General features: G+C 43.8%; 1 protein-coding gene across 1 annotated transcript; it reads left to right on the top strand.

Annotated features, from left to right (window-relative positions):
- Positions 1-29575: 29575 nt before the first annotated feature.
- Positions 29576-224047, top strand: LOC126210183 (cytochrome P450 4C1-like). The gene is made up of 7 exons (XM_049939347.1): positions 29576-29706; positions 114917-115166; positions 131171-131372; positions 140493-140720; positions 174839-175069; positions 200022-200222; positions 223451-224047. Exons 2-7 carry the CDS (start codon positions 114952-114954, stop codon positions 223907-223909), a joined length of 1536 nt encoding a protein of 511 aa, XP_049795304.1. The 5' UTR covers positions 29576-29706; positions 114917-114951; the 3' UTR covers positions 223910-224047.
- The last annotated feature ends 35962 nt before the right edge of the window (positions 224048-260009 follow it).

The following is a 260009-nucleotide window of genomic DNA, read 5'->3' as shown; positions in this document are numbered from 1 at the left end:
AAAAAAAGTAATGTAACTGAATAATTTTCACATATTTATTATTTTCAATGTGGATAGTATGCGTTGTTTTATTGTTTGGTTAGTGTTTATAAAGCAGATGTTACGCCATTTCGGAATAGGACAGTCAAATAGAAACGAAACTTTATTTTCGGATTCATTATTGCTTGTCAAAAAGATTTGGACACTTTTGACAGTGTTTCACGAAGTGGTATGTTGTGTTTCAGTACCTGTGCCGAGCCCGAATCTCGTCCGACACAGAGCGGAATGAAACATCACTGTGTCGATACAATTAGTCCGTTCCAAGCACAGGTGGACTGAAACAGCCTTATTTTGAAACAACGATACAGGTTCTGTGTCTGGCTCGAGATCGAATCTGGTCCGGTTATCCGAGACAGGGGCGGAATGAAACACCACTGTTTCGAAACAGTGAACCACAGCCGTTCCGAAACACTGAAACAGTTCCAAGTGTCGATACACTGTATCGAAAAATTGAAACAGTGGCCAAGTCTAATTCCCAGGGTCATATCGCTTGTGAGTGATTATTGTTTGTTTGTGATCGTACAAGTTGTTGCCTCGAATACCTTTTAACATCGCCATGAATCATTACAGGTAAGAATATACTTATGAAACTAGAGCTGTTATTTAGTTGACTCTATTAATATAAGACACTGACAATTGCATTTCGTTTGCTCTAACAATGTTTCGCTTAGTACCATGTTTTCATATCAGTGTGAGCTGAGTAGTATGGGCCATGGAACTCACTTTCTTTTTAATTTTTTTTTTTAATTTTAGGATACTGTACCATCATTTAAGGAAAGACCAGAAGGTGAAGGTCGGAGAGAATGGTCAGAGAATGACATGAAAAATGCTGTTGCCAGTGTACTGGAAAATAAGCTTTCCGAAAGAGCCGCATCTGACTGATACCATGTGCCTAGAAGCCCTCTGCAAAGAAAGTTAAAAGCTATAGCAGATAATGAGCCAACTGATATGAAACCGCAAATGTGGTCTTTTAAGGCAACGTTTGATGAAAGATGTGAAAAACTGCCAGTCATGAATCTAAATCCATCAAATGAGCTACTAATACCCCTGTTCAAAACAGCGTTTTTGAAACTGTCATATGACCTGGCAGAAAAATTAAAATTGAATCACAGGTTCAACAAAAGCACTAAAATGGCTGGAAAAGATTTTTATGCCGGTTTTATGAAGAAGCACCCAAATTTGATGTACAGAAAACCACATCTACTAATCTGATGTGGTGTGTAGGGCTTAATAAGCCACAGGTCGAAAGGTTCTTCAACCAGTTTGAAATTCTTTTAAAAAAGCATTCCTTTTGTCCATCTCGAATTTTAAGTGCTGACGAGAATGGCTTATCGTTTGGGCAAGATAATGACAGTGAAAGGCAAACGTAAAGTGGAGAAAATTACTTCTTGAGAGAGGGGCCTAATGTTTCACTTCTATTTTGCTTGAGTGCAACTGGGCAATTTATTCCTCCGCTTTTTATTTTCCCAAGGAAACGGATGAATCATCGCGTCATGATTGGTGCTCCAACCGTAAGCATTAGTTTTCCGACTTCTAGCGGTTGGATGACAGCTGAGGCTTTTCTTCAGTGGCCTCGACACTTTGTTTTCTTCGCAAAGCCCTGAGCAGTGTTGATTGTAGATGGGCATGCCAGTCTCAACGACTTAGATATCATCATGTCTGATCGGGAAAACCATGTCCATATGTCAATATTTCCCATACACACTTATAATAAGTTGCAGCCCCTGGATAGGACGTTCATGAGACCTTTGAAAAACTGCTACCACACTACTTGCAGTTTGTCTATGAGGGCTAATCCAGGGTCAAGAATAAGAAATAATGACTTTGATGTTGCAAAATTAGTAGCTAATGCCTACAAGCAAGTCTGTCGACTAGATATTACTGAAAATGGATTTAGATGCACTGGCATTTACCCGACAAACCCAGACATATCTAGTGATTTGGACTTTATGGGCAGTGATGTTAGCAACATTGTACATGAACCTCTCCCCGAGATGACGTCTGATTGCGCTGTTGTTGCTACATCTAGGACACCCACATCAATCTCACCAGCAGATGGGTAAACTATGTTTACCCATCACAAACATGCATTTCGAGTGGTAACTATTTGTGTGAAGCACTCCTCCACATTGTTTTTGAGGTCGCTTATTTTTGTTTTGTACATTCTGACCATGGTATCTATAAGGGGCAGTGGAATGGGAACGAGACAGTGGAAAAAAGTAAATAAACTGTTTGTCATTTCAAAAGTCATTGCGATAACTGTTAATATACCTATCCCAAAGTGAGACGAAGTGGTCAATGCTTTCGTGGCAAAATAGGTGCAGTTATCTAAACAACTTCGACTGTATCCATTCGTTCACCTCTTCGTCTGAAACAAATCGACAGCCGTGAATGTCTTCCTCCAGCACTCCAAAAATATGGAAATAGCGTGGGGAGGGATTGGGACTGTATGGAGGATGTGTGATGGCTTCCAAACGAAACTTGTGCAGCCTAGTCGAAAGAACCTTGGCAACATGTGGGCCGACTCAAATGACAAGTTTGTTTCGACCACACTGCAGAAGTTGTGCTGGGGAACCTGTACACATCCTCCGTACAGTCCCGATCTCTGCTCATATTTGCTTCGTATAAAGAAGTGCACGCCTTGGTACAGTCATGGTCCTCTAGGCAACAACAAACTTTTTGTTATTAAGGCATTGACCATCTTGTCTCACAGTCAGGCAAATATATTAAGTTATGGCGATTACTTTAGAAATAATGAACAGTTTACTTACTTTTTTCAACTATCTCGTTTTCATTTGATTGTCCCTAATGTTAAAACTATGTTAGACAGACACAGATAATTATATATAAAATTTAACTACCCAAAATATTGATGATGTTATAAAAAGAGATATGCATAGGTGGTTTTACACTTTAGCTTACCCTAATAGTGTCATTTATAAAATCCCTTTCATCAATGAGTTAATTACAGAATTCGTAGGGAAGTACATTGCATGGTGCTTAGAGCTAAAGATGTGAAAAGTTCATCAGAAAGAGAATCACATGTTGATGATTATTGGGAATGTGTGTTAAATGAAACTGAAGTATCGACTGTGCAATACACGCGGCGCTAAAAACCGCTTTTTCGAAACCCCTTAATTGTCTCCCATTGTGACACGTAAGTTCGGAATTCGGCTCGAAGATGCCACAACATTCCGCTGTAACGGTGGAGAAGCGAGGTGCCCTGCAACGTCACTCCTCAACATCAGCGACACTTGAAAGAGCAAGGTGTCTACACGTGCGAAAAAAAGGCCCCAGCTCAGAAGTTCACGCGAGGTGTAAGGTGAGTTAATGGCCGCAATCCTGCCCAACTCCGTGGTGGGCGTCTCACACGATGGGAAGGTAGTCACCTCTCTCTTACACGCATTTCACCCCTTCTGTTGACGTCTCTGCAGTGGAGGTCAGAACCGTGACACCCAGCGGTGAAATCACACAGTTTTCTTATCGGTGGCGCGGAAAACATTTTAGACACACTGCTGCTGACAATCAAGGACAACCCCTTCTGTTGGGGCGTTGATTCCCTCAAATTTCACAGTCGAAAACGGGAATCCACAGTGTGATGAGCACGAGGTGATGTTCGTGATGACGTTCCACACTACTGACACACTCTGCGCGATTCATCCCCACTCAAAGGATATTGTGGGGCTACTAACCCACTGAACGTCGTCTTACCCGTTTGGAGGGTAGTGGAACCGCAATTTTAGGTCTGATACAGGGGGTGGAACCACTATGGACCAGTCAAGACCATTTGAAGAAATTTGAATGTGATCCGTAGCAGATAATTGTGTTTATGCTATTTCAACCCTCCTGTTCCGCGCCGTCGTGTGGCATGAACACTGGGGGTGTGGGGGGTGGAGGCTGTGACTCCTACATTGACGTGCATAAATAAAACAGCAAAGGGTCCCTCTGAGACACTTCAGTTTAGCAACACCCTCAGTGCCGCCCACGTACCTTTTCCGAGCACTTTAAGAACGTTGCTGTCAAAAACTTCGACTACCATTCAGGTGAGTGGTGCGTTGCTGCTGCTCTAGCGCCCATAGCCAGGCTACCCCTATGGCACCTCTTAAGAGTGGTAGGTAGCCTGCTCTAAGCTGTATACAGTTTCAGTTATAAAGAAATGTAAACCAACACTTTGGCTAAAGACGATAAGCATTTGTACTAGATGATAAAGTGAGCACTGATGCCTGGCTCTCTGCTGTGTGCACAACTGATTTACCAATGTCATAGTGTAACTTGAAAAGCAAGTTACATGTCGTGATAAGCGTTAATGCTCCATAACATTTTTCTGTACAGCGCCGTTCTCATATCATTAAACCACTTTCTATCATGCTGTGTGCACTAGTATGTTATTCAATACAAGTGCCACACGGTTTATGATGTCAGACAGCACAAGCTACGTTTATCAGCACAAGGTGAAAAATGTTCAGTAGTTCCAGATAATGTGAATACCTCAGTTTGGGGTCACTACCACCTTTAAGATAACTGATTTCATTGTGTAGATGTGACAATGTACAAAAACCATTAATTGTCATCTGTAACTGGTTAATTATAAGAAAATCTAACATTATGACTTTCACTGTTTTGTGGTGTGAAAATGTAAAAAGACTATTATTATGATTTATAATTGATTTTAGTGTACGTGTGAAAATAGAAAAATATTAAGTGCGATTTGTGACAGATTCAAGTATACATGCAAAAATATTAAAAAAACGATAAATGCAATGTAACTGATCTTAAGGTATGTGTGAAAATGTAAAAACCTTAAATGTGATTTGTAACTGACTTATGTCTAGTAGCCCGCCCGGCTGGCCGTGCGGTCTAACACACGGCTTTCCGGGCGGGAAGGAGCGCCTGGTCCCCGGCACGAATCCGCCCGGCGGATTTCTGTTGAGGTCCGGTGAGCCGGCCAGTCTGTGGACGGTTTTTAGGCGGTTTTCAATCTGCCACGGCGAATGCGGGCTGGTTCCCCTTATTCCGCCTCAGCTACACTATGTCGGCGATTGCTGCGCAAACAAGTTCTCCACGTACGCGTACACCACCATTGCTCTACCACGCAAACATAGGGGTTACACTCGTCTGGTGTCAGACGTTCCCTGGGGGGTCCACGGGGGCCGAACGGCACAATAACCCTCGGCTCGGTTTGGGGCGGCGGAGGGGTGAAGTGGACTGCAGTGGTCGTCGTGGGGTTGTGGACCACTGCGGCTGCGGCGGGGACGGAGCCCCTCCGTCGTTTCTAGGTCCCCGGTTAACATACAACATAAAACAATATGCCAAAGTAAAAACATTTTACACGTTACGAAGTTCGGTGACAGGAGGAACAAGACTTCTGGTCAGGTGAATACAGGGTTATAAATACAAAATCAAATAGGGGTAATGCAGGAGTAGGTTTAATAATGAATAAAAAATAGGAGTGCGGGTAACCTACTACAAACAGCATAGTGAACGTATTATAAAAAAATGGTTCAAATGGCTCTGAGCACTATGGGACTTAACATCTATGGTCATCAGTCCCCTAGAACTTAGAACTACTTAAACCTAACTAACCTAAGGACAGCACACAACACCCAGTCATCACGAGGCAGAGAAAATCCCTGACCCCGCCGGGAATCGAACCCGGGAGAACGTATTATAGTAGCCAAGATAGACACGAAGCCCATGCCTACTACAGTAGTACAAGTTTATATGCCAACTAGCTCTGCAGATGACGAAGAAATTGAAGAAATGTATGATGAGATAAAAGAAATTATTCAGGTAGTGAAGGGAAACGAAAATTTAATAGTCATGGCCGACTGGAATTCGACAGTAGGAAAAGGGACAGAAGGAAACATAGTAGGTGAATATGGATTGGGGCTAATAAATGAAAGAGGAAACCGTCTGGTTGAATTTTGCACAGAGCATAACTTAATCATAGCTAACACTTGGTTCAAGAATCATAAAAGAAGGTTGTATACATGGAAGAATCCTGGAGATACTAAAAGGTATCAGATAGATTATATAATGGTAAGACAGAGATTTAGGAACCAGGTTTTAAACTGTAGGACATTTCCAGGGGCAGATGTGGACTCTGACCACAATCTATTGGTTATGAACTGTAGATTAAAACTGAAGAAATTGCAAAAAGCTGGGAATTTAAGGAGATGGGACCTGGATAAACTGAAAGAACCAGAGTTTGTACAGAGTTTCAGGGAGAGCATAAGGGAACAAATGACAGGAATGGGGGAAACAAATACAGTAGAAGACGAATGGGTGGCTCTGACGGATGAAGTAGTGAAGGCAGCAGAGGATCAAGTAGGTAAAAAGAGGAGGGCTAGTAGAAACCCTTGGGTAACAGAAGAAATATTGAATTTAATTGATGAAAGGAGAAAATATAAAAATGCAATAAATGAAGCAGGCAAAAAGGAATACAAACGTCTCAAAAATGATATCGACAGGAAGTGCAAAATGGCTAAGCAGGCATGGCTAGAGGACAAATGTAAGGATGTAGAGGCTTATCTCACTAGGGGTAAGATAGATACAGCCTACAGGAAAATTAAAGAGGCCTTTGGAGAAAAGAGAGCCACTTGTATGAATATCAAGAGCTCAGATGGAAACCCAGTTCTAAGCAAAGAAGGGAAGGCAGAAAGGTGGAAGGAGTATATAGAGGGTCTATACAAGGGCGATGTACTTGAGGACAATATTATGGAAATGGAAGAGGATGTAGATGAAGATGAAATGGGAGATACGATACTGCGTGAAGAGTTTGACAGAGCACTGAAAGACCTTAGTCGAAACAAGGCCCCGGGAGTAGACAACATTCCAATAGAACTACTGACGGCCTTGGGAGAGGCAGTCCTGACAAAACTCTACCATCTGGTGAGCAAGATGTTTGAGACAGGCGAAATAACCGCAGACTTCAAGAAGAATATAATAATTCCAATCCCAAAGAAAGCAAGTGTTGACAAGTGTGAAAATTAGCGAACTATCAGTTTAATAAGCCACGGCTGCCAAATACTGTTGTGTCGATTCCCTAAGGTCTCGACACAATGAGTGGCTAGGTGCACGCGAAACTAACGCAGACGGGCGTAAATTCTGAAACAGGAGACTGGATGAAAACTATAAAGAAAAGAAGAGAGATTTTAATATACTTAACTTTAATGTAGTCTTGTTCTTGTTGAAATACATCTCTTGCATAGTAGTAAGCAATTAGCAATGATACACATGGCGCCTTGCTAGGTAGTAGCGATGGACTAGCTGAAGGCTATTTAATCTGTCTCTCGGCAAATGAGAGAAATACTTGATAGGTCTAGTCGCAAGCTATGTCGTCCGTACAACTGGGGCGAGGTCATGTCCGTGTCTTGTGACCTGCCCTGTGGTGGCGCTACGTTTGCGAATACACAGTGGCGACACGCGGGTCCGACATGTACTACAGGACCGCGGCCGATTTAAGTTACCACCTAGCAAGTGTGGTGTCTAGCGGTGACACCACATTCCTCCCCCGCAAATCGGCGAACGGTCGTGAGATAAGGCTTCCGCCCGCCGTGGGGAGGACCCCATGTTGACGTATGCGATGAGGTGGGGAGCCTAACAACAGGCGAGGCTGTGCCACCCGCACCCGGCCATTCGGTCCGAGGGGAGCTAGGAAACGCCTGCAAACCTAGTCCAGGGTGCACGTCAACATGAGGTGGATGCGCACGTAAGGAGACAGAAGGGTCGACCTCCATGTGGTCGGAGCACCCGACGGGCGAAGACGACATCTGGTCCGGAGCGGGCAAGAGGTCCATGGCGGAGGACGGCTGGTCACGGGAAGCAAGCGGCGGCGCGTGACCCAGGGAGGCGCGAGGCGGCTGCAGCGAAGCGTCCACCGCGGGCGGCGCCGGCGGCGGCTGCTGCAGCGCGACGCCATGAGGCAAAATGGAAGGCATCGTCGGTAACACCTGGGGATGAGGCGAGCCAGTAGATGGGTCCCCAGGGCGCTGACCTGACGGCTCCGTCGCTGAAAGCAGACGGGGAGCGGCAGAACCCAGGCGACGACAGAGGCGCAGCTGATGGAGATGCCGACGCACCTCACCAGAGGCCCCCAAAACCAAATACATCGCGCGGCCGAGGCAGCGAAGAATGCGCCCTGCGAGCCAACGCTGTGAACCGCGATAGTTGCGATAATAGACAACGTCGCCCGGAGCAAAAGCAGGAGTCTGCCGCTGCACAGGAACCTGATGTGGCGGATGCAGCAAAGACATCAGAGTTCGAGGAGGACGACCATGGAGCAATTCAGCCGGCGAGCGACCATCGCGGGGCTGAGAGCGATAAGAAGACAAAAAGAGCAACAAAGCGTCCTCCCGAGAATGCGACTCTTTCAATTTCAACATCTGGGACTGGAAAGTCCGGACCAATCGTTCCGCGGCACCGTTTGACTGAGGCGAAAACGGCGCGGACGTCAGATGTTGAATACCATTGGCCTTGCAGAATGACTGAAATTCTGCGGACATGAATTGTGGGCCATTGTCGGAAACAATAGTCTGCGGAAGACCTTCAATGCAAAAGATAGCAGACAAGGCTTGGATTGTGGCAGAAGACGTCGTGGAAGACATCCGGACAACAAAAGGAAAATTACTGAAAGCATCGACCACAACCAACCAGCGAGCATTCCAGAATGGACCAGCAAAATCTATGTGCAAGCGTTGCCAAGGGGAAGTGGCTTTCGGCCATGCAAAGAATTTCCGCGGCGGTGCGGATTGTTGTTCGGCACACGCCACGCAAGAGGAGCACATATTCGTAATCGCAGCATCGATTCCGAACCAAGTACAGTGCTGTCGAGCAAGTTGTTTCGTGCGCACTATACCCCAATGTCCTTGGTGAAGAAGCTTTAAGACAGAGGACTGTAACGAACGTGGGACCACGACTCGGGACTGATCATTATCGGAACGCAACAACAAAACACCACGTCGTACAAAAAGTCTCTCCTTGTGAGCAAAAAAACGGCGAACCAAAGGATCCTCGATCCGTGACTTTGACAAGGGCCATTGCGTAGCAACAAAACGCAAAACAGTAGCAAGGACAGGGTCAGCAGCTGTGGCAGTAGCTACACGACGAAAATCAATCGGAAACGATGCGACCACGTCATCGGTTTCCGAATCAATGAACATGCAAGCAAGTTCGGAAGAATCGAATGCTTTATCCTCAGCAACAGGCAAACGGGACAACGCATCAGCGTTTCCGTGCTTAGCAGTGGACCGATACAAGATATCGTAGCGGTACTGCGAGAGAAAAAGTGACCATCGAATGAATTTCTGCGCTGTACGTGGAGGTACAGGCTTGTTCGGATGAAAAAGCGATGTCAAAGGCTTGTGGTCCGTGATGATGGTAAAGTGACGACCATACAAGAAGTCATGAAACTTGGTAACACCAAACACAAGAGCCAAAGCTTCCTTCTCTATTTGTGAATAATTTCTTTGCGCAGATGAGAGCAATTTGGACGCAAAGGCAATAGGGCGATCATGCGAGCCATCCTTGTGCGCAAGCACAGCACCGATCCCGAAATCCGATGCATCAACCATCAACAAAAGGGGTTTTCGGGGATCGAATGGCGTAAGGCAAGTATTGGAAAGTAACGCCGATTTCAACTGGCGAAAGGCGCGTTCGCATTCCGTCGTCCAGACGAACGGAACACCTGTACGGCGTAAGCGATGAAGCGGAGCTGAAATAGAAGAAGCATTGCGCACAAACCGATGATAATAATTTACCTTACCCAGCACACTCTGTAGCTGTTTTAAGTTCTGCGGTGACGGCAAGTCCTGAATGGCACGAAGGTGCTCTGGACTCGGATGTATACCTTGGGCATTTATGACATGCCCCAGGTACGGTAAGTCACGAGCAAAAAACACACATTTGTCCTTCCTCAAGCGAAGACCATTCTGACGCAAGACCTGAAAGAAGGTCCGGAGATTCTGCAAATGTTCGGCTTCTGTCTTTCCTGAGATCACAATATCGTCCAGATAGTTCGCAGCAGTAGGGACCGACGCACAAATAGTTTGTAAATATTGCTGAAATAAAGCAGGGGCGGATGCACACCCGAATGGCAGTCTTTTGAAGCGATACAAGCCAAGATGCGTGTTTACCACTAAGACGCGCTGGGATTCTTCGTCCACAGGTATTTGCAAGTACGCATCTGCTAGGTCCAATTTTGAAAAATATTTTCCCGGGCACAGTTTGTCAAAAAGATCTTCCGGGCGGGGCAAAGGAAAAGTAGCAGTCACAAGTTGTGGATTCACAGTTGCCTTGAAGTCCACGCAAAGTCTCAATTTTCCGGAAGGTTTTGGCAAAATTACTAAGGGTGAGGCCCAGAGAGAAGCCTGCACACGTTCAATTACACCTTGAGATTCTAATTCGGCTAATGTTTTTGCGACCTCATCACGCAATGCGTGGGGAACATTGCGCGCTCTGAAAAATTTTGGTTGCGCGTTGTCTTTCAGTTCCAAATGCGCTTCATAGTTCTTAGCGCAACCAAGGCCCGGTGCAAAAATGTCTGCAAATTCTTCACAAAGACTAGAAACACTGGCGGAAGGCACAGTCTGATTCACTGATAGGACCTGATTCACTATAGACAAATTAAACAATTGAAACAAATCTAAACCAAACAAGTTCACTGCACTAGAGGAACGAAGAACATAAAATGACACAAGTTTTGTCTGTCCCTTGTATGTTGCAATAAGGCTGCACTGTCCTAACACAGGTATATGCTGTCCTGAGTAACTAGTTAACGTAACATTTGCGGCACGCAATGGCGGGGCGCCCAGTTGTTTGTACGTGTCGTGATTGAGCAATGAAACAGCAGCTCCGGTATCGAGCTGGAATGTTATCACTTGTCCTGCAAAGTCTAAGTCCACAAAAAGTTTATTGTCCTGTTGACGACAAGAGCGACTGTCTCGTGCAATTTGAACTGATACAGGTCCAGAAGCACTTGCAACTTTACGGGATTTCCGGCGACGTCGACGCACACGTTGGGTGGGACGAACACAGTCACTGTTAGCTAAAGTGTCACTGGACGGGTGGGAATGTACTACATGGATGTCCATGGGTGAAGGTCCACGAGCCTGATTGTCCTGGGTTCGATTCCGGCGCGAAGCAAAAGGCCTGGAATTTGTGTGATTGTCTGATCTAAGCTTTTTCTGGCAAACACTTTGTACATGTCCTTTCTTTTGACAGTAAAAGCAAATAGCTTGGCGTGACGGGCAATTTTCACGCGAATGTCTAGTGGCACACCGCGGGCAAGATTTCACTGCATTTGCTTGCTTACGCGGCGCACGTGGTTGCAAGCTAGGCGGCCGCTGTGAAGTCGGGCGCGAGGGCCGCTTAGCGTCCCGTGCAGCGGGCCCGGCGGGCCGATTAATGTGACACACTGCTGGCGAAGTTTCAAATGATTCCTGAGCAAAGTCAAGTGTGTCTTGCCTGTCCAATATGTCTATCACTTGTTGCAGGGAGGGATTAACGAGTTTCAAAATCTGTTCCCGTATGCGAACATCAGAAACGTTCTGTGCAATTGCATCACGCACCATAGTATCTGAATATGGGAGGCCACATTCACAGGCAAACGCGCAGTCTCTAGTAAGTCCTTGCAAAGTTGCTACCCACTCCCTATTAGTCTGACCGGCCGTACGTTTTGTACGAAAAAACGTATACCGTTTGGCAACTACATTTACTGTTTCTTTGAAATAGGCATCCAAAGCAGACAAAATTTCTTCGTAGGACAGAGTTGCTACGTCGCGTCGGGGAAACAATTTCACTATCACACGGTAGGTAGACACACCGACACAAGAAAGCAAAAACGGCTGCCGCTCTTTACCTTGAATTCCATAAGCTGTGAGGTGGAACCGGAACTGATCGGCCCACTCAGTCCAGCTCTCGTTATGGGCCTCAAAGGGCCTAAATGGCGGTGCGACAGCGGTGTGTGGCTGCGGTAGCGATGAAACGGCTGCCGCCGCATCGGTTTGCAGCGCACGTTGACCCTGGACTAGCTGTCCAAGGGCTTCCAATAACGCCTGCGTCTGCTGATTCTGCAAGCGAAAAAATTCGGACAGTACATCTGGAGAATGCGGCGAAGCCATGACACAAGCAAATTAGAGCAAATATAACACAAAGACTGCAACGTGGGCGCGGCACCACTCCTCGGCGCCAAAATATTGTTGTGTCGATTCCCTAAGGTCTCGACACAATGAGTGGCTAGGTGCACGCGAAACTAACGCAGACGGGCGTAAATTCTGAAACAGGAGACTGGATGAAAACTATAAAGAAAAGAAGAGAGATTTTAATATACTTAACTTTAATGTAGTCTTGTTCTTGTTGAAATACATCTCTTGCATAGTAGTAAGCAATTAGCAATGATACACATGGCGCCTTGCTAGGTAGTAGCGATGGACTAGCTGAAGGCTATTTAATCTGTCTCTCGGCAAATGAGAGAAATACTTGATAGGTCTAGTCGCAAGCTATGTCGTCCGTACAACTGGGGCGAGGTCATGTCCGTGTCTTGTGACCTGCCCTGTGGTGGCGCTACGTTTGCGAATACACAGTGGCGACACGCGGGTCCGACATGTACTACAGGACCGCGGCCGATTTAAGTTACCACCTAGCAAGTGTGGTGTCTAGCGGTGACACCACAAATACTAACGCGAATTATTTACAGACGAATGGAAAAACTGGTAGAAGCCGACCTCGGGGAAGATCAGTTTGGATTCCGTAGAAATGTTGGAACACGTGAGGCAATACTGACCCTACAACCTATCTTAGAAGAAAGATTAAGGAAAGGCAAACCTACGTTTCTAGCATTTGTGGACTTAGAGAAAGCTTTTGACAATGTTGACTGGAATACTCTCTTTCAAATTCTAAAGGTGGCAGGGGTAAAATACAGGGAGCGAAAGGCTATTTACAATTTGTACAGAAACCAGATGGCAGTTATAAGAGTCGAGGGGCATGAAAGGGAAGCAGTGGTTGGGAAAGGAGTGAGACAGGGTTGTAGCCTCTCCCCGATGTTATTCAATCTGTATATTGAGCAAGCAGTAAAGGAAACAAAAGAAAAATTCGGAGTAGGTATTAAAATTCATGGAGAAGAAGTAAAAACTTTGAGGTTCGCCGATGACATTGTAATTCTGTCAGAGACAGCAAAGGACTTGGAAGAGCAGTTGAACGGAATGGACAGTGTCTTGAAAGCACGGTATAAGATGAACATCAACAAAAGCAAAACGAGGATAATGGAATGTAGTCGAATTAAGTCGGGTGATGCTGCGGGAATTAGCTTAGGAAATGAGACACTTAAAGTAGTAAAGGAGTTTTGCTATTTGGGGAGCAAAATAATTGATGATGGTCGAAGTAGAGTGGATATAAAATGTAGACTGGCAATGGCAAGGAAAGCGTTTCCGAAGAAGAGAAATTTGTTAACATCGAGTATAGATTTAAGTGTCAGGAAGTCATTTCTGAAAGTATTTGTATGGAGTGTAACCATGTATGGAAGTGAAACATGGACAATAAATAGTTTGTACAAGAAGAGAATAGAAGCTTTCGAAATGTGGTGCTGCAGAAGAATGTTGAAGATTAGGTGGGTAGATCACATAACTAATGAGGAGGTATTGAATAGGATTGGGGAGAAGAGAAGTTTGTGGCACAAATTGTCTAGAAGAAGGGATCGGTTGGTAGGACATGTTCTGAGGCATCAAGGGATCACAAATGTAGCATTGGAGGGCAGCGTGGAGGGTAAAAATCATAGAGGGAGACCAAGAGATGAATACACTAAGCAGATTCAGAAGGATGTAGGTTGCAGTAGGTACTGGGAGATGAAGAAGCTTGCACAGGATAGAGTAGCATGGAGAGCTGCATCAAACCAGTCTCAGGACTGAAGGCCACAACAACAACAACGTTTCTTTTATTTATTTCATCTGAAATTTGCTGTAGTTGAACAGAGTGGGATGGAATTTACTGACCTTACAGTATTTGACGTAAACATTTGCCGTGAGGTTAAAACAGAAAAAAAGATCAACTTCAGTAAGGAGGCGGATGTGTATATGGTGTAAGTTACATCAATTACGTAAGTTTTGATGCTTTGTGCGGTCATGTGAAATGGAAAATAGCGATGAGACAGTAGGACTACATTTTCTCTCTCTCTCTCTCTCTCTCTCTCTCTCTCTCTCTCTCTCTCTCTCTCTCTCTCACACACACACACACACACACACACACACACACACAGGAGAGGGAGAATGAGAGAGAGAGAGAGAGAGAGAGAGAGAGAGTGTGTGTGTGTGTGTGTGGATGGTTATGAATTTCTGATGAATAATTCAAATGAAGTCACTTGTCAGCAATGTACAGCAAGTGCTGGATAGAAGTTGTAGAACGAAATTAACATGCTGTTGCATGAAGACAACAATGCTAAGAATAAGGAATGATGATAGGTAAAGTCTTGAGCAATGAGAACTTAAATTCAATCATACCTCCCAATCTACTTCCTCGAATTACTGGATGAACAGTGAAAATTCTGTTTTGTAGCGTATAAGATGGACGGCAAAGCACAGAGGCATATACATTCGCCAAAAAGTGCAATGTGTATGCTGGATTCAACTCACACAGAGAGCGAAAGCATAATTACAGCTTGTCATGAAACCAGAGTGTTATAAGAGTCGAAGGACATGAAACGGAAGCTGTGGCTGTAAAGGCAGTGTGGCAGGGTTGTAGCCTATCCGTGATGTTATTAAGCTGTACGTTGATCAGGCAGTAAAGGTTCAAAAATGGTTCAAATGGCTCTGAGCACTATTGGACTCAACTTCTGAGGTTATCAGTCCGCTAGAACTTAGAACTACTTAAACCGAACTAACCTAAGGACATCACACACATCCATGCCCGAGGCAGGATTCGAACCTGCGACCGTAGCAGTCGCACGGTTCCAGACTGAAGCGCCTAGACCGCTCGGCCACCCCTGCCGGCGCAGTAAAGGAAACCAAAGAAAAATGTGGAGAAGGCGTTATAATTCAGTCAGAAGAAATTAAAATCTTTAGCTTTGCTGCTGGAATTGTAATTCTCTCTGAGACGCAAAGGACTTCGAAGAGCAGCTGAAATGATGGTATCAACAATGCGGTCTGTCTTTGAGAGAAATGTGGCTGTCGCCAGGGTGACTATGCTGAAAATAAATATGTATACACTAAGAATAAAGATGTAGAATGTTAATAAAGTTTGTTGTATTTGAAAAGATTGAAGAGTCGTCACATAAAAAATTCACAGGCATTACTTTTCAGCAAGCCCTCGTATACTATAAATCCTACCACAATGCATAGTCAAAGGTTGATTTTGTAAAATAATGTTTTAAAATTCTCCTTGAGAAATAAGTTTGAATGCTTCAGCTTCGTTGTTTTTCTCTCATGCTGTACTTTTCTTTTAATGCTCTCAGGCAAAACATCCTGCAGTACTTTCCCCGCCCAGTCTTTGCTCTTACATTTTGCAGTCACTCATTCCCTTAACTCATCTGCCGAATGAAAATCGTGCCTTTTCAACAGAAAGAAACACAGCTTTTCATGAAACTTCCTAGCAGATTAAAACTGTGCGCCGGACCGAGACTCGAACTTGGGACCCGTGGCTTTCACGGCAAGTGTTCTAGTTTTTCATTTACATACTCTTTTCTTAAATGTAACTGACATTTAAAAATTGATTATTAGGTGAATATAACCTTTCAGATAAATTAATATCATTCACTACACGTTTACTTAGTCCTTTCCAGTTAACTTTAAACTGTTTACAAAATTTATTCAAATACAGTGTCGATAATAGAAGATGTTGCACAATGAAACACCAGTCCTATATTTATCAAATTTTGTGGAAGTGTTAATCGTATAATGGGTATTCATTCTAGTCTGAAATCGTCTTCCTCGTAGTTAGTAAGAGGTGTGCTGACCCTTTCACTGGCCTGTATACGCTCCTGTGTTCATTGTGACATGTAGATTGCTGGTTGGATGCAGGTACGAATATCTCTTGCTCTTTAACACTAATCAAATTAGTGCTTTTGCCATACCCGATAGCTCCCTGTATCACGATCCCAGGAATTGGAGGGGTCTGCATCCTAAAAATCGCTGCCAAAAACAGAAGAGAGACCACTGGTAAACACCGAACAATGCTCCTCTATGAGCCATCTGACTCTGGTTTTACACCGCGCCAGAGTCTGTGATGAACAACACCGAACCATATCCTAGGTCAGGCATGGCTCTTTGTTTAAGGCTCTGAGGCAGTGATACCCCATAATATGTAACATATCTTTATCAATAATGGATTCCAGAATATAAATTATCAAGATGCAACTGGAGTATTTCCCATATGAATTTAAATAATGACATTCAACGCTGATGGAACTGTTTATATCGACTGACGTTTTTTGAACAGGTAGTATTTAAGGCTGCGCATTGAAATGCTGATCAAACTCTATATATCAGACGTTTGGGGACGTGTCATCTACAGAACACAATTCATATGGGTTTCACAAAGGCTGACTCATTACAGTCTAGCTGGACTGTGTCACGTCTACGTCACAAACAGAACTAGGGAGACGCCATATAAGATTTCGTTTAGGTCTTACGAACAAAATGCTGTTTCAGAGCAGTAGCACATTGAGGATCTCTTGAAAACACATCGCTACTGGAACAATTCATTCTAGGAAACTGATGGGAACAGTCTTATTTGTGGTTAAAGAATTTTCTTTTTTTCTTATACGAGGTATGGTTATATAAAACAAACGTGTACAAATATAGAAAAAGTAATTATTGTACGAAAATCTGCAACTGTTAAACTACTTTTCTACACATCTTCCGAAATTTTGTAGGCACTTGTCATAGCGTGGCACAAGTTTTTGTATGCCTTTTTCATAGAAGGTTGCCGCCTGTGTATTCAACCATGTGGTAACATGTTCTTTCAGCTCATCATCGCTGAAGTCTTGACCACCAAGGACAGGTTTTAGGTTAGAAGAGATGAAAGTCGCTAGGAGCGAGGTCCGGGCTGTACGGAGGATGATCAATGTGAAATTCCCGTAAGAGTTCTTTGGTCACATTCGCCGTGTGAGGTCGAGCATTATCGTGGGAAAAAAAACAACACCTTTTGACAGTAATCCTCGGCGCTTGTTCTGTATTGCGCGGCGCAATTTCTTAATGGTGTCGCAGTAACCATGTGCATTGATTTTTTGGCATCGTGGTAAGAATGCCTTTTCTGTCCCAAAAAACGGTGCACATGACTTTTCGAGGTGTCATAATTTCCTTATGCTTAACCTTCGTTTGGGATGAAGTGTGCCTCCATTCCACTGACTGCCGTTTTGTTTCAGGGGTGTCGTACGATACCCCAGTTTCATCCCCCGTGACTATCCGAGAAAGAAAACCGTCGCCTCCTTCATTGTAGCGTGCCAAAAAAGAACGGATGGGCAGTGCACTTCAGTTTTTGTGCTGTTCAGTAAGAACTTTGGGTGCCCAACGTGAGCAAAGTTTTCGAAATTTCTCAGTAACAATTTCAGGAATTTGTGATCGTGAGATTTGCGGAACCTTCATAGCAAGGGCACTAAGTGTGAACTTACGGTTGTGCTTAATCTTCTCTTCAATTGTGTGAAGCATTTCATCAGTAACCACAGACGGGCGACCACTTCGTTCTTCACCGTGCACTAGATCACGTCCTTCATTGAACAGACTGACCCATCTTCTAACCATTGAATCACTCACAGCATTTTGTCCGTAAACCTCGCAGATTTGCCGATGAATTTCCTTTGGTTTAACTTTCTTTGCATTTACAAAACGAATCACAGATCTGATTTCACACGCCGTGACATTTTCAGTTACGGCTGGCATTATGAAGAAGCATTACAAAGCACACTTCGGCAACAGCGATCTGAAAATGGCGTACATGTCTTCTCCTTGAGTCAGAGCAACCGCCGCGCATGGTTGGATCTGCGATCGTAGCGCTGCCGCGGATAGAAATAGAAACGGAACTTACTTTGTGGACGACCCTCGTACATTATAACTGGCGTGTTAAATGGCTCAAATGGCTCTGAGCACTATGGGACTTCACATCTGTGGTCATCAGTCCCCTAGAACTTAGAACTACTTAAACCTAACTAACCTAAGGACATCACAGACATCCATGCCCGAGGCAGGATTCGAACCTGCGACCGTAGCGGTCACGCGGTTTCAGACTGAAGCGCCTAGAACCGCACGGTCACACCACCCGGCAACTGGCGTGTTATGAAAGCTTTCAAGGCAATGGGTCATTGAAGATGTATCAATACATGCTGTTCTTGGTAGATTTGTTATAATTAAATATCAGTTAGTGACGTATCAGCGACTAGGACGTGATGCAGTAACGGCCACCGAAGTCTGTTAGATCATGGTAATATAGTGCATACGATTGTGGCCATAGACTGCCGAGTTATGTTCGTGGGTTCGCCTCCAGCTCTCTTCAGATTTTTTACTCACCTTCGCGTTTTTAAAAGATCCTGAGACTTTCGTATAAATCGAATAGATGTATGTTAGGTGTTACGTACGTATAAAAGCTCCCTCCCTCTCTGTCTCTTTCTCTCATTCTCAGAAGGGAGTTTGTTCCAGTTTTTGTACAGAAGATATCACGGAAACATACTCTTCTACCACGCGAACGGCATGGTCTGAACACACGAGACATCAAATGCCTCAGGTTTAGAACTGAAAACACGAAAATATGAAGCCTATAGCGAAGCTAACGTACACAGCACTAAAGACCTCTCCAAAATGCGTTTTTTAAGTAGGCTTTGTTGTGATAAAGTGTCTGGAAACATGTCACTGGCAGCTGCAATGTGCCACCTACACATTCTCTCTTGAAGTTTGCTTTTGTGTTATTTAGTAGTTGACGCGAAACGGAAAGTAGATAAACCACAAGTCGCGGGTTTCCTAGACTGACCTTTTTGTGAGCACCCATTGTCATTTAAGCAGTTTTTCCCGGGGATCTGCAAGGCTTAAACAGCCTTCTCCTAGTGAATTGTGCATTATTCTTAGAGAAATTTACACAAAGGAAAAAAAATCCACCAATTAAGGAACATTTAATGATACGAGTAATTGGAAAGTTCTGTATATGTATATTGCTGCATCAGTAATGCACAATCCGACAGCGATGGCAGTATCTATCATTCCCACAGTTTCTCTGAGTAGCTTCAGTAAGATAATTTTATTATTTGAATATTAAAAAAAGATTTCATTATTATTTTCCTATCACTTGATGTTCAGGCCAATGCATTGTGGGTGGCTCCTGTCATCATTAATTGACTTTTGACCATGAAACTCCAATAACGTTCTTACACAGTGAAAGTGTAAAGAAGGTTCTCTTAACAAAGATAGGTTCTTTCTGTAATGCGAGAATGATTAACGAAAGAGCTAACCAAACGCCCAAATCGTTTCATTATCGAACAACGCAGTGCTGTTGAAGTCGGCCTCCTGTGAAAATATGAGTTTACATTTCTATTGATTAATAACGTAGAAAATGAGTATTTTAAATATTTCTACTAAATAAAACACTGTTAGATAAATTTATACACTAATTATTCAATAAACCATTTCCATACCGAAAAGCTACGTTTTGCTTCCAGCCAACATAACGTCAGATAAGAGAGGGATAGTCTCCATGATGCAAGTGAGTTATTACAACATTTTCTTGTTTAGAAAGATGTGGAAACACAGGTAGACAGCAGCTTAGAATGTAATAAGAAATATCTGGCGGTTAACCTTTTTAATCACTTTGTATACGAGTAGTACAAAATCAGTCGTGGAACCTACTGGCAGATTAAAACTGTGTACTGTACCGAGACCCGAGTTAAAGTCTCGGTCCGGCACACAGTTTTAATCTGCTGGGAAGTTTCATATCAGCGCACACTCCACCGCAGAGTGAAAATTCTCATTCTGGAAAATCAGTCATATACTCTCCAAGTTGAAAGGTTTGTTTTATATTGTGGAGTATGTATGTTGATGCAGAAGTTCACATAGTATACACTAGATTTGTGTCGTCCCTATCACTTAATGTGTTAAGTCTGCTGAAGCAGTGATTTTGGTTCATGCTTTTTAGATGTTTCACTGTACAACTTCTGTGTAATACAGTCTGACAATTTAACAACATTTTGCTCATAAAGTAAGGCCCCATATGAACTCAAATCTGTCTGCTGGATACTGGAAGCGCTGTGGAATATCCTGTTAATGCTGCATGCTCCTAATTAATAACACAGTTTGTAGACTACGCTATACACTGTGTATTGATGCTCAGCATTTGAGACATTATATAACCTAACGTATGTTAATCTAATTTTTAATTTCTATAGTTGCACAGTTATGGCAATTCCTTCTGGCACAGTTTTCTCCACTTTTCTGCAGCACTGTCACCGTTCGCATGGACAAGGAGAAGAGGGGATTGGTTGCCAACGTTTCACAGGCTGCAGGAAAAGATCACAGGATACAATGCACCACCAAGCAGGGAGTAAAAGTGGTACTAGACGTCTGGCGCACAACAGTGCTGGTTGCAAAAAGATGTTTGCACAGTTGCAAAACCTGAAGGAGCACACACACACAAATGTGAAAACTTCTACATTTGCGCAATGTGTGGGTTAAAACATTCTCATCAAGACACAGTTTTAAGAGACTTTCCTTGTCGACACCGGGGACTGGCCATACAGCTGCGGCGCTTGCGACAAGACATTTATAGATAGTGGGAAGCCGGCCTTTGTGGCCGAGCGGTTCTAGGCGCTTCAGTCCGGAACCGCGCGACTGCTACGGTCGCAGGTTCGAATCCTGCCTCGGGCACGGATGTGTGTGATGTCCTTAGGTTAGTTAGGTTTAAGTAGTTCTAAGTTCTAGTGGAGTGACGACCTCAGATGTTAAGTCCCATAGTGCTCAGAGCCATTTGAACCATTTTTTTGATAGTGGGAGCCTCGTGGATCATTCACAGCTGTGCACTGGAGAACGCTGATGTAGTTGTTGCGTTTGCAGCAGGACATTCACACAACGTAGCCCACTGAAGCGGCATTTGCAGTTGCACAGTGATGAACGTCCTTAACAGCTGTGCCATTCGCAGTAAGAGGCTGACTCACGCTGCAAACCCGAAGCAGCATTGCTGGTCACACGCTGGTGTGGGCCCTTAAATGCGTGGCGTTCGGAACAAGACTTTCAGATGTAGCGCTAGACTGAAACGCCATTTGCAGTTGCACACTGGTCAACGCCCATACTAGTGGCCTGTTTATAACAAGACATCCATACAGAGTCCTTGTCTGAAGCAGCATGCAGGGGTGCACGCTAGCAGCCACTTTATCTGCGGCTTTTGCTGCAAGGTAATCGTACAAAACAATTAAAGCTGCTGAACGCCGTTATCTGTGTCATCAGAGATCCAGGTGTGTCAACAACATCGGAAAACACTAGGACCTGCACACTGGTGAAAAACCATATAATTTGCTGCATTTGTCAAAAGAAATTCTTATGTAACAGCACATTGACGAAACACCTATTTTTCACACGACGTACACCCATATACTTGTGTTATGAATCCATAGATACTTGCGACGAGTTACAGTCTGGATGAAGAATTAACTTTTTGCACACAGCACACAACAGAACCACCTGAAAATGCGCTTGTGAGTGCACAGTAGTGACTAGCGCTTGTGATCTGATCGTGCCATGATAAATTAAAGAGTAGAAACTCCTGAAAAATGCACGTTAATTCTCACATTTAGTAAGTTTAAAATGTCTGTTTGTCCTGTAAGCATCGTGAGATGTAGGGACAAAATTTAATTATCACATAAGAAAATCTTACATAGTTTATGCGTCCTTTATTTGCGTATACATTTCTGCAGTCCTGCTACACATTAAAATACTGAAGCCACGGTACAGCAGTATGCCACTAAAGCAGCGAAAACAAAATGGAGCAGCCCATTTCCACTTTATCAATAGGCTGCGCCACTTTGTTTTTGCTCCTTTAGTTGCTTGCTAGAGCAGAGTGGAATGGAGATTTCAATGTCTATTTACCGTGATTGAAAATACACTTGAAAATACACTGCTGGAAAAAAAATTTGTTCACCCTTTTAGAGGTTTGCAACTCACGCAGGATTTATTGTTGCAACATTGCATATGGACCACATCAAATGATTACATTTACAGATCAGTAGTACAAGCGTCTCTGGGCTACCACGTATTTACACCATGTTAGTAGGTGGTGTAGCATCCACGGGCTGAGACTCTGGCGTGCAGTGGATCGCACAGGGCCTGGGACACGTTGTTGGACGCCTCGTCGGCCTGCTCGTGTGACTCTGTGAGAGTCGCCGAGTCACGCGTCACACGAGTCCCTCCCTCCTCGGGCCGTCTATCCCGCACGCGCTCGACTGGGGGTTGTGCTGGTCAGGGATGTTGCTGCACGTCTTGCAGTGGACACTGAATCTCACAGGCAGTGTGTGGCCGAGCATTACTCTATTGCAACCACACCAGCTTCCTGTTGCAAGAACATCACACGAACAGGTCTGCTTGTTCCGAGTGCTGCTTAGCGTCCCCTACAGAAAGACCAAAGGTGGACGAGGGTTGTAGCCTATCGCATCCCAGACCGTGAGACCTGCGGTGGAGACAGTGCATCCCGGATGAGTGCACTATACCAACGACCGTCGCTTCCATGCAGGCTGAACCCGCTCTCATTGCAGAAGGCCGTGTCTGCCTCGTAGGTGATCCTCTGACGGCGCTGTTGCGTGGAGTGCAATAATTCGTGTGGAGACGCCTGGGCTCACAAGCCCTCTTACCTGTGCTGTGGTAGCTGTACGGCGTGCCACTGCTGCCCTCACAATACGGCGATTCTGGCGGACGTTTGTGCTGCGTGCATGTCCAGAACTTCTTCTTCGGGTGTGAGAATGTTCGTGTGACCACTGATATCACCATCGCTGCACAACTGCCGCAACACGTCCAACTTGTGTGGCAAATCTCCTAGAGGACCAACTCGCCTCTCAAATGGTTCAAATGGCTCTGAGCACTAGTACTTAAACGTAAATAACCTAAGGACATCACACACATCCATGCTCGAGGCAGGATTCGAACCGGCGACCGTAGCGGTCGCGCGGTTCGAGATTGAAGCGCCTAGAACCGCTCGGCCACACCGGCCGGCCTCGCCACTCAGAATGCCACAACTGGACCCCTTTCAAGCTCGCTCAGCTGGCGGTAGAAAGGACAAGCGTGCTTCCGTGTCAGGGTTGCCTGCTTGCTTGACACGTCTGCACCACGTGGAGTCTTCTGACTGTTGGCGTTGCCTGTTAAGGGTAGGCACGCATAGCGCACTGCCAGCTATGCCACTACACTATCTATTGGTGGATGACGTTGAAACCATTATCAGTATATCTACTATCCTCTGGGTGGCACATGCCGTCATCGGAACAAAATCGACTGCGTCTTTCCACGTGTACCGCAGAAAACACGGCAAACACCAAGCAAACATCAATTAATATAAGTTAAGACGTCAATAAACAACAATATAAAGGAAGAACCAATAAATGCTTTCAATAGAAGTGACAAGTTTTGCCGGCCGGAGTGGCCGTCCGGATCTAGGCGCTACAGTCTGGGGCCGAGCGACCGCTACGGTCGCAGGTTCGAATCCTACCTCGGGCACGGATGTGTGTGATGTCCTTAGGTTAGTTAGGTTTAATTAGTTCTAAGTTCTAGGCGACTGATGACCTCAGAAGTTAAGTCGCATAGTGCTCAGAACCATTTGAACCATTTGACAAGTTTTACAGCAGTATCAATGCTGTAAAACATTTAAACTGAGAACTGTACACAAATTCAATGCTGAAAATATAGAATCAGACTTTTACACGCTCATAGATTGCCATACAATATTTCCACACATGATTAAGGCCGACGATGTGTACAAAGATGAAATGGAAAATATTTCAAGATAATATCACGTTACTCAAATGCACAACTTCACAAGGATACCATGTTTTCTGCACTTTAATGTCGTTGCATAATTCTGCAATGTAGCTGCCAATTGTGTAAGCTTCGTATGCAGAAATTTACAACAAGACTATGACCTAATATCTTCAATAGCTTACGGTTACTACCTCATTTGGGAACACTGATTTTTTAAAAGCAAGTAGTGACTGCTGTTCTCCATGGGGTCACACACCTTGCCGGCTGCTCTCACTTCAGCAACACGTACATTAGGGCAACCAACCAACAAGTACACTCGCTGCAACGCAAATCGTTCAGCGAAACGAAGGCAGCAAAATCGCTTACACCTTTGATGGAGAGCGGTCTCCGAGAAAACAGGCACCGAGGCAGCGCCCGGGGTGCGCCACGCCTTGCGAGGTAGGCCGGCCGCGCCGCCGCTGGCCGAGCCCGCGCGCGCCTTTCCCTCCTCCGTCCCCGCGAGCACGGCCCCCCGCCTCGTGGCGAGTCCAACACAAGCGGCCACGACGGCAAAACAGCCCCCAGATCACAACAGGGCCACAGGTCGTAGTACAGCCGGGTAATAGGCAGTGACGTGCCCAACAGCTGGTGTGCCAGAAAAGGCACACTCTTTTACATTCTGAAGGTGGTAGCGGCGGAAAACAGGGAACGAAAGACTATACAAAGGGCGTTCAATAAGTAATAAAACACATTTTCTTTCTTTCTGTGGGCCAGTCTCGGTTAAGAAAATGTGGAATTTGCTGTCAGACATCATGCAGTATTCCTGCTTCAGCACCTATAATTTCATGAAGTTCCGATTCGTGGACGCACTATACGTACACTATGTGATCAAAAGTATCCGGACACCTGGCTGAAAACGACTTACAAATTCGTGGCGCCCTCCATTAGTAATACTGGAATTCAATATGCTGTTGGCCCACCCTAAGCCTTGATGACAGTTTCCGCTCTCGCAGGCATATGTTCAATCGGGTACTGCAAGGTTTCTTAGGGAATGGCAGCCCATTCCTCACGGAGTGCTGCATTGACGAGAGGTATCGGTGTCGGTCGGTGAGGCCTGGCACGAAGTCGGCGTTCCAAAACACCCCAGAGGTGTTCTATAGGATTCAGGTCAGGACTCTGTGCAGGCCAGTCCATTACAGGGATGTTATTGTCATGTAACCACTCCGCCACGGGCCGTGCATTATGAATAGGTACTCGATAGTGTTGAAAGATCCAATCGCCATACCCGAATTGCCCTTCAACAGTGGGAAGCAAGAAGGTACTTAAATGTAGGGCTGTGCTGTGATAGTGCTACGCAAAACGACAACGGGTGCAAGCCCCCTCCATGAAAAATACGATCACACCATAACACCACCGCCTCCGAATTTTACTGTTGGCACTACACACGCTGCCAGATGACGTCCACTGGGCATTCGCCATACCGACACCCTGCCATCGGATCGCCACATTGTGTACTGTGATTCGTCACTCCACACAACGTTTTTCCACCGTTCAGTCGTCTAATGTGTACGATCCTTACACCAAGCGAGGCGTCGTTTGGCATTTACCGGCATGATGTGTGGTTTATGAGCAGCCGCTCGACCATGACATCCAAGTTTTCTCACCTCCCGCCTAACTATCATAGTACTTGCAGTGGATCCTGATGCATTTTGGAATTACTGTATCATGGTCTGGGTACACGTCTGAGTATTACACATTAGGACCCTCTTCAAGTATTGGTGGTCTCTGTCAGTCAACAGACGACGTCGACCTGTAGGTTTTTGTGCTTTACGTGTCCCTTCACGTTTCCACTTCACTATAACATCGAAAAAAGTGGACCTAGGGATATTTAGGAGTGTGGAAATCTCGCGTTTATAGGTATGAGACAAGTGACACGCAATCACCTGACCACGTTCGAAGTCCGTGAGTTCCGCGGAGCGGCCCATTCTGCTCTCTCACGATGTCAAATGACTACTGAGGTCGCTGATATGGAGTACCTGGCAGTAGGGGGCAGCAGAATGCTCCTAATATGAGAGACGTCTTTTTGGGGGTGTCCGGATACATTTGATCACACAGTGTAGCCTTCCAAATGGCATCTGTAACGGAGGCGCGTTCCAAGGAGAGGACTGTCATTAAATTTATTTTGACAGAAAACCGGAGCATCGTAGTTGTTCACTGGCGCTTGCAGAATGTCTACGGAGGCCTGGCAGTGGACAAAAGCACGGTGAGTCGTCACGCGTGGCGTCTGCCATCATCACACGAAGGTCGCGCAAAGCTGCAAACCTTTCTGATCTCTCGCGTGCCGACTGAGTGCAGACAGCTGTGACTCCTGCGGTGTTAGAACGTGCGGACACTCTCATTCGAGGTGATCGACGAATCACAAGCTAGCACATCGTTGCTGAACTGGACACATCTGTTGGTACTGCTGACACACTCGTCCATTAGTTGGGGTAGTGAAAGGCGTGTGGCCGCTGGATTCCTCGCCGCCTTATTGTCGTTTCTTGTTACCAATATTAGTTTATTCCCATGAATAAGCAGCTTACACTCGGTTAAGACTCGGCAGAAATCAAACCTGCATTTGGATCGGACTTCCTTAACTGTAGTGCAAAAAGGTGTGCAGTATACTGCTGCATCCATTTTCAATAAGCTACCACTCGAATTAAAAAATCTTAGCAGTAATCCACCCGCTTTCAAATCGAAACTGAAGAGTTTCCTCATGGGTCACTCCTTCTATTCTGTCGAAGAGTTCCTTGAAAAATTAAGCTGATTCTTATTGTATTGTTGATAGCGTTTACCTAAACTTATGGGCTGACTTTTTTCAGGTTCATGGACATTTATTTTTATCTGTTATTACTTTTATGTTGTAAGTTGATGTACTGACACGTTCTATGACCTTGGAGATTTGCTCCTCAATTTGGCCCTGCGGAACTTGACGTGTACATAAAAAAAAATAAAAATAAAAAACAACGAACGAGCACGTGTCCGGAACTGCCTGCTCGTTACGAGGCTGGTACTGACAATTTTCTGTCGAACATCATCACAGGCAATAAAACATGGGTTGATCAGTTCGAAAAGGAAACACAGTCCATGGATTGGAGCCACACCACGTCTCCTGCGAAGAAAAGCCGTTCAAAGCCGTACCCTCGGCCGGTGTGGTCATGTCGACTGTGCTCTGGGACTCTGAAGTGGTTATTCTTTTCGATGTCCTCCCTCATGGTGCAACGATCAACTCTGAAGCGTGTTGTACTATCCTAATGAAATTTGAGAAACGAATTCAGCGTGTTCGTGGCCTCGAAACTGCAAACGAATTTCCGCTTCTCCGTGACGACGCGTCGCCTGCCACGAGTGAGAGCGTCTCGCGGAGCTTCAGCGCCCTGCTGCCTGGAGCCCGGATCTCTCGTCTGCCGACCTCCAACTGTTTGGCCAAGTGCAGGACGCACCCCACGTGGCTGATCGGCAGGCTACTGACGTCAGCTCTGAGGCCTTCCCAGTGCGGAGGCGTGAGGCCGTCACGTTGAACGAACGTTACATTAGAAACCTGGGTTTTGTAGCCAAAAGAGTGGGGAGTAATACAGTGTATTGTAATCCTGAATAAAACCAACCCACTTTCAGAACAAAAAAATTTTCGCGTCAGTTAGTAAACGTCCCTCGTGTTAATTCTCATTCCAAAGAAAGCAAGTGCTGACAGTGACAGGACTGAATGTTACGGAACTGTCGACTTCATAAATGACTGTTGCGAATTACCGAAGTGAATTGTTTGCGGAAGAATGGGTAAAAAGTGGTTGTTGTTGTGGTCTTCAGTCCTGAGACTGGTTTGATGCAGCTCTCCATGCTACTCTATCCTGTGCAAACTTCTTCATCTCCCAGTACCTACTGCAACCTACATCCTTCTGAATCTCTTTAGTATATTCATCTCTTGGTCTCCCTCTACGATTTTTACCCTCCACGCTGCCCTCCAGTACTAAATTGGTGATCCCTCGATGTCTCAGAACATGTCCTACCAGCCGATCCCTTCTTCAAGTCAAGTTGTGCCACAAGCTCCTCTTCTCCCCCATTTTATTCAATACCTCGTCATTAGTTGTGTGATCTACCCACCTAATCTTCAGCATTCTTCTGTAGCATCACATTTAAAAAGCTTATATTCTCTTCTTGTCCAAACTATTTATCGTCCACGTTTCACTTCCATACATGGCTACACTCCATACAAATACTTTCAGAAACGACTGACATTTAAATCTATACTCGATGTTAACAAATTTTTCTTCTTCAGAAACGCTTTCCTTGCCATTGCCAGTCTACATTTTATATCCTCTCTACTTCGACCATCAAAGTTTTTATTTCTTCTGCACGGATTTTAATACCTACTCCGAAATTTTCTTTTGTTTCCTTTATTGCTTGCTCAATATAGAGATTGAATAACATCGGGGAGAGGCTACAACACTGTCTCAGCCCCTTCCCAACCACTGCTTCCCTTTCATGCCCCTCGACTCTTATAACTGCCATCTGGTTTCTGTACAAATTATAAATAGCCTTTCGCTCCCTGGATTTTACCCCTGCCACCTTCAGAATTTGAAAGAGGATATTCCAGTCAACATTGTCAAAAGCTTTCTCTAAGTCTACAAATGCTAGAAACGTAGGTTTGCCTTTCCTTAATCTTTCTTCTAAGATAAGTCGTAGGGTCAGTATTGCCTCACGTGTTCCAACATTTCTACGGAATCCAAGCTCATCTTCCCCGAGGTCGGCTTCTATCAGTTTTTCCATTCGTCTGTAAAGAATTCACGTTAGTATTTTGCAGCTGTGACTTATTAAACTGATAGTTCGGTAATTTTCACATCTGTCAAGACCTGCTTTCTTTGGGATTGACGCCAGTTTCGGTTCCGGAGAAATGTTGGAGCACGCGCGGTAATATCCCACCCACGATCTGGGGTAATGCTGACCCTACGACGTATTTTTTGAGTTCCGTTAAAGGAAGTCAAACCGATCGACTTTTGCAGCATTTGTAGGTTTAGAAATAATATTCGATAGTTTTGAATGAAACACACTCTTTGAAATTCTGAAGATGACGGGGATAAAACGCGGGGAGAAAAATGCTGTATGTGAATTTCACGCAACTTTTATAAAAACCGGACTTCAGCTACAAGAGTTCGAGGAAATGAAATGGTAGCAGTCAGTCAGTACAACGAGCAAGCTGTGAATGAAAGCCAGGTGAAATTTGGAAAGAGAATTTAAGTTGAGAGAGAAGAAATTAAAACGTGGAAGTTTTCGGACACATTGCAATCGGACCGTAAGGGTCTCTTTCTCTCTGTTACAGGTGATTGTCTCGAACATGTCCGTACTGAAAGAGAGCGGTAACTCATTACAGTGAGTGGAAAATTTGTACGGGTCTTTCCGCAGTAGGTCGCGATCGTCCTGCGCTGGTGACCACAGCGTCGTCAGCGAGAATTCTGGAACTGCTGTCCGATAAACACGTTTTATACTATCTGGTAGGAAATTTTGGAACCCGCAGGGCTGCCTGCGAGGTCACGTCGAACCGGTTTGTCTAGGTCGGCTTGTGCGTGTACACCGCGCTCCTCAGGATCCCGCAGAACGCAGAACCGCCCGCGGCCGTCCAGACGCAGGCGTGTCGCCACCGAGGCGGTCCGCACGCGCCGCCCCTGCGCCGTCGCCATTCCGTTTCTCCCGGGCGGGCCGCCACCAGCGACCACCGCTCCTCGGCCTCTCCGCGCGCTGCGTGAGTAGACTTCTGCGTCTAGATTCTAGCACCTTCCGAGCCCCTTCTACACGACCGACTTTGTTGTCTAGATGGCCTACTGCAGACACGTGCGTCTACTGCAGTGCCGCTGGCGTTCTTTTCCCGTACTGAGTGTCTCGCCTGTCTCCAGTGTTCGCTTTAGTTTACGCGTGACAGCTGTCCGGTGTGCCATTCGGCATCTGAACGGTGCAAATTAGGCAGTGGGGGACTACCCTTTTCACCGACAAATCGTAATGTACTAATAAAATTAAGGAACGAGCACAAACAATAGAGTTTATTAGAAACCAAAATAGAATTCATAGTACAAGTTCTTGCCAATGGTCGTACGTTGAACTCTCTACACTTCTGAGAATTGAAATAAAAGTATCATCCAAACATTTCAGAACGTATGCATCCACCTGCTCGACAAAATATGTAAAACATGTACTTGCAGACAAATCAGACAATATTTTTTTCGTTTTTAAATTCTTCGAGTCATCCGTCTGCTTACTGGTTTGGTACGGCCCGCCACGAACCTCTTCATCTCAGTGTAGCCCTTGCACCCCACGTCCCCATTATTTGCTTTATGTATTCCAATCTCTGTCTTCCCGTACTGTTTTTACCCTCTACAGCCCCCTGTCAACGGTTTCTGTATATTCTTCTCCTCAGCGAATCTGCGGAGAACCTCCTCATTCCTTACCTTATCAGTCCACCTAATTTTCAACATTCTTCTGTAGCGCCACGTCTGAAATGCTTCGATTCTCTTCTGTTCCGGTTTTCCAGCAGTCCACAGTTCACTGTCAATGCTGTTCTCCAAAGGTACATTCTCAGGAATTTCTTCCTCAAACCGTGGCCTTTGTTTGAGACCAGTAGACTTGGCTCGTACACCAATGCCCCTTCTGGCAGTGCCATTCTGCTTTTTATGTACTCTTTGATCTTTCCATGATGCGTTATTTTGCTGCGCATGTAGCAAATTCGTTAACATCATCTACTTCGTGATCACCAAGCCTAATATTAAGTCTCTTGCTGTTCTCATTTCTGCTGGTTCTCATTACTTTCGTCTTTCTTCGATTTACTCTCAGTCCATATTCTGTACTTATGATAATGTTCGTTCCATTCAGAACATCCTGTAATAATTCTTCATTTTCAATCAGGACACCAATGTCATCTGGAAAGCTTATCATTGATATCCTTTGACCATTCTGTGGAACGCTTCTTTTATGTCTCTCACTGCTTCTCCGATGTGTACATTCAATTTTGAGGCCGGAAGACTACGAAGTACTTAAAGGGGTAGTCAAAATGAAATGTGTTATGATAAGGACGTAGCCAGGAAGCCAGGATTTTGAGAAGCGCGCGGGGGGAAAATTTGCAAAAAAGACGATAAACCATTTTATTGGAAAATGGTCTGGGTGTTTCACCAAGCGTAGGTATAACCTAATTACTCAGGAGTGCTGTATTTTGGCAAACCCCAACGAAGCCGCCATGGTCAGAACTACCTTCACGCTCCAAGGTCGTTTTAAACCTTTCCTCTTGAGCTAATTTTTCGGGACACCGTTAGTATTACCGACAGGGCTTTTCGAATCAAGAGATCTCTGTCCGACGGAAAAGATAGAATAATGTGGCGTAAATGCGAGGATCTGGAATTATTCAACCTTACACTCTCCCATATTTCCTCATTTACGTTACGTGATGTAAGAAAGATGCTTTTCTGCATTGGACATGTCCCGGCAGACAAATGCATGAGCCTAAATGAGGAGATGAGGAGATTACTTTTTTGTTTATCGTACGGCTTTTGGAGATGGGGGTGTCCAAAGAGGTGCTCGAATCACCTTCGATGCGGCTCTTTTCATTTAAGCAGGGGTACTGCACCTTCAACGGCAGTGGAATTTGTCAGGAAAGATCGTTATTCGGAAGGAATTGACTGTCGCCTATAGAAGAGACCAAACACAGGATTTGCCTAAACTGAAAAACAGCGGAAAACCATTTTGAAGGTTGTCGGCGGATGGCTTTAAGCCACCTCGCATCTCGGATCCAGGAGTTTCTAGCTCAGCGGCTCGACACGCAGAGCTGTCCCAAGTCGGTGCAGAATTTTCAAAAACGGGTTGTTGTACACTCTTCTAAAATAAAATAAAACGCATCGCAACAAAGATATTAAATTCTGACATTGCATGTATTTTCTTTAATTGTGCGTGTTTAGTCATTTGATAGTGCACGAATGCATGAATATTTTAAGATTTAATCGTGCGTGGAATTGCTGGCTTCAGTTATTATAGTATTACAAGAGCGTAAATAGATTTTGGACGAGAGAGGGCCGCGCGGCTCGAGGCGCCATGTCGCGGATTGCGCGGCCCCTCCCGCCGGAGGTTCGAGTCCTCCCTCGGGCGTGGGTGTGTGTGTGTTGTTCTTAGCATAAGTCAGTTTAAGTAGTGTGTAAGACGAGGGACCGATGACCCCAGCAGTTCGGTCCCTTAGGCATTCACAGACATTTGAATATTTTTGACGAAAGGGGGAGGGAGGGATCCAGGACGCACTGGGCTCGGGCAAATTCACGCAGGCTGCTGTAAACATCTGTTAGGAACGAACGGACTGTAGAATGTGCGGTCATCACACACCCCTTGCGCTCTCCACGAACCCCTCCCCATCGTTCGGTACCGGAACTGGCTTTCATGATCGGCACCGCCCGGGTGACGACATTCGGCGATATTTTGCCATTTGGGATACTCGAGATAGAATATTGAGCAGATTTCTTAAAGAAACGCAACCATTGTCATTTGGCCGATATTTCTGTTGATCAACGGGATTTTTGTACGGCACCGACAAATACAAGTATGTTTATATGCACTGATCTTAATTTAATGTTAGACAAACAGACAAATCCAACTATGTTTATATGCACTGATCTTAATTTAATGTTATTTGTAATGATATTTACAGCTCCCCTGCCTGGCGTATTGCAACCCCAAAGTTCTACCAGCCTCAACATAACGACTTCATTGCTTACATTTAACTGCCACATACAGCTAATTGGGCTGTTATAGTAACGCTTACATGTTTTTAAGTTACCATAACACCAACGGGCGAATAAAAATCTGTTTTCCTCTTCTTTCATGTTACATACATAATGAGAAAGTATCACAATAGCATACAGCACTAAGACAATAAACGGAAGGTCTTATATCACATTCAGTTGTTTGTAAGAACTGAACTAACTGAAGCAACAAGTGAGCTCAAGATAGGCCAACAACTAGTCTTGGCTAAAATAGGGGAGGGCGAGAGCCAATAATGCTATGGATGTATAGATAGCTTAAATCTATCGTTGACCTTGCTGGCTGTCAACAGTGCGTTTCCCATTTTCGTAGTATGACTGAAAATCAAAATATCTTTCGATTTCACTACTTGGCAACAGTGTCGTATTTAATTTCATCGAGGCGATAGCCCGCTGAAGGGGCTACGTCCTTTGTTCTGAGTGGTGATAAAGAAAAATGTAGATTCCAACAGTGAACGTCAATTTTTCAGACTTTCTGTTTGTACTTATCGAGTGCAGTTTTTTGTGCAAGTTTCAACCTTGGAATCTAGTTTTATGTGAACAGAGGAAATAAATTTCAGTTCTTTAACAGCTCGTTTATGTGTACTATTTAAAAAAACCGCAAAAAGGTATGTGATTTTGTATGATAAAAAGTAAATCGCTGCAGGCATTATTTAGTGCATTAACATCAACAACGAGGGTTTAAGCAACATTGAAACAAATGTAAAGACAATTAAGAATTGCCGGCCGGAGTGGCCGAGCGGTTCTAGGCGCTACAGTCTGGAACCGCGCGACCGCTACGGTCGCAGGTTCGAATCCTGCCCCGGGAATGGATGTGTGTGATGTCCTTAGGTTAGTTAGGTTTAAGTAGTTCTAAGTTCTGGGGGACTGATGGCCACAGCAGTTAAGTCCCATAATGCTCAGAGCCATTTGAACCAACCAATTAAGAATTTCAAGTGATTTTCGCCTTACATATCTGGTTACACATAGCGGTCGCAGAGACCACACGTTGTAGTATACGTTAAAGAAAAGTCACCTCGTGAGTTGAGGATTGACTTGGCGTGATGAGGTTGAAATTCGTGTGAGTTGTGAGCGAGGCTTTAGGCGCGACGGTCGTGCACGTGTCTGCTGGTCCGCGTGGCTGTGTCGCAAGCAGTTCAGATTTGAAAGGGAATGTGGAAGCGGGTCAGGTCGGATTACGCGTAGTAACCAGCGTTCCCAAATCTAAATCAAATCCCTGTGTGGAAAGAGCCCAAGGTAAATTTACAGCGCTTTGTGTGAGGCCGTGTGGGGATGGTGCAGCGGTGTGGCGCTGGTCTGGTCGTTTCCGTGAAGGTCGGGTCAGCGCCGACGACAGCCCGAGAAGAGGGAAGGCCATCAGATGCAGCACATGACACCTCTATATTATTGTTAACCACACGTTGAGAGAGGACCGTTGGAAAAATATATGAGGCCAGAGTCTCTGTCACTCCAGTTTGCCGAATCGTAACGTTGGAGTTAAAGATGAGAAAATTTGCTGCCAGGTGGGATCCTCACGATCTGAGTCCAGAGCAGAAAGCAGGTCGAAAAAGAATCGCAGAAGAATTGCTTCAACGTTATTGAACAGAAGGACAACTTCCGAACAGGACTGTTGCACTTGACGAAGTGTGGATACGAGATTTTGAGCCACAGCTGAAGTATGTCGCCACGATGGAACAGTTGCGACTCTCCGCATCCGAAAAAATTCCGCCGCGAGTAATCAAAAGTGAAGCTGATGATCATCTTTTGTGTACGAGACGAGTGGAGTGACCGTGACAGAGCATCCCAGGGGGCGTAGGCGCGTACTACAGGCCGTTTCTGCAAAGTGATTTGCTCCAGAAAATTCGTCAAACAACGCCTGACACGCTTGCAGCTGGTGTTCGCATTTTGCACGACGGTGCAAGACCGCGTATTGCCCCGCCACTGAGAGAAACACTCGACCAATATGGATGGCAAACACTTCCGCCACGCAGTCCTGATGTCAGCCTAGCAGACTTTTTTGAAGGGACAGCTCCGTGGGAAACGTTTCGATACAACTGGCGCAGCTTCCAGACTGGAGACCCGAGTAATCGCACAGCTCAGCAATGGAGGTGTGCTATCTGGGACACTGATATTGCCAAAGCGTTAGGAAAGTACCATAAGCAAGAACGGAGCTTATACTGCAGGTCTGCAGGGGTATTTTGTAAAACAAATTATTTTCTTCACATATATCTTAGAGTGTGCTGAACTTTTGAAATGACCCTAGTATAATTATTGATAGAATTAAAAAACATTTAGGTACTGCCAGGTTTAACAGAATGAGACACGTATTAAAGTCAAAAACTGTGTATGCGTGTTGAGATAGTACGACTCGCCACGCGGAAATACCCGGACCGTACTCACCCAGTACTAGAAAAAGACAGCGCACAGCCACTTCCAGTAACCTTTAAACACAATTTAAAACCTTTCCTAAACTTCTCTTTTACACACCTAACTTCAGTTATATAAGTCATTAACTCATTTGCAAAGCAATCAGAAATTTGAAGCTGTTACAAACATACCAGTTCGATACTTCGAAGAATCTGTCGTTTACTGGTATTTAAGAATTGACGTATTGTCAAGTGGAGCTACCAGAGTTAATAAATGTTCTTACAATAATTTATCATGTCAAGATCGCTAAGTTAGTACACACATTAGAAATTGCGACATATGATTCCCATCTTCAGATTTGATAATTGATCCACAAACATTTTGTGGATAATACGTCTATATCGCTTAATATGTCTCAATCTAAGATGTATTGTACTGTATTGTATTGTATGTTAACCGGGGCCTTAGAAACGACGGAGGGGCTCCGTCCCCGCCGCAGCCGCAGTGGTCCACAACCCTACGACGACAACCGCAGTCCACTCCACCCCTCCGCCGCCCCAAACCGAGCCGAGGGTTATTGTGCCGTTCGGCCCCCGGTGGACCCCCCAGGGAACGTCTCACAGCAGACGAGTGTAACCCCTATGTTTGCGTAGTAGAGCAATGGTGGTGTACGCGTACGTGGAGAACTTGTTTGCGCAGCAATCGCCGACATAGTGTAGCTGAGGCGGAATAAGGGGAACTAGCCCGCATTGGCCGAGGCAGATGGAAAACCGCCTAAAAACCATCCACAGACTGGCCCGCTCACCGGACCTCGTCACAAGTCCGCCGGGCGGATTCGTGCCGGGGACCAGGCGCTCCTTCCCGCCCGGAAAGCCGTGCGGTAGACCGCACGGCCAAGCGGGCGGGCTGAATCTAAGATGTAGTTTCCACTACTGAAAAATGGTTCAAATGGCTCTGAGCACTATGGGACTTAACATCTGAGGTCATCAGTCCCCTAGAACTTAGAACTAATTAAACGTAACTAACCTAAGGACGTCACACACATCCATGCCAGAGGCAGGATTCGAACCTGCGACCGTAGTGGTCGCTCGGTTCCAGACTGCAGCGCCTAGAACCGCACGGCCACTCCGGCCGGCAGTTGTTTTATGTGAGTAGGGCGATAGCTGCTGACGAGTCTTCAGGGCTGTTTGACGGCGGTCGAAGAAACTTTTCTGTATGCATTACTTGCTTTAGTTTAGGTATACTTTGTAATAGCACTAAACAAACACTACTAAATATAATATACATGGGTACCACATACTATTCCAGGTTCATAACTTCACTTAAACCGCCACCGCCACATTAGCGGTCCCCCCCTCCCCCATTGTTGCAGGAGCTATAGCTCGTCTAACAGTACACATAGGAAGAGAATCCAGAATGCAAATTACAAGTTTCAAGAAACCTTCGTAAAACCAGCAGGGTACTGGGTACTGACATGCTACCTGTCTACCTGACTCAGTTTGGATAACAAGAGGTACACTTTCGTTTGAAGCAGTCTGAGGCGCACTATTACTATTCCTTTTTTCATATGGGAGCAGTTCCCAAATTGCTATTACAATAGGTTGGCTTTAACCTACCAATTCAGACCGCGTCTGGTTTACCATTTTTGTCGATCATAAATACCTTGTCAACACGCTGTGGGACCCTGAAAGTGCCAGGATAGTGAGGGGTAAGGAGAGAGCTGACAGCAACATCACATAAGGAAAAATAGTGACACGTCTTCAAATGCTTATGTACAAAACACGTTAGGTCCCTGTCCAGTAGGGGTTTTGGGAACCGGATATTTCATAAGCATTTGTAGTCCGGTTAAAAAAACTACCAAACTCCTCGGACAGTGACGGAGGAAGTTTGGATAGCAAAAAAATGAGCAGGTGCATTTATTGATCCACCATAAACCAGCTGTGCAGGGAAACATTGCATGTGCTGCTTAATACTAGTAGGCAGTCCCAATAAAACTAAAGGCAATACCAAGACGGCACGACAACGCCCGTCTTTAAGGTGCGTTGCATACAATCTACCATCCCGCTTCTGGAGGGATGGTACCTCCTAGTACGGATATGCTTGCAACCACAAATATGTAATAGTTCTGTGAATAACTGGCATTCAAGTAGGCGTCGCCTTTCTAACTTAATGACCTGTGGGATACCAAAACGGGCAAACCACAGATATCAAAATGCGAGGAATAGATACTGCAGAAACGTCCTGACTAGGTACAGCCTATGGCCAAAGAATATATTGGTCGACCATCCTTCAGAAGGGGGAGGGGCCCAGCAGTGTCGATGTTCAGGTGAGGAAACCTCCCAGAATGGGTGGCAAAACCGGCAGCAGCAGAGGCACCAAAGTGTCTGCTGACACTTGACGCATTCCCTCGCCCAACTTCGACAACACTTCAGTATTTCGAGACAGACAACTCTAAAATGAATGAAAAACGTTTCGACCCCAATTTTCCGCGATTAATGGACGTATTTTTAGTCCAGAGGCATCAGACTACATACCATTTCCGAAACCAACTAGCGGTAGGCGTTACTGGATGCAGTTGATGTTGGAGTGAGAGTGGGTCTGTGTCCAGATCTGCAGCCACTTTCACCCAATCACTGACGCTAATCGCCACACAGTTGCAAGATAAACAATCTGACACCAATTTGTCCTGCCCAGAAATATGCTGGACATCTGTAGAAATTTTAGCTACGAAATCGGCCTGGCGTACTTGTTGTGGGGCTACTAGATCTGACCATTTTTGAAAATGGATGTTAATGGTTTGTGGTCAGTACATACAGTAAAACTCTGGTCTGCAAGCCAAGGGCGAAAATGTTTTCCAACAAGAAAACTGGTTATCAGACATCAGAAGCATTCCAAGGTTGTTGCTGTTTTTAGAAATTTTTGGAAAACAAAACCAGTGGTTGCCATGCTTGAGAAGAATATTGTTGCGATACAGCATCCGTAGTGACCTGACTAGTAGCAACAAAAAGAGCAATGGGAGTTTTAGGAGGGGGGGAACCAGCTAAGAAACCTAAGCAAGTTTTAAGTCCTCGAAAGCCTTAACTGCCCTATCATTCCAAGAAACCTTTCTGTTGCCAGAAGTGTTCTGTCCTTTAAGGAGGCTGTTAACGGGACATCGTACGTCCTATGCCGCCAATGTTAAATTATCGAATTTTGTGACCCATCATCTTAAAAAAATTTTAAGATACCAACTTACAATTTTCCATAATTATTGAATGCACCTTTTTAGATACCCTGAACTAGAATCATTAATAAAACTGTATTGTGGGGCATGTTATCCTTTTTTCACTCAATTTTTTGACAGAATTTTGTAAATAAATGAATTTAAAAACAAAACAACTCAGGATATTTTAATTATTCTAGTTCCATATGTGTTGAATCTCACACTTGGCATGCTGTGAAAATTTCATGTCTCTACCATCAGTACTTTTTCAGAACACGGGTCATTTATTGCAAAAAATGTAGTTCAGAGATATTGAGGTTTAAAACTTTTTTTATTACAAATTCTTATACAGACTTAGTCTGTGTCTTCTTCCTCCTTTTCTTTCTTGCTAATTTTGTCATTTGCTCAGCAGCCAACTCTGCTTCACATACACGAAGCTCATCCAGTTCTCGCAGTCCTTTAGCAGTGTTCTGTCCAAATCTTACCCCTAACTTCTCCAGAACCTTAAGTCTTTCATAGTTCCCACCAGTAAAAGTTATTACAGCATCAGACACTGCTAACGTTAGAGTCATAAGGCCAACAAGTACATTTTTAGGCACACGGCACTACACAACCAGGACTCAATCACATTCTGGGTCTTCCCATGTAAACACTTCTTTAGTAGCTCAGGATTTGCCAAATCTCTGTAAATAGGTTTTATTGCCTCCATTACTGCCAAAGGAGGAGTATGTTTATGTGTAAATTCATGCAGGGTGCCAGAAAATTCAGCTTGCCTATATTTACACCAAGTGTTTGGTGAAGGTGGACACAAAGCATGATATGGCTTTTCATCGGTTGATATTCGATTAAAGAAAGTGCTCCACACAGCTCTTTTCATCTTCTCTAAATTGTCATAGTTATCTCTAATGGCTTTCCCATAATATTCCTCTAATTCATCAATTACTTTGTCCGTTAGTCTTTCAGCACATTTTATTGTCTTGCCATCAGACAGTTTTGTGTTACCCAGCTTGGTTCTTAGGTTACGCAGACGTGTTCCCATCCTTTTCTTGACATGTCCTACACACTCAAGATTTTGTATAGGAACATCATATGGCTTACTGTTTTGTACTGCAGTGAAAATCTTGCTGTCTCCATCACCTAAGTAATTCACATATCTGACACCTCTTTCGTTCTGCGAATGGTGGAAAATGTTAACTTCTCCTTTTACCTCCATTCCTCCACTTGGGCCATCATAGTTTTTTATACACTGCTGCTTATGAAGTCATCTGTTCTTGTGGTTCACTGTACTACCTTGGCAGTACTTACTGAGAACTTCAAAATCCAAAACTTTTCCAGTATCAATATTTATTGCAGATGTAAAACCATTTTTAGAACTAAACCCAAGCTTTTGGCTGGATCCATCCACAGCAATGCTGATGTCTCTGTCACCCTCATTTTGTTCAACGGCTTCTGATCTAGCAGCAACCATTGAATCTTCAGCCACAGCATTTACAGAATCCCCAATCGCTGTTACATATTTCGTATACCTAGAAGGTAATTTTGGCAAATTCAACACAGTGCAGAGAACATTACCAGCCCTAGCATCTTTACCAATGCATCTAAGGCCATAGAACAGACTCCCATTATTTTCATACAATTCATTACCTGAACACTTTGATGAAGTATGAAATGCTTTTTCGTTTTTGCACTTCTGACATTTAATACTTAATTTAGACACAACACCTATTCTGGCTCCAATGTCCTCATAAAGTTTAACTTCACCAGCACAAAGACAGCGAGGGAGAGTTTCTAAAGTTACTGTCCTTTTCGATGTATTAGGGGGTGTGGTCACTTCAGGAACATTATCTTGGTTTCCTTCACTGCTAGCACACATGTTTTCAAGTACTTCAGAAGAAAATGCAGGTCTCACATATCTGTTACCCGTAAATTTGCGTTTCTTGAAGTTACTTTTACACTTAGTCATTTTATTGACGTATAAAACTCAATAGAAGTAAGCTTACTACAAAAATAGCTGATAGTCACACTACTTTCAACGAAAACTGGTATCAGAAACAAAGGACTGATTTGTTTATTCGTAATGCCAAGTTGTGAGACGTAGCAGCAGGCACCAAACAAAGCAATTCACAGCCTTCTAGACTGTGTAGTTCCCGAGATATGACTGCTCAGCTGTGGCAGTTTATGTGTAGCCACGAAATTTGACAGTCACATGTCAATATTCAAAATATTATTTGAAGCTCTCACAATTATCTGATTTTAATGTATTATATACCAAAATGTTCAGGACAGTCCAAAGTACAATATGGTGCAGGAAACAGAAAATGTCAAATTTCATGTACAATGTCCCCTTAATAGCCTCTTATACTGCAGCCAGCATCGGAAGATGTTTGCGATGATCTTTTTTTCTTTTTCCTTTGAGTCATCAGTCTTCAGGCCGGTTTGATGCAACTCGAAATGACTTCATCTCCTGTGCCAACTTTTTCATCTGAGATTAGCACTTGCAATCTAGGTACTCAATTATTTTCTGGATGTATTCCAATCTCTGAGTTCCTCTACAGCTTTTACCCTTTATAGCTTCCACTAGTACCATGGAAATTATTCCCTGACGTCTTAATAGATGTCCTGTTATATTGTCCCTTCTTCTTGTCAGTGTTTTGCATACACTCCTTTTATTGCCGATTCTGCAGAGAACCTACTTATTCCTTACCATACCAGTCCACTTAATTTTTAACTCCTGTAGCACCACCGCTACATCTTAGATGCTTCGATTCTCTTCTGTTCCGGTGATTCCACAGTCCTCGTTTCAGTGCCATACAATGCTCTGCACCAAACGTACATTCTCAGAAATTTCTTCCTCAAATAGAGACTCTGTCAGAGGCATGTTTTGAATATCAGAAATCTTATCACGCATAAGAGAAATGCCCTTGTTCGACACCTTGTAGACAATGAAAGGAACCTCTTTCTTCATTTAAATGCACCTGTCAGCGTAAATCATGATACCACAGTCCTCCTTTCGAGCACGCCAGGAAAATATCTCAGATGGCCCTCAAACGTTGCAGAAAAAATTAATATGTCATCGTCATAGCAAAAAACGAATGGAGAACCCTGACGAACTTCGTGCATGAACCGCTATAATATTTGGGCTGCCTTAGGCAGTCAAAAACTCGTAATATTGTGTTTGAACAGCCCAAAAAGTGCAGTAGTAGCAGCCTTCATTTTGTCTTTGGGGACCATGGTAATCTGTGTAAAAGCCTTAGGACAGTCAAGAAGACTAAAAAAAAAAAAAAAGTTCACCCGACAAGTTACTTGTAAAATCAGGTACGTTCAGGACAGGGTACCTGTGAGGGATTGTACTAGAGTTCAAAACTTTGTAATATGTACAGATTCTCGAGTTTCTTTCCTGACCATCTGTAAGGGAGAATCAAAACACTCATAGAGCGAGGAATACAACCATCATTAATCATTAATCATTCCTCTAAACTTCTGTTGAGCAGCATATAGCTTTTCCGGAGACAGTCGACGAGGCCTCTTAACCACCGGCGTTGTTTTGATGTGATGCAGAGTAGACTGGCAACGCTTCTACGTTTCAGGCGTTGAGTCGGTCAGAGTTAGAAAATCCTTTAGTAGGGCATCGTTCCCACGAGAGCTGCCTTTAGAAAAGCGCCGAAATGAGAGAAATGGGTAGCCAAATTCTTATCGACACGACAGCGCTCTTAAAACTCGCTGCCTAGCTATCGAGCAGTGCGCTACGTGCTCCGGAATGCGCCACACGGCACAGCCAGTTCGTGCCGACTACGGAGGCCGAATTTCGCTCTCTGCAATACGCAAAATCGTTGCCTGAGTGTGGTAATAAATCTTTAAAAAATGATGCTTAGGAGGAGAAAGCAGAAAACTGGGAATCACCAACCAGCGAAGAAAAAGAAAATAGTCGACGTGAGTACATAATGTATCTCTATTTCAATAATGTAAAATAACTAACAAAATTATAAAAAAACGTTCGATGTAGGTTGTGGTGTCACCGCCAGACACCACACTTGCTAGGTGGTAGCCTTTAAATCGGCCGCGGTCCGTTAGTATACGTCGGACCCGCGTGTCGCCACTATCAGTGATTGCAGACCGAGCGCCGCCACACGGCAGGTCTAGAGAGACGTCCTAGCACTCGCCCCAGTTGTACAGCCGACTTTGCTAGCGATGGTTCACTGACACATTACGCTCTCATTTGCCGAGACGATATTTAGCATAGCCTTCAGCTACGTCATTTGCTACGACCTAGCAAGGCGCCATTATCATTTGCTATTTATCTTGTGATGCATGTACCGTCAGACCGATGTTCACCAATTATGGATTAAAGTTAAGTATTCCAGAAGCTACGTACCTCTTTTGCTAGTCTCTATTCCTTTAACTGTTCCAGACCTCACGCCAGCCTGCGTGAGCTTAAACGCGTGCCTTTCGGCTTCCTCTCATAGTGGCTTGGCTGTCTTGCCAAGTCACAACATAGGTAGTTCCAGCAATTGGTCTTTTATTCTTCTTTATGTCTGTTGACAGCATGGTATTGCCACGAAACCGAACCTTCTGACGCTGTCAAATATTTATTAAAATAATCTCGTACTTCCAGACCTACCTAGTTCCTTCTTAAACCTGTTGGTTGCGTATATCGTAATGCAATATCAAATAATGTCCCATCAAATTGGGTTCCATCTATAATTCTGACAGAATTGTTTAGCACGCAGCTTGCTTTAACTACTGATATTGTGCTACTGAGTTGCAAATCTATAGCTGTAGTCATAATTCGCCACTTTTTTGAAAGAGTAGGAAAACTACATTCAATCATTCTTCTTTTTCGTGAAAGTCGGTCATTAGAAATACTTCGTTGCACAGCTCAGTTGCGATCGGATACGGTCTTAAAAATGTCTAGATTAATATTAATGGCCTTAGTTCTCAGTTCGGATCATTACATAGTATTCTCGGTTCTGGCTAACCGAATTCTCCGATTCCAGTCTCCTGTTTCAAATGGTTCAAATGGCTCTGAGTACTATGGGACTTAACAGCTGTGGTCATCAGTCCCCTAGAACTTAGAACTACTTAAACCTAACTAACCTAAGGACATCACACACATCCATGCCCGAGGCAGGATTCGAACCCTGCGACCGTAGCAGTCGCGCGGTTCCGGACTGCGCGCCTAGAACTGCGAGACCACCGCGGCCGGCAGTCTCTTGTTTAACGATGTATTTTTCAATACGCCCAAGTCAGCGGAAACACCGTGTGCCCATACTTTAATGCAAGTAAAACAGTAGTTTGCGTTCCAAATTGTCATTAAAGTAATATAAAAGTAATTCTAATAATTGTAGTACAGGGAACCACTTTGATCGGGCTTTGTATTCCAATAAGTTTGCCGTCTACAGCCCTGAACACATTAGGAAAATTAGTGTGTTAATAAATGTCTGCTGAAATTTTGTAAGGTCATCCTCGTTTTTTTGTGGCTTATACTTTGCCATTAAAAAATCCCATATTGCGTCACAAGCTTGCTTAGCAATGTAAACTATCGTAGACTCTGCAAGTAGAAAAAATGTGTGTGAAATCTGATGGGACTTAACTGCTAAGGTTATCAGTCCCTAAACTTACATACTACTTAACCTAAATTATCCTAAGGACAAACACAGACACCCATGCCCGAGGGAGGACTCGAACCTCTGCAAGTAGAAACTGATAATGTAAATCATGAAAATCGCTCCTGACGCGTAACAAATCAAATTCCACTATGAGTAGGTAAGTAAAGAGTCTATTTTTTTATATTCAGTAAAAGACATTCAAGCAAAGTCGAAACATATAAGAGACAATTTTCGGAATGAGTATCAACCCCAGAAAGGTGTTACGTCAGCACAAGGTGCAAAGAAAGGAAAAAAAAATGCAGATATTACAATGAATTTCTATTTCTTGTTCCACACATCAAAGATGCGAAAACGTTCGGAGCTACAACACCCCACGAAGTGAATCACAACGAAGTGCTGAAAGCCACGTATCAGCATCACCAAGGCCTGAAAGTTCACCGGATTCGCCATCTACGCCCTTTAGTGACGTGCAACGAACCCCAATTAATAACAGAAAGATTCTTTTGAAGACGAGATTTTAAAAGCTGTAAGAAATGACGCTGCATCATCTGATGAAAAGAGAACATTTTGTCACTCCTTCATCAAATCGCTGAAAAAGATGGATGATGACGCTGAAGTGTCAGCAAAAACCGAAACATTAAAAGTAATTTGAGCATCCAGTACGGCTGGAGACGTGTGCGCAGGTGCCAACGTGGCCAGCGTGGGTGTGGCGGGGGCGTGCCTTCAGTTGTCTGCTGACCGGCGAGGGTGAGATCCGCGGCAGTCGGTGGACGGTGCGTGCGGGTGCGTGTGTGCGTGCGTGTGTGCGAGTGTGATCGGAAGGTTTTCCCTGCCAGGTGTGTTTATAGTGAGGTGGAATCCTTGGAGGAGTCAGTGCGTACAAGGCCTTGGATACATTTAGCACTGCGATGCATTTGTGGCGGAAATTTAATTATTTTCTTTGCGAAACATCTGCATGTGATTCTCAAACGGTAAAAATATGTTTTATTATGAAGAAGGATCATCATAAGGTGATAGTGAATGTGTAAAGCGATCTATTTGACTTGTTAAACAATTAATCTGACACCATAGTGCAAATGGATTATTTTCAGCCATTTTCGATGTCGCAATTGCTGCGATTTCGCAGTCGCCTGCTAGTGTAACCATGCGTCACGTAGTTATGAAGCGTTTCACTTAGCTCTTTTTGCGTACCATGAGCGACAGGCTAGATTAGGTCTGAAGAACTGGTATCTGTACCTGAGAGAGGATGGTTAGGAGGGAGGAGGGGAGGTAGGCTGGGAGGTAAGAGTGAGTTAGTAGCTACGCATCGAGCTGAGCGCATCAGCAGCTGCCTCCACTTTCTCCTGGTGAGATCTTTTGGGATCGGTTTCTCAGGTAGTTGTGTTATTACAATGACTTTTCTCACTTTCCAGTGCGTGTGTTGCACTATGATTTGCTGTTTACGAGTATGTTTTCTTTTTATTCTCCGTGACAATTTTGATGTTTAATTACCGTGAAGCATTTTCCATCAGTTATGGCAGTGTGTACTGACCTTCCAACACTTCAGCTATAGTTTCATGCCCTACCCCTTCTTACCACATATCTGTGTACGAGTTCCTCAGCAGTTACACACTTGCAGGTCGGTAGGAGGCAATTGTTCTGGTAGCAGCTGTAGGACAGTTCCTCTCCAATTTTGAGTAGTACAAGGGCACGCAGCAAGGTGAACATATACACACGCGTGATCGGAAAGGGAAGAAAAACCCCTTTTTAAGCGTCCCCACTTGAGCCCTATACACGAAGGCGAGCAAGTATGGTCCATTCAGTCTGGAGTTGCGAAATAGAGAGAAGTTGTCTGCTGCACTGTGGGTTGACCCACCATTTCATATAGGGGAGCAACGAAAGTGACTACGCTTTCAACTACCTACTTTCAACTACATTTCAAGGTCAGCCTCATCCCATACTGCCCTGCCCTCAGCATCCAAAAGACACACACACAGATAACTTTAAATAAGAGATTGTCGTAGAACGTTTGACTGAGTAGAGAATACAAAAGCAAATATTCTTGTACAAAAACTTTTATTAATTTTTGCATGTATATTTACACACAGACAACAGCTATTTCTTTATTTTGTTTGATGTACTTTCAATAACATCCAACAGAAATTTGAAGTTATTACACTCCTGGAAATTGAAATAAGAACACCGTGAATTCATTGTCCCAGGAAGGGGAAACTTTATTGACACATTCCTGGGGTCAGATACATCACATGATCACACTGACAGAACCACAGGCACATAGACACAGGCAACAGAGCATGCACAATGTCGGCACTAGTACAGTGTATATCCACCTTTCGCAGCAATGCAGGCTGCTATTCTCCCATGGAGACGATCGTAGAGATGCTGGATGTAGTCCTGTGGAACGGCTTGCCATGCCATTTCCACCTGTCGCCTCAGTTGGACCAGCGTTCGTGCTGGACGTGCAGACCGCGTGAGACGACGCTTCATCCAGTCCCAAACATGCTCAATGGGTGACAGATCCGGAGATCTTGCTGGCCAGGGTAGTTGACTTACACCTTCTAGAGCACGTTGGGTGGCACGGGATACATGCGGACGTGCATTGTCCTGTTGGAACAGCAAGTGCCCTTGCCGGTCTAGGAATGGTAGAACGATGGGTTCGATGACGGTTTGGATGTACCGTGCACTATTCAGTGTCCCCTCGACGATCACCAGTGGTGTACGGCCAGTGTAGGAGATCGCTCCCCACACCATGATGCCGGGTGTTGGCCCTGTGTGCCTCGGTCGTATGCAGTCCTGATTGTGGCGCTCACCTGCACGGCGCCAAACACGCATACGACCATCATTGGCACCAAGGCAGAAGCGACTCTCATCGCTGAAGACGACACGTCTCCATTCGTCCCTCCATTCACGCCTGTCGCGACACCACTGGAGGCGGACTGCACGATGTTGGGGCGTGAGCGGAAGACGGCCTAACGGTGTGCGGGACCGTAGCCCAGCTTCATGGAGACGGTTGCGAATGGTCCTCGCCGATACCCCAGGAGCAACAGTGTCCCTAATTTGCTGGGAAGTGTCGGTGCGGTCCCCTACGGCACTGCGTAGGATCCTACGGTCTTGGCGTGCATACGTGCGTCGCTGCGGTCCGGTCCCAGGTCGACGGGCACGTGCACCTTCCGCCGACCACTGGCGACAACATCGATGTACTGTGGAGACCTCACGCCCCACGTGTTGAGCAATTCGGCGGTACGTCCACCCGGCTACCCGCATGCCCACTATACGCCCTCGCTCAAAGTCCGTCAACTGCACATACGGTTCACGTCCACGCTGTCGCGGCATGCTACCAGTGTTAAAGACTGCGATGGAGCTCCGTATGCCACGGCAAACTGGCTGACACTGACGGCGGCGGTGCACAAATGCTGCGCAGCTAGCGCCATTCGACGGCCAACACCGCGGGTCCTGGTGTGTCCGCTGTGCCGTGCGTGTGATCATTGCTTGTACAGCCCTCTCGCAGTGTCCGCAGCAAGTATGGTGCGTCTGACACACCGGTGTCAATGTGTTCTTTTTTCCATTTCCAGGAGTGTATTATGTCTATATATGAATGATACATTTCATTCTTCAACCAGTAATTTGACAAGTACAAAGAAGGTATGCTCCTGGTTTCTAATACATACTTAGTTTTTTTACTGCAAGCTATCTCCTTTCTGGCTTTAACAGTTAGTTCTCTTCCTTCTTGCAGTTATTATAGCTGAGAGCATTCGGCAATTTTAATTTTCCCTCTTATTTCCGGCATAACACAGTTACACAAAATTGTTGAGGCTTTCGTGGCCACTTGTTGAAAAACTGCCTATTGGCTTCTGTCTCGGGTTCTTCGGCCGACGTTCAGCTAATGATTTTACTGACCTTTCGCCAGCACGAGTGGCTGGCATTGTCAAAGCTTCACCCTCCATTGCCGGTGGTGAACTGGAGCCGAGCTCGCGGGCGCAGACTATATGTACAGTCCTAGACATAAAAACTGGCCGCCGGCCGGCCGCCACAGAGACTAAGTCCGAGTCGTTCACTTAAGGTGGCCAATAAAACTGGCCGCCCCTGACAACTCTAAGTCCGGCCATCTGCACAATCTGGCAACACCGTAAGATGCGGAAGTGTTAGGAGGAAGTGTTGTCTACTTCCGATTCTAAACTGAAAGTCACCTGTTCACGTCCACCTATATGTATATATATATATATATATTTTTCTACATTTCGGCCCTCGTATAAAGTTATGAGTCTGACTGAACATCGAAGATAATTCGCTTGACATTCTACCCACCAGCAATAACAAGTATTCCAGAAACAATTCCGCAGGACAGCTCGTGGCTGCGTCGCGATCATAACAGCTTACGCTCGAGCGTTTCCTCGCGCTGCAGCGGCTACCGGCCACCGGCCAGACGCCACCCGCCGCCTGAAATCCGGCGCCGCCCATGTGAACGCGGCGCGACGCTGTCAGTATATGTTTTAACTGTCGTTTTCGAATTTGAAGTTCTAGTTATCATCTTGCAGTTAAGCATTGCATTTTGCATACTTGAAAATCATGAACTACAGTTAAGCATTGTAAAATTGAGTCGCAAGTGGAAGAAGCTGTAACATCTGCAGCACAACGTTTACTTTTGGTATAATAGAGGGGTGAATGCAGAGGAGGCAACTAGAAAGATTTGAACTGTGTGTGGAGCGAGTGCTTTTGGGAAAAATACGCCAGAAAAAGATATTCTTGTTTCAACAAAGATCGTTCTGGCAATAATGATTTTCCACATTAAGGAAGTCTCGACTACTGATACATGTGATAGATTACCATTTCACCATCATGCGACATTTGCAATCAACAGGCAAAGTTCAGAAGTCTGGCGTAGGAGTACTGCATGCTCTAATTCGAAAAAACAAAAATCATGGACTATTATTGAACGTCATCAGGTCGCTCATTGAGCATTCGTATGCAGTATTGTTGGTGACGTGTTATGATGCCTTTATCGTTAACTTCCTAAGAAGAAATGAAAGGCTGAGCCCCACCAAAAGACGTAAACTCGAACAAAGAGTAGTGTAAACATAATATTTTACATCTGATAGCTCCAAAAGTGTGTTTTGGGCTACGAATTCTGCCCCACGGGGTGTGTGCATCACAGCTGGAATTTGTTGCCAACAACTAAGACACCTTTTGGTGGCAGTGTAAGGAAATCGAGCAACAAAACTACATCACCTGTGCTACTGCATGATGACGCACTCTGTTGATTTGAGAAACAAAACTGTCCAGGAGATTGATAGTAAAGTCGTCTCTCAGGCATTTGTATTGATAGGGAAGTCCTCTCTCAAGCACATGTCCCTCTCGTCATATATTCGTAAAAATTTACCTTTCCCGCTCTTGATCGATCAACCGTGAAGGCAATTCATTTCTAGACGAAAATACTCTTAAAACTAAGACATCGTTAGAACTAGTGGGTTTCTACGGGCGTAGAATTTGTAAACAACATTAGCATTGTCAGATTGTTTTAGATATCACGAAAGAAAATTGTGCTCCTGATTAATTTCTCTTTGGCGGTTACTGATGCGTTTAGTAAACTAATGGAAAATTTAATTAAAATATTCACTGTACTAATACAAATTAAATTCAGCTTACTACAGTAACAACACGACGGCAGTCTATCTTAATAAAACATTAAGTGTCTATAAGACGATTGATCCTATTTTAACGCGAATTAGTAGGATATTACCGACTTTTGACATCGAAAAGATCTGTATTTACTTCATTTCGTGTATCATTCGCAAGTATTATGAAAATGTGTCATTTCATAGATAAAATTATGTATTCACAACAACAAAAAATATGTAGGTAGAAAACAAAAGTGGCATTTTGAATTTGGCAGTACCGTAAGGTTTTCGTTCTGACACTAACAAGGGGAGGCCGCCAATCGTGAAATTCAGATTCGATTCATACTGCGCATAATAAAAGCTCATGGCCAGAGGTGTAATGTGGCGAAGCACCAAGATGCACTTGTCAGCCGTTGTCGAGAAAATCGACAGTTAATAGAAACCGTTGCGGTGAAATACTCTCTACGATGTATAACTTTCTATAGCGTCGTGGCGCAGCGGTAAGTGCTTGGGTTCGTAAGTGAAAGGTCGAATCTCGCGCCATGCAATTTTTTTTTAGTATTTGTTTTTTGTAATTCAAATATATATATATATATATATATATATATATATATATATATATATATATATATATATATATATATATATATATATCATGGGGTCTCTAATTCGAACGTTTGACTTACACTATACGTATTCGTTTCGGAATATCGTTTCTACGTCTTCCGTTAACTACACGTGTAAACATTATGAAGACAATAACATTTGTGAAATACAACTTTGTTTGCAGAAAACATAATCATGTTCGAAGTCGCCAGTTTTTCCACGACAAACGACTTTCAACAACGTATTATATGCATAATTGTTGCAACTGATTGCCGGGAATATATATATTACAAATAACAAATACTAAAAAAAAAGTTGCATGGCGCGAGATTCGATCCAGCGACTTTCGGATTACGAACCCGACCGCGTACCGCTGCGCCACGACGCTGTAGGAAGTTACAAATCGTAGAGAGTATTCCACCTCAACGGTTTCTTTTAACTGTCGATTTTCTCGACAACGGTTGACAAGTGCATCTTGGTGCTTTGCCACATTACACCTCTGGCTATGAGCTTTTATTATGCGCAATATGAATCGAATCTGAATTTCACAATTGGCGGCCTCCCCTTGTAAGGGTTCCTGAAAGTAGCAAGACCAATTTTGCTCGAGCGTTGTCTTACGATTCCCGTATTGAGTTTGTATCTGCCTGCTTGTAGCTCTGCTACAAAAGAATTAAAAATCTGCCTTTCAGCGAGTCTCGAAAGGCGAACGAAAGCAGCTTGCACCTGGTAGCCAAGCATGTTACCTCAGAACTGGTTTTTTCCTAAAGTGGGAAGACATCCTTTTGAGGTTCAATTGTTGGCAAATGTCAGTCAGACATGTGCCGTTGGTCTAAACGTTTCGGTGTGTTGAATTTGTACCAATGATTTTTCTACAGGTTTTTCCTGTCCCAAATAGAGAGTTGACGTCTCCCATTAGTATTTTCACGTCATCTTGGTGAATTTTGCTCATAGTATTTTGAGTGTGTTCCAGAATTTTTCGACATTTTCGGTGTTTGTCTTATATTCGATGTTGGTGGGGACATGTGCATTGATGAGTTTATATTTTTTACTGGGGCTCTTAATGGGCATAGTCATAAGTCGGTTGTTGATGGGCAGGCCGCGGTGGCCGAGCGGTTCTAGGCGCTTCAGTCCGGAACCGCGCGACTGCTACGGTCGCAGGTTCGAATCCTGCTTCGGGCATCGATGTGTGTGACGTCCTTAGGTTAGTTAGGTTTAAGTTCTAGGGGACTGATGACCTCTACTGTTAAGTCCCATAGTGCTCAGAGCCATTTGAACCATTTCATTGTTGATGGGTGTGATTTCTTTGACAGAGTTGATGATAGATCTGTGTTCGAGAAATTCAATGCCAAAGATTGGTACGCCTTTCGCTACCTTTTGTTGTATTTTGCTCTTGAAGATTCAATGGTTTCCGTAATGCAAGGATTCATTGTCAGTTAGTCGTGGTTCTTGAAGAGCAAGGGTGAGAATTTTTGGTCGGTCGATTTCTTATGTGAGATTATTTAGTTTTCGTGTTTGGATCAATGTATCGATGTTTAGTTTTCAAGTGCATGTTTTCTGCTAGTAGGGAAATTTACCAGAGATCTTCGATATTCTCTGCCGTGCTAACCTGGACTCCCCAGAATCCGAAAATCCGACTGCCGCCTGTCGACAGGCGGGTTGTGTACCACCTGGGGTAATGTTGACTTTGCTTGCATAGTTCATGTTTGTTTGTGTCTCATTGGTTTGGCCTGCGTGATTCCAGGACCGGACAGGACCATAGGGTGTTGAAGCCTTTGCAACCAAATATTTTCAGCTGAGCTCATTGAGCTGACAGACGGTGACCAGAGTAGCGGTGATTTTCACTCAGACGTGTCTGGATTTTGGGTTCAACGGATTGAGTAGCCGTTCAGGATTGTGTTAGTATTTGGTTCACCCCAAGTATTTCATTTCCTCGGTACCACCACTATGGGGGACGGTTTCCCCTATCCGCCACACTGAATTATTATTATTATTATTATTATTATTATTATTGTCATTATGTAATCAGCAAATCCGATATGGTGTATCTTCGAACCACTGAAATAGATGTGTATTGTTCGATTCAGTATTTCCATCACATAAATATGGGTTATAGTTACGTTACATTGCTGCTAGTAGACATATTTCTCACTTTATCTTAGACAGTTGCTACCTGTTACTCCATCATAGGAATTTATGTGCGCAGCACTGTTGCAATACAGTCGTTCAAATTATACGATTTCTGTAGTTTCATTTCGATACCATATCGTTCTAATCGGATTCAGTCAGTCAGTCTTAATGTGGATATTCGACTACGACCCTCATCATATGATAGGCTGGGTAAACCACATTCTTAATCGGACTGTTGAATCTAGATCACTTATCTATGACAGGGCCTGAATTCTTAAACACTGTGGAAAATTATAATCCAATGTGCTTATTACAAACACGTTATTTAAAAATAAATATATGAACTAACGAGATAACAGTTTATTTACAGGAGCAGAGCCCCATCCATCATAGCAGAGCAGTGCGAGATTTGTTTCAGGGCCAAGAGAGGATAAAGCTGTTGCCGTTTGTTGCACGATCGCCGAACATCAGCCAGATAGAGAATATGTGGGCAGAGGTAACAAGGTCATTGCCATGTGGACCTACAAATGCAAGCGACCTTTGGACGAATATAGAAATCGTATGGTGGGAAGTAAACCATCACGCTACACTGTCGACAACTTAATGAAATCAATGCCCCTACGCCTGCGAGAAATCTTACGTAATGGCCGTTAGTCGGTTGGTTACTAAAAGTATAGTCCACAAAACCCATGTGGACAATTTTCTGATAATCGGTCCAGCTTTGCTTTGTCGCAGCTCTTTAGCATAAAAGTCCATTTACTTTCAGTCTCCTCCTTACAATTCTTGCAATGCAAGGTAATTGAAAAATCTCATCCACTCGACGCCAACTGAGGAATTGACTGGTGCATGTGTTGTTCAACACACAGTAGTTGTCACCCTCACTGGAATCAATGACTGTTTGTGCGTGTGTGTGTGTGTGTGTGTTTTCGTGTTCACGCACAATCTGAATCAATACTACCAACATTAGAGAGACAACCAACAATAAATATTGCATCAGATATGACTGTAAAGTATTTTAATGCGATGAAACTGAATTTTTACCCAACCCACGTCCTGCGTATTACGTTAAGTAAGATGTATAAACTGCATAGTATCGTTAGCAGAGACAGTGCGCTCTTGTTGTCGAGGCTCGCGACAAGTACAGCGATTAGCAGTGCCCAATGCCGCCGCGCTTTGTTTATGCTGGCTGAGCGTGGACACTGCAGCAGACGCTTCGCCATAAACACAAGGAAATCACCTTGGCTCTGACAGCAGTGAGCGGATATCACTGCCTGCGTGTTCTTATAGTAACCAACGTGAGACTCTACTCACAGGTGCCATGGAGCAATTGCAACGGGTATCACGTCATTAGTCATCAGAATATCAACCAGTGATGAAATGTCCACTCTATTTGAATCCCACGAAAACAGGAACCTTATCAGAAAGGAATGTGAGGTGGTATTAAAATTTATCCAACATACAAAAATTAACTGCAGGGTTTTCATGTATGCAGTAGTAGCACACAAGGAAATATTATGTCTTGGAAGCGTATATTTCATTTCCTCTTCTCATATTAACGCCCTTGTTTTAGTGTGAAGTGAGAAAATAAACACGAAAAACTAAAGTTCCTGAGAAGTATTTAAGTCATTATCTCTTCTCATATCACAACGTTTGTTTTAGTATGAAGTAAAAAAATAAATAGTTTAGGGTTCTGAAGCATAGTATGACACCAGATTCTTATCGTAGGCGCTATTGGAAACGCAAAAACAGGGAGCTGTCCATCCTTTTGTCCAACAGGCTGTTTCCTTTCATGCCTTACTCTCGCTAGGAGATTCTTATTTAAGGACTTGTGGGCATCAAGTTCTTCAGCAGAATAAGCCTTATCTTATTGTGCTAATTACGGTACGGAAGAAAATGCAACAAAGACGAGTTCCCCTGAAGCAGTGAGGATATTTGCACATGTCTGTATTCAGCAATGACTGCCAGCTGCCACAACACTTCACAGAAACCATGCGGCAGGCAACACAACTGTATGTGCGCTTCAGACTTCATTCAGTAAGCCGTCAGGAGATGGATGGAAACGTCAAATTAACGTCGCTTTCCGAGTCGTACTCAATCCAGAATGAGGTGTTATTAAGATAGTTGAGCGTTCTAGCAATTACACTTTCATAATTCCAATATGAGTATCCCGACAGCCAAAAGAACCCGTTAGTGTGAAACCATCGGGAACTGCATTAATAGCAAACTGCAAGAACTTGAGGCAATACGTCGACTCTTTTCTTCGCTGGGTGACCTATTACTGTTATTTAGGATTCTCTGTGTCCTAGTCGTAATGCAAATGGAACTTCAGAGGCGCTTTCCGCTATTCTTGACAAACATCAGCAACTTGTAATCACTGCGAGTTACAACTGCGTGATGATAATGGTTCAGGTTGTCAGTAGTTGTGGTGGTGTTATGCTGTCAAACTGCTTACAGTAACGTTAATGTTGGCGCACATAATTTAGCGCTGACTACCTACTTAAGTAAAGATAGTGCTGTAGCGTCGTCGCCTCTCTTTATTTATCCTCAGCTTGAGTAATACAATTTTACGAACATACTACACCATTCGCGAGCTGCTAATGATACAGTATTACATTAATTCTGCAATGAATTGCTTAGCAAATATTACCCTCAGCTATGCAGCTGGAATGACTCATTACACAGGTACTCTATGTTGCATTTGGTTAAGTGACCAGTTCGCTGCAATCCTGCTTCTACTGTTCGTAAATACTACTATATACTTAAAAAATGGTTCAAATGGCTCTGAGCACTATGGGACTCAACTTCTGAGGTTATCAGTCCGCTAGAACTTAGAACTACTTAAACCCAACTAACCTAAGGACATCAGACACACCCATGCCCGAGACAGGATTCGAACCTGCGACCGTAGCGTCACGCGGTTCCATACTGTAGCGCCTAGAAACACTCGGCCACCCCGGCCGGCATACTTGTATGCTGACCATCCGTTATTTGACTAAGTATGAACTACAATCTGATTCGCATATATATGACATGGGTTATCGCCGGCACAAAGCAATGACTAAGGGTTGGATGCCGTTGAAGTCCCGATACATTGATGGCAAGACAAATGTTCGCAAATCTCCTGTGCTGCCTCAAAAAGCAATTGCATCTTAAGTATCGAAGGACCGACGTCCACACTGCCACAGCGCGTTGAAATACAGCAACGATGGCAGATGAAAATTTGTGACCGACTGGGCTTCGAACCTGGTCCTCCTAGTAACTAGACAGACGTGCTGATCACTGCACTATTATTAATTTTTTTATAGTTTGAGAAGATTTTCAGCACCAGGTAGGCGGAGGCAAAGAAGGCAGGTGTCGCAGATCCGAGGGCTCGCCGCAATGCTTCCCCCGTACCTGTCACTGAGCAGCTGCATTAATCCCATGTATTCCATGTTTGCACCCATATATTCCTTTAAATTGAAGTAGTACTTAAGGTAAAATAAATTACAGTTGCCGCCTCCAATGGCGTGCGTTCCTTATAGAACATAACTATCACAGTGAAAAGGGTGACGGAAAAACACGTAACAAACGTGTCATTCAGCAATATATTCACAATTTAGGTTATTATGCACTGGATGCATATGAGGTCTGTAAGAAAGCCATATAATTTTCAACAAATAAAAGAAATTTCGGAGCCGGATGGGTTTTGCCAAATTAGAACAGTTCTGATCTTAGAAGCAACGTAAAAGAATATTCCAGAAATAAAAAAAGTGAAAGAATAGTATTCTGCTTCTAATAAAAAAACTGTCCCCCTTTTTGTAGCCCACATAAAGCAATAGATAAAAAAATTTGATACCTTTCCTTATATTTGCTATCCTTTTTCAGCTCAAAATGTTCTTCTTCGACATAAAACATGTACTCTTCTAAGTTCTAAGTTTTGCTTATTACGACGTAAAACCCAAACGATCCCAGATACCACGAATAACTGCTATTCGTAACATTTATAGTCGGGTTGTAAAGCTTCCGTTACCGGTATATGACATTCTGCGGTTCTGTTGATAGTGCTAATTTCTTCCTAGTCCAGTTCCAAATTCTGATTCTATTTTTGCATAAGAATATGTGCGCTACAGTTTCTACCAGCCGACATTTGTGGCAGTATGGAGATAGTCTAATTTGATTTCCGATAATCGTTCCACTGCGGGTATGGTTTCGTTTACAACGTCGCACCATACCGCACTGACTCTAGTTGGCAGAATTTTATTGTTGATATTTTTCCTGACGTTCCTACAGTTTGTTGTAGGTTATTATACCGGAATTGGTTTTGTGAAGACGATGTCTGGTAATATAATAATCATAGACGGTTCCAGTGCTGGCTTGTGCTGGTGGAAGTCTTATACAGCTCCAATCGCCATAGTACTTTCGGACGTAATCTAGGCTGGCATGCTACATTAACAGGAGCGTTCCTATCCCCAGGATCTAACGAGAGGAACATAAGTTTCGTGATGCCTGTCTTAGTGGGATGTATTAGTTTAAAAGCACGTCTTCAATTCCAAGTCCTCCGGTTTGCCTCTGCAATGTCGCCGTGTGGAAGGATACTTTGAAGATATTTTGTTTCCACGCATACCAAGAGGCTACAGCTAATAATTTATGTGCAGTGACCTTCGGTATCGGTAAGACTACTGCGACATGATATATTTTGCTAAGTATGTATGTATTTATAAACTGAACTTTCTGCAGTCGGTCTAACGATTGCATGTCGTTGTCCTTCAACAAGGTTCCGATGACATTAAGTTTGCGCTTCCAATTGTTCGTAACCATGCGCGTGGGATTCGCCCTTAACCACAATCCGAGTTCGAGTCTCCACTCGCTCGCGGATAAATTGTATTCCCGCGATGGTTCGGACGATGACGGGCGTCTAGCACTGAAAACTTTCGATTACCCGTCGAGACCCAAATAATCATACAGGATGTTTCAGGAGGAATAGTAAATATTGTAGGAGGTGGTAGTATAGACAAATTGCAGAAAAAAGCCATATAATATGTGTCCAATTTTTATTGCGTACATATAGCTGGGATCAACGCATTTTCGTTTCGTATGCTGGTCCTTACGGCACCCTGTTGTCTACGGTTCCTTGAAAATGAGCTTCCAGCGTTAATGGAAGAGTTTCATTTGGCTACAAGGATGCGTATGTTTCTTCAACATGACGGGGCTCCTGCACATTCTAGTCGTCAGGTGACACATTATCCAAACCTAATATTTCCTGTAAGATGGATCAGTAGATATGGGCACTTTTCTTGGCCTTCAAGGTCGCTGGGCCTTATCGCTTTGGATTTTTGCCTGCGGGGATGGTTAAATGCGAAGTCTACAAAGAAAAAGTAAACCCAAGAGCCGATTTGATCATTCGGATTATGAATAGTGCAGTCCTCATAAAAGAACGCAAAGACGACCTCAGAAGAACTACACGTGGTGTTATCAAGAGAACTCAAATGTGCATTGAAGTTGGTGGGAGAAGTTTTGAAAATCAACTCTGAACGTCCTCATTTGCCTTTGCTTTGAGTTTGTTAGGGTTACGTACTAACAGCTGTATCTCTGTACTCAATAAAAAGTGGACGCATTTGTTTGGAATTTTTTATGCAATTCGTCTGTATTACCACCTGCTAAAATATCTATTGTTCCTCCTGAAGCACCATTTATATGGATATATGTGTGGTGTCTGTTCTTTCGGAAATGTCCGAAAGAACAGACACACACACACATATACACACACACATTTTTATCTTAAGTGCTATTCGGAAAATGTTCGGCGATTCAGTGATAGTGCCGGACTGGAGCTGCATCAGCCTACTCATTTCACTAGATATAGTTGTAATTTTCTGAACAATTCCTGTTTAAAAAATGACAGCGACAGTGCCTCTCATCGTTTACTTTGTCGGAAACCTGCTTCTTTCTGCCCTAGCCTATACTATAGCAATTAGTGATTGCTCACATTCTTGATACCTCACTGGACGTGCTACTGCAACTGTAGCCAAAGATTCAAATCCCGCTGGATAAGTATGTTTCAAGTCAGATGGTTTTGCTCCTCCCCTTTGTCACTGAAAACGATCACAACGAAATTAAGTATAGGTATCCTACGAAACCCTTGAGTTCATATTGCGGTGCTGTGAAGATGGAAAAAGTAGTTTTTCACAATTATCAGATGACAGTTGGAATTTGTCAGATTCCACTAATTATGATTGCATTATTAACTGTTAGTTCACAGGCGCTTTTCTGCCGCTAATTGTAACTGTTATTTGAATGTTAGAACTGGAAGAATAGAAACATCAAATTTTCGCCATATGGAATGGTCGAATTCACCTTAAACCTTCACGTTTCGAGCAAAGGCAGAATATCCGTCAGGAAAGCTGACAACAATAAACAAGGCCATGCCTGTCTTCTGGGGGATATGCCAATGACAGTGGTCTCAATAACAATATTGTACAGCAAAGAGACATTGCCAACTCAACCACTGGAGAAGCTCCAAAATTGTGAATCGCGTCTGGTGAATACGCTTTCAAGGTTTCGGTCCGATGAAGACAGTAAAACACAAATAATTGTCGCAGTATTAATTTATGACATTTAGTTTGCATTTAGTACATCGATGTATTACAAGTAATTGCATTCTAGCTCCAAAACCTAGTTACAGAATGTGAATAAGACTCATTGACATATAATGAGGGTCTTGCGGCCCTAGCCACCCGCAACTTTGAGACGAAGCTACAGTCACTTCTGAGGTCACTCACAGAACACATCAGCTGGTATCCTTCCTGGCAGTATAAATGATACTTGGCAACAACGCAGAATATGTTTGGCAACTCTGTGACCGACGAGTTACTTCCTTGATGGCATAGAACTATCCTGCTAAATTCACTTGATATTATCGTGTCATTTCAATTGAATATTGTGAGTGATTTTCTCTTGAGATGTGACATAAGGAGATCAGTTAATGCTTTTGAGTCACCGAAAGTGGTTCCACACGGGAAATACAACTACTCTCGTATCTTATGTTGCGATTTATCTGCCATAGCGGCTACTGAGCCAGTAAGTACAGCAAAGGCCCGCACCTGTTCGCTAGCTCCTTGGTAAAGTACTTGCCTGTCAGGTGCACGCTGCCTTTGTTCGCCTTTCAAGACTCGCTGAAAACCAGATTTTTTAGTTCTTTTGTAGCAGAACTACAAGCAGACAGATACAAATTCAGTGTGGGAATCGTAAGACAACGCTCTAGCAAAATTCGTCTTGCTACTTTTAGTAAACCTTAGTGTCAAAGCAAAAACCTTACGGTACTGCCAAACTCATAATGCCACTCTTGTTTTCTGCCGACATATTTTTTGTTGTTGTGAATACGTAATTTTATCTATGAACTGCCACATTTTCACAATACTTGCGAAGCAAATCATGTGAAGTAACACTTCACCAACTTGTTGGGAAGGTGGAAAAAGCACTACCCTTTCTGGATGCTCTCTGTATCTTCCTGGATGTCGAGGGGGTTCTAGTAATACGACCTTCGAGTAAGTGGTTAGAGATGCAGAAGCTAGTGGTGAATGAACTCATAGATGAGCTGAATGCGAGAGACTACTCTTGAAAAGAATAAGCAGACGATTTATTCACAGTAAGACTCAGAAAATTTGCTAGTACTGTTAAACCTATGTGCACTGAAGATTATGGAAAAGTATTTAAAGACGAGCCCCACGAAAATTGGTGTAGTATTATTTATGGAGAAGCATGTCCAGCACACATACTGAGAAATTATGTTTCTCGATGAAACTGTAGAGACACTTGTAGTGCATCTAGCGGTAGCCCTGGATGGAAAACTATTATGAAATCTCACATAAAGAATATGTTCCACTGCGAAAGATAATCGTATAAGCACTAGAAGCTGCTGTAGGGTAAACTGGGGTCTAAACCCAGTACGTACTGGATATACACCTCTGCAAAAAGACCAATGATAATTTGTTGGCCTACAATAAGAACAAAGTTGAACAGAAGGTGGCTGCTAGGGAGTCTGACAAACTACAGAGACTGCCGTGCTTTCACAAACAGATGGGATTAGCAGCCCTCTTAAAATGGATATTATGCTAGACGTGCCTCCAATACACCTGTGGCTTAAAATGGAGGCAACGGCAGGGACATAAAGGCTAAAAATTGGAAATGACTGGATATAGTTAGAATATACGGAATCCCAAATCAGTATTGCTATGGCTGGGGAAATGCCGACTAAGTATACAATAGCTTATAGCTGTTTCAATAAATCTTGCCATGTAATAGTTGGAAGCAGGGAGCAGTGGAAGAACGAACCACTACACCGTGCAGGAGACATAATATAGTGGTTTACTGACAGGTCGAAAACAGATGAAAGTACCAGGTCTGGTGTACTGCCTAGAATCTCTTTAGGGAAGATGGCCACAGTACTACACGGTATCTTCTATCAGCACGTGCACGGAGGAGAATTAGAGTAGACCCTACAAAAATCGTAACATCTACTTTTATTCAGGCAGCCAAGAAGCTCTGAAATATCTATCAGCCCCTGCAACTAGATCGAAGGTCGTTGCAGAATGCCATGAAGCATTTTCTTTCGGACATGTCCGAAAGAACAGACACCACACATATATCCATATACAGGGTGTTTCAGGAGGAACAGTAGATATTTTAGCAGGTGGTAGTGCAGACGAATTGCATAAAAAATTCCATATAAATGCGTCCACTTTTTATTGAGTAAGCCGGCCGCGGTGGTCTCGCTGTTCTAGGCGCGCAGTCCGGAACCGTGCGACTGCTACGGTCGCAGGTTCGAATCCTGCCTCGGGCATGGATGTGTGTGCTGTCCTTAGCTTAGTTAGGTTTAAGTAGTTCTAAGTTCTAGAGGACTAATGACCACAGCAGTTGAGTCCCATAGTGCTCAGAGCCATTTGAACCATTTTTTTTATTGAGTACAGAGATACAGTTGTTAGTACGTAACCCTAACAAACTCAAAGCAAAGGCAAATGAGGACGTTCTGAGTTGATTTTCAAAACTTCTCCCACCAACTTCAAAGCACATTTGAGTTCTCTTGATAACACCACGCGTAGCTCTTCTGAGGTCGTCTTTGCGTTCTTTTATGAGGACTGCACTATTCATCATCCGAACGATGAAATCGGCTCTTGGGTTTACTTTTTCTTTGTAGACTTCGCCTTTAACCATCCCCGCAAGCAAAAATCCAAAGAGATAAGGTCCGGGGACCTTGAAGGCCAAGAAAAGTGCCCATATCTACTGATCCATCTTACAGGAAATATTAGGTTTGGATACTGTGTCACCTGACGACTAGAATGTGCAGGAGCCCCGTCATGCTGGAGGAACATACGCATCCTTGTAGCCAAATGAAATCCTTCCAACAACGCTGGAAGCTCATTTTCAAGGAAGTGTAGACAACTGGGTCCTGTAAGGACCAACATACGAAACGAAAATGCAGTGAACCCAGCTACATGTACGCAATAAAAATTGGACACGTGCTATATGGTATTTTTTCTGCAATTTGTCTATACTACCATCTCCTACAAGATTATCTATTCCTCCTGAAACATCCTGTATAATTACTCAGGTCTCGACGGGTCATCAAAAGTTTTCGGTGCTAACCACCCGTCATCGTCCGAAACCTCGTGGGAATACAGTGTGGCCTCGAGAGAGTGGAATAATGGATCGGGGGAATTTGCGTCTGACGAGGAGCGCGTGTAGATAGGTGCTGCAGTGAGGTTGGCTGCTGTGTCCCGACAGTGTCCACCGTCGGGGGTTCGAGTCCTCCCTCTGGCATTGGTGTGTGTGTTGTCCATAGAGTAAGATAGTTTAAGTTAGATTAAGTAGTGAGTAAGCTTAGGGACCGATGAATTAAAGCAGCTTGGTCTCATAAGTTCTTACCACAAATTTGCAAAACTGTAAATCCAAAATACTGCATCTCGGTTCTTACAACATTGCATTAGGTGCGCCCTGGTTAGATGTAACTGAAGAGAGACTCCAACTCGGATTGTGGTTAAAGGCGATTCCCAAGCGCATGGCCACGAACAATTGGGAGCGGAAACTAAATGTCATCGTAACCTTGTTGAAGGACAACGACATGCGATCGTTAGACCGACTGCAGAAAGTTCAGTTTATAAATACATACATACTTAGCAAAATATATCATGTCGCAGCGGTCTTACCGATACCGAAGGTCACTGCACATAAATTATTAGCTGTAGCCTCTTGGTATGCGTGGAAACAAAATATCTTCAAAGTATCCTTCCACACGGCGACATTGCAGAGGCAAACCGGAGGACTTGGAATTGAAGACGTGCTTTTAAACTAATACATCCCACTAAGACAGGCATCACGAAACTTATGTTCCTCTCGTTAGATCCTGGGGATAGGAACGCTCCTGTTAATGTAGCATGCCAGCCTAGATTACGTCCGAAAGTACTATGGCGATTGGAGCTGTATAAGACTTCCACCAGCACAAGCCAGCACTGGAACCGTCTATGATTATTATATTACCAGACATCGTCTTCACAAAACCAATTCCGGTATAATAACCTACAACAAACTGTAGGAACGTCAGGAAAAATATCAACAATAAAATTCTGCCAACTAGAGTCAGTGCGGTATGGTGCGACGTTGTAAACGAAACCATACCCACAGCGGAACGATTATCGAAAATCAAATTAGACTATCTCCATACTGCCACAAATGTCGGCTGGTAGAAACTGTAGCGCACATCTTCTTATGCAAAAATAGAATCAGAATTTGGAACTGGACTAGGAAGAAATTAGCACAGAACAGCAAGAAGTCAGATACCGATAACTGAAGCTTTACAATCCGACTGGAAATGTTGCCCGTCCGCAAAGAATAACAGTTATTCGTGACATCTGGGACCGTTTGGGTTTTATATCGTAACAAGCAAAACTTATAACTAAGAAGAGTACATGCTTTATATTGCAGAAGAACATTTTAAGCTGAAGAAGAATAATAAATATAAGGAATGCTATCAATTTTTCTATCTATTGCTTTATGTGAGCTACAAAAAGGGGGACAGTTTTTTTATTAGGAGCACAATACTATTCTTTCACTTTTTTATTCCCGGAATATTCTTTTACGTTGGTCCTAAAATTAGAACTGTTCTAATTTGGCAAAACCCCTCCGGTTCCGAAACGTTTTTCATTTGTTGATAAATATATGTCTTCATTACAGACCTCATATGCATCCAGTGCATAATAACCTAAATTGTGAATATATTTCAGAATGAATGTTTGTCATGTATTTTTCCGTCACCTTTTCCACTGTTATAAGTTATTTTCTACAAGGAATGCACGCCATTGGAGGCGGCAACTGTAATTTATTTTACCTTAATTACTACTTCAATTTTGTTCTACAATTTAAAGGAATATATGGGCGCACACATGGAATACATGGGATTAATGCAGCTGCTCAGTGAGAGGTACGGGGGAAGCATTGCGGCGAGGCCTCGGATCTGCGACACCTGCCTTCTTTGCCTCCGCCTACCTGGTGCTGAAAATCTTCTCAAACTATAAAAAAAAATTAATAATAGTGCAGTGATCAGCACTTCTGTCTAGTAAGCAGGAGGTCCAGGTTCGAAGCCCAGACGTCACAAAATTTAATCAACGCGCTGTGGCAGTGTGGACGTCGGTCCTTCGATATTTAAGATGCAATTGCTTTTTGAGGCAGCACAGGAGATTTGCGAACATTTGTCTTGCCATCAATGTATCGGGACTTCAACGGCATCCAACCCTTAGTCATTGCTTTGTGCCGGCGATAACCCATGTCATATATATGCGAATCAGATTGTAGTTCATACTTAGTCAAATAACGGATGGTCAGCATACAAGTATGCCGGCCGGGGTGGCCGAGTGTTTCTAGGCGCTACAGTATGGAACCGCGTGACGCTACGGTCGCAGGTTCGAATCCTGTCTCGGGCATGGGTGTGTCTGATGTCCTTAGGTTAGTTGGGTTTAAGTAGTTCTAAGTTCTAGCGGACTGATAACCTCAGAAGTTGAGTCCCATAGTGCTCAGAGCCATTTGAACCATTTTTTAAGTATATAGTAGTATTTACGAACAGTAGAAGCAGGATTGCAGCGAACTGGTCACTTAACCAAATGCAACATAGAGTACCTGTGTAATGAGTCATTCCAGCTGCATAGCTGAGGGTAATATTTGCTAAGCAATTCATTGCAGAATTAATGTAATACTGTATCATTAGCAGCTCGCGAATGGTGTAGTATGTTCGTAAAATTGTATTACTCAAGCTGAGGATAAATAAAGAGAGGCGACGACGCTACAGCACTATCTTTACTTAAGTAGGTAGTCAGCGCTAAATTATGTGCGCCAACATTAACGTTACTGTAAGCAGTTTGACAACATAACACCACCACAACTACTGACAACCTGAACCATTATCATCACGCAGTTGTAACTCGCAGTGATTACAAGTTGCTGATGTTTGTCAAGAATAGCGGAAAGCGCCTCTGAAGTTCCATTTGCATTACGACTAGGACACAGAGAATCCTAAATAACAGTAATAGGTCACCCAGCGAAGAAAAGAGTCGACGTATTGCCTCAAGTTCTTGCAGTTTGCTATTAATGCAGTTCCCGATGGTTTCACACTAACGGGTTCTTTTGGCTGTCGGGATACTCATATTGGAATTATGAAAGTGTAATTGCTAGAACGCTCAACTATCTTAATAACACCTCATTCTGGATTGAGTACGACTCGGAAAGCGACGTTAATTTGACGTTTCCATCCATCTCCTGACGGCTTACTGAATGAAGTCTGAAGCGCACATACAGTTGTGTTGCCTGCCGCATGGTTTCTGTGAAGTGTTGTGGCAGCTGGCAGTCATTGCTGAATACAGACATGTGCAAATATCCTCAATGCTTCAGGGGAACTCGTCTTTGTTGCATTTTCTTCCGTACCGTAATTAGCACAATAAGATAAGGCTTATTCTGCTGAAGAACTTGATGCCCACAAGTCCTTAAATAAGAATCTCCTAGCGAGAGTAAGGCATGAAAGGAAACAGCCTGTTGGACAAAAGGATGGACAGCTCCCTGTTTTTGCGTTTCCAATAGCGCCTACGATAAGAATCTGGTGTCATACTATGCTTCAGAACCCTAAACTATTTATTTTTTTACTTCATACTAAAACAAACGTTGTGATATGAGAAGAGATAATGACTTAAATACTTCTCAGGAACTTTAGTTTTTCGTGTTTATTTTCTCACTTCATACTAAAACAAGGGCGTTAATATGAGAAGAGGAAATGAAATATACGCTTCCAAGACATAATATTTCCTTGTGTGCTACTACTGCATACATGAAAACCCTGCAGTTAATTTTTGTATGTTGGATAAATTTTAATACCACCTCACATTCCTTTCTGATAAGGTTCCTGTTTTCGTGGGATTCAAATAGAGTGGACATTTCATCACTGGTTGATATTCTGATGACTAATGACGTGATACCCGTTGCAATTGCTCCATGGCACCTGTGAGTAGAGTCTCACGTTGGTTACTATAAGAACACGCAGGCAGTGATATCCGCTCACTGCTGTCAGAGCCAAGGTGATTTCCTTGTGTTTATGGCGAAGCGTCTGCTGCAGTGTCCACGCTCAGCCAGCATAAACAAAGCGCGGCGGCATTGGGCACTGCTAATCGCTGTACTTGTCGCGAGCCTCGACAACAAGAGCGCACTGTCTCTGCTAACGATACTATGCAGTTTATACATCTTACTTAACGTAATACGCAGGACGTGGGTTGGGTAAAAATTCAGTTTCATCGCATTAAAATACTTTACAGTCATATCTGATGCAATATTTATTGTTGGTTGTCTCTCTAATGTTGGTAGTATTGATTCAGATTGTGCGTGAACACGAAAACACACACACACACACACACGCACAAACAGTCATTGATTCCAGTGAGGGTGACAACTACTGTGTGTTGAACAACACATGCACCAGTCAATTCCTCAGTTGGCGTCGAGTGGATGAGATTTTTCAATTACCTTGCATTGCAAGAATTGTAAGGAGGAGACTGAAAGTAAATGGACTTTTATGCTAAAGAGCTGCGACAAAGCAAAGCTGGACCGATTATCAGAAAATTGTCCACATGGGTTTTGTGGACTATACTTTTAGTAACCAACCGACTAACGGCCATTACGTAAGATTTCTCGCAGGCGTAGGGGCATTGATTTCATTAAGTTGTCGACAGTGTAGCGTGATGGTTTACTTCCCACCATACGATTTCTATATTCGTCCAAAGGTCGCTTGCATTTGTAGGTCCACATGGCAATGACCTTGTTACCTCTGCCCACATATTCTCTATCTGGCTGATGTTCGGCGATCGTGCAACAAACGGCAACAGCTTTATCCTCTCTTGGCCCTGAAACCAATCTCGCACTGCTCTGCTATGATGGATGGGGCTCTGCTCCTGTAAATAAACTGTTATCTCGTTAGTTCATATATTTATTTTTAAATAACGTGTTTGTAATAAGCACATTGGATTATAATTTTCCACAGTGTTTAAGAATTCAGGCCCTGTCATAGATAAGTGATCTAGATTCAACAGTCCGATTAAGAATGTGGTTTACCCAGCCTATCATATGATGAGGGTCGTAGTCGAATATCCACATTAAGACTGACTGACTGAATCCGATTAGAACGATATGGTATCGAAATGAAACTACAGAAATCGTATAATTTGAACGACTGTATTGCAACAGTGCTGCGCACATAAATTCCTATGATGGAGTAACAGGTAGCAACTGTCTAAGATAAAGTGAGAAATATGTCTACTAGCAGCAATGTAACGTAACTATAACCCATATTTATGTGATGGAAATACTGAATCGAACAATACACATCTATTTCAGTGGTTCGAAGATACACCATATCGGATTTGCTGATTACATAATGACAATAATAATAATAACAATAATAATAATAATAATTCAGTGTGGCGGATAGGGGAAACCCTCCCCCATATTGGTGGTACCGAGGAAATCAAATACTTGGGGTGAACCAAATACTAACACAATCCTGAACGGCTACTCAATCCGTTGAACCCAAAATCCAGACACGTCTGAGTGAAAATCACCGCTACTCTGGTCACCGTCTGTCAGCTCAATGAGCTCAGCTGAAAATATTTGGTTGCAAAGGCTTCAACACCCTATGGTCCCGTCCGGTCCTGGAATCACCCAGGCCAAACCAATGAGACACAAACAAACATGAACTATGCAAGCAAAGTCATCATTACCCCAGGTGGTACACAACCCGCCTGTCGACAGGCGGCAGTCGGATTTTCGGATTCTGGGGAGTCCAGGTTAGCACGGCAGAGAATATCGAAGATCTCTGGTAAATTTCCCTACTAGCAGAAAACATGCACTTGAAAACTAAACATCGATACATTGATCCAAACACGAAAACTAAATAATCTCACATAAGAAATCGACCGACCAAAAATTCTCACCCTTGCTCTTCAAGAACCACGACTAACTGACAATGAATCCTTGCATTACGGAAACCATTGAATCTTCAAGAGCAAAATACAACAAAAGGTAGCGAAAGGCGTACCAATCTTTGGCATTGAATTTCTCGAACACAGATCTATCATCAACTCTGTCAAAGAAATCACACCCATCAACAATGAAATGGTTCAAATGGCTCTGAGCACTATGGGACTTAACAGTAGAGGTCATCAGTCCCCTAGAACTTAAACCTAACTAACCTAAGGACGTCACACACATCGATGCCCGAAGCAGGATTCGAACCTGCGACCGTAGCAGTCGCGCGGTTCCGGACTGAAGCGCCTAGAACCGCTCGGCCACCGCGGCCTGCCCATCAACAACCGACTTATGACTATGCCCATTAAGAGCCCCAGTAAAAAATATAAACTCATCAATGCACATGTCCCCACCAACATCGAATATAAGACAAACACCGAAAATGTCGAAAAATTCTGGAACACACTCAAAATACTATGAGCAAAATTCACCAAGATGACGTGAAAATACTAATGGGAGACGTCAACTCTCTATTTGGGACAGGAAAAACCTGTAGAAAAATCATTGGTACAAATTCAACACACCGAAACGTTTAGACCAACGGCACATGTCTGACTGACATTTGCCAACAATTGAACCTCAAAAGGATGTCTTCCCACTTTAGGAAAAAACCAGTTCTGAGGTAACATGCTTGGCTACCAGGTGCAAGCTGCTTTCGTTCGCCTTTCGAGACTCGCTGAAAGGCAGATTTTTAATTCTTTTGTAGCAGAGCTACAAGCAGGCAGATACAAACTCAATACGGGAATCGTAAGACAACGCTCGAGCAAAATTGGTCTTGCTACTTTCAGGAACCCTTACAAGGGGAGGCCGCCAATTGTGAAATTCAGATTCGATTCATATTGCGCATAATAAAAGCTCATAGCCAGAGGTGTAATGTGGCAAAGCACCAAGATGCACTTGTCAACCGTTGTCGAGAAAATCGACAGTTAAAAGAAACCGTTGAGGTGGAATACTCTCTACGATTTGTAACTTCCTACAGCGTCGTGGCGCAGCGGTACGCGGTCGGGTTCGTAATCCGAAAGTCGCTGGATCGAATCTCGCGCCATGCAACTTTTTTTTTAGTATTTGTTATTTGTAATATATATATTCCCGGCAATCAGTTGCAACAATTATGCATATAATACGTTGTTGAAAGTCGTTTGTCGTGGAAAAACTGGCGACTTCGAACATGATTATGTTTTCTGCAAACAAAGTTGTATTTCACAAATGTTATTGTCTTCATAATGTTTACACGTGTAGTTAACGGAAGACGTAGAAACGATATTCCGAAACGAATACGTATAGTGTAAGTCAAACGTTCGAATTAGAGACCCCATGATATATATATATATATATATATATATATATATATATATATATATATATATATATATATTTGAATTACAAAAAACAAATACTAAAAAAAAATTGCATGGCGCGAGATTCGACCTTTCCCTTACGAACCCAAGCACTTACCGCTGCGCCACGACGCTATAGAAAGTTATACATCGTAGAGAGTATTTCACCGCAACGGTTTCTATTAACTGTCGATTTTCTCGACAGCGGCTGACAAGTGCATCTTGGTGCTTTGCCACATTACACCTCTGGCCATGAGCTTTTATTATGCGCAGTATGAATCGTATCTGAATTTCACGATTGGCGGCCTCCCCTTGTTAGTGTCAGAACGAAAACCTTACGGTACTGCCAAATTCAAAATGCCACTTTTGTTTTCTACCTACATATTTTTTGTTGTTGTGAATACATAATTTTATCTATGAAATGACACATTTTCATAATACTTGCGAATGATACACGAAATGAAGTAAATACAGATCTTTTCGATGTCAAAAGTCGGTAATATCCTACTAATTCGCGTTAAAATAGGATCAATCGTCTTATAGACACTTAATGTTTTATTAAGATAGACTGCCGTCGTGTTGTTACTGTAGTAAGCTAAATTTAATTTGTATTAGTACAGTGAATATTTTAATTAAATTTTCCATTAGTTTACTAAACGCATCAGTAACCGCCAAAGAGAAATTAATCAGGAGCACAATTTTCTTTCGTGATATCTAAAACAATCTGACAATACTAATGTTGTTTACAAATTCTACGCCCGTAGAAACCCACTAGTTCTAACGATGTCTTAGTTTTAAGAGTATTTTCGTCTAGAAATGAATTGCCTTCACGGTTGATCGATCAAGAGCGGGAAAGGTAAATTTTTACGAATATATGACGAGAGGGACACGTGCTTGAGAGAGGACTTCCCTATCAATACAAATGCCTGAGAGACGACTTTACTATCAATCTCCTGGACAGTTTTGTTTCTCAAATCAACAGAGTGCGTCATCATGCAGTAGCACAGGTGATGTAGTTTTGTTGCTCGATTTCCTTACACTGCCACCAAAAGGTGTCTTAGTTGTTGGCAACAAATTCCAGCTGTGATGCACACACCCCGTGGGGCAGAATTCGTAGCCCAAAACACACTTTTGGAGCTATCAGATGTAAAATATTATGTTTACACTACTCTTTGTTCGAGTTTACGTCTTTTGGTGGGGCTCAGCCTTTCATTTCTTCTTAGGAAGTTAACGATAAAGGCATCATAACACGTCACCAACAATACTGCATACGAATGCTCAATGAGCGACCTGATGACGTTCAATAATAGTCCATGATTTTTGTTGTTTCGAATTAGAGCATGCAGTACTCCTACGCCAGACTTCTGAACTTTGCCTGTTGATTGCAAATGTCGCATGATGGTGAAATGGTAATCTATCACATGTATCAGTAGTCGAGACTTCCTTAATGTGGAAAATCATTATTGCCAGAACGATCTTTGTTGAAACAAGAATATCTTTTTCTGGCGTATTTTTCCCAAAAGCACTCGCTCCACACACAGTTCAAATCTTTCTAGTTGCCTCCTCTGCATTCACCCCTCTATTATACCAAAAGTAAACGTTGTGCTGCAGATGTTACAGCTTCTTCCACTTGCGACTCAATTTTACAATGCTTAACTGTAGTTCATGATTTTCAAGTATGCAAAATGCAATGCTTAACTGCAAGATGATAACTAGAACTTCAAATTCGAAAACGACAGTTAAAACATATACTGACAGCGTCGCGCCGCGTTCACATGGGCGGCGCCGGATTTCAGGCGGCGGGTGGCGTCTGGCCGGTGGCCGGTAGCCGCTGCAGCGCGAGGAAACGCTCGAGCGTAAGCTGTTATGATCGCGACGCAGCCACGAGCTGTCCTGCGGAATTGTTTCTGGAATACTTGTTATTGCTGGTGGGTAGAATGTCAAGCGAATTATCTTCGATGTTCAGTCATACTCATAACTTTATACGAGGGCCGAAATGTAGTAAAAAAAAAAAAAATATACTTATAGGTGGACGCGAACAGGCGACTTTCGGTTTAGAATGCGAGACTATTACCGCTAGACCACGGGCTCAGACAGTGTGAGCACACATCGAAAGTAGACAACACTTCCTCCTAACACTTCCGCATCTTACGGTGTTGCCAGATTGTGCAGATGGCCGGACTTAGAGTTGTCAGGGGCGGCCAGTTTTATTGGCCACCTTAAGTGAACGACTCGGACTTAGTCTCTGTGGTGGCCGGCCGGCGGCCAGTTTTTCTGTCTAAGACTGTACCTGGCGCGCCAACGTCCGAGGGCTTCTCCGCGGTCATTTCCGGTGCGGTTCTCCTCTTGCTACCTGCGACGGTCGTTCGCTGCAGTACGGGAAGCCAGGATCCGTTTACCTTAAGGCTTTCCTCTTCCTTGTTCAAACTGTTAGCGTGTTTTTGTATTTCTACAGCTTCTCTGAACGAGCGCGCGTGATAGTGCTTCTCTACAGCCAGAACTTCCGTGTCGGCGGATTTTATTACGTGGTCGGTCTCATTCAGTGCGTGCTCTGCCACGGCCGATTTCTCCACCTGCCCCAACCTGCAATGTCGCTTATGCTCTTTGATCCTGGTGTTAATGGATCGTCCAGTCATTCCGACATAAACTTTTCCGCATGTGCATGGTATGTGGTATATTCCCGACATTGCAAGGGGGTCTCTTTTCTCCTTCGCCGATCTAAGACACTCTTTGATCTTCCTTGTCGGTTTGAAAATCGTCTTTACGCCATGTTTGCGCAATATACGGACGATTCTGTCCGTCACTCTGGGAATGTAGAGCAGAAAGGCCGTACCCGACATTTCTTTTTCTGGTTCCTTACTTCGCCGAGTGTTTGGCTCTGTTACACTTCTAATATAATTTGTGGAGTACCCATTGCTCCTCAGAACAGTTTCCAGGTGTTGCATTTCTCGTTTGAGGTGTTGCGGCTCACATATTCGTCCTGCTCTCGTTACGAGCGTACTAATCATGCCTCTTTTCTGGCTCGGGTGGTGGTTTGACAGTTTGTGCAGGTATCGGTCCGTGTGAGTCGATTTTCGATACACTCTGTGTCCCAGGTTTTCGCCGTCCCTTGTGACCAGCACATCTAGAAATGGCAGTTTCTTGTCCTTTTCTACTTCCATGGTAAATGTTATGTTGGCATGGAGGCTGTTCAAGTGCCTTAGGAAGTCACCGACCTGTTCTTCACCATGGCTCCACACCACGAAAGTATCATCGACGTACCTGTACCACACCTTAGGTTTGCAAGTCGCTGAGTCCAGTGCCTGTGCTTCGAATTGTTCCATGAAGAAGTTGGCCACCACTGGACTGAGAGGACTACCCATGGCGACGCCTTCCAGCTGTTCGTAGAAATCGCCATTCCACGTGAAATAACTCGTGGTGAGACATGCATGGAAGAGCTTTCTGATGTCTAGCGGGAAAATGGAACCGATGTGCTCCAGAGCGTCACTGAGTGGCACTTTCGTAAATAACGAAACAACATCAAAGCTGACCAGGATATCGTTTGGTGCAAGTTTCAGCTTCTCAATGAAATGTCCTGAGTCCTTAATGTATGTGTCGGTCTTCCCCACGTGTGGCTGGAGCAGAGAGGCCAAGTGTTTTGCCAGTTTATATGTCGGTGATCCAGGAGCGCTAACGATCGGTCTCAGTGGAACGTTGTTCTTATGGATCTTGGGTAATCCATACAGCCGAGGTGGTAGGGCTTCTGTGTTGCGCAGGTTTCTCTGTATGGCCGCCGGCAGAGAAGACGCCTTGATTAATCGATTCGTATTCCGTGTGATACGTTGTGTCGGATCTGCGCTTAGTTTTCGGTACGTCGTCGGATCTAATAGGTCTCGGATCTTTTGCTCATAATCTTCTGTCTTCATTACGACGGTCGCATTCCCCATATCGGCAGACAGTACCAATATACTCTTGTCGGCGTTGAGATCCTTAATGGATTGTACCTCTTCTTTCTTCAGGTTGCAAGCTGGTGGTTTTGCTCGGCGCAGTATCCTGGCTGTTTCCGTGCGTATTTCCTCTGCCCTTTCACAAGGAAGGGTCCGAATGGCTGCTTCGGTGTTGGCAATGATGTCCTCCATAGGTATAGTTCTCGGGACGATAGCGAAATTCCCTCCTTTTTGAAGAACAGACACTTCCTCTTCGGACAATTGTCGTTCAGTGAGGTTGACCACTGTGTATGACATGTCGGGAATCGCCTTGTTGGTCTGCTTCCGGCATCTTTCAAACTTTTTCTTCTGTCGCTCGGTGCAGCGCTCGAGTTTGTTCTGCATGCTCCTGTGAGTGATGCTGTGGATCTTGTCCCAGTCGTCTCGCCGCATTCTGCTACTTAGTTGATAGAAAATGTCCAGAAGTTCCTGATCCATTCTTGCCAACTCTCTCCGTGTTGTATGTATTCGCTCACGAAGAAAAGCTCGTTCCATGCTGTCGTAGATACGATGTGCTTGGGCGGTGGTGAATAGGCGCTTGCATCTCAAGAACTTCGGTGTAGCACATTCATCTCGGCAACGTGACAGAAAGGCGAGAGAGGACATCAATCGCGCTTTCTTCTTCCGTCGTTGGTCAAGGCGTCGGTACAATCTGCAAATCTCATCCCCGTACAGGCGTAATACAAAATTGTTGAGGCTTTCGTGTCGGTGTTCTGTTACTATGTGCACAAAACGTGTCCACAAGATACAGAAACAATGTAATCATCCTTTTTAAGCAGATCCGGACGAGAAAGGGGCTTTGTAAACAGATGTTTCGTCTATCTTTTAATGTAGTATACGTTCTCGATGCCGGCATTTTTGGCCAGTACTCCAACATACGGCCTCTTACCGCAGCTATTTACGGCAAACGCTGACACCTTATATTCTCCACTTGCATCCAGGCTTTTCCATGCTCTGTGTGTAAGCTAAATTGTTAGTCTTTCCTGTACATCAGCAGTGACTTCTCCTTTCTCCAGGAGCAGTGGAAATTGTTTTCGGCATGTACTGCAGTTTTCGTTTTCTGTCTTCGAGGTCTTCTATTTCCAGTTTTCTTTTTCGTACACTTAATACATTAACACAAGAGAAAGGAGTAATTTCTTTAGTGGGGCATGATTTAAAGCCGTTAGATAGATTGCTTGTTTTTCTTGAGACTTGTGGTATAATACTATTTGGTCCAGAAGTATCACACCAAATACCATTTGCGGAACCATCCACAGGGGAGCGTTCCACATGTAAACCCGTTGATTCTGGATGCAGTGGATGTTGGACTGGGAGTGAGTCTATGTCCAGATCTGCAGCCACTTTTACCCAATCAATGACAGAAATAGCCGCACAGTTGCTAGACAAACATTCTGCCTCCACTTTGTCCTGTCCACAAGTATGCTGGACATCTGGAGAAAATTGAGCCATGAAATAGGCCTGGCGTACCTGTCGTGGAGAAAATAGATCTGTAAAATTCTTGAAAATGGGAGTTAATGGTTTGTGGGCAGTATGTGTAGTAAAAGTCTGGCCTCCAAATCATGGACGAAAATGTTTTGCAGCAAGATGGCTCAAATGGTTCAAATGGCTCTGAGCACTATGCGACTTAACTTCTGTGGTCATCAGTCCCCTATAACTTAGAACTACTTAAACCTAACTAACCTAAGGACATCACACACATCCATGCCCGAGGCAGCATTCGAACCTGCGGCCGTAGCGATCGCTCGCTTCCAGACTGTAGCGCCTAGAACCGCTCGGCCATTCCGGCCGGCATTTTGCAGCAAGAAAAATGGTTAACAGGTCTCTATCAAAACCAGTCCAAGATTGTTATCGTTTTGACAAATTTTTAGAAAAGAAAGTGAGAGGTCACCATGCGTGAGAAGTACGTTGTTGCAATACAGGACTCACAGCGACTTGACTGGTATCAACAAAAAGAGTAATGGGAGAGTAACTGGTTTGACGCGACCCGCCATGAATTCCTCTCGCGTGGCAACCTTCTCATCTGGGAATAGGACTTGCAATTTACATACTCAATTATTTGCTGGAAGTATTCGAGTTTCCGTCTTCCTCCACAGTTTTTACCCTCTACAGCTGCCTCTGGTACCGTGACGGTTATTCACGAACGTCTTAACACTTGTCCCTTCCTATTTTCACTGTTTTACATATATTCGTTTCCTCATCGATTCTTTCGAGAACCTCCTTATTCCTTACCATACCCGCCCACCTAATTTTTAACGTCCTTCTCTAGTGCCACATCTCAAATGCTTCGATTTTTTTCTGTTTCGGTTTTGCCACAGTCCATATTTCACTACCGTGCAATGCTGTGATCGAAGTGTACATTCTCAGGAACTTCTTTCTCAAATTAATTCTTTGGCAGAGGCACGTTTTAAATATCGCAGGAATAACAGAAATTTCCTTGTTCGACAGCTTGTAGCCTAAGAAAGAAACCCCCTTTAACCTGTCAGTGTTAATAAAGATACAACAGTCCTCCATCCTAAGGATTACAGCACGTAAATATTTCAGATGATCCTCAAATGAAGCAGAAAAAATTAGTATTCCATACTAATAGAGAATGGAAAACACTGACGAACACCGAGCACGAACCGTTACCATGCTTGGCCAGCGTTACAGAGTGCAAAACTGGTTAACACTGTTTGAACAACCCAAATGGTGTAGTAACAGCAGTCTTCGTGTCGTCTTTTGGAACAATGGGAATCTTGGCACAGACAGGAAGAGTAAAATAAATGTGCACCCGACATGTTACTAGTAAAATCAGGTACATTGGGGGCAGGGTACCTGTCAGGAATTTTACGAGAGTTCAAAACTTTGTAATCTGCACAGATCACTAGTTTCTGATGTTTTTTTCCTGGCCATCTCTAATAGAGAAGACTAAGAGCCTGAGAAGTCATTGAGCGAGAAACAGAACCATCATTAATCAATAATCATACTGAAACCTCCTGGCAGATTAAAACTGTGTGCCGGACCGAGACTCGACCTCTTGGGTAGCTCAGCTGGTAGAGCACTTGCCCGCGAAAGGCAAAGGTCCCGAGTTCGAGTTTCGGTCCGGCACACAGTTTTAATCTGCCAGGAAGTTTCATATCAGCGCACACTCCGCTGCAGAGTGAAAATCTCATTCTGGAATAATCATCATATCAAACTTTTGTTGAGCAGCATATAGCTTTTCCGGAGACAGTCGACGAGGCCTCTTAACCACCGGCGTTGTTTTGATGTGATGCAGAGTAGACTGGCAACCCTTCTACGTTTCAGGCGTTGAGTCGGTCAGAGTTAGAAAATCCTTTAGTAGGGCATCGTTCCCACGAGAGCTGCCTTTAGAAAAGCGCCGAAATGAGAGAAATGGGTAGCCAAATACTTATCGACACGACAGCGCTCTTAAAACTCGCTGCCTAGCTATCGAGCAGTGCGCTACGTGCTCCGGAATGCGCCACACGGCACAGCCAGTTCGTGCCGACTACGGAGGCCGAATTTCGCTCTCTGCAATACGCAAAATCGTTGTCTGAGTGTGGTAATAAATCTTTAAAAAATGATGCTTAGGAGGAGAAAGCAGGAAACTGGGAATCACCAACCAGCGAAGAAAAAGAAAATAGTCGACGTGAGTACATAATGTATCTCTATTTCAATAATGTAAAATAACTAACAAAATTATAAAAAAACGTTCGATGTAGGTAGTTCCAGCAATTGGTATTTTATTCATCTTCCTGTCTGTTGACAGCTTGGTATTGGCACGAAATCTAACCTTGTGCCGCTATGAAATATTTAGCAAAATAATCTCGTACTTGCAGACCTACCTAGTTACTTCTTAGCCCTGTTGGTTGTAAATGTTGTAATTCTCTATCATGAAATTGGACTCTTATCTTCAGTTCTGACAGAATGCTTTAACTACTTATTTTGTGCGATTGTGTTGAAGATGTATATCTGTAACTACAGTTCTCCACTTGTTCGAAAGAATACCGAAAGTATATTAAATCATTCTTCATTCTCGTGTAAGATGGTAATCATAAATACGTTATTGCACAGTTATGTTGCGTTTCGGATACGGTCTTAATACATCTCTAGATAAAGGCAAATGACCCTAGTTTTCCGTTTTTATCATTACGTACTATTCTCGGTTCTGGTAAATCGAATTTCCCCGATGCCAATATCCTGTTAAATGTATTTTTGTAGATCTCATATACCTAGGGGTTCAAATCCCAGCCATATCACAAACTTTAATTCAATTCGTGAGCTTCTATCCTTATCGTAGATATATTTTTACATATGTTTGAGTCAACAGAACCAACGTGTGCCCCTACTTCAGTGCATGTAAAACTGTAGTTTGCATCGCAGATTTCCAGTACATTAATAGAAAAGTGATTCTAAAAATTGTAGTACAGGGAACCACTTTGATCGCGCTTTGCTATTCCATTCAGTTTGCCGTCTACAGACCTGAGCACATTAGGAAAATTTGTGAGGTGATAAATGTCTTCTGAAATTTTTTAAGGTAATCCTCGTTTCTTCTGGCTTATACATAGCCATTAAACAATCCCATATTGCGTCACAAACCTTCTGAACAGTGTAATGTATGGTAGTCAGTCCAAGTAGAAACTGATAACGTAAATCAGCGTTGACCCTACAAAGAAGGTGGACGACAAGACGAGGTCGCTTCTCAAGGACGCAGATTTACCGGAGGGTGACGTTAAGAAATTGTTACCCCAAGGTCCGGTACCGCCTAGACTATATGGACTCCCGAAGGTTCACAAAGAGGGGGTACCATTACGCCCCATTGTCAGCAACATCAGGGCACCTACATATTTGTTGGCCAAATACCTGACGGGAATATTAAGTCCTTACGTGGGTAAATGCCCTCATCACATCCGTAATTCCGTGGATTTTGTTAAACGCCTTGATAGCTTCAGGTTGGATGAGTCAGATATCATGGTGAGTTTTGACGTCGTTTCCTTGTTCACGAGGGTACCCCTGCGAGAGTCACTAGAATTGATTAGTCAGAAGTTTGACGAGAAGACCACTGAACTTTTTAGGCATGTCTTGACTTCCACGTATTTTCTTTTTAATGGAGAATACTACGAACAGACGGAGGGAGTCGCCATGGGTAGCCCACTCTCACCGGTGGTAGCGAATTTGTACATGGAGAACTTCGAGGAGGAAGCCCTGTCGTCATCCGAATGGAAACCTACTTGCTTTTTCCGTTACGTGGACGACACTTTCGTCATCTGGCCACATGGTATGGATAAACTCCTTGACTTCCTTACACATCTAAACTCCATACACCCCAACATCAAATTCACTATGGAGACTGAAACGGAGGGTAAACTACCTTTCCTTGACGTCTTGGTCAAGAGAAGGCATGACGGCACACTAGGTCATGGGGTGTATCGGAAGACAACGCACACTGATCTGTATTTGCACGCAGACAGCTGCCACCACCCTTCACAGAGGAATGGGGTACTTAAAACTCTAGTACATAGGGCGCGCACTATCTCTGACGCAGAGAGTCTACCCCAGGAATTGGAACATCTGAGAACTGTATTTCGAAAAAATGGGTACTCAGAGTGGCAGATTCAACGTGCTCTCCGCCCAACCACTACAGCACAACCTGTGGATATGGATGAAATCACGAGGGAGGAGGTAGGCACTGCGTTTATCCCATATACAGGCGCACTCTCGGGGAAGATCGCTCGCATTTTGAAGAAACACCGGGTGGGAACTGTGTTTTGTCCTCCGAATAAAACTCGTGCACTGGTGGGGCGCGCCAAAGATGACCTAGGTTTGAGGAAGGCCGACGTGTACCACATTCCGTGTCAATGTGGCAAGTCGTATATTGGTCAGACGATGCGTACTGTCGAGGATCTATGCCGTGAACACCAGAGGCACACTCGACTGATGTATCCCGAGCAAGTCGGCGGTCGCTGAACATTGTTTGTCGGAAAATCACGCCATGGAGTATGAACGCACGAGGATTCTGGTACAGACGTCGAGATACTGGGACAGCGTTGTTAGAGAGGCCATCGAAATTCGCACCAATGACGACCTCATAAACCGTGACTGTGGCTATAATCTTAGCAAGGCTTGGGAACCAGCGATTGGGTTAATCAAGAGTAAATCGAGCAAATGTATAGTTGTGACAACCACGGCGGACAGAGCCATCACACCGACGTCATCTCAGACGCCGTCGCAATCCGTTCCACCGCGCGACCGTGGCGCGGGGCGCGGACGGCGGAGTGAGCGCGCCGCGGGCGGAGGGTATTTAAATCGGCCGCCGCCGCGACCGAACCCAGTTCCCCCTGAGCAGCCATAGTGTACGGATCTCCGTGCCGGCACGTTCACAGGAGCTCAGTCCGTCAGTTCACCTGATGATGGCGACATGTATGATCGCCGAAATATTGTGCCCGTTGGACACTGTAGACCGGCAGTACACCCGTGGATATTTTGATTATGAAAACTATTGCCTGGCGCTAGAAGTCTGTATAAAATGAAAATGAGGTATAACCAGATAAATAAACAGTTTCATTTTTTAAAGTTTAGTCAGATATTAAGCAAAGTTGAAACATATAAGAGGAAATTTTCGGCGTGAGTATAAAGCCTAGAAAGGCGTTATATAAGGCCAATGCGCAAAGAGGAGAAAAAATACAGATATTACGGGGAATTTCTATTTCTTGTTCCACACGTCAAAGATGTCAAAACGTTTGAATACTACAACACCCCACGGAGTTAATCACAACGAAGTGCTGACAGCCACGTATCAGTATCACCGTGTGCTGGAAGTTCACTGAATTCGCCATCTACGTCCTTTAGTGAAGGTCAACGAACCACACTCAATAAGAAAAAGAAAATGCTTACGTATTTTGAAGATGAGATTCTAAAAGGTGTAAGAAATGAGATGAAAAAAGTACATTTTGTCTGTCCTTCATCAAATCGCTGAAAAACATGGATGACGACAGTAAACTGTCAGCAAAAACTGAAACTTTAAATTTAATTTGTAGATTTTCAAATACGTCGGAGAGCAGTTCCCATTAGTTTTCCATACTACAATTACAAAACAAAATTTTAGTCAGACACAAACAACACAGTCGGCATTACTCACAGTCAACGTTCCTCTATGCACAGACCATGCATCAGTCCTCTTCTGTTAATCACATACTTCCATTAAAGACAATTAAGACCCTAGGGAATTATCAGTACAGTCCCTCTACATCAGTTACGCACGGTTCTTGACCAGATTAGGTGCAAAGCTTTTATCCCGCTGACGATCGTGTTGTCAGGTGCTGACACATCAACTTCAATAACGGTACGAAGAACAACAGATTTACACACACCTGATCAGTTGTTCAGTATGTCTCGAGGCAGCTACTGAATCCAATACGTATATTTTAATCATTAAATAATGACTGGGTGTAGAATTTTCTTCTTAATTTTAATCTGCGTACCTCGGTGTGACAGTTAATCGTTGTACAGCTGGTATCGCCAACTGCATGTTGTACCACGAAGTGTTATTCGGGGCCCCATTATTCCCAACTGTTCGTCAGATGTGCTTATGGACATCGGAAAATATTTAAAAAATTTGCCAGAATACTGCCTCAAATCTTCGTAACATGCAACGAATCCTCCTCTTAAATACCGTTTGTCATTCAGGAAATGCACCAGCCCAGAATACCTTCTGTTTGTTTCTTTGCATTCCTGCAACACAAATCGCTGTTCCTAGTGATTTTGTGGAATTCATTTCACTTCCAACTGCATCGAGAAACGAGAAAAGGGAGATATTAAAGCGTCCGTATGAACAGGGATGCCAAAGACCGTTTTAAAAGCGCCAACGTCGGGTTTTGACGCAATGCTGCTGCGAACGCTGCCTAGCGGTTGGCCGGTGGTGTCAGCCTCAAGGGGGGGGGGGGGGAAGGGGGGGAAGGCAGCACGTGTCGCTCCCGCTCCAAGGCCACACACACCTTGCTTTGTCCGATTTCGAAACACCTGCTTTCGTTCTCGTAGATAGGCTGTTGCATCGATTTCTTCACGCCACATTTCCAAACGATCTACAGTGAGAGCTCTAGCTAATGAGGACTATGCGTTCAATTGCAAAAATTGCGTCATGACACATGCAGGAAAAAGTGATTTCTTCTTGACTGTCGCACGTGTGTGTGTTGCGAGAGCGGACGAGTGCAGCTCCGAGATGCGTTGCACCGTCTCAGGAGATGCGTCCGGTCCGGGAATCTTTGTACGGTGCCCGTGGCGTGATAATAGCGGCAATCGCGAAGCGATGTGGTAGGGACTTGAGAAAACAGAAATCCTTTCATAAGACACTGATTCACCAAGTGTGATACCAGAGAAATACGACGCAAGAAATAATAGGTCGAGAAACATTGGCAACAACAAACGTCCAAGTGGGCGAAAAATTCTTCTCCAAGTCCAATGTTAACGTTTGTTTACCAAATGGCTTAAAGGTGAGTTACTAGCTGCCATTAAAATAGATTTTTAGTTGTAAATGTTCAAATGTGTGTGAAATCTTATGGGAGTTAACTGCTTAGGTCATCAGTCCCTAAGCTTACACACTACTTAACCTAAATTATCCTAAGCACAAACACACACACTCATGCCCGAGGGGGGACTCGAACCTCCTCCGGGACCAGCCGCACAGTCCATGACTGCAGCGCCTAGAACGCTCGGCTAATCCCGCACGGCTATGTTTTTAGTACATTGTTTAAAACCACTTGCAGTTGGAGGAACAACACTAATTCCCAATCCAGTATTAGTCACACAGCTTTAATGAACAGTCTTGCAGGACCAGCAACGTCGGTAACCGTGACATTTGAGAAGAACTGCAGACTCTGTAACCGAAACAGACGAGCGGGCAAGCCTACTGGCAGACGTCGGTGAGGTTTGTATACGAGTAGGGTTTGGAACACTGCCTTGCTGTCGCCCCAGAGCGCTGATGATACCAACACCACCTCCAAGGGCGCTCATATAATTTGTAGGGTTCAAATGGCTCTGAGCACTACATCCATGCCTGAGGCAGGATTCGAACCTGCGACCGTAGCAGTTGCGCGGTTCCGGACTGAGCGCCTTGACCGCGAGACCACCGCGGCCGGCAATTTGTAGGGGAACCGGCAAACCGTGGGGAGGGTTGGTGGTATGTAGCACATGTCTCACTCTCTGGCGCATTTTGTACGTGCAGGATGCATATATTTAGTGGGACATTATCGCCTGCCCCCTTCTATTAAACTATTGTTATGATAATTTTTTAATGGCCTCTGGAGGTTGATTTATGACACCCTGAGGATAATCCCTCTTTCTGAGAAACACCCCAAGCCTCTACATCCCCCTCATCCTCTTCGACCCCTCTGGGGAAAGAGGCATTCTTTTTGTTACCCCTCCACAGTTCAGTTCTGAGCCACTTGTCGCCTCCTGGGAAATCCTCCAGCTTACCGCTCCCCTACTCCACTCCCCCCATCCCTCCCCCACTGCAGTGGGAAAAGTACTCAGTCTGTCCTGAACTCCTGAGGCGGTAGGGGAGATGCAAGATAATGCTTCATTTATTCACTTTTAAGGGTATTGGATTGTCTTCCACACTCTGCCACCCCGGCCCCGTGCTTTCCCCGATTGCGCTCGTATGTTCACCTCGAAGTTTGGAGACCGCCTGCACCAGTCCGTAATAACACCAATAGAGGGTGACCCCACCCACCTGCACGTTCTGCTGGCCCCTCTACCCCACTTGTGAATCGGCTGGAAAAAGACTGTACTGGAAGGAACTGTCTTTATTTCTGGCAGGAAGTGTGTTCAATTGAAGAGCAGTTTAATAAGTGTTTCCTGTAAGCATACAGCTGAGAAAAGTGTCTGTGGACTCCTGCACGGGGAGTGTAAGGAGGTGACAATGGATCAACGTAAGGAGAATACATTTCAGCAAACACTGATGATGTTGCAGAATGAACTGAGGATGCATTTTCCAAATCACAGAGACTACTGCCCGGATCAGATGTGAACAGTGGGCGAGACACACCTTTAGAGAGCTATATATTGCATGAAGCACAAAGAACCTATTTTTTTTTCTTTTTTTCTTTTGGAATAGAGTTTCCCACCATAGTGAGTGGAATGGACAAATTATAAGGTAAATGTACGTCACGAGTTGGAAATATATTTCCTGCACTGGGGTATTAACAGCATTGCATTCCACGCTACTAACGTATCGGAGACCACACCGCTTTAACGTGATACCCTGCTTAAGCGCAGAACCACGTATCCTTAGGAGTGTGTGTGTATGTTCTACAGTCATTGCTCTCTCTCGAGTGCCTTCTTGGTATGGAATCCAAACACGGCAACAGTATTACAGAACTGATAGCACAAGCAATTTATATAGAATGTTTCAAACTCCATCCATATGGAGCTCCATCATGCATAAACCGCACGTTTCTTCTTCTTAATCGTATGTTATATCACCACAGCACGTTGAAATGTATCAGACTCGTATTTCCTACACACCAGTAAGGAGCGCTAACCTGCTCAGCATGCACGCGTCCAGAGAGATTGTGTGTAATTTAAATTGTGTCGTGAGTAAGATTGCCACGGATGAGTCTTTGCAGAACGGCAGTTCCTATATTGGAGTGAAAATACCAGTCTATATCGCTAGCGTCATTCGGTTGTACAAGTTTGGAACGCACGCTATACTCTTTCCGAAAGCAAAATATCGAAGTGTATTAACTGTATGGAGCTCATCTCGTTCTGTTCCTTCACAAAACGTCGAATGTAGCGCGTATAACACCTTCCTACTTCTCTTCAGTTCCAAATTAAATCGGAGACAATGTTGCGGGGAGGGTTGGTTAAAGACAGAGGAACACCTATAAGATTAACACAGACCATCTAGTGTTCTGCTACGCATCCTTAGCCAGTAGCTTAAACGAAGGGCCAGATCGTTTTGAAATACACTCCTGGAAATTGAAATAAGAACACCGTGAATTCATTGTCCCAGGAAGGGGAAACTTTATTGACACATTCCTGGGATCAGATACATCACATGATCACACTGACAGAACCACAGGCACATAGACACAGGCAACAGAGCATGCACAATGTCGGCACTAGTACAGTGTATATCCACCTTTCGCAGCAATGCAGGCTGCTATTCTCCCATGGAGACGATCGTAGAGATGCTGGATGTAGTCCTGTGGAACGGCTTGCCATGCCATTTCCACCTGTCGCCTCAGTTGGACCAGCGTTCGTGCTGGACGTGCAGACCGCGTGAGACGACGCTTCATCCAGTCCCAAACATGCTCAATGGGGGACAGATCCGGAGATCTTGCTGGCCAGGGTAGTTGACTTACACCTTCTAGAGCACGTTGGGTGGCACGGGATACATGCGGACGTGCATTGTCCTGTTGGAACAGCAAGTTCCCTTGCCGGTCTAGGAATGGTAGAACGATGGGTTCGACGACGGTTTGGATGTACCGTGCACTATTCAGTGTCCCTTCGACGATCACCAGTGGTGTACGGCCAGTGTAGGAGATCGCTCCCCACACCATGATGCCGGGTGTTGGCCCTGTGTGCCTCGGTCGTATGCAGTCCTGATTGTGGCGCTCACCTGCACGGCGCCAAACACGCATACGACCATCATTGGCACCAAGGCAGAAGCGACTCTCATCGCTGAAGACGACACGTCTCCATTCGTCCCTCCATTCACGCCTGTCGCGACACCACTGGAGGCGGGCTGCACGATGTTGGGGCGTGAGCGGAAGACGGCCTAACGGTGTGCGGGACCGTAGCCCAGCTTCATGGAGACGGTTGCGAATGGTCCTCGCCGATACCCCAGGAGCAACAGTGTCCCTAATTTGCTGGGAAGTGGCGGTGCGGTCCCCTACGGCACTGCGTAGGATCCTACGGTCTTGGCGTGCATCCGTGCGTCGCTGCGGTCCGGTCCCAGGTCGACGGGCACGTGCACCTTCCGCCGATCACTGGCGACAACATCGATGTACTGTGGAGACCTCACGCCCCACGTGTTGAGCAATTCGGCGGTACGTCCACCCGGCCTCCCGCATGCCCACTATACGCCCTCGCTCAAAGTCCGTCAACTGCACATACGGTTCACGTCCACGCTGTCGCGGCATGCTACCAGTGTTAAAGACTGCGATGGAGCTCCGTATGCCACGGCAAACTGGCTGACACTGACGGCGGCGGTGCACAAATGCTGCGCAGCTAGCGCCATTCGACGGCCAACACCGCGGTTTGCGAAAATTGATGGAAAATACATAAAACAGAAGAACAAATGGAAACGATTTGGAGGAATGAGGGTACTTACATGTTTTCCTGGTTGTATGAAAATCATTCCATTCCTCGGCCAGTGCGACTGACAATAGCCGATGCATATTATCCACGCTCTGTGGGTTTAACTCCTGCAGAATGCCCCTTTACACCTTTGTCCCACATGTGGTTATGCACTGTAAGCCATAGAAATTTGGGTAATATACATTGACATCACGCAAAACCTGGTAAAATTGCAACAAATTGATGGAACATGTGTAAAAATGAAGAAATTATGACATAGATGCTGATGAGTGAGGATAATTACATGCTCGTTTGGGTTTATGAAAATCCTTCCATTCCATTCCTCTCTCAATTGTGGTGGCTGTGAGTAACGCAAGTGCACTGAGGATTTCAAACAGCTTGGTCCAGGTCACTACTGGACTCCAACACACGCACCACCCATTGGCTCATTCCAGCAATACCAGAAGTTCGCAGTGTGGATAGGAATACACCAATAGCCACTATCCATTACATCAATGTACGATGATGCAGCATTCATTGTGAAATCTGGAGACTGATCCGTTTATTTACAACATCCCAAGAGCTAAATACTTACAGTCTTTGCTTGATTCTGATTGGCTGGAAGACCTGTGTGCTAAGCCATTTCGTGGAAGTGGTGAAATCGAGACCTCGTTGGGATGAGACGTCTGGGATGCTGAGGTGATGTTTCCGTAGAACTTAGCTGGAGCCTTCTAAGTTACTCATTCTACATTAAGTGAGTCTGTTATTCCTGCTCTGGCATATGCCGAATATTTTGGAAGAGCGTACGTAACGCAAATAGAAGACGCAAGGGCTCTTTAATTGTAATTACTTCCTTTATTCATCGACAAATATGTAATAACGACGATGTGGCGGGAAGGTTTTGCTACTGGTAAGCTGTGGTAGATGGTGCGTAACGACACTCAGCTGGTTCGGACGCTATACACCTACAAATGCTAATCGCGCTACTTGTTGGGAATGCTGTGCTGTCGGAACGTTATTGTTCCGACATATCACGAGACGTGTGGGAAGTGATCAGACTAGTATTCCCGTAAAAAATTACGTACGTCTGTCGGTAAGGGTAGGATAGATTTGACATGGGAAATCGTGATTTCAACCCATTGACAAGTCTGTATCTGACTGTAACGGGGGATAGATTCATTTCATAAGCACCTGCACAATATACTAATGCAATGGTTCAAATGGATCTACAGGGTGTCCGAAAAGTCTTTCCCTGATTGCATAAATTGATAACTCAGGCTAGAAGTAAGATACAAATATGAAACAGGTGTCTAATTGTTTACAAACTATCAAAGTTTTTTTCACACATCAGTAAACTTCCACACGAGCACCCTTCGTAGCACGTAGCACATCTAGGCGATATTCAATTTCCGTCCACACATTAGCCAACATCACTGGAAGGATCGATTCAACGACTGTGGTTATCCGTTGCCGCAGGGTTTCAAGATCTGGTACACGTGTTCGGTAGACCTCGTCCTTGACATAACCCCATAAACAGAAGTCTAATGGGGTTATGTCAGGAGAGCGTGGAGGCCAAACCGCTGGCCCATCACGACCAATCCACCGCCCAGGAACGGTCATATCGAGATAGGGACGGACGTCCAAACCCCAATGAGGCGGTGCACCGTCTTGCTGAAACAAGACATCGGGGTGATACTGAAGCAGCTGAGGAACAGCATACAGTTGCAACATGTCCAGATACACTGCAGATGTGACGGTAGCCTCAGCGAAGAAGAATGGCCCGATAACTCGATCGTGCAATAGCGCGCACTAAACATTCACCTTTGGACTGCCTCTGGTGCACTCCGTGACCTCGCCAGGGGGTTGTGAACCCCAAATGCGCACATTATGGCGATTCATTACTCCACTGACAAAAAAGGTTGCTTCGTCGGAAAAGGCAATTCGTCTGAGATAACCATCATCGTCCTCAATACGTGATAGCATTTCGACCCCAAAGTCATATCGACGTGTACTGTCATTGGGCAACAAGGCCTGAACGATTTGCACTTTGTATGCACGAAACAATAAATGTTTGTGTAAAATGTCACTGAGAGAGCTTTTTGGCATCTGTAATTCACGTGAGGCCCTGCGCACCGATTTCTTCGGACTTGGCAGAAAAGACTGCCTTACAGCTTCCACCCTGTCTACTGAGGTTCTTGGACGACGAGACCTCGGAAGGTCAGCAACCGATCCTGTGTCCTTGAAACTCTCATACCAGGCTTTAATGCTCTTGACATCAGGTGGATTCCTTCAAAATGTTGTCTGGAAGTGTCCCTGCACTGTGGTTGGTGATCGTGTCTCGTGGTGCCACAGGACACACTGTGCCTTCTCCTGATTGGTTAACATGGCTTCTTCGGCACTGCACCTTATCCACTACTTACGTACTGTGAACCTAAAACAGAAAAAAAACTTTGATAGTTTGTAAACAGTTCGACACAAGTTTCATGTTTTATCTTACCTCTAGCCTGAGCTGAGGGAAAGACTTCTCTGACACCCTGTACTATAGTGCACAGCGAGTGTTTACGATGGACGATTGTTCCCCTCCGCGTGAATTGATTGGTCGACTGCCTGGCGGTCGCAGTGACAACCTCTCCGGCCTCTGACACTCGTGCGGTACGTCTGGAGACGGGCTCACAAGCGGCTGCGTGGCCACAGGACCTGCGTGGCTGATCGGCAGTCAGCGGACGGTGCGCGCTTTGCGATCGGCAGGTTTCTTCGACAGATATGTTTAGTGTAAGATGGAAACCTTGCGGTGGAGGAGGGTGCTCGTGTTCTCAAACGTCTGTGCATGCAAGACCTCCGATAGATTTAGCGCTACGATCTATTTGTGGCGGCAGTTTAATTACTTGATATGCAAACAGTTTGCACGTTATTCTGAAACGTTGAAAATACGTTTCATTACAAAGAAGAAACGACGTAAGGTAGTGGTCAGTGTACTCAGCGATATACCTGACTCCTGTAAATTGCTGAACAATTAATCTGATAGAGTAGTGCAAATGGATTATTTCCAGTCATTTATAATACCGAAATTTCTCGTTGGTACGGACGCGCAGTGTGTGGAAGAGGGTGCTTGTGTAGTCATTTATATCGAGTTTCATCTAGATGTCTTTGTGCACAATCAATGAAAAGCTACAGCAGGTCTGCAAAATCCATATCCCTGCCTACAAGAGGAGGAGGACAGGGAGGGAGGAGCGGAGGTACGTGGGGAGGTTAGAATGGTGCTGAGCTGCTCAGTCAGTAGCTGCACATTGAGTTGAACGAGTCAGTTGTGTATTTTTTTTCTTTACACGTCGAGTTCCGTAGGACCAAATTGAGGAGCAAATCTCCAAGGTCATGGAACGTGTCAGTACATGAAATTACAACATAAAAGTAATAACAGATGTTTATAAACCCGAAAAAACTCAGTCCATAAGTTAAAGCAAACGCAATCAAGAATACAATAAGAATCAGCTTATTTTTTCAAGGAACTCCTCGACAGAATACAAGGAGTGACCCATGAGGAAACTCTTCAGTTTCGATTTGAAATCGCGTGGATTACTGCTAAGATTTTTGAATTCGAGTGGCAGCTTATTGAAAGTGGATGCAGCAGTATACTGCACAACTTTTTGCACAAGAGTTAAGGAAGTCCGCTCCAAATGCAGGTTTGAGTTCTGTCTAATATTAACTGAGTGAAAGCTGCTTATTCTTGGGAATAAGTTAATATTGTTAACAGGAATTGACAATAAGGAATATATATATATTGAGAGGCCAATGTCAAAATACCCAGACTCGTGAAGAGGGGTCGACAAGAGGTTCGTGAAGTTACACCACTTATTGCATGAACCGCCCGTTTGTGAGCCAAAAATATCCTTTTAGAATGGGAAGAGTTACCCCAAAATATAATACCAAAGAACGATCACTCACTTCTGATATCGTTGGAATAGTAAAAATGGCAGTATTAAGTCTTTGAACGAGATCCTGAACGTGGGCTTTCCACCACAGTTCACTATTTATATGAACACCTAGAAATTTTGAACTGTTCAGTTTCACTAATCATTTCACCGAAATTAAAACGTCAGGTTTTGTTGAATTGTGTGTTAGAAACGGTAAAAACTGAGTCTTACTGTAATTTAGCGTTAGTTTATTTTCTACAAGCCATGAACTTAGGTCATGTACTGCACTATGTGAAACCGAACCAATGTTGCACACAACATCCTTTACTACCAAGCTAGTGTCATCAGCAAACAGAAATATTTTAGAGTTACCTGTAATACTAGTGGGCATATCATTTGTATAAATAAGGAACAGGAGTGGCCCCAACACTGATCCCAGGGGCACCCCCACTTGACAGTACCCCACTGAGACCCCACATCACAGCCGTTATCAACATAGTGAATAATGACCTTTTGCTGCCTGTTTGTAAAGTAAGAGGTGAACCAATTGTCAGCTACTCCCCGTATTCCCTAATGGTCCAACTTCTGGAGCAATATTTTGTGACCAACACAATCAAATGCCTTAGTTAAATAAAAAAAAAGAAATATGCCAAGCGTTCGAAACCTTTTGTTTAGCCCATCCAGTACCTCACAGAGAAAAGAGAATATAGCATTTTTAGTTGTTAAACAACTTCTAATGCCGAACTGTTCATTTGATAGCAAATCGTGTGATATAAAATGATCAATTATCCTTACATACATAGCCTTTTCAATAAGTTTTGCAAACACTGATGGCATAGAAATAGGTCTAAAATTGTCTAAATTATCCCTTTCTCCCTTTTTATAAAGCGGCTTTACTACTGAGTACTTTAATCGTTCAGGAAACTGACCATTCCTAAAGAAAAAATTGCAAATATGGCTAAATACAGGGCTAACATGTGCAGCACAGTACTTTAATATTCTGCTTGACACTCCATCATAACAGTGAGAGTCCTTAGTCTTCCGTTATTTAATTATTGACTCAATCTCCCTCTTGTCTGTATCACAGAGGAGTATTTCAGACATCAATCTTGGAAAGGCATTTGCCAAGAAAGTTATATGATTTCCTGTAGAAACTAAATTTTTATTTAATTCACTAGCAATGCTCAGAAAATGATTGTTAAATACTGTACATATGTCTGATTTATCAGTAACAGAAATATTTTTACTGCGAATTGACTTTATACAGTCGACATTGTGCTGCTGACCAGACACTTCCTTCACAACTGACCAAATGGTTTTAATTTTATCCTGTGAATTAGCTATCCTATTTGCGTACCACATACTCTTTGCTTCCTAATAACATTGTTAAACAGCTTCGAATACTATTTTTAATGGGGTACTGTAGCTTGATTGTGACTACTTCTAAAATTTTGATATAATTCCCGCTTTGTTCTACGAGATATCCTTATCCCACTAGTCAGCCACACAGGCTGCGTGTTACTGCTAGTATCCCGTTTAGAACGTTGTAATGGAAAGTAACTCACAAAGAGCATGAGAAATGTGTTAAGGAAAGCATTGTATTTATCGTCTATGTTATCGGCACTATAAACATCCTGCCACTCTTGTTCCTTGACAAGATTTAAAAAACTCTCTGTTGCTGTTGGATTAACGTTCCTGCAGAGTTTGTAATTAAATGTGATATTGATACGAGCACAAAAGCCTTTTAGTGTTAAAATTTGTGCATCATGGTCTGAAAGGCCATTCACGCTTTTACTAACAGAATGCCCATCTAGTAATGAAGAATGAAATGAAGAATGAATAAAAATATTGGCTATGGCTGTGCTACTGTTCCCCTGCACCCTAGTTGGTTATAAGACAGTCTGCATCAGATCATATGAATTTATGAGATCTACCAACATCCTTTGTCTTGCACCATCATATACAAAATTAATACCGAAGTCACCACATATAACTAATTTCTGGTGCTTCCTACAAAGTGAATCAAGAGCCCTCTCTAGCTTGAGCAGAAATGCTCTGAAGTCGGAGTTAGAGCAGCTATAAACAACAACAATTAGAAGTTTAGTTTCACTAAATTCAGCTGCCCCTGCGCAACATTCAATTATCTGCTCAGTGCAGTGTCGTGATACGCGTATGGACTCAAGTGGAATACTGTTTTTTACGTACATGGCCACTCCCCCACCCGGCAAGAGAAACAGCCAGGTGATCTATATTCTGGTAAAGGAAACCTCTGAATTGTCAAATTATTTCAGTGTTTTAACTTCGTTTAGTGTTCCAGTGGCCGTTTGAATTTATTGGTTTTAGCTAATAAGTTTGCGAAGTTTTGTTGGTATTGGTATTAGCTGTGGTGTAGTAGTATTAATACAAGTAGTTGCTTTCTTACTAGGCAGAGAATTTCGAGACCCTTATTGTTAGTTCTATAAATATAAAGTTCGAATGGTGTAACTGAACTTAGGTAACGTAGACGTATAGTTTTTTCAGTAACTGTAAAACTTTACGATGAGTTAGAAGTGTGGGCTCTGTCGTAGGTTTGTGAGTAGTGGGTTACGGTGTGGGATGTTCAATGTGGGGGAGAATGCAGTGGGGAAGCCAGTGGTCATTTTAGTGAGATCCTCTCCTGGGAATGCAGAATCTGTGGTAGAAATAAGTTGGTAGAGGAGCAGGAGCGTAAGATCTATGCCCTTCAGGTGCAGTTACAACGCGCAAAGGAGTCACTAGATAGGTTGAGAAGTTCGCAATGCATGTGTTGTATTATGATCCGTTGTTTGCGAGTGGCCTTTTTTTGCTCTTTTTTTTTCAGGACAATTTCGATATGCAGTTAGGGCCGTGAAGCATTCTAGGCGCTACGGTCTGAAACCGCGCGGCCGCTACGGTCGAAGGTTCGAATCCTGCCTCGGGCATGGATGTGTGTGATGTCCTTAGGTTAGTTAGGTTTAAGTAGTTCTAAGTTCTAGGGGACTGATGAGCGCAGCAATTGAGTCCCATAGTGCTCAGAGCCATTCGAACCATTTTGTGAACCGTGAAGCATCCTGCGCCAGCTGTGGCAGCGTGTGTTGACCTTCCGACACTTCCGCGATAGTTTGCTGCCCTCTCCCTTCTTACCACGTATCTGTGTACAAGTTCCACAGCAGCCACACAGCTGTAGATTTCTAGGAGGCAATTCTTCCGGCAGCTCTGGTTCATTCAGTCTGGGGACAAAGTTCTCCGCTGCGCTGCGCATTGAGCGGCCATTCCAGCGACGGTTACTGTATTTTCAGCTACCTTGGTGCAACTACTTTTCAGGGTCTTCCCCACCGTATACTGCCCTGCCCACCATATCCAAAAGGCACACACACAGATTAAATAAGAGATTCTCTTAGGCTGCTTGACTGAGTAGAGAATACAAAAGCAAATATTCTTGTACAAAAGCTTTTATTAATTTTTGCATATAAATTTAGGCACGGAAAACAACTATTTCTTTATTTTTGTTTGATGTAGTTTTAATAACATCCAACATAAATTTTAACTTATTATTTATGTCTACATCTGAATCATATATTTCATTCTCCAGCCAATAATCTGACAAGTATAAAGAAGGTATGTACATACATAGATTTTTCATCCAAACTATCTCATTTATGGCTTTAACAATGAGTTGTGTTCTTTCATGCAGTTCTTCTAGCTGATGGCATTCGGGAATTTTAATTTTTCCTCTTATTTCCGACATAACACAGTTATTTAAACACTCCACATCGTCCTGAGTCTATGTTGATAGATCGTCAGATCCACATTCTTTCAGAATTTCCGTACTGAAATTTAACTTCACCATTTTTGCAAACTAATTTCCATTGAATGATGTTACTCCATCAGTTAGAAACTCTGCAAACGGGTGTTCTGTTACTAAGGGCACAAAACTGAGTCCACAAGATTGAGAAACAATGTAACCATCCTTTTTAAGCGGATCGTATGGGAATGGGACATCATAAATAGATTTTTCGTCTGTCTGTCAACGTAGTAAATGTTATCGATGCCGGCATTTTTGGCCAGTACTTCAACATACGGCCTCTTTCTACAGCTGTTTACAGTAAATTCTGATATCTTATATTCTACACTTTCCCATACTCTGTGTTTAAAGTAAATTGTTGTTCTTGTCTGTACATCGGCAGAGGCTTCTTAGGCTTCCAGGAGCAGTTTATACTCCTCCTTTGTGGCAATTGTTTTCGCCAAGTACTCCAATTTTCGTTTTTTGCTTCGACCTCTTCTGTTTCCAGTGTTCTTCTTCGTACATTTAGTACATTAACACCACTGAAAGGAGTAATTTTTTTCGTGCGGTATGATTTAAGCCAGTTTGATGGATATGTTCTTTTCTTAAAACTTGAGGTTGAATATTATTTGTAGGAACAATTCTCAATTCGGCGATACAATATCCGATGGTATTGTGGAGAACAATCGCCTGGATTAAGAGAAATATGTTTCTCCTACTTTAACATAGCACTTCTGTATAATGCTTACATTGTCTTTATTGGAATCAGTTTTGCGAATCTGCTCGTGGTTTTGCAGGTGGGTAATTGAAACTGTGTGCCGACAGAACATAGCTTATAAGCTTTTCTTGGTCTTCAGAGGCGGGCAGACTTTCTTGCACATCAGTGGGTTGTCGGGTAGGCAAGCCGCAGAACGTTCATAAACACCACACAGAAGCTGTTCTGTAAGTCAGTAGTCAGCTGACACCACATGGGTGTGACTGGCACAGAGTACAGTGGAGCGCATTGTAAATACTCTTTGTTAGAGTTTAAAACACTTAAACAGTTTTGCACAGGGTCAAGCACACGACCCTTCTGTAGTTGTATATTGTAGCCTCCAGTCTGGTAATACCATGTTGTTTAACCAAGGAGCATGTAAAAATTTCTTGTGGCTGCATGTCTGGACACTTTACTACCGATACCTTTATTCACACCTCGACTTGTGATCTGACACATAAATTTGTGATAAATCTTTTTAGAGTTGGAGGTCATCCACCTTAAACAGACTGTTTCAGCGGTCTTATCGTTGTCCACAATCACACTGCTGCTCCCCTGGCGGTTTCCTCATATGCAGAAGTCGTGGTTTGAGAGCAGGCAGTCGCGAATCTAGATTTTATTACAAATCCCTGCGAAATCTCTAACATGTGTGAGACTCGTTCTGATCTATCTTCGTACCACAGCTGTACAAGGACGCTCTGTGAGCGTTTTAGGAATTTGTGTTGAACCAGCGGCCTGCAAGGTAGGAAGACACCAGCTCGCCATGCAGAGTTCAGAAGAGTGCAGCAGTGCGGACAGTGATGTAATCAGACAATGATGTCAATGTCGGTTTCACTACATTCCCCGTAAAGCAAACATTATCGCTAACAAAAATTAGTGTACGGATTTTCGTTATTAAGGTTTATTTTTTGCTCTAAGAATGACTTTGTAACATAGCAATCATACTTATAATACGTACAGGATCTAAAATATTGATATTGGGTGTTCACAACTGTGAAACGACATTCCTAATTATTCTATGGTTCTTTAATATATGAGACGGTTGATGACCATGTCTGGGGGTCGATGAAATACAAACAAATTAAATACAACTGGGGTCAGAGATATCAATTAAGCTAAAAATGCGCAGTGAAAATAACCAAATAATGGATGGGGTCGGTACAGAGCAATCAGAAAGGAGTACACAATTACAACAAATCAGTAACTTCAGGGTATGAAGCACTCTACAGTGGATGATCAGTTCTTTACGCTAAATCGGAGTCGCGCGGGATTAGCCGAGTGGTCTTAGGCGCTGCAGTCATGGACTCTGCGGCTGGTCTCGGCGGAGGTTCGAGACCTCCCTCGGGCATGGGAGTGTGTGTTTGTCCTTAGGGTAATTTAGGTTAAGCAGCGTGTAACCTTAGGGACTGATTACCTTAGCAGTTAAGTCCCATAAGATTTCACACACATTTGAACATTTTTTTGCTGGATCGGATATCTCGCGTTTCTGCTTCAACTAAGTCCGACAATTGTGAGTATGCTTAACTGTCGGTCATGGCTGAATGTACGGAGACGGCCGCAGTTGTGACTGTCAGTTGACTGTCACCTGCTGGTGTGGCGGGAGCGCACGTGTTTACCTTCCGTCGGCGGCGCCAGTGGCTGCTGCTGCTGTCAGCTGTGAACCTGCGAATATATTCTAAATCTCTCTCAACTGCTAAACATCAGTTTGACACATTTCATACTTCTTTGATGAAGCCGTGACTCCTGGTTGTTCCCTAGGTAAATTAATTGGCACGGTACACGGTGTTTCGCTGGAGCAGTGCGTACGTTGTTGCCCTCAAACCGACCGCAAGCGTCAACTGTCAGCGCTCGGTGCAGTTCTCTATACTGGGAGACTTCGCAGTTTTACTCCTTATGAGAAGACGAGCCTGTGAACAAGTGTTGCCGGCCGTGGTGGCCGAGCGGTTCTAGGTGCTTCAGTCTGGAACCGCGTGACCGCTACGGTCGCAGGTTCGAATCCTGCCTCGGGCATGGGTGTGTGTCATGTCCTTAGGTTAGTTAGGTTTAAGTAGTTCTAAGCTCTAGGGGATTGATGACCTTGGCTGTTAAGTCCCATAGTGCTCAGAGCCATTTATACAAGTGTTCACATAATGACTCTCGCAATCGTCTCAGCGCGGAGCGAGTCGCCTCGCTCAAACACTCGACGATCTGCTGCGAGAGAAGGAGCGAATCTCTCTGTCTGCAATTTGCTCTATCACAGCTGGCGGCCACGCATTTTCTTTCTGGCCGATCACAGCGTTTGCACTTTTTATAACTCAACCCGGTAGAGTTTCTCTAGTCTGTCACAGGCGTTGTTTCCTTTGTAGGTCAGAGTTTAACTTCTGCTATCTAATACTGAAACAATCAGCTTTCTTCCCTGAGGGTTTTTATGCAGGTGACCACAGTGAGTGACCAGTGTTCTCTGGACGTTTATCTGCCACCTCCAGCCGTGTTCCTGTAGAAAGGATTTTCGAAGAGTCGTCGTTAAAAGCAGGGACAAGGGCAGCTTTTGCCACCGGTCTGCACAGTGGCTCCGGCGTCTCATCGTGTTCTCTGGTTGTCCCATTGTGAGAGTCTGACCTACACGGCACGGACGTTGCCTTCGTAAAATACTCCTTCCGTGAGAAGTGCGCCTCGTGGCTCGGGTCTGGGAAATCACTCTCGTGCAATCACTAGTGTGAGTGGTGGTAGTTTACATTCATTACATTCTGATGCATATCGGTAAGATTCGTACAATTTCGAATAACTACGGTGCGTGACATATAGATTTAACTGGAGTTGTTTCAGGAATTCAATGTAAGGTGTGCTCTTTGTCTCACACCTTACAAATCGTGTGTTATGTCTAAATCGAAAAGGTAATAATCGTCCACAAGTAGCTGCTGCAATATTCCAGGCAGGCCTTTCATTAGAAATTCCATTTTACCGTCAGATAATTCCACTTTATATGGTATAGTCACAGGATTTTTATATTTATTCGAAATGGTTTCACGTGCTTCCTTGCCGCTTTTACCCAATATTCCAGTTGCTGTCACACTGTCGCTTCCATGTAGGGGAAATGGTAGCTTCGTCTTGACAGTTTTTCTTGCAGTGACGATGTTGGAGAATTTGCTATGTAGATAATAGGCAAATGAGTCACACATCTCCTTCTTTAACATTACTGATAACTCCTTCTCTAACTGCTCCTGACAATCCTATTGATCACAGATAAAGTTATCAGAAAACGGTTCTGTAATAGAAGTAAGCACATTTAAATTCTTCTTGCTTTGAAGCGTACCATTTCCCGTGAAATTTATGTCGCCAGTGACAGAAACAAGATTTCCCAAGTTGTTCAGTAGTAACCATGAACCGGAGGATTCGTCAGCTGGTCTCGTTCTCCTCCGTAAAAGCTGAGGCATGTTAAGCGCTTTGGAGGAATACATATTGACACTTTCAACTACCACAGAAGACTAATCAGTTGCAGCTGCCAAACCTCTTATTATACTTTAAAGATCCGAAATGTTGACACTTCCGGTTACGTGATCTTCCGTTCGTACAATCTAAATTTGCTTGTACTTGCAATCCAATTGTAAACTCCTAGCCGAATTGCATTATTTTGTGTGCAGGGTGTCCATAGCAAGCAGGGACAGTGCCCTTCACAACTACCACCCTTATGCATTGGATAGAACCCACGCAGCCAGAATCCATAGTACAGAGGTGTATGTGGACGCATTTTTGGACAAGATAGTTCAGCATAATATCCACACAGTAGAGTTTGGAAATGTACCTGAATATGGTTTCGGACAGGGTCGTGCAGCGCACTATTCACACAGTAGAGTATGTATAGTCTGTACCTGGACAATGTATTGGGGTGGGTTGGTCCAGCGGAATAGCTCGACAGAATAGTGTTGTGCTGTCTCCAAGTATGTTAGCAGGATTGTGCAGCATGGGATAGGGTGGTACTTGCGAGGGGCAATATCCCTTGATTGATCACTTTATTCCTACTGACAGTGGTATTGCGAGCACACTCCATCAAACCCCTGTCCTGTCTCCTGCACATTGTTTAGTGCAATGGAGCTCTAATTTGAAATCCTCAGTATCATTTTCAGCTACCTGCAACATAATGGATTTCCTGCCAAACAGCCTAACTGTGCCAGTGTTTACCAATAGGAGTAAAGAAAAAAACCAGATGACGGAAAAGCAGGGTTTGGAAACCGGACAGTTGTGGGATAAACCCCAGACAGCCCCAGAGTTTCATGCCAAATACGCGAATTCTAATATCCACCAACAGTAAGCAAGGAAAAACTTTACTTCACGTAGGGTGTCGATTCAGTTAATTAGTCGATTCCATTGAGTCAGGGTAGTGCAAATGGACCATTTCCAAAACATCCACAGCCTGGCATTTTGGGAGGAGGGCTGGGGATTTATGAGTTATCCGCAACTTTGTTGAGGATAAAGTGCGTGTTAGCATTATTTCCGGTGGCACTTGATAGGCACTTGCTGGTCAGGAAGTAACCGCTTCAGGTAGTGCGCATGTTCCGAGGCCACAAAAAACATGAATTCCCAGGTTTCAAATATCAAACAGTTGCCGCCACCTGATGCTTTTTCGGAGGTTAGCTTGGCTTCCAGTCTGCACAACAAAAGAGCCAGCTGAGCACATGTGTGAGTTTCTTTAATGATCAGTCCACACAGAAAGGTGCAGTGTCCCGTCCGGGGGGGGGGGGGGGGGGGGACACCAGCATGTCTGCCATACGGTCGCCACGATCAGAATGTTTTTTTTTTTTCCCACCCGATATGCGGTGACTGTTTCAAGCGAGTTTTTTTCCCGCAAATTGCACTATTCTGCACAGTAAATCAATTTGATAAGATATTCCTCTTCAAATATACAAATGAGCTGTAGTGATCAATCAAAAGTGTCTCAATATTTCTGGGGAACCGACAGGTATGTGCGATCGATGCAGTAACTGCACCAATATCCACCAGCAGGGTGTCAGGTGACATCATAAGAGTGAAGGTGCCCAGTCTCCTGCTGCAGCCCCCCTACAGTAGAGCGCCAGCGGCCGGGTGTCTCGTGTGCGCTCGTACCACTGCAGGGCGAGGAAGTCAGCAGGGAGGCCGGCCACCAGGGGGCGACTCCAGCGTCGCGCACAGCTGGAACTGGCGTGCGCAGATCGACTCTGTGTTCTTCTTCCGCGGCCCAGCTCTGCAGCCAATCAAAACGAAGTAATCCTCCACGATGTGAGGATCTGAGCTCTCACTGGAGCAGCAGAAAGCAGTGACACTGGCCTGGCCAGAACTGCAGCTGTCGCCGCCCAGTTCACCGTTCACCTCAGCTGTCCCGACCTAGACTCTGCGCTACTGGGCACCGGACCCTACCAGCTCGGCAAATCTGGACTGGGACATCGTTTTGGGGATTGTAATAAGGAAATTTAATTTGACAACACTTGTACTCATTAAATACTTCACATTCGACATGAGTGGGCTGGTAGTGTTTCAGAACTTAACTTTTGTTTCCGCCATATAGTCTAACAAGTGACTTCATTCTCGGCAGTAGCAAGAATGGCCTTTTATACCATCTAAGATTCTAAGAATTACAGAAGAAGTGTTTGTTTACTTGGTGTTTTATCTGGAAGACTGTGCAAGTAAATTTAAGTTGCTTGTTCAAATAATCAGAATTGTGTGAATAAACAATTAGTCATTTCAGCTGAGTGTGTGTGTGTCTTGTGTTGGACATAAAGTATATGCAAATTGAATTGAACAAAATATTTTATTATTGGCATTTATTTGAATTTTGTGTCATGTGATCCTTTCTCTCCAGCACAGACTGAATCTTCTTCCTGCCAATTCACAAGTGGTTAGGGGAGGGGAAGTGTGGGTGGGGAGGGACGGGGAGGGCTAATTCCTAGGAAGGAGAAAAGTGGTTCACACCTGTACTAGGGAGGGGTGACAAAAAAATGTGTGCCTTTTCCCAAAGGGTTGGGGGAAGAGGAGGAGGGGGGGTCATAAATCAATTAGCAAAACAATAGGTGTCCTCAATGAGTCATAAAACAATTAACACAACTAAAGGGTAATTTTATTATTCAGTCAACTGTCACAATTTAATTAATTAGCATATCGATTTGATATCAAAAAGTGCGCCAGAATACGCTTTGTCCCAATACTTTTATATATACTGCGTTTCTGCCTGTATGTACAGGTTAATCTCAATAACTGCTACAGGAATTTTGATAGTCTTCTTTAATACCGTGATAAAGGAAGGTTTATTCAGATTAACTTGGAAATATTTCGTCTAAATGATGAACTAATGTCCAATGAAGATGAAGTGTGAGAACGATGCTATCGCCATCTGGTGAAACATCTTGGAAGTGCAGCTGTACGGCAGCACGACGTATCCTTGTCGAAACATTGAGGATGCGGCGCCAAAGGAAGACAATCGTTTGCATGCATTCACTCGATGTGGATGTGCCTTAACTTATTCACGTATATTCTACTAGGGCACTTTGAAATTGAACTTAAGAGCGCATTCGTGAGTTTCTTCAAGAAGGAAGCACACATATCATGGCACGTTAAAAATAGAATATGGAATGGGGTCCACAAATTCCCTGCCTATAGCTAATGAATGTTTCGAAAGACTTGTGCAGGCAGCTGGGGATACATTTTGAAAAAAAGATGATAGATCCGGACCGCCAATATCTGCTTGCCTCAGATCAGCAGACGCAATTCACGTATCATTTTCACTGCAATTTCATCAAACAACGGACAGTGCATTACCCCGAACTATTGTTGTGATGACCACTTGGTAATGATGCTGCGATGTGAGACAATAAAATGCGGAAGAATCAAATATTTTTACCGAAGTTTCCCTGCAGCCGTTTGAGAATAATTCCACAGCGAAAAATCGTGCGAATCAAACTTCTGTAGTTCTTCATTTTTTATGCAGAAAGTAAAAACCTTTTCCCCAAATCTACTTCACCGGGGGATGCAGCTTTGCTTCGTTTACATATAGATGGTTATTTCAGCAGTGCAGAATATAGGCGAACTTTCAGCTTTCTGCTTCCCATGAATTAAGCCTTATGTTGGCTCGATTATTTGCATGGTGGGGTGAAAAAGTCCTGCCACAAAGATTCCGTGACCAAGATTTGCGGCAGAGAGTCTGAACAGTAAATCAGTGTCTACTAATCTTTACAACTGAACTCCTGTCACGGGCTACACATCTACCTCAGGTGTATTTGTTTTCCTTTTCTGTTTCATTTTATTTGTGGCCTTCAGAAATGATCCATTCAACGAGTGTCCAATAGATGATATGCTAAAAATTAAAAGACATATTCGATCACACACACATTCAACCACCAATCGCATATAACATTTACATTTGTTCCAACCATATTAATTGAGTCATTATGTGCTTCCATCATTGGACGAGATGTCATTCCATACGCCACTTAACGTATAGGAAGGATAATATTCACGTCTTCTGAGAACTTTCCTGGCGTGCATTGCATAAAACGTTTCAGTTACATGAAAGCGATTATATTGACTTACTTAACATTGTTCTCTGAATCTATACACAGTCTTACGCAGCGGTCCATAAACAAATTTACTGGCACGCTAGGCAACTCTTCCAGCCGCAGATACTTGCCAGTAGTACAATCCGAGCGATGCCGAATGGGCCGCCAGTTTTTAGCTTTTTAGAAGACGAATGGCGACTTCTAAATACCCATAAAAATTCTAGTTCTGCCTTAGTTAAAAGCTTTGTCCTAAAATACTAGGCTACGGTATTCATCCTATATTAAAAAATTATTTTAACTATTTCATTGAAACACAAATTGAGGAGGAAGGTCCTTATATCTTATACATCAAACAAACTGAAAATCATGGAGCTTTCCTTATTTTTTTCCAAACACTCTTTATTGGTCCATGCTTCGTACCATAGTCTGGCTTCTACTTCCTCGTTGACGATTTGATAAGACGTTTGCAAACTTTTTATATCTCTCATTAAATCTTCTTTCTTCTCCTTTTTCATTAAATGTGGGGTAAAAATTCCACCTCTGAAAGGCTTGTCTTTACCCTTTTCAAATCTTTTGACAAATGACGTGATTATAGAATCGATGTACGGATTGTGAACTGTCGCTTTGAAATAGTCGTTGGGCACTCAGAACCTGACATTCACATTGCACCTGTGGGGCTGTCTTCAAGCCAGTCTTGGCATTTTTATATCTGTGTCAAGTTCCTTACAGTTTTCTATCACTACCTCGAAAATGTTAGTGAATTCGTCATTACTTTATCCCTGCTTTTGAAAGCTGTCTAGCGTGTCAGTGTTGTATCTCCAGGCAGAGTGGTGATCAATGTCAGCATCCTCGACTTTGCTGACTATTGGTTCTAGATACGAAAACTATCTTGAGACAATATGTAGACAAATAATAAAAGCAACTGACGATGTTGCGCTGTCTACATGGCTGGCACGTGGTCCGACGTTCTGATTGTTTTCACTGTCGTTTGCAAGGTGACTGGGGGTGTCTTTCACTGGCAAGAAGTTTTCTCTGAAAGCCTTTATTGATGTATATTTGTGAGACCACTTAGTTTCACAGAACAGTGTAGTGTTACGTCCTGTTTTCCCACGCAGTGCGCCTTCCGTAAAGACCGTAATAACTTAATTTATAGTTCCTACTGTGTTACGAATTTCCTGGAAACTGTTAAGGTCATTAACACTAAATTAAGTATGTGCAGTGCACAATGGAAATGGCAGCTCACTGATATATTTCTCTGATCCTAGCTTGGACCGGAGTTTGCAGACCTGCAATTGTCGAATAGCCATCAAAGCCTAAGCCAAAGAACTTATTCACATCAATGCCAAAATTTTCGACAGATTTTAACATATATGAAGAAATTCTCTCAGCATCGAATGCAATTAGCTCTGCAAACGCTAAAAATGCTTCCTTTACTGTAAAGTTCAGTTTCTCGTCTGCGAATCGTACTCCCACAGACCGCAGTTCTTTCCCGCTAATATCAGCCGATCCATCAACCAATAATGAAACCACGGGAGATCTGGTTACCTCAACAACTATCTAGTGTTGTAACATAGTACCACATGTACTTATTAAATTGTTTTGAACTCTGTGCGATGTATATTTTGTGTTTGCACCCTGGTTTTGTAATTGATACTCCAAATCTTCGTCGCGTGCACTTACTCTAAACAAAAGTAAATCTTGGAACTTTTCTAGACTCGAATTCTTTCCTCTGATAGATATGTCATGAGTGCCACAAAATATTGTATTAAAGTAGCAAGAATTAATTTCAGTTTTTTCTGTTGATATTTACATGAGCTAACTGTTGGAACACCATGTTCTCTCTCATTTCTACGCACTCTCAAACACTTATGGTCTTACTTGTAGATTCGAGGTGCTCATTACTCTTTTCATGGGCTCGAGCATCATCATGAAAGTGTTTATAATATTGGTGAGCCTTAAACACGAAAGCACCGAGTATTCCTCTTTTTAAAACTGGTTTGAAAAGAGTAAAAAAGATACAGAGCGCTCGATTCAACTTGGATGAGTATATTAGCCGTGAATACTTTTTTAGCCAAGTTTTCTAAAAAGGACCTTTTTATAGATTTTTTTTGTCGTCAACATCCTTTCTGACATCATGAGACGAATTTAGAGCACGTAGGCGAGTTAGCAACAGGTACTTGACTTAGTCTGTCATTGAATTGTTTACGCATCCGCGTGAATCAAAGCTGTGATTGATTGCTAAGTAATGAGGCTTCCTCGGCTTGTTGACAGTAGGATGGGCTGACGTGATCCAACTCAGACGGAACACTGATGGTGGGCGAACACTGCGGCGATGACACTTCAGATGACCGGCAGTGGTGGGGATTCGTCTCGACAAGGAATCACAAGTTAGAAGCTTGTTTTGGCGATAAACTAGTTGGTGTGGGCTCCGAAGGTACTGGACGTGGAACTTCTTGTGAGGGTGTAGCAGAACACCTTTCTGTCGAAACAAGTTCATGATATCCATCTCTGAAATAAATAAAGTGAAACTTAACTTCAGAATATGTTAATAGTAATCCCCTTCAGAGGATCCCCAACCTGCCATAGTAAAACGACTTAAGAATTTAGTGTCTTTTTAATTAGAAACATTAGTATGCATAATTTATAATAGTGTACACTCACCTGGAAAATTGTAAAAATTTTGAACCGATGCAACGAAACACAAAAACTGAGCATCACACAATAACCGTAAAGTTTTCATATTTACACTTTTCGCCGATTTATTTACACTACTTTAAAAGTTATTTCCACCGACTGAATAGACTAAACTAAGTCCAGACGAGACGTTGGGAACTATATCCCTATGATGAAAAAGCTCGTTTTTGAGAAGTTAACAGTGAACATACGCATTGTTGTGTTTTGTTGCTGCGTGAGGTTTCATAGGACAGCGGAGAGGGGATGATTAGACAAGAGCGTTGCGCTTACATGAACTTTCTCGCTGTATACCATGCCTTAGGAATGCTTCAAGTCATGTAATAAAATGAACAATACAAGCAAAAAAAGTGGTATGTAAGAATGTTTCAGTGTTGAAAGACTTGTTATCTTTCTATATTGCAATTTCACCCCGCATACTCCATATGGGTGGCGGGTAGGCTGTCAACGGTACAACATTCCGCTCTTCAGCCTAGATCATTCATAAAGAGATAAGAAAGGTGATAGAAAGATGAAAATATGAAAAGTGTTTACATTTTAAATTAAAAATATTGGCGATGGACAGTTTAAGGGGCGAAAAATATATACAGTTTAAAAAACAAATTTGCGAAGAGGTGAAATTTTTCTATAATAAAAACATTGGGGGAATGCACTTATCTTATATCTGAAATACTTGAACTGGCTGAGAAGTATTGCGGGATGAGACAATATGTTGGAGGGTGTGGGTAAGGAGATGAGGGTCCGTTTGGAGGAGGAACAATGGAGATGACAGGTAGGAGGTGAAGTGGATTAAGGATAAAAACGTTGGGAGAGAAAGAGAGCGAGGAGGACTAATGATGGTAGGGAGGGTAGTGGTAAAAGAAGAAAGGGATAGGGGTGGATGGAGAGCGGAAAGGAGAGAGGAGCTGTGATCTGGAATGAGACACGTGGGGAAGAGCTAAATTTAGTGGGAGGGATAAGTATCAGGGCAGATCTCATTGCCTGGGAGAGGGAGTTGATTCACGTTGCAGTCAGATAGGATATGGAGTATGTGAAGGTATAGTGATGGAGGGATATGTTTGCCAAGGCATACCACGGTTGGTGATTAGAGGCAAGGCAATGAGGTTACTGGAATCTAATTTACGGGTAGTACTGGAGATGTGGAGGTGTTCAGTGTGGGTGAGGAGGGATGGAAATTAGATGAGATGGTAGAGGATCCATGTGAGGGAAGGTAAAAGGATGCAGGAAGCGGGGAGGAGCGCATGGTGTACGCATGTGTGGGTGATTCCCCATCTTAAATTCTTTGCTCACTTCACATGCTCACAGATAACTGCTGGCTGACGCTTCGTTAAGGATCTTTTGGATGTGGAGGCTCCAGAAAATGTTAGGGTGGATCTGCTGCCCAGAAAACTCGCTCAGTATTGACGTTACCACTATAGGTACACTACGTAATACCATCGAAGAAAGACTGTTAAATGTACTGAACTTTTCCGGCCGCGGTGGCCGAGCGGTTCTAGGCGCTTCAGTCTGGAATCGCGCGACCGCTACGGTCGCAGGTTCGAATCCTACCTCGGGCATGGATGTGTGTGATGTACTTAGGTTAGTTAGGTTTAAGTAGTTCTAAGTTCTAGGGGACTGATGACCTCAGCTGTTAAGTCCTATAGTGCTCGGAGCCATTTTTTTTTGTACTGAACTTTCTTCCGTTTATTGTATACTTTCTTCAGAGCACACACAATAATAATAGGTCTACATCACAAAATGTATCCCAAAGAACTCAATCCTTATACGCAGATGTCACCTTTTATTCTAACTTCATAACTGCATCCGTATCGATTCCGCCACATTGATATTATTAGTATATATCTGCATTCCATACAGTGTTATGGTATTTTGTGGGAAATAAACATCCCACCGGTATATCTGCACACTACGTCGCCAGTAAAAATTTAAGTTAAGCCAGATGAGAAGGAAAAACAAACCCGTAATGTTCGAATGCAGCATTCGTAACGTGCTGCTTGACACAGCCACGCCGATTAGATATGTAAGCGTAACGTTGCAGAGCTATGTTAAATGGAACGAGCGTCTAAGGACCGTAATAGGGAAGGCGAACGACCGACTTGGGTTTATTGGGAGGATTTTAGGAAAGTGCGGTTTATCTTCAAAGGAGACCGCATCCAGGACTCTGGTGCGACGTATTCTTGACTTCTGCTGGAGTATTTCAGATCGGTACCAGGTCGGATTACAGGAGGATATTGAAGCAATTCAAAGGCGGGCTCCGAGATTTGCTACCAGTAGGTTGGAACAACACGCAGGTATTACGAAGATACATCGAGAGCTCAAACAGGAATCGCTGGTTCAAATGGCTCTGAGCAGTATGGGACTTAACATCTGAGGTCATCAGTCCCCTAGGACTTAGAACTACTTAAACATAACTAACCTAAGGACATCACACACATCCATGCCCGAGGCAGGATTCGAACCTGCGACCGTAGTGGTTGCACAGTTCCAGACTGAAGCGCTTAGAACCGCTCGGCCACTGCGGCTGGCCCAGACACGTTCCAACTGACTGGCAGCCCGAGCTCGTGAGCCGAACTCGCTTATGACAGACAACGACCGGGAAGTAATAGCAGTCGAGCAAAGATACTACGAGAGGGGATATATCGATACGCGCTGCTAGCGCCGCTCACGGTCAGGCAAAGCAGCAACTCAGTGACAGTAGTAATTTAAATTAACGTAGTGAGGTGGAAGTACGGCTCATTTGTGATGTGGCAGACATCCCACTACTAATAAATTTTTTTCCCCTACTCGTTGCAAAAAATCGGGCGTAACTTGTGCAATGGCAGCGTAGATTCGGTACTTCAATTGCGCTCTAGTCTTGTTTGGAGGTTCTTTAGCGTATTCTGTGCGACATTTACGCCGAACAGTTGTTGCAGAGTTCGTTTCATGAAACCACAACAGCCAGCAAGCACGCTCTGCACCAATGAATGTAGCCATTTTAATTGTGCACTATACTGGCGCTCATGGTGGCAGAATGGGGTACTGATGCACTACGTGAATCAAACTTGAGGTTGCTTGCTACAAAATGACTCCTCTACCGATTCTGTAAGTATTCTCAGTAAATTTCTGTATCATTCCACAGATCAAATGTTCAAATGTGTGTGAAATCTTATGGGACTTAACTGCTAGGGTCACCAGTCCCTAACCTTACACACTACTTAACCTAAATTAGCCTAAGGACAAACACACACACCCATGCCCGAGGGAGGACTCGAACCTCCGCCGGGAGCAGCTGCACAGTCCATGACTGCAGCGCCTTAGACCGCTCGGGTAATCCCGCGCGGCATTCCACAGTTGTATAGTCGTTTGTGACTCCCCCTGTATACTTATTTAGAGTGCACTTTTGTGACCTAACCGTTTGCTTGCCTGCCCAGATTCCTATGACGACAGATCTCTTGCACCTACTTATCATTAGCAAGAAGAACATAACATTTCGATCCTGGGAAGACAACTGCTATCTTAACAGTTTCTTGTGACGTAGTGGGGTAGGCAGAGTGGGGAATCACCTGCTTCATTTTCAGTTTGCTTTCCAAGGAGGAAGTGCACGAACACAGTGTGGCGGCCTACCTTAACTCGCGCCTCAACCCCCCACACATCGCGCCCTTGCGGGGTTTCAATAATATAAATAATGAAATGGCGTGGCCCTCAACTACGCACCCTCCCGCTCAGAGCTGCAATATTAAAAGTTTTTGCTGGTTTCGTTGTCTAGGGGCTGGGTTACGTAGTTGCCGCATTACAGGCCAGACACTGCTGAGTATACAGTATACGATAGGAATGCACACACGAATCGAATAGGCGAAGGTTTCTATCACTCGGCAATTGCGAATTATGATTGTAACATATAAATTTATAAGTATAAGAGTGCAATTAAACAAAGTCTGCATGTACTATCTTAATAATTTTAAATGAGTACGATTTTAGAAGTACTTTTGAGAATGCAGTATATTTCTGCAAAACACTTATTGGTGTCGATGGTCAGTCATGAACAACAACAAAGCTCGCGAGATATTCACTTCTAAATGCACACAACGTCTTCACTGTGGAAGCCACGGAAATCTCACAAGTTCACAAGTCAGCACTGCGAAGTATTTCTATCTGCCGCGACCACGTGTAAACCGCGTCACAATCTCCCTCTCGCGACTGTCGCGTCCAGCACTTTGTGCCGTACTGCCGTGTTCTCTCGAAACGATGCTCTTCTCCCACTTCCATCCAGTCACCCCATTCGTGAGCGCTGTGACTGGCTAGAGCGCTCACAAACGTACTGAAAGACATACGAAATGCTGGATTTACATTTAAAAATCTTGAAATTAAATGGATATTCCTATGGCTGGACCATAAACACGCTCTGACACACATTATTAGATGCATAAACCAATTAAATAAACATATATCAAAGGAACAGAAGGTAGGCCTAATCTCTCTGTGCTTTCTAAAACACAGTAAATATTCAACCAATTTCTTCATGAATAGTATATATCGGATATAAAGAAAGCCATAGGAATAAATATATTTATAAGTGTGCTGCTACCGTTTTTTCGTCTAACTGTGGAGTACTTATTGCCTGACGCGATCGATAGTTATTGGCCTGTTTGACTATTCAAGTTACATAATTTATACCAATTTAGGTTTACACCAATAGCTTTCTAAAGACACATCGATCAACGAAATCAGATGAAGCGTTTAAATTTTGGAAATTAGTTGCTGGGTGTTACTTGTCTAATTTACAGTCAGATACTAAACTTTAAACTAATAAATATATTCAAAATCTGATTACACCATCAGAATCGTCATGCAAATAATGGTAATCTACACGTTTCTTTTTGAGGTATCATGATTCATCTGGCTACTATTAATTTCTATGCGAACTGTGAAATGCCTGCCATTAAGGTTTCACGAAGTCCGCCATCCTTGGCACTCCCGGCGTGTCTCCTCCATCGACGCAGCGTCACCACGGAACTCCCAGCCACGCTATCGGGCTGGACCCCTCTCGCTGCTTCGGCCCGCGCCCGCCACGCAGCCCGTGCGGCCGCTGCTTCCTCCAAACATGGAATATTTACAGGGCGCGACGACTCGCCCGTTACCTCACACCCTTCACCTGGTTGGAACACAAGTTATCTCTTAATATGGTTTTACGGCAATTAAATGTTGTATATACATTTGATATTTGTTCTTAACCCACTTCCTTTAAAGACAAATGTGTATCCTACAATATTTCCACTAATCTGAAATTTTTCTGTCCCCTGCAACGCGGAAGCTATTAGCCACAGAGAAAAAATGAATAGGACACTGTAATGCAGTGTAATTTTTTACTGGGAAATACACTCCTGGAAATTGAAATAAGAACACCGTGAATTCATTGTCCCAGGAAGGGGAAACTTTATTGACACATTCCTGGGGTCAGATACATCTCATGATCACACTGACAGAACCACAGGCACATAGACACAGGCAACAGAGCATGCACAATGTCGGCACTAGTACAGTGTATATCCACCTTTCGCAGCAATGCAGGCTGCTATTCTCCCATGGAGACGATCGTAGAGATGCTGGATGTAGTCCTGTGGAACGGCTTGCCATGCCATTTCCACCTGGCGCCTCAGTTGGACCAGCGTTCGTGCTGGACGTGCAGACCGCGTGAGACGACGCTTCATCCAGTCCCAAACATGCTCAATGGGGGACAGATCCGGAGATCTTGCTGGCCAGGGTAGTTGACTTACACCTTCTAGAGCACGTTGGGTGGCACGGGATACATGCGGACGTGCATTGTCCTGTTGGAACAGCAAGTTCCCTTGCCGGTCTAGGAATGGTAGAACGATGGGTTCGATGACGGTTTGGATGTACCGTGCACTATTCAGTGTCCTCTCGACGATCACCAGTGGTGTACGGCCAGTGTAGGAGATCGCTCCCCACACCATGATGCCGGGTGTTGGCCCTGTGTGCCTCGGTCGTATGCAGTCCTGATTGTGGCGCTCACCTGCACGGCGCCAAACACGCATACGACCATCATTGGCACCAAGGCAGAAGCGACTCTCATCGCTGAAGACGACACGTCTCCATTCGTCCCTCCATTCACGCCTGTCGCGACACCACTGGAGGCGGGCTGCACGATGTTGGGGCGTGAGCGGAAGACGGCCTAACGGTGTGCGGGACCGTAGCCCAGCTTCATGGAGACGGTTGCGAATGGTCGTCGCCGATACCCCAGGAGCAACAGTGTCCCTAATTTGCTGGGAAGTGGCGGTGCGGTCCCCTACGGCACTGCGTAGGATCCTACGGTCTTGGCGTGCATCCGTGCGTCGCTGCGGTCCGGTCCCAGGTCGACGGGCACGTGCACCTTCCGCCGACCACTGGCGACAACATCGATGTACTGTGGAGACCTCACGCCCCACGTGTTGAGCAATTCGGCGCTACGTCCACCCGGCCTCCCGCATGCCCACTATACGCCCTCGCTCAAAGTCCGTCAACTGCACATATGGTTTACGTCCACGCTGTCGCGGCGTGCTACCAGTGTTAAAGACTGCGATGGAGCTCCGTATGCCACGGCAAACTGGCTGACACTGACGGCGGCGGTGCACAAATGCTGCGCAGCTAGCGCCATTCGACGGCCAACACCGCGGTTCCTGGTGTGTCCGCTGTGCCGTGCGTGTGATCATTGCTTGTACAGCCCTCTCGCAGTGTCCGGAGCAAGTATGGTGGGTCTGACACACCGGTGTCAATGTGTTCTTTTTTCCATTTCCAGGAGTGTATTTCCTCTAGGTGCCGCGGTTTTCGAGTTATCGGAGAGAAACCTGACAAAGTGACCTTTAAAAACCTTCACACCTGCCCTCCATCTGCTCGTAAACCCCTGCTCCCCACCGGTCACGTTCTTTATTTAGTGTGTTGTTCATGACACTGCTTCTTACTGTACAAACATTTGAGGCTGCACCATTTGTTCGTCAAGATTCCTTCGTCGACTTCACTATTACGGATAGTACAGGCTAAGTCAACGTTGGCGACAACGTCGAAGCTTCAAGCTGATCTTGAATATGTTTCGAGAGCGTACTCGATTTCACGTTCATTCGTCAACAAGTGTTAGCGTCTACAAAGTGAGGTTTTATATCCTGATACCTCGTGTTCTTGCAGTAAGGGAAGATACTGATACTCTTACAGATTTGTCCAGGAAATTATACCTGACTATAATGTTGCACTCATTTGAAATGCTTCAAGCCCTACACAGATTCTTCGTCGTGCTATGAAAGCGCTTTCTGCTTCTGAATATCAGATCGAAGCCAGATCCCGTTAATATTAATACTCGAATGAAAATTTTACATAAAAATTGGCATTTTTCAGGACTTTTCACTGAAGTCATATCAGTTAAGTATTCAGTTTAGTCCAAAACAAGTTGGCCAGGTGCGAGTACGACGCACGTACTGAGGGTCCCACACACACTTAGCCTACAGACGGTCCATCCATCCCAGGAGTCGACGAGCTCTGCCATTTTTGCCTGTTTTCGACATAGATACTGCCATGATATCTATCACAGGAATTCCCAGATTTCCGAGAAAGGTTCAAATGGCTCTGAGCAGTATGGGACTTAACATCTGAGGTCATCAGTCCCCTAGAACTCAGAACTACTTAAACCTAACTAACCTAAGGACATCACACACATCGATGCCCGAGGCAGGATTCGAACCTGCGACCGTAGCAGTAGCGCGGTTGCAGACTGTAGCGCCTAGAACCGCTCGGCCACCCCGGCCGGCTTTCCGAGAGAGTTTTAATTTCAAAAGTATATATGTAGCATAATGTCATGCAGGAGGCAGTCAGCCATTATTATAATAATCAGTAGTTCTCCATTCAGGCTAACTGGGTGACAATGGTAAAAGTCAAACATCAGGCCAGGAATGACATTATTGCCCATATGCACGAGCTAGTACTACACGTAGATATAGCGTTTCAAGACTTCTGTGCGAATGTTTGTGTCACATACAACTTGAAACTATTTATCTACGTGTAGTAATCACTTCTGGACATCTGATGATGGATAAATTCCGAAACACGTGATATGAGCAGTAAAGTCATTGCCTGCCTGATGTTTGTCTTAGCATTGCCAGCCACTCATGGTGAATGCAGAACTACTGATAGTTTTAATTTCAAGCTTTTCATCGGATAACAAATGGCAAAAGAATTTTTTCATGTGACTCAATTACAAAATAATAATTTTCGGATTTTTTTTCCTTTACTTGTACTGTCAAACCTGACTTCTCGCCAACTTTTCACATTGTAGATCAACAGGAAGTGTCCTATAGGTTCTGATGAGTGAGTTTCCAACTATCAAAATGTGCGACATAAACGGCCGTTCGATTTGACTGCACCGACTTAGAAGCTTCAGCTTTTTTACACTGCCAAGGGCTATCGAGCTCAACATGTGACATGGCTTTGTACTTGAAACATCTACCCGTTCCTGAGCAAAGGGGTTTTCAAGAGAGTCAAGCAGAAAGATAGATACACAGACAGACGGCCACCAAAGAGGTCCTATGAGGGCCCCTTTCCTACCGTTTGAGGCAGAGAACCCTAAAGAAAAAGACAAGTGGAAGTACTTTAAGGCGTGAAGGCGTGTCCCTGTCACGAAGCCAGAATCTCGCTGCACTGGTTCCAGGAGCATTATAGTGAACTTACTTTGTTGTCTTGGCTACGAAATTCGCCTCATCCGATCCCAATGGAGCCCTTTTGTAGCGCTATGGGCGCTATCTCCGCAACGAAAAACCGTCCGTGCCGCGCGGGATCGCCGATGCACTGCGCTCCCAAAGTGGACTAGGACGCTACTGAGCGTTTGGACACAGCGTTTTCGCTTCTCAGTGTTCAATGGCAGGCCTCACTGTCAGCAACCATAGATGTAGACGTACTGGTACTGCGGAAAGTTTCACTGCGTGGCTCAAGAATCACGTAGCAGTACTTTTGCAGTGAATTTACGAAACCAGCTGATATTTCATGCATTGTTGGTGTTGATCGTGGAAGTGTGGTACATTTCAGACTGTAGCTCTTCTTTATACGGCTATTTTGGTAGTAACTGTTTATATTTATCGGTTGACATTCCATAAATCTACATGTAATATTACATTTTATTCAAACAGAATTTTCTCTACTTCACTGGCGGATTTCTGTATGGTCGGTGGCGCTAACCACCGTCGTTCTTCTCCATCTATTGTGTTTCGCCAAAAAGGAGTAACGGAGGAAGAAGTTTACCGAATATCATTTGATGAGATTGCTTCTGGTGACAACGGAGTTGACAGTGATGAAAGTGAAAAAAATGGTTCAAATCGCTCTGAGCACTATGGGACTTAACATCTGTGGTCATCAGTCCCCTAGAACTTAGAACTACTTGAACCTAACTAACCTAAGGACATCACGCAACACCCAGTCATCACGAGGCAGAGTAAATGCCTGACCCCGCCGGGAATCGAACCCGGGAACCCGGGCGTGGGAAGCGAGAACGCTACCGCACGACCACGAGCTGCGGACGATGAAAGTGATGAGAGTGATTCGACATTCACTTTCATCGAGATATGTAAAAAAGTACGTTTGCTCCAAAAATAGTTTCGGTGGCTGCTGTGTCATCCTGTGTATACAAAAATGATTTATCATCTCAGAGTAAGCCACACAAGTGATACGCAGACGAAACTATTCGCCACGAAAGCTGTAGACATCAGCCTATTCACTGATCATCTAGAAGATGTGCAGTCTCCAGTTCGCAAAAAACCCTGGCCCATGTTGTGTGGATGTGTTCAGTGTGCAAAGTACTTTTTTGCTGAGAGCTGGCAAGAACTGTTTCAAGAGATAGCACGAAAATTAAAAGAAAGTTAAAGCAAGTTGAACCACCAACTATCGAACTTACGTACTGTGATGGGGTAATTGTTACCTGTGATGACCAAATTTAATGATAATATTTTGTAGTTATTAAGGTGAATCATACTACTAAAATTATGTAAAGTATTTTCTGGTGAATCCGATTTAAAACATATAAATTATTGTTCATGCTGCTGTGCAACAAATTTTAACGAATTTTGCCTCCCCTCAAAGAGTTAATTGACCTTTTATTTGAAAAATATTTTTCATTTCATGCACTGTTTATAAGGGGCGATCAAAATGTTTCAGTTTGGCGGAGTTTCTGGGGCACATATGCAACGTAGCGTGACGCCCATGCGGATATAGAAGCACCGATAGGTAGCCAAGCATTGGCGCCACTTCAGGTGAGTCTGCGGTGAGCGCGGAAACGACAGCACTGGCGACGTTGTTACCGAGTGCTCGTGAGCACGGCCGTCGTGCTTCTTTTCTCGGTAGCCAAAGGTGAAGCAGCGGTAGCCGCTCACTAGAGGATTAAGAACGTGGAAAGCCAACGCTGTGGAGCGGCGCGCCGCGTGCCGTGTTGGTGACGGACGCCGGTCGGCCTGGAAGGCCAGCCCCGTCCAGCCAGCTCCAGTCGAGCACCCAGAAAAAGGCTTGAAAGGTCGCCGATTCCTGCCGGGAGAGGCTGATGCTGTACACTCGGCAGTTACCGACTTATTCGTGCACCAGAACACGCTGTTTTACCAAATGGGCATTCTCGACCTGGTGCATCGGCTGGACGATTGCCTCAATGACTATGGCGATTTTGCCTGACTGCCATACCTATTCTAAATTGCGTGCCTTCAAACGGAAACTTTTTGATCACCCCTTATTTGAACGCAATACATTTAAAACACCAATATTGTTGACAAAACCTCTGGTGCTGGCCATTATTTCTCAACTTGACTGTTGACAGTACGGAGAAACATCAGAATACGTGACCAGCTGCGCTTGTGACTGCAGGTCGGGTGTTGGGAGCCTCCGTTGCCTGTCGAACAATGGCGTGGTGGTGGTGGCTGCTGGTGCAGTTGGCGGTGTGGTGCTGCGCCAGCTCGGTGGCGGTGCTGTGGTGGAAGTGGGCCACCAAGCCCCACGTGGACGCTCCGGGGCCCCCCACGCTGCCCATCATCGGGAACATCCTCGAGTTCCTCGAGATGCCGGTCACCCTCCGTAAGATGTTCGACCTCCACCGCCGCTACGGAGACTTGACGAGGTAAGCTAATGCCATCTGGTAGGTGAGTGGTCCGCCACAACGAAACGTACAGAATGAAACGTGACGTCTAATCTCTGCAAATCAGTAGCATAATTTTGGGCGATACAATACTTTTCCGTAACTTGAGGCATTACAGTATTAATGAAGTGAACAATGGTGTGAGACCTTAACTTTTCCCGGCGAACTGAATGTTCAAATAACTTACTGGTTTGCTGCCGGGTGACGTCGTCAAACACCGCCGATTTTTCTACAGGAGCACACCCTGCCATTCTCAAGGCACAAATGCAAGGAAGAAGAATTGTGCAAGAAAATTTAATACCTCGGTTCACAGAGGAGAAACAAGGAAGACACCACACACAGAACAAGTGTCAACACAAACAAAGATAACCAACATCAGATATATCGATAGTTATTATTAATCAACAGGTGAGGTAGAACTAATTCTGTCCCTCTGTTTTTTTATGAGAGACAGAGCCGGATTCCAAGCAGCATTTAAACAAAATCCACCATCTCTGTTAATAAGGTTGCTTGATAGTTTGATTTCAACAGCTTCCTTAGTAACACTGTCCCAATAGCTGGACATGCAAGCCAGAATCTCCGTGTTGTTGTATTACAGAACATTGCCTTGACACCGGTCATCCTATGGAATACATTTTATATTGTCTAACGCTTTTTCCAGATCGACAAATCCTATGAACGTTTCTCGATTTTTCTTTAGCCTCGCTTCCATTAGTAGCCGTAACGTCAGAATTGCCTCTCTCGTCCCTTTACTTTTCCTAAAGCCAAACTGATCGTCACCTAGCGCATTCTCAGTTTCCTTTTCCATTCTTCTGTATATTATTCTTGCCAGCAACTTGGTTGCGTGAACTGTTAAGCTGATTGTGCGATAATTCTCGCACATGTCAGCTCTTGCAGTCTTCGGAACTGTGTCGATGACATTTTTCCGAAAGTCAGATGGTACGTCGCCAGACTCGTACATCCTGCACGCCAATGTGAATAGTCGTTTTGTTGCCACTTCCCCCAATGCCTTTAGAAATTTTGAAGGAATTTTATCTATGCCTTCCGCCTTATTTGAGCCTAAGTGCCCAAAAACTCTCTTGAATTGCGATTCTAATACTGGATCCCCTATCTCCTCTAAATCGACTCCTGTCTCTTCTTCTACCGCATCAGACAAATCTTCCCCTCACAAAGGCCTTCAGTCTACTCTTTCCACCTATCCGCTCTCTGCTCTGCATTTAACAATGGAATTCCTGGTGCCCTCTTAGTGTTGCTACTTTTGATTTTAATTTCACCGAAGGTTATTTTGACTTTCCTGTACTTTCTATTTATTTCATTCCTCACCTACTTGTATTTCTGTATCCCTGAATTTCCCGCCGGTCGAAGTGGCCGTGCGGTTCTAGGCGCTGCAGTCTGGGACCGCGAGACCGCTACGGTCGCAGGTTCGAATCCTGCCTCGGTCATGGATGTATGTGATGTCTTTAGGTTAGGTTTAACTAGTTCTAAGTTCTAGGGGACTGATGACCTCGAAGTTGGGTCGCATAGTGCTCAGAGCCATTTTTGAACCTGCATTTCCTGAATATTTTTGTACTTCCTTCTTTCATCGATCAACTGAAGTTATTTCCTCTGTAACCCATGGGTTCTCTGCAGTTGCCTTCTTTGTACCTATGTTTTTATTTCCAACTTCTGTGATGGAGCTTTTTAGAGATGTCCATTCCTCTTCAACTGTACTACCTACTAGGCTATTCCTTATTGCTGTAGCTATAGACTTAAAGAACTTCAAAAGTATTTCGCCATTCCTAGCACTTCCGTATCCCACTTCTTTGCATACTAATTCTTCCTGACTAATCTCTTAAACTTCAGCCTACTCTTCATCACTATTACATTGTGATCTGAGTCTGTATCTGCTCCTGGGTACGCCTTACGATCGAGTACCTGATTTCGGAATCTCTGTCTGACCACGATGTAATCTAACTGAAATCTTGCCGTATCACCCAAGTATACCTCCTCCTCTTGTGATTCTTGAACAGAGTATTCGCCCCTACTGGCTGAAATTTATTACAGAAGTCAATTAGTCTTCCTCCTCTGTCATTCCTTGTCCCGAGCCGGTATTCTCCTTTAACCTTTTCTTCTACTCCTTCCCCTACAACTGCATTTCAGTCCCACATGACTATTAGATTTTCATCTCTCTTCACGTACTGTGTTACTCGTTCAATATCCACATATACTTTCTCTGTCCCTTCATCTTCAGCTTGTGGCCGTCGTAGGGATGGAAAAAAACCGACTGGTTAAAACCGATACCGGTTTTGAACAACAGGTATTTTTTGGTATGTGTTTGGTCTCGGCTATCATAGCTGTTTCATATTTTTTACTAATAACCGAGTAAAAAAAAAGAAATGAAATATCAATTAGCCATATCAGCAGTGCCGAAATTGTTCGTATTTAAATAAACCATTTTGTAAAATGGAGTAATTTTTATTCGTAAAATTAGTTTGGTTTGAAATATTGCGTTGTTATAGAAAACGGTAGAAGTTATTAGTGGTACTTTAAGAACAATGCTGACAGAAACGAGCAACAAACGCAGGGCGTGAGAACTGGCAGAGCACTGCTGCTGAGACAACGAGTGGCTGCCCTCTCGTGGCGCGGCCTGTGGTCCGCGTGCGGCGTGCGGAGTGCACGACTCGTGCACACCTGGCCTACAGAACAGTTCCTCGCTGTCGGCCTCGGACACCAGTTGTACTGCAGATTGGCACAAATACTAGTTGGGAAACATTTTTACGAAGTGACGTAGCAATGAAGTTCAGTGCTTCGTTTGCTTCAAAAATCAAACATTTGTCTGCCGTTTCTATGAAATCATGAAAAAGAGGAAGGAGGTTATGGTAACAGTAATAAATAAAAAAAACAATTAATTCATGGTATACAATAAGAATAGAAAGTAGGTAGTCTGCTGGCTGTGTCTACATAGCATGCCTGTATCTGCTTGCAGCCCTCGAAAACGGACACGTTAACATGAAAAACAGACTTCTCCAACCTCAGCTTTCTCCCTTTAGCCCTGATTTGTCGTAATGTTCAAACAGTGGTATGATGACCAGCTACAACATTAATTTTGAACAGAGTATGAAAAAATTAGAATCACTAGGCGGATGCTGGTGACCTTTTGTCGTGTTTAACCACTCATCACTTTTCGAAAAAATGATCGAACGGTAGACGGAACAAGTTTTCTTTTATTTCCCTGTTTAATATTTTGATTCTATGTATCTTGAAACTGAGAGAGTAAAAAAATTTCGATATCTACGTTTATTACAGAAAATAAAAGGAATAAAAACCAAAAATAGATTTTTCAGAAATAGATTATTTTGAGTGGTTTTAGCAGTCAGTCTGGCGTGAAGAAAAACCGACAGAAGCGGAAACTGGTTGTTTCAGCGAAAACCGTCAACCCCAGGCTGTTGCCGTCTCGGAAGACGGCAGTTTCTCCAGCGAGGGGTAGGTAGGCTGCCTCCTGATATCGTGCAGTCTCCTTTTGCTTGGCTTACGAAGCATCCCCAACTCTCTTGTGGGTCCCTTTTTAGGTACTCCACGTCGACGTCTGCTCGCAGATACGTATCGTCGGTAGGTTTTACTTCCCGACGTGACAGCGACGACTCTCCGATGAGGTGCGAGCCTTGTGTTTTGCTATTACTGCGAGTCTTGTAAATATCGCTTTTATTTAGTAATTTTCCCGGTTAAAACGCTCCCCTTTTATGATTAAGACAGCCTGTGCCACCTTTCGGAGGGAGAGCGGACGTCAGAGAGTCACAAAATTTCATATTAAGAAAGTCCGTAAAACACGTAAACGTTCACTTAAGTTAGCGTGTTAGTTAATGCCTACGCATTCCGCTAGATGGTGCTGACTTACTGCTCAATAACTTTGGTTCCGTAAAACCTTCACTGATTAGTACTAGGTAAATGAAATAAGTACAACACTCTTGTATTTCACTTTCACTCTATATTCAAGGATTAAGATGGTGATGGATGATAGTCTATTTAAAAGGTTCCTAGCCTGGAGGAATCTAAATAGTCCGCAAATGCCGATGTGCACGCGCTCTACGTCCAGTTTCGCAACTAACGGCACACGACACTTTCAAAAGTCCACACGTTAATATCTGAATACCGGTACCTCTGAATTCACTCGTATCAGCAGATAATTTGAGTTTCTGTCGTCTATATGTCCGTAAAGTTCCAATCTAGCACTAAAGTCCTAAAATCCCCTTAATACTCCGTTGCTACCAACAGTCAGAGATCGTACTCTACATCACTTTTAATATCCGTAATATTCTAACAGTTTATCGTGAATCTTAACACGATAACGTCCAATCTAATTATTGTCTCGCTGACTGACACGGGTTCCCCGGCCTTTAACGAAACAATCACGGAAAAAAAGGCGGCAATAGTGACGATCAGGCCTTTTTATAGGTTTTTCATCACAAGAGTTTAACGTCACTGCCTTCTCCATGACGGAGCTTCCGTGGCTTTGCTGCTCTTAGACGTCAAACTACTTGCTGATATACTATAATTTTGATCTGCAATTACCGAACTCTGATTCTACACTGTTTTCCCCTCTAAAAATTGTATTCTTAAATTATTCTTTCTACAGCTTTTATCACTGTAAACTGAACCGAGGTGTTACACTTAGGGCAGCTACTAGACATGGCATGGACTCTACAAGTCTTTGGAAAAAATATTGAGCCACACTGCCTGTATAGCGGTCAGTAATTGCAAGAGTGTTGCCGATGCGGGATTTTGTGCGCGAACTGATTTCTCCGTTATGTCCCACGATTGTTTGATGGGGTTAATGTCGTTTGCTCGAATTGTCGAGAAGGTTTGTCAAACCAGTCGTGAAGAATTATGGGCCAGTGCTTTGATTCATTGTATCCGAAAGCGTACCATCTTCGTTTGGGAACATGAAGTCCACGAATGGCTACAAAATGTCTCCAAGAAGCCGAACATAACAATTTCCAGTCAATGACCGGTTCTGCTGCACGAGAGGACGCAGTCCATTCCATGTAAACCCAGCCCACATCCAGCTTGCAGAGTGCTTTGTTGACAACTTGGATCCACGGCGTCGAGGGGTGTGCGCCGCACTCGAACCCTTGACCGTCGGCTCTTACCAACTGAAGCCGGGACTCGTCTAACCAGGCAACCGTTTTCCAGTCGCGTAGTGTCCAAACGATACGGTCACGAGCCCAGCAGAAGCTCTGCAGGCGATGTCGCGCTCTTAGAAAAGGAATTCGTGACGGTCTGCCACTGCCATAGCCCATTAACACCAAATTTCGCCTCACCGTCCTAACGGATGTTGGTCGTATGTCCCACACTGATTTCTGCACTTTTATCTCGGACCCCTCTCCAAACCCCCATGGGGATAACTGCGCTCGATATTCAATTATTTCGGCACACAACAAAAGATATTTCGTAGATTAATCCCTTCACTGCGTACCTTGTAGTTTTATCCTCATCCCACTTGCGAATGGATTGTAGACTGGTATAATCTTACCGCACGAAAGCCCTTCTTTAAAAGATACTAATTCTACGAAGTTTTGCGGTCGCCAGCTCAGAAGGAGCAATTTTATTTTATTCTTTCACAACCGATTTAACTTCTATTGAAACGAGTTCACTTTATGACAGTAAATTACAGTGTGCTGCTATCAGTCCAGAAGGACAAAAGCTGTGATATTTACGACGTAGCTGAATGGCTACCATCATTAAGTTTTGCAATTGCTAATTAATGAAAACTAAATTAGTGGAAAATAAGTGAAATTACTCTCATGATCAATATCAGCAAATAAGTTAGCAATGCGATCGGTAAAGTGTAAGTTAGCGTGCCACTAGTAAATTTCAGATGAATACAAATAGATCTGAAGCTGTCTTTTCCTGCTTTACTAAAGGTGCCATAACTGGTTCAGTGGTAATAGTATTGTCAGATTGTTGTGTGTGTGTGTGTGTGTGTTGGGGCTTATGGGCGCTCAACATCGAGGTCATCAGCGCCCTGACACACATTAAAAGGAACGAATGTGGACAGACCTAATAAAACTGAAAAACACATTCAAACAAAGTAGGAAAAGAAGGAAAATACGACAAAAGAAAGTAAAACCGAAGGAAAGGGAAAACATAGCAACAAGAATGCCACACAAAATTGTCATTGGCTGGCCACTTACATAAAATATGGGCGCAGTGAACAAATTAAAATCCTCTCCCTAAAATCTTTGTAAAAACATTTGACATGGCACAGAACTTTAAAACTTTAACCACATTCGTCCCAGTGTTGCCTAAAAGAGAAGGCAGGTCCGCTGGCAAGTCAGCCGCGACCCGCTGGTCAGAAAATAAAACGCAATCCAATAAAACGTGGCGCACAGTGACCTGGACGCCGCAAGCACCACACAATGGAGGGTCTTCTCGCCGGAGCAGGAAGCCGTGCGTCATAGGGCTGTGGCCTATTCGAAGCCGAGTGAGGAGAACCTCGTCTCGTCGATGGGGCTGAAACGAAGTACACCACACACGCGTTGTGGGCTTCACTATACGGAGCTTATTGTCAGTCACTTCCAGCCACTCATCCTCCCACCGACGCATGACTCGGGAGCTCACCAGCGAGGTGAGTGCGTGCAAGGGGATAGCACACTGAGATACTTGTGGATCGAGACACGCCTCCTTGGCTGCGAGATCCGCCCTTTCATTCCCAGCAATGCCGACATGCCCCGGAACCCAGCAGAAAGATACAACCTTCCCCAGTCGCTGTAGTCGGAGGAGGGCATCCTGGATGGTCTGGACAATTTTGTCTGCCGGATACATACGTTGCAATGAGTGAAGGGCACTGAGTGAATCGGAACAGACAAGAAATTTAGGAGAGGAAGAAAGTCTCATCTGTTCCAGTGCCCGCAAGACCGCAGACAATTCTGCATCAAAGACAGTAAAAGTCTGAGGCAGTCGGACCTTGAGGACACGATCCGGAAAAACTACTGAGCAACCAACGGAATCCCCCTGTTTCGACCCATCTGTAAAAACAGCTACACAGTCGTGGTGCTCAGATAAAATGGCAGAAAATGCCGTATTAAAAACGGTGGCAGGAGTGCAATCTCTCTTGTACTGCAATAAATCTAAAATCACTCCGGGCCTCTTCAGTAACCAGGGTGGCAGGCGGTTAAAACCCTGCATTTGGGGTTGTACAGACTCCACACCAAGCGACTCTAGCACACGTTGCACACGGATCCCAAATGGCAACGTAGCCCGGGGGCGGCGGGAAAAAAGGCGGTCCAGAGGTGGATGGGCAACAAGATGGTGAGCAGGCGAGCTGGGAGCTCCAAGAAAGTGACAAGCGTGGCGCACCAGCAGGAGCTGCCGCCGGATGGTAAGTGGCGGTTCGCCAGCCTCAGCACAGAGGCTGGGTACGGGACTGGTCCGATAAGCACCCGTGGCCAGTCGAATCTCAGCATGGTGGACAGCGTCAAGGACCTGCAAATAAGATGGCCTTGCTGACCCATATACTGTGCACCCGTAGTCCAGCCGTGAGCGCACGAAAGCTCGATAAAACTGAAGGAGACGCGCCCTGTCTGCGCCCCAGGACCTGTGGCTGAGGTACTTGAGGATGTTCAGTGCCTTCAGGGTTCTGGCTTTCAAATCACGTAGGTGTGGCAGCCATGACAACCTGGAGTAAAAAGACGACGAGAACGATTAAAATGAACACAAACACACTTATCGGCAGAAAACCGAAAACCCGTCTTTGCAGCCCACTCCTCTAACCGCCGCACTGTTAGCTGCAACTGACGGCTCACGGCTGCAACACTGGAGGAGGAACAGAAAACAGCAAAGTCGTCCACAAACAAGGAGCACTGTACTGGACTCCTCACTGTAGACGTTATACTGTTGATGGCTATGGGAAAGAGGGTAACGCTTAAAACACTGCCCTGGGGGACACCGTTCTCTTGCTCAAAGCGATCAGACAGTGTGTTACCAACGCGGGTCCGAAAAAACCGCTGAGACAGGCAAGACCGAATGAAAATGGGGAGGCGGCCACGAAAGCCCCATTGATTGAATACAGTGTCTCCAAGTAGTATCGTATGCCTTACTGATATCAAAGAAGATACCAATACAGTGATGATGACGGCGGAAAGCCTGCTGAATAGCCGCCTCGAGGAGGGTCAGGTTGTCAACTGTGGACCGAAATTTTCGGAATTCACACTGAAAGCGGCTAAGGAGCTTTCTAGTCTCTAACAGCCAGACCAGACGACGGTTAACCATCCGTTCCAGGGTCTTTCCGACACAGCTTGTCAAGGCGATACTACGATAACTACTGGGACATGTGTGGTCCTTTCCTGGTTTGAGGAGAGGTATGAGGATTGCCTCCCTCCACGAGGTGGGGAACACTCCTGTCTGCCATATGAGATTAAAACATTCGAGGAGCATTTCCTTTGACGCCGCTGGCAGATGTCGAAGCATGGAGTACCGGATGCGGTCGTAACCTGGCGCAGTGTCAGAAGTCGCAGTAAGTGCCGATTCAAGTTCCCACATGGAGAAAGGGGAGTTGTAGGCCTCAGAACTGTTCGACCGAAAGTCCAAGTTCGCTCTTTCGACAGTCGAACGGTAGCGACGAAACGCTGGATCCTGGGTTTCAGTGGCAGTACTTTGTGCAAAATGCTCTGCCAGCGTCTGAGCAATGGCTCTGGGTGTTGTTTGGAGGCTTCCCTGGTTCAGGACTGCAGCTATTGGTAAACGGCTGCGTTTACCGGAAATCCTCCGGATGGCTTCCCATACCTTTGTGGAACAAGTGGAACGGTTGATGGAGTCCAGGAACTCCTGCCATGACCTTTTCTTGCTCTCGCGATTCGAAAGGCGGTAAGATTGACCGCTGTTGGGCGGCATTTAAATCGGGGAAGAGCGGCACGCCTGTCCCGGATGGCTGAACGGCACTCTTCTGTCCACCAAGGCACAAGGCGCCGCTTAAGAGGGCCAGAAGACTGTGGTATGGACAGGTTAGCAGCATGATGGATCACAAGTGTGATGTGATCCACCCATTCCTGTACGCTGTAGTGGCGTTCAAAGCCAACCGAATGAACAGTGGCCAGTTAGCCCTGCCAATCATCTACGATGGCAGCCTCTGCTCCAGCAATACACCATCCAGGAGATGAATGCGGATGGGGAAGTGATCGCTGGAATGAAGGTCGTCAATGACCTCCCAGTGAACAGAGTCGGTGAGGTTTGGAGAGCAGAAAGATAGGTCAATGGCTGAGAATGACCCAGTAGCAGTAGAGAAATGAGTTGGAGTACCTGTGTTGAGGATGCACAACACTTGAGATGTTAGGAGGCTCTCCAAACTTCGACCTCGAGTGCAAAGAGAAGTGGAGCCCCACAGGACATGATGGGCATTGAAGTCCCCCAGGAGGAGAAATGGGCGGGGAAGTTGTGCGATAAGATCTGTGAGAGCCTCTAAATTCACTGTATCCAGAGGGGGTAAATAAAGGGAGCAAACAGTAAGCCTTCGACGGGAATGAATTTCAACTGCAACTGCTTGCAGGTCAGTATCCAGGGGGAGAGCAGAGGAGTGGTGGTCGTTATTGACAAACACGGCGACTCCGCCTTTGGCCCTTTCTCCAGTCAGGTCATCTTTGCGATACAATGTATAGCCCCCTAGTACAGGAGCATCAGATGGTTTGAAGTGCGTTTCCTGTAAACACAAGCACAGGGGGCATTGTCGTGCTAGGATGTTCAGCTCCTCCACATGTGCCCGGAATCCATTCATGTTCCACTGTATAATGGGAGCCATCTATCATGGTGGGAGTACCTTCATTCTCACTTTCTGTCGGGGAGGAGAGCCCACAACAGGTGGAGGCTCAGTTTTGGGGCGAGATGATTGCCCCAGTCTGACATCAACCTCCATCGCCTCTGAAGAGGAGTCGAGAGAGACGTCAGAGAGAATGACATCGACATCAGCAGACTGTATAACTTCAGTCTCCTTCAGCGGGCGAGTCTTTACCTTTGGCTTGGATTTTTTGGTCTGAGGTGGCACTGGAGCCAAAACCTCAGAAGCAGTAGGGGGTGTAGCAGCGCTGGGCAGTGCACAAGACTGGACCCGGGAAGGGGCAGGAAGTTCCATGATGTCAGCTACCACGGCCTGGTCAGAAGGCTGGGGAGGAGCAGCAGGCTTCACAGGAACGGCAGCAGCACACGTACATTGACAAACGCAGGTGCTAGTGCTGACAGTAGCAACCTCCGTTTGTGTAGCGGCATCAGTTTTCAAGACTGGCTGTTTCAGAACGGAAGAAAAGGATGCAGCGAACGTGGGCGGCTGCAGGGACTTGAATAGTTTCTTTGCCTTACCATACGGGATGCGTTTTGCGGTTTTAAGTTCCTGGATCTTCTGTTCCTCAAGGAAAACTCTGCATTCCCTATTCCACACAGGGTGATCCCCAGAGCAGTTGACACACTTGGGAGGAGAGGAGCAACCAACTCCCTCATGGGCGGCTTTACCACAATTCCCGCAAGTGGCTTCCCCTCTACAGCCAAGAGTAGTGTGTCCAAAGTGTTGGCATTTAAAACACCGCATGGGGTTCGGGTAATAAGGCCGTACACTAAGACGTAGGAAACTTGCCTTCACATGCTCCGGCAATTTGGTGCTGTTAAATGTAAGGATAAATGAGTCAGTCTTTATGAGAGTACCATCCACCCATTTCATAACGTGTTGCACGTCGACAGTTCCTTCCCGGGACCATTCAGCCTTCAGTTCGTCTTGGAGAATGTCAACAAGATCTCTGCAAGTCACAACACCCTTGCTGTAGTTCAAGGTGTTGTGAAATTCAGTCTCTATCGCAAACTCCCCAAGAAATTGTGCCTTCTGAAGGTTCTGGACTTGCTGGAAGCTAGATGTTTCAACCAACAAGGTGCCATTTCGCAAGCGCTTCACAGATTGTAATGTGCCAGCAATACCTTCTAAGCCCTTCTCTATATAAAACGGTGAAACTTTATCGAAACTCCCATCTTTTCTTTTAATTATAAGAAACACATTCTGCGAAGCAGCATGCGTTCTGTTACGACTGCCTGAATCAGGAGGACTGGCTACACGAGCCCTCTTGTTAGATTGGGTGTTAGAACCTACCAGCGGCCCACCATTTCCGCTGGGAGGAGAAGAAGAAAAGTTCGAGGGTTCCATCTCGGTCCCACGAGCAGCTAGGGAACTAGAAGTCCACCTAGACAGAGCCCCGCGTGTCTAGGTAAGCCTTATAACACTGAGGTGCGGCAGGCTCCCCAGAGGTTGCCCGCTAACGACTGTTCCACCTCAACAGCCATGCATCTCATCAGCGCGCAGCACATCTTGAGATTGAGGTTTTTTTTTATAGAGGTTTATTCCATCCTCGCGATCCGGGCGGTCAAGCCAAGATCCCCATTCCCTGAGACACACAACATTCCACCGCAGCGCCGCACGGTGGTCGCTGAAGTATGCCCAGAGCTTACGGTGACAGGGGGCTGGCGGCGCTTACCAGTCCCCAGCTCAGGATCCCGGGGGTCGCCAAGCCCGTACCCGGCAAATGAATGCTGAGCCCCTGGGGGCTCAGATTGTTAATATAATGACCGTCTGAGGTTTCCTACTCACTTACTGTCAGTACTAAAAATATTGAAGAGCAGTACTGATGGCCCTCAAAATATTCTCAATATTGTCTACACATACTGAACGTGTGAGGTCAAATGTTAGCCGTTTACCAGTATCTTCCACTCATATATTGCAAAGATTCATGAACGAGCCAAGAATTGTTAATGGAATGAAAAGTCATTGCAGGAGCAAGAGCAAAGTGTGTAAAATGTATTTGTTGCACGCAGAGGACAATAGTCATGTAGTAGGCCTATACCTCAATAAAATTTGGGTTTCACGAAACCACACGCAAAAACGTATTTTACTCGACTTCAGCGCAAACATTGGCTGTACGTACGTTTACTTTCGTGTAGTGTACATCGGTGATGTAATGATGGGTGCAGTGATAAAGGGGCAGTAGGAGCTGCAAATAAAAAAATTTTGGGAGGCTGGGAATGCTCTCGGTCTTATCGAGGCGAGCCGTCGGAACTGAAATCCTGGCGCCAGCAAACCAGCGCTGTCGCGCACGGAGTTTCTCGTAAAGAAAATGCGTTCACACCTGACACGATAAAGTAGTAATGTCTTAGATGTTATCAACATTAATTCCATAGTTTTCTTAATAACTTTCTCTCTGGGATTTTACGCACTCATACTACAGGGTGATTTTTTCCACAGTGCACAATTCTAGGGAAGGTCTAATGAACTTATGTCCTCAAATGCACGGTTTCCACGCTAGAGACCATTTATCCAGGCAAATTTGTTCCAGAGACTCCAGTCTAACACACGCTGTACGTTGCAGCCACAGTTACAGTGTGTCTTGCAAATGGTTTCCCTGTACCTCAAAGTGTGCGTCATCTCTCTGACACGTCCACATCCGCCAGGCAGCATTCGAACGGTGTCGAAGGCAGCATGAACACGCTGTTCCAGGCGATCAGATGGATCCGTAACAAGAAATCGCGTCAGATTATATACATGAGGACACTGGAACAGCGTATTCACGCTCTCACGCTGCCTTCCACACTATTCCGATGCAGCCTGGCCGATATATATATATATATATATATATATATATATATATATATATATATATTTCTGCTGATGTTTGTTCGTACTTTTTTGCAGCAGCAGCAGTTTGCAAGAATTTTCTTTACACAGTGCTCCATCATATTGTAGACTAAAAATACAGATGTAACTATTTTCTTTCGGAATTTTTACTAGCACTGAAAATTATCACTATCAATGGTATGGGATTCAGGTGCCCATTTTCGTGGCGGCCGCTATGGTAGCCAACGGACAGTCTTCCGCTGTCGCGATTCCGGAAATTTTATACGATCTTTTGACCGTTTGTACTCAGTTAGAATTACTTAAAAACAATGACAAAGAATTCGGGATAATGAATTTCAGAGACCGATTTTAAATAACTGGCTCTACTGAATAATGGCGTGTGATGTTAGGACAGTAATCTTCCATACACTTCTATTCACTTATATTTAATAAAAATTCTTGTCCTGTTTATTGTAGCTGTTATGGTGCTGTAGTTGAAGAGCGCAGAACGATAATTGCCCTAACGCTTCATCTCCTTTGAGATGGAATTAATTTATTGCAAAGTTGGTTCCAAATTCCATCACAGATTAGTGTTGGATAACCTAGCTAACTCCACCATTTCTGGAGACAGCTTTATGACACATGTGACGCCGCCACCCCAATGTGTACAGTTTTAATACCAAAAAAATATTAACATCGCCAGACGTGAAACAGCTACTGTACATCCACACACCAGGCTTCCCTGCCTGCGACTGTCACCTTTCGGTTCTTCCAGCGCCATGGTAATCCACACAATCGCATTGAAAAGTTTCAAAATCCCTAGCTGATCTCTGTCTCTCTTAATTACTTTCTGAAAAGCGTCATACATTTCCCAATAACCTCTGCATATTACGCTTGTTATAACTATTGTTGACATTGGACTTGTGTTGCTGTAAATTTGGTTAATATAAAGTGTTGCATAATATACGTAGTTCCTTTGTCATAAAAGTTCCGGGTCAGGTTTTTTTAGAAATAAAAAATACTCCTATCGAAGTAGACCCCTCACAGTTGCCAACGTTTATGGAGGTCTTGGAAGCAAGCAAGGAAATATTCAGCCGCTATGCCTGTAAGCTCATTCGTCACAGTGCGTTCTTTTTAGTCGCTGTAGACAGGTGACCAGCTCCGGGATTGTCTTGCACTGAACCTCTGCCTTCACGAAACCTTCTATTCCACTCGAAACCACGATCTCTTCAAACTGCCTCGCGTGCATATGGCTTACTTAATCCTTGTTCACGTTTCACTAGGGATTTTTCCGAGCTTAACACACAATGTAATGTTCACTCTTTGCTCACAATCAGCAACCATTACGTCACCGTAACTACTGCGTCAGTAACCACAATAGGGCGTTGCTAATCACAGTGCTGCCACCTAGCGAGGTTTTGCAGAAACATGGCCATCTCAAGGACGCACACGTACCAGGAAACATAAAAACAGCATTTGTTTCTTTTTAGTACTGCAAACTCAGAAATAAAAGAATCTCTCCTGGAAATTTTCTGACATGATGGGAGATACTGCCATTTGTTATTCGTCATATAAGATATCTGACACGATATATGGAGATGCACAAGAACAGTTCTGATTTGAGACGCCATACACCGTTGGTTGTAGGCGCCAATGTCGTCAGTACTGGGCTTTAGTCTAGTTCAGATGCAGTTTTTGAACTTGTCTACATCGTGAAATTGGTCTGACATTCAGTGTGACTATGTATTAGGGAAATGCTGCCTACTGTATGAGTAAATGGCTGTTCACTAACCATGCACTGTTAGTGCAGGTATGTTATAATTTAGCGAACAACTAATGAAATAATGTTTTTTATAAGGTTTTATATTTTATCTTGAATAGGCCTGGATTGAAAACTAACTTTCTAGTTTGAAACTAGTTACCAGCATAATTAAATGCAATTGTGATGTATTTATGCTACCTAGATTACCACCCATCTCTTGACTTGTAGTTGTAAATACGTAGAAATACTCATTCGTTTGTTCTCATGTACTTCTCGATCTGTTTAACGTGCCGCATAACCATATTTTAATTTGAAAATTAGGAGTTGCATCCAAGACAGCAGCTTCAAAAATTGCCACGATTGTTGTTAACATAATCTTGCAACATATCCTCATTTACCACCTCACATTATGTGATGTTAAATGTGTGTTTATCTACATGAGTGTGTTGCAGAAAGGTGAGTACACCACCCTCTAGTTTGGAAAACACTTTTATTCCCAGACGTCTTCATCACGTTGGATGGAGTTACAACATTTCACTAGTTTCGAATCTTATGACCTATTATGGTCTTAAAAATGTATTATGTTGGACGGTCAGCTAATACTCATCTTGGTGTCTTTATTCAATAGCAGCATTCATTTTACTCGTGATGGCACATCTTTTCTTTTCTCTGGGAGTCTTGTTCGAAGACGTTCTCTGGAGGCTGGATCTGTCTCACATATACCACTGGGTCTACTTCTGTTATCAACAAATCACGAACCACATACTGTTCGAGGGGAACATGAATGTCATTCCTCACTTGCTAAGGCAAGGGTTGTATTTTACCACTATTTATCATTTCAAAATGTCCCACAGAGATGGTAGTTTACATGTTAGATGCTACCACGATTACCGCAATTCTAGCACAGTACGTTGTTCAGAGGCCTTGCGTGAGAGATAGGGGAGAGAGTGGACGTGGTACAGGATTCGGGGTAGACATAATCGGAACGACGCGTTTCTCGTTGCGGTGGCATCTTCTGACGAAATGTCAATCACCAACTTTCTCCTCCGAGTGCGAAAATATTTTGTTGACGCCGACCTACATAGGGCGAAACGATTATCATAACAAAATATGAGGGAAATCAGAACTCACACGGTAAGATATAACTATTCGTTTTCCGCACACACTGTTCGAGAGTGGAATATTACATAGTTATTGTGAAGGTGGTTCGATGAACCCCCTGCTAGGCACCTAAGCGTGATTTGTGGAGTATCCGTGTAGATGTAGATGGTTTGACAGCACTTGTTCATTCCCACCTCCATTGCTGCTAATAAATATTTGTGGTCAAAGATGCAAGAATTATTGAGAGATCTCCAGGAACAGATGCACTCCGTCTTTGACTTGTTGCCAAGATGCTTAGAGTCTTTTATTACGGTATTTGGAGAAATCACATCATAATGACTTCTTAGTGCATTGTACACGCCTTATACAGTCGTGTAAACTTTCTCACTGGTGTATTGTCATGTTCGTGAACTGTCGGGTCACGCTAATTATTGTTGTAATACGTGTACAACTGTTTTGTCTGCCATACCGACAATTGAACACGTGGGTAGCCGTCTTATCCTGCGGCAGGCTGTACCTGGGCCCAATGTTGGTGGTGCTGGTGGCACACCCAGATGACGCGCAGCACATCCTGCTGACGTCGAAGCTGGTGGATCGAGGCAGCTTCGGCACCAACGCCATGCGGACCTTCGTCGGCGACGGGTTGGTCACCCTGGATGCCGGCCGGTGGAGGGCGCACCGCAAACTCATCAACCCCACGTTCCACTCGGAGGTGAGTCAGCCAGCCGAGGTAAGGCAGCCGCTGGAAGACATGCTGAGTTCTCAAAAACCCCACAGTCATCTCTCAGGTGAACTAACTAGTTTTCTTTCTACAAGCTAGGCAATTTTCATTGTTTGTAGTCGTGCAAGGTAGCCGTGCGGTCTAAGCCGCCTTGTCACGGTCCGTGCGGCTCCCCCTGCTGGAGGTTCGAGTCCTCCCTCGGACGTGGGTGTGTGTGTCGTCCATAGCGTAAGTCAGTTTAAGTTAGATTAATTAGCGCGTAGGCTTAGGTGGCAATTTAAGGAGATGGGACCTGGATAAACTGAAAGAACCAGAGGTTGTACAGAGTTTCAGGGAGAGCTTAAGGGAACAATTCACAGGAATGGGAGAAAGAAATACAGTAGAAGAAGAATGGGTAGCTTTTAGGGATGAAATAGTGAAGGCAGCAGAGGATCAAATAGGTAAAAAGACGATGGCTAGTAGAAACCCTTGGGTAACAGAAGAAATATTGATGAAAGGAGACAATATAAAAATGCAGTAAATGAAGCAGGCAAAAAGGAATACAAACGTCTCAAAAATAATATCGACAGTCAGTGCAAAATGGCTAAGCAGGGATGGCTAGAGGACAAATGTAAGGATGTAGAGGCTTATCTCACTAGGGGTAAGATAGATACTGCCTACAGGAAAATTAAAGAGACCTTCGGAGAAAGGAGGACCACTTGCATGAATATCAAGAGCTTTGATGGAAACCCAGTTCTAAGCAAAGAAGGGAAAGCAGAAAGGTGGAAGGAGTATATAGAGGGTCTATACAAGGGCGATGTACTTGAGGACAATATTATGGAAATGGAAGAGGAAGTACATGAAGATGAAATGGAAGATATGATACTGTGTGAACAGTTTGACAGAGCACTGAAAGACCTGAGTCGAAACAAGGCCCCTGGACTAGACAACGTTCCATTGGAACTACTGACGGCCTTGGGAGAGCCATTCCTGACAAAACTCTACCATCTGGTGAGCAAGATGTATGAGACAGGCGAAATACCCTCAGACTTCAAGAAGAATATAATAATTCCAATCCCAAAGGAAGCAGGTGTTGACAGACGTGAAAATTACCGAACTATCAGTTTAATAAGGCACGGCTGCAAAATACTAACGCGAATTCTTTAGAGATAAATGGAAAAACTGATAGAAGCTGACCTCGGGGAAGATCAGTTTGGATTCCGTAGAAATGTTGGAACACGTGAGGCAATACTGACCCTACGACTTATCTTAGAAGAAAGATAAGGAAAGGGAAACCTACGTTTCTAGCATTTGTAGACTTAGAGAAAGCTTTTGACAATGTTGACTGCAATACTCTCTTTCAAATTCTGAAGGTGGCAGGGGTACAATACAGGGACCGAAACGCTATTTACAATTTGTACAGAAAGCAGATGGCAGTTATAAGAGTCGAGGGACATGAAAGGGAAGCAATGGTTGGGAACGGAGTGAGACAGGATTGTAGCCTCTTCGCGATGTTACTCAATCTGTATATTGAGCAAGCAGTAAAGGAGACAAAAGAAAAATTTGGAGTAGGTATTAAAATCCATGGAGAAGAAATAAAAACTTTGAGGTTCGCCGATGACTTTGTAATTGTGTCAGAGACAGCAAAGGACTTGGAAGAGCAGTTGAACGGAATGGACAGTGTCTTGAAAGGAGGATAGAAGATGAACATCAACAAAAGCAAAACGAGGATAATGGAATGTAGTCGAACTAAGTCGGGTGATGCTGAGGGAATTAGATTGGGAAATGAGACACTTAAAATAGTAAAGCAGTTTTGCTATTTGGGGAGCAAAATAACTGATGATGGTCGAAGTAGAGAGGATATAAAATGTAGACTGGCAATGGCAAGGAAAGCGTTTCTGGAGAAGAAAAATTTGTTAACATCGAGTATAGATTTAAATGTCAGGAAGTCGTTTCTGAAAGTGTTTGTATGGGGTGTAGCCATGTATGGAAGTGAAACATGGACGATAAATAGTTTGGACAAGATGAGAATAGAAGCTTTCGAAATGTGGTGCTACAGAAGAATGCTGAAGATTAGCTGGGTAGATCACATAATTAATGAGGAGGAATTGAATAGAATTGGGGAGAAGAGGAGTTTGTGGCACAACTTGACAAGAAGAAGGGACCGGTTGGTAGGACATGTTCTGAGGCATCAGGGTGGATCACAAATTTAGCATTCGAGGGCAGTGTGGAGGGTAAAAATCATAGTGGGAAACCAAGAGATGAATACACTAAGCAGATTCAGAAGGATGTAGGTTGCAGTAGGTACTGGGAGATGAAGCAGGTTGCACAGGATAGAGTAGCATGGAGAGCTGCATCAAACCAGTCTCAGGACTGAAGACCACACAATAACAGGCTTAGGGACCGTTGACTTCAGCAGTTTGGTGCCATAAGACAAATTTCCAGAATTCGTTGTTTGTAAGGACTTATAATAACGCGCTAAAGAAGCAAACAGAAATGAAAAAGGAACATCTTGTAGGAATTGCTGTACATGAAGATACTTTTATTCACACCCTTCAGAGGGTGTGGGTTATTTAAGATCGAAATCTCAAGCTCATACTTCATAGGATTGATACCGATCGACTATATTGTTATTGTCTTGTTCATCATATCATATGTGCAATGCATAAGCTTGGACTCCAAAATAAAGCTCTCCGTCTTCAGGCCATCGGGACCATCCGACCGCCGTGTCATCCTCAGATGAGGATGCGGATAAGGGGCGTGTGGTCGGTACACCGCTCTCCCGGTCGTTATGACGGTAGTCTTGACCGAAGCCGCTACTAATCGGTCGAGTAGCTGCTCAGTTGGCATCACGGGGCTGTGTGCACCCCGAAAAATGGCAACAGCGCCTGGCGGCCCGGATGGTCACCCATCCAAGTGCCGGTCATGCCCGACAGCACTTAACTTCGGTGATCTGACGGGAACCGGTGTATGCACTGCAGTAAAGCTGTTGTCCATTCAAAAATAAACAAGTTAAATTTTTTATTCCAAGAACATAGTCACTCTGGTCGAGATGAAAAATATTACGTTGGTGCATAATTTCTTTGCGTTTTTGTTTTGATCTTGGGTATTAATAAGAGCTTCAGCTGTATTTGGCCATTTATTACTGTACCATTACCTGTTCTGTGGCTCTAAAAGCCACATCTTCAGGTTACACATGATTAAAACGTTAGAGCGGAAAAGCTTGGAATCTTTTTTCCCAACATTCGTTGTCTGTCAAAACAAAACACGGCTAAAAGACGGTATGCCATGGATTAAAAACTGCCAGATTTCAGTATAGAGGGTGGGTTCAAAACAAGTCGTATCATACTGTATTCCAATAGCTATGGGATTTTTTATAGATTGTCATTTTTTTATTTGCAGTTCGCTGTTGGTATTTGAGTTTACATGTTATCATTTCGTCATTCGGAGCTGTGGACGCTTTAGAATGGGGTACTGAGTAGAGAAATAGGAACATTTCCCACATATGCTTCTGTTTGGTTTCAATAGAGGGGTGACAGCTGCGGAGAGAGCTAGGAACACTTTCAGCGTGTATGTGGAAAATGCCATTGGATAGAGAACGATAAGGAAATGCTTTACTCGTCTTAAGGAGGATCGTTTTGACGTTAGTGAGTCGACGCGTTTAGAAAGATCTTCGAGGTTTGATGAAAATCGTTTAAACGCATTAATCCGCAATGACCCACGGCAGTGTACTTGAGAATTGGCAGATGTCACAAACTACGGTGATTCCACCATCGTGCGACATTTGCATGCAATGAGCAAGGTTCAAAAATCGGCTGTGTGGGAACTGCGTGCTCGTAGATAGCATTGCAAAAATCAGCGGTTGACCATTTGTACATTTTTGCTTGCTTGTCATCAATCGACTTGTGAACAACAGTACTCGTGACGAGAAATTGTGGCCCTATGCTAAAATAAGGAAAATACAGGAATGGCTGAACACAAACAAAGCAGTAACTCCTCATAGAAAGGCCTGCAAGCATCCACAAAAGATAATGTTACGGATCTGGTGGAACAGCAGCTGTGTGGTGCACCACGAACTGCTGACCCGAGGTGCAGCCACGGCTGCTGACAACTGAGGAGTCTATACGCTCTGAACATGGCTTTACGAGTCCTTCACCTCAAAACCAAGTGATTTCTACAGTCGCTGAATCAAAACGTTACCTCAGCGTTGATAGACTAAATAGTGAAAGAAAATATACATAATTCTTGACTAAAGTCTCTGTTATGTGTATCTGTTTGTCAATTAAGCTTATGGGAAACGCTACACAAAGCCCATTATTACACACTGCTGGAAAGAAATTATTACACCTGGAAAGACGACGTCGATTTTGATCCGATGAGAGCATATGCCACCTACAGAATAGTAGATGGAACGATAATGGCTTAAACGTCGGCCCGCCAACAGCTAGTGTAGTTGCACAGCTACCAGAGGGCCTTCTGTGTCCACAGGCGCCAACTCCATGGGGCCTGAGGGGGGCCGAGCCCCCTCAAAAGTTCGTTTGAGGAGGGGGGGGGGCATTCCCCAATAATTTAAGAAAATTATTAGTTATATTATGCTTTGTAAAATCACAAAATTATGTTGGAATTTATTTTCCTTGTTTAACGATAGTTACCTTTGAAATACATTCAGTAGTGGGTTAAAACCAATAATTAGCAGGTTAACTGGAAACGAGCGGTGTGAATCATGACTTTGTTACGGTGCTGAGGGCATACTGGGAATTTGTCCCGGTGCTCGAACCTTCGGGTAAAGCCTTCAGAAGGACTGCAGCAGAGGCGCCTGGAACCCTCCGCCTAGCGTCGCCTTGACGCTTCGAGACACTACGACGCCTCGCCTATATAAAGCCCACCCTGCTGTCGCAGTCATTCAGTGTGCACAGTTTCGTTCAGTGCACGCTGCATACGTGTTTAGTGTTCCGACTTAAGTGTCCAGTGGACTATTTTATGTGACTATATTTTATTCGTTTACTTTAGTCTCTTAGTGTATTGTGAATTAAGTTTGGAATGGATAAATTTGTTACCAAACAGGCGCGCATACAAGTTGATGATACTGCAAGTCAACCTCCAACAATTATTGTGTCGTCAATTGCTTCATTGTCTTCAGGCGAGAACCGTTCACAGATGAAACCTGGACAATCCGGTAAGGGAAGATCATTTCAGAAGTCTTGGTTGATCAAATATACATGGCTAGAATATGAAGCATCTACCGAAAAAGTTTTTTGCAAAACCTGCAGAGAGGCAGATGCTAAAAATCTATTACAATTTTCTTCAGAAAAAGAAGATGCATTTACTTCTCTAGCGTTTTCTAACTGGAAAAAGGCTTTGGAAAAATTCCGTATTCATGAAAATACTTTCATGCATAAAGAAGGTGTTCTGAAACTAAATTCTATCACTGACCGAAGTGTGGCCTCCCAATTGAATGAACAGTTGGATAGGGATATGAAAGAAAGACCGTTTAGCTCCATACCTGAGTTTAAAGATTGATTAGGGCATTCGGGATATAAATGGGCCTCCTGCGATATTCAAAACGAGATCATTGATCTATTAGCAAAGTCTGTGTTCAAAAAGGTACTGGCTTCAATCAAGAAGACTGAACAGTTTTCTGTTATGGTTGACGAAACAAGTGATTCTTCGATTCACGGACAAGTGTCATTTTGTATTCGTACTGTCGATGATTCCTTAATCATCAACGAAGATTTTATTGGCTTATATGAGACCCCCAACACTGAATTACAAACTCTGGGTAGTATTTTGAAAGACGTTTTTGCTCGTCTTCATTTATCAATGGACAGCTTAAGAGAACAGTGCTGTCATGGTGCCTCGAATATGAGAGGTAAGTTCAAAGGACTAAAAAAATTTTTTTGTGGATATACAAGATAAAGAACATTATCTGCTCTGCACTGCTCACAGTTTAGACTTGTCAGTTGTAGACAGTCCCCGCCACCTTACGTCTATGAGGGATATTATGGCTTTAGCCAAAGACTTAATAAACACCGTAAGGGAATCCAACAAAGGGATGGGACTTTTCAGAAGCATACGATGTGAGAGCGCCAACGACCAAGCTGGTCTACGACCGCTTTGTCCGACTCGATGGACTATGTGAGCTTGTAGTATCTTGAGCGTACTGAAAAGCTTTGAAGAACTTCTAGAGTTTTTTGAAACATTTTCTGCAGAGGACAAAACAGAGGCAGGTTACAAATGTGCAGGCTACCTTGAGTCAATATTACAATTCAAAATTTATTTCTTTTTACGTCTTATTGCCGTGCAGTGAACTCAGTAGAGAATGTTAATGAAAAAATCCATCTAAGTGTTGGTGATCTGGAAAAAGTATATGAGGGCTTGATTTGTATATTGAATGGATGGAGTGACAGTTTTGAACACTTTTGGGAATTGTGTTTAAAAGAAAAGTTGATGATCCTTTGCTTCCTCGGAATCGAGGTATACCAAAGAAGAATGAAAACAACGAAGCCAGCTCAGTGCACGCTTTCAAAACCTCAAAGGAATACTACAAAACTACACTCCTGGAAATGGAAAAAAGAACACATTGACACCGGTGTGTCAGACCCACCATACTTGCTCCGGACACTGCGAGAGGGCTGTACAAGCAATGATCACACGCACGGCACAGCGGACACACCAGGAACCGCGGTGTTGGCCGTCGAATGGCGCTAGCTGCGCAGCATTTGTGCACCGCCGCCGTCAGTGTCAGCCAGTTTGCCGTGGCATACGGAGCTCCATCGCAGTCTTTAACACTGGTAGCATGCCGCGACAGCGTGGACGTGAACCGTATGTGCAGTTGACGGACTTTGAGCGAGGGCGTATAGTGGGCATGCGGGAGGCCGGGTGGACGTACCGCCGAATTGCTCAACACGTGGGGCGTGAGGTCTCCACAGTACATCGATGTTGTCGCCAGTGGTCGGCGGAAGGTGCACGTGCCCGTCGACCTGGGACCGGACCGCAGCGACGTACGGATGCACGCCAAGACCGTAGGATCCTACGCAGTGCCGTAGGGGACCGCACCGCCACTTCCCAGCAAATTAGGGACACTGTTGCTTCTGGGGTATCGGCGAGGACCATTCGCAACCGTCTCCATGAAGCTGGGCTACGGTCCCGCACACCGTTAGGCCGTCTTCCGCTCACGCCCCAACATCGTGCAGCCCGCCTCCAGTGGTGTCGCGGCAGGCGTGAGTGGAGGGACGAATGGAGACGTGTCGTCTTCAGCGATGAGAGTCGCTTCTGCCTTGGTGCCAATGATGGTCGTATGCGTGTTTGGCGCCGTGCAGGTGAGCGCCACAATCAGGACTGCATACGACCGAGGCACACAGGGCCAACACCCGGCATCATGGTGTGGGGAGCGATCTCCTACACTGGCCGTACACCACTGGTGATCGTCGAGGGGACACTGAATAGTGCACGGTACATCCAAACCGTCATCGAACCCATCGTTCTACCATTCCTAGACCGGCAAGGGAACTTGCTGTTCCAACAGGACAATGCACGTCCGCATGTATCCCGTGCCACCCAACGTGCTCTAGAAGGTGTAAGTCAACTACCCTGGCCAGCAAGATCTCCGGATCTGTCCCCCATTGAGCATGTTTGGGACTGGATGAAGCGTCGTCTCACGCGGTCTGCACGCTGGTCCAACTGAGGCGCCAGGTGGAAATGGCATGGCAAGCCGTTCCACAGGACTACATCCAGCATCTCTACGATCGTCTCCATGGGAGAATAGCAGCCTGCATTGCTGCGAAAGGTGGATATACACTGTACTAGTGCCGACATTGTGCATGCTCTGTTGCCTGTGTCTATGTGCCTGTGGTTCTGTCAGTGTGATCATGTGATGTATCTGACCCCAGGAATGTGTCAATAAAGTTTCCCCTTCCTGGGACAATGAATTCACGGTGTTCTTATTTCAATTTCCAGGAGTGTATTTACACTGATGTTTGTGAAACGGTGCAGTCTTGCATTACTGATAGGGTTGCTTCAACTGGACTCACACAGGTCATTGCAGTTAAACAAGAGTTCTTGCTTTTAGTAAACACAGGTGAAAAAAATTTGGAAAAATCAACTGAGTTTTTCAAAGATGACCTAAACATTGAGAGACTGGCTGACACTTGAATATGTTAGCCGATATCGCTAATAAAAAACAACTGGTCTTAAAGAACATGCGTGATGTAAGAAAGCACAATCCACAAGAGCCTGCAGTTGGAGAAATGTTATGTGAGGTAGTGAAGTGCATTGGAGTTCCAATCACGACAGCAGCAGCAGAACGCTGGTTAGCACTGTCCCAGAAGGTGCATTCGCGCAAGGCACACCGCTGCCACCACAGGACTTATGAACTGGGGTGCGACGAGCTACAACTCCCGTTCACTTCAGGTGTTTGTGGAGAGCGTGACAACCAGCACCCGGTATGTGCAGAATATTACTACGGCTGTTCTTTTGACGTTCTTGAACACGAAGGTGATGTGTTGTTCCAACAGGATAATGTTCCCCCAAGTACTGCCCACGAATTTGAACGTGCTCTGCAAGACGTGCAGAAACTTCCCTGGAGAGCTATATACCCAGACTTGTCTCCAATTGAGCACGTGTGGAATATGGTGGGAACCGACGTGACTCGTGCGACGGGCCAGCCAACAAGTGTTAGAGAGCTACGTGAAGAGGTTGAGCATGCGTAACGTAACGTTTCTCAGGACAGCATGCGCCACCTGTACGTTCGACTAGATGCCGGAGGCAGCACCTCCATTGGGGCTTATGGCGGCCACGCCATGTACTAACATGGTCGATATGTGCGCCTCAGAACTGTGTGTGGTATTGATATGTAAATGTAATCATTTCAAGTACTGCATATGCGCTGTTGCAACGATAAATTCTTGACTGAATTGGAAACCTCTAAAAGTCTGCACTGATTTATTTGTTCTGTATATGTATATTAGACACTACAAATTACCCTGTGCTACGCAATTCCTGATTCCTTGCAGTTCATAGTGCATAAACGAACAAGCGAGACACTGATTTCTATCGTGAAAATTGGATAAATTCAAATTGTTGCCAGTTATAATTGGAGAGTAAGCTCGTTGCGTGTGTGCTGCTGGGTTGCAGATCCTGGAGGGATTCCTGGAGGCTTTCCACGACGGCGGTCTCTTGGTGAGCGAGCGCCTCGCCAGGGCCGGAGGCGCAGTTACCGAGGTCCACCCTCCAGTGTTCTTGGCAGCCATCCGGAACTTCTGCAGCACCCTCATCGGACTGGACCCCGACCATCTCATGCCAGATGCCTTGGCAGAGGAGGAGATATCCGCCGCGATGAACGACGGCCTCACCACCGTGCAGGTAAGGTCGAGTGAATCGGCGAGTTTACCGACTCACGTTCCGAGAACGGCATTGTCTTCTGTCGCAGCTATTTATGTACCCCCGAGCCTCTTTAAGATTTGTATCGCAGGAAAAATAGTGCATTGTCCCGCACGGCGAGTGTTCATCGAACACCGAGATATCTGCAGGAGTCCTCCGCGAAGTGAGGCGTAACTACTATACACAGGGCGCTTCAAAATTACTGTTGCGTCTGTCTTCTCGGGCAATGAGAATGGTAGTAATAACACGATTAATTACGAGGTTTGTCCGTAAAATACGTATAAAAGTTGAATAATAACTTTATCTTACAATTATTCAGGTATTACAATATGGTCTCCTTCAAAGTACTCACACTGAGACGCGATACACTTCTGCCAACGCCGTTACCACTGTTGATAACGTTGCTGAAAGTCTTAAGTTGTGATGTTCAGTTGCCGTGTCGTTTCCGCCTCGATGGCTTCCACATCTCCAAGTGCCGCCCCCGAAGCACCATTTTGCATTTCGGGAACATGAAGAAGTCACACGGGGCTAAATCGGGTGAATAAGGCGGGTGGTCTGTCACGGTGATTGAGCTTCGGGCCCAAAAACTCGCGCACAACGAGCGACGTGTGAGCGGACGCATTGTCGTGATGAAGGATCCACCTGCCCCCTTTTGCCAACTCCGGTCGAACTCGGGCCACACGAGCTCTGAGACGTGTCAGAACTTCGACGTAAAAATTTCCGTTCACTCTCTGGTCGGGAGGGACAAATTCCTTGTGAACAATGCCCCTAGAATCAAAGAAAACAATTAACATTGTCTTCACATTGGACCTTGATTTTCGCGACTTTTTTGTTCTCGGTTCTCCTGCTAGTTTCCATTCCTTGCTTTGAGATTTGAGCTCCACATCGAATTCGTAAAACCAGGACTCGTCTCCAGTGATGACTCGGTTGAGAAAGTCCCCTCGTTCCTCTGCTTCCAACCAATCCTCACAGCACTCGACCCTCTTTGCTTTCTGTTCTGGCGTCAAGAGCTTCGGTACGATTTTCGCACTCAATTTCTTCATTTCAAGTTTTTGTGTCAGGATTTCGTGAAAGATTGTTTTGGGGATTGACAGCTCGTCAGCAATCATTCTGACTGTCAATCTACGGTCTTTAGGAACACAAGCCCGAATTCGTTCAACATTTGCATCGGAACTCGATGTCGACGGGCGTCCTGGGCGACGGTCAGCGTTCACTTCTTCTCGGCCATCCCGGAACCTTTTTAACCACTTGTTCACGGTTGGTTCCTTCACAGAATTGTCTCCGTAAACCTGTTTCAAACACTCAAAAATCTCACGGCCATTCTTGCCTACCTTTGCAAGAAACTTGATGTTGACGCGCTGTTCCTCAATCAGAGAGAGCTCGATGCCGACGGCAGGTGAAAAAGGGTGACTGTCAACAAGCTTCCGCACACTCCCACCTTCACGCAGAGTGCCCTGACTCGAACTGAGCGTTGATGGGATTGATTACAGCCGTAGTCCCACCTGGCGGTGACTGCAACCTGTAACATAAAGACATTATTCAACTTTTATACGTATTTACCGGACAAACCTCGTAGAACACTCTGAACTTTATTAAATACAAAAAAACTTACGTTTGCTCGCTAGGCTCGCCTGTAGCTATGAAAGTGCACACGTGGACTTGCTGTTCAGAACACACTAAATGAACCACGATTACTGAGTGGCGAATTGATACTAACTGAGCACGGCTGTACTGTGGCTTCACTACAGTGACCAGAAAACACAAGTTCATAGACACTTGTTGACACAGTCGTGATAGCATTGGCGCAATTCACAGGAGACGTGACCTCTTCGCTCCGCGACGGTGGACGCGGGCTGTGCGACAGCGAGTGGGCTGCACGGCGGCGCCGCCCTCACAACCACCTCCCTGAGGTGGGCGGCGTCGGGCCTGGGGAACACACACAGGCGCCGGCGCCTGTCTCTCCCACCCTCTGCAGCGTCGCTGGATGACGTTTCAGGACACTGGTTCCTGTCCTCATTTTGTTCCTCAAAACACGCTCTACATCGCCTCCAAGTTTGACGGTGTAGTTTTGAAACACCCTGTATATCGATTTTGTCTCCTAAAAAGCGGTCAGGCGTATTTCCTATGGCGTTCGGAAGATATTTGCAGTTTCATTTTTGCAGTGCGTAGCACGAGTCAGCCGAAACAAATGTTCCTTGTGACATCTTTCATACGGCACCCACTGTCCAACGGTAAGGTTAGGATTGTTTCCCTTTACAAACAAGACGATGTTTAAAGTGGACTTGTACGTACTCATTCTACATGGTGATTTTTCCAGAGTGTACAAATTCTAACGATTGATCGATGGGAGGATACGGAACAGAAAAGGACCGTTAGACTTATGCCTGGAAACGCATGGTTTCCGTGCTAGAGGCCATATATTCAGTCATACATTGTTACAGAGACTGCGGTCTAATACGCGCTGTACCGTGCGCCCACAGTTACATTGTGGATGACTTCGTCCAAGAGTGTGCTACTGTTCCTCATACGTCGTGCACTAGCGCAGGAGTGCCATAGTAATTGGTAATGTTGTGTCCGGTTCACTTCTCTTGCTGACACAGCTTGTAGTGAATGTGATACAGCGTTGCACACAGTGGTTCCCTATTCGAACCGAGAGCTTGCCGACATGGTTTTTGCTATGTGTGCGTAAGCAGAAGAAACTAACGATCAAAGTCCGAAAACAGTTTATTGGACTGTTTTATTAACCAAAACAAATTCTCCAAGTATAACACCAACACAAAGTAGAGATCCGTCTTCGGATCACAACTACATACAAGAATAACATAGAAAACAACAGAAATAATTTCCAACTAGTCTCCGCCAGAGACTTCTCCGATATACCGAGCCTAATCCAGAGATCAGCGAGAAGATTCAAGCCGGGCTGCCGGGGTAGCAGCTATCCACGTCTGCTGGCGGTCGATGAACTGCCGATGTGCGGCCGAGCGCCGGCCTTTAGAGCGCTTCGGCGGATGAGTACCTCGGAACTACGAGGGCTATTCCGAAAGTAAGGTCCGATCGGTCACGAAATGGAAACGACTATGAAAATCCGATAAAGCTTTGCACAGATGTGTTGGGTAGTGTCTCTAGTATAACCCCAGTTAGCATCACGTCGCTCTTCTCATTTCTGAGCTCGCAGTGAGTGCGTAAAGATGTCTAGAAAATAGTGTCTGCCGCCAAGTACGGGGGCCTGGTGAGAAATTTCCCCTGAAGCTATGCAGCTAACATTACATAACTGTCGTGCTGTTTCGTCTTCAAGACAATTCTCAGCCGCATTCTGCAGGGGCAATGAAGATGCTCCTGCATCGTTTTCAAATGGAAATGTGAGATTACCCACAATACAGCCCGTAATTGTCTCCCTCTGAGTTTCAGCTCAGGTCACATGAACCGCTGGTTATGAAGACAACATTTCGGCACAAGACAACGAGCCGTAGGCCAGCGTAGAGAATTGGCGGAGAGCACTGGCGGCTGCCTTCTATAGCGAGGGTATGGGAAAGTTGGTACAACGCTACGATACACGTCTAAGTCGGGTCGGCGACTATGGAGATAAGTAGCTGCAAGGTGTATCTAACTGTTGCAAATAAAACATTTTTGATTTTTACCGTGGTTTCCATTTCGCGACCTATCGGACCTTACTTTCGGAATAGCCCTCGTATTTTCCATCACGTGGTTTGACGTGTGAAAATAGTTCCGGGATCTGCAGCGACCTCTTCCTAATGTTTATGTGGGCCGGTAGTGGCCCCTGGTGGCCGCTGGTGTCTTTACTGTGGTGGTGTCGTTGTAGTTGTTGCTGTGGCCGTTCATAAATATTGCCTGTCGGTTGTGTAGTGCTTCGGTGTGCCTGCGAGCGGGCAACCCGCGCCTACAGGCTGTCAGTTTGGTTGCTGATACTCTAGGCGCCGTGATGTCTGGTGGAGAAGGCCACAGCAGTGTTTACTTACGGAAAGATAAATGGCAACAGGCGGCGGGCAGCAAAGTTGTATCAGTAGACATATCCCCTCCGACAACAACCACAGCATTCAATGTCTGCAACAGCGTTTAGCCGTTTGTCTGAGACTAGGTCGTTTCAGCAAGCAGGAAATCATGAAGGACGTACGCAGAAACGTTCGGACACCGGAGATGGAGTAAAATGTGATAAACACTTGTAGCACGCCCGGGGGTACAACTGGTGGGGGACCTTTAAACTGTTCTCTCTTTCACCCTGCTCCATGTCCACGCCACGTACTTGGTACTCTCGCGGCGATCGTATTATTCCTGCTCCACACTGGTGCTGCCATGCTTGGAATTGTGTACACAAACATGCAAGCGGGCTTAGGGGAGCCACTCGGCACTAGACGCAACACCGTCCTACGTCTGGTGTGAACGATTATATTCTGAATCTTAAGAAAATCGCAGGTTGCACTGCTTATACATTAGGTCGCATGTGCCGATGTCAATTAACATTCTTGCTGATTTGATGAGAGGTCATAATTATCTTTCCTTTATTACTGTACAGTATCCTTGAGGATGTAAATGTCTGTCACTGTTGTACTTCACGCCGTCACACGTGTTTCACAGTCTTACTCGGGCCGAACCTTCAGCCAGTGTTGATGATCATGTGTTCACAATTATCACTTGGACGAATGTACGCCTAACGGACACGGCGCGGGTGATTGTTGATGATGCGGAAGCCGAATGGTCGAAAGAAAGTCCTTAACGCTCTCCACGTACACACAGATACCTGGTACCAGTCCTTCTTGACACTTGTAATAATAAAACACTGTTCATGAAGGTTACTGTACAGTTCACAGTTCTCACTCGTACGAGCGTGCGCCAAACAGTCGCGACGCGGCTGATTGTTGATGATGCGGAAACGCGATGTCTCACGCTCGCTACAAGACACTGGCACTTGATTGCCCTCCTTTGTGGTAAAATATTTTACTGATTCACATAAGTTTCGTCCTGGGAGGCCGGAAACGACGGGGAAGATTGATGTTGTACGGTACAACACGCAAACGGGCGGATACTCAGATTGGCAGCACTGCTCACATTTAATTACTTCTTTACCCTCTTTTCACTGAATCCACTTCCATATCTGATTACTTCAAAATAATAGTGCTTGAACTTCCATAATAATGCCTTTTGCATACAGAGCTACCCGCAACACAACATAGCAGCTCCGTGTCCCGTGCTCGACTCCCTGATGCAGCCCCTCGCAAAGACACTGCGCAACCGAGCCAGCGATTTGACAATACGCTTACACACTTTGGAAGGCGACCGCCGTGTCCGAACCAGGCAGTTGGCGCGCCAGTGCAGGGTAAGCCAGACGACCGTGTGGAACATTCTCCGTGACAATTGTTACTGCCCTTATCACTTACAGTATGTGCAGGTCTTACTAGCGTCAGATTTTCCACATCGGGAGCAGGCAACGACGGTTTCGGGATTTGTGTCATCCGTCCTATTCACAGACGACGCCGCCTTTACGAGGAGTGAAATCTTCAACTTTGGTAACAGCCATCCTTGGCATAGCATGCAGAATTCCCACGGTATGGTGACAGCGAATCATCAGCATTGGTGCAGCCGGAATGTGTGAGCCGGGATAATTGGCGACTGTATTTTGAGACCAGTTTTCTTTCTCTGTCTCCGCTTGTTATTGCTCGCGTAACAACTAATATATTGATAAATGTATGAGATTAATATGTTGCTACGAAAAGAGCCCTGAAATAATTTTTAGGGATTCTGTGCTGTGACTTTCTTTGGATCATTAATTTTCAACAAAACAAAATATATTAAGTTCTTATTTTTCTGGATCTGGCTTTCCATTAAAGGAATATTGTTTCGTTACTGTAACTCACTATAAAGTTCAACATATCTTCCTTACTTTACAGTTACTGAAAAGGTTACTGAAAATTATTTCGTTATGAATACTGATGTTACAGTACGCAATATTCGTTCAACATCAAAATTTTGCAGTGGATTTTTGTTAACAGTAAAAGACCAATACGTACCACGACTAACAAGAGAACATGAGACTATTTTTATCAGAGAAAAAGATGTTTCTACTGTAATGTTTGCCAGATCAGAACTACGCACAGCAAGATTTCTTTTATGTCATGAAGGTAAATTATCTTTTTGCACTGTTAATAATATATCATCTGCAGCCCGCGTCCACCTGTGAAACACATCATAAGATCTGCTGCTCTGACCTGCAATCCCGAAAGCTGAAAGAAGTAATTTTAGTTCACCATTACCTGGCCGCTTCTTTGCGGTATGACTGATTTCATTTAATGCAGTTTGCATGCGCCGCGGCAGCGGCTCGTTCGTTCGTAGCGCAGCTCTGCACCACGAATAATATTTAAATAGCTGAAAATGTCTTAAGGGGGGTAGGACGTCAAACGGGCCGACTTGGAGCAGGAGAGGCACCACAGGACATTTTAATTTTCACTGTCTATACTTTTACAAATAAATTCATAAAACTTCGTCAGCATCACCAGGAAGCATTCAGGATTCACACTCATTGCAGTGGAAGTTCGAAAATATAACAAAATAAATTTTTTTTACGTGCGAAATTTCATCATTTTTTTCACTTACTAATGGCTGCATTTGTTGCTATATGTACACTTTTCTTCATAAGTTAGAGGGATTCTTCGATGAATTTTGCACAGCATACATATCATACTCACAGGTTCAAAATGGCTCTGAGCACTATGCGACTTAACTTCTGAGGTCATCAGTCGCCTAGAACTCAGAACTAATTAAACCTAACTAACCTAAGGACATCAGACACATCCATGCCCGAGGCAGGATTCGAACCCGCGACCGGAGCGGTCGCTCGACTCCAGACTGTAGCGCCTAGAACCGCACGGCCACTCCGGCCGGCCACATTCACAGGTGTATGAAACTCTAGAATTTATTTAATTTATGAAAAAACGAATGAACTGTTATATTTTAAACTTCATGTTTAGAAAAAACATAAATTTTATAGTTAATTACCTCAATTTTTACCACAGTTTTTAATATATTTGGAACATTCTAGAGTTTCATACACCTTTAAGTATGTTTTGTATGCTGTGAAAAATTCATCGAAGAATCTCTCTAATTTATGAAGAAATGTGTACCTATAGCAACAAATGCTGCCATTAGTAAGTGAAAAAATTATGAAATTTCACACGTAAAAAAATTACTTCGTTATGTTTTAGAACTTCCACTGCTATGAGTGTGAATTCTGAATCCTTCCTGGTCATGCTGACAAAGTTTAATGAATTTATTTGTAAAAGTATAGACTGTGGAAATTAAAATTCCTGTGGTGCCTTTCCTGCCCCCCTTAAAAGGATGGGATAAAATACCAGGCAAGCTTATTACAAATCATAATGCAAGTTTTCCCTAAGTAACTCTATTCAAAACATTTAGACAGATTAAATTCTTACACACCTTTACAAATCAATACCTAATGGCGTCCTTCTCTCAATCTTGACGAAAGAATCCTACACATGCATTCAATATAGCATCACAGGCTCTTCCTGCTGACATAACTAAAAAAAGACGACATAGAAATTAATGCTCGGTCACTACTATTTATACTCGGTTTACATCTTGTTTCATATTTAATAAGTATCGTCTGTGACACAGATATTATCTAAAAAAAATTGATACATAATTCTATACAAATATAAAACATGACACATAATGGTTTCTCTTCATTACATAAAGTTCACACAATCATTGTCCATGCATAAATAAAATTACAATCATCCACTTCAATTTTTTTTTCTTTTCCATTTTTTTTACCACATATAATATGTGTTTTGCCAGGAGACGTTACACTTCCTAACACGACGCCTAACAGGCCGAAGCTATCGGTTTCTGGCGGTTGACTTTGCCTACCCTGCTGAAAGAATTGCCGTTGGTGATTGGAAGGGTTATGTGGCTGCTACACGGTGGTGCTCCAGCCCACTCCCCTGTTATGCAAAGAGAGTTAAACGCTGTCGGCGAGACGCAGCAGTCTGCTACAAATGCGCCAAACCGGGACACATTCAAACCGATTGTACTGATAGCGCGGTTGGTTGCTACCGTGTATGTACAGAAACCGTACTTCCAACAAAGCAGGCGGTCCCGAAAGCCCCACATACAAACTGTTAATTGAAAAACTGAACGCTAACGCAGACTGCATTACTAAGACCACAACATGTCAAGAGGACCTTCAATTCGGTTTTACAGAGAGTACTCTACCGCAGTGGCTCCTTACGTAGCTTGCATTTATCGCGAATGTCTTGCCCAACGTAAAGTCCCGATCGACTGGAAAAAAGCGCAGCTGACGCCTGTATATAAGAAGGGTAGAAGGACGGATCCTCAAAATTACAGACCAATATCCTTAACATCGGTTCCTTGCAGGATTCTCGAACATATTCTCAGTTCGAATATAATGAATTTCCTTGACACTGAGAAGTTGCTGTCCATGCATCAGCACGGCTTTAGAAAGCATCGCTCCTGCGAAACGAAACTCGTCCTTTTTTCACATGATATCTTGCGGACCGTGGATAAAGGGTATCAGACGGATGCCATATTCCTTGACTTGCGGAAAGCGTTTGACTCGGTGCCCCACTGCAGACTTCTAACTAAGGTACGAGCATATGGGATTGGTTCGCAAATATGTGAGTGGCTCGAAGACTTCTTAAGTAATAAAACCCAGTACGTTGTCCTCGATGGTGAGTCTTGATCGGAGGTGATGGTATCATCTGGAGTGCCCCAGGGAAGTGTGGTAGGTCCGCTGTTGTTTTCTATCTACATAAATGATCTTTTGGATAGGGTGGATAGCAATGTGCGGCTGTTTGCTGATGATGCTGTGGTGTACGGGAAGGTGTCGTCGTTGAGTGACTGTAGGAGGATACAAGATGACTTGGACAGGATTTGTGATTGGTGTAAAGAATGGCAGCTAACTCTAAATATAGATAAATGTAAATTAATGCAGATGGATAGGAAAAAGAATCCTGTAATGTTTGAATACTCCATTAGTAGTGTAGCGCTTGACACAGTCACGCCGTGCGGTTAAAGGAGCTGCAGTCTGGAACCGCAAGACCGCTACGGTCGCAGGTTCGAATCCTGCCTCGGGCATGGATGTTTGTGATGTCCTTAGGTTAGTTAGGTTTAACTAGTTCTAAGTTCTAGGGGACTAATGACCTCAGCAGTTGAGTCCCATAGTGCTCAGAGCCATTTGAACCATTTGACACAGTCACGTCGATTAAATATTTGGGCGTAACATTGCAGAGCGATATGAAGTGGGACAAGCATGTAATGGCAGTTGTGGGGAAGGCGCATAGACGTCTTCGGTTCATTGGTAGAATTTTGGGAAGATGTGGTTCATCTGTAAAGGAGACCGCTTATAAAACACTAATACGACCTATTCTTGAGTACTGCTCGAGCGTTTGGGATCCCTATCAGGTCGGATTGAGGAAGGACATAGAAGCAATTCAGAGGTGGTCTGTTAGATTTGTTACTGGTAGGATTGATCATCACGCAAGTGTTACGGAAATGCTTCAGGAACTCTGGTGGGAGTCTCTAGAGGAAAGGAGGCGTTCTTTTCGTGAATCGCTACTGAGGAAATTTAGAGAAGCAGCATTTGAGGCTGACTGCATTACAATTTTACTGCCGCCAACTTACATTTCGCGGAAAGACCACAAAGATAAGATAAGAGAGATTAGGGCTCGTACAGAGGCATATAGGCAGTCATTTTTCTCTCGTTCTGTTTGGGAGTGGAACAGGGAGAGAAGATGCTAGTTGTGGTACGAAGTACCCTCCGCCAGGCACCGTATGGATGGATTGCGGAGTATGTATGTAGATGTAGATTTCACATGTCCCCACAGCGCCTACGAAGACATTCACCTCCGGAAAGACGAGACTCCAGCTACCGAGGAGAGCTCGTGGCGCCGCGCAGTGGCACGGCGGCAACAAACGGGCTTCCTCCCGGAGGCGTTCCGTGACACTGGAACCCTGCCGCCGTCGGCTCCCAGCGGCCACGTGACGGACAACCGAACACATCGACGTGCCGTGCGTGCGGGGTGTCGTGGACTGTGAGGTCGCCAGGCATCTAGAGCGTGGAGCGTAGCAATGCGCCACCGTGCAGACATGCTTCTTGTGAAGAGTACAACAATTAGAAATAGAATTAGTTAATAATGGTTGTGGATAGCGTGGACATCAGAAACAAGAACAACGCGGAATTGATGACGACATGTGCACCAACAACTACGCAGGTCACGAAACTTGCACAGACACTCAGGGATACACACAAAACAAATACATTGGAAAAAGCACCGTGACAGAACACAAACGTGATACACTGAATCATAACAGGGTGTACAACACTGGGGAAAAGTACAAACCGTACATCGGACCAGTGACGTTCATTTGCGGGTGGTTTACAAACACAAATAACAGAGCGCGCAATATCACAACGCATGGTGATGAACAGTATAGAAGGAAAAAAGTAAAAGCTCGGTGATTCCAAAAGAACGCAAACAGACACACAATGCAACACAACTTGAACTACATAAGCACGAGTACGACGCCAGACAATACATACAGACGCCCACAACACACTCGCAGCCCGAGCAGACAGCGGCAGAACGATCAGACGCAAAGAACACGGAACTTGGGGAACAGGCGACATTTTAAAGTTGAAAGAAAACATTTAGAAGCCAAAAAACAGGGACACCTTCCAAACAGCACTGCGACTTGTGACTAGAATTGGAAACTCAGAAGGTGCCACAATCTGCTATCCGCCGACCGAGCACACGGAAAGACTTTCGCTGAAATCAGCCAATATACCGACAGGCATTAAAGAGCTGACTGCGCTACTACACCCAGCTTGCAATACAAGAGGCGGAAAGTTCACTCTACAAAATATATACACAGACCTCGCGAGGGCCCAGACACGAGTGTACTTCGATTACAATGAAGAGCCATGTAAATGTTTTCTATATAGCCGACATCCGTGATGTTCTTACAGCTGAATGCAAACAACCAGACACTCGTCAGTATGAAGCTACCTAAACTAGTCGATGAAGTGCACGCAAACGTGATCTGCTTGCAGGAATCCTACACCGGGAACGGCATACCAGTAGGTTCTGATCACAAACAGATCGATGTGACTGATACACCCAATGCGAAGCCTGCGAGCGTTGTCACAAATCGAAACTTTACAGGTGCCTCATCTGTGTACCGAACACCTCACAACAGTGGAAATGGTGCACGAAGGCAAGAGGTAGACTGTTGCGTCGTTATAAGCGCAGTACTCGCACGACAGTGAACCATATCTCAGTTACATGAGAGAAGTTGTGGAATATGCCAATAAAAGAAACCTGGTAATAGCTGAAGACATTAATGCCGGGTCGACTATGTGGCAGTCTGAGACAACGGCCGACCGTATGAAGACAACCTATATGTCGTCAATAGTCCGAGCCAACCAGCCACCCACGTAGCGCCATCTGGAGCCAGCAGCAGGAGTGGCACAACAGTTGCAAAGGCAGATGCAGCGCCACCTGTAACGGGGAGGGTGGTGGCGGGTGGCGCTACTGACAGCCACCCCAGCGCTGTCATCGTGGACACACGCACACACACTTACGCACACCTACACAGGACGGAGATGAGTGACTGTTACTTCGTAAGGCTGACTGGATAAAACTGAAACAGATGGTTCAGACCTTCCCCGTACGTGCAGTTGAGGTGTCAGTGGATTATGAAGCACGTATTTTGACTGACTTACTACAAAAAGCGCAAGGGGCTGCAATTCCGACCGCTGACATAGAACGGAAGTTAAACATGCCGTGCACTAGGAGACTAACAGGGCTGCGCGAAAAGGTGAGAAACTAATGGAAGCGGTTTCAAACGGCGACAATGGCAAGCGACAGAGATGTCAGACTCATACAGTTCAGGGATGCAAACAACGCTGCAAAAAATGAGTTGCAGAAAACACGAGGAGATCATATGGAACATATATGTGCAGAAACAGCTCGAAACCAACTTTTGGGAGAAACCCTTCGAAATACAAATGGAGCGTCTGAGGACGCCATTAGTGTTAGCAACGCCGACACGAGATGACGGTAGCATAACACAGGGCTGGAGAAGTTCTGCCCGATTCCTGCTAAACAAACTCAGTTGGGTGAACAGATTTATACTGGACAGCGAACCCTAATGAGGTCTCGCTATGAAAATCGTACCGTCATTACTCCCTTTGCATGTGAGGAGGTCGCGCTTGGAACTGCCAAACTACAGAACAAAAACGCCCCCGGGCCAGATGGTATCCATTCCGAGACACTGAAAATTGTCGTTCTACTCAATGCAGCGCTACGGCCTGGACGGGTACCTGCGGTCTGGAAAACAGCAAACGCCGTCATAATTAACAAATCAGAGGATAAGGATCCCTCAGATCCATAAAAACTTTATACACCTACTATGTGGTTAATCAACATCTTGGCGAAGATCCAGGAACGACTTCTGCGCGATCGCTTGCAATTACACTAGGAGCTCCTTGGCCTCAGTCGTCACCAATTCGGTTTCAGGTCGGGGGAATCTATACATTAAGTATAAAATAAGGTACTAACCGCTGTTCATAACACAGAAAACAAGTACACAGAAGTTATAAAGTATTAAAAGAATTGACAGAGGTCGCCTGGAAGGATCAATCTGTGGCCCCGTCTTTTGGGATGTCGCCTTTGAAGACCTCCTACATCAAGTGGATGGCGACAGCCGTGCCAGCGAGGCCACAGCATACGCAGATGACTTCCTGGTGGCGGTCTCCGAGGACTCACAAGCATCAGCCAGTGGTGCAAACGTAATAAACTTTAGATGGCTCTACAGCAGACAGTTTATATACTACTCAAAGGAACATTACAAAGTAATCCAACCATAAAACTGCACGACATCAGCATACTCAGACAACGGAAAACACTAGACGAACGACTGTCGTTTGACGAACACATCAGAACAGCAACTGATACGGCTGCGAAGATCATGCACAGGCTCAACGTAACACACTTCAGGGAGCCATTACACACACTGTGAACTTACAATTGTGTGCTTGTTGAGTCCGTGGCCTGTTTTCAGCCAGTGCACGGGCCCGCAGAGCGCGTCTGAAGGCGAATAGGAAGATCATCGGCGAGGGCGGAGAAGTGCCCTGGTAAGGGCGTCGGGAGCTGGAATCACTGTGCAAGGTGCTTCGAACCTTCACTTTCGACGTAAACATTCGGTTTGGGACTGCAATGTACTGGTCGAGGAGGAGGAGACAGCATAAGATAATCGAGATTACCGGACACGACGTCGCAGAGAACCGCCAATTCGTTTGTGGATACCTGGCGAAGGGAGTGGCTGTAGAGTACGTCATTTCTTCTCGGGCCTCAGGGGACGTCTGAGTCGTGTCAGTCTCTGCCGGGGTACGGTTCACTTTGTGACAGGTCCCGGCCCATGTCCTGCACACTCACACCGCACGAGCCACGGCCAGACCGCGCTACTTGTACATATGGGGAACGTGCATCCGCACAAAACACACTTTTTCACTGTCACCCAGACATGCACACAGTACGACAATGACATGATACGGGCAATAAGAGACAAGCACGAGTGGGAGATAATAAACAAAATCGCTGATGATGTCTCGAGGACATTTCATGACGAATACAGACAGGAACTGCCGTATAACGGAATACCGCAACACACAGGAAGCACGTAAGACGAGTTCCAATTCGTGCACCAACACACACAGCAGTACTTAAACACACAGTGACTCAAGAGCAAACACTTTCACGAATGTGTATCAAATGGTTCAAATGGCTCTGAGCACTAAGGGACTTGACATTTGCCGCGCGGGATTATCCGAGTGGTCTGAGGCACTGCAGTCGTGGACTGTGCGGCTGGTCCCGGCGGATGTTCGACTCCTCCCTCGGGCATGGGTGTGTGTGTGTTTGTCCTTAGGATAATTTAGCTTACGTAGTGTATAAGCTTAGGACTGATGACCTTAGCAGTTAAGTCCCATAAGATTTGACACACATTTTTTGAACACTTGACGTCTGAGGTCATCAGTCCCCTAGAACTTGGAACTACTTAAACCTAACTAACCTAAGGACATCACACACATCCATGCCCGAGGCAGGATTCGGACCTGCGTCCGTAGCGGTCGTGCGATTCCAGACTGAAGCCCCTAGAACCGCTCGGCCACACTCACTGGCGAATGTGTACCGCAGACAACCTTACGCAACATCTACAATAACTAAACTGTATTACAATAAACAGTGTAACGCAATAAATGCTTTAAACCTGTTATAGCTTAAGTATAAACAACAGGGACATGAATACCGCGGTGGTTATACCGCTGTTGGGATGTAACACTTGTAACTGAATACTTAGAATACAAGCAGCATAATAGGTAAAATTCAAGGGACATAATGTAGAAACTGAAGGTTAATTAATAACCACAAGAAATAACATACTTTACACACACCACTGCTCTCTCGACAATGTACATAATAGTTATAGTGTTTAGAAATATTAATCCATAAATTACACTGTTGTGGACCGGGGCAGACTCAAAGTAGTTCGGGGGCTTTCAGATCAGGCTGGCTCAGATAGCGTAACTTTTCTCTCTCCCACTCTCTCTCCAAGTTTTTCCTAGCATCTGTTATCATATCTTCTTAAAAATGTGGATATTTTCGCGTTTTTCTTGTTTCACTTTCTAATGTATTTTTAATTTATCATTACTTCCATTGTAATAGCTGGAAACAATGATTGCTGTTTGTAGTAGGGAATATTTTTCGTAATCTACACGAAAAGCTCAAAAATGAATGATTGGTATAAAATGACCAATAAATGAGCGATAAATCAAAAATGAGCAGGAAACGAGCAATAAATCAAATCGAATCAAATCCCCGCTAGCGTCCGGGTCTCCCCCGGTCGATGCATCGGACGAGGCCGTCCAGTCGCACAGCCCGCTCGTTCACCTCATGTCAACGCGCGCAATTTCATCTCAAAAGTATGTATGCAGTCCCGATTCCAGATGTGGAGACACTGGAGCCCGCCCGACGTGAACGTGTGAGACAGGTCGTGTTACAGGATGTACGCGCATACATTGAGAGTCATGGAAACCATTTTAAACACATAGACCGCAGTCTCTGTAACAATGTATGACTGAATAAATGTTCTCTAGCATGGAAACCGCGCACTTCCAGACATAACTTTATTACACCTCTTTTGCTCCGCATCCTCTCATCGATCAATCCCTACGGTTTGCACACGGTGGAACAAATCAGTCTGTATAGAGCGGTAGAAAACTGGTCTAACGCGATATTCGTGTTGTCGGTGTGTGTTTCGACAGGGGCGACAAAACTCGAAGAGCAGAGCAGAGCGGCACGGCGGGAACACTGGCTTGTTCTTCGTGCTTTGCCGCCCCTCTTAATACACACACCGACAACACGAACATCGCGTTGCACCAATTTGAGACTGCTCTATCGGGAGCGCACATAAAATTCCGATTTTAAGAGCATTTTGCTTATAACGGAGAACAAACCGAAGTTTCCAGAATGTAAAGTTTGGAAGGTAGCAGACGAGATACTGGCAGAAGTAAGGCTATGAGGACCGGGCGTGAGTCGTGCTTCGATAGCTCAGATGGTAGAGCACTTGCCCGCGAAAGGCAAAGTTTCCGAGTTCGAGTCTCGGTCGGGCACACAGTTTTAATCTGCCAGGAAGTTTCAAACCGAAGTTGACAGTGGCAGTCGCATGAAATAAGTGATGAGCAGTATTTGTTTGGGCTCACTCCATATGCACACTGCAGATATAGAAATGTAGATTACTGCTGAAACATCAGAGAATATTTTCCGATGGTTCTTACGAGAGGCAGCCTCTGCATATAGGTGTAGATCACCTCAAACTTGCACCGCAAATATTGCGGAAGTGGAAAGTCGTACTCATGTGTGGTTTCCACAGAGTGAATTGGTAGTCAGTATTGTTAATCAGTCAACATATTATAATAATACTTATAAAGAGTATTTTAGTGCAAACGTACATTTTTTAAACGGAACAATGCCTGTTGACATTAACAAATTGAAAATATTGTAAATCAGAATGTCAGGATTCTAGTGCGATTCGTTTACGAGGTACCGTAGTTTGAAAAGTTGCCACACTGACACTTGGACAAGACTTGTGGTAGCACACACTATAGAACAACACAAGTGCGTGCACTAATCACACGGATTCTGACCAGTAATGAGACGATTGTCCGTCACAGGTTGTGTTCAAAATGACCACCGGCAGCAGCAACGCACGCTTCCTGTTTGGGACAACTGGTGTACATGTGGCAGCGTTTCAGCAGACATGTCTGTGTAGGCTGCAGTAATGTGTCGCTGCATGTCATTGGGTGTAGCTGGTATGTCCTCGTAACAGCGTCTTTCAGCTTTCCCCACAGGAAAAAGTCTACAGACGTCAAATCCGCGAAATGGGCTGGCCAAGGCACCGGTCCTGCGTGTCCAGGGCAACGATTTGGAAACAATTCATTAAGACACTGACGTTCCACCTGACAAAGCCAACGAGGAGTGTCAACAGACCTATAGTGCATGCTTTGGCGGTTTACCTGGTCACAATTGGTAAATGTGGTTCCATCACTTAACATGATACATGTGGAGTACCGTCTCTTAATGCCCACGCACAGAAGTTAACACATTTATCATAATAGTCTCCGTGCAGCCCCTGATGGAGATAGATGCGACAGCAATGGCATCTATGTAGATGGAGAATGCGTAGGAAACTTGCCTGACAATGCTACTTCCTCGTACGGTCGCGTGGGAGCTAACGTGCAGATCAACTGCAAGAGCAGGGAGAACATTAATTGTCCCCTCTTCTGTCGTCACTTGTTTTCTGTCCTCTACGTATTACACTACCTCCTTCCTGTTACTGGTTCAAGAGGTTGATAAACAATTGCCAAGAATGTTGAGATCTACTGGGAAATCCCATCGTCCACTGACGATCTACTGCCTGCACTGTCACACACTAACCGATTAGCGAGTGACCGTGCATTCAAGGAACACACGCGCACAAGGTAAACAAAGATGACATCGTGTGTAGCAAGTGCGCAAGTTGAATGGCACAAACAAGTGTCGCAGTGAAAACTTTTATACTGAGATGACAAATGTCATGGCATAGCAATGACGGTAGTGACGTGTACTCAAAGTATATTGATGGAGCAGTCATCTGTACTCTGCCGAGTCAGGTGGAAAAGTTTCCGACCTCATAATGGCCGCAAGACGGGAGTTAACAGACTGTGAACGTGGATCGGTAGTTGCGTCTAGACGCATGGGACACTGCATTTCGGAAATCGTTAGGGAATTGAATGTTCCGAGATCCAGAGTTGTCAGTGCTAACAGACAAGCAAGACCGAGTGAGATGAACGCAGGAAAGGGTGTGGGACGTACTACGGATGTACGTGTCAGGACAGTGCGGCGAAATTTCGTGTTAAGGGCTGTGGCAGCAGACGATCGACGCGAGTGCCTTTGCTGACAGAACGACATCGCCCGCAGCGCCTCTCCCAGCCTCGTGACCGTATCGGTAGCGCCCTACACGACTGGGAAACCGTGACCTGACTGGACAAGTCCGGATTTCAGTCGGCAAGAGCTGATGGTAGCGTTCGAGTGTGGCTCAGACCCCACGAAGCCATAGAGCCACGGTGTCAACGAGGCACTGCGAAAGCCGGTGGTGGCTCCATAATGTCGCGAGCTATGTTTGCACGGAATGCACTGGGTCCTCTTGTCCACCTGAAGCGGTTATTGACTGGCAGTGTCTATGTTCCGCTACTTGGAGACCATTTGTAGTCATTCGTGGACTTCACATTCCCAAACACCAATGGAATTTTTGTAGATAACAATGTGCCACGTCACTGGGCCACAATAGTTCGAGACTGGTCTGAAGGACATTCTGGACACATGAACCGAATGGTTTGGCAAGCTACATGACCCAGCATGAATCTCGTCGGGCATTTATGGCACATAATACAGGTCAGGTTGTTCACTAAATGCTGCACTGGCAACGTTGCGCAACAATGGCAGCTACAGAGGCATCGTGGCTCGGTATTTCTGCAGCGGACTTCCAACGATTTGTTGAGTCCCTGCCAAGTCGAGCTGATTTACTACGGCGAAAGAAAGGAGTCCAAGTAAAATATTACGATGTACCCCATGACTTTTCTCACCTCAGTGTGTAATCTCACCGGACGAAATATTATTTACTGCTAGAGATATCAATACAACCACAATTTAGTTTCATGTAATTCCGTTTCGCCGGCCGGAGTGGCCAAGCGGTTCTAGGCGCTACAGTCTGGAACCGCGCGACCGCTACGGTCGCAGATTCGAATCCTGCCTCGGGAATGGATGTGTGTGATGTCCTTAGGTTAGTTAGGTTTAAGTAGTTCTAAGTTCTAGGGGACTGATGACCTTAGCAGTTAAGTCCCATAGTGCTCAGAGCCATTTGAACCATTTTTGAATTCCGTTTCTGAGCTTGATGACCGCCTGGATTCGATTACGAGGTGACTCCACACGCTCGTGCAGGCACGTCGCATCCAGGTTAAGCCACCCGATGGCTATTTCGTGGCGTAGTTCCACCAAATTGCGGAGATGCTGATGTCGCCATTTTACCCGCTGCTCCAAACTTTGCCTCAGATTTGCTATGGGGCTCATTTTTGATGATTTTGCGGACTATTCGAGATGTAGGAGGGTTGGTGGAATTATCAGGGAACGAGCCGCATGTTCTTGCAGTCCAGTGTACTGTGCTGTAGTCGTCTAGATGTGCCTGTGTGAGCAATGGACTCTTGCTACGTGACGGACACCGAATGTTCGTTGCATGCACTTCTCGTCACAATGTTCTCTCGCCAATAGCTTGCAATGGACCTCGATTCACTCCCTGCAACAATTCCTGTCGGGTTTAGAAGCGCTTTTGATTCACAAGCCGCGAAACGCGTCTGCTGCCGCTCTCAGTCGGGATCTTTTCCCGAGACACCTCCGACGTTATGTTTCGTGGCCACTGTTTGCAAACACGTTCAACAGTCCGCCACGAAATAGCAACAAATGCAGCAACTTCACAGGCCGTACGGCCGTGGGCACGGCCAAAGACGATTGCCCTTTTTCGCCACTTTGTCACATCTTTACATTTACCCATATTTACTTACAATGTCCGGTTGATACATAAATGTCTCGCTTAGCATTGCTTCCAGAGTCAGTATGCTCACGGTTGATGTAGTGACTCGATCGCTGCACCATATGTAAAGGCTGACGGCTACGGACCATTTGCTCATAACGTTGTAGTGCTCAGGAAAACGCCGTCTTTTCTGTGATACAGGATAGGAGGATACAGAATGAGTTGATGTGATCAGTGGCAGCTTGCTCTGAATGTAGATTAATCTTAGTTAATGCAGACGAGAAGGAAAAAAATCCAGTAATGTTCGAATCACGTGTGCTGATGTGGTCACGCCTACTAAATAGCTAGGTGTAATTGTGCCAAGTGGCACGAAGTGCGTCGGTCCAGTAAGGTCGCGTGTATGGAATGCGAACCTAGGCTTCGGTTTGTTGGGAAGACTCTGAGAAAATGTAGTTCGTCTATTAAACGGATCAGAAAGATAATAGTCAGGCGACGCTCTCTTGAGAACTGCCGGAGTGTTTGAGATGCCAACCATGCTGGACTAAAGGAACACATTGAAACAATCTGAGGTGTGCTGTTGGATTTGTTAGCAGTAGGCTGGATCAAAATGTTGGAATTACAGAAACCCTCCTCGAACTCAAATGGGAATCCCTGGAGAGAATAAGACGTTAATAAAAGGCTATTGAGAATGTTAAGAGAAGCAGCAGAACGAGTCTACTGCCACAGAAATACATCTCGCTTAAGGACCGTGAAGAGACGACGAGGACACATACAGAGGCATATAAGTAAATCCGTTTTTTCTCGCTCTGTTTGTGAGTGGAACAGGAAAGGGACTTACTAGCAGTGGAACAAGGATCTTTCCACCGCACCCTGTTTGGTGCCGTCCAGAGTATAAACTGTTGATGTAGCTTGTAGATGCACCAAAATAACTTTCCACGTATCGTTGATCGGTCGATGGTGATTGTCAGAAACCTGTATGGATCAACCCAAACGTGTCCAGTATACAGTCATGTTAGAGGAAGTAATACTATATACAGGGCGAAGAAAAAATGCTACACTTGGCCGTCGGCATGCGATTCCTCATCACAGTTCAAGACAAAAGAGTGCCTAGCAAAACCTATTTCCACCAATAGGTTTAATAGAAGTGTGATCGAAAACGAGGCTCTGGCCACGCTGGACCCTGCAGGGCGCCGGGGCTGTCCCACCGGCTCAGTAAGACGAAGCACACCGTGGAGGAATGATGTGCAGGCTCGCCGATGTCCGAGTCGCATTTGCGCCAAACTTATTTTTTCAGTTAAAGCATCAAATTGTATCCAATTACAACTGCACGCTGCACGCTTGTGTACCTCTGTCTGTTAGTGTTAAATCTATTTAAAGATTATGACGTAACATGAAGTTCTAACACACCTTAACGACCACTTCCTTTCGTCGCTGACACACGTATGGCCCACACAAAATAGTAGTGAACTCCTTAACATCCTCTGTATTAGATGGTACAAATAACTCAATAGGCAGGCTACACCAGATTGCACGTTATGCTACGCACAATAATTCCATTCTGTACGTTTGGCGTCCAGACTTACCTTCAGAGAGTTCACACATACACCTACAAGCAAGATTCCCTTTGGAGAAGATGTTCAAAGCGACCATCTCGCATTTGCTAACACTTCATCACTCTCTGGCTTTGCTGGACCGTACGCGACACAACTGAATCCACCATTGCCAAAGTGTGATGCACGCGATGTATTAGGTTGGGTAAATCTGTGCGTGAAGTAGTATAAACTTGTTCCTTTAAGTGTCTCCACAGATAGAAATCTAGGTCCGGGGAATGTGGAAGCCAGAGCATTGGAACTCCACGACCAGGCAGTTTCCCTGGAAACGCTTCATTCAAATAGTGACGCACATTCGATCCAAAGTGGGGCAGTGCGCCATTGCCCTGAAATCATAGCTGTCGCCGAACACCAAGCGGTACGTTCTCTGTTGTATCGAACAAAGTATTGCAAGGAAATGTACGATACAGGGGCGCATTCAACTTGTGCAGCAATAGGTAAGGCCCACAGCTGTCTCCCATAATGTAAAGCCAGGTTCACAGGTGAAATGTGAGTTCTGTTCGAACCAATAATGGCTGTTGTGGATGTTGAAAATACCTTCACTAGCGTAGCTCGATTCGTCAGTCCATATCACGTTATTCATAAAATGTTCATTATCTTCGACTGGCGAAAAAGCCATTAATAAACCTTTACACGTCGAATATGGTGCCCGCTGGTGTTAAGTTAACGTACTATGTGTAATGATATGTATGCAGTTCTGCATCATGCTACAACCAGTCTTTGAGAGCTGTGGAGCTGCCCTGCAGTATTGCAGGTATTTCGCCTGGGTGACTGGTGAACAGTTTGAAGAATCGCGACGTTTGTGTAATATGTGTGGTCATTGGACAATATCTGTCTTGTGGACGAATATTATCAGTTTCCCAAAGGCGTTCCTCCAGGCAACGAGGAACTTGCTCGGCAGGCAGGCAGGCAGGCGCCTCTGAGGACGCCGGGCAGTAGCAGCGGCTCGGCTGCCGGCTGCCGGCTGCACCCAGCACCAGAAGCACACCGACCGACAAGTCCGTCGCCTGCCTCTGCTGCAGCGCCACCTGGTGCACCGCGCCATTACTAGCTTCGTGGGTGGCGTTTAATAGATGGTGTAGTAAGTCATATACCGATCACACGCGTCTTTCATGAGACGTGTGTGGACCACTGAAGTCTCACGCAATTACTACAGCCAGCTGTGCCAGAACATTGTTTATATGTGGTTCATTCGATGAGCTACAGTGACGTGAAGGTTTTAACGTTCACATCCTTCTTTTGGGATTCTGTTTTCAAGGAAACCACAGAAATGATCTGATAACTTAATAAACAGAACCAACGGTTTTAATTTGCACAAGACATGCAACCCTGCTCTTGGTGTAATTAAATAGCAGAGGAGTAGTTAAGGTCTTCCAGCTGCCGAATATTCATCAACAAGAGAATGGAATGCCAGAACACTTTCGCCACAGGTGGCGCGTGTCTAAGTGTACCTTTTTCCCACCGACCAGCATCTGTTACAAGCACGTACAGTACCACCGCGGTGGAGCATATAAGGCGGTACTTGGCACCTTGCCGTTACCACCCCTCCGTGGTGACCTTTATCCTCTCCCACGACACACCTGCCCTGAAAGTAACTCCATCCAGGATGTTATTCTCACTCCCCAAACCTCCTCGGTCGTAATGCCTCCGACGTCCTCGATCCCATTGGTACTGACCACCTTCCTTCCCATCCTTCTCACCATCTCGTCCACCCGTGGCCACCCTCCAGCCACCCACCCTGCTGCCCCTCCCAAGTCCGTCCACGACTGCCGTCGCGCCGACTGGGATGCCTACCGGGAATCCGTTGCCACACAGGTCGAAAGCCACCCCCTTGCCATTCACTGTCCGACTGACGTCACTCGTGCCTCTTCCATCACTGACGCTGTGGAGGCCCACGTTCCTACCAAACTCACCCACCCTCACCGGCCTCCGCCAGCTCCGCAGGCCGTCCTTCTTCCTGAATCCCGCAGCTTCTACTGGTCCTTCCTCTGCACCCTTCACCGAGATTCACTCCTCCACCACCGGCAATTACAGCCTCTCATTCCGAACCTCCTTACAGGAAAGAAACGCCGGGACTGGCGCCATACATGTACACACCTCAAGTCCATCCTCCCTGTCAACTCCTCCAAGTACTGGTCAGCCTTCCACCACCTTACAGGTGGCCATCCCGACCCACATTACCCTCTTCTCCATGACAACTGCCTCTTCCCTGACAACCTCACCAAGGCTAACCATTCTGCTTCCCACCTATCTGAGGTCTTCTCCTTTCCTGACACTCCCCAGTTTGATTACTCCCTCTTCCCCACCGACATTGAATGCACTGATACCTCCGTCCCACTGCTCGCCCCTAGTTTCTTTTACTCGGATCAATCACCCCCCTCAGACATCAACACTTCCATCACTGCAAACGACATCACACTCCACTCCAAATGCAACACCGTCCCTGGTCATGGTGGTGTCACCTATCACCACCTCAACGAATATCCCTGTCCTTCCTGGCTGCCCTTGCTACGCTGCACAACGTCCTCCTCTCTACTGGATTTTACCCTGACCTGTCGAAGACTTCCCATGTCCTGCTGCTCCCTAAACTGAACAAACCCCCCTCTCTTTCTATCGTCCCATCTGCCTCAGTAAGATCTTTGGATCCATCCTCCCTCACTGTATTCATCACCACCTTCATCACCTCCTTCCCCTGACCCAGTGTGGCTTCCGGCCCTCCTTCTCATCTGACAACCAGCTCCTTAACCTCACCAATCTTTTTTACCTCCAACTTAACTCCCATCGCTCTGCTATCTTTGTTTCCCTCGACCTCCAGAATGCCTATGACCGTGTCTGGAATCCCAGGCTCCTCTTCAGACCTATGTTCTCCCCATCAATTTCATCTGTCTCGTTCCTTCCATCCTCTTCCATCATCCCCCCATGTCACTATCCACAATTACAACTCCCGTACTTTCTATTCCACTGCTGGTGTTCGCCAAGGCTCCGCCCTTTCCCCTCTCCTCTATCTCCTGTATACTGTCGATATGCCCAAACCTTACCTGCCTGTTCATGATCTCCGATTTGCTGATGATACCGCCTTCCTGACCCTTTATCCTACCCTTCAGTGGTCCCAACGTACCCTCCAAACCCACCTTGACCAGTTCACCACTTTGTGCAACCAATGAATGGTTCCTTGATATCAACCCCTCCAAGACCCAGGCAATCATCATAGGCCGCACCACCCACTCCTTCCACCTCCATGGTTTCTACCTAATCATTTTGGTCATCCTATCCGCCTCACTCCTACTCTGAAGTAACTTGGCCTCACCCTTGACCGTCACCTCACATAGAATCCCCATTTCCTTACAATCCAGCACATATCCCACAATACACTCCACCTTCTGAGACATGTGTCTGCCAAGACATGGGGACTGCATCCTTCCACCACCCTTCACACCTACAAATCCTTCATCCGCTCCATCCTTTGTTATGCCAGCATCGCTTGGATTTCTGCCCCTCCCAGATGCTATAAAGCCCTCCAAATCCTAGAACGCCATGCACTCCACCTTGCCTTCCATATCCACCTTCCATCCCCGACATGTATCCTCTACGACCTCATCCTTTCACCCACCTTCTTCTTTACCTCAAACACATCTTCACTCTCTACATCATCTGCTGACTCAGTCCCCCCCCCCCCCTCCCGAGCCCCTGGTGTCCCACTTATCATATCATACAGTGAAAGGCGGCGTTTAGCTATGCTTATTTCATCTACATCTACATACATACTCCGCAATCCACCATACGGTGCCTGGTGGAGGGTACCTCGTACCACAACTAGCATCTTCTCTCCCTGTTTCACTCCCAAACAGAACGGGGGAAAAATGACTGCCTATATGCCTCTGTACGAGCCCTATTCTCTCTTATCTTATCTTTGGGGTCTTTCCGCGAAATGTAAGTTGGCGGCAGTAAAATTGTAATGCAGTCAGCCTCAAATGCTGGTTCTCTAAATTTCCTCAGTAGCGATTCACGAAAAGAACGCCTCCTTTCCTCTAGAGACTCCCACCAGAGTTCCTGAAGCATTTCCGTAACACTTGCGTGATGATCAATCCTACCAGTAACAAATCTAGCAGACCACCTCTGAATTGCTTCTATGTCCTCCCTCAATCCGACCTGATAGGGATCCCAAACACTCGAGCAGAACTCAAGAATATGTCGTATTAGTGTTTTATAAGTGGCCTTCTTTACAGATGAGCCACATCGTCCCAAAATTCTACCAATGAACCGAAGACGTCTATGCGCCTTCCCCACAACTGCCATTACATGCTTGTCCCACTTCATATTGCTCTGCAGTGTTACGCCCAAATATTTAATTGACGTGACTGTGTCAAGTGCTACACTACTAATGGAGTATTCAAACATTACAGGATTCTTTTTCCTATTCATCTGCATTACTTTACATTTATCTGTATTTAGAGTTAGCTGCCATTCTTCACACCAATCACAAATCCTGTCCAAGTCATCTTGTATCCTCCTACAGTCACTCAACGACGACACCTTCCCGTACACCACAGCATGATCTGCAAACAGCCGCTCATTGCTATCCACCCTATCCAAAAGATCATTTATGTAGATAGAAAACAACAGCGGACCTACCACACTTCCCTGGGGCACTCCAGATGATACCATCACCTCCGATCAAGACTCACCATCGAGGACAACGTACTGGGTTCTATTACTTAAGAAGTCTTCGAGCCACTCACGTACTTGGGAACCAATCCCATATGCTCGTACCTTAGTTAAGAGTCTGCAGTGGGGCACCGAGTCAAACGCTTTCCGCAAGTCAAGGAATATGGCATCCGTCTGATACCCTTTATCCACGGTTCGCAAGATATCATGTGAAAAAAGGACGAGTTGCGTTTCGCAGGAGCGATGCTTTCTAAAGCCGTGCTGATGTATGGACAGCAACTTCTCAGTGTCAAGGAAATTCATTATATTCGAACTGAGAATATGTTCGAGAATCCTGCAACAAACCGATGTTAAGGACATTGGTCTGTAATTTTGAGGATCCGTCCTTCTACCCTTCTTATATACAGGCGTCAGCTGCGCTTTTTTCCAGTCGATCGGGACTTTACGTTGGGCAAGAGATTCGCGATAAATGCAAGCCAAGTAAGGAGCCAAATGTCCATGTCGAAAGCAGCGAGGGAGATTTTCTAGCTGTAAGTGGGGGAAGGTGAGCCGCCCAGGCTCCTATCGATCTCGTTTTTCGACAGGATTTGTAATCTTTGACTGTGAGCAACGTGGGAGAGCTAGAGCGCATGCTCGAAGAAACTGTTGTGAGTGGGGCTCCGAACTGCCAGTGGGGTGTAGTGGTGGGACGGCCCGGCCAGAGGCCACGAAGTGCGGAGCGATACGAAGTGGGCTGGGGCCAGCTGCCGTGGACAGTTGGCCGCCCTGGACCGTAGGTCCAGACACCTGCACAGTTACTGGGGTGGACCGTGTGGCCCTGGTCACTGGAACACCTTTCTCTGGATGTCATGCACCTCCCTGTCGACAGGGTGTGAGAAAAACGTGTCGCACAAACTGCAGGACACATCCCTTGTACACAGACAGAGAAATCATGTTATGTGAGTACTGGTATGGAAACGCTTTGTTTCCATGTTACAATTCACTTTCTCCAGCTCATTATCTCGGGAAACACGCAAGAACAGAACGTCATAGTCATGGGGAACACACGCTCTTAGTGATGTCTCGTTACGTCGTGCACCGCTAGTGTTTTGTCTTACATGTCCCTGTTGCCGTGTGACGTTTTACGGGTAACATCAACTGCTACAGCGATCAGTATGACCGTAGAAATCTCACAGGTTTCTACGTAGAGTTTATCACAGACTTGGCTCGTTCACTGGCAGTGTACGTAAGTGCAGATGCCCGTCTGATGCACGGATTGGGTGGCAGCAGCGGCGCTCGCTCTCAACGTTTGTGCCGTGAGAGATTTCCAGGACGGAGGTTCCCCATCAGCAGAACGTTTGAACGCATTGATCGTCGTCTTAGGGAACACTGGGGCATTTAAATCTGACACTTGCCACCGGGGAAGTTCTAGAAGGACCAGAACACTGCAAATTCTTTGTGCGGTTGACGACGACCGTAGTGTCAGTACCAGACCTATAGCTGGATCACTGAATGTCGTCTGGCGAGTGTTACACGAGGACCAGCTGTATCCGTAACATTTACAGTGTTTGCAGGCACTATCAGCAACTGATTTTCCTGCACGGGTTCTCTTCTGCTTATGGTTTGTCCAATAAAGTGTCAACCCTAACTTCAGTTCAGCGGTGCTGTTCACAGATGAGTCGTCGTTCCAATGAGATCAGATTGAAAATTTGAACAATAGGCATGTATGGGCAGACGTCAATCCTCACGAAACTGTTGAGGTAGGCCGTCAATGTTTTGGCAGGCATTGTTGGTTACTTTACAATGAAATGAACACCCTTAGCTGCTTACAGGCGTTGACACACGTCAACGGGGACAGATGAAAATGTGTGCTCCGACCGGGACTCGAACCCGGGAGCTCCTGTTTACATGGCAGACTCTCTATCCACCTGAGCGACCGAGGACACAGAGGATAGCGCGACTGCAGGGATTTATCTCTGGCACGCCTCCCGCGAAACCCACATTCTCAACGTATTGTCCCGCACTACATTCGTAGTGCCCCCGCCCATTATACTCATTACTCGCGGCGCGTTGCCGATTCCCGTAAGAGTTCGGGCACTGTCTGTACATTCGCACAGAAGAAGAAGATGGTCAAGTGGCCGTGCCAGAGATAAATCCCTGCAGTCGCGCTATCCTCTGTGTCCTCGGTGGCTCAGATGGATAGAGCGTCTGCCATATAAGCAGGAGATCCCGCGTTCGAGTCCCGGTCGGAGCACACATTTTCATCTGTCCCCGTTGACGTATGTCAACGCCTGTAAGCAGCTAAGGGTGTTCATTTAATTGTAATTTCATTCTAACGGACTGCATGATCAACGGTGGTATCTGTCCTTTCGGACATGATACCATGCATCAACCGGCCATACCATCTTGGTATATATTGTTGGTTACTGTTTGGTACGCCCTCGCTTTCTTCCACCGAGACTCAACGGACAAATTTATCTTAATTTTCTAGAGAATATTCTACGTGATCTGTAAGCAGATGCGCCTTTAGCTGTGCGACAACACATGTACTTCATGCACGAAAGAGCACTTGCACATTTTATTGCTAATGTCTAGATAACAGATTCGGTGACAGATGGACAGCCAGAGATAGACCGGTCGCCTGGTCTCCACGCTCTCCGGACCCGAACGCACTGGACTTTTATTTGTGGGGACATTTGGAAAGTCTTGCACAAGATGGCCCCGTGCCCGTGACCGTACCATGGAAGGCTGCAAAACCGTACACAGTACTGCAGGGCTACATCAGCGATCCGAATTTGTCTATGGCGGCGGGTTGATGGATGTATCAGTGGCCACTGACGGTGCGTTGAACATATCTTGTGAGAAAGAGCTGCACATGCTCTGCTAGTCGGTTCTGTTCGTGATGTTCCGCACGATTAATGACTTGGAGAAAATGAGTTGTAACATGGAAACAAAGCCCATGTTCATATAACATAATTTCTTCCTCTTCGTGTGAGGAATGTGAAGTTTTAAATGTATCCTGCAATTTGTGCCATACATTTTTTTACATCTTGTGTTTAAAGGCATCTGACGTACAATCTCTTGGTTACATACTGTTTTCCGATGATTCTGTACTGTACAGGAAAGCATTGTCTTTTATGCAACTGTAGGAGGATAAATCTTAGTTAATGTGGATGAATAGGTAAAACAATCCAGTAGTCTTCTAATGCAGTATTATTGTGCGTTGCTAGACAAGATCACGTCCACTAAATATCTGGGCATACCTTTGCAAAGCAATATGATGTTCAAAGCTCTCGTAAGGTCGGCTGTGGCGAAGGCGAATGGTAGGCTTTGGTTTATTGGCAGAATTCTGAGAAAACATACTTCATACATTGAAGAGACCGTGAAGAGAATACTAGTGCGACCCATTCTTGAGAACTAATGCAGTGATGTTTAAAGCTTTCCAGGCGTACTGATTGTTCCATAAAAACACGGGAGAACTGCCGGATATCAGTAACGTTCTGCCACGATATTTCGACGCAGAGTCTTCTGGCCATCTTCAGGTGAATGCCACTGTAGTAGTACTGGCGAGTACGCGCTGAGCTCCGCTATTTAAAGCCTTCTGAGGTGACATTGCGCATGCGCAGCTCAGCTTGCGCGTTCGTAACGGCTCCGTGCGCTGCGCCTCGCGCCCTCCACTGCGAAAGCCTGGCGTATCGGTGTCAGGTCGATTTCCATCTTTATGCAGATAACTGCGTCGACTACGAAGTTTCTCTATAACAGGATTCCAACCAGAGTTCAGCTGATAACCGCAATCTCGGTTGATGAGAGTCTCGTTGTCAGACAATCTTATTTCCACAGATTCATTGATAATCGAGCTCCAAAAAAGTTTGATGTATGGGCCAAAATTTTTGTGTCGTAATTCACGGAATGGTCTGTGGAAATACAATGTTCGGCGATTGCGGACTTGGTGGGTTGGAGAAGGCGAGTATGCCGTCGGTGTTCCACAATGCGTTCCTGCACAGTTCGTGTCGTTTGCCCTATATATGATTTGCCACATTCACACCGAATTTTGTAAACACCTGGTTTACGCAAACACAGTACACTGAGGTGACAAAATTCTAGGAGTACCTCCTAATATGGCGTCCGACCTTTTGTCCGCAGTAGTGCGGCCACTCGACATGGCGTCGACTCGACAAGCCATGGGAAGTCCCCCCCAGAAGAACTGAGCCGTGCTGCCTCTACAGCCGTCCACAACTGCCTGTGCGGGATATTATTCACCAACTGACCTCTCGGCTATGTCCCATAAATGTCCGGTGTGATTCATGGCGGGCGATCTGACTCACCATATCATTCCCTCGAACTGTCCAAAATGTTTTTCAAAACAATTTAAAACAATGGTGGCCCGGTGGTATGTCGCAACGTCACCCATAGAAATTCCATCGTCGTATGGGAACACGAAGTTCACGATTGGCAGCAAATGAGCTCCAGGTAACAGAACGTAACCATTTCGAGATAATGATCGGCTCGGCTGGACCAGGTAACACCATTCCGTGGAAGCACAGCCCACACCGTTACGAAGCCGCCAGCAGCTCGCACAGTGCCTTGTTCACAACTTGCGTCCACGGCTTGATGGAGTCTGCGCCACGCTCGTACCAGCTGAAATCGGGACGCCACGGTTTTCCAGTCGTCTACCGTCCAACCGGTACGCCCACGAGCCTACCAGAGGCTGTTAGTCCTCTGAGGCGACTCGCCTGACCACAAACGACCCTTTCATTCGTCGTGTGCGCGACACTGCCGCCGTCTGTACACCTGCACATCACTATCCCGTGACTTCTGTCAACCCAGTGTACATTTGTAATAGCAGTGTTTGTGTATAACTGCCGAATTTTGCACGTTTATCCAACTGTATGCCGGAATTTGTTCTCTTTATTGGATTGTGATAGAGAAATGCACATGTTGTGCGGTGTCCGCCATTAAGTTAGCCATCTATAGTCACTCAGCAAATAGTAGGTGTCTTTTCATTGGTGAAGTATTTAGACCACGTGATACATGTCTGACATGTATGTTGCATGGCATTTGTTTACATACTACTACTCGTCTTACCGTTGTATTCCAAGCCATTTTCGGTCATTGTATTGCGGGGGGGGGGGGGGGGGGAACGGTTCTTTTTCCTTACAATGAAAATATATAGTTACACTACCGGCCATTAAAATTGCTACACCACGAAGATGACGTGCTACAGACGCGAAATTTAACCGACAGGAAGAAGATGCTGTGATATGGAAATGATTAGCTCTTCAGAGCATTCACACAAGTTTGGCGACGGTGGCGACACCTACAACGTGCTGACATGACGAAAGTTTCCAACCGATTTCTCATACACAAATAGCAGTTCACCGGCGTTGCCTGGTGAAACGTTGTTATGATGCCTCGTGTAAGGAGGAGAAATGCGTTCCACGTTTCCGACTTTGATAAACGTCGGATTCTAGCCTATCGCGATTGCGGTTTATCGTATCGTGACATTGCTGCTCGCGTTGGTCGAGATGACTGTTAGCAGAATATGGAATCGATGGCTTCAGGAGGGTAATACGGAACGCCGTGCTGGGTCCCAGCGGCCTCGTATCACTAGCAGTCGAGATGACAGGCATCTTATCCGCATGGCTGTAACGGATCGTGCAGCCACGTCTCGATCCCTGAGTCAACAGATGGGGACATTGCAAGACAACAACCTTCTGGACGAATAGTTCGACGACGTTTGCAGCAGGATGGACTATCAGCTCGGAGACCATGCCTGCGGTTACCCTTGACGCTGTATCACAGACCGGAGCACCTGCGATGGTGTACTCAACGACAAACCTGGGTCCACGAATGGCAAACCGTCATTTTTTGGATGAATCCAGGTTCTGTTTAGAGCATCATCATGGCCGCATCCGTGTTTGGCGACATCGCGGTGAACGCACATTGGAAGCGTGTATTCATCATCGCCATACTGGCGTATCACCCGGCGTGATCGTGTGAGGTGCCATTGGTTACACGTCTCGGTCACCTCTTATTCGCATTGACGGCACTTTGAACAGTCTACGTTACATTTCAAATGTGCTAGGACCCGTGGCTCTATCCTTCATTCGATCCCTGCGAAACCCTACATTTCAGCAGGATAGTGGACGACCGCATGTTGCAGCTCCTGTACGGGCCTTTGTGGTTACAGAAAATGTTCGTCTGCTTCCCTGGCCAGCACATTCTCCAGATCTCTCACCAATTGAAAACGTCTTGTCAATGGTGGCCGAGCAACTGGCTCGTCACAATAAGCCAGTCACTACTCTTGATGAACTGTGGTATCGTGTTGAAGCTGCGTGGGCAGGTGTACCTGTACACGCCATCCAAGCTCTGTTTGATTCAATGCCCAGGCGTATCAAGGCCGTTATTACGGCCAGAGGTGGTTGTTCTGGGTACTGATTTCTCAGGATCTATGCACCCAAATTGCGTGAAAATATAATCGCATGTCAGTTCTAGTATAATATTCTTGTCCAATGAATTCCCGTTTATCATCTGCTCTTCTTCTTGATGTAGCAATTTTTATGGCCAGTAGTGTAAATAGAGAAGTGCGCACTCAAAAAAGACACGAGTTTTCACTAGAAAAAACTAAGTTTACTGTTTTCTGAAGACCTCACCAAGCGTGCCTTGCTGTTACCGACGCTACCTCCAGGTAGCTGTTTCCTACACGTTCTCATATGAAAACTCTGTCCACCTAGCAAATGTTAGCCCATTACGTCGCTCTGTTTCTTATAAAAAGCGGAAAACAACTACGCTGATGATTATGGATCACTCCCGACTTCATACGCCCTGCAATTTTTAAACCACAGTTCTGCCTCATTAGGCTCACGACTTTCGTCCTACCTTTGCAGGAGACTCGCCTACTTTGTGAGCAACTAACAATGCTCCACAAAATTATTTTAAGATGTCGGCCTGTCGATTAAGCAGCTTCCACAGCAGAGGAAACACTGGTAAACCAAAACATTGTGACGTTAAATGCCACCTGCTGGCGCTGCGGGCACGTGACGCGGTAAGAAAGGCACGTAAGCGGAGCACACATCGACAGGGGTCACCCTAGCGGAGACATGGGCTGCAAATGGGGAAATCCATTGGGATAGGCGACCTTGGTAAAGGGCAGAGTGTTATTACGGAGAGCCTGTAAACGAGTATGTCGAAAACGGCAAAGTTGGTCGAATGTTCACGAGCTACAGTCGTGAGCACCTATGCAAAGAGGTGGATGGGCAGTGAAACTACCACTAGGTGCTAAATGGTTCGACGTACACGACTCTGTACAGAAAGTGGGGTTCGGAGAATTGTCTGCTCTGTAAAGTGGGACAGATGGTGATCTGTGGCAACTCTGCCGAAAGATCGCAATGCTTTTGCTTCGGAGCACACCGCTCATCGCACACTGTCGAACACGGAGCTCCGCCGCACTCTCTCCCCTGTGTGTTCACATGTTGACCCAACGACATCGCCAGTAACGTTTTCTTTGGGCACGGGACGATCAAGATTCGACTGTCGATCAATGGAAACGTGTCGGCGCTTCGGATGAATTACATTCTTGCTATCCTAGGTCGATAGTCGTCTCCAAAAACGCCATCGTCGAGGTGAATGGCGACTCGACACGTGCAGCGCGCCACGGACACAGGCTGGTGGGAGCAGTATTTTGCTGTGGGAGATATTCTCCTGTTCTTGCATCCAACCTGTGGTAGTAATCGAAGATACGCTGACAGTTGCGAACCACCTGCATCCCTTCATACTTGAAGTGTTGGACGAAGATGATGTCGTCTTTCAGCAGTATAATTATCCATTTCTTTGAGCCGGAACCGTGCTACGGTGGTTTGAACAGCATTTTAATGAACTCACACTGATGTCTCGCCGGCCGAGCTCACCTGATGCAAATCCTATGGAACTCACTACCGGGCGCCATCACTGCTTATGCTACCAGCGGCCCGTTATTTTCGCGAGTTATATGATCTGTGCGCAGACATCTAATGTCACATACCTCCAAAAACCTGCCAAGTTCTTGGATCCGTGATACGCAGAATAAATGAAGTATTTCGTTCCAAAGGCGGACAAACAAGCTAGTGAGCAGGTGGTCATAAACGTTTTGCGTCATCAGTTTACGTACTTCATTTGCCTCTGTCCTGGTAACGCATATAGTGCTTACTCAAAGGTGCTTCTTTCTGTCAGTCCCCTGAGAAGTTTCTTTTCCATAAGCGTATTGGGAAAAACTGGCGTTCCTTTGGAAGTCACTTACCTTTGCAAACAGGAGGGTCGGGCCAGACAGGTGTCTGTTAGCTCGATAAAGGAAAGGCTGATCCGTCGTCTTCAGGCTGGACAATAGTATCCATTTCCCGGAAGCTGAATTACCGACATTAGCGTTTACAATAGCGACCACCACTAACAGGTAGGAGCAGCCAGGAACAGATATGTAATAGTTTATACATTTAATCAGTGTTTTAATTTTTGGCATGAATTAAATCTTGGACCTTACGTTGTTGATTTTACATAGGGAGTTTCACCAGAGTTCGTAATTTGATTCGCAATTTGTGTGAGCTGATTTGATTAACAGAGACCAGTGTTGAGTCCCCCCCCCCTCCCCTTTCCCCGCCGAGTTGGAGACTAGCAGTGACGAGTGCCACATGGTTTTTACAGAAGATGATAGTGCGACCATGGATGCAGAACAAGATCCTGTTGAAGCTAACCTCCAAAGGACGTGGCCTGTTCAAGTTCGTGAAAATACTGGAGAACTGGGCCATGCAGTGCATCGCCATTAGGTCGGCAGCCACAGAGGACGGAGCCACCAAGACACGGCAGCGCCTGCTGGAAGCTCTGGTCAAGCCAGGTGGGCAGATTGTGTTGCCACTCGACGAGGTTCAGGGCGAGGTGAGTCACAGGCAGAGACACTCATCTGCCCTCCAGTTTCTTACTATTTTCTTGTTTCTGCTAATTCTCTACGACCTTGTCTCTTTCCACTTCATCCACATCTGTAGCCTCCTCCTCCTCCACCTCCTCCACCTCCTCCTCCACTCACCCCTCTTCCTCTTCTTCTCCTTCCATCTACCTGCTTTTCCCACTCCTTTGCTTCTGCTTCTTCAGCTGTTCCTTCTACTATAGTTATTTTCCTCATATGCACTTCTCTACCTCCTCTCTCACTTTAACCTCATCACTGCATCATTTCCACTTCTCCTTCATTCTTGCTCCACCACTTCATCCAACATTTCCTGCTCCTGGTCATCATTCACTACTTTACTCCCCATCACTTTATCCACAGTTTCTGAGCTCCTACTCCATTTCCATCCCCTTTCCCTCATCCACATTACTCTTTCTCTGGCACCATATTATCCTACTTATATTTCCAGTTCTCTTTCATTCTTCCTGCACCACTTCATCCAACTTTCCCTGTTCATCTTTCACTGTCTCATTCCCCTTCACTTCTTCAGCTCCTACTTCTGCTCCACTTCCATCTCACTTTTCTCATCTTCACGTCTCTTCCTCCTCCCTCAATTTATCCTTATCCTTCTCCAATTTCCACTCCTCTTTCATGTTTCCTTGAACAGTTCATCCAAATCTTCCTCCAGCTGCCCACCCACCTCTTCCCTATTCCCCTAACCTTCTTTTCATATTGATCATTCACCTTCTTTCACTTCTTCTTGTATCTTGTCTTCTTCTTTCAATCCTTTGTTTCTTCTTCCTCCTCTTCTTTTCAATCTTTATTTTCAATCTTTATTTTCAATATTTATTTGCCTCTTTTTATATCTTTTTCTTTCAGTCTGCTTTCACATAATACTTCCTTCTTCGTGTCGTCTTCTCATCCTTTTTTGCTTTTCCCTTTCTTCCCTCTGCCAGTTTTTTCCTCTGTCTACTTCTCCTCCTCCTTACCTCCACTCTCGTCGTTATATTTCTCTACTGTTTGTTAACCATTTCATTCTATTTTCTTCTCCCACTTCTTTCCTTGTCTTTTTTATTCATCTTTTTCTTCTATTCTGATCCTATACCATTTACACCTTTATGTCATCATCCACATCTCTATTCCCTCTCCCTGTATCTTTAGAATTCTCCTGGTTTTTCGTCTTATCTTTCATTCCCCCTCCTACCTCTTTCCTCTTTGTTGGCCTACTCATTCTCTTCATTGTTCTTTTCCTTCCTCCTCTTCGCCCTTGTAGCTCTTCAACTTGCCATTCTTCTCCATTTCTCATAGACAAAAAATATGCTATTACAAACTAAATGGGCAGGTTGAAAAATTCTCAGCTTGACAGTGTATGAGTGTCTGTTTTTAAAGTAAAAAACACATTTATTTTTTATGTTGATCGCATAATTAGTTTACTCGATAGATTTCATTAATAACGTACAATTCGTTGCAGTCTGTGAATAAAACCATCTGTCCACTTTCATCAACGTGAGAAACTTTCACTTTGATCTAGTAACAGAGAGTTTATTAATGAAACAGAATAAGAACAAACAGTATAGAAACAGAAAGACTGTTTCTTTTGTCCAGATACGTGTCTATTATTATTATTATTATTATTATTATCAGTAACTTGTTAGTGATCATAAAATGTTTATTCACTGGAAAGTGGAGGAAAAGATGAACTTCAAGTACTTTTTAGTTGTCAGTTCTTTTGTTCAACCGAAAATATTACGTAGCATAGCTCACAAAACTTCACGTCTTTTCAGTGCTCTACTTTTGCCTATTTTAAGTAGATTAACCCATTTATGCCTAGCGTGACATACGCGTCATGTAACATTCTACCATTTATTCTCTTGTTGGCAACGGTGAATGCATCTGAAATGCCTGTTGTTGTACGTCTTTAAGGAAGCTCTATTGTTGATATTTAAGCGACTTTCTGCCAGTAGAAAGCAGGAAGAGGATAGTTTCTGATTGTTCATTTACTGAAGACTTTTTCTGAGTAAGATTATGTCTTGGAATAAGAAGTAAGTACTATTTTCTGAAGCCATACATCACACAATTGTTAAAACTTTTGCTTAGTTATAATATTAAAGCGCTGGAATTTATGTTATAGGTTAACCATAAAATGCAGTTCATTATTACGGTTGCAAATCCAGTTTCTAATTGCGTGTTCCACATGTGTTGCGCTAGGCAGAACAGTCAATATAATGTTTCCTTCTTTCTCAGAGGCCTGCTTGTGCATGAAATATAGCTATACCTGAGGCTGAGGAAGAAGATGCACCGGATATATTTACAGAGCCTCCTGAAGCTAATGTAGAGTCGGATGAATATTCTGGTGAAGAAGATGATGGTGAGCAGATAGATGGTAATCATGGACGAAGGAAACCTCATGCTGGAGCAGAAGCGGTATTGACCAACAAAAACTGGTTAGGTGGTAAACCAGAGAATGTCGTTTCAGATGAAACAGAAAAGCTACAGATCTCAAACTGTAATAAGAGATTGGAGAAGGGAGGATTTGCAAAGTGATGACGCTTTATTTCCTGAGAGAGAACACAGTAAATGCAGAAACGTGTCTCCAATTCAGTGCTTTGAACTCTTTTAGAATGTTGAAATGATGAAATTTCACAGTACTGAAACTAAAAACACGCATTGTTCAAGAACTGTCTAGATAACACGTGAAGAGATAAAAGATTTTTTAGGAATTCTAATTCTCTCAGACTATAATCCTCTACCTAGCAGAAGATGTTATTGGAATGCAGGGTTGGGCATGAGAAACGAAATGGTGCACAACATGATGAGAAGAGACAGATTTGAAACAGTTACGAGGTCGATTCACTCACGTGATAACACACAAATCAATGCAAACGATAAAATGTGGGAACTTCTTCCATTAACAGACGTGTTAAGAAAAGCGTTTTCTCTCCATTTTCAGCTTGTGGATTATGATGAGAGTATAATAAAGTACTTTGGTAAGCATGGATGCAAACAATTTCTGAAAGGTAAATTCATTAGATTTGGGTGCAAAGCACGGTGTTTAAACACAAACCTGGGTCATCTGGTGGATTTTCAGATATACCAAGGAACCGATCCACAAAGGAACGAAGTGTACAAGAAAGCATTTGGAAGAAGTGCTACACCTCTGGTTAAAATGACTGATTCACTTCCTGATAAAAGTAAAAATCTGCCCTACAGATTTTACTTTGTTTATATGTTTACATCGCCAACATTGCTGGTTCACGTAAAATAACGGGGTTATGGTGCAACTGGCAGTATTCGTGAGAACTGTCTGCGTGAAGAATGTCGCTTATACCCTCGAAGACAATGTCCAAAAGGAATAAGTGAGGAGATTTTGATTAGGAGAGGAGCAAGGAAAGTGGAATGATTATTACTGGATGGCTATGGCCAGCCTTGGGAACAACCTAGTTCAGAACAGCAGACGAAAAGGAAGTGCGGAAGTCAAATAGCATAATTGTTCAGGTTCAGCATATGGCAGGTTCCATGAAAGATAGCCTGGAGTGGCACACAACATTGCTATCGAACTTAGAACAAGGGATGTTGAACAACACGAGAATAGTAGGGGAATTAGCAGCAGAGCTAACCTGGTGTGCTAACGAAACGAGGGAGGTACCGTATAGCGATTTGGAAAAAATATAGAAGCAACTGAGTGTGTTGGACAACAAATTGAATATAGTGACGTTGTTGCGTGGGCTAGCGGAGCAACGTTTAGATCTAGGAATGAAGAGGCGACATTGCAGGAGGCAATGTTTCGTGCAGTAGATGGACAACTCAGTCATAGCTACACTGAGGGAATTCACGATGGGACTGCGGTGGGCATAAAAGCAGTTTCCTGTAGAGATTCAGCAAGTAGCCAAAGTGTCCCAGGAGAACCTGTCACTGCTCTTCCGCATGGCTAGGGTGTGTGTGGAAACAGGTGGAGTCAGGGAGCACGCAGCGACCCGACTACCTGTCACTGCTACAGCATTCACTTGTATCCAATGAGATGGGGAATATTCAGGAAGTGGGTGGAGGCAAGGACACAGGAAGTAATGCTAGTCTTAGAGGACAGGCAGGCTCACGTGCGTACAAGGGAAGGTTGTGATGTGTCCGGGGGGCCAGATATGGACTTGCACTTACTGGCTCAACTGCTATGGCACTGTCGCAGGATCTCTGAGGGTGTTACCGTTCAACGTGTAACGTATTTAAATTACTCACTCAGTCCAGAGCTTTTGGAGTCCTTCTACAGATTAACAAAGCCTCAGTATCGGAGAATTTCGCTGGAACAAATGTGGAAGTATGTGTACCATTTACTGGAAGAAGAAGAGCGCAAAGTATTAGTCGTGAGCTTATCAGGCACCGGTTGTGACTTGGTTCCAGCAGGCTTTTGTGTACTGTGTTTCTCGGTAAGACACCAGAGGGTATACGCCGTGGACATCCTAACACAACAGTTACCTGTAGAACGGTTGACCGCCATTGATCGTAGTAGCAAGTACTTTTAAGGTCTTAATTAGTATATAAGGGTATGACAAGGTTATAACAGTAGTATGGCGATGTAAGTGCTGTTCTGTCACCTTCTAAAGGCCGCTTACAACACCTACGGTTTGTACTCTTGCAATTACGTTTAGTACACTACTGGCCATTAAAATTGCTACACCGAGAAGAAATGCAGATGGTAAACGGGTATTCATTGGATAAATATATTATACTAGAACTGACATGTGATTACATTTTCACGCAATTTGGGTGTATAGATCTTGAGAAATCAGTACCCAGAACAACCACCTCCGGCCGTAATAACGGCCTTGATACGCCTGGGCATTGAGTCAAACAGAGCTTGGATGGCGTGTACTGGTACAGCTGCCCATGCAGCTTCAACACGATACCACAATTCATCAATAGTAGCGACTGGCTTATTGTGACGAGCCAGTTGCTCAGCCACCATTGACCAGACGTTTCAATTGGTGAGAGATCTGGAGAATGTGCTGACCAGGGCAGCAGTCGAACATTTTCTGTATCCAGAAAGGCCGGTACAGAACCTGCAACATGCGCTCGTGCATTATCCTACTGAAATGTAGGGTTTCGCAGGGATCGAATGAAGGATAGAGCCACGGGTCGTAGCACATTTGAAATGTAACGTAGACTGTTCAAAGTGCCGTCAATGGGAACAAGAGGTGACCGAGACGTGTAACCAATGGCACCCCATACCATCAGGCCGGGTGATACGCCAGTATGGTGATGACAAATACACGCTTCTAATGTGGGTTCGCCGCGATGTCGCCAAACACGGATGCGACCGTCATGATGCTGTAAACAGAACCTGGATTCATCCGAAAAAAATGACGTTTTTCCATTCGTGGACCCAGGTTCGTCGTTGAGTACACGATCGCAGGCGCTCCTGTCTGTGATGCAGCGTCAAGGGTAACCGCAGCCACGGTCTCCGAGCTGATAGTACATGCTGCTGCAAAGGTCGTCGGCTGGTTGATGTCTTGCAAACGTCGCCATCTGTTGAGTCAGGGATCGAGACGTGGCTGCACAATCCGTTACAATCATGCGGATAAGATGCCTTTATCTCGACTGCTAGCGATACGAGGCCGTTGGGATCCAGCACGGCGTTCCGTATTACCCTCCTGAACCCACCGATTCCATATTCTGCTAACAGTCATTGGATCTCGACCAACGCGAGCAGCAATGTCGCGATACGATAAACCGCAATCGCGATAGGCTACGATCCGACCTTTATCAAAGTCGGAAACGTGATGGTACGCATTTCTCCTCCTTACACGAGGCATCACAACAACGTTTCACCAGGCAACGCCGGTCAACTGCTGTTTGTATATGAGAAATCGGTTGGAAACTTTCATCATGTCAGCACGTTGTAGGTGTCGCCACCGGCGCCAACCTTGTGTGAATGCTCTGAAAAGCTAATCATTTGCATATCACAGCATCTTCCTCCTGTCGGTAAAATTTCGCGTCTGCAGCACGTTATCTTCGTGGTGTATCAATTTTAATGGCCAGTCGTGTATTTCAGATGTTATTCTAGCTTTGGTAGTTGAAGCACTTAAACACAACTACCTCCTTCACAACCGCTTGTGACCTCAGATACCGCGTAATGGATAAAGCTCGGTCAAATATGAAATTATCGTGTAGTCTTGGTTGCATCTTATCTATTCCGTTCAAATGTGTGTGAAATATTATGGGACTTAACTGCTAAGGTCATCAGTCCCTAAACTTACACACTACTTAAGCTAAATTATCCTAAGGACAAACACACACACACCCATGCTCGAGGGAGGACTCGAACCTCCGCCGGGACCAGCCGCACAGTCCATGACTGCAGCGCCCCAGACCGCTCGGCTAATCCCGCGCGGCTTTCTGTTCCGTCAAACTACTTCTTGCGATTGATAATAATACTGAAAAACACTGTCGCCAGCCAAAATGACGAATCGATTGACGTTATTCAACAAATTCACCAAATTTGGTATTTACTGTATTTTGGTTCTTATTAAAACTTTTTCTCTTTTAATAATTTCTATCTCTGAAGGCGTAGGGTAATGCACGTTGATAGTAGAATAATGACTGCTTTCAGAAAAGATCACACGCACACACTTAGAAAGTTTTGGTCCATGAAAACAACGCCGAAACGACAATAATACCTACTTACGCTTCTGAAGGTAAGGTCAGCAACACTGCCTCTGAAAACATGTATCATACACAAGCAATATTTTACGATAGTTTTGTAAGGACCGAAATGATTGTAAAAAGTGTTATACTTGGTTTTTCTCAGTTTTATTGAAATAGTTCCTTTACGTAATTTCTTGGACAGAAGGTCCCTATAACCGAGTTCACACACTAGGTAGAATTTTTATTTACTTTACGTACTTACAATGCAATCTACAATTCTCCACATTTACTTTAATTGCTGCTCTTGAGTGATAATTTAAATTTACTTTGAAAGAAAACACTCACTCCAATGGATTCTCGCTTTCTTGCTTTACAGTGTAGGAAAAGATCCCTGGTTGGAACACTTTAGGTTAAATGAGTCGTTTTGCGTTGAAAAAAAAACAGTTAAATGATTATTGAATAAAACACACAAAAACTTATCAACACAGATCGTGTACGGAACTATGGACGGTTAATTTCTGTATTTTCGTCATGAGCACAGTTGCTGGAGATGTAGGTGCTTTGAAGGCACGTACCGTTTTTCAGCGACTGAGATTATTACTTGTCTTCGTGGCGTCGAATTATGCGATTTATACCGGCGCAATTATGAGTTTAGCTTTCCTGGGGATTCGTGTCGATCTAAGTAATGGATGCCTTAGACCTTTCCCATCCGGGAACCGACACTCGTTGCGGACGTAATTTTATATCTCCCCTAAAGCGTTTCAAACATGTACCTCAGCACTTCCCCTTCACTCACGTCTATTAAGCAGTCAAACTTTTGTGTTTGTTGGAACGATACTGCGCAGTGCAGCGCGCACCAGCTTTCGTCACCTGCCGCCACAGTGCCTCGCACCTGTCCCACTTCTCCGTAACGTTGGAGAATGGTGTAGCTCTTGATTCTGTACTTCGTATTAATATTGTCAGCTTTGCACTTCAAAGGAAGTGTTGCCTTAACGGTACCTGTAACAATTTTTCAAAGGATGGTGATCTGGAGTGGCGCCACCCTGCTGCTCAAGACATTTGCAGCGAAAATCGAAATTCAATAGTGGACATAGCTTTGCTGCACATAATCCGGTGCTCTGTGAATGATACGATCAGTGGCTTCCACTGCATTGTGAATTTACACATACAATAAAATTGTAACATGAACATGCCTGTACGTAGGATATATTTAAGAAAACTGAATGTGAGGATGTTTTTTATTGCAGCTATCGAAGCGAAAAAAAATTATTTTTAGTATTTTTGTGTACGCGCACCACGCACAAGGCACCACGCAAAAATCAATGCACGGAATTGGATGCGATTTTCAGTTGTATTTTTGCAAGTCTAACTTAAAATGTGATACAGCTTGCAGTTGACACGCCGGGTAGAATCAAAGTTATCGCAGTTTTGCCATAAAAGCATGTCCCGTCTCACGCCACAGGAGACCTTCGCCTGCTGCAGACAATCAAATGTGCCGGCAGGACGGGAAAGCTTCGGGAGCTGCCGCCCGCGCCGGCGTCTCTTACACGCGGACGAAGTCTCGGGTAAAAGCTTGTCGCAGCGTGGAAATGTACAAAGCAAGGATGTCTCTGGCACCAGTTACACACTAGTAAAGCACGTGAACAGTCTCAAAACTGTATTTCGCGGGAAATGGCTAAAGAAAAAACGTGTACAAGAGAGCGGTTACGTGTGCATGGCATCGGCTTTTTTAAATGTCCGTTGAACGAAACTACGCACACAACTGTCACCATTTAGTAAACTTTTTTAGCAAAGAGTGCTTATTAGAGTGTTTTTGTCAATCATTCTAACTTCGCCGACAACGGAAACAAGCCCGGGCTTATCTCAGACACTCCCTCGCCGAAATGGACAGCCTTGGATGCGGTCAATGCGAAGACAAATCCGGAGACAACCAGACTTGTCACGACTCTAAACCAGTACGTAATCTTCCCCCACCTGGTTTTATCGTCGTTCTGGAAACGACAGACTCTTCAGTTGTATGTTCTCCATTCATTGAGAAGATTTTGTGATCTGAAAACTATTACGGTATGAGAACTAATCTACTGTAATCTTGTATGATTTTAGAAAACACGTCTTGTCGGGACATCCGTCAGTATTCCTTGTCTACAAAATGACCCGTCTGCTAAAATACGATGCTCTTCTCTCGCCCCTAGTACGCACATGGCTTCTTTCAAGAGTAGAAAAAAATGCCATGCGGCTAGGGCCTCCCGTCGGGTAGACCGTTCGCCTGGTGCAAGTCTTTCCATTTGACGTCACTTCGGCGACTTGCGCGTCGATAGGGATGAAATGATGATCATTAGGACAACACAACACCCAGTCCCTGAGCGAAGAAAATCTCCGACCCAGCCGGGAATCGAACCCAGGCCCTTAGGATTGTCATTCTGTCACGCTGACCACTTTTTTTTATTATTAATTTTCATTTTGTTCGTTTTCGTTCGTTGTATCTGCTCGGTCAGAGACAGCAAAGGACTTGGAAGAGCAGTTGAACAGAATGGACAGTGTCTTGAAAGGAGGATATAAGATGAACACCAACAAAAGCAAAACGAGTATAATGGAATGTAGTCGAATTAAGTCAGGTGATGCTGAGGGAATTAGATTATAAAATGAGACACTTAAAGTAATAAAGGAGTTTTACTATTTGGGGAGCAAAATAACTGATGATGATCGAAGTAGAGAGGATATAAAATGTAGACTGGCAATGGCAAGGAAAGCGTTTCTGAAGAAGAGAAATTTGTTAACATCGAATATAGATTTAAGTGTCAGGAAGTCGTTTCTGAAAGTATTTCTATGGAGTGTAGCCATGTATGGAAGTAAAACATGGACGATAAATAGTTTGGACAAGAAGAGAATAGAAGCTTTTGAAATGTGGTGCTACAGAAGAATGCTGAAGATTAGATGGATAGATCACATAACTCATGAGGAGGTATTGAATAGAATTGGGGAGAAACAGAGTTTGTGGCACAACTTGACAAGAAGAAGGGATCGGTTGGTAGGACATATTCAGAGGCCTCAAGGGATCACCAGTTTAGTATTGGAGGGCAGTGTGGAGGGTAAAAATCGTAGACGGAGACCAAGAGACGAATACACTAAGCAGATTGAGAAGGATGTAGGTTGCAGTAGGTACTGGGAGATGAAGAAGCTTGCACAGAATAGAGTAGCATGGAGAGCTGCATCAAACCAGTCTCAGGACTGAAGACCACAACAACAACATCTGCTCGGCGCGGACGTCGCAAGACACCCGTTCCAGGTCGTCGTTGATCCATTAACTCAGTTTTTTTATTACAGAGGGCAGCTAACCCTCTGACCGAACACGCTGAGTTACTGTGTCGGCTGACCACTCAGCTACCGGGGGCGGACTTCAAGAGTAGAAACAGAGGCGACAGCAAGTGTGTCGATCTGCAGACACCGCTGTCACGTTGTGTAGCTGTATGAAGTATTACTGGCGTTTTGATAGGAGGACGACCGTACGTGATGTCTACAATGGAAATACTCTTATACGTATTCTTTTTGTCGAAAAGTCTCATAGGCATAGTAGCTACGGTGTCGTTGAAAAATTCTTCACACACGGTAAATATCTCTTCTCGCCAGGTGACTTTTCTGTAACGTACACCACGAGGTGGTGTCTCTGGGGCCCCTATGTTTAAACCGAGATTTAAGCCAAAAATCATTTGAAATTTTCAATTTATGCTTTATAACATTTATTTTTACAGTTATTTAACTGTTTTTTAAACGCTTATAGTTTATTTTATTGCTCTAAACAAAGCCTGCAGCATGTTACTATTTATCACACATAGGCACATAAATTTGTGTGGTTCTTTCAAGTAGTACGAATAAATAGACTTTTAGAGTACTGAGTTTCTCATTCTGAAAAATTATACAGTCTCTGTAGCAAATAAATTTCCAAATAAAACTAAATTCGAGGGTTTAAATTTGCGCATAAAAATTCCACCCGATAGATGCAAAAAGAAAGTCTGTCAAAATGACATTCATTGCTGGGAACTACATTTTTATCACCACTCAGAACACATTCGATTTTAATAGACGCTTTAACTATTTCATTGAAGAAATAGACAGATCCACATCACAACTTCCCTGAAGTTCTTCCTCTGAATAATACTCTCGTTCGATAGCAGAACTGTGATCACTGGCTAATGTAAAATCGTCGTCGTTTACGTTTATTTCTTGATCTATATCCATAGACCGATTAATAATTTCATCAAACTCGGGAAAGTTAAAAATGACACATTCGTGCCAACACATTTTGAGCTATACGGCACCGTACTGAAGAAAACAGGTACGTAGTTCACGAAGCGCGGTCTAGGAGACTCCAACACCCATCAGTAGCACGCGTCAACAGTAAACACAGAAGGCGGTAACGCAACCGACAACAAAACATCGTAGGCTTGGTAATTTAAGGAGGGTAGGGGGAGTATAGAAGCATTCCACCACAACTGGCCTTGGAGAGCGAGTTGGAAAATTTTCACGCGGACTGAGAGACCACACCTCGTCAGTTAAGAGATATGACTGTTTCAGAACTATACCAAGGTGTTTTATTGTAGTTAAGATGGGTTGTCTTTCGCACCACAAAAGAACTCTCATCGAATACGTACACCCACGTAACAGATTATTTTTAAAAATTGGGCCCACTCGTATTGTGGCTGTAACGTCACATTGCTCAATATGTTAACATCGCGTACCGTCACCTTATTGTAGCATACGATATTAAATTTATGTAGATTGATTATGTTGACCTTTGAAAACATTTTCACACGCGTACCTCGCTTTCTACCCTATTTACTGTTAATTTACAGATCGGTTTTGTTACAATAATTAAAAAATCTTGTTAAGGGCCCTGAAAGATTTTCTTCTTTTCAGTCTTCCAGAAGGTGACAGACCGTTTCTTATAATCCTTCGCTATCATCTCGAGCTCTTACTGATGATTTTAAATCTTCAGAACACTCTTCATTATCACTTACTTCCTCATTTTAGCGTCCATTGTTCTTACCACCGTTGGACGGTGTAAAGAAGCATCGAATTTCAATACATTATTTCCATCTTCATTTGGAAAGTTGACTATAATATCTGCAACGAATCTGAAAAGTACAAATAAAACCGCAAAGAAAAGCCTATACACTTCCATTGCATGTGAAATAGCCGGAAAATAATGATTTAAGTCAGTCATGTCTGTACTACCTCCCGCTATTTTACATTCAACCGTTTCAGTTTGACCGTCTTTCCATTCAGATTCAGGAATGGCCGCACTGTAGGTCGTGGGTAGCCGGTAGGTCGAGGTCACGTGCAGTTTGTGGTTAAAGTGGCTGCAGTGTGGCAGCGCGAGTGACCAGCGACAAGTGCGCACGAGTGGACTCACGTCTTAACTGCATACTTTCACTGTGTGGCCCACGTTCTCAAGCCAGGCCGTTTGTGGGAGCCGACATTTCACCAGCGTGCTTCCCATATTAAATGTACAAGATGAAGCGAAGTGGATGATGTTTTGTTGAGAGCGCTGATTACCAATAATTTAAAGATGTGTCTGAGTTTGTATTGATGGGTAGATAAGAGCTGAGCGCTCACTCTCAACTCGTTTTCCCCTTCTTCCTGCATAATTTTTATAGCCAGAGATTCAACAGATCTCGACAGGCGGGAAGCTGTAGCAGTGTGAAATCTCGGAAGGCGGCTGTCGGTTGCGGCCCACTCTCGTACAGGGCTGGTGAGCAGACTCTCGCTTCTGCATACACGGCACGTGCCAGTCGCAAAAGCTCTGTGGTAAAACAGTCCCACTCCTGGAAATGGAAAAAAGAACACATTGACACCGGTGTGTCAGACCCACCATACTTGCTCCGGACACTGCGAGAGGGCTGTACAAGCAATGATCACACGCACGGCACAGCGGACACACCAGGAACCGCGGTGTTGGCCGTCGAATGGCGCTAGCTGCGCAGCATTTGTGCACCGCCGCCGTCAGTGTCAGCCAGTTTGCCGTGGCATACGGAGCTCCATCGCAGTCTTTAACACTGGTAGCATGCCGCGACAGCGTGGACGTGAACCGTATGTGCAGGTGACGGACTTTGAGCGAGGGCGTATAGTGGGCATGCGGGAGGCCGGGTGGACGTACCCCCGAATTGCTCAACACGTGGGGCGTGAGGTGTCCACAGTACATCGATGTTGTCGCCAGTGGTCGGCGGAAGGTGCACGTGCCCGTCGACCTGGGACCGGACCGCAGCGACGCACGGATGCACGCCAAGACCGTAGGATCCTACGCAGTGCCGTAGGGGACCGCACCGCCACTTCCCAGCAAATTAGGGACACTGTTGCTCCTGGGGTATCGGCGACGACCATTCGCAACCGTCTCCATGAAGCTGGGCTACGGTCCCGCACACCGTTAGGCCGTCTTCCGCTCACGCCCCAACATCGTGCAGCCCGCCTCCAGTGGTGTCGCGACAGGCGTGAATGGAGGGACGAATGGAGACGTGTCGTCTTCAGCGATGAGAGTCGCTTCTGCCTTGGTGCCAATGATGGTCGTATGCGTGTTTGGCGCCGTGCAGGTGAGCGCCACAATCAGGACTGCATACGACCGAGGCACACAGGGCCAACACCCGGCATCATGGTGTGGGGAGCGATCTCCTACACTGGCCGTACACCACTGGTGATCGTCGAGGGGACACTGAATAGTGCACGGTACATCCAAACCGTCATCGAACCCATCGTTCTACCATTCCTAGACCGGCAAGGGAACTTGCTGTTCCAACAGGACAATGCACGTCCGCATGTATCCCGTGCCACCCAACGTGCTCTAGAAGGTGTAAGTTAGCTTAGCGTTTTCTGGTACTAGCTTCAATAGAAAGTGGACGTGTATTAGTCATGATACTTACGCGTTACGCAATCCGATTAAATAGTAGTGTTGCATTTTATTTTGTAATTTAATTTTTCCCTTCTACACAGGTCGATCTAACCACCGTGAGCAGCAGACAGAGAGATACTGGACGCGACCACGCTTCTGGAAGCGCAAAGCGAAAAGCAAGAGATGAAAAGGAGAGATAGACACGTGCTGTTAGATCTGAAACACGTAAACTGAGTTTTTTAATATTCAGAATGCGTTTGCCGAATATACAGAAAATGAAGTACAAAATAGAAAAGTTGTTGTTGATTGTAAGGACGATAGCTATACCACAGAAGATTCATCAGAATATGCAACTCCTTCCGATGTAGTTACGTTTTCCACGAGTGATACAGCAACTGAACACACGGCAAGTCTTCCCAGTTCGACCACATCGTCTACGAGCCAGACTGAATTGAAAAGCATAACGAGTCCTATCGGCCCAGAGACCTCGTCTTCAAGACAAAGAAGAGTCGAAAAAATGTTACAGGCTTCTGATGTTACTGCATATTGTACAAGTGGAACACAAAGTGAAAGTGAAATGTACTCTAAAGATGCTGATGAGGGCCAAACAACTTTGACACATTATTAGATTATGAAAGGAAGTAGCCAAGTTCAGCATACGAACAGTAGTTTTTTGTCTTCAGTCAATATATAAGAGAAGGAAAATAGGCTAAGATTCTGTAGAAAGTCGTTTGTCACATATAAACATAAACTAACGAATAAGGCTTACATGAGGGATTAGTTGTGCTATTCAGAAAGCAAAGTGCCACTGTTTTCTTTTGTCTACAAAGTGGCAGATTCTGACGGCTCGCCGCGGCTTACGAAAGACGTGTTAGACGACTGGAAGAATGTAAATATTTTGCTGAAGAGACATGAAGAAAACAATTCGCATAGAAAAGCGATTATTTCCCTGTTAGTTCTAAACACAAGGATGCACTTGTCGATTCTCATCTTGTAGGTCAAACTGAGAGCGAACAAAAGTACTGACGAACACACTTAGAAGGAATTGTTGCACCTATAAGTTTTTTAGCTGAGCGAGGGCGAGCATTTCGAGATACCGATGAAACTGTTGTTTCACCCATCAATGGAAATTATTTAGGGTTTTTAGAATTACTACCCAAATTTAATGTGCTTGTGGCCCAACATATACGTATTCATGCAAATAAAGGAAAGGGGCATATGTCATACTTGTCAAAGACAACGTGTGAGAAATTTATCCATCTAATTGCAGCAGCCATACTGGATCATATTATTTGCGGAATTAAGAGATTCAAATAATATTCAGTCTCTGCATTCTACTCCTGATATACCTCACGTAGATCAACTGACTCTGATAGTCAGTGGAAAGATTTGTGAAGTTTTCGGATATGGAAGGTCATACTGCTGAACAACTCTCCGAAAGCTTATTGTCTTCTTTTGACAGAGAATGACGTTGATATCAAAGATTTTTGTCGGGAAAGCTATGACAGCGCCAGTAATATGAGTGGCAGGTGCACCGGCTTAGAAGCACGAATTAAAGATATAAATAAGTAGGTTGAATATATTCTTCGTTTTCACATTCGCTAAATTTGGCCGCCAAGTTTGCTGCAGAATGTTGTACAGAAGCATCCATTTTCTTTGATTTCCTTGTAAGCATCTACACATTTTTTCCGCTTCTACCTATCGATGGAGCCTTCTTTTGAAAGTACTGAAAAATGACTGTACTACAATTCCGATTTTGAAAAGGTTATCGGAAACTAAGTGGTTCCCCAGAGGTGATGCAACAGAGGCGCTTTCATTTGCTTTTCGTGCGACCAGACAAGTTTTGAGTGACATATCGGCTAATATGCATCAAAAGGTAGAGTGCCGTAATCAGGCTTACGGACTGGTTTTGAAAATCGGCAAGTTGGAAACGGGAGTAATGTGCGCCGCATGAAACAGAATCCTAGAGCGCTTGCAAGCGACTAGCGTTTCACTGCAGTCGTCTGATAGAGATCTCAGCGCCGGATATGCACTTTATGCATCCTTATACGAATATAACCAAGCAATGAGGTTCACATTTTCATAAATTGAGGCAAAAACCAAATCCCTGACTAGCTGTGAAGAATATCAGTAACAAACTTCAACACGACACAAGCGAGATACAAAGTACGACAATTTTAGTGGATCAACTACACTCGATGAACTTGTAGAAAGTCAAAAACCTGGAGAATATTTTGAATCGCAGGTGTTTGTTGTGATAGTTGACAATGTATTGGCTGCATTAGCTAGTCACATTCAAAAATACCATCACCTGACTAATGTTTTTGGAATATTACGGGACTTTAAATCTTTTACGGCAGAAGAGATCTTGAAAAGAGCTCCTCATATCGTGAATGCTTACCCAGATGGTTGAGAAGAGTCGCTAGGGGACGAACTGGTACTGTTAGCTCAGCTGCTGAAAGCGGATATCGCTGCTGCCATTGACAGAAAAAAGAACGAAGCTTTGGAACTACAAATTTACAGATTTTTAATGGAAAATTCGTTAGGAACTTGTTTTCCACATTTAGAAGTAGCCTTACGCATTTGCGTACCTTTAATGATAACGAACTGCAGTGGAGAACGTTCTTTTTCAACGTTAAAGTGCATTAAAAATGAATTAAGAAATACGATGGGACAGGAACGTCTAATGACCGTAGTATAATGAACATTGAATACGATTTGCTCAGAGATATTGATGTAACTGGTATTATTTCTGAATTTACCGAAATTCAATCTTGTTTTATTTTATATCCTAAACCATACGACCCAAACAAACAAATGGCCCCTTGTCAGAATTAGCTACGGGCCACACACTTGCTTAATACGGCACTCGCAACATGAGTCAGAGTTTATGGGTCAAATGCGCTGTTTTCCAATAATTTTGAAGAACGTAACTATTTGAACCAGGAAGAATTCTATTAAATTCAATAAATAATGATCCACAATTTTTTCTGTGGACTTTTTGATTCTTAAGAGTTAGAAGTTGGTGATGATGTACTTTTTCTAGAGTCTCTCCATCATGTTCTACGGGCTTATGTGAGTGACATGTACTTGTATGTATTTTCTGTTGGTAAAAGTTCTCGTCTTGTGCTGATACGCATGTTTCCACTATGTGAATTACGCTCTCACCATGTTCAAAGCGCATCACTTGTAGAGAATTCCTAAGTGGCCGTAGCAGAGGAAGTCCGAGGGCGCCAGTTCTGTGCTATAGGGTGTACAAGAAAATGAATTCGAAAACTTTTTTTCTTTATTTACTATTAAAAACAGTCTTGGTCATGGATTTATTTATCAAGGTGACCGGTTTCGACCACTACTGTGGTCATCTTCAGACCATTGAGTAGGAACCTCTTTCTGTTGGAGAATCACTACTAGTCCTTTCAGATGTAAAGCATCGTAAACGGATCTTGAGGTTTTTTAGTGGCGTCACACAGACTTCTGAATTAATCATAGTAACACAGCAAGGAGTGGGCCAGGGAATATATCCACCCTTTGTAAATATTTTAATGTGCTTACATACTACATATTTTAAAACTTCAAAGCAAATATTTATTCTTTTCAATTAATATTTCTACATGACCTTTAATTGTTGTAATGTTTTCAGTTAAACATAAAGCAAAAGATGAAGTCGAACTGATGTGTAGCAGTAGGTGCGATTTTCCACAGCAATATCTGTGTATTGTCAGTAAAAGTGAACAACTATTAAGAAAATTTTCTATTTTTTGTACTAGCACTAGTATTAGTAATAGTAGTAATAGTAGTATACACTACTGAAAATATTGAAATATTGGGTTGGTGCATAAATTGGTAGTGTTATTCCATAAGTTTAATAAAACCCAGAGATATACATAACTGAGACTTTCGTCATCAGCAATATGTTTTCCTTGGCTATTTACAACAGGCTAATGGTGGTTTAAAGTTGGCATGAGTGCATTTATTAGTACGGGTCGCCTACATCAGGGGCAAGTAAATATTCAGAGGCAAACCTATCGTTCTCTTTCGATTGACAGGTTCTTAACCTATTGTTCCGCTAAGTGGATTACGACTCCCTGGGGATAATCCGTCTTGCTAAGAAATCCGCTTCCCCTCTCCCTCCCCCTCCCCTCCCTCTTCTTCTCCCCCCCCCCCACTCCTCTGCCAAGTCCCCCACCAACACAAGCTGTCTTCTGATCTCACATTAATGGACTAATTAATTAAATCGATCAATTAATGAACCACTCCTCCTTTGGGAAACCACCAGCCCTTCCTCTCCTCTCCCCCACCTCGAAATTGGCGGGAAGAAGACTCAGCTGATTGGCTGTTTGCCGGGAAACCGAATACACTGCATGAAATATTTTTTAAATAATTTCTGGTGGACAATGCAATGTGTGGAATATTGTTTATTTAAACAATTTATTGGATACAAGGCAGTGTTTAGAATGCAATTTATTTATTTATTTAAAGAATTTGTCAGGAAAGTGAATGCACTGTATGGAATACTGTTTGTTTAAGCAGTTTGTAGCTGACGAAGTAGTACGGACTTGATTGCTGTCAACGTAACTCGCCACATGTACTCACACTGTCGAGAGTGTCCCGGCCACGGAGCTCGTGCCGCCTGCACGTTACTCCGCGGGCCCGCGCACTGGGCTGTCTCGCACCGCCGCAGACGGCGCTGATCCGCTGAACGAAAGCTGCAGCCGGCGGCAGATTCCTGGGAGAGCGCCTCTGCTGTCGCTCAAGTGGCCACGTCCTCTCCCGTGCCACTGCGGTCGGGCGGAATTGCAAACAAAGCGGTGTTTAATCGGTAAATGCCCAGCTGTGCATGTCTTAGAAATATTCCCTCACTCTATCGGATTGATGGACTTGATACCCTTTGTGTGGGACAGTTTCACCTTGCATCCTATTGGTGCATACTAGGAGTGGAATATTTGGCGCGATTCGATCCTGCAACCACCTCGTTTCCAAACCCTACTGCATTTTTCCCCTTTGCTTCCTGTTGGTGGATACTGGTACAGTTTCGTCATTTGGCAGGAAGACCATGAAGTTGGAGGTAGCTGGAAATTTTAAATTTCATCTCACTTACATACTACGTCCTTGAACAATTTGCGGAAGTGACTGGACAGATGCGTGTTCGTAATACAACTGTCGGAAACAATAAATTGATGTATCGCGAATTTGATGTTGCGATTGGGTTTTTACGTCACTATATAGCCCCTAATTTGGCTGTCTCAGCTACACCGGGACGGAGAATGAGCAGGGAGAACAGGAGCAGGAGGAGCACGAGGATCTACTGCGTGATAGGACAGAGGCAGCAGCAAATAGCTCTGCAAAACAGAGCCCACTGTCATGCACTGAGAAGTACTAAACAGGTCGCACTTGAACCACATCCCAGTCCGTAGTACATCTACATCTACGTACATACTCCGCAATCCACCATACGGTGCGTGGCGGAGGGTACCTCGTACCACAACTAGCATCTTCTTTCCCTGTTGCACTCCCAAACAGAACGAGGGAAAAACGACTGCCTATATGCCTCTGTACGAGCCCTAATCTCTCTTATCTTTGTGGTCTGTCCGCGAAATGTAAGTTGGCGGCAGTAAAATCGTACTGCAGTCAGCCTCAAATGCTGGTTCTCTAAATTTCTCTGTAGCGATTCACGAAAAGAACGCCTCCTTTCCTCCAGAGATTCCCACCCGAGTTCCTGAAGCATTTCCGTAACACTCGCGTGATGATGAAACCTACCAGTAACAACCGTCTCTGAATTGCTTCTATGTCCTCCCTCAATCCGACCTCATAGGGATCCCAAACGCTCGAGCAGTACTCAAGGTCGTATTACTGTTTTACAGATGAACCACATCTTCCCAAATTTCTACCAATGAACCGAAGACTTCCGCACAACTGCCATTACGTGCTTGTCCCACTTCATATCGCTCTGCAATGTTACGCCCAAATACGTAATCGATGTGACTGTGTCAAGCGCTACACTACTAATGGAGTATTCAAACATTACAGGATTCTTCTTCCTATTCATCTGCATTAATTTACATTTATCTGTATTTAGAGTTAGCTGCCATTCTTTACACCAATCACAAATCCTGTCCAAGTCATCTTGTATCCTCCTACAGTCACTCAACGACGACACCTTCCCGTAGACCACAGCATCATCAGCAAACAGCCGCACATTGCTATCCTCCCTATCCAAAACATCATATATGTAGATAGAAAACAACAGCGGACCTACCACACTTCCCTGGGGCACTCCAGATGATACCCTCACCTCCGATGAACACTCACCATCGAGGACAACTGGTAGAAGTTGTCACGGCTGGGCGTCGGACGCCGTGACCCGGTTCCCAGTCGCAGCGCCCCAGCTGAGAGAGTCGCACAGCGCGAGCTGCCGCAGGGGAAGCGCACCACCGCGGGCCCTCGAGGGAGTCCGGGGAGGATTGCAGTGGTAGGAGTTCGGATGTTATCATTACGTGCAGCGGCAACACTTGTCAGTCATCGATACCGAATCGCTCACTTTTCCACAGAGAATACATGCGACACATGCGATCACTGAGACAGCCCAACGCACGCTTAGCAGACAGCGCCACCGCCAGGACTTGCCCCTGCAGCTCTGGGCAAGAACCGGCTAGCCAGCTGGCTGCACGTTGTCTCTGTACCCGTCGCTCGCGAGAGCCTTAAGCCAGAGATGCCCATTCGTTCCTGTCGCAGGTATTCCGATTTCTCCACTTGGCACTTCATTTTCTAGCGTCCACAGCTCCGCCCACTACCACCAAATGGCAATACGTAAACGGAAATAGCAATAGTCAACTAAAAATAAAAAATGAGCATCGATAAATAAACCGATGGCAACAGGAATACGAACGTGCAAAACAGAAACGCTATGAAGCTATTCACAACCCTAATATGTTGTTAAGACAGTACTATTAGATATTTTCATAGTTTGAACTCTACTTATAAATCAGTAAACGTTTAAAGAAAGTGTTGTCAGTAAAATTGAAAAACAATTATCGAACTCTATGTTTTTTGGGTTTGATAGTTGACGGTTTGGCAACACATCCACGTGAGTGACATCAACACTATCCCAAAAGATTGTCACGATTTTTGTCAGCAGAGGAAGCTGGGTTGATTTTTTTCTTCTTCCGTGAATGCAGGTGGTGCCACTACAGCCACTGTATATGCGTTTCTGGCTCAACTGATGCACCAAAGTTGCATCATCTGTAATGGTCTGTAACAGAAAGGCCTCTCCTAAGCCCGCAGACTGCTCCAATAGTTCAGATGAAGAGGCTTTTTTTGTGTTGTGATTTTTTTGTGAGCATCTGTGGAGGATTAATTCTGAATATCGAAGAGTCTCAGTCGCTGGGCACACACTTGGACTATTCTCACTGATATCGTAGTGCCCGTTGTCGAGCTGTGATGCGCCAGTCTGCACGAATAATGGCATCTGCCCGTTTCACCATGTCGCACACGCGCTGAAAGAGTACATCAAATCTGAAGCACGTAAATTCACTTTTTCTATATATGACATTCTTGGTGCGTAAGTTCGTGGCGTTTTTGTTTTGTTTGTTGGTATTCGCGTTGCTATGGGTTCACTTACCGAATATAATTTTTTATTTGTAGTTGATATTTGGATTCATATATTGTCTTTTTGTCATTTGGAGATAGTGAGTGGGACTGTGGACGCTAAAAAATGCAGTGCCATGGGGAGAAAGCGCAACATTTGCGACATATTCTTCTGTTTGAGTTCAGTGGAGGGATGGCATAAGCGGGGGCAGCCAGAAAGAGTGTACGCCGCTTATGGGGATAATGCCATTGGACAGAGTACGGCAGGAAAATGGTTTTCCCGTTTTGAGGAGGATCGTTCTCATATTAGCGACCCTCCACGTTCAGGAAGACTATCAGCATTTGACGAGTACTGTTTAAACGTGTCAGTCCACAGTGACCCAGTTGAGTGTAGCCGAGAGGCGGCAGCTGTGACGGACTCGGTTGGTTGGTTGGTTGTTTTGGGGAAGGAGACCAGACAGCGAGGTCATCGGTCTCATCGGATTAGGGAAGGAAGTCGGCCGTGCCCTTTGAAAGGAACCATCCCGGCATTTGCCTGGAGCGATTTAGGGAAATCACGGAAAACCTAAATCAGGATGGTCGGACGCGGGATTGAACCGTCGTCCTCCCGAATGGGACTCGGACCGTGCCGCCACTGTGCGGCATTTGCACGCAGAGGGGGAGCTTCAGAACTCGAGTGTGTGGGTGCTGCGCGTTTTAAGCCAAAATCACAAAAATCACGGGGAGGCCACGTGTGCACCTCTGCTTGCTCGTCATCAACTGTCTTGTCAACAACACCGAACATTCATATCCTGTGTCGTAACTGGAGACGGGTCAAGGAAAAGACAGGAATGACCGAGCCCAAACAAGGCAGCAACTCCCCATACAAAGGATAATGTTATGCATCTGGTGGAACAGCGACGGTGTGGCGCACTGTGAGTTACTTCCCCCCCCCCCCCCCGACATTGTGCTAGACTGACAGGAAACACTGTACAGGAGTTGGGGTGGGCTGTCATTCTGTAACCACCGTATTCATCTGCTCTTGTGGCCTTAGAATTTCACCTTTTCAGCGCTCTGTCGAACAGCCTCCAAGGACCTAGCTTCGCGGATGAAACTGCGCTCCGAACATGTCTCGACGACTCCTTCGCCTCAGAACCATGTGATTTCTACAGTCGCAGAATAGAAAAGTTACCCCAGTATCGGCAGACTGTTTTAAATACTGAAGGAGAATATACCGGGTGATCAAGAAGTCAGTATAAATTTGAGAACTGAATAAATCACGGAATAATGTAGATAGAGACGTACAAATTGACACACATGCTTGGAATGACATCGGGTTTTATTAGAACCAAAAAAGTACAAAAGTTCAAAATATGTCCGACAAATCAGAATAGGAATAATTAGCGTAACAAAGTAAGACAAAGCAAAGATGATGTTCTTTACAGGAAATGCTCGATATGTCCACCATCATTCCTCAACAATAGCTGTAGTCGAGGAATAATGTTGTGAACAGCACTGTAAAGCATGTCCGGAGTTATGGTGAGGCATTGGCGTCAGATGTTGTCTTTCAGCATCCCTAGAGATTTCTGTCCATCACGATACACTTGCGACTTCAGGTAACCCCAAAGTCAATAATCGCACGCACTGAGGTCTGGGGACCTGGGAGGCCAAGCATGACGAAAGTGGCGGCTGAGCACACGATCATCACCAAACGACGCGCACAAGAGATCTTTCACGCGTCTAGCAATATGGGGTGGAGCGCCATCCTGTATGAACATCGTACGTTCCAGTAGGTGTTTAACAATCAGGCTGGGGATGATGCGATTCTGTAACATATCGGCGTACCTCTCACCCGTCACGGTAGCAGTTACAAAACCCGAATCACGCATTTCCTCGAAGAAAAAAGGCCCGATAATGGTAGATGTGGTAAATCCAACCCATACCGTGACTTTATCGTCGTGCAATGGAGTTTCCACGACAGTTCTAGGATTTTCGGTAGCCCAAATTCTGCAGTTTTGGGCGTTGACAGACCCTCGGAGCGTGAAATGAGCTTCGTCGGTCAACAATGCATTACTCAACCAATCGTCATGTTCCGCCATCTTTTGAAACGCCCACACCACAAATGCCCTCCGCTTCACTAAATCTCCAGGTAACAGTTCATGATGCCGATGGATTTTTTACGGATAGCATTGGAGGGTACGACTCAATGCCAGTGTATGCAATGCCGGTGCGACGTGCGACTGCACGAGCGCTGACTTCCCCGTGGATAGACGAACCCGCTGCAGTCTCCATTTCTTCCTGAACTGTCTCAGCAGCATTACGCCTTGTGCTCGGTCGGCCACTACGGGGTCTATCGTCTAAACAACCCGTGGCTTCCAACTTCGAAATCGTTCTCGGCACAGCTGCATTTGTCGAAGGACCTTTACCCGTTCGAATCCCCTTCCTATGGCGGTAGGATCGTAACGCTGAACTAGCACATTCCCCATTCTGATAATACAGCTTCACTAAAAGCGCCTTTTCAGGTAACGTCAACGTGCTGCGACTGCTGGAGCATCCGATTCTCTCTCTCATTACAGCTCCTTTTATACACGACTGTCATACGCAGTCACTGACGTTTTGCTGTCCAGCGCCATCTGTCGGAGATTTTGTGAACTTTGTTTTTTTTTTTTTGTTCTAATAAAACCCCACGTCATTCCAAGCATGTGTGTTAATTTTGACCTCTCTATCTACATTATTCCGTGGTTTATTAAGTTTACAAATTTATACTGACTTTTTGATCACCCGGTATTATTGATGACTGAAGTATCTGTTGTATTTATTAAACTTATGGAGAAACGGTACGAGCATATGGACCAACCAGATATGTTAACAGCTGTAAAGAAATTTCGGGGTTACTTATTGATCAACATTCGTACAATAGCAGTTCCAAACTCTTAGCTTGCAAATAAACGTGGAACATCTGATTTATTGCGATTCTTCAGTTTCTCCTGGCGCATTTGTTGGTCTAACAGTCCACGGGTGTACACCGTTGAAGAACACTGGAGACACACTCGACTAATGTATCTGAACTAGTCAGCAGTCGCAGGGCACTGTTTGTCCAAGAACCGTGCGATCGACTGCAATCGTAGCAGGATCTTGGCACAGACTTGCAAGTACTGGGACAAAATCCCATAGAAATTCGCACAAGGGACGATCTCGTGAGCCGAGATTCCTCCTACAATTTTAGGAGTGCCTGGGAAGCAGCACTGAGTTTAACTAAGAAGATCCTCGGCAAACGAAACGATTTGGCGACCGGGGCGGACAGAGCACTTACACGAACGCCAGCACAGACGCCGACGCTAGCTCCTCCGCAACCCCCCCCTCCCCCCCCTCCCCCTCCCCCTCGAGCGGCTGCGGTTGTCGACCGCGGACGGAGCTGCCCACGGCGGCAGGGGGCGCTGGGGTCAGAGCTCAGGTCGCGAGCGTACTCGACGACGGCGCCAAAGCGTTGTGCCCGTCGGACACTATGAACTGGCAGTACACCCGTGGACTGTTCCATCATCTGCCGGCCGGTGTGGCCGAGCGGTTCTAGGCGCTTCGGGCTGGAACTGCGCTTCCGCTACGGTCATAGGTTCGAATCCTGCCTCAGGCATGGATGTGTGTGACGTCCTTAGGTTAGTAGGTTGAAGTAGTTCTAAGTTCTAAGGGACTGATGAACTCAGATGTTAAGTCCCATAGTGCTCACAGAGCCATTTGTTCCACCATGTGATTTATTTTGCAGTACTCTTCTGTTCATCAGCACGGGCAGGTTTCGGCACACTTACGATCACTTCTCGATGTCGGACTACAGAGTGCACACCAGCTGACCTAACTGAAATGCCTCACAGCTGGTGAACCTGCTCATAGCGGGCACGGAGACGACCGCTGTGACCGTCAGCTACGCACTGGCTCTGCTGGCGCTCCACCCCGAGTGGCAGGACGCGGCCCGCCAGGAGCTGAAGGACGTCTTCGGCGACGGTGAGGACTACCTGCGCGCCCCCAGCCTCGCAGACCTGGGCGAACTCAGGGTGGTGGAGAGCATCGTCAAGGTGAGCCGCCGTCCGCTGGCTGACACAGTAGGGCCCCATATTCTATACGTACTGGCGGCTGGGTTACCGGCCGGTACACTTTAGATATAATAAGCGTTTCAGTCTACAATGGCATTTTTTTTAAATGTGTCATCCTCGGGCCATCCCCTAGCACACGGTCATCCCACTCGCTTCCCCAGTAGATGCATCAAATACTGCTATACAGTGCTGTGACAAAATTGATGAGATGTGGATAAGCACACCTACCGACTGCTGTAGTACCAGGTACACGCGACCGAAACTGACAGACTCTCAGTACGCAATGGTAGTTCGAGTTAGTTGCACAGGACATTCCATTTCTGGAGTCGTTAGCCAATTCAATATTCTGAGTCCATAAAGAATGTGCTGAGAATACCAAATTTCAGGCATTTCTATGCTGTTCAACTTTACCCTCGAGAAGATCGTACGCGAGACCTTCCAAGAGAACGAAGGGATTGAAATCGAAGGAAAGAGAGTGGCATACTTAGCCTATGCAGACGACATCTGTTTAATCTCTAGGTCGGAAGAGGAGTTGGAGCAAATGACGAAAGCACTAAAGGAGACTGCCAGAAAATTTGGGCTAAACATAAACGAAGCCAAGACAGAGTACCTCATTATGACGTGTGGTCATTGTCAGACTGCTGATCATCTACAATCACTCAAGGTTGGGGACCAGTCCTACAAGAGAGTGCAAGAATTCAAATACCTAGGGGCACTTTTCACTGAGGACTCGTCATGTCAAGCAGAAATCAATGCCAGAATACAAGCAGGAAACCGATCTCACCACAGCCTAGCACAACTGCTTCGGTCCAGATATCTCTCCAGACAGTTCAAGATTCGACTGTACAAAACCCTGATCCAACCTGATGTTCTATATGGCTCTTTTTTTGAGAGAAAAGTGCTTCGGAAGATCTTCGCTCCGGTTCTGGATGCAGATAGAGGCGAATGGAGGATCAGATACAACCGAGAGCTTGAGGAACTATACCAGCAGCCGAACATAGCAGGAACTGTCAAAGCCAAACGAATGCAGTGGGCCGGCCATGTGGCCCACATGGAGGATCACAGATGGCCTCGGAAGATCCTCGATTTCAGACCTACAGGAAAGAGACCCCAGGGAGACCCAAGAAGCGTTGGAGGGATGGACTCCATGAAGATTTAAACCATGTGTCAATAGATGTGACCGGATGGCGGATAGCAGCATTGGACAGAATACAGTGGAGGAGGAAACTTGTAGATGCGTGCGGTCCACTGGGCCTGGTCACCTAGTAGTAGTAGTAGTAGTAGTAGTAGTAGTAGTAGTATCTCTGACCACAGAGAAAGGGCTGCCCGACAGCCTTCACTTAAACGACCGACAGCAGCGACGTTTGCATAGAGTCGTCACTGTTAACACACAAGCAACACTGCGCAAAATAACAGCAAATCACAGTGTGGGGCGCACGATGCACGTGTCCGCTAGGACAGTGGTCTGTGGCAGCGGACGCCCCTGCGCGACTGCCCTTACTAACAGTCTGTCACAGCCTGAAACGCCTCTCCCGGGCTCGCGGCTGTATCGGTCGGACCACAGACTACGGGAAAACAGTGGCCTTGTCAGATGAGTCACGATTTCAGTTGATAAGAGCTGATGCAAGAACTCGAGTGTGGCACTGATCCCACGACGTAATTGACTCAGGTTACCAATATGGCACCGTGCAAGGTGGTGGTGGGTCGTTAACGGTGTCCACTGTGTTTACGTGGAATGGACTGGTTCCACTGGTCCAGCTAAATCGATAATTGAGTGCCAACGGCTATGTTTGGCTACCAGTTCCCAAACAAGAGAATGCACAATGTCACCAGGTCACAATTCTTCACAACTGAGTTCGAAGAACGTTCTGAACAATACAAGTGAATGATTTGGTCACCCAGGTCGCCTGAACTGGATCCCATCGAACATTTATGGAACATAATCAAGAAATGAATTCGTGCACAAAGTCTGCATCGGCAACACCTTCGCAATTATGGGCAGCATGGCTCGTTATTTCCGCAGGGGACTTCCAATAAACTTTTGAGTTCATGCCATAAGTCGAGTTGCTCCACTACACTGGGCCAAAAGTGGTCCGCCACGATATCAGGAGTTATCGTATGACTTTTGTTCTCCTCAGCGTATATATTTGGAAAGTAATCATGACGACTACATGCCAGGGGATGCCCTGAGGAGATACTGTGTAAGCAAACCAGTAGCCAATAGCCAAAATTAAAACTGCGGCCGCGCAGGATTAGCCGAGCGGTCTATGGCGCTGCAGTCATGGACTGTGCGGACGGAGGTTCGAGTCCTCCCTCGGGCATGGGTGTGTGTGTTTGTCCTTAGGATAATTTAGGTTAAGTAGTGTGTAAGCTTAGGGACTGATGACCTTAGCGGTTAAGTCCCATAAGATTTCACTCACATTTTTAAAACTGCGACCACAGACTAAAACCAGCATTAGTTGTATAGCAGGACCTGCTGTTGGATAGCACAGCACCAGCAAGTTAAAATGTCTGTTAGTGTCTGCTGTGTCCGACAACTGCACGCAGCAGGCAAACTGCAAGGCGGCCACCAACAGCCCATACGACCACCCTGTCACCTTCGTGTGTGGGCAGCAGTTTGCGAGAATTCTTTCAGTTTTCTACCTTCTTCCCAGCATGTTTTATGTGTCCATTTCACTTTAAATCCCTCCATACGCATGCTCCCAAATATTTAACAAAATGGGATGCATCCAATGAGCGTTCGGAAATTGTGAAACGGCAGAATACCGGATTTTTCTTCTTATTTATGTCCAATACGTCATGTTTGCTTAGGGTTGGTAGTCTGCTGCAATCTTTCTACCGAGTGTCGGCCCTCTGCAGATACTCCTGCTGTCCGCTACAGTTTCCTAGCACAGAAACTTCTCTATACAGAACAGCATAATCCACAATGTCATAGGGCTTCCAACACTATGTACAAAATCGTTTATATGTGGTGCGAACGGTACCAGTTCTATAACGCTCTCTTGTGGTACGCCCGAAGCTTCTTTCATGTCTCTAGATTTCTCTCTGCTAAGAATAATACACTGTGTTCTCTTTGCTAGGAACTCTTCAGATCGTGGGAAAGAGGGCCTGATAATCAGTACAATCGTATTTTGTTCATTAAGCGATGGCCCCGAACAGTACCGCAACCTTCTGGAATTTGAAGTACATGGCGTAACCTGAGCTACAGTACCTACTGCCTTCTGACTCTCTTGTACGTTGAAATATCCTAGTACTATATAACAGTGCATCAAAATCTGTATTAACAATTAACATTATTTCTGACAACATTTTAAGGAATTCTAACGGAAAAGATAAATTTTAATGAAGTGAAACGAATCATATTTTTTATTCAAAGAATGTAGGTGACGGTAACCTACCTTTGCACGGAAAAGTAACTGAGATCGGAAGCCAAACTTGTAGCTCGATGAACTGAAAACTACAACATGAGGAGTACTGTAGCTATGGGGACTACAGGCCACGGATCAACTTCCCGCCACTAGTCGGCGCTACAGTAACAGTACTGCTCGGCGCTGCAGTTGCTGGCGGTGGTGGGAAATTCAAAATTCCCAGATGGTTGTAACGCTACCGCCCTTAAACGGACGTGCGTTAGCTGTATAAAGCCTGTACTGTAATAAGTTCACGGGCTTCACCTTATAATCAAGGATTTTAGTACATAAATTGACCGCGTGTACCTAATAGAAGCAAGATCGGACTTGTAATCAGTCAATAACTACAGTGATTCATCAAGCATATGTAAAGTATAATTGCTCGTTCGCATGGACAAGAAGTATACACAGTAGATGCTACCTATAATTAATGATTCGGTCGCCAGCCTACTTAGGCAATTAGTGAGCTTTTCCTTGTACAAGTGGGTGCATGTACAAGCATAGTAACACGTAGTAATGATGCGTTATATGGCAAAGTTTGGACCCGGAAAAATCCACTGAACTAAAGCTTTCTCTTTTTGTACTAATTTGGACGAGCTAAATTCATATATCACCACACAGCAATGATTATTACGAACTGCATTTCGTATATTGATCAGACTGAAATCGGGCATAGATTTTCCTAGAGTGTACCGTTTTGAAAACACACATACAATGTCACTATTGAAATTGGGAAAACAACACTAATACACTTAGGTTCAATAAAGGACTTAAATTTACAGGTCAAATATGATCAGCACATTTCAAGGTTTGAAAGAATGAACAAGAGAAGGGGGGGGGGGGGGCTGAAACTGTTATGGTCGTTATACTGAAACTGTTAAGTACTAAAAAGGCAAATTAACACTCAAATTTATCAATCAATGGATAACTACTCTTTCGTCTTACTTCTGAATAATTTAACTGACATTATTTCTGTCTCAGATTAATTAAATAACATCGCTAACTCAATTAAAAAAAACTCTCTTCCAAGTTAGTCAGACTTTTGTCCTTTACCAACATTTGCAATAATTCACAGAACTTTTAAATTTCTTTATAGCAAAAGTTTGACTGCTGATAATTCTCATTTACACTAATTATAAACTTTCAGTTCAGGATACTCGGGTCGCACAATACGAGGTAAGGATCCTGTCTAGGTCAGTGATCAGGATAAGTCATGGCTAAGGCAATTCTGGTAAAAGTCACGTTATTATTGAACGGTTAGAAACATTTTCGACACTGGTCCACACAAATACACTTCTAAAGATGAAATAAATGTTTGACCTGTGCAAGTCGGTGCGGCGGTTGGCGGGCAGCGAGGTAGCGGGCAGCACGGCACACATACAAGCGCGGCTAAGGCTCACGCTACATAGGCACTTTCCATCTTCTTAGCGTCGTAATCTTTCCAATTTTGTGCCTCAGAATATAGCCATGCCAAGTAGTCGTCGGAATCGGTTCATCCGAGGCTCAATGGAATCCACTTTTCCTGGGTAGCCTCCTCGGTACAGTACGTGTTCCTCTGACCGATTCACCACTCCGACTCTTACTGATGCTCGCCTCCGACTGTCTACTGAGCCCGTTGTGCCGAACCGCGCCCAGTGTGCGTTTTCCCGCGCTCGCCTGCCTCCACCTTTTCCCGCTCCCCTACAGGTAGGGTATTCACCACAGGTTTTCTACTACACATATCCTAATGCATTACCTACGTATGGACCAAGTGTTTAAATTACAATTTCCACATTTTACAATAGTTTTAACATTAAGTACACTTTCTTTTGATTATCACATCATTTGAAATCTAACATAATTAATAATATTCATTTCAAAAGTTACCCACAGTTTCTTTAACATCACGAAAAGAGCAAGAAATTAAATCAACCATTTGTCACACTAATTTAGAGAAATTCATAAAGAAAAAATTATTATATGTACAGTTGTCGTTACATGGTGACAGCCCATCTTTTCTTCCATATGACTAATCAAACTCTCATTATCAGTCACGTAACACACCACAGCCTTTCCTATCATATTCCCCTCCCCTCTGCAGCTAATACAACATACTATTAAAGCGAAACAGGAAATGAAAGTGTAGCGGGCATTACAATATAATCACGTGAGGGCCCACAAGCAGGCATCTTGGCTGTTTTCAAAAGTGCCTGCACGACCTGAATTTTTGCACCATGTTCAAATGTGTGTGAAATCTTATGAGACTTAACTTCTTAGGTCATTAGTCCCTATGCCTACACACTACTAAACCTAAATTATCGTAAGGACAAACACACACACACACACCCATGCCCGAGGGTGGACTCGAACCTCCGCCGGGACCAGCCGCAGAGTCCATGGCTGCAGCCCCCTGACCGCTCGGCTAATCCCGCGCGGCACCACCATGTTCAAAAGTGTTTATCCAAAAAATTGCATAAACGGTATATTTTGCGGTAATACCTCATCTAAAATATTCCAGCATCCACACACAGACACACACACACACACACACACACACACACACACACACACACACACACACACACTTACACACACTGACTCACTCTCTCTCTCTCTCTCTCTCTCTCTCTCTCTCTCTCTCTCAAACACACACACAGACACCATTTGCTGACTAGCTGCTGAACAGTTCTGAATACGTACAGTATTTACAGATCTATCTCAGCATGATCATCATAATCAATAAGTTTCAGCTCTCTGATTTATAAGCCACAGTATCTCTCTCGCTCTCTCTCTCTCTCTTTCTATCTCTTTGTAATCCTTAGTTTAATGAGGCAGCAACATTATAGTACATTACAGAGGGATTGAAAGGAATAGAGGTGTTACCACTAGCTGACACCGCTAGTAGCTGACTGCCACTGCACTGTGGGAACAAGTCTTGACAAGTCTCAACTTGCTCACTGTACTCTCATTTACGAACACTGGCAGTCCACACAGGTTGAGTCATGAAAGAGGAGTGCAGTTTTGACAATTCAAAGCGGCAGTTGTCATACATGCAAAGAGGGGCTTTGCATTTGAAGAAGTGTGTGGACTGTGATCATGTCTCTCTCTCTCTCTCTCTCTCTCTCTCTCTCTCTCTCGCTCATATAGAATTCCTCGCTTATTGTATATGGAGGCTTACCACTATTGTCAGCCATCACAGCTCACAACAATTGCAATAAAAATTCAGTAAATAACTTACTGCAATGAAGTTTAATGCTTACAATGGCTATGACATTCCCAGCGTAGCACTCAAGACACTACTGAACATTCATTGGCTGTCAGGAAATGTGTGATGTCAGGTGTACAGAATAAGCTACAGTGACAATCACTCTTGCTTGTTGGAACAACTCACAACTTCCCAGAACAAGCCTGAACTTGCTCAGTAGACGTAATGATTAGACTTGCTGACATCTGCATATGTACACCGATGCGGTCTCCCAGTTTGTCATATTTCGCAAAACTGATGAGGTACTTGTATATGCAAGGTAATGATAGTCACCTTGTCAACTGACCATCACAGCAACTAGAGGAGATAATGGCAGCCACTTCGTCAATTGACCATCGTTGCTACCACGCAATATAGTATGGTGGAATCGCCATCACCCAGAATTTTTCTGCAGTGTGACAGTGTGACCTGTTGGAAACAGAAGTAGTTAGAACTATTCAGAACATTTACGAACTTATCTGGGTTAGTCGTAGTCAGGCTGAAGAATACTACGAGTATGTCAGTTCGGAATGCCTGTCTGTTTGTGTTAACTATCACTGCCTTTCCTACTTAGCATTATCAGCAGAAGCTGACAGATGTTTTGTAGTGGAAGTTAAAGTTAATGTTCTAGTGTGGAATCACTATAATGTTGGGTGACTTTGAAAGTATAGCAACTTCCTTTTCTTACCTATATGATGTGTTGAAAATGCTATTTCACATAGTAATCTGTTCAGTATGCTGTTTCACATAATTTCCACTGTGTAACAACAGAAAATGATATACATTCTGAACCAAAAGACGAAGCCAGTACCATACCGTGAGGTCAATGATTGACTGACTGGTAGCATGTCTAAGCGCAACACATTCTGCCTAAAGTGAAGGTTGACAATGAGGCTTTCGTTTACTGTTTAACTTCTTTTGTGTGTTGCCGAGTTTTGTGTTTAGCATGTTATTGAGTTTATTTTCACTATGTGTTATACTCGAAACTGCCGAGTGGTAATGCTTACAGTTAATGTGATTTGGATCTGTACCTAATGATGAGATGAGATGAAACAGTGATGTACCTGTTTTGTTGTAGAGTAATTGCAAGTGTTTTTGTATGAGAGGAATGATGGATGGTATGTTTGTGCCTTGGTGTATGTGTATGTTGGGAACGAACGAGTGTGCATCTATAATGATTCCAAGTCCTTTGTTTTGAAGCACTGGTAGTTTGTGTAGGTGAGTGTCAGAAGCCCTGACCCAGACATCACAGCCATATAGTCTAGCAGGAAGTACTAACCCATTGGTCTTGAGCAATGGGTGTAACTGATGAAACCTGCCCAAACCCCAATTACATGCGTCAGCAATGTGTAAACTCCAAAGTAGTTTGTGATCAATTTTGGGGCCTAAATATTCTACCGATTCACACCATAGGAGATCTCACCTGTCTAGAGAGAGCTGCCGATTGGGTAGTCTCCTCCTGGTCTCCTGGTTGTGAAAATTATGGCGCTCCATTTTTTGCGATTAATTTTGTTCTTCCAGAAGTTGCATCATTAATTAATTTTTCTAAATGTGCCGCTGCATGCACATGACGAAGTAACTGGTGTTCGGGTGACTAGTGTGTGTAGACAGCTGTATCATCTGCAGAGAGTGTGATATGACTGTTGTCTTGTTTAGTGATATCTTTAATATGGATACTGTGTGGTACGGAGCCCACGACTGAGTCCTGGGAAATCCCTGCATCTATACGTTTATGTTGTCATGCCAAACATGGTCTAAGGCTTCCTTGATATCCTAGAAGACCGCTCCTGTGCTGTGCCCTTCTGCCACGGCCTTGCGGATTTGCTCGACCATTCAGGTGGCCTAGGTTGTTGGAGGGCAGCGTGGAGGGTAAAAATCGTAGAGGCAGACCAAGAGATGAATACACTAAGCAGAATCAGAAGGATGTGGGTTGCAGTAAGTACTGGGAGATGAAGAAGCTTGCACAGCATAGGGTAGCATGGAGAGCTGTATGAAGCCAGTCTCAGGACTGAAGACTACAACAACAACAACAACAACAACAACAACAACAGGTTGTTGTGTCATTCCTCGCGTGAAAGACAAATTGTTAGAGGATGGTGATTTGCCTGTCGTTGAGGAAGGTTTGCAGTGATGTGATGATTAAGTGTTCGAGGATTTTACTGAGAAAGCTTAGGAGAGACATTCGTCTGAGGTTTTGTGGAAAGAGGGGATTTTTCTTTTGGTTCGGGAGGGTGATGACTCCGGCTGTCTTCCAGGCTGTAGTGAAATAATGTAGTCCTCGGCAGGAGTTGTAGATGGTTGAGTGGAAGATTTTTGGATTGAAGTGGCCTAACGCCATCGGTACTAGGAGATTTGGAGTTGTGAACCGTTTGATGGTTGACCTGAACATTTCGTAAATGACTGGCTGAACTGAGGTCTGTGATATTCTTCTTTCTTCTGACTGATCGCTCAACTTCCTCTTCGTGGTCTTCAGTGTCATCATCATCGACAGCGTTTCCTGAAGTGCCTTTTAGACCTCAGTGGTTCTCGTATTTCTTCAGGAAGGTCCTATCGTCTGTTTTGGTGCGTCGTCTTTGTCGTTGACCTTGAGTAGTATTCGTGCTGTGTGTCCACATTGCCGTCGATGTGTCTTCTGTTATTCACATTCTGGTAGTCGTCCATGTGGAGGCGTGCCAGGTTTCTACAGTTCTCCTAGTCGGTCGAGTATGTGCAGTTAGTTGTGATTTTTCTTATGTAGTTGGCAGTGGCTAGTTTCAGGCTGAGTGGGAAGTGGTCAGAGCCAAGCTTGTTTATGTTAATTGGGTTGTATTCCCTACGAAAATTTTTATGTGGGAACATGTCTAGTATGTCGGAGTGGTAAGAGTGATGCGAGATTAGTATGTTGACTCTCCTGGTGCTATGATGTTAACATGGTTTCTTGCCTCTATCAGGATGTGCAATGTACTGCCAGTCACGTTTCCAGTTCTACAGCCCTCTGCCATGTTTTTCAAGTCTCCTCCAATAATCACTCTCTGACCTAAGAGCAATAGTGTTTCTAGGCCTACTGGAGGAATAGTCTCACCAGGAGGATGGTAGGCTGCCACTAGAGTCACAGTCGTCCTATTTACTTCTGTCTCTATCGTAGTGGCCTAAATTCCCGCTGACTATGGGTAACCTATGCCCACCCGGCTGGCCGAGCAGTCTGACGCGCTGTTTCCCAAGCGGGAAGGTGTGCCGGTCTCCGGCACAAATCTGCCCGCCGGATTAGTGGCGAGGTCCGGTGTGCCGGCCAGTCTATGGATGGTTTTACATCTGCCTCGGCGAATTCTGGCTGGTTCCCCTGTCTCCATGTACGTGTAGACCATCATTACTCTACCATGCAAACATTTGGGGTTACACTCGTCTGATAAGAGACGTTCCCAGGGGGAGGGGGGGGGGTCCAATGGGGGCAGGACCGCACAATAACCCTGTGTTCGATGTGGGGCGGCGGTGGGGTGCGTGGTGGACTGCTGTGGCCTGTTGTGGGGTTGTGAACCACTGAGGGCGGCGGCGGGGACGAAGCCTCTCCATCGCTCCTACGTCCCCGGTTCAATACACACACACACACACACACAATGGGTAATCTATTCTGAACTAAGACTAGCGTCCCTCCTTTGAGACGATTTGATCCATCATTTCTGTATGTGGTATAGTTTCTAATCCTAAGGTTGTTATCGGTTTAAGGTGGGTTTTGCCTAATAGTGCGATATAGATCGCATAGTTGTCTAAGAATAATTCTGGGGAGTATTTTTGGGGTTGAATGAGATCTGAATTACAATTTACTATGGTAAAGGATAACTTAGGAGTAGGGACCATTGAAGAATGACATCACTGCTGTGGCAATACTCATGAACTTTTAACAGGTTGTCTGGGGCAGTCATGACCTGCTCCATCGTTTCCACCGTGGTAACTATTTCGCTAACGTTGAAACTGCTTAGCAGTGGTGGGAGGGGAAGGGGGAGCAGTGGTGGGGGTAGGAGCAGTGGTGGGGGTAGGAGCGGTGCGTGCAGCAGCAGGCGGCTGTGCAGTCGCCGCTTTCTGTCGCTCATTTCTGTTTCCTAGCAGAGTTGAGAGAAGGGGCTGCTTTGGGACCAGCTTGCACTCTTCGGTCTCTGTTTGAATTCATGGATTTTGACATTTCGATCCAAGAGGGGCATTTTCTGTAACTGTCTGGGTGCGACCCTTTACAGTTTGCGCATTTCGGTGCCTCTGCTGTCGCTTTCAAACAGAGCTCGGTGAAGTAGCTGCCTGTGGTGGTCCACGTCGCAGTTGCATAAAAGATGACTGAACCTTTGGCAACCGTAGCACTGGCTGTGTCTACCTCTCTCTCTGTATGACTCTACTGTTACCTCATGGTACAGTAGGTGCGTGATTATTTAGACATCTGAGAAACTGTCGGCCTTCACGATATTTGCAACGAATACAAATGTTTTACCCTTGTTTTTTTGCCTTGTCTTTTTTCATTGTCTCAGGTTTGTGCACCCTGACTACAACATGTGCGTTAAATCCTAGTTCTTTTAGTTTCTGTTGGACGTCTGTTTCCTTTGACGCTGGCGTGCGGACGGGGGACAGTTTTTCGATTACCACCTTGAGGAATTTATAAGTGGGGCGTTGCATTCCTCTGTTTTCCATGCTTTTGACAACAAACCGAAAGTCTTCACGGTTGTGCAGCTGCTTCTTCACTGTGTAGCCTTTGTAGATGGAGACTGCTTTCCATTTTAAGGAGAGCCTAATGTCTTCGACAAAATTTCGATATCCCTCGGTTTGATAGCTCATTATTCGAGGAATGCGAGTAATTTGCTTTTTGCTTTGTGCTGACGCTTAAAGGAGAGCACCAGCAGCATCGAGTGTGCGTCCCTGCAGATTTGTTTGACGTGCTCACGGAATTATTGACGAGGACATCTTCTCTTTCAGGAAGAGGCAGGACCGGGACTGCTACCCCTTCTTTGGTAGCCATTCCCTTTGATCTACTCGCAGACGATTCCCCTTGTTCGCGCCCAGTGCTTGATATTTTGCGGTTCTTTGTGTGTTGTTTACTCACGACTGTATCACTGCTCAGGCGCAGTTTGCTTGGACGTCAGGCAAGAGGAAAGTCCGCCAGACACAACGTTTGGAATGTCGTACACGGCAGAGTTGTGCTGGACAGCAGATCTGCCCACCCGAGCCAGGCTGTGCACATCCGCTCCACCCTGTTGCTGCACTGTGGATAGTTGCGCTCAGCCGTACCAGCTGGTGATGCTTTTGTGCTGTGATTAAGTCTAGTATGCAATATTAAAGGATTTTACACTTTTCTGTTGATCTAAAAGTTTTCATTATGAAACTGATTGGCTTAACACTTCCTTGGGATTCGATGACAAGGATCCACCTGCTTTGCATGCAACATAACTCTGAAATCAGGAACCACAGAAGGTTTGTTTCTAGATTTATTTTTTACATACATGTAAGAAGGGAAAGCCTTTTCGCAGACGAGACAGGTAATAAACCTGTTATAGATTTCTTTGCTAGCATTCGAAATTCCGTCTTTATGCTTAACCAGAAACTTATTGGTGACGAAGATTTAGTTTCTGTAATTTAGTCACTGAGAGTTTCGAATAGCTGCTCATTTCAATTTACAGTTCGTGTGGATTGCAAAGCTATTGTCTTTTCCAAGCGATTACGAATGCCGTTGTTATTACTGCATAGAGCAGGCAAATAGTCTCTGAAAGTACCTTAAAATGCTCCTTAATTTTATTCTTAATATTTTCGTCTGAAGTAAGACGAACTTTTACCAGGAAATCGTGAAGGGTATCGAAGTCCTCAGTTTGATTGGATATCAGACAGATTTCCCAAACTCCAAGGCTTTTGATGAACGATTCGTACAATCTTGCACGTTACACAGGTTTGTGTTTGGTCTGTGAAGTAATAAATTTTAACTGTTGACTTTTCATCAAAATTTCAGTCAAATAAGCTACAGTCAGAAACCAGATATTGCCTAAGGAAGGTGTACCCGGTGAGAAGAAGATAAACGTCATACCATATGAGAACAGTTCTAGTGTGATATAACCATCTTACATCCGTGTTAGTCAATAAAAACTTTTACATACTTAGGTACATCCATTTTTGCCAATAAAAGCGGTTGAGCATTTAGGTTAGCTGTACAAAAATTCGATAATTAGTAGCAATTTGAAAATTTGTGGTAAGTTGTATGAGACCAAATTGCTGCTGTCGTCGGTCCCTAAGCTTACACACCACTTAATCTAACTTACGCTAACACACCCATGCCCGAGGGAGGACTCGAAACTCCGACGCGGGGAGCCGCGCATACCGCGACATGACGCCTCTGACCGCACGGCAACCAACCCTCCGCGGAGCAAATTAGTAGGATGAACATTAATAAAATTAACTATTTTCACAGCATCGTATGGTACAGAGATTTTTCACATGCATCTGTGAATACGTTTATTCAATATTACAAGCAACAGTGGACATTTGAGTAACCATTTTGTTGCTTACATTACAGCCACCAGTTATTTTAATATACACTACTGGCCATTAAAATTGATACAGCACGAAGATGACGTGCTACAGGCGCGAAATTTAACCGACAGGAAGAACATGCTGTGATATGCAAATGGTTAGCTTTTCAGAGCATTCACACAAGGTTGGCACCGGTGGCGACACCTACAACGTGCTGACATGAGGAGAGTTCGCAACCGATTTCTCATACACAAACAGCAGTTGACCTCCGTTGCCTAGTGAAACGTTGTTGTGATGCCTCGTGTAAGGAGGAGAAATGCGTACCATCACGTTTCCGACTTTGATAAAGGTCGGATCGTAGCCTATCGTGATTGCGGTTTATCGTATCGCGAAATTGCTGCTGCCGTTGGTCAAGATCGAATGACTGTCAGCAGAATATGGAATCGGTGGGTTCAGGAGGGTAAGACGGAACGCCGTGCTGGATCCCAACGGCCTCGTATCACTAGCAGTCGAGATGACAGGCATCTTATTCGCTTGGCTGTAACGGATCGTGCAGCCACGTCTCGATCCCTGAGTCAACAGATGGGGACGTCTGCAAGACAACAACCATCCGACGACGTTTGCAGCAGCATGTACTATCAGCTCGGAGACCGTGGCTGCGGTTACCCTTGACGCTGCATCACAGACAGGAGCGCCTGTGATGGTGTACTCAACAACGAACCTGGGTGCACCAATGGCAAAACGTCATTTTTTCCGATGTATCCAGGTTCCGTTTACTGCATCATGATGGTCGCATCCGTGTTTGGCGACATCTCGGTGAGCGCACATTGGAAGCGCGTGTTCGTCATCGCCGTACCGGCGTATCGCCCGGCCTGATGGTGTGGGGTGATCAGTTGACGTCACAGCAGCTGCGAAGAGTGCTCCACCTACCATCTTGGAAGGATGCCATGGGTCTCATGACGGTCACGTGATATGACCGAAACCGGTCACCTATGTTCTTGTAGCATACGTGGTGGGCTGCGATCGAGACTGAATTTTAAGAAGAAAATTTGTTAACTTTTTATTTTGCTGCCAAATTTGAATTTTGTTTGCAGTAAGAGATCAGTACTACTCATCAGGGCTCAATCCGAAGCGATCACTGAAGACAATGATACTCCAGTCAATGACGTTCCAGGGCCAGTATTGGTCTGGAGATGCCCTGGATAGCTTTGGGACACCGACATGACTGTGGCCTGCGATACGGCCCGATGCCCAGGAGTGCCACTTCTTCTCGTAACAGAACCGCATTGTCATCAACGGCACCCTTGTAGCACTGCGCCATGTTGACTCCTGGACTTTTACTTCAGCAACATAATGCCTGTCTGCACACGACGAGAGTTTGCACTGCTAGTCGTCTTGCCGCTCGACCCCTACCTCAACCAGCCACCAGGATCCCCAGTTGAGAGCGTTTGGAGTATTGTGGGCAGGGCCCTCGAACCATCTCGGGTTTGACGATCTAACGAGCCAGTTGGGTAGAATTTCGCACGATATCCCTGAGGAAGACATCTAACAACTCTGTCAGCCAATTCCTGGCTGAATAACTGTTTGCACAAGGCCACGGCTGGACCAGCGCTTTATTGACTTGTTAGGCTCTGGAGCTCTCGTCCAATTTCCCGGAAATTGTAATCATTTGTTAGTCCGTACGTGTACATCACACTTACCGAGTTCCGTCCTATCCGGATAATTGCTTTGTCGTGTGCCATTCCGTTTTGTCTTAGAGTGTAATTACGTATTACGATAAGCGACCTGCATGAGTGTGTGCATCTCTCTCCCTCCCTCCCTCCCTCCCTCCCTCTCTCTCTCTCTCTCTCTCTCTCTCTCTCTCTCTCTCTCTCTCTCTCTCTCTCTCTGTCTCTCTCTCTCTCTCTCTCTCTCTCTGTGTGTGTGTGTGTGTGTGTGAGTGAGTGTGTTTGGGTCTGTGTGTGCGCGCGCGCGCGTTTCTACTCGATAAATGAAAGATAGTTTCATGGTAATTTCCAAGAATGATTGCGTATCAATGCCTCGGTCTCCAAACGATAGATATCGAACGTGCGATTCTAAATCGATCACGCGACTGTGGTGACTGGCGTTATGAGCATGTTTATATTGATTTTATAATTTCGACTACCGCGCCTCAGCTGCGCGAAGGCGCTTTACGACAGATAGCGCAAATGTAGGTACACCACTACGTATGCGCGGCCCGCTTCTGCTGCAGAGCGCGCCAAATTAGATAGGGGGCGCGGTATTAGCCTTCTTCACTGCGCAGGCGCCGCCGCGCCAATTTTCGGTATATATAGAACGACGCGCACCAGTAATCTTCAGTCTCGTACTCACCTGAAGATGGCTTCACGTTTGTTAGCCGAAATATCGTGCCAAGATGTCAACGTGATCCGGCTGCAAGCCCGAAATATGATGGACCAATCAATACGCCGGGAAAACTTCAAGATACGCATGTTTATAGTGGTCACTACAGCAGCGACAAAAGAAGAGCGTTACTAAAATAGCTGCAATTACAAAGAAAACGTCTCACCTCACTCCTCGTCGACGGTGTCCTCATGAGAAACTACATTTGATGTGTATGCTACGTGAAGCATTCCGTATTTGCCGTAACATGGGTAGACTCTACCAATGTCACGCAAAAATATGGGTAGAGTATCACATTTCCGATAAAAATTAAAACCATTTTCTACATTGCATAAGCATGGAATTAGATTCTTCCACGTGAGGCAATCGGCCAAAGAAACGTCTACAATACGAGACATCCCACTCACTACCGCCATAAATCGTTTGGGTTTTCCTAGCATCGCACAAATAATTTATCATAACGCCCGCCACCACGGTCGTGTCATCGATTTAGAATGGCACGTTCGATATACGTATATCGTCTGCAGCCGGCGGCTTCGATTGGCATTCATTCTTGAAAATTACCAAAGTAATCTTTGACACAAACATGATACCTTCGAGATATCTCAGTGATGTGGTTCCCTCATCTTTTGCTATGTGTCATATCTGTCGTGTTCAACCACCACCAACTTCGGTCGTGTTGTGATGAATGCTAACAATTTGTAATATGTAGTTCTCCTTGTATATTACAAAAATATAAAATTTACATGCTATCTTACAAAAAATGTCATTAAAACATGTTCCTTCCTGCCTACAACCAGGTTTCATTACATCATTTCCCTATTGGTTATACTGTGTGTGTCTGTTTTGCATCACATATTGATTAGATTTCGGTGATATGCAGTAGTTTATTATAGGAAATACAGTCTGTAAACGTCTTACAGACCCATGGTACCATAGTTCCAATTAGCAAACATTGCAGTGTTCCTCAAAAGCTCGATTCCACTTAATATTTTAATGCAAATGCAAATAAAAAGCAATATCAGGTTGCTAATTACATCGATTATTTTTTCTAGTGTAGAATATGATTAATTATCTCGCTCGCACCCTGAAATCGTATTTGCTACGGTGAAACATTATGTAAAAACTTGTAAAAAGACTAGGTAACGACAGTTTGTTCTATGAACCACGAATAACATTTCCTCGGATTGAAATGTCAACAGTCTCTACTTATTTTAAGCGTGTAGATATCATTGTAACATTTGGAAAGCATCATAGAACAAGTTAGATGCGAAAAAAATTTAGTTAGGGGCGAACAGCTTTCTGACACTTGATGCAACCATTGCGTGTTTTGTGCTGCTGACGAATTTATGTAGAGATTTTAGATTCGAAAGCAACATTGTGGAACTTGAAACGCATCATAGACTGATTGAAATGTGGAAAATAATTAAGGTGAGGCTCTGTTATGCCTTATATGGAAATCTAACTTTGCAGATTCACTAGTGCTACTTCACCTGTAATTTCATGATATACACATTGTGTGTGTGTGTGTGTGTGTGTGTGTGTGTGCGCGCGTGCGTTTGTGTGTGTGTGGGGGGGGGGGGCGGGTGGGTGTGTAGATGGATGGGTGTGTGTTGCTGACGTATTTTAGCTGTGGAAATACTACAAGATACAGCGTTTACGTAAGTTTTTGGATAAACACTTTTGAACATCACGCAGAAATTTAGCTCGTTCAGATACTTTTGAGCACAGTTCAGATTCCTGCTCTGGTGCTACACAGAGATTTCACTTCAATTGCCATTAAAATGATATGCCGTGCTTGACTGTGTCGTTTTGAAACTACGCCGATACAGGGTGGAGAGGGGAGGGAAGGGGATGTGGCATGTCACATGATACGTAAAGGGGCGTGGCTTATCACGTGAGTGCTGTCGTCTTCGATTTTTGAAATGCCAATTTCCATGAAAAGTCTTAAAAATTCGAATCGTACATTTGTGTGATAGTACCACTGAGCTTCCCACACACTTCTGTACCGGACGTCTTCCATTTCTCCGCCTTCCCCCCTCATGAAGTAACGGCCACAGTATGCAGCAGATTTGTTCTCAGCAACAGTAGTTGGAATATCGCTGCTGTGGAAGATCAGATGCAACCTCGAAGGACTGATGTAGTCTAGTAGTAATTTGTATCACTCATGTTCAGTCCATTAGTGTCTAGATTTCTCCAAAATGATCAGTGCACACACACACACACACACACACACACACACACACACACACACACACACACACACAGGTATGCATTTTACACCAACAAGCCACCCACCTTTCGGTCGTGTTACTTCTCTTTGCCTCAACTGACTACTTCTTAGCAGGAAGGCCATGGTAAATAACATTGTAACTCTTAACGTAAACATTGCGTTTTGTAAGTTGATGTATTTTTGAAAATATTTTAGATACTACAAGAACATTGCGAAACTTGACAAATATCACAGACATATCTCACGGATATTTATTTATTCTTTCATTTTATAGGAGGTGGGTCAGAAATGAAAGGGTATGAGTACACTTCTTCTAGCGCTGAAAAAACTTAGTTAAAGTTCACAAGGTTTCAGAGTAGTAATGAGACTGCAAAATGGCATTTCCATTTTTTTAATTTATTAGACATAAGAATACTTTCTAACGTTTTCTGTTTGCATGCTGGAATAACAGGTTAACATAACACGTCAGTTTTGTATCATAAATCCTAAGTGTTTGTATAAACTTGTGTCCATTTGCTTCCAGAATACTGTGATTTAAGAAGAAGGTGATAAACGTTTTCTCTATAATGCTTTATCATAGATTGTTATCGATTGAGATATCATATAATTGCTATTTAGAGCTACAACAAAATATTTAGGTAATCCTACATGAATATCATGCCTTTTGTGGCTTACAAACAAAATAAGAAAGAGTGCTGTTTATTGTATTATCCCATTATCGAAAATATTTATCATCATCTGGGACATTTCCCGCTCTCACGTATCATAGAAAGGTTATTTGTATAACATGTTATATCAAAAATCAGTATAGGCCTATATCAAAGTAACGTTTCTTCGGAACAGTCTTCACAAAAAATTGTATTTTCTGTATGATCATTTCTTATCATTATTTGTTCTTTTTGCAGGATTACTTTCAAATCGTAAATCAAAATTTTAAAAGGACACTGTGACACTCTCAACCAACCACCTGCGGATTTTCTTGTGGAAGCAAGTGAAACATCGTCTCTTAGGCCAGGAGTATCAAAATTACGCAATAGGGCGATATAGAAAAGAAAAAAAAAACGAAATGATTTAAGATAAGAGAGAATAGCTACAAAATAGGTATTGCAAAAAGGATGACCTAGTTTCGAAAGTCCATATCTTTTGATAATATCAAAATACCAACGTGGGATGAATTGCAAAATACTCGCCTTATCTTAAAGTTTTACCTGTGCTGCGCCACACGCTCCGTGTGTTCACCGGCAGCAGCGCCAACAACATCTAGAGGGGACCCCGAGCCACTGTTCTGTACTCTTGGCCTCCAGGGTGCCAAACGTGACGCCATGCGACTTTTCACTGTGGCGATGTGTGAAGGAAAGTGTGTTCATCTTCCCTTTAGCTCATGACAAAGAAGAAGTGATGAACAGAATAATAGCTACCAAACTTCTGATACATTGTGTAACGTTTATGTCGAATTTAGCTCTCGTCTAGATGTTGTTCATGCAGCACTCCTAATAGCACAGCTAAAACTTTAAGATTCAACATTTAAGAGAGTATTTTACAACTCATCCCATGTCTGTAGTGTGGTTTTATCGATAAATATGCAGTATTGAAGCCCGCATCTCGTGGTCGTGCGGTAGCGTTCTCGCTTCCCACGCCCGGGTTCCCGAGTTCGATTCCCGGCGGGGTCAGGGATTTTCTCTGCCTCGTGATGGCTGGGTGTTGTGTGATGTCCTTAGGTTAGTTAGGTTTAAGTAGTTCTAAGTTCTAGGGGACTGATGACCATAGATGTTAAGTCCCATAGTGCTCAGAGCCATTTGAACCATTTTTTGCAGTATTGAAATCCTGTCATTCTTTGTGAAACTGTACTTCCAGCAGCTATCTCCGCGTGCAGCCAGGAATGTTGGTCACAACGCGGATCTCGTGATGGTGAACAGTGGCCACTGCCGAGAGTCGGTTCTACATTGCGATGCACTCTACAGCAGATTAGTACACGGAGTTTCTCGTGTAGGCTGTTATGTCAACATTGTAACTGTGACTCAGTTGATGAAATTCGAATGATTTACATATACTCATGACCCATGAACCATGGACCTTGCCGTTGGTGGGGAGGCTTGTGTGCCTCAGCGATACAGATAGCCGTACCGTAGGTGCAACCACAACGGAGGGGTATCTGTTGAAAGGCCAGACAAACTTGTGGTTCCTGAAGAGGGGCAGCAGCCTTTTCAGTAGTTGCAGGCGCAACAGTCTGGATGATTGACTGATCTGGCCTTGTAACAATAACCAAAACGGCCTTGCTGTGCTGGCACTGCGAACGGCTGAGGGCACGCAGCTTTACTGTATGGTTAAATGATGATGGCGTCCTCTTGGGTCAAATATTCCGGAGGTAAAATAGTCCCCCATTCGGATCTCCGGGCGGCCAAGAGGACGTCGTCATCAGGAGAAAGAAAACTGGCGTTCTACGGATCGGAGCGTTGAATGTCAGATCCCTTAATCGGGCAGGTAGGTTAGAAAATTTAAAAAGGGAAATGGTTATGTTAAAGTTGGATATAGTGGGAATTAGTGAGGTTCGGTGGCAGGAGGAACAAGACTTTTGGTTAGGTGAATATAGGGTTATAAATACATCAAATAGGGGTAATGCACGAGTAGCTTTAATAATGAATAAAAAAATAGGAGTGCGGGTAAGCTACTACAAACAGCATAGTGAACGCCTTATTGCGGCCAAGATAGATACGAAGCCCACGTCCACTACAGTAGTACAAGTTTATATGCCAACTAGCTCTGCAGATGATGAAGAAATTGATGAAATGTATGATGAGATAAAAGAAATTATTCAGGTAGTGAAGGGAGACGAAAATTTAATAGTCATGGGTGACTGGAATTCGAGAGTAGGAAAAGGGAGAGAAGGAAACATAGCAGGTGAATATGGATTGGGGGGAAGAAATGAAAGAGGAAGCCTCCTGGTAGAATTTTGTGCAGAGCATAACTTAATCATAGCTAACACTTGGTTCAAGAATCATGAAAGAAGGTTGTATACGTGGAAGAAGCATGGAGATACTAAAAGGTATCAGATATATTATATAATGGTAAGACAGAGATTTAGGAACCAGGTTGTTTTAAATTGTAAGACATCTCCAGGTGCAGTGTGGACTCTGACCACATTCTATTGGTTATGAACTGTAGATTAAAACTGAAGAAACTGCAAAAAGGTGGGAATTTAAGGAGATGGGACCTGGATAATATGACTAAACCAGAGGTTGTACAGAGTTTCAGGGAGAGCATAAGGGAACAATTGACAGGAATGGGGGAAAGAAATACAGTAGAAGGAGAATGGGTAGCTCTGAGGGATGAAGTAGTGAAGGCAGCAGAGGATCAAGTAGGTAAAAAGACGAGGGCTAGTAGAAATCCTTGGGTGACAGAAGAAATATTGAATTTAATTGATGAAAGGAGAAAATATAAAATGTAGTAAATGAAGCAGGCAAAAAGGAATACAAACGTCTCAAAAATGAGATCGACAGGAAGTGCAAAATGGCTGAGGAGGAATGGCTAGAGGACAAATGTAACGATGTAGAGGCTTATCTCACTAGGGGTAAGATAGATACTGCATACAGGAAAATTAAAGAGACCTTTGGAGAAAAGAGAGCCACTTGTATGAATATCAAGAGCTCAGATGGAAACCCAGTTCCAAGCAAAGAAGGGAAAGCAGAAAGGTGGAAGGAGTATATAGAGAGTCTATACAAGGGCGATATACTTGAGGACAATATTATGGAAATGGAAGAGGATGTAGATGAAGATGAAATGGGAGATATGATACTGCGTGAAGAGTTTGACAGAGCACTGAAAGACCTGAGTCGGAACAAGGCCCCCGGAATAGACAACAATCCATTAGAACTACTGATGGCCTTGGGAGAGCCAGTCATAACAAAACTCTACCATCTGGTGAGCAAAATGTATGAGACAGGTGAAATACCCTCAGACTTCAAGAAGAATATAATAATTCCAATCCGAAAGAAAGTAGGTGTTGACAGATGTGATAATTACCGAACTATCACTTTAATAAGGCACAGCTGCAAAATACTAACGCGAATTCTTTACAGACGAATGGAAAAACTGGTAGAAGCCGACTTCGGGGAAGATCAGTTTGGTTTCCGTAGAAATGTTGGAACACGTGAGGCAACACTGACCCAACGACTTATATTAGAAGAAAGATTAAGGAAAGGCAAACCTACGTTTCTAGCGTTTGTAGACTTAGAGAAAGCTTTTGACAATGTTGATTGGAAAACTCTCTTTCAAATTCTGTAGGTGGCAGGGGTAAAATACAGGGAGCGAAAGGCTATTTACAATTTGTACAGAAAGCAGATGGCAGTTATAAGAGTCGAGGGGTATGAAAGGGAAGCAGTGGTTGGGATGGGAGTGAGACAGGGTTGTAGCCTCTCCCTGATGTTATTCAATCTGTATATTGAGCAAGCAATAAAGGAAACAAAAGAAAAATTCAGAATAGGTATTAAAATCCATGCAGAAGAAATGAAAACTTTGAGGTTCGCTGGTGACATTGTAATTCTGTCAGAGACAGCAAGGGACTTGGAAGAGCAGTTGAACGGAATGGATAGTGTCTTGAAAGGAGGATATAAGATGAACATCAACAAAAGCAAGTATAGATTTAAGCGTCAGGAAGTCTTCTCTGATAGTATTTGTATGTAGTGTAACCATGTATGGAGGTGAAATATGGACGATAAAGAGTTTAGACAAGAAGAGAATAAGAGCTTTCGAAATGTGGTGCTACAGAAGAATGCTGAAGATTATGCGGGTAGATCACGTGACTAATGAGGATTTACTGAAAAGAATTGGGGAGAAGAGGAATTTGTGGCACATCTTGACTAGAAGGGATCGGTTGGTAGGACATGTTCTGAGGCATCAAGGGATCACCAATGTAGTACTGGCTGGCAGCGTGGAGGGTAAAAATCGTAGAGGGAGACCAAGAGATGAATACACTAAGAAGATTCAGAAGGATGTAATTTGCAGTAGTTACTTGGAGATGAAGAAGCTTGCACCGGATGGTGTGGCATGGAGAGCTGCTTCTGGACTGAAGATCACAACAACAACAACAACTCAGCATGCTCTACAGTGTCCACGTTGCTTTGGGTTGCTCATTCACGAGATGTGTCTGCAATCGAGCGCATATGGGACATCATCGGGCAAAATCTGCAGCGTTATCCACAGCTAAGTGCGTCAGGGTAGAAATTCCATCCCAGAAATTAATGTACTGTACCTGTACACGGGTTTGCGTTCTTTTATTCAACATTCTGGTGGTTACACCGATTGTTAATATATCAAGCATTTCACATTTGCAATAGCTCATCTTGCACTTACATTAACCACCTACGACCTTGCACTTAAACATATTACCTGGACAAATGTATTCACGAAATTTCATTACTCTACATTGATTAGTTTTTTGTGTTGTGATTTTTTTGATCAGTGTATCTTCACTGTCTTCTGGTGTGACCTGCAGGAGACACTGCGACTGTTCCCAACAGTCCCAATGCTTCCTCGGGTGGCCACGGAGGACCTTTGGCTGTCTGGAGGGTCTGAAAAGCGGGTGTTGGTCCCAAAGGGTACCCTGCTTGTTGTATTGCCCTTCCTCACACACCGCCTGCCGCAGTTCTTCCCAGACCCACAGCGGTTCGACCCTTCGCGCTTCTTGGAGGACCGCGTCGGTAAGGAGCACGCGTGCAGCTACCTGCCCTTTGGGTTGGGCGCGCGCAACTGCGTGGGCTCCCAGTACGGCCGCCTGCAGATCAAGATCTACCTGGCAGACATACTCAGGCGCTTCCGCTTCCTGCCGCATGGTCGGCGGGAGGACCTAGAGGCGAGTGCGCTTTCCTTCAGCCTGAACCCCATCAAGCCAATCAGACTGTCCTGCGTGCCTCTGCAAACGCCTTGCACAAAGGACCACCCTCAACATTGCTGATCGTCATAGTGGCCAATGTCCTGTAAGTTCAATTTTTGGTGGTAGTACTTAGTTGGATGTAGAGATAGTTTCTGGCATCCTGTAAAAATCTTTGTTCAGAGATGTAATCTTGTACTATAGCCAATAAAGAGATATTTAATTAAAAGTGTTGCACTGATTCCTACCAAAGCCAAGGGCCTCTGCTGGATCCCAGGACACATGACCAAAAACCACACTCCTGGATGTGGAGATCTTCCTAAACATTGTTCTGCGCTGCTTCCGCTGTTTTCCAGAATTGCTGCTGTGAGAACCTGGAGAACAATGTAGTGTCTATCAGCCACGCACCATACAGATTTTTAGGCCTCCTATATGCAAGGTTCTGGCACATTTAACCACTCTCTGTAATACTGAATGGCTGATGCTTCCTGTATGCCTGTACAGCGCCTAAGGACTACCCTTCGCACTGAAACCGAAGGACCTTCTAAACAATGTACTGAGGTGTTTTTGCTTGCTGCTGCACAGATCCTGGGAGGACCTTGAGGACGACGACCTTACCACCAGCCTACATACCACTCAGCTGATCAGTCTCCTGCATGTTCTGCAGGACCACATCCTCCTGGCCAATATCCTGAGGTCACTGGGAGTACGTCGGGGACGGTCCGCTGTCCACCACACTACATATCATCGAGTTAAACTGGGTTATTTTGTGCCTGTTCATGATCTCAGCACGTAGGGCCACCCTCCAGACTGCTGAGACTGAAGGTGTTCCACGTGAACACCCTGAGGGTGTTTCTGCACAGCACAGGTACTGGACGGACTTGGAGGACAATGTGCTCTCCATCAACCCACACACCACACAGTCGATCAGGGTCTGCTGTGTGCCTCTGCAAGGCCCCAGCATGTAGGACCATTCTCCACACTGCTGGAGATGGAAGTCCTCTTGTTCCATGTCCAGAGGTTTTCCCACATTATCTTAGACAGCTGCTGAGAGGGCCTGGAAGACTAGTTCCCCGTAAAGGAACATACCATCCAGCTTATCAGAGGTTCTTCCATGCCTGCAGAATGTTCCAGCACAATGGATAACCTTCTACCCTGCTGGAACTAGTAGTTCTAATATCCTGAGGTTTCCTCACTGCATTCCACAAGCTGGATGGTTGTAATTAAAGTGCAGTTACTAACGGAGGTCCAGCGTAGGCTACGATTATCCTACGACAGCGAAACGTGGTGGATATGCTTACGCATTAATGAAGAACCAATTTACGCTGGAGAACACATTAGTTCCGATTGGGGGCGACAGGTGCAAATCTGGCGCTGTACGCTGTATGTACGGAGGTATGACTTCCACTCTGTAATTTCACAAGTCATAACGTTAATGAACAGTATGGCTATAGAGAAGAGAGACAGTGCGCTATTAGTGAAAGCATTTTATGTGGATGGCAATAATTACAGTACTACATAGAGAGAGTATTGCTGAATGAAATGCCTGAGGAGAGGTCCGACTTCATCAAATAGTTTAAAAATGCTAATAATGAAATTGGAAAACATGGCTGAGCCTTGTGTGGCCCCTATAAGAGGACACTAATGAGCTTGCTGTAGCTGCTACTGGCCAGCCGGCCAGCATGTGCTCGAGGTAGTGGCAGTGGGGTAGTGGCAGTGCTCGTGCAGTGTCACGAGGATTGTCTACCCAATGGCCAACAAAATGGAAAGTTTTGCGATCTGTTTTACCCCAGTACTTGTACAAGATACAAACGATGCAGCAACTGAAACCTCATGATCTGCATCAATGTTCTGAATTTGCTGTTCAGTTTCTGGCATGAACCGATGTTTGGACTGGCAATATTCTATGAAGTGGTGATGCAAATTTTACACTAAAAGGTACAGAGAATACACAGATCTGCCGAATTTTTGGAACTGTTAAAGTGTGCTGTGCATGAAGAGCCATTACACGCGCTACATGTGTCTGTGTGGTGTGGATTCACAAACTCATTTCTTTTCTATGCGTTCTTCTTTGAAGAGAACACACCCAGAGGGCCTGTCACGTTTGCTGTGGACGTTATCGAAATCTCCTTAAACAGGTTGTTATTCCTGCTTTGGAAGAGCGTAACTGCAACGATATCACTGTTTTCGTGCAACATGAGACAACACCTGATGACGCTCGCCCAGTGAAAGATCTGCTTAAGGCAACTTTTCACCAATGTGTTATCTCCAGAGGTTCTCCAGATAAATGGGTTGTAAGATCACCTGATCTGAATCCATGTGACTTTTCGCTCTGGGGATATCTAAAAGAAGACATTCGGTCTCTGCCTGATCTGAAGGTCAGTACGCAAAACACATTCTTCAGGTTGCAACGGAACTGTTGCGAGCAACTGTTGATCACGTCGTTTTTGTGGATGCAGCACGTCGTCGAGGTCTCCAGTGCTCAGACTGAACATACTTTGTAAGTGGCAGTTTATAATAAGATCAACATTAAGCCTTTCTCACTTGTTTGACTTGTTCTGCTCAAGTTCAGTTCCTAATCCATTACATACGGAAACACTTCTATACCTGTTTCTTGCATTCACAGCGCCAGATTTGCATCTGGTGGCCAAAATTGGAACTAATTTTTTTTCCCAGCGTAAATTGGTTCCGCATCAACGCATTAGAGTATGTACCAAGTTTCGTTGCCATATGATATTATTAGCCCTTGACCTCTGTCAGTAGCTGCACTGTGTGGCAGCTGCCAGGGGAACCTGGAGCGCAGTGTGCTCTCGCCTCGTCCAGCTGTGCAGCATCTGCCCCTCCCCCTCGTGTCTCTCCAGTGGCCTCCAGCAGCCCACATGCAGAGCTGGCCACCAAACAGCTGGGCACTTCCTAGGCAACTGTTGTGCAGACTTCCTGAACGAGGAAGTTGTGTGAAGAATCGTACCCTGTGAGCACTCAACGTAAAACGTCTACTTTCTGTTTCCAACTAGTGTCACACATGGAGTGCATCGCTAAGCTGCAACGGTTTGTCGTGCTGTGCTGCAGCGCCAATCGCCGCCCAAGTCACGCTATTCATTGTTCAGCCCCCAACAGACGTATCTCCTTCAGTCCACTGTCCAGTTTCTGCTGTTAAAATGGAAAAGTGGCCGGCGATGACAGTTAAAGTATCAAGACTGAACGTCATTCGAGCTAATTACCACACTAAACGGTATAGCTAGTTAGTTACTTTCATGTTCCACGGATCGTTTGGAATGAGTCATTTTACATGCACATCGTAAATTAATTTGTAAATACGGTTGCATGCTGAACATTTATATACAGATCAAAGTCAGTGACTTCTACACGCAATTGTTCTGCTGATTTCAGTTAGATTACATCATGGTGAGGCAGAGATTCCGAAATCAGATATTGGATTGTAAGGCGTACACGGGAGGAGATGTACATTCTGATCACAACTTAGCAATAATGAAGAATAGGATGAAGTTTAAGAGAATTGTCAGGAAGAATCAGTGAACAAAGAAGTGGGATACGGACGTATTCAGAAATGAAGAAATCAGAAATGAAGAAATACGCTTGAAGTTTACTGTGGGTGTAGACACTGTGATACTGAATAGCTCAGTATGCTAGTCATTTGAATGGGAATGGACATCCTTAAAAAGGGCAATCACAGAAATTGGAAAGAAAACCGTAAAAAGCCGTAGAAGGCATAAAAAGCTGACTAGCACTGGTGAAAAGCATTCCTAGCCAAGAGAAGTCTTCTAGCATCTAACATAGTCCTTAAGGGGGGACGTTGATGAAAAACACACACTATTTCAAAAATGCACCAAATCCACAGTTTTGGAGATATGGCGATGTAATTTTGTACCACAATTTACATGAAAGTAACACATTTAGATATAAAATCCTTTGATTATATATATTTAACTTTTTTAATGAAATTTGAAGTTCTGTTTTCAAAAAATAATGTATGTTTCTTTTTATCAGAAAGTATTCAAGAGATTTCTACAAAAATTTCTCTGTTTCATCTCTTTATATGTTGTAAGTTTCTCTCATGAGGTTTTTTGAATAGGTCAAATAGAAGAATTTTCATAATTTTTTAATTAAAATTCCACAAGTACAATTTTAAATTCATGCAAAATTCCGAGCACTTTGCCCCGTATCTCAGCTTGCAATCAGAATTTTCAAATTTGCTCTTGCGACAACGTTTATTAGGTTCACAGAAATATGTGTACAAAATTTCATAATTCTAGCACTCGTAGAATCTGAGGAAAAGGTACATAAACTTTAAAAAACAAACTTTTCAGGAAACGTAATTTCAAGTTCAACCTAACTTTTTTCCTTATGTCACTTCTTCAGAAGTCACCACATTTGTACTCTAGCTCGTCTTCCCTTCAAGGCTTCTCTTCTGGTTTCTTGTTGTCTGTCTTCTTTCCTTTACCAGGTCTTCAACTGAATTTTCAGCTGCAGAGACGCGCTGTAAATCTATTTTTCTCAGGATGTCCTGAGTAAAAAAAATTCCTATCTTGAAGCCCATTCTTTCTAATACCTTCATCCTCTCGACGTTCCCACCATTAAATACAATAACTGCATCATAAGTTGTAATTCTGACAACTGTAGAAGATGCAAATGTGTTTTTAGGGCATCGTTTCCATATGAGTGAATTTAGAGACTCATTTGGATTTTGGGTTCTGCCATGAACACACTTTTTGAGAAGAGCAGGATCGGCCAAAGACGATCTATAAAACCAATGTATTCCGCACACGTTTCGTTGAAAGTAATTCACAGAATCGTTGTTCACTGAGCTGGTATTGAAGTGCTGCTTCAAAACGTGGGCGTGGGAGGGAGGCCGCGTCACGCTTTTAATTCATTTTTAGGCACTTCGGATGCGATTTCGACATTGAAACTTTGCGAACTTACTGGCCATGAGTTGTACTAACAAATAAAAAATAAATCGAAAGTTGACATTTTTGGTCAATTTCATCAACGTCCTCCCTTAAACAGCTCACACATCGAATTTGCTGTCATGAATAAAATACAAAAGAAAGCATAAGAAATTTGAGGATCTGTTAGATGATGATCAGTTTGGCTTTAAGAAGGGTAAAGGCACCAGGGAGGCTGTTCTGTCTTTGTGGCTGATAATGGAAGCAAGTCTGAACAAAAATCAGGATGTGCCCATAGGATTTGTCGACATGGAAAAAGCATTCGACTATTTAAAATGGTGCAAGATATTCGAAATTCTGAGAAACATATGGGTAAATTATAGGGAAATACGGGTTTTATACAATATGTACAACAACAAAGAGAGAACAGTAAGAATGGAAGAACAAGAAAGAAGTCCTCGGATTAAAAATGGAGTAAGGCAGGGGCGTTGTTTTTTGCCCCTGCTATTAAATCTGTACATAGAAGAAGCAATGGCAGAAATAAAAGAAAGGTTCAAGAACGGGATTAAAATTCAAGGTGAGAGGATATCAGCTATAAAATTCGCTGATGACTTCCGTATTCTCAGTGACAGTGGACAAGACATACGGGATCTGTTGAGTGAAATGAACAGTTTAATGAGTAAATCGAAGAAAGACGAAAGTAATGAGAAGTAGCAGGAATGAAAATAGCGAGAAACTTAATATCAAAATTGGATATCACGAAGCAGACTAAGTTAAGAAATTTTGCGACCTATCAGCAAAATAACCCATCGTGCACGAAACAAGGAGGACATAAAAAGCACACTAGCACTGGCAAAAAGCATTCCTGACCAAGAGAAGTCTTCCAGCATCTAACATAGGTCTTAACCTCAGGACGAAATTTCTGAGGGTGTACGTTTGGAGGACAGCATTGTATGGTTATGAGATATGGATAGTGAGAAAACCGGAACAGAAGGGAATCGAAGCATTTGTGATGTCGTGCTACAGAAGAATGTTGAAGTTTAGATGGACTGATAAGATAAGGAGTAAGGGGGTTTTCCGTAGAATTGGCGAGGAAAGAAATATGTGTAAAAAACTGACAAGAAGAAGGGACAGGGTGACAGGACATCTGTTACGTCGTCAGGGAGTAACTTCCATGGCTCTAGAGGGCACTGTAGAGGGTAGAAATCGTAGAGGATATATCCAGCAAATAGTTGAGGATGTAGGTTGCAGTTGCTACCCTGAGATGAAAAGATTGTCTCAGGAGAAGAATTCGTAGCGGTTTGCACCAAATCAAATAGAAGACAGATGACTCAAAAAGAAAAAATGTGGTGAAATTGGTGAGTGAACATGTAAACAGCATTCTCGGTGAAGCAACTCTTTGCTGAGGATATTATTGTTGATCAGGTGAGATACTGTTCTAGAATACATCACATTCTCAAAAATTGTGCAACTTGATGTCAGCAGTGAAAGCAGCAGGCATCTCTCCTGTCAAGTTTCTTGTGGAAGAGTTTGACAGCAGCATATTTCAATCCCTCGGCAAAAGTGGAGTTTGTGACGCATTTCAGACAAGACCAGACTTATTGTACGCTAACAAATCATTAAAACTCTGTTGGAAACATCATCAAAACCAGATGAGCTTTCAATTTAGAAAGAATATAAAATTTCTTAATTGCAGGAGACGTTGGTGACACATACATAGGACTGAATTTTATGAGAGATATTTTTTCAACATACTGCTGGGATTTTTCTCTTGAACTGTACTTCCTACAATATTTAACAAATGGTTATCAAATATATTTGCTGCTTGTAACTCATAATTTATGGCCCTTCCATTCAGTTCAAAATTGATGGCATCCTGTACTGTGCCTATAGAAACCATAAACAGAAGATGACATTTGAAACAATTAAAAACTAACAACCAAATCCCACCTGGTTCTGTTTCATCCACTGAGAAACGTTTACTTTCATTTGCATGAAACTGAGTAACAAGAGAATCGAAGAAACAGATGTGCCATAACAGGAAGATGTTGGAATAATTTGCAGCATTCTCATTTAAACTAACATCTGTACTTAGAAGACAATAAATGAGGAGATTCTGTGCAGAATCGGCGAGGCGAGGTATACGGCGAAAGCGTTACCTTTCAAATGCGACAGGATAATAGAACATGTATTTAGACTTCAGGCAATGTAAACAGTAAAAACTGTAAGTGAACACAAAGACTGAAATATTAACAACAAATGAAGATGTTGGCGCAGAAAAGGAAATCATGGTGGGCCACATCATACTGGTCACAGTTTTTAATCACTCCCACTCCCGCTCCATATAAAAAAATAAATCAGATTGTGCTGAGCTGCATACAAATGTAGACTGTAGACGTAGAATTACTCGGGATGCACAGTACTTCCACTTTCGTGTCGATGACCACTACAACAGTTTATCTGAATACCATAAATAATAGAAATGAGAATAATACTACCATTTATCAACTTAAAGAAAGTTTTTCAGTTTGTATCTATAGAAGCATAAATCAAAAAAATTGAATCCTTCCATATTACAACAATATTTCCATACATCATTTGTTATAACTTATCAAATACATCCAGACAAAAATTTTATTCAGAAATTTTTCATTTTAGTGTATCGCCAATTGTAAGATTATCATCTTTTACAGTTTGAGTTTATTTCAGAGTAACATTTAAGGGCCTGTGTTTGAGACTTGCAAGCTATAAACTGAATGACTGATTGGTAGTAAGCGTATCAGGCACTACGACTACAAAAGTGCCTGGCTTTACAAGTCATGATGCGATACTTCTACCAGGTCTAAAAAAACTCACTCGCGCTTGGTACTTACGTACAGGGATTAAAGAAGCAAAAATGACTGAAAACATGGACAACTTTACAAATATAATAATCATGCGTTGGATTGCTTTGGCTTCTCTCCACAGTGGATGCTGAAGTTAGACGCTGATTATATTGCTGGCTTTGATGACTGAAGAGCCCCAGGTTTATGGAGGTCAGACAAGATTGTAAGGATGTAAAATGGCTAAATGAAACCATACAGTTCCCTTCAAGAGTGTTAGTTCCTTACGTTCGCTGGAGAAACTCTGAAGTTTGTGAGGCACAAGAAGACATACTGGCGGAAATAAAGCTGTGGTGATGGCTTCTCAGCAGTCCTTGACTCTCTCAGTCGGTACAGCATTTGATCACAAAAGGCAGAGCTCCCCGGTCCTAGACCCAGTCTGGCACTCAGTTTTAATTTTGAGCCATGACTGCATTATAATCGATACCTACCTCTCGTTAAATCTTGCAGCTCCTGATATTCTAGCGACGGTATCACAAGCTTGCTGAGAGAGGGAACATGTCTCTGGCCAAACACGCTCACTCGCTCTAGGTGTCAGTGAGTGCCCACTGTTTGGCATAGTAACTTGGCTTGTTCAACGAGCACTGAGATGCGATTCGTTCTGTTCTGGATGGCTGTGCAAAGCGTGGCTGCCAAATTTGTAAAATTACTCCTTCCCTCTGCTCTCACGATCGTGGATTTCTGTCTCCAGAGTCGGCACATCTCCTGCACCAGTTTCTTTGGTTTGTGGATGCTGAGTTGCCAGTGTTTACTGTTCAGCCTAGAACTGGAGTGGAAATAGAAACGGCGAGTGCCTTCTGCCGTGTGCGACTGCAGTGTCGGTTCTTCTTTGAGCGACGCTCGCTGCAGACACTGCCCTGCACCGCTGTCTGTATTTGAGTAAAGACCGTTCTTGTGGTCTTTGGCCCTCAATGTGAATCAGCATTCCGAGTGGTTTTAAGCCTTCTAAAGGCAAACATAATCTAAATTTTACTGTTGATTCTCTTGTGAAAGTTATATTTCGGTATTTATTTGCTAACAAGAAATTAATCTTTTAAATATGTAAAAACTTGAAAACCCCTAAAACTATTTCTCTTTCACGAATGAGACTTCAAAGGTCTTATGAGGTTTCTTACGAGGTTTCTTGCAGTGAAAATTACAGTTCATTTCCGTTATTGTTATCTTTTGTCTGTATGGTTTTAAACTTATCTCTGTGTACCTTCTAGAATTCTTAATTTTAGCTGACTAAAGAGATTGAACGATGTCTGGGCTAAGATAAGGGAGACGCATTATGTTAACGTCTATTTAATGACCAGATGTGTTTGTGTCAAGCCCTTAATTGTGATTAATATTAATGGTTTCCTCGTGCTTTTGTTACGTGGTTTTCTTGTCTTCAAAAAAAAAACCATGTGTGAGTAACTTTAAAAATTTCTTTAGTATTTAAAGACTTGAATTATCATTTTTATTGTGGCGTGTGTTAAATGTTTTATGGTGTTTCTTAATGGTTAATGTAGTCAATGTTAAAATGTTTTTGATGCAAACAAACATGGTAGAGATTATTTTTTTCTTTCGCTCTGCACCTTTTCACTCCCAGTTCCGCGATCCTTGCCATTTAATTGGTGGCAAAGCGTGGTTCTTTTAGTGTATGGTGTTGTTGTAAATAAAAAAAATGGGGTGGGAACAAGTTTGCCTGTTCTGTTTGCTGGCCATGGACAAGGGAACCCTACCGCACCTGTCATATTTGACGGAAAACCAAGTCCAGCACAAGTTGACAACAGGTCTACGTTGTTTACCCCAGAAGGCAACATCAGTGGGTTAAGCCAGTGTTTCCGCAGTGCGCTGGACCACGGACTCTGCGCCACTGCTGACAACTAGGTGTCTCCAGTGCTGGCTGTATGCGGTGGTCTACTTTCTGCAGCGCAGGTGGATACTGAACGGTTGCAGCAGGGAGCTTCGCGTTTGCGTTTGCAGATTTTTAAAGTCCAGGCACATGTTGAGGATAGTTTGATAAGTCTAGTAAATTTCCATGAAAAAGTGGAACATATTTATTGCGCGTTAATCATTTGTAAGCTTGATTATTTCAGACCCGAATACAGAATTTCAACAATGTGGAGCTTTCAGTTCCTTGGTGACAGCCGTCTGAATTCGTCAGCGTGTCGACAGCGACTGCAAATGGAGAAAAATGAGCGTCGTGCTGTTATTAAACATTTTCATTTGGAGCGTTGAACTGCCGAACAAAGCAAGACCGAGCTGGACTGTGCACCATCCGTGAAGACAATTCACGTTTGGTTTACTAGACGTTGAGTTCAGCACAAAGGAAACCATTCACAAATTCCATGATATGTTAACGCAAAACCGCCTAATAAAAGTTCTTGAGATTTCTCAGACATCTCAACTGAGCGAGTGGCTAATATCCTACACGGAGAATTGCATATAAAGAAGCTGTGAGCGAGGAAGTTGGTGCAGTTGTTCACGCGCACCCCGCACTGCATTTCAACACGTTGTCTGGCAATGTTTAATTGCAGTCTGCAGTTTATGACTGTTGATGAAACCTGGATCCGTCATTACGCAACATGGTCAGAACGGCTGCCAAAACAATCGACAGAGGCTGCTGAAAGTGCATAGGAGAGCGCTAGACCATTATCTCAGCTCGTAAGGAGATGGACACTGTTTTTGGGATTCCCAAGGAACGATCCTCATACATTACTTTTAAAAGGCAGAACCATAGCTGGGCCTTATTATGCTACATTGTTGGATCGTTTGAAGTTTCCGTTGGCTGAAAAATAGCAAGGTTGGCACACAAAACTACGCTCTTTCGTAAGGAAGTGCGCAATTCAACACATCAGCCATAACGATGGCGAAAATCGGTTCTTTGTTGGTTCCTTGTCCAGCCTCTTCACTAGACGTAGCCGCAAGTGACTTCTTTCTGTTCCCTAACTTGAAACTTTGTCTTGTTGGGAAGGAATTTTCGTCAAACAGGGAAGTGTTGGTTGCAGTCAACGAGTATTTTGCAGAATTTGACAGAAACTATTTTTCTGACGGGATAAAAAAGCTGAAGGATCGTTGGACCAAGTGTATATCTGTCAAAGGAGATTATGTCGAGAAATAAGATAAGTAGTACATGAGACAAACATTTTATTCTTGCTTTTTACCAGATTTTTCAAACCATACTTGTAAACCATTTGTGTAAACATGTTCAGGATTTACAGGTGGTGAATTCGGACCACAGCCAAGGCCTTGTTATTGAACAGGTGCACGATAAAGCCATCTGAAATTTAATACTATTTTACTAAACTGAAAAGGTACCACTGTTCAGGATAGAGTGGACTGTTTTTCAGGGTCATGAGTTTGTAATCATGGGCAGAGAACGTGAAGGCAAGTGGAAAGAGTTGAACAAATCATTTAATCCACTTCTGCAAATATCGCAAGTATTCAAGACTGGTACAGTTAGACGAGAAGCTTATTTCGACCGCATTGCCGTTTCCAAGCGATCTGCAATAATATAGGGCTATTAGTACACACAGATTTTACGTTATACGGCATATCTCGTTATACGGTATGTCTGATGGGTTTTGTAACAGTCTGCTTACTTCCTTCCATATCTCATCGTTGATGCTTAGCTGTCAAATATTTGTACGTACATGTATTCAACAACAAATGCTGTTGTTAGCTAATTTTTGTTGACATTTTTGTTTTCTATAAGTTTGAAAGCCTTACACTTCAGAAGTCAACGATGATGTATGGTTAGATGTTGTTTTTCCTCCTTCTATGGAATTGTGTTGTTGTAATAGATTCTCAGTATATGTTTGTGTGAGTAGTCGTTTCGTGTCATGTCAGCTATTACGTGTTGTAAAATTTCGATGGAATTTTCAATAAAATTTTGATGCTCATGTTGAGTCTATTCATTTAGGATTTTCTCTGCGTAGTTTCGTGTATGTGCGCGTATGTATCTGTTTCTTCCAAAAGGGTCGTTATTGGGCTCTGGTATTATTGGTAGGATTTTCATTGCGTAGTGGAACTGGTTTATGTTATGGTTTTCTGTTTTCAGATGGCAGAAGAATGTGGAGGGATTTGAGTTGTTCTTTCTGGTATCTGATCGGAAAAATTCGTCCTGTTATAATGACAGTAAAAAATCCTATGTAGGGCAAACAGGATGAAATTTTCTTATCAGATATCAAGTATATGCCAGAAAGAGCGATACAAATCCCTCCACATTCTTCTGCCATTTGAAAACAGAAAAACATAACGTAAACCAGTTGGAACACACATTGAAAATCGTACATATAGTACCTAACAGCCCAATAACGACCGTTTTGGAAGAAATAGAAATATGCCACACACTCAGGAAAATACCCGAACAAAATCCTAAATGAATAGACCGAAACTGTGCATAAAATTTTATCGTAAATTTCGTCGAAATTTTATATCACGATAATGGACGACATGATAAGCAAATACTACGCAAACAACTCTATAAAAAGAATTTATGACCAACACATAGTTCCATAAATGAATCAGATAGATATGTAACACAGCCACATATTATTAGAGAGGCAATACCGTGTCACTGAAGCTAGTACTTTAGAATCGCAATGTGGTGGCGAGTGTAAAACAGAGACAAAACAGTCGTAAGAAATTAGAATAAAGTGATTTAACTACGTCACCTTTAGGATTTAGACTTAGTGGTCAATACATGCGTCGTGTTTGGCTACAATTTTTCTTACAGCGGACGCCGCCATCCTACGAAACGCCAGGCTTCAGTGAAAGACGTGCCTTTGCCTGTCTATTAACGTATGCCTGTCATGTGTAACCAAACAACATCGTTGACTTCTATCGATTAGAGCTGTTGAGGGAAGATGGCAATGCTGGCTCTTTGTCTTAGCGTTACTGAACACGAAGTGGTAATAATATCTGCGAAGATTTGATGCCGGAAGACCATTATAGTGTTATATTAACCAAAAAACCGCATACTTTTGCTGAATCAGACTAGGTAGCTGGGGTATAGAGAAGACCCGGTTTGATGACGAAAGCGCATCACTCGTTAAAGTTCGGCCTGCCGCCCCCTTAATTCACTTGGAGTTGTATTTGGTCTATAGGCAGAGCCAGTGAATAAGCTATGGTACCGTCAAGAAAAATGAGATCAGTATTTTTGTTGGCAGCGATTTTTGCTTTTGACTGAAGCATCTTATAACACCTACAACATTCTATTCTCTCTCTTCGTCCCATTTTTCAGTCTGTGACACCCTCTGCAACAAATTCCGCACAGCACTTTGGAACAGTAGCGGAGACTGATCGGGTCGTATAGGCGAACTACAGAGTGGCCAGGCCGCCGAATTTGCGGAAGGAGCGCCAGACTTTAGGCAGCAAGCTTGACTCTGAAAAACTGGTTTCGCTGTTCCTTCAGGTTGTTAACAGTTATCCTCTGCAGTGGCGTACTAATGTACTGTTCGAAACAAGTATTGCCACCAGCCTCATTACTTACTGTTCGGTTCTCCTTCGGTCCACACACGTTCGCAGATCTGCAGGTGGCGCAAAACTTTTCTTGATCAGTTTAGTCTCGCGGTCATGCGGGCACAAGCCACTTGCGGTACTATCGAAAGTGACAAACACCGGCCAACAATGCCCAAACAGTAGTCGATACGCGTGACCTAGTCCGCCGCTACGACAATGTCCGCCGCACTCTCCGAACAATCCAACATTTGATGAGCTAACTGTGAGGAGAGGCAGCATTCTAGCCCTGCCGCCCTTCACGCCGTGGCTACATCGTCATGCAGTGCTGCTCTGGTAACGAACGTGACACGTGTGCACCGCAACCAGAGATTTCTCTCCAGTTTCCTGTACAGAGATAAAGACACACACATTTGATTTGCAATATCGAGGTGATATGAATGAATCTTTGTGGTGAAAGATATGTAATTATTTTATGTCATTTAATTGTCACAAATCTCCTAATTCAATACTAATTGTTCTCAGTAGGTCATTGAAGAACGTAAATGTAATTATATTTCCACACTTCTCACTTAGTCTTTTGTGTGAAAGAGGGGGTGGGGGAAACAATCGCGTACTCGAAAACATTTGCAAAAAAAATGCCAGTTTTTTAAATTTTGAGTTAAAGGGGCACTAAATCTCAATGCAAAAGTGATAAAACAGTGCCAGGATCTACACTGGAATACTCAGAACTAGCTTGCCTATCCGTATCAGTGCCAATCAGGTCAGCCCCGAGGATTCAAGCAGGAAAAAGCGAAGAAATGTCCCAGAAACAATTAACAAGCGTCGGTGAATACTCAATCCCTACCACTACAACAAAGCAAGTACATGTCCAATCAACAAAGATGTCGATAATCACTATGTAATAATATAAGTTAAGCTGGTGCAGAAAGGCACAAGCTACGTACATATAACATCGTATCGAGAACTAAGACAGAATAGTTCTTGTAAGTTGCAAAAAAACTAGTCTTTGGAGTCGTGCGTTAAGTGAAGCGTTGCAAGAAAATCCCTCCATAACCTACGGCAGCTTGTCCTGATATTAGGCGTCAAGACGGTGTACTCTGATCATTCTTTTATTCCACAGCAAGAGAAAGTCCACTGCTGTTGCAGGATGAGAAAAACGAAACGTATGTTCCGAAACAATACCGAAGAGCAAGTTGTTGCGAACTTCTTCATTCCAGACTCGCACTACGTTCACATTTCAGTATGAAAATTTTAATTAATTTCACGAGTTACTATTTGTGTCTCATAGAATCCATAATACATTCGTGATTTGACACACGCTGCTTTGTTTAGGGGCCATATTTCTCATAGTCACACCTGCGACAGTAGTTATACAATGCACTCAATCAGTCGTGGCAGTTATTGCTTAGATAATGTCTTTCTTGCTAAAAACAGGCCCCGATATACTACGGTATTGTAGATAATTTTGTCCTCATGTCTAGTTGCACTGACTTATTATCTACACTCATTATTGCAATTCCTTACCCCTGACTCATAAACGCATTATTATTGTTGCGGACTGTTTGAGGAAAACTCTTTTTCGCCTTGAAACACAAAAGAACCGAAGCGGAAATTAGGGAACTACATGATCTCATAGATCAACATTTTGTTTTAACAGGGTAATCAGGCATATAGTTTCACTGTTTGTGTCGTTTAGTTTTCTTGTGGCAAAACCTGAAGGCCCGGATCGTTGGTCGGTGGTGGATCACAGGCGCCGACTCAATGGGGCCTGAGGGGAGCCGAGCCCCCTCAAAAATTCGTTTGGGCGGGGAGCCCCTACCCCAATAATTTAAGAAAATTATTAATTATATTATGTTCTGTAAAATCACAAAATTATGTTCGATTTTTTATTACCCTTGTTATACGGTAGTTACCTTTTAAAATACATTCAGTAATGAATGAACCATGGACCTTGCCGTTGGTGGGGAGGCTAGCGTGCCTCAGCGATACAGATGGCCGTACCGTAGGTGCAACCACAACGGAGGGGTATCTGTTAAGAGGCCAGACAAACATGTGGTTCCTGAAGAGGGGCAGCAGCCTTTTCAGTAGTTGCGGGGCAACAGTCTGGATGATTGACTGACCTGGCCTTGTAACATTAACCAAAACGGCCTTGCTGTGCTGGTACTGCGAACGGCTGAAAGCAAGGGGAAACTACAGCCGTAATTTTTCCCGAGGGCATGCAGCTTTACTGTATGGTTAAATGATGATGGCGTCCTCTTGGGTAAAATATTCCGGAGGTAAAATAGTCCCCCATTCGGATCTCCGGGCGGGGACTACTCAAGAGGACGTCGTTATCAGGAAGAAGAAAACTGGCGTTCTACGGATCGGAGCGTGGAATGTCAGATCCCTTAACCGGGCAGGTAGATTAGAAAATTTAAAAAGGGAAATCGTTAGGTTAAAGTTAGATGCAGTGGGAATTAGTGAAGTTCGGTGGTAGGAGGAACAAGACTTTTGGTCAGGTGAATACAGGGTTATAAACACAAAATCAAACAGGGGTAATGCAGGAGTAGGTTTAATAATGAATAAAAAAATAGGAGTGCGGGTAAGCTACTACAAACAGCATAGTGAACGCATTATTGTGGCCAAGATAGACACGAAGCCCACGCCTACTACAGTAGTACAAGTTTATATACCAACTAGCTCTGCAGATGATGAAGTAATTGATGAAATGTATGATGAGATAAAAGAAATTATTCAGGTAGTGAAGGGAGACGAAAATTTAATAGTCATGGGTGACTGGAATTCGAGAGTAGGAAAAGGGAGAGAAGGAAACATAGTAGGCGAATATGGATTGGGGCTAAGAAATGAAAGAGGCAGCTGCCTGGTAGAGTCTTGCACAGAGCATAACTTAATAAAAGATAACACTTGGTCCAAGAATCATGAAAGAAGGTTGTATACATGGAATAATCCTGGAGATACTAGAATATATCAGATAGATTATATAATGGTAAGACAGAGATTTAGGAACCAGGTTTTAAATTGTAAGACATTTCCAGGGGCAGATGTGGACTCTGTCCACAATCTATTGGTTATGAACTGTAGATTAAAACTGAAGAAACCGCAAAAAGGTGGGAATTTAAGGAAATGGGACCTGGATAAACTGAAAGAACCAGAGGTTGTACAGAGTTTCAGGGAGAGCATAAGGAAACAATTGACAGGAATGGGGGAATGAAGTACAGTAGAAGAAGAATGGGTAGCTCTGAGGGATGAAGTAGTGAAGGCAGCAGAGGATCAAGTAGGTAAAAAGACGAGGGCCAGTAGAACCCCTTCGGTAACAGAAGAAATATTGAACTTAATTGACGAAAGGAGAAAATATAAAAATGCAAGTAAATGAAGCAGGCAAAAAGGAATACAGACGTCTCAAAAATGAGATCGACAGGAAGTGCAAAATGGCTAAGCAGGGATGACTAGAGGACAAATGTAAGGATGTAGAGGCTTATCTCACTAGGGGTAAGATAGATATTGCCTACAGGAAAATTAAAGAGACCTTTGGAGAAAAGAGAACGACTTGCATGAATATCAAGAGCTCAGATGGAAACCCAGTTCTAAGCAAAGAAGGGAAAGCAGAAAGGTGGAAGGAGTATATAGAGGGTTTATACAAGGGCGATGTACTTGAGGACAATATTATGGAAATGGAAGAGGATGTAGATGAAGATGAAATGGGAGATAAGATACTGCGTGAAGAGTTTGACAGAGCACTGAAAGACCTGAGTCGAAACAAGGCCCCGGGAGTAGACAACATTCCATTAGAACTACTGATGGCCTTGGGAGAGCCAGTCCTGACAAAACTCTACCATCTTGTGAGCAAGATGTATGAGACAGGCGAAGTACCCTCAGACTTCAAGAAGAATATAATAATTCCAATCCCAAAGAAAGCAGCTGTTGACAGATGTGAAAATTATCGAACTATCAGTTTAATAAGTCACAGCTGCAAAGTACTAACGCAAATTCTTTACATACGAATGGAAAAACTAGTAAAAGCAGACCTCGTGGAAGATCAGTTTGGATTCCGTAGAAATATTGGAACACGTGAGGCAATACTGACCTTACGACTTATCTCACAAGAAAGATTAAGGAAAGGCAAACCTAGGTTTCTAGCATTTGTAGACTTAGAGAAAGCTTTTGACAATGTTGACTAGAATACTCTCTTTCAAATTATAAAGGTGGCAGGGGTAAAATACAGGGAGCGAAAGGCTATTTACAATTTGTACAGAAACCAGATGGCAGTTATAAGAGTCGAGGGGCATGAAGGGGAAGCAGTGGTTGGGAAGGGAGTGAGACAGGGTTGTAGCCTCTCCCCGAGGTTATTCAATCTGTATATTGAGCAAGCAGTAAAGGAAACAAAAGAAAAGTTCGGAGTAGGTATTAAAATCCATGGAGAAGAAATAAAAACTTTGAGTTTCGCCGATGACATTGTAATTCTGTCAGAGATAGCAAAGGACTTGCAAGAGCAGTCGAACGGAATGGACAGTGTCGTGAAAGGAAGATATAAGATGAACATCAACAAAAGCAAAATGAGGATAATGGAATGTAGTCGAATTAAGTCGGGTGATGCTGACAGAATTAGATTAGGAAATGAGGCACTTAAAGTAGTAAAGGACTTTTGCTATTTGGGGAGAAAAATAACTGATGATGGTCGAAGTAGAGAGGATATAAAATGTAGACTGGCAATGGTAAGGAAAGCGTTTCTGAAGAAGAGAAATTTGTTAACATCGAGTACAGATTTAAGTGTCAGGAAGTCGTTGCTGAAAGTATTTGTATGGAGTGTGACCATGTATGAAAGTGAAACATGGACGATAAATAGTTTGGACAAGAAGAGAATAGAAGCTTTCGAATTGTGGTGTTACATTAGAATGCTGAAGATTAGATGGGTAGATCACATAACTAATGATGAGGTATTGAATAGAATTGGGGAGAAGAGGAGCTTGTGGCATAATTTGACAAGAAGAAGGGATCGGTTGGTAGGACTTGTTGTGAGGCATAAAGGGATCACCAGTTTAGTACTGGAGGGCAGCGTGGAGGGTAAAAATTGTAGAGGGAGACCAAGAAATGAATACGGTAAACAGATTCAGAAGGAAGTAGGTTGCAGTAAGTACTGGAAGATGAAGAAGCTTACACAGGATAGAGTAGCATGGAGGGCTGCATCAAACCAGTCCCAGTGCTAAAGACCACAACAACAATACTGTCGATGATTCCTTAATCGTCAACGAAGACTTTATTGGTTTATGCGAGACCCCCAACACTGAAACACAAACTTTGTTTAGTATTTTAAAAGACGTTTCTGCTCGTCTTGATTTGTCAATGGATAACTTAAGAGGATAGTGCTATGATGGTGCCGTAAGGAAATAAAAAAAAAAAAACGATGGGACGTTTCAGAAGCATATGCTGTGAGAGCGCCAACGACCAATCTGGTCTACGACCGCTTTGTCCGACTCGATGGAGTATGCGAGCTTCTAGTATCTTGAGCATACTGAAAAACTTTGAAGCACTTCTAGAGTTTTTTAAAGCAGGTTACAAGTGTGCAGGCTACCTTGAGTCAATGTTACAATTCAAGATTTATTTCTTTTTACGTCTTATTGCCATGCAATGAACCCAGTAGAGAATGTCAATGAAAAACTTCAGTGCCCTCATCTAAGTGTTGCTGATCTGCAAAAAATATATGAGGGCTTGATTTGTGTATTGGATGGAAGGAGTGATAGTTTGAACACTTTTGGGAATTGTGTTTAAAAGAAAAACCTTCACAAGCTGATGATCCTTCGCTTCCTCGGAATCGAAGTATACCAAAAAAGTATGAAAACAACGAAGCGAGCTCACCACACACTTTCAAAACTCCAAAGGAATACTGCAAAACTATTGACATTGAAACGGTGCAATCTTTTATTACTGAGAGGTTTGCTTCAACTGAACTCACACAGGTCATTGCAGTTGAACAAGAGTTCTTGCTTTTGGTAAACAGAGGTGACACAAATATGGAAAAATCAATTGAGTTTTTCAAAAATGACCTAAACATTGAGAGACTGCGCTTACACCTGAATATGTTAGCCGATGTCGCTAATGAAAAACAAATGGTCTTAAAAAATGAGTGCTGTAAGAAAGTACATTACACAAGAGCCTGCAGTTGGAGAAATGTTATGTGAAGTAATGAAGTGCATTAAGCTTTTCCAAATAGTTCCAATCACGACAGCAACAGCATAACGGTCATTTAGCGCCGTTACACGTCTGAACACATATCTCCGATCAACAATGGGACAGAAGCGATTGAACAACTTGGCTGTTCTTCATGCCCGTCGAGATGTTATGGATATCCGACCAGTTACCAATGGCTTCATATTCAGTAATGCAATCAGACGGTCGACATTTGCACTTTTCTAAAGACACTGTAGCCCTAATAATGGCATTTAGAGCAATATTAAAAATCTTTATAAAATAGAGAATTAAATACATACATAATGTTAATTTTTCATTTTCTAAATATTAGTACTAGTTTAGTACTGAATTACTATATTGCTGTATTAGTTATTTTCAAATGCTTAAATATTTTTTGGGTGTAAGATCCAATTAAAACCCGCTATTTACATACTTTTCGATTGATAGTATTAGGCATACTGTGTTAACATTATTAACTGTATTAAAGCAATAACTTTGAGATATTGTTTTTATTTAATGAACCCTGAGCCTTTTTCGAAGTAAGCTTAAATTAGCTTATTAATCAAAGTGCTGTTACTGTGCGACAACAATATTTTATGTTTTATTCTTTTAATGATAGTTTAGGATTTATTTAAATATAATTTCAGTCTTTTCAGAGCTATATATTCACTGCTCTGTAATAGTCTATAAGTATGATTTTTACCGTCAATTAAATCAGCTTTTTATGAAAATACCGTGCGTGTTTATGTTTTTTTTTTTTTTTTCATAGCCAAAGAATGAGTCAGGCTTGTCGAGTTTCCCGGAGTGTCGAGTTATTGAGAGTTCAGTTTTCGGGGTTCCAAAGTTGATCATATGACTCTAAAATGCTTAAAAAGCTTCAAAACTTACTATTTTTCATCTAAAATTAAGAAAATTTCCCGGGCAAGACCCCAATATGGGCCTCCCAATATTTTTTATAAGTCGGCGCCCTTGTGGTGGATTACAGGGCCGTCATTCGAAAGGTGATATTGGAATTGGTTTGCTTGTGCAACATCAGTGACTGTTTCACTTGGTTTGTTAGAGCTTCGTAGTTTTCAGTTCTACGTCTTAATCAAGCCCATCATCAAGTGCCTCTTATCGCATTTTGTGTGAACTGGTATTTGTTCGAATACAACAGTGTCCCCCTCTGTTTGTCCACTGAGCCGGCTGTGTCGTCACGTTTGCTGGATTAAGTCTTAGATCAACTTAACTTTAGATGCGGGTACAATTATCTAGGCGACGTTGTTGTGTACAGCACAATATTTTCTGAAGACCTTCTTTTTCGCCAGATTTTATGGCGTTTGCGGTGTAATGTCAAATAAAGCAAGGGCTAATTTTTGCGTGACTACTATTAGTATTTTTCACTGATCTGTACACATTCGTATAAATAATTACCTAAAGTCTTTGAATTTCGTTACTGTTTTGTTTTATATAGAACATTCACATTGACGGATGTATCTGATGTAAGATTATTAAGTATTATCTTTCGTCGGAGTAACAACGATTACTCTGTATCAGTTTGAAGAATTATGCATGAGGGGATAATAAGATGCGCAACAGATGACGTTACGATAATTGTAATAACATATTTGTATGAAAACACTCCTCAAGAGGTTAATTAAGGGGCATAAGCTGCCGCCTCCTCCTTTGACAGTTATTCAGAGCCTTGATTTTATTATTTTCTGTTCAAGTTAGACCGTGTTCCAAATACAGTGCGGCATCGTATTTTCCATATGATGCGCATTAAGGAGCTGGGAGAATACCAGTAATGGTAAAAATGGCAGTGTTATCCATAGTCTCTATTATCGAAATAATTAGCCTGCACTTTTACACCATTCCGCTATTTTAATTGCAGCGACTGATTTAAACATTCTTGAAATACTAAGTAATTTTCTTTGACATCTTCTTTAGACTTTCGACAAATTTAGTTGCAAATTATTTACTTCTAGTTGATCGCATAGGTTCAAGACAAGCTTGCTTCGCCATCTGTGCGATTTTAAAGTGTTCCTGTTGACATTACATTTATATATCACTTTATTCTACGTCTCTGCAATAGATTGACATTTTATCTTATATTATGCTTACATCTAGATGGAGTGATGTCTATCAAACATCTTTGGACGTAATTTCTTTTATGTAATGTGTTGTTAACATAGGCCACGTGTTTACTTTCTGCAGAATAATAACTGTGGAATTTCATTTTTTCTTTTCTCCTTTTTTTGGCTGTTACAATTTTTTAAATAGTTCCAGTGTCAATGTAATTGCAGTACCAAAATTTATCCTGTTTTTTTTTTTTAATTTTTTTTATTTTATGGCCCTCATTGGACCACTCTAGTCAAAAATACAAAGTTGTAAACAAGTTGTTACACAGGGATACAATTTGGCTCAACAATAACTTAATGTGATATTTAGGTAATATAATTATTAGAGTCTATTCTTATATGAAAGGTGTTTTGCTCTTCTGTCTGCCCAATATTTCTTCATTCTTTCAGATATTTTCTTTCTTTCTTCATCTGAGACCACTCTTCCTGTACTCCTTTTATTGATTTTCATTTGTAGTCTGGTTTGCGGGTCTTGCAGTATTCTGGTTTTCTCTGTCTTGTTTTTTAGGTAATCTACTGTAATTTGGAGTTCTTTTATATCTTCCTTAATTTCTGTGATCTATTTAATGTCGCTGTTGCTATTCCACAATTTTTGTGTTATTTTCTTTACTAATTCTGTTTTCTGGAGTTCTCATCAGATGTCCAAAGAATGAGATTCGTTTATTCCTGATCGTGCACATGACTGCTTCTATTTTATTATATGCTGTTTCATTTGATGCTATTCTCCAATGTCCATTTATTTTATACTGTTTATTTATACATGTCCCAATTATTCTTCTTTCTATTTTTAGTATTCTGTCAATTTCTGCTGTATTACTTGTTTTGAAGATAGTTTCAGCTGCATACGTTATTTTTGGTTGTGTAACTGTTTTACAGTGTTTTAATTTTGCATCTATAGATAGGCTTTTTTTGTATGTAGTTTTGGTAATGTAATTTGCGTAGTTCAGTTTTTTTATTCTGTTCTGCCATGATGGCTTCTCATTTAGCTTGTGTGTTATTGATTCGCCTAAATATTTAAATTTATCAACAATTTTGATTTCCTGTTTACCTATTGTAATTTTGTTTGCAAGTGGTGGATCAGTTAGCATAATCTACGTTTTTTCAAACGATATTCGGAGGCCTACTTTCCCTGCTATTTCTTGTAGTGATTTCACTTGTTGCCTGGCTTCTTGAACAGTGTTGGCTAGGAGAGCAAGATCATCAGCGAATCCCAAGCTGTTTAATCTAATATTATCTTTTGCACTTCCAGTTCTTATCATCTTTGAATTGTTCTTGTACCATTCTCTCATTATGTATTCCAGTGCACAGTTGAACAGTAATGGTGATAGGCATTCTTCCATCTTCATCTTTCAGTGTTAGTGTAGGGGCCTCATATTGTTCTAGTTGTTTCCCAAAGATTTTGTAGTCGTTCCTGAAGTTGGTTTTATGATAATTACCTTCTATAGAGTTTATAATATCTTTATGGAATCCTCTCTTGATTCTTCTAATATTTTGTGTGAATTTTTTTCTTTCATTTTTTAGTTTGATGGCATTTTCTTCATTTTTATGTGTTTGAAACTTTAACCACGCTTGGTGTCTATCTTCATGGACTTTGTCACATTCTGATGTCCACCATACATGTTTCCTTCGTGGGTTCAAGGGAGCTAGATTCTCTGCTTCTTTTTTAAGATTAGGCACTAGTTGTTCTAGATCATCTGTTAATTTGATGGTTTGTGTTATTTACTGGTATTTATTATTTGTAATTAGCTGATGTGGGTCAAACCTTCTTTTTATTTTATTAGTTTTTCCGACCCTCTTCTTTAACGGAGTGAATTTGATTTTAATTTTAAGTATATAATGGTCTGAGCCTGTGTCTACTCCTCTCATACTTTTAACATTGTGGATCTCCTTATGAAAATTTTTGTCCATACAGACATGGTCTAGCTGCCACTCCCCCTTCCTCCAGTCTGGATGTTTCCATGTTTTAAGTTTACTTGGCTTCCTCTTAAAGTATGTTGATTTATATATATATATGATTATGTTCTCTGCAGAGTTCTAAAAGTCTTTGACCGTTTTTGTTCGTAAATTTATGTGGACTCCATTTTCCAATTATATCTTTATATTTCCTTTGTTTTCCCAACTGAGCATTGAAATCTCCCAATAAGATTTTTAGATTCTTTTTATTTACTCTGTTCACAGTTTGTTCTAGAAGGTCCAAAAATTTATCTACCTCTTCCTTTGTTTTTGTTAGACAATTTTTTTCATTTGTTGGGGCATGAGCATTTATTATTGTATAGGTTTTATTCTTTGTTTTAAAGCTTAGAGTCGTAATTCTTGGTGATACTGCTTGGAAATCCGTTACTGAATCTATTATTTTTATGTTTACTAAAAACCCTGTTCCAAACTGGGGACATTGTTTCATTGCCCGCGGTCCTGGTTTCCCATTATAAATTCTGTATGCTTGTGATTCGACTGGGTCCTCTGTGGTGTTTCTCATTTCTTGGATCCCTGTTATTAAAATTTTTTGTTTATTTAGTTCATCTGTGAGCTCCTTGAGTTTTCCTGTGTGAAGTAGTGAATTTATGTTGTGTGATGCTATATAATTTATCTGCTCATGTTTAATCTTCTTTTTGTGTTTTAGTGTGCATTTTGATGGTTGCAAACGCTCCGATTCGTTGCTGTCTTCTAGTTGACTACCCACCGAATCCAATGTAGCCTTTTCCTGCCTTTTTGAGCAGGACGGTGGAATTTTTCCTAAAAGACCTTTCCATTTTTGACTTTCGAAGGTTGTCAAGCTTAGTTGGAGCAAGCTCCGATTTACAACTACGGTTGTTAACCGCAGAGGGTGTGTTTGGTGCGCGAGAACTATTTTATTTCACTCAAGTCCGCCGGTAAACCAGTGAGGACTTCCCTATCGGCCACCTGAGACGCACCACGTGGGAGTATCACCTCTCCTCCTACTATGACAGCATAGTAGGTTCGTGGAATTTTATCCTGTATTATACTTCTGCAGCTACAGCTACATCTACATCTACAAAGACACTCTGCAAATCACACTTAAGTGCCTGGCAGAGGGTTCATCGAACCACATTCGCAATAATTCTCTGTTATTTCAATCCCGTACAGCGCGCGGAAAAAACTAACACCTATGTCTTTCTGCGTGAGCTGGGATTTCTGTTATTTTATTTTGAAAAACGTTTGTCTCTATGGCGTTAGTACAAGAGGCATGAAAAGGTAATGCATTGAGGGAGCTGTCGTTTGTACTCAGGTGGTTCACACGTTAAAAGCTTTCCGAGGTGATTATGGCCGCGCGACGGGAATTAAAAAGGGTCTGACTGCGGAATGATGGTTGGAGCTGGACGCAGGGAACGTTCCATTTCAGAAATCATTAGGGAATTCAATATTCCGAAGTCCACAGTGTCAAGAGTGTGCCGACAATACCAAATTGACAGAGCACAATTGCCCCACGTATAAAATCATGGGAAATTCTAAATTTGGTGGGAAACAGATAATAGTCAAGTTGTGCTGCAAGTTTTTCTACATTCCACTGACATCATTGAGGAAGTAGGGTAGTTATCCTGCGTGTAAACTAGCGGTAAATTAAAAAATCAAAGCGGCCATTGTCCTGTTGGTGTGGAATTCAAAAAATCCGAAATGGCGATCCAAGATGATGGACCTGAGGATCTCGGTGCTGCTAGCATATTTGTTAGATTTGCCGGCTTTTCCCTCAGCCCTACGAAGTCAAAATTCGTGATGGTGAACCTGAGGATACGGGTGCAGCTTGTACAGTTGTCAGATTTCCCCAGTCCTATGAAATCATAATCCAAAATGGCTGATCTGGGACTACAGGTTGAACCTGCACGGTTGGCAGATCGCTTATGCCGAGATTAAACTGGCGGGAAATTCAAAAATAATCTGAATACGCGGTTTACGTGTTTAAACAATTGTTACTTAGTCCACTTAGGCTCCTGTCACGTGGGATAGGATGGGAACAACTGGGTCTTTATTTAAACAAATACCACACCGAAGAGGAACCTCCTGCCGCAGTTTCCGGGCACACAGGTCGAGAGGTTGGGAGCGTGTGTGCACCGTCGGCAATGTGCAGACACACCACGTGACGTGTACCTCTCACTCACCTGCCTAACGTGGAGCGCACGGCGGCAGTCCCCACTTCCACTGTTATGATGCTGTCCGACGTAGTGCTACAGTCGCAGTTGTGTGACCTAAGTAAAAATGGCGAGGTAACTGGAAAATGCAATGAGCACATACTGTGGAAACAAAAATCGTGGGACACCACCTAATATCGTGCCGGACCCCTTTTCACCAGGCGTAGTGCAACAGCTCGACGCGGCGTGGACTCGACAAGTCGTTGGACGTCCCCTCTGGAAATATTCAGCTTTGCTGCCGTTGCAGCCGTCCATAATTACGAAAGTGTGCACAATTTTGAAAGCAAAAGGACCTCTCAGTTCCATAAATGGCCGACGGGATTCATGTCGCGCAATCTGGGTGGCCAAATCATTCCCTCCAATTGTCCGAAATGTTCTCCAAACCAGTCGCGAGGAACTGCGACAAGCTGATATGGTGGACTGACATTCATAAAAATTCAATTGTTGTTTGGGAACATGAAGTCCACGAATGGTTGAAAAAGACCTCCGAGTAGCACAAAATAAACACTTCCAGTCAGTGATCGGTTCAGCTGGACCAGAGGACCCAGTACATTCCATGTAAACACAGGCCACACCGTTATGCAGCCACCACTAGCCTTGCTGACATCTTGGGTGCACAGCTTGGTGGGGTCTGCGCCACAATCGAACCCTAACATAAGCTCTTCCCAACTGAAATCGGCAGACATCTGGCCAGGCCACGGTTTTCCAGTCGTCTAACGCCCAACCAATGTGGTCACGAGTCCAGGAGAAGCGCTGCCGGCGCTGTCGTGCTGTTGGAAGAGGCACCCGCGCCGGTCGTCTGCTGCCACAGCCCATTAACGCCAAATTTCGTCGCACTGTGCTGACTGATACGTTGGTCGCACGTCACACGTTGATTTCTGGGCTTATTCCACACAGTTTTGAATGTGTGTTAGCACTGACTAGGAATGCGGAATGGTCGTTGGAGCTAGACGCATTGGACATTCCACTTCAGGAATGGTTAGGGAATTCAATACTCCGATATCCACAGTGTCAAGAGCGTGCCGACAGTACCAGATTTTCGGCATTGCCTCTCACCACGGACATAGCAGTGGACGACGACGTTCGCTTAATAATCGAGAGCAGTGGCGTTTCCGTGGATTAGTGACTGCTAACAGAGGAAAAACACTGCGTGAAATAGTAACAGAAATCAGTGTGGGACGTACGACGAACGCGTCCGTCAGGGTAGTGCGGCGGAATTTGACGGTAATGCGCTGTGGCAGCAGACGACCGACACCGGTCCCTTCGCTAACAGCACGACATCACGTGCAGCATCTCTCCTGAATTTGTGGCAATATATGTTGGACCTTATGCGACTGGAAAACCGTGGACTGGTGCGATGCGTCCCGATTGCATTAGGTGAGAGCCGATGGTTCGAGTTCGGAGCAGACCCCACGAAGCCGTGGACCAGGTTGTCAAGGACGCACTGTGCAAGCTGGTGGCGTCTCCATAATGGTCTCGGCTGTATTCCCTCCAGTCCAAATGAACCACTCATTGAACGCAAAAGGTTATGTTCAGTAACCCGGAGACCGTCTATTGGCTTCTGTCTCGGGTTCTTCGGCCGACGATCATCTAATTATTTTACTGACGTTTCGCCAGCACTAGTGGCTGGCATTGTCAAAGCTTCACCCTCCATTGCCGGTGGTGAACTGGAGCCGAGCTCGCGGCCGCAGACTATATGTACCTGGCGCGCCAACGTCCGAGGGCTTCTCCGCGGTCATTTCCGGTGCGGTTCTCCTCTTGCTACCTGCGACGGTCGTTCGCTGCAGTACGGGAAGCCAGGATCCGTTTACCTCAAGGCTTTCCTCTTTCTTGTTGAAGCTGTTCGCGTGTTTTTGTATTTCTACAGCTTCTCTGAACAACCGCGTGTGATAGTGCTTCTCTACAGCCAGAACTTCCGTGTCGGCGAATTTTATTACGTGGTCGGTCTCACTCAGTGCGTGCTCTGCCACAGCCTGCAATGTCGCCCATGTTCTTTGATCCTGGTGTTGATTGATCGTCCAGTCATTCCGACATAAACTTTACCGCATGCGCATGGTATACGGTATATTCCCGACATTGAAAGTGGGTCCCTTTTCTCCTTTGCCGATCTAAGACACTCTTTGATCCTCCTTGTCCGTTTGAAAATCGTTTTTACGCCATGTTTGTGCAATATACGGCCGATTCTGTCCGTCACTCTGGGAATGTATGGCAGAAAGGCCGTACCCGATATTTCTTTTTCTGGTTCCTTACTTCGTCGAGTGTTTGGCTCTGTTACACTTCTAACATAATTTGTGGAGTACCCATTGCTCCTCACAACACTTTCAGGTGTTACATTTCGCGTCTGAGTTGCTGCGGCTCACATAGTCGGCCTGCTTGCGTTACGAGCGTATTAATCATGCTCGTAACGCGAGCAGTCCACTCTCCTGATCATCTCCACGCGTGGCAACAGTGTTCTTGGGAAACAGGAGAGCCGAAAATTACAGGCACCTTGTGCACGGACTACTGATTACAGGGTGAATGGCACTGCTGTGGCTGATCCCACATTTTTTGGCAATACGTCTCGTGCCACCAGTCACCGTATAAAAGTGTCGTATCTAATGTCTCCTCACTAGTGTACCTGTCTGCACACAAGGAATGAGCTCAGTTCCTGCTAGTTCTGGAGTGCGGGCAAGCGAACAGTCGAAAGGCTTGATGCAATGACGTAGCCTAGTATGCACGAGTTTACAACGAAACAGCCGATTCCGGCAGACTTGCGTTTCAGTTTTAGAATATTTCTTCCATATTTTTGAGAGGGTCATCGCCAAAAGGTATCTCCCTTACAGCCTCTCCCCGTCATTCACATCAAATTGTAAACCTCAAGCCATTGCGTATTATTTCTTTCAAAATGTAGAAATTTGGTTGCTGTTGCCCGCAATTTAAAATAATGTAATGTAGTTTGCTGCAATACCCGTGTCGATATCTGGAACACTTCACGAAATACACTTTTAATATTCTATTACATCTTTCAACAACAGATGCTTTTAACTCAGCAAAATCTGCATAATGATTAATATTACATTTATTCATAACTTCTTGAAATCTTCATTATAAATTTCTTTACCATTATCTGTTCGTAAATTTCTTTGACATCTTTGCTTTAAAATTATTTCGAACATTTCTCAAATATTTTACTATTTTATCTTTAATTGGAAAAGCCCAACAATATGTTGAAAAAACGTCAATTGTTGATAATAAATATTTATGTCCTTTTCTTATTTCTGAAATTCTTTTTAAATGCCTGAATCAATTTCTAGTAAATCCGCTTGCCATAAATCATCTATTCCACAAGAAATAAAATTTATTCTTTAAAAATGTATTTGAATTGGTTTATTTAATTCATAACACATTTCCTGACGAATATTATTATGTTGTAAACCATTACCTACCAATTTTTAACAAAATTACTTTTTTAGATTTACAAACTGAACAAAGTCCTTCAATTATTTGCCTTCCACATTTTGTTGTTGTTCTATTTGGGTTATGTGTTTCAGTAAACTTTAAACATTTTAGACACCCAATATGACTATCTAGAGGGTGATTGAGGTTATTCATTTATATCAGATTAAATTTCACCAAAAAAAATTGTTTTCACATCTACCAAAATGGTTTTAGCTTTATGTATTACTTTTAGAATTAGAAAATTTATACAACATTTTATTGATTGTTTCTCCTTTTTAATTTTTTTATTAATTTTAGATTCTGTTTCTAATTCATATTTAATTAAATTTTCTGCTTTGTATATATTTTTTAAATTTTTTCTAATTCATGTTTATTAATTTTTGCATTGATGTTGCAATCTATTTCTTCTGCACCACACTGTATACCACTTAGGTTCCTTTCAGAGAAAGATGATGCAATAGCTCCATACTTAACAATCATATACAAATGCTTGTTCTACAAAAGATCCATACTCAAAGACAGGAAATATGCACAGGTCACATCAATATTCAATAAAGTCAGTAGGAGTAATCCACTAAATTACAGACTCATATCATTAACATCCATATGCAGCAGGATTTTGCAATATATATTGCGTACAAAAATTGTGAATTACCTCTAGTAGAACAGTATACCGACACACAATCAACACGGACTTAGAAAACATTGTTCTTATGAAACACAAATAGTTCTTTACACATGAAGTGTTGAGTGCTGTTGACAAGGGATTTCAAGTTGATTCCATATTTCTATATTTCCAGATGGCTTTTGACACAGTACTTCACAAGCAGCAGCTTGTAATCAAATAGTGTGCATATAGAATACCATCTCAGTTATCTGACTGGATTCGTGATTCCTTGCCAGAGAGGCCAGAGTTCATGGTAACTCATGGAAAGTCATCAAGAAAAACAAAAGTGGCTTCTGGCTTTCCACAAGGTAGCGTTATAGGCCCTCTGATGTTCCTTATTTATATAACCAATTTAGGAGACAATCCGTGGCTGTCAGGACATGGTCTGGCAGCCTGGAAGAACAACATCTAAAATTCCATAATGTTAATTACCACACCATTACAGATTTCGAAGCTTTGTACTGGTAAATTGCACTAGATGAAGATGACTGTAAGTACAGTGCTTTTGTATGTGGGGGCAGAAGCTATAAGTCTGTATTATCTCTTTTGGTTTAAATGTCAGTGCAGGTGTATTTATTTCTGCTTTAGATCGAGTCTTAGGACCTGAATTCTTCAGCAGAGCGACTTCACAGGTTGATCATTTACTGACTGCTACCCCCATGTCCTCCGAACACATAAACCTCTTGGCACAAATCTTGTATAGGTTTTCAGAATACAGTCACAGCTAACCTACTGGTCAAATTTTGGTAAGGAAAGGGTTAAATTCCTTGTATTCCTAATATCACCTCAAGCCATACTTCCAGGCCCTAAGAAGTTCGATGCAATGAGACATTGCTCTGTACCTCAAAATAAGAAATGGTTGAAGGCATATCATGGATTAGTATATTTCTTCAGAAAATTTATACTACAGCAGCTTTTGAATAGCAATACATTACAGAATATTCTACAGAAGAAACACCACTGGCTATGGATGAAACAATGCAAACTGATTTTGATGTCATTAAAGAATCTCTTTTGAATACCAACATCTTACATTATCTTGACATGACCCACAATTTTTGTCTCTGTTCAGACACTTCCTCCTAAATCACTGTCACGAATGGGGAGTTTACCCAAAAAATAATTAGTTTTGCTGGTAGCACCCTATCTGAAGCTGAACTAGCATATTCTGCTATCAAATTGGAAGCTAACACAATAATATGGGGAAAGGATACCAAGGAGTATTGCTACCATCAGTCTTTGTCCTTCCTTCTCACTTGTAAGTCTAACACTGGAGGTTCGCTAGGTAGTGTTTTTATTTACAGGAATTTAATTTTGAAATTGTGTATATCAAAGGTAATAAAACGTAACTGCTGCTGCCTTATCGAGGCAAGGTCTAGACGAATTCTTGGAAATCGTGGAAAACAATTCAGAAGTCAGGGTTTTGTTGATTAAAGATAAAACACAACAGCCATACTACATTAGCATTCATAAAGGCATGAGGCAACTACAGAAGCATCACAGATAGCAAATGGTAAGACTAAAGCTGCTGCAGAACAATGATGATGGGTTAACAAAATATTTTATAATTATCAAGGTGTGTTGTTTCACCTACACCACCAAGAACATTTTTAAAGGATCGTTTTGGAGTAGAAGTCAACACAAAGAGAGAACAGCTGATGCAGCCACACTGGTATTGTCATACATCATAGGGTAGATGAGGTAAATATCTAGTTGGGTACCAAAACTCAAAGTAATTAATCTTCAATCAATGATCCAAAAATGCCAAAATGTGGCTTAACCTGCATGCATCTATACCTGTTTGCGTTTCTGAACACACAATTCCTCGTGTGAGCAGATGTTCATTAGAATAACTATCAGCTCTGAGAAATTCACATTATCTCTCTCCCTAACCACCATATAATATTTGTAATATTTTTTATTCTAATTCCCATAAATTTGTGTTTTATTAATTTTTGATTCTATGATTTATTTTAATTATTCATCTATTACTTCTGTTTTATTTTCAGATATGTCCATTTATTAAATTTAAAATATCTTGTAGTTTATAATCATCCAATAACAATTACAACAAATAAATGTTCACAAATGAATTCATTAAGATTTTATGTCCTTACAACATTATAATATCAATCATTTTCCCATTTAATTAACGAATTCTTTTGGAATATTTCCAAAAAATTTATCAAAAACAATTTTTGTATTATAGTAAGAAATCCATTAGCAGAAATGTAAAAAATTACATATACCACATTTAAATTTTTTTCGATGTATCAGGTAAGCAATCAATCATAATATGATTCTATAATGTTTAATTTTCAATTCCTTAGAAAGATTTCCTGTATCATAATTTGGTAAAGATTTCTTATTTTTTACTTTTCTTATTTCTTCAAATTTAGTTCCTTTCTTTTCCATAGTTAAATTATCTCTTTTTGTTCTTCAGATTTACTATCTTCTTGCTTTTATTTGCTTATGGTTGTGTTTCCTACTGTACCAGCTAGTGTACCAGCAGCAGCTAAATATTGGTACAAATCTACCCTCATATCTTGTTATTCCAGAATCTGTTTTTCTTTTTTGTAATATGTTCAATAATTGTTTCACAATTGAAATACCTACTTTTATAAGTAAATGTCCACCACTTCTTTATATCTTTTTTGTTTTGTGTGTCAGTTAACAATTGTTATAACTACATAAATTTTTATTTTTACCTTTATTTTAATTACTTTAGGATTAGTTTTACCACTTAGCAGCAAAGTATAACCAGTTGCAAAATTATTCGTTTATTTAGATTACAATTTTGTTACATTTTGTTTAAAAATTTATAAACATATTATTGAATATAAATAAAATTTACAAATTTGGTTAAAAACTAATGAAAGTGTTTTATTTAGTATAATTATAATTTTTCAATTTTGATCAAAAATTTATAACAGAATTGACTTGATATAACTAGTAATTTATAATCACCAACCAATATCAATGAGGCCCATTCCTAATATTCGTTTTCCAAATATATCCGATTAGTTTTGTATTTTTTTATAAAATCTTGGACAATTTTTTCCTCTAAACCTCAAGCAGAATCGAAATCTGCTTTTTCTTTGAAAAATTAACATGAAATTTTTTTTACAAAATATTTGTATTTGTTACCTTAACTTCATTTTGTTTTATTTCAGATATTATCAAAATATAATGTGCCTTAATTGTATCCACATAATATGATAGATCAATAACAGCCCATATTTTATTCATGTCATACATGGTACCCTGTTTTTTAATAAAAGATTTATTAATTCATTTGTTCCTCATTCTTTCACTTACTCGTTCATCTATTTTTTTATATTTGATACTTGTCCATCAACTCTTGGCTTTTTTTATATTTAAGTCTTCTTCATATTTATTCATTAAAACTTGTATTTCTGATTGCTTGAGCTGCCTTGTTTGTATATCATTAAATAGTTTTAAATAATGTTGGTGTTGTTAACGATAATTAACAATTTGTTTTTCATCTTTTGGATTATATTTTTCAAAGTTTTCCAGGTCGTTTTTTCCATTTTTTAAATTCCTCTCTTAATTGTTTTTTATCTTTCTATTTTCTGTAGCTTTTTTAATATTTTCCATATAAAATTTTTAAACATTTACTAAGAATAATAATTAATCAATTAGATTTACTTTGTAATGTTCCTTTGATGATGATTATGTTATTAAAAATCTTGACTGTTTGTTTTACTTAGTTTAACAATTATATTGTTAAAAAACTACAGCATTTATGTTTTCTTTACATTGTTAAAAATGTTGTTTAGTGGTTATGTTGTTAAAAATCTTTAACATGTTTTGTTTGATTTTGTTTATGTTGTCAAAATTATTGTTTGATGTTTACGTTAACAATTACATTGTTTAAAAGATCTTTAGTTTATATTCTAAGAAAGCTGTTTAATGCTTATGTTAAATGGGTATGTTGCTAGATAAATCTTAAAATTGTGTCATTTATACTGTTAAAAAACTTTTGTTCAAAATCTGTATCTATGGTAGTAAATCCTAATATATATCATTATTCCAACATCTGGTACACATTCCTCTAGAGGCGATAAATTTTAAATAGCTACAAGCAAATTCATGACATGTACATTTAATTCACATATTTTTCCCTAAAAATATAAAAAAATTAAAATTATCTGTTTTGGTATTTTGAATATGGCTGTGCTAAATAAAAATTATCTATTCCTTTATGTCTTCTTGCAGTAAAACATTCTTTGTTTTGATTTTCATGAATAAAATCATCAAATAAAACAACTGAATTAACTTCACATTCATCTAATGGTATAATTTCATCATTATTTTCTATTAAAGTTGCTATTTTTTGATATATTAACTTTTATCTTTTCACATATATTTATTAATTCTGAGCATCTTTGTTGATCAAAACTTTTAGAATAAATGTATAAAAGATTAGTATTCTCCCAGTTTAACCATCAAGTAACTAAAATATAATTGTGGGTCATTAATGCTGTTTGCCATATCCACTTGGTCCTCTTATTGCACATCTAATAAAATTCAGTAATAGTTTATCATGTTTATTTTTGAATCTCTTTTCTGGCATTCTTGTTTGTGGTTTCTCATAATTTAATTAATTAAAATTATATCAATATAAAATTAGTGCTCTATTTCAATAAAAGGTAATTTAAGAGTTCTTAGAAAAAGAGTGTGCATTCCTATAAGTAGGTGGTTTTCATACAACTTTCTTAACTCCGCATAGAACTTCCAAAAATAATTATTATGTTGTCCTGGAGAAACTACGATAATTCCTATTGGTTAATAAAAGTTAAAACCATTGGAAAACTTTATTCATACAGAAACAAATATTCACATTAAATAAGTTAAAGTTTTAAATTGAGGTATCACTGAGAGCTATGTTAAACTGTATGTGGACACAAAATGTAATATTTGAAAAATGTTAGTCTTTAATCATCAAATTATTGAAGCTGATCAATACCTTTTTGTGCATAATTTATCAAAAATTATACCTTTTGAATGGATAAAAGTAAATTTTAATTTAGCTGTTGCGATGTCTGTAGAAATAATAAATATTTTCATGAAGAAACTAATATTAGAATTTGCTTTACCTAATTTAGAATTTGATTTTTCTATAATTTATGAACCATAATATTTTTTATATATTCCAATATATGATAATTTAATTAACGATTTAGAAATAGATATTACTGATGATAATAATAATTGCATAGAATTTAATGGGGCTACTTTAACAACTAATTTAGAAATGAACTAATTATATGAAAATAATTGAGATGATATACAATTTTCAAGTTCTGAGATAATTTTTTATGTAGGAATGGAAGCATTTACTGAGAAGATCAACAATCTAAGCAATTTCAATTCGTTTAAAAAACTAGTGAGCTTCAGTTAAATTTTTAATGTAATATCATTAGCTATGAGTATTTAAATTCTGGTTTTGGTGAAAAAATTTGTTTATCACTCAATATGGATTTAAAATTATTTTCTCATGTAGATATACATAACAAAGTAATTAATTGATAGGACTCTAATTATTTAGAAGATATAAATATTAACATAAAATATTAAGAAAAGATAAAGTATAATAATGATGGGTATGATACTTGCTCTTAAATTCACAAACTAAAAAAACTCCTTTATAAAAATCTAATAATTTTTAATTTTGTATGAAATCTAATCACCTATTATTTTTTAAAAATCTAAGAAATTTTTATCCTGCAAATTAGCTTGACCAAACTTCGTTTTTACATTTATCAATAATTTTTATTTAAAAAATGATAATTTTTATTCCTTATAAATGGGCATGCAAATAATAAGCGATTTTATTTTGTTCAGGGAAAATTGTTATCTAAAAATGGATTTTTTAAAAATATTGCTGACTTTGAATATAAATAGTAATTATGGCAAAAGAATTTGTTTGAAACTCAATAATAAATTTAAAATTGTTTTGTCAAAATGTTGTAATAAACTGATAAATTTTTCAGCATAATAATAATACTGCAGCTGACTGGTTGCAAATAACTGTCTGGTACATTGATTGAGGTTTTGACACCTCTACATATGTCTTCATCAGAATGAAAATTTTAAGAAACCCTATAAAACAATACATATAAAATAGGTTGGAGATAAATTATTAACCAAGATGACAATCATCATGGCATGCAATGGTTACTCAAGCGAAATTACATTGTGAAAAAGCAGTTGTTGAAGTTTTGAGCAGCTATGCTCAAGTCAAAAATTAAAATAAAACCGATTCAAATCTTGGGCATGAATGCCTTGCAAGGAACAACATCTGGCTGATCAGCCTAGTGCCCTACATTGCTACAACATAAACAATACAGCTTGTGCCACCTATCGACTGCTGACAGTGAACTCTGCC

This window comes from Schistocerca nitens, chromosome 10 (assembly GCF_023898315.1).
Source record: "Schistocerca nitens isolate TAMUIC-IGC-003100 chromosome 10, iqSchNite1.1, whole genome shotgun sequence".
In the NCBI taxonomy this organism is placed as follows: Eukaryota; Metazoa; Arthropoda; class Insecta; order Orthoptera; family Acrididae; genus Schistocerca; species Schistocerca nitens.
This window is presented reverse-complemented; position numbering and strand designations above follow the sequence as displayed.

Bases quoted from the DNA above. Each gene is read 5' to 3' on its own strand.
- LOC126210183 (XM_049939347.1), top strand. From the start codon at position 114,952: ATGGCGTGGTGGTGGTGGCTGCTGGTGCAGTTGGCGGTGTGGTGCTGC. The intron at 115,167-131,170 runs GTAAGCTAATGC...ATCCTGCGGCAG, and splicing joins CGCTACGGAGACTTGACGAG to GCTGTACCTGGGCCCAATGT. The intron at 140,721-174,838 runs GTAAGGTCGAGT...TGGTTTTTACAG, and splicing joins ACGGCCTCACCACCGTGCAG to AAGATGATAGTGCGACCATG.